Source organism: Larus michahellis, chromosome 4 (assembly GCF_964199755.1).
Source record: "Larus michahellis chromosome 4, bLarMic1.1, whole genome shotgun sequence".
In the NCBI taxonomy this organism is placed as follows: domain Eukaryota; kingdom Metazoa; phylum Chordata; class Aves; order Charadriiformes; family Laridae; genus Larus; species Larus michahellis.
The window spans coordinates 79,976,066-80,264,423 of NC_133899.1; the positions used below are offsets into that span (position 1 = coordinate 79,976,066).

At 38.6% G+C, this 288,358-nt stretch overlaps 4 protein-coding genes, 1 long non-coding RNA gene and 1 pseudogene across 13 annotated transcripts in view; 1 reads left to right on the forward strand and 5 right to left on the reverse strand.

Annotated features, from left to right (window-relative positions):
* Window positions 1-18,292: 18,292 nt before the first annotated feature.
* Window positions 18,293-151,312, reverse strand: INSC (INSC spindle orientation adaptor protein). The gene is made up of 13 exons (XM_074582464.1): window positions 151,138-151,312; window positions 114,897-114,990; window positions 82,350-82,695; window positions 81,788-81,840; window positions 79,991-80,114; window positions 78,055-78,168; window positions 72,148-72,273; window positions 38,580-38,751; window positions 36,381-36,559; window positions 24,186-24,252; window positions 21,158-21,313; window positions 20,423-20,499; window positions 18,293-18,500 (listed from the first exon to the last, which is right to left on the reverse strand). Exons 1-13 carry the CDS (start codon window positions 151,166-151,168, stop codon window positions 18,372-18,374), a joined length of 1,668 nt encoding a protein of 555 aa, XP_074438565.1. The 5' UTR covers window positions 151,169-151,312; the 3' UTR covers window positions 18,293-18,371.
* On the reverse strand, window positions 57,795-67,958 carry LOC141741810 (protein RIC-3 pseudogene; annotated as a pseudogene).
* Window positions 151,313-176,052: 24,740 nt separating the features above from the next.
* On the reverse strand, window positions 176,053-181,449 carry CALCB (calcitonin related polypeptide beta). 6 transcript variants are annotated; one of them, XM_074585874.1, is made up of 5 exons: window positions 181,394-181,446; window positions 180,233-180,328; window positions 179,784-179,915; window positions 176,870-177,025; window positions 176,053-176,530 (listed from the first exon to the last, which is right to left on the reverse strand). In XM_074585874.1, exons 2-5 carry the CDS (start codon window positions 180,316-180,318, stop codon window positions 176,521-176,523), a joined length of 384 nt encoding a protein of 127 aa, XP_074441975.1. In that variant the 5' UTR covers window positions 180,319-180,328; window positions 181,394-181,446; the 3' UTR covers window positions 176,053-176,520. The 6 variants fall into 6 exon arrangements, with proteins under 6 accessions (XP_074441975.1, XP_074441976.1, XP_074441973.1 ...); XM_074585875.1 differs by having other exon boundaries at window positions 176,850-177,028; XM_074585872.1 differs by having other exon boundaries at window positions 176,850-178,946.
* A 10,174-nt stretch (window positions 181,450-191,623) lies between these two features.
* On the reverse strand, window positions 191,624-198,872 carry LOC141742761 (uncharacterized). The gene is made up of 3 exons (XR_012586846.1): window positions 198,800-198,872; window positions 194,370-194,465; window positions 191,624-191,757 (listed from the first exon to the last, which is right to left on the reverse strand). It is a non-coding gene; the product is annotated as an uncharacterized LOC141742761 (long non-coding RNA).
* CYP2R1 (cytochrome P450 family 2 subfamily R member 1) lies at window positions 192,959-202,092 on the forward strand. Of its 3 annotated transcripts, none has more exons than XM_074585869.1 (5): window positions 192,959-193,233; window positions 195,909-196,050; window positions 196,341-196,973; window positions 199,771-200,100; window positions 201,379-202,092. In XM_074585869.1, exons 1-5 carry the CDS (start codon window positions 192,991-192,993, stop codon window positions 201,552-201,554), a joined length of 1,524 nt encoding a protein of 507 aa, XP_074441970.1. In that variant the 5' UTR covers window positions 192,959-192,990; the 3' UTR covers window positions 201,555-202,092. The 3 variants fall into 3 exon arrangements, with proteins under 3 accessions (XP_074441970.1, XP_074441971.1, XP_074441972.1); XM_074585870.1 differs by having other exon boundaries at window positions 192,984-193,233; window positions 196,806-196,973; XM_074585871.1 differs by lacking the exon at window positions 192,959-193,233 and having other exon boundaries at window positions 195,911-196,050; window positions 196,777-196,973; window positions 201,379-202,090.
* A 5,611-nt stretch (window positions 202,093-207,703) lies between these two features.
* PDE3B (phosphodiesterase 3B) overlaps window positions 207,704-288,358 on the reverse strand; it is a 101,305-nt gene continuing 20,650 nt past the window's right edge. The window contains exons 2-17 of one of the 2 annotated variants that reach the window (XR_012586847.1): window positions 237,597-237,647; window positions 236,904-237,152; window positions 231,747-231,889; window positions 228,449-228,555; window positions 226,028-226,238; window positions 225,404-225,477; window positions 224,783-224,880; window positions 223,863-223,997; window positions 221,479-221,590; window positions 220,594-220,707; window positions 217,790-217,989; window positions 216,529-216,732; window positions 215,993-216,154; window positions 214,375-214,624; window positions 210,743-214,044; window positions 207,704-209,966 (exon numbers count right to left, since the gene is read on the reverse strand). Coding sequence is in view for 1 of the 2 variants with exons in the window: in XM_074585878.1 (XP_074441979.1) it covers window positions 213,818-214,044; window positions 214,375-214,624; window positions 215,993-216,154; window positions 216,529-216,732; window positions 217,790-217,989; window positions 220,594-220,707; window positions 221,479-221,590; window positions 223,863-223,997; window positions 224,783-224,880; window positions 225,404-225,477; window positions 226,028-226,238; window positions 228,449-228,555; window positions 231,747-231,889; window positions 236,904-237,152; window positions 237,597-237,647 (2,337 nt within the window). In the remaining variant the exon portion in view is untranslated. Of the gene's footprint in view, window positions 209,967-210,177; window positions 214,045-214,374; window positions 214,625-215,992; window positions 216,155-216,528; window positions 216,733-217,789; window positions 217,990-220,593; window positions 220,708-221,478; window positions 221,591-223,862; window positions 223,998-224,782; window positions 224,881-225,403; window positions 225,478-226,027; window positions 226,239-228,448; window positions 228,556-231,746; window positions 231,890-236,903; window positions 237,153-237,596; window positions 237,648-288,358 lie in introns of those variants that run through there. The other variant, XM_074585878.1, reaches the window with a different exon arrangement.

Below are 288,358 nucleotides of genomic sequence, written 5' to 3' on the forward strand. Positions count from 1 at the left end.
AATGCACAGTAGAATTCAACCACTATGTTAAGTCAAGCTTCTTACTTACAGGTTTTCCAAAGATTAAGGTAGCTACAAGAAGCAATTCAAAGATTCTGAGACGCAGTGAGGAACTCAGAAGCACATAGGCACTAGGATACATTTTTTCAATATAGCTGATTGTTAAAAAGCATTAGTAATGTACTGCTTTCTGAACTGGACCTAAATTTTAGTCTTTCGTTGTTTCACAAGACTGGTACTGTTAACTGTTTATTTGTTCCATTACAAGGAGCTTCCCTATTAATTATGCTTTTTACAGTGTGCAGTCTGCTAGCCAAACTCTGACAACGAAGAAAAGGAAAGCCTTCTATTTGCAGTTATGTGTCTTAAGAGAAATACTTCTATGCTGTTTTAAGCTACCCATGAAGTGTCATGGGTACAAGCCAACAACTAAACAAGCTAGTCATGTAAGTCAGGAGGAATAAAGAGGAAGCAGTCATATAAATTTGTATAGCTCCACTATTTACAATGGAAATGCATTGATTCATCTCTTCTGGGATTTTTAAACTTAACTGTGTTGCTGAGTATGGAGGGAGAGACTTCCAGTAAAATATTATTTAGCATGTAAATAATAAACATTTGAGAAATCCATAAACCCTCATGAAAATACCTGTCTAGTCCTATAAACAGCAGTTCCAAGTTTTCTGTGCCTTGATTTGGAAGGGTTCTCCATCTTGAACAAGAAATGATTAATGAACAATAATCTGATGGTTATGACAGCTGCTTTTTGTGTTGAACTTTGATATACAGCCCAGTCACAGCTTTCTTGTTGGTGGCTTCACAATAAGGTAATTGATCTGGATCCAGACTGAAAGGCAACCGTGTCTCATCACAGTCCTACAATGTCAGTCCTCAGTGCAGAGTGGAGCAGTAATTTAAAGAGGCTATTAATATTTTTGAATAACTTACTTGAAAATGCATGTTGATAAAGTTTTGCTATTAACCCTAGCATATTCATCAGTTTTCATTTGTCAAGAGTAATGAATCTGCTAAGCACTGGAGCAATTTAAGAAAGGAATCAACTTACTATTAACTCTACAGTAGTTCAGTCAAACTAGGAGGATCTCTCTAAAAAACATATACTCACTCAGGAGCTATAGGATAGGTGCAAGGCCACTTATTGCCTTCAAGTGGCAAGCCAGACTAGATCAGCCCAAAGTACCCCTGCAAAATCCATGCCACAAACCAAGAAAAAATCAGTTTAAATCAGTGCAGCTATGTAGATGATGCCCTGTGAAAATGAGGTGAATAAAAAAAAATAATAAACAGAGTCACTGGTTTTGTGTACTTGTGAAAAGAGACACTGAAAAGTATTCATAGTGTGATATGCTAGACAAGGGACCTCCCATCCTATTCCCAGTATTATAGTGTTTGGATGCTGACAAATAAATTACATTAATTGCATTCATTCTAGCAACCACTTAAACACCATTAGGGCTTATGCATACAATAACTGTGCCATTAGTCAAATCTGGATACCTCACTGCTGGTAATCAGCATTCTGTCTTCTTCTAGTATTACTGTCTTAATTTCTTTCTGCAAGCTTCCTTCAGCACCGTTCAGGTTTTGAACATGAAATTAAGGACATTTTAATTTTTCCTAATAACATTACGTGGTGTTCTCTTAGAGTTATACTCTACTGGGCTACTTGCAATTTTCTTGCAGAGAAAAGCTGAGAAGGTTTGCTGTCTACGCTACTATTTTTTGTCCTGCTGCAACCACCTGCTGCAATACCATCCTCATATTACTGTTATAATTGTTGCTTTGCTCCTTTCTTAGTCTGGAGGGCAGTAAGACTCATTTCCTTTCTTATCCCTCTCCCAGGAGACTGACAACCTAGGCCAGGAGGGACACGGAACATGAGATACAGAGGACTGAAAACTGGGAAACTTGCCTGCCCCTTGTATCCATTTTGAAATAATAGAAAGCGGAGGGGGGAGTGGGTGGCTTCTTGAAATCTGTTTTCCTCCCTTGCCCTCCAGCTGGCCATAGGAACTACCAGCAAGCCCACAGAGTCCTGGGGTTAGGAAGCTGATTGCTTGCCAAAGCTGCCTGTGCATGCTCTCCAAGAGTTGATCCAGCTGTAGGGGCATGTGCTCTCAGGAGTCCCAGAGTACCATCTCTAGGAGTCCCCAGCTTTGTCGTCACTATAGCTGCTTCTGCATATGAGGAACAGGGGACTATGAGCCTTCTTTAAAAAGTAGCTTGACAATACTCTTGGAATTTCCTGTGTCAGTCCATGACCACAACAGTGAGATGATTTAGTTTTCATATTGACACGAAATACTCATCTGTGCACCAGGGAGAAATTCCTTGATTATTTGAGTTAGAGAATTCCTTTATATAATTGGGGGAAAAAAATTATAAGGCAGGGTAGGAGGCTTTAAAACTGATTATTCAGATCACAGAGATCTCTATTTTTATCATTTCATTAGCATTTGTTTCTGTTTGATTGAGGCAATAAAGAAAGGGATGAGTACTCAGCATGGTATTTTGCAACTTTGAAAATGTGGTTTGTCCACAGCTGTAAGTGAAGCTCAGTAACAAATCATCAGACCTGAAAAAATGAATCTTAGGAACAGCATCTCACCATTAGTTCAAACTCTTCGTTTCGCAGACAACACCTGGCCAAGATTCTTAAATTCAGCATCGATACGACATTGTCCTAAATGTAACAGTGGTTCATTAAAATCAAGTTCTTTCATTTATGTTCATTCTCCCCCCTCTTGTGGTTCATTATAAAATCACAATTGTTGCATTCAGAAATGTTCCATAGTTGGGCTTTCATGCAGAAAGGATTGAAAAGGATCCACAAAATCTAACCAAGCAGTGCTGCGAATGAACTCAACAAAAGGCAAATATAGTAAATAATGAGCTTGTTATTCAGGGTAGTTCTCATTGCTAATTTAAATGTTGTCTGTAATCTCTGAAAGCAAATTTTGCCACGAATTATATGAAATGCATTTCAGACAGATTTACTGTAACTATTCATTGGATATCATGTGCTACTCTCTGGGGAAGATTTTAGTGCTTGCACCCTCAGTCATTACTAAGTCTTACTAGCTTAACATAGAGTATTGTAGCTATAACGTCTTCAGCCAGGCCTTCAGCTTGAATAAGTTGATGTAGTATTAAAATGCTATCAACTTGTGCCAGATGGTATGGAAGCTCCCTTGTACAGGCAACTTTTTGCATTTCTTACGTACAGGTGTGTTTCCCCACCAGACTGAGCACCCTGACCTGATTCAGCAAAGCGTGAATATGAAAAGTGCTAACTGAAAATACACAACAACTTTGTGTGCAGATCTTGGATATTCAAAGGTCTGCAGTAAGAGTAGGTTTTAGCCATGAAAATGGTTAGAAATGGATGTGGGTATGCATACAGACTCAGAGAATCTCAGTTCAATTAAAAACGTGTTATTTGTGTCATGATAAATCTAGAGAAACTTGTGAGCAGCAGGCCAGCTAAGTAAGATTGACGGATTGATAGAAACTTGTCAGTCTAGCAAATCAGAGACAAGATGCAGGACAGTCAACATGTACTAAAAAAACTTGTTTGGAGGATTAACACTTATTAATAAAGTCATAAAACCATCATGTCAGAGTTCTCACCATAATACTAACTGACAGCCAAATAGTTCCAATTTTGTGGTAGGTAAGTTAGACTATCACACCTATAATCTCTTTAGCCAGGCAATCTCATAACTAGAGCACACTGCTGAAGTGAGACAACTGCCATTACAAGAAAAGCTGTTGTGACTGGGAATCTGCTTTGAGTCACAGGACTCAACTGAAGGCTGCAGGAACAGGATGCTACAACAGGTCATATGCTCATAGGTGCAAAAATCAACATAAAATCTCCACACATCTGCAGCTTTCAGAATTAGAGGTAAGACTGGTGGTAGACTTGCATTTTGATGAATGACAGCAGATGGTTTCCTTTTGTCGTACCAGAATAATAAATCTCCTTAACAGTAGAAAATCCTCAAGGACAGCTTGGTGGAAAGCCTTACAGAAAGTTTCTCACAGATTAGAAAATTTTTAACAAAAAGGATATAATCGGTGAAAAAAACGCAGGCACTATAATGTGAACGAGCTACATGTAATATTTGAAACAGTTCTTAGTAAGAATGAAAAATGGTGGTAGGACTTCAAGGACCATCATTCTCCATTTCCTCTGGGTATTTCTTGTGCCTGTTACTCTAAATATTGCAGGAAAAGTCTCAGTGCTGCAGGGTCTACCAACGATTAGCTTTTCTGCTACCGAGTTTAACTCCACTAGACAATTTTGAATCAGATACTGAACAAAATCATTTAACATTACCCATCAGAAATCACACAGTTTATTTCATCCATTGTATACAAAGGCTGAAAATGCAAAGTGCCAGGTAAAAGATAACAGCTGAGAGCCTGCAGAACTACATCAGACATTGGTAATTTGGCTTTTAGTTTAAGGTGAGCAAGAAAACTCCTATTCCTCACTTTCTGTGATATTTAGTTGTTTGACACAATTGTGTCATACAATCAAGTCATAAACTTTGTAAAGTCATAAACTCTTTGGATTGTAAGGATTAAAGATTAGGCATAGAGTGAAGGGAATGGGATAGGTAAATTGCAATAGCACACAGATAACACTGCATAACACGCCTCAAGGGTACATCTCAAAGGCCAATTTATTGCCTACATCTTCCTTGTCCCAGAGGGAATTATTTATCACTGGTTCATAGTAGTAAAATTCGTGGAAACCCTGACCCCAAGCCAATCCCAGCAAGCCAGTCAGAGGGTTTTTTTTTGTGCCAAGAGGGATTTCTTCATCTTCTGCAGTCCCATCCCCTTTTCCCTCCCCTCTGCACACTCCCTCTGAGGGGAGTGAGGAAGCAGACTATAACCCTGCTGCTCCTGCAGGCCCAGTCCCAAGGTCCAAGTAACCTACATCAGGATGCAAGAAGAGCCTTCACATGCTTATTGGGCATGCAGTACGCATCACAATCTAGCCCCAAGAAATCAAAAGATTAAAGTTAGAACACGGTTTAAATGGATCTGAGTGAATAATTTTTAATGAATGCATTTAATGATGGATGAGTTTCCTTCCTTCTTACCATGAAATGTGGGGAGTGGGTTGAAATTTGCTTCACATATTCCTTTCTCGTTGATTTTTTTTTTTAATTTCTTTTAACGTAAGGGGTTGCCACTCCAAGCATAAACTCACTGTTGCAGTTGGTCCCATAAATCACTTAATATTGTTTCCATCCTCTAGTCTAATGAACATAACTCATGGAATCAGCTTTGTGGTACACAGGCTTACAGAAAGCACATTAGAAATTCACTTTTCATAGTATTCCTGTGTGAGATTAACATTTATTTTCTGCCAACAGTTATATGATTAAAGTTTAATAACTCTATGAGTGTGTGCAGGAAATGACACAAAATGCAACCCCAAGATGGCTGAAGATTTTCTTCCAAATTTGCACAAATATAAGTAGAAATTGTTTCTGCATTATTCATCCAACTTTAGAACTAAACCAAATATATCTTGCTAGCAGCCTTGGAAACATATGATGAAGTGTTTAAAAATTCCAGTAGATGTCACCACTTCTCCCCCAGCAAGTCCTTAAGTACATCTCAAAGAAGCTTTTGAAAACTCAGTTTGCACTACATCATGAGTTGAGAAAGCAGAGAGACTCATTTTGCTTTGGGTTACATCTATGTGTTCTGACAGAAAAAGAATACATTCATTTTTCTAATCTGTGTCAATGAATTAATGAGCTTATAGAACTCACGCCACTACTGTAAACCAAACCATGTGCAGATTCGCTGTCAATTGTGATGTCGTTGCTAATACAAAACAGTATCTAGCGTTGTATTAATTTTTCCTATGTCATTTGATACTTCATAAATATCAACGTTTTCAAAGAAACTTTGATTATAACTATAGCCCTGACTACAGTTGGTTTTCCAGCTATAGTGTTCATATCCAGTCCCTGCGACATTTGTTTGCTTTAGTTTCCCAAGTTTACACAAGCCCCAGTAGTGGCTCCTTCCTAAATGCTTGGGTTCAATTCTTTTCAACTTTCACTTGCAGTTATATACCCCTCTCATGAAAAATGAGACCTCATGCTTCAGTTCACCTGGTTTTCATGACTACATTTTTATCCACTTCCATCGGGAACAAGAGGTCCACGAGGCCTAGAGTTCCCACATTATGGAAGAGGGCTCATACTCCTGGTACTTTCCCTTCCCATTTGCACACTAGGTCTCCATGGGACCATATATTTTTAAATAAATATCAGATTATACTCAAGGCCAGCTAAAATTTGGATCTTTGATTAAAGAGACACAAAATCAATGGATATTCATTTGCTTATACTGACCTTGACTCCTTTCATCTGACAGCTGTAGCATCTTTCATTGTTTTCTGTAAAACTAATAACTTTTCATCACTTTATATTTATCTGCATCAAGGAATAAAACAAGATATTGCTATTTTAAAAAACTTGACTCTTCTAAAAGAAACGCAAATCCACAGAACATGATAATACATAAAACCAACCTAAAAACTCCCTTTTCCTGCTACAAAAAATTCTGTAGTCTAAATGTCATTTTCTGAGGAATTTAATATTCTTTTTCTTTAGAGACATATTTTGCATTTTTTTAAAGAATATTGGAAGACAAAATTAATCCTAAACAGTTCCCAGGGCAAGAAAATGTTTTGTGTGATTTTTTTTCATGTGACCAGGTGGCCCCAAAAGAAGCTGGCTTTCTGGCTACATTCATCCCTTAAGACTTGGAAGAGAATTTGGATGCATAGCAGTGCATAATGATCATATATTTCTGCTGAGTTCAACAGTATTTTAAAGACTTCAGAAAGGTTCATTTGTAGGTCTGTAGATTACTTAATCTTATTCAGATTTCACCCAGATTAAAACCGCCAAACTGACTAGAGACATTACACATGTAAGGAAAATTGGCTTTTAAATATTTTAGGAAGTGAGATAAGATTCAAATGCATCACTAAGACTTTTTAAAATGTCCTTACTCATGTGACTGGGTCACTTGAACAAGTTAAAAAACCATCAAGCACTTTTTAAGAATATTTCAAATGTTATTGTTTCAATTCCTTTCCCACCCAGCTGTAAAGGGGCCTCTAGATTACTGTATTGTCAATGGGATTTGTAGAAAAGCAGCCAGAACTAACATGAAACTGAACAATAGCAACATTGTACTTCTCAAGAAAAAAGAAAAATGCAGCCTATGGTAAAACCTGGGGCAGCTGCATGAGAATTGACTCCTTTTACAAGATTCTTCTGATTGCTTTCTATTTTTTAAAAATCAAATCATCATGTTAAGCTTTTAAAATTGCTTCCTTGTTTAAAAATAAGTTAAAATTGAAAAAAGACTTTTCACTTGAGCTGTTAAACACAGTTTATTGACTTGACTAAAAGTATGTGACTGGAGGAGAATAGTACGAGCAACGGTCCCTGGCAAAATTGGCTGATCTTTAACATTTAGTGTTCCAGATAATACTTCAGTATTACTAAAATAATGCTGTCTGTACACAGAAGAAATATATTAGTTATATGGTGAGTTTTGATTGCAGTTTTCTAGATTTCAGAAAAGCCTGCCATGAGGAAACAAATAGTAACGAAGATGGTTCTTCAGTGAGCAAGACTTACAAATAAAGCGGAAAAAAAGAGGTATGCAGACAAAATCAGAATTATCCACAGGGCTGCAGTTCTCAGCTGTCCTGATGTGAACAGAGAGGCGTTAATGCTCAAGAGATTTTTTGAAAAAGTAAACAAGTCCAAAGGATACTGAATAAAGGCAACAGACACCTGAACTCATTAGGGGCCATGGAGCATTCTCCAAATGAAGAAGACTTGGTTGAATCTTCAACAGGAGAAAGCACCTTCAGCAAGACCTTCACTCTTGCATGTAATTCATACATTTCCTGGCTCTTGGCCTCCTATGTGAAACAGACCTTCAGTTTGCAGGGTAGGACTACAAAACTGCTGAAAGTAAAACCATATGATGTTTGTTCACTTGCCTCTGGCTGAAAAAGCAGCCCCTGGGTGAAACTAAGTTTTCTTTGGTCTGTTGACACTGGAGTGTCTGGACTCAAGGTAAAAATGGATATACCACCTCTGTGAAATGTCCTAAAAGAAAGAAAACATGAGAACTTGTTTGACAAAATCTTATGCAAAGGCAAACAGAGTATCTAGAACTGCTGAGAGTCACCGGGTGGTGAAGAGTTGTTTCAGGACCTCAGGACAGTTTGTAACTGAGATGTTTATTCCACTAGTGCAGCCACTGGGCCTTAGAAGAACTGCTAAACTGAAATTTATTAGAAGGAATACTTCATACTTCTAAAATTTTTTTACTTACCAGCAGCCATATTTTATTATACTGATTACAGCTAAGACCTGGAAGTAGTTTTATATTAGAAAAAGTATCCTCAGAATCTTCATAAAATATATAGTTTGTCTATTGACACTCACCAGAGAATGGCCTGGTGTATTTATTCATATGCAGCAAGACCCTAGAAAACAAAGTAATGGTTAAAGAATTTTTAACTGATTTGTATTGTGGCTCTTCTTTAAACTAAATAGTTTTTATTTTCTAGTTAGCTTTTTAAAAGAGCAGAGAGGGACCATTTGTGTTTATTTCAATAAAAACATTTTAAATTAAAAATATAACCTATTTAAGAAATAAATTTTCTGAATAAAAATGTATCCATACTTCTTTAGTGAAAGATGTTTTACCTCAAAAGTATCTGATAACTAATTCAAAATACTTGAAGTCTGAGATCCTGATGTCGATAACACCTCTGTACCAAAACTATGTTTTAATGATTTAATTTTCAGCAGCCTTTTTAATTATTGCCGCTGCCTCCACCAATTTAAAACCTTTGGATCAGAATTAAAGCAGCTACAACATCCGCCCCCTCCCTCTTTTTTCTTTTTTTTTATTTTGTGAAACTAGGTTGGAGGAAAAGTTATCTAATAGGTGCCATTCTCCAAATAAAATTAGAGGTTATATTGATTTATGCAATTCCACATCCAGTATTTGTTATGTAAATTTTGTCTGGCTTCTCCACCTCCCCTCAAGATCCTAGAAAGAGACTTACTCTTCTTTCACCAGCAATGTTTTGCCTTGCCTGCCAAAGTAATTCTCCTCCTCTCCACTATGAATAAATTTGTGGTGCATTAATATCTTTCTTCTGTTCATGATGATTACACTACACATGTTCTGCTTTTGTGGTTAATAGGATAATGCATAGTTAACGTATCATTAGTGTACAGTCTGTTTAACGCTTCACAGATCATTCACAATTAATCATTAACAACTGCAAGAACAAATAGGTGAGCTAAACTGACAAAGGGGGAAAAACGGGTTCAATATCTTTTTGACTGTTCAACTCAAACTAGATGAATGTATCTGCTCTAGGTAGCAGAGTGATGAAGTAAAAAAGAGAACTAGTCCATTTAGAAAGACATTAGACATGTAACAAACACTACAGAGAAAATCCAAGATTTCTAATTTAAAAGGCTACAACTGCAGTACTGGCACGTGAATTTTCCTCTGAAGGCTTTAGTGGGACTTATGTGGAACCTGGACCTGAAATTGATAGGTGGACTTCAGCATACAAAGAAAGATCTTTTACGTCATTAGCAACAAATAAGACCTTAAATACATCCTTTGTCGTGAATAAAAATCAAAACTGTGCCATCAGAAAAATCTCTCAGATCTGGGACATTTTCTTATTGATACGCATAATGAGAAAAGTGAACAAATTATGAATGTGATCAATGGGTAAAGGAAGAAGACCAAACTTCAGTTGAGTATGAGAAGTAAAAAAAGTATTGCCGCATGAAAGGGGCACTCAGATGAGCTTGCAAACAATAGATGCATCAATGGAAAAAATGTTTGAATTCAGCTTTTCTTTTTGAATGAATGCTGCAGCTGAAAATGTGCTTGGACACAAAAGGCAACCATCTCGGTTAAAGCCGTATCAGATTATTAACTTCAGAACAAGCTACAACGACATTTCCACACACAGAATATCATAGGGTCACAAACACAAAGAACATGTTGGTACTGCCAAAGGAGCTGGTCTTTGTGTTAATGTTTTTTAATATATTATCTTTAAGTGCCCTCCAATGAAACTGGGGACTTTAGAGAACTTTGTACCATACAAAAAGATGGAAAGGAACACTCCACCCCTATAGTTTTTAGAGAGACAAAAAATAAGAGTACAAACAATTCATGCACATTCATCTGATCTTTGCAGCAGAATCCAGAAATTCCATCTGGTTGTGCTGTCCAGCGTTTGGTAACTATTCTAAGTAAAATGCTCTCAAAAGGGAAAAATAAATAAGATTTTAGTATCTGAGGAGAAATATTTGTCAGATGGTGCAAATGAGAAAACAACCTTTTAGCCAAGGTGCTACACCAAAAGATTACCTTGATGCAGATGTAACAGAGGCATGAGACAGCACCAGCAAACACACTGTAAAACACGTCACTGTCTTGGAGCTCGCAAGATGTTGGATTTGATCTTTCAGTTGCTTTCCCTTATATTGGATCGTGCAAATTCTTAAGCTGTGATTCACTCTAAAGGCAAGCGTTAATCAATTGACATCAGGTGGAAAAGCATAGAGAAAAAACCTCTCCTATGAGGACAGACTGAGAGAGTTGGGGTTGTTCAGTCTGGAGAAAAGAAGGCTTCGAGGAGACCTTAGAGTGGCCTACCAGTATCTTAAAGGGGCCTACAAGAAAGTTGGCGAGGGACTTCATAGGATGTCGGGTAATGGTAGGACTAGAGGGAATGGATTAAAACTAGAGATGGGGTGATTCAGACTGGACGTTAGGAAGAAGTTCTTCACCATAAGGGTGGTGAGACACTGGAATAGGTTGCCCAGAGAGGTGGTGGAAGCCCCATCCCTGGAAGTTTTTAAGGCCAGGCTGGATGGGGCTTTGAGCAGCCTGATCTAGTGGGAGATGTCCCTGCCCATGGCAGGGGGGTTGGAACTAGAGGATCTTTAAGGTCCCTTCCAACCCAAACCATTCTATGATTCTATGAAATTAGAAAGGAACACAGTTGTGAACCACCACATCGTCATCTGCAGCGTTGATGGAAAGCATATTCTTGATTCAAGAAAGGATTGCTAAGGTTTGCTAGCTCAGTGCTTAAGCCACGGTAAGCACAGCAGCAGAGACTTCCATGCAAGGAGCTGGCAATAGCCTTGATAGTAAGCAACTTCCACTTATGCTTATAACATGCCAGCACAGCTTCCAATATGACGGCCTGAACCATCTGAAAATAGTCCTCATTGATCAGTGTGTTACCCATGATGCTGCTAGGTCCCAGGCTTGCCTTGTAATGAAGGGTCCTTTCTTACTGTTATCCTGTGCTCCAAGCCTGGTAGCTGTCTGGCAAAATGCAAAAATTCAGAATACAAATGTTGATAAAATCCTCTATAGCTATTGAAATGCTGTTGCCTCTATTCTTTCCCCTAATCACGGGGGAAGAAGAGGGTAAATAAATTTATTACAGTCCAGCAAAAGAGCCTATCAAAGAGCTTCTGTATCTCTGGCCTACCGTATGGTGATGATGTCTGTGAAATGGCACATTAATGGATATTGGTTTTAAGATGCACCTATATTTATCTTATGGTATTAACTTATAAAAGCTTCACCTCATGATCTCAAGCAGCTAAGTGAAAAACTCCAAACCACACAATTTCTGAAGTTCTCTTGAGTCTTTAAGAGTTGGAAATATCAGATTTGTCTGTAACCATAACACGGTTTTTCATGACTGCAAAGAGGAACATCTTCACACAATTTTTCAGTTATCTACTTCGTTAAGAAGCTGTTTAATCAAACCCTTGTTTTAATATGTTTTTATGCAGGAATGCATTTCTAAAGAGAAATCTCTTCAAGTTTTTCAAGTTTCAGCTTTGTATTTGTTCAGCAGCCATTTTTCATTTTTTCATCTCTTATTTATCTAATACCACATTTCGAGGTAAACATTTTGAGTTCAAGGAAAAAAAGAATTATTAATATAACAGTAATTATCATGAGATCTTTAATACAAGTGAAGCCAAAGAAGAAAACTTGACAGGTAAAGACAAGATAATAACAGTACAAGACCATTCTAAACCAGTCAGAAATGTAAGAGGAATTTTTTCTTCTTAGAGCTCTGCTTATTACTTTTTGGGAAAGAAGGGATGGTGGGTTTGAGGGGGAGTTTGTTTGTTTTCTGGTAAGTAGTAGCTTTCCTGACATATGCAATGCTATTTATTAGCTCAGTGGTATTTCACATATTGTCCAGGATAGCTCACTTCTGAGTTAGTGTCCTGTGACCTGTTTTCTCTCTCCCTCTTTTTAAATATAAGAGATTTTTCTCTAATAAGAAGTGTAAAATCTGGTACAATATTCTGAGCTTGATAAGTTGGTCCAGCTATTCCTTGGCTTACAACAGTGGCAAACAGGAGTCACCATCTAGTGCATACCAAACAAGAAAATAATGTCTCAGTTAGTAATTTCAAAGGGGGAATCTGATGTTGCAGAAATTTCTGGTTTGATGGGAATTGTATTTGATACATAAACAGCATGTGAAACCCCAGCTGAAAAAGTGCCTTCCTTTTGTCTCCAGACTGAGTCTGGTATTCATCTCACATGATCTGAACTAATAGTTAGATGTCGAGGTGTTTAGACATCTCCTCCAAACAAATCATCAGCACTTTTTTCCATAGCTGCTGGAAAAAGAAGGCAGTTCCATGGCATTATGTATACTCTCTGTCTTGGGCAGTCATCCTCAGAGAGAAAGAATTGCCCACTTCTTTCTGTGGTCTACAGAAAGTACCTAAATTACTGGTCTGGACTATACTTACAGAATTGAACTTCAAAACAGATGAGAATTCCTCCCTAGAGTAAAGCACATGATAGATTTCTTCTATTCCAGATATTCTAAACCATTAACTAGCCTATCTCAGTCTACAAAGTTTGTGTCCTTTTAAGGATGACACACTCATGTAAATGATCAGCTTTGCTTCATGGTATTTAGTCACTTTCCTGTTTATCCATCCCTAAAGATGGGCTACACTTTTGAAATCATTAATTTGTAGCAATTGCAGCTCTGAAAAAAAGTGTGGCCTTTTAAATAATAAATAATTATAATAATAATAAAGCAGTACAAAAGTAAAGAGCCGTGACAAAGGGCATTGTATCTTGTTCTGGAAGTGGAAGCAAGTATGTGTAAACAGGCTTGTTACTTAATGTACAAAGCATATTCCTTAAATGTTCATGTTTATCACAAAATTTTACAAGTTGTTTATCCTTAGCTTCATATTGTGAGATTTTATTTATGTTTCTTTCATTTTATGTGTTAGATCTCTACAGTTCTAATTCTAGTAAGAATCTTGAAACCTGGGGGTTAGCTCTGGCTCTTCTTTCCTGCAGTGCAGGCACACTGACTTACCATAGCTCCAAAGAAGGCTTCCCTAGATGATTCGGGCCCATTCCATAATTATTCTTTTGATGCAAATGAAAACACACATGGCTGTTTCGAGACCTTTTTAGATATATCTTCTTAATTTATCATAAACTTTGCCTTACGTGATGAGCATACATAACGGACATATTTTGTTAGGTATATCCTTCCAGAACGACTCAAAAAGATTTTTACATTATGCGGTATAAAAAAAATAATTCAGACTCAATTTTTATATACACTGAAATCTGTAAGTTACTTTGAATACGTGTGCGCATTGGTAGGTCACATTCTAAAGGTAGTGGAGGACATGGACAAAAGCTAGTTAGAAGACAGTAGTAATACACAGAAAGCTTGAATAAAAGAGTACAAGCAGTGTACTTTTCAGTTAGACATTTGTGACACAGGTGATCACAACAGTGATAGAAAAGGTACCATGTCAGACACACCTCCTTCTTCACACTGTTTAAGCCTTTTGATCCTTTTTAATTTCTCTCTAAAGCAAATTAGCAGTATTACCTACTACACTTTTTCTTTTGCACTGGTTTCCCGTAGGTTCCATTAGGTTCTAGGCACACTTGAGTTATTAAAGTCACTGAGTGGCTGTTGAAAAGGAAAGAGAAAAATCTTTTATTTCCCAGTGTTTTTTCTGCAAGTCTAGTGGTTTTCCTTTATTACTTTGATTCAGTAATTATTTCACAGGGGCATGATCAATTCATAAACTTAGCTAGCAAGTCTGCTTGTAAAATTACCAATACCTGGAATAGTACTATTATACATGTTTTCTCTCAAGTTTTCTGGAGAATATGCTGGTTCTTCCCTCTGTTGTGGGAACAATAAACGTTTCTTTTTGTTCTAGGTGATCTAGAGGACATTTCTTTAACAAGCGATTTTTTATACTTAGTTTCTCAGCAGAAACCTCATCGACATAATAATTAGCAGGACCAGACCTTGGAATTTAATTCTCTTCTATTCAGATAGCAATCGTACAAATAACACTTCTTAGAGGCAGAGATTTGTTATAGCTAGAGAAACTCAGACCCAAGAGCAAACTAGAAAGTAGAGATAAGGATTTCTGCAAAGCATGTAAGTACCTAAAAGAGGTAACCCTGTGCTTTCCTTGTTTCTGGTTCTTCAGCCTGTCAAGGGCTGAAACTATTCACCCACCTCCCCACCAGCTAAGCACTTCCAACTCAAATGAACAAATTCACTCTAGACCTGTCTTTCAACGTTCAATGCCATCTTCCCTCCCTCCCTCCCTCCCCTTAAAAATTCACACTAGTGAATAATTTACAGTGTCTAGAGTGTTACTTTAAACACATTAAATTTAATATAAATTTAAACTGAAAATCAAAGGACATTTCTCAAAATACAAAAGCTAATGTTATTTTGACTGTTCATTGCTGTTATTTGAAAGGAGATGGTCAACATACATATTTGGAACAAGCCATGGACAAGATCCTGGACACCAGAATCAGTCTTGTACTAAGGAAACATGACGCTCTACAGACCAAGTCTGATCATTTGGATGCTAACGGGCAATCCTAAAAATAGGTAAGACATCCAATTTACCAAGACATCATCTTATGTCTTGTACATACAAATATGATTTTAAAAAGAACAGGTTAGACAAGTAACATTCCACATAAATGATTCATGTACCAAACACACAATAAACTGAGAAAAAAATTTTATTCTATGAATGAAACATCTGGGCCCTGAATATCTGTAACCAGTTCAAACTAACGCTGAAATTTGAACACAAATCACTGGAATGTAAATCAAAGTTACAAAGAATCCTGCAGTTCACTGCATGTTTGTCTAACATTTCTAATATCATTTAAAACCTAAAATGTTCAGAAAAACTTAAATGAAACTACAACTTTTATGACAAGCATAACATTAAGTTTCTGGAATGATTAAGCTAATATCTAATCTACATGCAGTCTCTATAAGTCAATGAGTCCACATATATGAATTAGTATGTAAATGTATTACACATACTCTCTACCTCACTCTGCTAACTGTATATGTATATACACAGGGAGTCCAATGACTGATCCACCGAAAGACATGTTTTAGTGAAAATCTTTTGATACGAAATATTTTATATCATACTACATTGAAATTAAACATGTTTATTCTGGCTTAAACCATTCCCCTTTTTTTTGGTTTAAAAACTGAAAAGTCACTTTCAAAGCAAACATCTTCAATCCAGAATTCATTCAGATATAATAAGAAAATAATATTTCAGTATTTTTAATTACTTTTTATTTCCAATTTAATTAAGAGGAAAGGAAGAGGTATGTTTATTTTCTTACAAAATTTAGCATATACAAAAATAAAGTGCAATACTTTAGGTGAAAAATTCAGACCTAGCAAAAACAGTTTTGATGACACTTAGGTGATAAAGGTCTGAACTGGCTCTTTCAAGATATATTTTTCTACTACAAATATGAGATCCACCTAAATGTATTTTGTTTCTGTAACGTAAACAGCTACATTCATAATATGAACACATGTAAATGGACAATATGGACCTAGAACTATGGCCTCGTATTTACAGATTGAGAGTATCTGTAGTAAAAGGATGTGGATTTACATTATTGTACCTGAGAGCAAATTTGACTCATTCCTTGCTACAGGCCTGCTCACTGAACATTTGATTGACCTGTTAGAAATGGCTTTAAAACATTATGGGTCATAATGGGATTTTCTTAATAGCTACTTCAGTTCACTTTACATGTGTGGATATTTTTTGAAAATGAGATGTTAACTTTACCTATTATGGAATAAAGCCTACCCCATTTACAAACTACTATGTCTAGTGTTAGTTGCAGCTGACAGAACAAGGTTTGGTACAGCACATTCGCAACAGAATTTGGTGTGTTGTATTCTATTAGGGATTATCACACTGTCAGCATGATAGCAATGGGACCTTAGAGTTCACTTTTTTATGAGATTTATGAGCTCATTGTTTATACCAAGAATGTTGATTTTACCATTTAAAGCATCCATGGTTCATACATGTATTTTGGCTCCGTGAGGAAAGTGTTAAAGTCCATCACTGGTATAATATTTTTAAAGCTGTACAGTACCATACATCTTAACAATCCTGGAAGTTTAAGGAGCTGTCTCAAAGTAAGCAAACAAAGCAGAATTCATCTCTGCTCTTACTAGAAAATCACATCTGTGAAACATCCGATTCAACGCTTATCTTTGAGTAGTTGCTTATGACAGAGTTCATTGTATGTTTTCTAAAGTTTTAAAACTTCATTCAGGATAGACTTCATAGTTAAATGAAGAGATCATAAGGAAGAAATGTTAAGGCAGAGACTTCTTAACCCATGTACTCAAGGGGATAAAAATGTACCCACCACTTCTGACTGCTTGAAGCAGGACAGATTTCTCAGACATAGAAAATGCGGAAGACAATGACAGTTTAGCAATTTCCTAGTGTCTTTCATCTAAACACCAAGTAATACTAAATAAACATTAATGAATTAAGCTGTTTAACATATCTACAAAGTAAGTACAGTAAAGAGGAAATGTACATACTTTTTTGGCAGATGTCCTAGTACCCTGAAGTTGCTGATCATAAAATGATCCAGAGCAATAGTTGCAAGCCATCAAGAAAAAAATACATATGCTTTCATAATCTACAGAGTGCTTTGTGAGAAGCTGGGGGGTTGAAACACTCTCAAGATATTTCTGGTTGAGTAATTTTAAATTTCTAATGTTTCTTGATTAAAAGAAAAAGGCAAATTTTAAGAGAAATGTTCATGAAAAAATAAATCTATTTTTAAATCAGCTCTATTCTTTATGTTGTTATCCACTGGTAAAGTCTCCTTTTTTCAACTCCAAGAGCTCCCGGAAGTCCCCTTTCACAGTTTTAGAAATACAGGTTGGATATATATAGAAATATATGGAAATATAAGTTACAATTAATTTATCTGTTCTGATTATTTAGGTATGCATGCACAACCTTTCACAAAAGTAGTAGCTTGAATACTTGAAACGTGTCTGTACGTGCTCTCTTCCAGTTCTTGAAGGGCTTGGAAAAGAGGGAAAATTATCATTGTGTGATGATTTTAAATTTTATGTGGATACCTTCACGTTGATGACATGTGTTTGATTTCATAAAGAATTTTCTAGAATTCTCTCAATTTCTTTAGGAACTTTCAGTACATGTGAATAAAATATTTGTCTGCAAGTGTGTTTCCTCTAATGGAGCACATCTTTGTATGGCATAAAAATGTCTTCTGACATCATTCCAAGCCAGTATTTGAAACTTCTGAAAAATTTTCTCAGCTAATCAGTTACATTTTTTCATAGTTCTATTAAAATCTAACAACAGTTAAGAACTGGACTCAGACTATAACAGCCCTTTCGTTTCTAAGTGTATGCTTGCAGCTTTAACAATTATTTTTCTTCTAATGCAGCAAATGCATGAGACTAAAACATTTCCTTAAAAACTGCAAAATGTTCTAACTGTAGAAAAATATCAGTGATAACACATTATTAGAAGCGTTTAACATCAGAGCACCAAATTCTTAGCTTTTTTACCTTGATTCAACTATATTAAACAAGACGACAACATTTTGTTAGATTGCAGTGATAAGTCTGTTGACGTGTCTTGGCAGGAAAATAAAAAATTACCTTTGCAAACCACTGAAATGAGTTTGCTCATTCTGCTTCTTTGCTCCTACAAACCACCTGTTCATGGTTTTAAAATAAATAAGTCATAAATAACAATAGGACTAAAACTCAATAAAATTGTATATGTATTATCTTATTGTATACATATCTTGATTATTTTTCAAAGGTTTTTGGCTCACATTTATACAAAGCTCTCTTCCATATTTGTGCATAGCAGAAAGGAATCCACAAGTCTGGGCTTTACTAGCTGCTGAAAATCTGAATCTTCAAGTCCATCAGGACTCATAACTGCTAGTCTCCGTAAGGCTGCCTAGAAAAACAAAACAACACAATTGTAATACTGCTAAGGTCTGACAAAGTCTTCGTTGCAGGAATCCAGTGTAACTATCTCTAAATAATAGCCAAGACTCAAAACTGAACTGTGCAGGTTTATGGACTCATCCACCTGGCTAATCTCTCATTACTGCCGCCTTCTGTTGGACGAATCTCCCCTCAAATGCAGCTATTAAATGACAATCCTTTTTGGGCACATGAGACCTGAGCAGCAGGGATAGTGTGGGTCAAAGAACACAGAGGTGAGAGTCAGAGTGCTTTGATTATAAACCTATCTCTGACCGGCTGCACGTCTCACGCTGCCTCTTTGTATCTCAACTCTCCTCTTAGCTTTTGTCTTGTTTATGAGAACTATAAGCCATCTGATTCAGAAAACGTTTGCTACTGAAGTTTTATGCAATGCCCATAACAGAAATACTTTAGATGCTAGTGGTGTAGAAAGAAGCTATACAGTTCAAGCCATTTGGGAACAAATAAAACTGTCAGTTGTTCTGATTATGGCACTGCACAATACAAATTGTATTGATGTTACTATTATCTTCATAAACTCTTCCTTTCTCAGGAGTTACTAGGTTTTCTCACTGGAGAAAAATATACAATGATTACACACCTTCTAGCAACCTGACACAACAGATGCAACTGGAAAGCAGGCTGGCTTTCCTCAAGAACAAAAATTGTGTTCTATTACTAAGGTCTCGTAGTTGCGATCAGCTTATCTCTGTGCTGTTTGTCAATGCAGCACTAACACAAGAGTTAATCATCTGCTTCCAAATATACAAAAAGTAAACAACCAAGATAAACATACCAAACAGTACAAGTCCTCAGACTTTAGTGACAATACCTATCAGAGCCTGAAGCAGCTTATGTCTCAAGGACAATATTTTTGCCATACGTTTATCAGAAAGTGTCATCAGGTAGCTACTAAAATATCAGGAGAAGCAGAATTGCTGAGACAGACAAGTAACATCTCAAGTAATGGGCATGAATTCAAGGCATGTACAGCAACAATTTCAGTGAGACAGAAAAATCAGTCGGGTTTGCTGCCATCACTCTGTGGCCTCAGCTCTAGCCATACAAGATAAACAAGCATTTTTGGCATGTATGAAGAATAACACAGCATTTCTTATGCTCACGTACATACTGTCTTCATTCTGCTGTTAATTGAAGCTGCGATAACCAAGTTTTACATTTAAAATAACATAAATACTAAAAAGCACTGTCAAACCATATTCTTCAGTCTTCATTCATCAAAATCTATTTTCTAACCCTAGGTCACCCATATCCCCAGAGCACTTTCCTCTCAGGGAATGCTGGGTGAAATGACTCAACTCTGACGGTTGGCTGGGGCTCACAGTCCATGCAGCGCAGGGCCAGCAGCTGGGATCTTTCTCCTCAGCAGAGAAAGTGTTAACCTTCTGTTGGCCACTCCTTGGCTGGACACTATATTGTCTTGGAGACTCAAATAGAAAAAAAATGGACTGTAGTGAAAGCAAGGAATCTCCTTTCCTCTCTTTGGGCACTTTACATAAATATTTCCGCACATATGTGCGTGCAGATAAAGGGCTGCTACCCCTGTGATTCAAGGCTCATTTCAGCAAATGTAGCATCATCAGATAAAGGAATTTAAGAATTCCTGAAACCTTAAATTCTGAAGTGTTCCACTGCAATTTTTTAGAGCTCGGTAATGCGGAGATGAAGCCATTTTTCTTTATGTGCTTAAATCTTCAGTCAGAGGATAAATAATTGACACTGTACAGGATTATGCTTAAGGGGAAAAGCAGGAGACCCTGGCATGAATTTAAAACATTCCTGCAATACTTCTGTATTTTGAAATCTAAAGGGGTGGGTTTTTCTGCATTTTTCAGGATAAGCATGAAAGAAAGATTAAAATGTACCTACCAGACATGCCACTAAAACGGAATCACTGTTATTTCTTTCAGTTGGTGATCTGCAAAGTTTAATTAGGCGAGGAATACCTGAGTGCACAAAAGAGTATCAGAAGAAATAGTTTAGAAAAAAAAATCCTTATTTTGAGATGAGGTCTTTTTTTTTTAGATGTTTTCATATTTATCTTCCTTAGTAGATGTGATCTCTAATGCAAAGATGATATGCAAATACTTAAGGGACTGTCCATGGAGATATGCAGTTCAGAGCAGACATAATTAATAGTTGTAAAGCATAAACAAACAAATGCATTGGTTTTATCCGCTATTGCTCTTTCAGGGTGGAAATTTCTTCCCTACCAATCCTCCCACACGCCCTTAAAAAACTCCAGCCAAAAGGACATGTTGCTTCTCATTAGATTCATCACACCTGAACCTGCAAGGGTCCAAGTTTTCTGTCCACTGACAGATCCTGCACAAAGGTTTAAATAAGGGAATGGAGGAGGCAGCAGTGTCAGTTGGCACAGTCGGCCACAGCTATGTGTTGAGTGGATGCTGCACCTCAGGTTCCTCTGGGAAATAAGCCAGAGGTTTATTCAGCACAGCCTCCAGTCACTCTCTGGACAGACTATATAGGGAACCTATTCCATGAAGTGTACCAAGTGAGGCTAAAAATTAAAAAGAGCTTCTCCATGACTGGCAGTTCCTCCCTCTTTTTCAGTCTGCCGTTAAGCTAGTGATACATCCTTACAGCTGAGTTTTACGGCTGCATCTGCCACTTCAGGATCTCGGCTGAGTCGTGCCAAAGTAACCGCAGATTTCTGTTGGACTCTCTCACAAGCAGCAACTTCTGCTGAATTTCCTGAAGATGATCTTTCAAAGAGCATTTCCATTAAAAGTTGGACACCTAGAAGGATGTAAGAGCCATTGTTATCCTCTCTCCAACAAAAAACTTAAGTCGAAAAAAGTAAAGGGAAAAAGCAAGCTAGGTAAATACAGACCAATCACTGCCCAAACAGGGCATGAAGAATGTATAAATGTGGACTGGAATTTGGCCATCAGCATTCAGGCACATCTGATCTGTGCATAAGTTTATCTTTACTGTGAAGCCACAGAACTTCTGGAACTAGAAAATGCACTAACTTTTCCCTCCTCCAACTTCTTGACTCATCTACAAGTTTGTATTTTAGATTTCACAAATTTATTTCAGTCAAACTAAATGCAATTCTTTATTTGCTTCTAAACTAACCTAAAAACCTGTAGTGACGTATTTCAGGTCTCTAAATGAAGTTTAGCTTTGAATTACAGGAAAGTAAAACTATTTTTTTTTCAGTTTATGTATTTTTGAGCAAGCCTTTAAAAATTCCTTCTTAAACTGTTTAAGGGTATTTTAGAATGGGGAATACTTTAATGAGGAAAATTCTGCCTCTTGAAGGTTACTGTGTGACTAACTCTTCACTGCAGAAGAGACGATGTCATCCATGTTGAAATGGTTTCATTAACTTATTGTTGCCTGTAGGAGTTGATATTCTTATTGTAGCAGCACAAAAACAGATGAGACTGTGCTGACTTCTATTTTCTAGACTATTTTAAATGTAAGGACAATTATGTGCTATTAGACTCCATATGCTATTAAGCATTCAGATTACTTCAGGTAGCATCAGAAGATTTTAACTGTTAGAACATTTGCATAAATAATTAAGAGAATTAGCATCCAGAATCATGCAGCTAGATAATAATCAACATACAAAAAAGTCACAGTTGATAAGAAAATGTATCTAAACTTTTCAGGATGCGAAGACCCTTCTCAGTTTGTGAATCTGGCTTCTGACCAGCATCTGATTATTACAACATTAGGCAGACACAAAAAGTCTTTGTACACAAGATGAGTGTCAACGCTTCCCTGGGGGCAAATGCTTCAGAGTAAACTTCCATTACGGAGTGTATACTCAGACTTTACTTCATCACATTGTGCTTGACAATCCACATGTACATCTCAACCTACTGTAGTATCTACCATCACTTAGGCCTACTTGGCATAGCTGTTAGTGTAATTTCATGAACGTCAATCAAGTTTCTGCTTTAGTAGAAGTAGATGAAATGTAATCGAACACCTGTCCCAAAAAACAAAACAAGTTTTTGTGAGCTCAAGGATATAGATAGCCAAACTACGTAACCAATCTGCTAATCATAAAGGAGTGCAAAATCTTCCAGGGCATATCCAGATTGTGAGTGCTAACAGCAGCAAATCAGGAAACAACAGCACGAGTCAAACAGACAAATCACTGACCGGATATTCTCTACTCAGTCCTATAATTACAGACACCTAGGGCCCTGCGAAATGTCAGGGTCTTACCAAGAGTTTCTAAAAAAGACTCTGGGTAGGGAAGCCCCAAGTGCCTGCAGGGGGGGCACACTTCTCAGAACACAGGGATCTTAGACCAGAAGCATGGCAGGAATCACCACGAGGACCTGACCAACTTCTCTCTGTGACTGCCCCATCCCTCTCATGGAACAAGGAGGTCATATAAGAAACCACTATGCTAACCTACCTTGCTCCTCCCGCTCCCTGCACTGTCTACTGCATGGGATGGGTAATTTGTAAAACTGCGTGTATCTGTGATTAAATTGCTTCAGTATCCAGATCCATTCAACCTCCACGTTGTCATTCGGTCTTAAACTGCAACACCTATCCACCTTAGCAAGGACATCAAACACACGCTACCTCTGTGCACACATGGATCCCATCAAGCAAATCAGTTGTGCCTGATCCTTGCCAGTCACATTTGTGTGCAGAGAGCTCAAATTTTCCAATGAAATGCAAGAAACGTCTAAGCCCAATATCACATAAGGATTGGCCAATTCTATTTCAAGACCTACTTCTATGTAGATGCTTTCTGAAACCCTTTCTCCCACCTCCAATCAGCCATGTCTGAGATTCAAATGAATGCAAACTCAAACCATTCCTATCCAAACCTTAATTTAAAAAGTGTGGAAGGGATATTCCTAGGACAGAAAAAGCAATAATTGTGAAGCTTCACTGTAATTTAATATCTCCCACAAATAAAACCAAACTAACCAAACCAAAAACAAACAAACAAACAAACAAAAATCCCAAACCAAAACAAAACCCCCAAAGAAGCTGTCTTACTGAATTTGCTGGTAGGTGTATTAACAAGGCAGTTACGTCTTCCTGTATCCTTATCCACAGAATTATTAACCTAACTTCTCAGATTTCTGGTGGGCCTATAACACCTAGAGTTTTTTCAGCATAATGAATTTCTCATAATATGAGATTTAAAGTGGTGTGGAAAAAAACTGGCAACTGCTTTATAGTAATAAAAACATAATGCTTCAAAATTTATAATACGTCTGAATACCTGTGAAGAAAGGGACACAAAATACAGGTATGCAGGGCTCAGTATCAGATGATGTCTTTCAGTATGTAAGAATTGCCACTTATACAACGTAATTACCAGAGTAAAGGTTGTTGAAACACTTTGTGCTACCTTGCTTTGTATCTATGAATACAGATAGAACACAGAACATCAGCAAGGTGGTCATACGTGCAAAGTTTTCTAAAGGAGTAATAATTTGTTTCAGTAGAACCATCCCAATGAACCATCTCATTTTGCACCGTGCAGCATACCCAGCAGAGACAGACACAAAATGAAGTATTATTAGTGAAGTCTTTCTCCTTTACCTTGTAACCACTCCTTTCCTACCTACCCACATTATCAACAAACAAATACAGAATTTAATTCAGCTAAAATACATACCATTTCCTTGAATGATTTCTGAAGCACACTGGTCCAAGACAGACATGTTTGCCAATATTGTTACCACCTATTATTAAAAAGAGAAGGAAATATGAAGTATAGCCCTACAATTCAGTAATATTAAATAGCACTGTGGTTTATAAAGTTAGTATTGCAGAAATATGGCACACTCAGTAAAATGAAAAAGCATTCTTGTCTATTTGCACCCTTGTGACTTCTTGTGGCTCTTTATCTTACATATGGCCACTAACTGAAACCCAGACAACAAGAAAACTAAAACCTCTTTTTCTCACGCCCCTATACTCATGTATGAAAGTCTGTCATACGGGGATCTACGCAGCAGATTTTCTCAGTGGCCAAATTGGTAGAAAGAGGAAGATAAAAATTTATCAAAACCAACCAAATTAAAAAAAACCTGGAGTCCTACAAAGAATTCAGCCAGGAGCTGCCCACCCCCACGAACCAATCCTGTAGTCACAGTCCAGCTCAGGCAGAGCTCACAGTGAAGGCTAAGAACCAGCACGTGGTGTACGTTCAGTAGTGCTAAGTTATTGCTACCTTTCTTCTTCAGGGTTCAGCTGAAATGTTGAGAAATCCTCACAACAGATTTGGAGTTTTGAGCCTTAATTCAAGGGAGTATTAAGGAATACTTTTCAATTTTATTGAAGCCACAAGTTGTGTGCATGTCAAAGCATTGTCCCAAAATGAGCTGGATTTAAAAATCCGTTTATACCTTTCTTGAGCTAAGGCCAAGATTAGGTTTTGGACCAACAGAAGCACATTTTGAGATACTCATTTACAGAATTTCTTATCCAAATAGCACTAACTGTTTTCAAGATTAGGTGTAACTCAGCTTGCTTAAAGTGATGCAGCAAGCCATTGACAGAGACTGGGTCATGTGGAGCTGTTGGCTTTCAATCACCCATTCCCTTCATTGATATCATATACTTTCTCTCATACATCCTGCAAGATATTCTTTTTTACTTTATCCTTCAAATAACTTGCTTCCTACGTGCAAACAAATCTCAATATTAACAGCATAGGTGAAAGCCCAAATAATAAATGTTACAGATCATTAGAATACAAAATAGAAATAATAGTCTTTCTTAAGAAGTTCTAATTTTCTCTACTCTAGTTAAGAAAAACTGATCAGCCTCAAAAATAACAATCAGTTTGAGAACTGGTTATCAGCTTTTTAGCAGTACAGTGTCAGTTCACAAACAAGCAAACTTCTTAGATGTAAGTAGCCATGAGATCAAATCACCATTCTGATCTCACTTTGCCATTTTAATAACAAGGATGACTCATTTTCGATGCTGTGACATAAAGGTCTTCCACTTTCGAAGGTAGTGTTACAGTGTCATCTCTCTGAATAAATATACTTACTTAGGATGCAAATGAGTTGCTGAAACTCTAGAGAGTGACAGGTAGAAATATGGTAACTCAGTATATGTCTATGTATTTATTCCATATTAATTATTAACTGTGTTTCAGGCAGAGTGTATATGTTTTCTCATTCTAAATTATATCCTGTTAATGAAAATTGCTTCCTCTATGCAGAATCTGTACCCCATGTGGCTCTCTAAGCCACAGATGAAGAATTCAATTAACCACAATTTGAATACGTGACAATTATTCCACTGCTTCAAGTTATTTTGTCTAACAAGTATTTTCATACATAAAAATATTTTGTGTGTATCTTTTGACACCAAAAATTATTTGAGGTTATATCTATACTTCCTTTGTGTTGATTATGTGGCCCCCTATGTTTTGCAATGTATTTTATGAACAAGCCTGTTGGGTTTATATGTAACCTTCTCCAGAGGGTTTATCATGGACACCCTTATCATCAATAACCATCAAGTTCTACCTATATTATCTTTTAAAATCTTAGTAGGACTTGAAAGGCAGTTAAACTACAGATTAGCTCACTCCATATGGAAAGATTTTTCTTTCCCCCCAAAAGTCACATTTTCCTGTGATATAAACAATGTAACATGAAATAGCATAATGTAAACACATCATAGGCAAGCTGAATAAAGAGTTGACTTCAAATGCTGTATTTCTTCTATACTTGCCATTTTAAAATTCAGTATACATGCAGCTTACACAAAAATTTCCTCTGCAATACAGACCAAAGTTCAAGGAAGCTTAAAACTAAAGATGAAGTCTCTAGAGGAAAACACAAACTTAAATGTAGACTCAATTTGCTTTGAAAAGCAACACCTCCGTGAGCACTGGTATTAATGAAGTCTCATTTCTTTTGAGAAAAGAGTTGATCAAAAACCATAAACAGAACTTTTCGCCCACTGCAGATTTTTTTTGGTATGATACATAGGCTCATGCTGCAGTCTTTATCTTAGCCTCTCTTTGCCCATTATCTGGCTCCAAATTTTGTAAAGCCTTAGGCAGTCTCTCAAAAATAACTGCGAAGTTCTGTTGAATGAGCAAACCAGTTCAGATTTTATTGTGAGACATGGAGTGCACAAACAGATATAGATAAAAGTGACTGGCTAAGCCTCATTTCCACCAGGAAAATAGATGAAAATTATTGGAAAAAAATAGATAACAAAACCTCTTTCAGAATTGAAATCATTTTGAAAGAACTGAAAATATTTAACATAGAAACTCTACTGTTCAACTGAAATATTTAGTATCTATTTCATTAATTGTTCAAGAAATATCTTGTAAAAGATTACACTCCAAGACTATAAAGGACTGGCACCTGAGACAATTTATGATTCTTGTAATTTTTCTGGATTCCTAAGCCATACAATGAACTTGTAGTCAGCTTGAAGTATAAAAAGAAGATATCCTGAAGACAGGAGACGTGAGCTCTGATCATTGGCCAGCAGTAGCATACCATGCAGAACGTCTGTGCTGGAGCCACCCACAAATTCCAGTACCCTAGTGACACCTTGATATGTGGGACCTGCAGGTGTGCTATTAAGCAAAGACAGTCAGAGATTTTCCAGAGAAAAAAAAATATGTTGCTTCATCGTATGTGGAATTTTTTAATGAACCATCTGATGTCACATTCTATTGCCAAATCTAATGTAGGATTATAGTGGACTCCCTTAGAAACCATGTTCTGCAAGAACTGATCCCACTCCCTGCCTCAGCATCTGTATGTCTGCTAGGCAGACGCATTCTGGAGCTAGATCTTGATCCATGCATCTCCAATATCTGTATGCTAGCAGAACTCTCCAATAGACTAACCCAGGCTAGTCCACACTCTGTTATCCAGATCCATCAAAAATTGCAGGTGCTTCTCTATGGCAGGGCTGTGATAAACCTGGCGTCTGCAGCTTTCTCTGTGGGAACTGGCACACCTAAAAGCACTGTAGTAATGAACATGACAGAAAAATAGACTTGATCAAAAAATAATGAACTAATACATTTGTTTGCCACCAGATGAAAGCTGAATTATTCAAGTCAGTGTGACGTGATTTACACTCCTAAAAATAACCAGAGGAACAGGATAAATGCAGGTTTATCCCTGCGTTCACCACCTACCTGTTAATACGTGCTATGCTCTACACACCTAAACCACATAGTAGTGAGACACTGTGAAACACAAAATACCATGAAGAGAACTCTCAGACCAGCTCATGTTTTAGCACCTTCTGAAAAGGCAACAACTGATCAAAATATTAACATGCAGATAGTTCCACTAGGACTAGTAAGATTTTTCAAAAGACTAAAAGACTAAGGAGTTAACTTTCAGAGCTTAAAAAAACATACCCAAAACCAAAAGCTTTGAACGTTCGCATTTAAATGATTTGTTGGTGAATTAAGTATGCAGGGATATTTGCAGGGAAGGGGGTCCCCTTTAGGTCCATGGAAAATTTCCCTATTTAATAAATAAACTTAAAAATAATAGAGATATTTCATGCTTTTCAAATGTCAGTGTAGCATCATATTGCTAGTCTTGCAGTTGCCCTGGAAATTAATCTAAAACCTAACTAAAAATCTCTATTTCTATAGGTAAAATAAGTAAACAGATAATAAATGCAGATACGTCTCTGTAGTGACAATACCAGCCATTATTATATAATTAGCAGTGTTGATCCTTTTGGTTACTCTAGTAAACAAAGTATGTTTTTATAATTCGAAAAGTGGTTTTAGTTCTACATAGTTCCCTTCCACTCACCCAACCTTTCACACATACTGAATTTATGAATGATGAACTTTCCGTTCCAGTTCTGTAGTCTGCGTTCCACTGAACCGTAGGAATTTCAATTGTCAAGAGTGATTTAAATTTGAGAAACCATGGTTAATTAAGAGCCTTTAAAATAGTTTTGCTCAAAACCTTTTGAAGAACAACAGTCAGCTCGGAAATTCTCTAGCTAAAAAAATGTAATCACTAATGCTGTAATAACACTTTTTTCTTCTAAACAACTAATGGTGACTAACGCTCATTAACCAGTGCACAAAGGTAATGAACGTTTGTTGCAAAAGTGAAAGCTAGGTGAAAATGCTTTGTTATAAACTAAGATACATGCACTGAGAGCATAAATCTTAAATGCTTTAGGTAACAAAGAGGTTTAAACCTAAAGAGCACGTAAGAAACAGAAGGCTGCTCTGATAACTTTCCCTTAATGGGAGATTTAAGATGATCTAAAAGGGATTCTCATTATTGTGAAACAAGCTACTTGGGAAGAAAGATGCAATCAGATTTGGAAGATTAAAGCACACGTTTTAGCCTGTTAAAGAGGCAATATCTTTCACATTTGAGGGTCACTTACCTCACTTGGGGTAAGGGGAGGTGTCTACAAAGGTGGAAGCTCTGATGCTAATATATCTTTATTAAGTGTGCCTTAATAAAGGCACACTGTTCAGCAAGCTTTTATTGGCAGTCCCAACATAAATAGAAAGACACAAGCTCAAAATGAGAATTAGCAAGTAATTTAATTGAGTGGCAAAGTAGATCAATATAGAATTGCTAATTCTTTTAGTTATTTACTCCTTTAAGGCTGATTCATTGCTAAGTAAAATTAATTTTTCTACATATTATGAGTGTTTTGTAATTTGTTCAAATAAATGACATAAGAATATATCAGAGTGTGTCTGCAAAGTTCCAGATACTATCTTCAGAAACAAAGGGGCATCCGACAACTAATCAGAATCAAGATGGAGTCTTTGTTTCTGAATGTAAATTAAAAACATCTGAACTTCATAGCTCAAGATCAATCCACAAGGAGATAGCAGAAGAGTACATACAGCAGGGAATCAGAACAGGCATTACATCAAGTCTAGGTAGAAAAACCTTTCAGGATACTATTTATTGGGAGAAAAAACTTTGCTAAGAAATCTCTAGAAATTTTCTCTGATACATTATATTGCTTAAAATAGAAAACTGAATTCCCATTGCTTCTGATAGTCATTTTTGTGGTTGGGAATTCAGTTTTCTCCCTGAAAACACAGAAATACACCTAGATAAGTAGATCAATAGGCCTTTCTGTCACCTGATTGGAAGAGGCAAACATCCCATAAAATCACAGCAATTAGAGACAGGATCTGCTTGCAAAGTCTAGGTGTTCTCTGAGACTGTGTCAGGGAACTATAATCTTGGAATGCTGAAGCAGAGCAAGAGAGACTAAAACTAAAGGAATCTTATCCTTTGGAATGAAGTATATCTTTACTACATTTTTATTTACTTTACTTCATATTGCTGGCTAATCTAGCTAAGGAATAGTCAGAATAACCAGATTCTCATATTTTTTTGTTTTCAAGAAGGACATAGGAAATGTATCCTGCATGGGTCACATGGTGAATGGGCATGTCCCATAAACCAGGTCATATGACTCTAAAATAGTGATGGAGCTAGAGTGTGTCTCCTCCCTCACTTCTAAGGCCACAGTTTTCTGTCTTTCATGTGAAAATCCCTGGATGGGGTGGGGGAATCATCCCTCAGACTTCCATCATAGTATTAGAAAGCTTCTTAGATTTGAAACTGACTCAATCAACCAAAGACACCCAAGACGTCTGGTCTCCCTAGAGCAGCACACAATTTTGCCTGAGCCAACGGACAGTTACAGGAAAAAAAACTTTGCTTGTCTAATTGGAATCAGCGTTTGAGTATGTGGGAGGAAACTTACTTACTCCCATTTTAGAGGAGGCAGAAAGCACAGAGAAGTATTTCAACTGCCACTAATTCAAGCAGAGTGGTCAGGAGGTAATTGCTGGTGCCTATCCTAGAAGGTAACAGTTTTCTACTTGAGGAGGAAAAAGAAATAAGAAACTGTAATCTGTACAAACACTGTTTATGAGCTCACCTGTTCAGAACCAAGACTGAAATCACAACTATCACCTACGCAGTGATTCTGTTTTGGAAAACAAGATCAGTGGCAAAACTCAGAGGCTGTTCGAAATGTGCTATCTCATTTCCTGAAGGACTGAAGACAAAAAGATGACAAAATGCAGACAAAAGGCAGCAAAATGCATATCTCTGGCTTACAGCTCTATGATTGGTACAGCCTGAGGCAAAGTCTCTTGTTTATAGTTTCTGCAGTAAACAGCCCAGCACCAGCCTGATTGTACTGTGAACCTGGCAGCAAGGTCAGAAAATAAAAAGTGCAATGAATTGTGCTGACATAGCACGTTTCCTCTAGAGAGACTTTACACTGAGTAAGTGCAGTGTCTGCCCAACTTTACAGATGATTAAACAAAAATGCAGAGAAGTTAAATTTGTTCTTCAAAATCAGAGCAGCAGCAATCTTAGGAATTGATCCCAGGAATAAAAACCTCACCACACTAAGCTAGCAAAGAATAGCAGAGAACTTCAACTGAGCTTTTACTCTTCCAACTGAACCTCTTGCTTTGCAAGTTGGAGCACTTTGTCTTATCCTGCATCAAATCTAAATGTAAAATGCAGAACTGTGACTAAACAGGCATTTTGTCTCAAAAAGATTTAGTGTTTAAGAGGGAGAGTCAGCGTTGGACCCCTGAAATGTAACAATCTGTAACATTGACCACATAATGCCAGTCTATAATACTGTTAGTTATATTTTTATATTGTTCAAATGTATGTGTAAAGACAGAGATAACCAGTTAAAAATAAAGAAAGGACATCAGGGAAGCAGTTACACTCTTACACAGAAAACTAATTAGGATATCAATGATACAATGGCATGGTTAACATTCAGATACAATCCTGTGACTTTTGGCCTAATTTTCATTTTTGCATCTGTTACTGGCTGTCCTGTTTCTTGTTTCATTTCTTAAGGTTTTTTAAATAACTTAATTATGCAATTTATCACCTCTCTTTCTAGCCATATTAGTTGAAAACATGTCTTCTCAGTGGGATCTAGTCAATACTGGAAAGGATCACACAATTTTAGTATATAGTTTGCCAATCACAGTTCACTGCCAGAAAACTACGAGGGAAGGCAATTCCAACTGCACATCTAGTCATCATTATACTAACCTCAGAGCTAGATATTAATGGAGACGTGTGCAAGAAGACTGTGCAGATAGCCTTTTATGACCTAGTTGTCCTTATATAAAGGCTTTGTGTTGCATTTTTACCCACAATATGTAGTTCTACAAAAGCGTGTTGAACTGCAGAAAGGATGTGTGAGCATGCAGTCGAACCATTTGGGACTGTTAAATATTATTTGCAGCAGATCTTGAAAACAATTTTCAAGAACTAGACAGGAAGGTTAGGCCTACTGAAGTCAGACCTGACAGAGGCAGACCACCGAGCTTTGTTCCTAGCCCTGTCACTGGCTGCTTGTGTAACATACCATAGGTGATTGAGTCCCAGGGTACCACATGCATTTCTGCTCTGGGAGAGACCAGCCGATGGCTCAGCAGTGGAAGGGCTGTTCCTCTTCTAATCCAACCAGGAGAGGGAGGTCCCTCTTCCATACTTATTTTGCTCCAAGAAGACAACTTTAAAAAGGTCTCTCATCAACTGCCTTCCCCCTGACCAGTAATGATTTTGTCTAATACTTGTTGTCAGATGCAAGGAAGATGGGCACCTAGCATGGGCTGCACTGCCCAAACTCTGCTTCACGGTCCCAGTTCTTGTTAGCCCATACTGGCTTCCATACATATGTGAAAATTTGGTCAGCAGTTTAACAAAATGGAGTCAGGAATCCCACAGTCTTCATGACAAGCAGCAGGAAAAAAAAGCAGTTGGCGAGGAGTAACAAATTCCTCAGAAACTCAGATTGAGAAGTAGTACTGCAAATTCCATTCATCCAGGCAGGGATTTTCAAAAGAAGTCTAAAAGACCTGTTAATGTTCTTCTCCTTAAAAACACTGCTCTCAGAGTCTTTCAATAGCTGTTAGGCAACATTTAAAAATCAAAACTTCTTTATGTTAAAATAACATCTGTCTCTGCTCTCCTTTTGACCCTACAATATCCCATGTGGGAGAAAAAGAGGGGGGGGAAGGCAACAAAAGGAAAATGCAAATACCCTGGAAAAAATGGAAAAGCAGAGAAAAGGATCTGGAACCAAGAAGAAGAATAAATGGTATTAAGCTTCAAATCTTAAATGAGACAGGTCTTAGCTTCAGAGCCTGCAGCATCTCCCAAACACCAAGAAAATAGGAAATAATTTAGCAGAAAAACAGCAGCAACTATTTCCATTTTCTCCTTCCAACTTAAAAGCCTTTCTCCACCTCAAACTTTTTCGAAACATAATTCGCTGATTTTAGACCTAGAAATAACAACTTTAAAATCGATGTGTTCACTGCACATTAATTCTTTGTCTGCCTAAATAACAGAAGATCAGAAGCTGTTAGACTGTACCTCCGCAACTTCACAGGTAAGGTGAGAATACTAGCAACACAGAAGAGACAAGTGGGAATGCAGAGAGAAAAATTTTATTATACATAAACACTGTGCACAAACGTACATATTTCATATTTTTCTGTGTAGAGTCTAAGGTGATGGTTAAAGTAAAGATGGCTCTGAATGATAAGGGTTTTGGCTAAACCCTTCTGACAGTGCTTAAACTCCATTAAGACATCTGACTGTATACATTACACTGCAGAATTTAGGCATGAACCCATCTGAAAGAATATTCTGATGCTCCTTTGAAGTAAAAATCCTGCTATCCAGAAAATAAGTATCTGCAGCAAGAAAAAGAACGTGGCACATTCATATCCATTTTGACCCAAAACTAGAGGCTAAGGCATCTGGAAATTATCACTTTACCTGATGACTCTTGTACAAAGTATTTTGTTATAAAACTAAGCAATCCCCATGTAATAGTGCTGGTTACAGAAGCAATACATGCTTCTATAAAATGGATAGTAATTATCTTGTTCATCACTAAGTCCAGCACTCAGTTCTGGATTTCTTACTTGACCTAATCTAACGCTGCCTGGGAAATGAAAGAGGAAGGAGACTGGTTTTCAGATAGTGAAGGCAGGAAAAGATTGTTACCATTTGCACACAAAAGCTTTTCAGAAGTCAAAAGACAGAACGCTTTTAGAGGCGCTTGAGCAGAAAAATACTTTCTGCAGGCAACAAACAATGCATCCGACATCCAGCTCCTGGGCGGAATGTTACATATTTATACTGTCATGGAGGGTGATAATTAATCAATGCTAGGTGTCCTTAGAAAAAGGTTGTAAAGAAGGACATACCGTCACTTTAAGATGAGATAAAATGGCACAAATGAAAACAAAACTCACTGTTCCTTCCTTGCATGTCAGCCATCATTCTCCTATTTTTGGCTTACAGTGAGCATGCTTCAGTCTATTTTAGCAAATTACAATTTTCTTAAATCAGCAGTAATGCTAAAGTGGTAATGCATTTACAAATACTGCACAGTTTTCTATAGGATAACTGTGTTACTGAAATTAAAGCTCTGTATGAAAAAGAGGGCATTTAAGTTTGAGGGGCTCTTTTATAACATTTTATGATAATTAGACCATATTTTGTTGTATTTACTATGAATCTTATTCTTACTATGATTGTCTCAACATTTAGTATAGCTTAATTCTAATTCATCTATTTTACAGGCCAGGATGACTTGATCATCAGAATGGACATTAGTCCATAAAAATGTATTCCACAGTGGTTGCATATTCCAAAATAAAATATTGAATCAAAAAAATTTCCAAACCTACTCAACTTTAATCTACGTGTCCTTAGGCAAATGACTTCTGGCTGGGACATAATAAAATATATAATGGGAAAAGATAGTAACTATATTATGTACCTAAAAGGAATTAAAAGTATATATTCAAAACCCCAAATGGCAATTTAGAATACCCTTATAAAATACAGTATTGTAGTGTTGTTTTTCTCTTTATCTGAGTGTGTTTTCCTCATTGCAACAACCAGCCACAGAGCAAATTAAAAAGCAAAATATTCCATAAAACTGTCATAATTGGCAGACACCTTCTCCCCCTCCCCCCAAAAGACTGAAACAAGTACCCTTTTGAAAGGTAAGTAATCTACTCAAAGACACACTTGTTCAGGAAGTCAAAGGAAGACTTATCTTCAGGCTGTTGCATTACCAGAACTGCTTGACTGGCAACACTGACAGCTCCTAAAGGCAAGATGAGCAGCACTCAGCTTCCACCTGAGCATCAGGTGCTCAGTAACAGAGCAACACAAGGCAGGATTTCATAGTCCCCATTGCTGCAGAGATAACAAGGAGGCAGCTCAGAAACTTAATGCAGCACACCACAGAAAACATCACACATTTCTGATCTGACTTTTCATTCCAAGAAGGAATGTAAGGGGTTATTGGGGATGAAATCTCAGTTCTTGGAAAGAAGCCATTCAGTTCTCTATTCCTCTAGCTAATGAGATGTCCTGCAAGCTGCAAAAGGCCTGGAACTAGCCTGTTACCTAATAAAGTCATACATATTTCTTTAAATGCCTGCCTTCCTCATACAAAGAAGGGGTTTGCTATGCTACCCACAGAGCAAACTGCAAATCCACAACTGACAGCAGAATTAAGATGAGGGCATAAATAAATAAGGAAATCAAAACTATGAGAGCGTATAGGAGGAATAAAAAAAAGAACATAAAGAATTGTACGTATGTAATAATAGTATACAAACACCACAGCTGATGTCCTTGACTTTGCCTAAAGAGCAATATAGTAATTATGGCTTAAATCCATCTTTTCAGAAACACTGCTGAGCTGGAAACCTACTGTGTGCTCTTAATAGAAGTTAAAGAAGCTCTAGTAACCCCTCTAGATCACAAATAATCAGTTTCTAACACCCCTTGTGCCTTGATTATCACGGCCTGTCTCCTGTTGAAGGGTACACAGAGTTTTCTGTGGCAGTGCAGATCCCAAGTCTACCATAAATCATCTTTTGGCTGCTTTAGAGGTGGGAAGGGAATGGGTTCATGAGGTCTGAATTATGGACTTTTAGTTACGGACTTTTAGTTGTATTCACAATGTCTCATAAACAGAAGTTAATAGAGTTGACTAGCAACCTCCATCCCTTAGTAATAGCTACTGAAACCCTCAAGCCTCATACTTGTTACTCTGCTGAGGTGAAATTCATCACTGAGATGCCAAATAAGCAGTGCCTCTGCAACGTTTCCATTGCATGGCAGTACCTGAGAGGAACAAGAGAATTCCATCTGACTTCACCTGTGTATAAGCACAAACCTTGAATTTTCTGTGTCTCTTTACTAAAAAAAATGGTGAAAAAGAAAGGGAAATCCAAAAGTACATCAATGGTATTTGCCAGTACAATTTGCACACCATCTACCACACAGTTCGGATTTGATCCAAAGCCCACCGACGTCAATGGGATGAGGATCAGATTCTTAGTCAGCTTTTGGAGCTAATTCATCTTTGAACTGACAATCGTATATTTAGGCTGCAGTCTCCGTATATATCTTATTTGCCTCAAAGCTCTGTCCAGTCAAGTTTTTAATGCCTCCAAAGATGGAGAATCCACAGCCTCTCTGGGCCTCTGTGTCACTGTTTGGCCATCTTCATGACAAAAAAAATTTCTAGTATCTTAGAAATATGGAACTTCACCTTTTTTTTTCCAAATCACGTTAAAAGCTGTCATATTTCATAATGCTCATAATAAAAAGGAACAGAAGCAGATAAAGAAAGAGCCATATATTGAAAAGAACCAAAAATGGAAGACATGAAAGCAACTTAGAATTGACTATGTCAAAACAAACATAGAGCTGAAACCTGTTGGCTTTTACTCAAATGTGCTCAGACAGCATCTTACTGAGACACCACTCACCTGATCTCGGGAATATGGAGTATCCACTATGTGTTTGTCTGAACATGCTGCTAGAAGAATCTTCATTGCATTTAACTGGAGCAGTATTTCACAAGCCATAGTATCAAAGAAAGTAATATTGGCAAGAGCTGCTGAAGCCAGCAGGAAAACTTCCCCAGATGAGGCTTCTTGGCACAGTTCTAGGAATGCAGAAAGTAAGTTGAATAAAAATAATTCCTTCATTGCAAAAAACATGGTTAGGTGTTTCAAAACAATATTTAAGCATCTGCAACTTGCATTAGTAATCTTAGTATCTGAGACCAAGTTCAGATAAAAAAACAAAACAAAACAAAGACAATAATCTTAATTTAGTCATTTATATAATATGTCACATTGTTAGGGTGCTTTATAAGCGATATTAATGTTAGGCACCTTCATTTGAACCACAAAAGCAGGGAAAGATGGTAAATATGAACCTAGACACCAAGTGTTTCTAACACGCATCTAATTAATGAGATGGTCTACCAAGTATGCCATTCTACAGGGAATATTCCACTGAATGTTGTTCAACATAAAGCTTGATATAACTAAATAAAATGAAATACAGGAGTCAGAAGACTAACAGTAACTGATCCATAAGAGAATAATTCTGCTATATATCCTATTATTTAGAACAAGATACGTATACGTGTTGCCTACCTATAAAACTATTTCTCTGTAGTCAAAGATCATCTTGCATATTTTCCAGCTTCAATAAGAACTGCTGAAGACACAGCTCCCTTTTAATTCCTTGCACACATGTATTTTAACTAAGATCTGAATCACCTGGCAAGTGGATTTCAGCATGGTTTAAAAATTAAATGTATTACAGTAATTCAATTACTGAGTTATAAATATTACAAGGAAACTGGTGTGTGATTAGTGAAAGGGCTCTTCCAAAGTTATGCATGTTCTATTTTTAATGCTCACATTTCTTGGTCAGAGTATATACTACTAAAATTCCTGTGGAACTTAAACAGTGACAACTGGGGATATGCTCCACCTGCTAATATCTTCTGGATCAGCTGTTCAGATTTTCCCTTGACTCTGGTACACTGTAACAACCTGGAAAAACATCTTAAATAACTCAAGTCAGATGCCTCTAGCAGTTTAGCTACAGCAGAACCAAGCTCAGCATAGGTTAATTGCACCTGCTGTACCCAGGGCAGGTTCCGGGCAGAACCTTCAGTATTTGTTGCTGGATAGTCTGGTCATCAGGAATAAATTTTTTCCTTGATTTCTGCAGTACTAGTTCTGTTTGGGCATATCAAAGAATGCCTAGCTAATTCCCAGCCACTGCAGAATCCTCAAGCATTGGCACTACTATACTATTCTCTTGTATTAAACCAAACCAAACCAAACCCATGCATGAAAATTGAAGCACTGTATTTTAACTGTAACCATTAGGCTCACTAGAGAAATACCCAGATGTATTGATACATGAGAAATCAAACTAGATGACTCAAACTGTACTTTCTGACATGAAGCTCTGGGAAACTGAGTTTCCAGATCAGAGAGAGGAAGAGAATGCTTGAATGAAAGCTTCTGGTATTTGTGAGGGGTGGAGCACAGTGCCAGAAATAAGGGATTCCTCTTTTTAGAAAGTCATGAGAAATATCATCTTATTTTTCTGAAGTGTCCTCACTGACCCAGGTTAAGGAAAAACTTGCTGTTACCTTTGCCTCATTTTACCATGGATCAGAGGCCTAGACAAGACAGAAAGATTTTTTTTTTTTCTTCTAACAATGCCCATAGATTATAAGATATTGTTCTTTTCCTCTGAAGTATCATACAAATGTAGATGCAGTGGTGAGTTTGAGTTCTAGGAAGTTTAGAAAATACAACAGACATAAAGGTTAGCAGCTATTAGAAACTGATCTTTTACAGACAAACATGGGACAAGAGGACACTTCACTGAGTTTTTTCTGCGGCTCTAATGGTAGAATTTCACACGGATATTATTTTGACAAATATGCATAAATTCTATTCAAATATGGATTGCAGTAGAAAATACTATGTAATTGCAGAATGCCCTAATTCTGAATTAAAAATGACTGAGTTCTTTTATCTGTCAAGGAAAGAATGGCAAGCATTATTTAGGGAATATTTCTAATGAAAGAGAGTCCTACCCCAAGCTGTCATTTTAACTGGGAAGACTCATAAATCCCATAAAGAACTTACTGACAAGTGCTGTTACAATTTCTTCCATATTTTCCAGAAAGCTGCTGAGATGCTGAGTGAATGTGAGATGTGGAGAAGTGATCTGTGCGATTACTGCTGCTGCTTCTGCATGAGTAGCTTCAGAATGGGTGTTATCCGTAAGAATGTCAGCCAGGCACAGTATCCCATCAACCTGTGGAAAAACAATAGGTATAGTTTGGAAATACTCCAGGAAATACGTTTGCAAGCAAAGATGGGTTTACAGTTCTCTCTTCTTGGCTGTGGCTAAACTACTCAGTCTGTTTTCAAAAATGACTGAAACTTGGTGGTATTTAGGACATAAGGTGTTTCAATTTAGCAAATACAAATGAGTTCAGCATAAAAGTTGTTGAGCAGCAAAAAGTCTTGCATTTCCTTCTCCCTTAATGTTTCTGCTGAATTGATTTTGGTCAAACAAACAAGTCTTTTCTGACAGACGTCTCAAGTTAAACATTAATTCAAAAATAAGCTCCGACAAGCAAATGCTAACTGCTACTGTGCCACAGCCGCATTTAAGCTCTTGTCTGAGTGTGTCCCAGTGCGAGACTCAAGCCTGAGTGTGCAGTAAGTTCTTCAAAGACTAGTTTTTTGCCACTTTTTTCTGAATTTGTCACAAAGCTAATGCAGGATCAAAAAAAATATTAAGGAGAGACCCTGGCCAAAATGCACTTGATGAGCTTGCACAGCTCTCATATTAAAGCTACATCCGTATATCCCTTGCTTACTTGGAAGAGAAACAGAAAAATGAGTAAAATGTACATAGGTTTATGCTTTTAGAGTATCTGGAGTGTTCTAAATTCATTCCTTGCACAAATTAAGCAGGTACATCGTATATGCACACCTTGCTGTGGTTTGTAGGAGACCGTGGACAATGAAAGACTGCAACACAGCATAGCCAATGGGAAACGTATCATCTGTTAACAACCCAACCCAGGAAAGGAAGGTTCTCTGTAGACAAGGACTGTCTACAGTCTTGAACAATGTGTGAACTTTCAAACTAACAGAACTACATTTCTCCCCCTGTTCAACATATACCTGAATAATTCATCATGTTGTCAAGCAAGTAGGTAGATGGGCTTAGAGGGGACAGAGCATGAAGATTTATGTTATTAATTATGACATGTTTATGTCAAATCCACATAAATTCACTAATTAAAATCTTTATATAAATGAAAATAATGTAAATATAGGGACAGTTTACAGATGATCAGAGCTTTAGAAATTTCACTGAGTAACTTTTAAAAACAAAAACTTTTTTATTTATTTGAAGTTCTGAAAAAGTATGGGGTCAATTGCCTTTCATGTTTCTTGGATGCTTTATAGATACAAAGAGGAGTTATGAAGGCTTAGCACTGAAGTCAAACAAAAACAAACCCACATTTGTGTTGTACACTCAACAAGACTCTTTCTTAGGTCTGTTGTTCTGATTGCGTTCTCTGTCTATTCAAAGCTTCCTCAGAACATGCACATTAAGACCTATCCATTATCTTCACAAAGGGTATTTAGCAAATCTCTTATTCACATTTTTGTTATTTATTAATACAGAATCTTGAGTTATCTTAATTACTTACCCTGCAATGGGCATGAATTAAATTATTTGATATGCACTGACAGTTACTATATTTTACAAGAAAAGCTCTCAGATTGATGGGAGCAAAAATTACCCTCTGGAAGATCATTCATTGGGACGCACTTTTTAATAGGCAATAGACTATATCATTGGAACTCTAATAACATAGATAAATACAAAAGAAATTATATGTCTATTTTTCCTCAGATTACAAATGGGACTTAGTATAGAAGAAGCTCAAGTACTGGCAAGGAGAGGAAGAATAAATTTTCAACATTAAACTTTTTCTTGACAAGCTTTCAACATTAATCTACCTACAGCAAAATATTTCCTCCTAGTTATGGCAGAATTCTACAGCTTGAAAGAGCAGATTCACATAATTCACTCGGCTTCAAGGTATATTAATAGATCCCAGTGTCAAGAATTAATATATGTCCTCACAAGATGATTTAATAGCCAAAGTGTGCTAGACAATATCATATGCAGAACCCCCCAACTTTGTCACCTTGAAGCCTCCGCAGATCACACCTTGTCTAGGGTCCAAAGGATGCTAATAACAACAGTCAGTATAAAAAGTTAAATATATTCCAATAAATATATTCCACTACTTCACAAGAAACTTCTTCTAAGATCTGGTAACAGGATACAGCGCTCTTCAGCTCTAAATTTACTGGTTAAAATTCACTTGGCCAACTCTTATTCAATGACCTCGACAAAATGACTTTATAGTAGTTTTATGCTATTTCAGAACAACTAATGGCTTATGAAAGACAGGTACAAGCACATGGTTAGATTTTTCTATCACCACTGATTGTTTATATCTACACTATAAAATACAAGCTTCTAACAATACAAGGGCTGTACTCAACTTTTAAATTACATATTTGACTTTTTTTATTTGCTAAGTAATTGTTTTTGGAAATTGGGAGCTGCTGAATTGTAAACAGAAGTGGATATATATTTTTATTCCGCCTAAAGATAAAATACATATTTTGGATCCATGAAAGCCAGCACTAGTTAGTTTTTTTCCTTTCTATTCAGAATCATGTAAAATACTAACAAATTCAGCCTAAAATTTGCTCTATACACTTTTGTCTTACATCTTAAATATAGAAAATAAAATAAAATAATTCTACTCCAGCAGGCAACCCCATTTATAAGTGTCTAGCAATAAATTTTAAAATGACAGGGGAACAATCTAATAAAAGCACTTTAACATCCAAAAAGAAATTGCTGCTCAAAGCATTTTTATAATTAGCTTTCACACTGAAAGGAACTTTGGATGGCTGCCCTGTTTTCTGTTTAATTTTGGTGAAGTAATCAGCTAAATGTCAAATCTCTTCATCACCTTGGCAATACAAAAGAACCAGTTAGCCAGATAATGCAAACAAATGAATTCCATGAATGCAACAAGTTGCTGTGGAGACCCTGCATTTGAGGAATGGCATTCAGTAAATGCTTGATCACTAATATTTCAATATTGATAACTGGAAAAATGCCAGGAACTTAGATACTTATGAGCATAGCCCTGTTATGGAAACTTAATCCAAGTGACAAAATAAATACGTGACTGCTTTACTGCATCGATCAAGTCTTCTGAAAGGAAATAATTCCTTTTCTCTGCAACAGGAATGAATGAGTTCTGGGGAAGCCCTCTTCTTTCTTCAGTATACCTGTTCTTCCTCTGAAAAATACTAAATAAAACTAGGCATCTGTTAAAGATACCAGTACAGAACTTGGGATGAATTGTGTTAATGACTTCATGATTTGAAATACTATATATAACAACAGTCCTAACTCTCCTTTCCATTAGGAGGTTCAAGGCAGGCTTTCCATGCCACTCGGGGAACCAAGACCCATTGCTTCCTTTTTAATAACGTGTCTTCAGTTGTATAAAATGCTGCTGAAGGCCTTTTCTCATACTATGACTTTCTCTAACATTCTTGTTTGCCCACTCTTAACACTCAGATTATCTCTACATATTGGTAAGCTTTCTCAAAGTTTTTTTTTGCATTCCCTAAATAGATCTTCCAAGTCACCTTGCTGAGATTGGATAGCCTTATGGGCTATTGGCTGATTTCCCACTGTCAAATCATGGATAACACTATCAGCCTACAACTGGGTGCTTCTGGTAAGCACCACCAGCAGGTTCCAAAGCACTTTTGAAGGAAGACTGGAAGGGAAATGCTGAGATCCAGATATAAGACCGCAAATGTGGAAATAAAATCACAAAGGGATCACCTCTTAAACATTGTCTCAACCTTCCCCGGAGGGTAGAGGAGAATTTCAAAAGCAGAAGCTGCATCAAACATTCAAGAAGTGACAGATCAGAGTTTGTTTTTATCCTTTCACACATGCTGTGTATTAGCACCTCCAACTTGAAGCTAGGACAGGTTAACTATATAGGTGAAGACATGAACATTATCAGAGTAAATAGAAACTGCATAGCTGGATAAAAACACAAACACATTAAAATTCATGGGATGAGGAAGAGGGAGACAGAGAAGGAAGGAAAAATTATCATATTCAGAAAATGTTTTACTCCCATGCTCAGCATTCTTTGAACACAATCTACTTCACTCCTGAGACCATTGCATGAACCATGAAGTCACTTCGCTATTTTGCAACTCCATTGAAAATGTCATCCAACAGAATCGATATACTGTTATTTTGATGACTTGTTACTCATGAAATGAGTTCCTGATCATCAAGACTGAGTTATATCCGATGTCAACTTCTGTAACATATTCTGCACCTGTAGAAGGCCTACAAGTCTTGTTTGATTTCTATGCTGAAAGAGAGGAAGGGAAAAGGACAAAGTATTCTAGCTTGCACACGATGATCTTTTCTATTTGAACAGTTGCCCTGCCAAGTGCTCTGCAGATAAAAACTGCCTTAGCTCCACTAAGAACTGTGCTGATTTATACCAGATCAAGATTTGGTCAGCTATTTTTAAAGTGAGATGATATATTAATGGAGTGATGCCATTAAAATGTCCACAAATACTATTCCAAGTAATCAAAGCTACTGCAGCAATTCCATAGCAGCAGCAGTGACCAGGGAACAAAACCGCAATGATTTTAATAACTACTGCTGTACATTACTGGCCATGGCCTAATTTATAAGCCATATTGAATACTCTACAGAATAGTGTGGGACTGAATAAAGGTTGAATGGTTCCCATCTCAGTAGCTTTAAAAATGCTGGCAATAACCTTAGCTTTGTATCTAAATTGACTGTGAGTGGGTGCTTTGGTTCCACCTTGAGTGCTGTGTCCAGTTTTGGACCCCTCATTACAGAAAAGACATTGAGATTCTGGAGCTAGTCCAGAGAAAGGCAACAAACCTGGTGAGGGCTCTGGAGAACAAGTCTTATGAGGAGCGGCTGAGGGAACTGGGATTGTTTTGCCTAGAGAAAAGGAGGCTGAGGGGAGACCTTCTTGCTCTCTACAACTGCCTGAAAGGAGGTTGTAGAGAGGTGGGGGTTGGTCCCTTCTCCCAGGTAACAAGTGATAGCACAAGAGGAAACAGCCTCAAGTTGCACCAGGGGAGGTTTAGACTGGATATTAGGAAAAATTTTTACACTGAAAGGGTTATTAAGCATTGGAACAGGCTGCCCAGGGAAGTGGTGGAATCATCATCACTAGAGGTATTTAAAAGATGGGCAGAAGTAGTGCTTAGCAATATGGTTTAGTGATGGGTTTTGTCAGTGTTAGGTTGATGGTTGGACTCGATCTAAAAGGTCCCTTCCAACCTAGACAATTCTGATTTTATGATTCTGTGCAATTTCAACTAAAGCTTCCCTGTTAAACTTTCCTCCTTTAGAACGTGGCCAAGCTAATGAAGAGGTGTTTGTTCTTCCTTGTGTTTAGCCATCAAGGGGAGGTGTGAAGGTGATCTGATCTATATGAGGAGTATTGTTATATGGTGTGAAAAGAAAATATCTCAACCTTCTCTCTCAAAAATAAATAAATAAAAGAGGCAGTTGGACAGGTGTACTCTTCGCTGGGTAAAAAACTGGCTGGATGACCGTGCCCAGAGAGTGGTGGTAAATGGAGTTAAATCCAGTTGGTGTCCAGTCACAAGTGGTGTCCCCCAGGGCTCGGTGCTGGGGCCGCTTCTCTTTAATATCTTTATCAATGATCTGGATGAAGGGATCGAATGCACCCTCAGTAAGTTCGCAGATGACACTAAACTGGGCGGGCGTGTTGATCTGCTTGAGGGTAGGTTGGCTCTGCAGAGGGATCTGGACAGGCTGGACCAATGGGCTGAGACCAATGGTATTAGGTTCAACAAGGCCAAATGCTGGGTCCTGCAGTTGGGTCACAACAACCCCATGCAGCGCTACAGGATTGGGGCAGAGTGGCTCGAAAGCAGCTTGACAGAAAAGGACGTGGGAGTGTTGGTTGACAGCCGGCTGAATATGAGCCAGCAGTGTGCCGAGGTGGCCAAGAAGGCCAACAGCATCCTGGCCTGTATCAGGAATAGTGTGGTGAGCCGGACTAGGGACGTGATCATCCCCCTGTACTCGGCACTGGTGAGGCCCCACCTGGAGTACTGCGTTCAGTTTTGGGCCCCTCGCTACAGGAGGGACACTGAGGTGTTGGAGCGTGTCCAGAGAAGGGCTACAAAGCTGGTGAGGGGTCTGGAGGACAAACCTTATGAAGAATGACTGAGGGAGCTGGGGTTGTTTAGCCTGGAGAAGAGGAGGCTGAGGGGAGACCTTATCACCCTCTACAACTACCTGAAAGGAGGCTGTAGAGAGATGGGGGCTGACCTCTTCTCCCTGGTGACAAGTGATAGGACGAGGGGAAACGGGTTCAAGTTACATCAGGGGAGGTTTAGATTAGATATTAGGAAACATTTCTTCACTGAAAGGGTTATTAAACAGTGGAATAGGCTGCCCAGGGAGATGGTGGATTCACCATCTCTGGAGGTGTTTAAAAAAAGGGTAGATGGGGCACTTAGGGACATGGTTTAGAAGTGGCTCTTGTCAGGGTAGGCTAAAGGTTGGACTCGATGATCTTAAAGGTCCCTTCCAACCTCAACAATTCTATGATTCTATGATTCTATATCAGCTTGAAAGATGCATTAAATATGGCAGTACCTAAGTAGCAACCTTACAGCCATACTCCAGGAAGAAATAATCTGCAGAGCAAGACGAAATAACAAGTTCCTTATTCTGGGCTGACTAAAGGAGTGAAAGGATAAATAGTATGTAAAACTTTCCTCCCTACAAAACCTAGGGAAAGCAGTCAAGCAGTCACTTCACAGTGCATGTTCTTTGGCACTCACAGATGCTCTAAGCTTGTTGCAGCTAAAAAGTACAACTGTTTGTCAAAGAGGTAAGAGAGAGTAAGTAATTTTACAGAAACGTTGGACAAAATCAGTAAGATTGACATCCAGACTTCTTTCTGGTATTTGCTTCAAGAATAAGGGAAAAGCTGGCTTTGATCTCTGTCAATTTTGAGGACTGTTATGAAGGGTAAGACTTTTAAAGTATTATATCTGTAGTTGATAAAACAAACCAGAAACTGCACTGCTATTAGCCAAGGACTTCACATATTCCCACTCCCATAAATCACAGCTTACGTTGCTTTAAACTACCCTCTACAAACATAGGTGAACCAGCCAACTTTCCTGATTTAGCTCTCACATACCTCCAATTCTACAGGATAGTTGCTGAGTGGCTACAAAAGGCAGAAGGAGAAGAAACTGCAAAGGAATTCGCTTGCAGTTGTGTAAAAGCCATCTGTAGTACAGATCCTTCTACTCAACCAATGTAGGTGTTTATAGCATTGGGATGCATTGACAAAACAGAATGAAAACTACTGAGCACAAATGAGTACGGTGGCTTGGAAAAACCCCAACCATTTGCAATGGCCTTTGTACTCAGCATTTGTTACATTCTCTTTCTCCTATTCTGTCATAGCTAAAAGACAATCACAATAATGACTGTGTTATCTGTAGTCTCAGGAACATACAAGAGTAGGGGAGAGCTATTTGTGTTCATATATGATAAAATTAGAGATGAAATTCTTCAAGTTGTGTGACACATGACAGAAGCCAAAGGTTTCTCAGTTTCTTTTGCCCTACATTCTTGAGGGCTGGCTGTACTGTCTTGTTTTTAAGGTGCAGGAATCTATTCCTATTTGTAGGATTTTCTTGATATCTGCATTACAAATTCCAGAAAGTATATGCTTGTTTCTTTTAAATAATGGATAAGGCTTTATATATTATACTTTGGGGTCTGAATTTCATTAAAATGAAGCCACACAGACACAAAAAGGACTTGGCAACAAGATGAGAGGAACTGTCATGTGTTATATAAGAATGCTGAACAAGATACTGGGACCTGAAGTCAGAATTAGGAAAAGACCATACATTAGTAGTTTTCACATAGCCCTCATTTTTATTTACCCTGAGGGATCATAGTCTGAGAAAAAGGAAAAAAAGAAACACCTCTACTATTCCTATAAACAAACAGGGGCTCCAGGGTTATGCATAGCAGGGCACTCCAGAAAATGAGATGTGCTCGCTGAAAAAAACATGCTCCGATCATCTAGTTTTAAATAAATAATGACAGAGACACTTCATTGCATGAGGGCATATTCTCAAACACCTGGTGTCTGGCATTTAAAAACAAGAACACTCTTTCAACAAGTTTGATTACTTTGTAACATTTAGGTTTTGGTGTGACACCATGGATTTTATTTTCAAGAAGCATCTGTTAGTGTACCTCTTCATGAGGAAAAAAATATCCCATGCATGCCACAATTTTAGAGGACCCTCTTCATCTATTACAATAATGAGGAAGTGCCTCTATCCAAAAAGAGCAGCATGGAGGTCACAGTCAGAGAATCCGTCATTATCAGCTAATCTAACTCTTCATGGTGTCTTTCTTCTCTCAGGAAAAGTATCTGATAACCTTCCTGCTAGAATTTTGTACGTGTTTAAGTCAATACTTCCAACTATTAACACGATTATGCTAAAGAGTTACAAAAAAAGGGCTTATCATTATTAATTATTAGTGTAATTTCACATACAACTTCTCCTCTCATCAGATTAAAATTCTTGAACAGATAGTTAAACCATGAAGTTAGAAAGAAACATAACCCTACCCTATGCTCAAAGTATGACAGTGAAAACACCAGAGCAGAAAGCAGAGAGTTACATTAGAAAGGCAGAGAGAGTAAACGAGTACTGGAGAGAGCACAGGGTGTTGCTTTTTTTACTGTTACTTTAAACATGAGCTTCTGCATATGCATTCAGAAACAGATCCTTATGCAAACAATTTTCCTGCAAATATTTCTCATTTCAGCGGTGTCAGTCAGTTTAGCCTAAAAAATACCCAGAGTCTCTGGAACGCAAGGCCTCTACAGTATTTGAATCACATGTACACTAATTAAACACACCACAACAGTAGAACGTTTCTCTTATAGAATGTATTAAATATATACAGCAACTTATTCAGAAAAATGGTTTTATGTCTAAATTCACATAATTGCCAAAACTGACCCGTGTTGTTCTTTCTAAAAATTTTTGTTGCTTTTAAGAAAAGCACCAAGCATTAATATAATTATTTGCTACATTCATTACTTCACAATGTCTATTCAATTATTTTAATAAATTAATTTAAATAAATTAGATCCAGAACCGACCTTGTATGTGCCAGAGTTTTATTAGCAGGGAATTTTTACAAGCAAGTTATAGAGCTTTATGATAGCCATTTATAATGAAAACACTCACAGCACTTTAGCTATAAAACTTTTAGTGAGCAACTCAATAAGAGTCCATTCATGTTGTAATAACAACAGAGGAAATTGCTACCCTTATTCAAACAAGAATTTTAAAAAAGTAAAAAAATAGAAGTTTTCATCTGGTGAAAATTGATGGAACTTTACTGGCTGCAGCAGACTCAAGCTATTTGGTCCTAAAATTCCTCTCCTGACAGTTAAGAAAATCTCGTTGGGTCTCCTAGAAACATCGATTTATTTCTATGACTGCAGTGGCAATAAAATAATTTCAGAATTGCTTTAAGCATAAGAAATTCAAGTTCAAGATCAGCTGTTTGCATGGAATCTTTATGAGCAGTCAGAGGTCTGCTATGAGCCATCAGGTAAAACGATCTCAGAGGTTTATCTCTCCATTAACACCTCCTAGTACTGGTCTTTGGTCAAATATAGTTGCTATATTGATTCTGTATTAGAAGAAATAAGGACAATGCTTAAGAGGCTGATAAAATGGAATATTTTTACAGGATGGATTTTAATTTTTCTTCTACTCAATATTGTTTGCTGCTTTACCAGGTTTCAACATATATAAGCATCCTTATCAGGAATAACAAACATATATTTATAAGCCAGTGTTTGAACGCTGCATTGAAGGAGGAACAAACCCACATGTTTGGCTATGCTTTCAATAGAGATTCTTTTTGCAGTAAGCAAAGATAGCTTCAACATAGCACTTTGATACAGCAGCAGTTCCAATCTGCATTCAGAACCATATTGCAAGTCAGGCTTATTTTCATAAACTGATCTCACATCAGAAAACCGTATCAGAACTCACTGAAACTGAATTTACCTACTGAGCAGATTCCAGCTTCAATAGCCTTGGATCTTCTCTGGTTATTTTAGATGGAAAAATGTTCAAGCATTACATTGTGGCAAAGAGAAAACCTCAACTTGCCATATTTTAGCTTAAGAAGCTGCGTAGATCTGGGAAAATAAGCATGTTGTTGAGGAAAGTCCCAAATACTGTTCTGATTCTGTCATCCAGTCACTGTCTGTTTTTCTAATGGTGTCCCTACTCTGTGAGCCAGTTTGTTCACTCTTAGATTAATACTCACAAGAGATGTTATGACAGAAGGAACTTAACTACTAGCAAGTACTAAATATTAGAATTCTCCACTCAAAGTTCATTCCACATAAGCAGTAAAAACTCTCATTCCGTATTCCAAACTAAGCTAATCCTCCAGATCTGTAAAGCCCAAGTCTAAGCCAGAAATTTCACATGATCAGCCTTCATTCTGCCACCTGCTAGTCCATAAATAACACAATAAGAGCCACTGCAGCTCTCCACAGAATGGTAAGGGGCTTCCCCTGGCTCCAGGACAGGCTCCCAGGATTAGGACCTATTCTATTCTGTTTCAGAGGGAAGCATGGATAACATCATGGGATATCTGGAAGAGATACTAGAAAAGTGTGACAAGAAAACAGGGGTATAAACATGTCACTCTGAAAACAGAACTAACGAACCCTTGCAGCCAAAGAATGCAACTTTAGATCAATGTATACCAAACTTCTAGAAAAAGTTCAAATTATGTTAAAGATTGAAAGGTCTAGGAGAAAGAAAATGCTGTTTTGAAGGGTGGTGCCTTACTAGACACTTGAGTGAAATAGTGGATTGCTGAATTCTCTCATGCAACTTGCTTGCAGTGCACTCTCCCTTTCCAACAGCACTAACAAAGACAATAATTGTCATTTGCTTGGGAATCTATTTTAGAATAATTCAGATTGCAAATAAAATATTAAAACGGAACTATTTTAACTATTTCAGCTCTACAGCTGACAAAGAACAAAAGAAAGAAATATTTGTGAACATGTTTCTTTTTATATTAGGAATGGAAGCTCTTTCAGGCATCTCTCACAGTACAGCTGTGTGCAGCTTCACTGGGCAGCAGGTAGAGCCCTGGTCACATTATTCTCACCCTTGGGAAAGTGTTGCAGCAAGACTGAGCTAGCGCTCTAAGGAATGAGAGCAACTGCTAGGGAAAAGCCAGTGCAAAGTCTGTGTTATATCACTCCCACTATTTTTTACCAGAGATGAATTCAGTGTATTTTTGAAATTTACTTTGACTCATGTCTGATGAAGAGGGTAAGCTATACAAAACAAGACTCAGTATAAAGGAATTATGCCTAATTCAAACACAACAAGGACCCTGGGGGCAAAAAGAATGAACAGTGCAAATAATTTTTAAAAATAACCCAGACGTTTTGTTCTCGCTTATCACTAGCTTAGTAGCTTCCAAACAAAAATTCAGCCAATATCTCCTACACATTTTCTTTTGCTCTCTACATATGTTTACATACTTAGAAGAGATGATCATTCAAAACTTTGTGTTGGACTGAGTCTCTGGTGTGCTAAGAACCACTGTCTCTCTCACTTTCCATGAACAAACAGCACGCTACAGGCTCAGATTCACAAAAAATGTGTGAAATGTGCCTTGCAATTCAGGTACATTAATCATATGACAAATAGAAGTCTTATCATTCCCCAGAGAAGTTAGGAGCTATCAATAAAAGTCTTTCCACAGAATCAAGGCCTAGTTGAGCTAAGAACTGTTCCACATCCCATATTGTCCCAAATTTCACTGTAGGTCGTTACAGTTATGAATACTTTCAGACTGCCTAGACACCCAGATGTTCTGTTCACAGTGTCTGCTCTAAAGTTCTGTTTAAAAACCTAAACAACAGCTGTTACATTGAACAAGTGGTCTTTTTTTTACAAATAGTTATAGAATTGTCAGTTCTTGAAGAGACTTTGTGTGTGTATGTGTGTGCGTGTGTGCGTGTATGTACAATTGTCACCATCATAGGGTTTTGGTCTGTGACTATACTTTTTCCTAATACACAAATCGAATACCAATAGCATTTATTTCCATATTTTTCCACATCAAAACAGTTTCCATATTGCGAATAGCCAAGATAACAGCAACACTGTTGGAGCAGTCGAATTAAATGCTTTCACTCACTGCCTTCTAGTGGTTCTTCCCAAAAGCCTATGGACAAAAGTTTGTCACAATAATGTGAAATTTTGTTAACTGTGGGATCTATTAAATATCATTATGTTTACTAGGTGTGTCATCACCATCTCAAAACAGCTAAGTTGCCATTCATATGTACATGATATTGACCTTGAATGTATACATTATATATCTTAGATGAGTTTCCACCTTGCTTTGCTTTCCTGGCACTGTTATGTCATTCTTCAAAGTTACAATGGCTAGTTGACAAAGAGTACAACTTTTACATTTAACATTCAGACCCCAAAGAGAGCACATATGTTTATAACAGCACTCAAATTTCAGCAGAGCAATGTAGAGGGTGGGGTTTTTTAAGTCTTTTTCTAAAACACTTTTTAAACTCCTTTGTAAAGCATCTTTTATCATGCTTCCAGGGAATTTTAGAAACAACACATTTACTTCTAATTAATTGTTCATTTCCACTCAGATCTTCTCAGGTCCAAAAATCCATTCACCGTGAACTCTGGAGATTCATTAGTGACATCACTGAGCTAAGGTACCTTCATAGCAAAGTAGATCCAAACTACCTTCTAGATGGTCCTTGCCACGGCAGAAAGCTGAGACTTCCCACTCCTTCTGCGCAAAGCCTGCAGGGTGTCTCTTTGTCATCTCCATTGCTAGCCATCATGGGCTAGTTGCCCAGCTGCAACAGAGATATTGGCTGAGCTTTTATTGATGCTTATGGCTTAGATCCTTGGTTGTCTTACTGAAGAGCACCATTAACCAGAGGTAAAATACAGAAGTAATTGCAAACCAAGATGAATGGGCAAGGTAAATGCAAGACAGTACGGTTTCTGTTCAGAATAGCTAGCCACAAACCATTCTGCTTTAAAAAAAAATAAAATATGGAAAAAAGTCTAATCAGTCGTCTTTTAATGAGCTTGAACAACTGATCTTTCTTAATTCAATTGTAAATCTTAATCAATGTTCTTGAAAAGGTCTTTGATTGTTATATCCTTTCCTATCTCTCTATATATGTTATTTTCTCTTTCCTGCAAATCTGAAATACCATTTATTGGTATAGGCTTTCCCTGATTGGCTTCTTTTTAGGATTAGAAGTCAGGACTCATAGTTTTCTTTAAAAACTAAGAGGCAAAAGAAAAGAAAAAAGCCGGCATCATCTGTACTTAAAATTACTTCCTTTTCCATTACCACTTTCAGCAATTGCCATACTTTGTGCCTTTTTTTTTCTGTGAGAAAAATCAATTGTAATTACATGAGTATGTCTCAATTACCTGTCCTTTTTCAGGATGAAAGTCTTCATCTGATTAATTGGACTTCTCTGTCCTAATGCCATCTCCAATGCTCTAGGTCCTAGGCGCCTTACCTTCTTCATACATTTTGTGGCAAGTCTTTCATTTTGACTAGTTCATACAACACAGAAATCCTTCTAGCAGAGAAGCGGTAAAACTGTGCCAAAAATTAGAGGCAAGTGTGTTATTTCGTGTTTTAAGGAGCTTGAAGGGAAGACAAACTGAAGGGGAACAGCGCACAGCATTTTAACTCAGAGTAACATCACTATCACTTGCAATACAACTTAGATGGCAAAGCCAGTATTACAGTAAAGGTGTAGGGTGTTCTTCTCAACGTAATCTGACAGGGCAGCACAGAAGTGCTGTGGGCTGGGGAATTCAAACACTGCCAGTTCCCTGGGGCACAATTCCTCAAAAATCCTCTTCTGAGAAGGGAACATCAAGTTGTTACAGCCTTTAAACACACAAAATTAATTCCTCTAACAGGAGCAGGACATCAGGAGACAAATGGCTTCCTCTATAAGTATTTCTTAGGTGAGATCCTGTGATCTGTTCTTCTTCCAGGATACAGCATAAGATGGGAATCTTTAGTGAGTAACAAAAAAAGTGTCTTATGGCTTTTAATATTTTTGCTCAGAACAAATCAAGTATCTAGTTCAAAAATAAATTGTAAACGTATTCTAACAGCTCTGATTTGCCTTCTCTTCCATTATAATTCCTTCCTCAACCTAGACAGTAGTACAACATCATGTTTGGATCAGCCATGATGTTCACTTCACACCTTTGAGGCAGCTTCTTATTCTTGAGTGATTTGATTTTGCTCTCACACCCTGTGCTGTAAAACAAAGATGAAAATCTACTTACCTACCACCACATAATGCTTGGATAAATGCCATTGTAATGATGCTACCTGTTATCATTAAAATAAGCAGTCATTTCTCCAGAAATTATGAGAGTATATCTTACACTGAAGAGTAATCTAATCAACAGAAAGTCCTAGTGATTTAATGGGATTGCTTGCAAAATATAGTACTGCAACAGTGACAGCGCATGCACTTAATAAGCAGCCTCTTTTGCCTAATGACTTTTGCACCTGTGAAAACAAATCCAAAGCGTGTAATTAAACAGGTCCAACTTGTCATTTTCCCTTTCTTAAACTCTTTCTTGACTGCAAAACAATAGTTACTCAAACATGTTTTCCTGCATCCAGCGTCTCCTTGCAGATCTAAAATAATTCCAGCATGGCCAAAATGCCAAAGCACCCAGTGCTTGCAATAAAATGTTAAAATAAATGGGGAAAAAGGGAGAAGAGGGCACTAAAATAGTTAAAGATGAAAATTTTCTAGGAACTCAGATTTTCATCCTCATTAATCACATTTTGCTGATAATACCAGACATTAAGTAGGCACACAAGCTGGAACTGAAATCTGAACTCAGTAACACTAGGTACACAGGAATGTTATTCTAATTCATTCAACTCTCTTTGGCACTACAAGTCAGTTACTCCCAAATTCCTGTTCATGACAACTGTTTACAATACGTGACTGCTGAGAAAACAATAAATAGAAGACGACACATATAGCCTCATTCCCCATAGAGCAGTGTGTTGACCATGCTCACAAGAAATAACATATATTTTAGAGAAATCTGATATCCCATGCACATTGTAACATATTGAGGACTCCATGTTACGAGGCAGGGAGGGGGGTGGAAATTGATCCACTTAGAGCTTATAGTTAACGTCCGTTTATTTTGGTGGTGCTACTGTTAGCATTGCCTGAATTTAAAACATTAAAATATTCTAAAGACTTCCTTCCCACCTGTGTGACACATCTGTCATTCCTGCTCCTCATACTCCTTATAGCCTATTGAGACGATTGCATCTAAGCCCAGACTGGAACTGAATCAGGAGCCATGCTTTCCTTCTGTTCCCCCTTGCTACCATGCACACACACTGCTCTTCACTTTCTTTCCAAGCTTTTGATGCCGATACTGTCGCTGTTCAAGCAGTACTTTCAGGGCAGTAGGTGTAGAGAGCATTTTTCATCCACTCCCCAGGATACTCTTGCATTAGGTGTTGTTTATGGTTTTTGAACTAATGCAGCTAAAGCAGAGAGTCTATCCTGCAGGAAAAAGGCCCTCGCCCCATCTAGAGTCTGATGTGAATAAATAGATAAACACTCGGATAGCCTAAACTTTTCAAATTAAAAGCCTGGTTGACAGGTAAAAGTTCTTGATTTAGGAGAACACTTAAATAGTGCATAGCTTTGATCCTCATAGACCTACCTTCCTGAATCAGCATTTGCAGTCCTAAACTCGGGGTAGATTTGGGCAAGCCTTACCCAGCAGCAACAGAAGCTTTGCTGTAATTCCAGCCTCCACTGGGTGCCACTATTGCATAACGCAACGTACGGATTACACTGCATGAGTCAACAAATTGGCGAAAACGATTTTCAACTTGCACTTCACTCTCATGAAGTTTTCAAACCATATTCAGAGAGTTATCACTTATTTTTTATGTCCTTAAAACGCCATATGATAATCCTTTTAGAGACAGAAATACAAGAAGGATTTACTTCCTCCTAGATCACTACAGCTAAAAGGCTCAAATGCAGAAGTGCTCGGATTCTTTCCTGATTTCGTACTTGAATAAGCTTTTTAGCCCATGAGTGGATCTGCTCCTCCATGTTGACTGATAATCAACTTAGCACCCTATTTTGACCTATCTTTTTTAGCCTCTGAAGAGACAATAACCACATGTCTCCATCTTAAGTGCTTTGCTGACAGCTTCACTGCCACAAGGGTAAAACCTTACCACAAACCCGTAGATGACCTTAACAACCCACAGTGAGTGTTATTAAACTGTGCGCACATCAGAAGGATGGCAGTGACACTGAAAATACGTTGTCAGCCTACGTTTTAATTTAATGGCAATTAAGTTTTAGTTTTATGGAATTGATGTAATTTCCATTTGATGGTCGGTGGGTATCCACAACTTACTAGATACCAAATTTCATTCTGGTGACTTAAGCCACAATCCAGAAGTAGTGAAGTCTATTGTTATGAATCACCTTCAAAAATTCTTGACAAACAACATAGTTACCTTTAGTCTGTCTATTTCATAGCACCTGTGCTCTTGGATTTTGCTTTACTTCATTTTCCAAGGCAGGAAGGACAGAAGGAAGGAAATCAAGATTTAATTTCAGTCATACCCAATGGAAGATTTTTTAGAGCTTACACTAAACATGAAAAATCCTTACAGGCAAAAGACTGTTGCCAGCAGATTTCATGCTATCCTTCCATACTGGAATCATTTGTCATACTAGTCATTTGAGAGAACTGACATAACCACAATCGTTTAAAGTTGCTGCAGACAGGGGAAGCAGTGTCTCAGCATTTATGAAGCCTATCTTTATAACTTCTGGTCTTTCCTCTCATTCTTCTCAACGCTCTTGTCTGGTAGGCAGTTGGTGTCATTGATAAGTACAGAAATTTCTATAGCCATTGATCTTTGAAATTATCTCAGCCTTTCTCTAGCAGAAAACCAAAATACTTTCTTGAAATTCTGCCATATTCTGGCACAGATTTTCCTGCAAACAGAGGCTTATGTGACTCTTCGAACATTGGTTGTGTTATCACAGAGATGGGCAAAAAAAGAGAATGTGTAAGTAGTTGTCTGGCAGTAGAGGCTCCTCTAGGGCAAAAAAGATATAGTAGGAAGAAAGACAGAGACTATATGCCAAACCAGGGAAATCAACAGAAGAAAACAGCAAGTAGACTGAACCTTAATCTGACACACAGTTTTTTCACAGCCAGCTAACTCACTGGTGCCATCCAGCAAAATAACGTGGTGCAGGTCTGGAGGCAACAGCAAGGCCAATGCCCTGAAGCCTGGCCATTGCTGCATTGCTGAGAAACTCACAAGTGGCTGCTGGTGGCTAAGGAGAAACAGCAATTCATTTGGTAAAATAAACTTCTAGGTTCAAGAAATTCACTGAGGGCAGGAAACAGAAGTACTGCAAAAGAAGATCGAGACAGAGGCAGCATTTCACTTTACTACAACAGCCCTGCGAGGGCTCTTTTCTCAGCATGCAGGCTGTTGTTCGTCAGACATGACAAACTCTGCAGGAATGACTATCGCCTGCGTAGTTCCTCCTGTTATGCCTACTTATTGAATCATATTAAAAACAGCAACATGATAAAGCAACTATCTACCTGCTCATAGCCACAAATTGATATGTGGCTATTAGACATACGTGCGTGGACGTAAAGAAAATGTCACAGATGGGAAGATCAGGTTTATAAATCAATTTGTGCTATCACAAAACTGGAAAATCCCTGTCTTTCCACTAACAGCTGAACTGAAAATTTCTCGGTAGGAGAAAGTCCCAGTCCTACTTCCAGGAATCTAGAACATGTATATTCTTTCTTACCTCACCGAAGACTATGGAAACTGCCTGTTCACAGCCACCAGAAATACTTTCCAAAGGGATCTTGTTCTGCCTTCAGAGTTCTTCAGAGCAATAGTCAGGCTACCAGAAGACTTCAACCTCAGCATTGCTGTCTTGTTTTACTTACTTGTGGGGTTTTTTTTCTTTTCTTTTAGTTTTCAATTCTTTCCCTTATTTTATAAACTTCAGTTAATCAGGAACTCTGGTCAGAAATGAAAGGACACTAAATGAATTTTATTTCAGCTAGACATAGCAGACTACTGCATTACTCAGTATAAATGAAGATTTGTAGACAATAGACTGACTAGGGAATGATTTCATCACATGAATGTGATGGTGTCATCAAATGCAGTTCTTGCACAGCTCTAGTTGCACATCTTCATGTGACAAGGTTGTACATGTGGCTGATGGTGCCCCCTGTCTGAAGCCACCTCCTCTTCCCAGTCTTGCTCATGCTTTTCCTGGAACCCAACACAGATTAGGCTTCTGGTCCTGTGGCACGGAATAAGCTGGGAAATGAGCTGTGGGTTGGGGTAGCATATGAATTTTGTGGATTGTAGTGATGGCAGTTTCTCAGGTGTACAGCAGCAATGACACAGTTGAGAAAGAGTCATGTGTGCAACTCTAGTCTGTTCTGCTGATCAGTTAACATTCCGGTAAGAGAACAGAGGCATACTTTCTCCTCCAGCTTCCTGGTAATCTCATAAATATATATCCATTTGATTGGTTTTCATAACTGATAGCACACAAAAAGATATTTTTGAGAAAGTCAGAAGAGATGTTTGTTTAACTCTGGGATGACAACAGGAAAGATAAGGACTGTTTGTTCAGAATCTGAAAGAATCAAAAATCTGAATGGAATAATGTGCTCCAAGATACCAGTCTCCAAAAAGCACAGACAAAGCATGGTCGACAAGGCAGTAGTAAGCCATGGCAAGACTACATGAAAGAGGGCATTGGCTTCCAGTTCAGGTTGATGATATGACTGATTGCTACCACAGGAATGAAATTTGTACAAAGAGATGAACACAGAGAAGTCTTCATTGGGAACAAAAACCACACAAATGACAGTTTATGACCTCTACCTTCACCATCTAGATAACATCCAGTATTGTCCCTCTTACTCAAGTCCTTTCGTGTTGCGCTTTCTCAGTGTGCCTGTTTCATCTGAATCACAGGCTTTTTGCTTTTTCAGTGCTGCATTTTCATTTTCTGATTCCACAGACAGATCCTCATGGGTTGACTCTTCTGCTCACTGCAGCTGTCAGTGTGGAATCCAGCGTTCTCCGCTATGACAGCAGGATCATCGTCGTCGTAACAGCAGCAGCACTCCTCAATGCTTTGGCTGCGATGAAGGCCCCTCTCCTCTTCACTGGACCTCATCCTTTTTCTGCATTAAAGCATTACCGCCCCTTCCCATGGTGAGCTCAGTTAGCAGGGTTTCATTGCACAGATGGTCCTCATCTTCCATGTCCTCCATTCTTTCTGCCAGCTCTTCTGCAGAGGGCTGGCTAAGGTCAGGGTAATCTACAAGGATTGTGTCCTGTTTGCGCTTGAAGCAATTGGAATTATCATAGACAGGAGGGTTTTCATCCCTCTCTGATTCATTGACACCTGTACGATGAATTTAAGCTTCCCAATAACAGTGCACTTTCTTCTTTGGATTTTGAGGATGCCAGGGATCTGGGGGCTGTATGCCGAAAGCAACTGCTTTACTAGCATGGCAGAGCCTGATGCGAGGAGCATGGTGTACATGATGCCAGTATAACTAGGTTTATTTTTACAGTGCCCATCAGAGATGTGCTTGTTTCTCAGACAGTAATCTTCCTTTCTCTTTTTCTTCTTCCTTGATATCTGCCTGGATCTGGAGGATGAGAGCCCCTCTTAGCATTCACGCAAGCAGGCACCGTATAAGAAAAACACCCACACCAGGTTTATTACGGTTGGGTTTATCACTAAGCAATGCAATTATTACATGCTCACGGTCACCCTGCTGTGTAACAGTTCACGTGTTTCCCCGTGTGCTGTTTCCCACCCTGGGTGCTTGTCACCAGTCAGAGGACACTGCTGCAAAGACGTGCATGGAAGCTTAGCAAAATAACTGCAGAATCGGAGCCTTTAAGATTCAGCTCTCCTAATACTGAAGAAAGAGCTCCTCCTGAAGGCAAAAAATGGGACCTGTGGCTCTTTTAAGTTATTTGAACTTTTCATGTGTTTGCATTGCATGTGAGAAGATAACATTTTTGTCAATTGTACTTGCACTACATTGAGGCCGAAGGCCAGAAAAAGGAACATCCGATCCAAGGAGAGCAGTTACAGAAAACCAAACAAAAGCACAGACGAGCTCCGGTTCCAGATGTGGAGCAACTCCAGCGTGCAGGCAAGGCGGTAGCTTGTGCTGGGGAGCGACAGTAGGGTGGTTTCTTGCTGGTGAATTCACCACGCTCTTTGGCATCACTTAGGGCAAGTAATGGATTTCGGTATTCATTGATAAACTATGATGGTCACTGCTTACGTTGCACTATATTGGGAAAAACTCTGCCCATACCATTTTTTTCTCTCCTAAACAGCTTGATTTATGTTCTTCATGATGACATTTTTACCCATTTATTTCTATTTAGGGCCTAATCTAAAGCCTGTTGGTGTAACTGAAAGTTCCTTTCTAACTTCTGCTGTCTGCATAATGCCACATTTGTGTGCCGCTACAAAAGTCCTAATGTCTTCTGGTCTGTCTTTGTTTAAAAGTGGGCTTATCCAGATCTCAAAAATTGGGCAATATTGGCAGGATTACTTTGGAAAGTGGATTTGGAAGGGAGGCCAAATTTTGCTCTTATGTGTATCCTATGTTCACATTCAAAGGGGGATCTAAAATGTCTATAAATGAAAAAGTTGACCTTTTCTATTAAATGTGCCATTGAATTCTGTGATGTCATTACTATAACTAAACAGGGCATTTAGAAAAACAAATCGTTGCTAATAGTTGCCCGTGTTTTAAGCGATAATACTGGGTAACTGACCCTGCACAAGAATTAGCAAATCACACAGGGAGTTTTCCTAAGAGACAAAGTCTATAGGAAACAAACCTCTTACAGTGGGTTACTGTAAAACCTGTATAAAAAAAAGAGAAATAATGGAATTTTGTTAATTTTGATAATATCTTAAAAGCATAACATTCTTTTCTTGAAACTAACAGTTTATTTCAAATAAAAAATCTTGTAGTCGGTGACAGGAAAATAAGGTCATCTGGAGACTATAAACAGAGTATAAAGGGGGCACACATACATGCCCAATATGGCAGGATTTTCAGTATTAGGAGATTGTGTTCAAGGCGTCACAGAAGTCCAGACAGATGACATCTGTAGCTCTTCCCTTGTCCACTAAGGTAGTCAGTCCATCATAGAAAGCCACTAGGTTCGTCAGGCAAGATATGCCCTTGGCGAAGACAAGCTATTGGGGAACCTTTCCCACACCTTCTTTGTGAGAACAAAATGACAAAGATGAGCTCTTATAAAACTGGAAGAACTTCTGCCTTCTTAATTCCACATGCTGGTCCGATGGGAATTCCTTCTGCAAGACCTTATCTCAGCTGAAGATCCTTGTCAGATCAAACTTTTACTTATAGTCTAAAAGCTATTGGAGTTAAACAAAACCATCTATGCACAACAAGGCCTAAGACAATCTTCAGGTCTCTGGATTACTTCCAAATTAAAGAGTAACACTAAACACCCAGCGTAAGTTTCCAACTGAGGTTTATGTCAGCCCTGATTATTCTGTGGACTTCACCTATGAATCAAAACACAAGCTGGAGGGGAAGCCTGCCATTCTATGACATGCAGCAAAGCATCTCTGAAAATTGAGACTGATTTTACATATCAGTATGTCCTGATCCATACAAAAGCTTGCTTGTCCATTCCCAGGGGTGGCAAATGAACAAACTGAAAGCCCTCTGAAAAGGAAGAGCTCTAGAGAGTACTGGCAAGAGAAGGAACAGTCAGTGAAAGAGGTATTGTCCGGGACCTTAATAATAGGCAAGAGAAGTAAGATACAGTAAATATATGAGCAAAGCTGTTAGACGTTTAGTTTTTCAAAAGCAGGATTATTATCTTAAACAGATGAGATTGTTTTTCCAACAGCTCTTTTAAGTGTTTTCAAAGATGCTTTATGAAACATGAAAGTTTTAGTATAAATCAGGCAGAGTGCCAGATCTAAGTGGTTTCCTGCAAACAAGCCTAAGCAAAAAAATAATTATACTGATGCACAAACATGCTTCTACATCACCTGCCATTAATTATTATTTAACCTTCACTTTTTAAAGAAATACGGGGAGACTCATACATATCATGGGTGAGCTTCAGCTAAGCCACATGGCAGCTCTTAGCTTGTTACAAATGTGAGATAAGAAGAAACTTATACAATTAACTTCCTTTGGTTTTGCTAGAAGCACACGCAGGATAATTTACCTGAGTAATTCAATACTTCCAGCCCTGATTTAAAATGCATGTCACAAGGAGAGGACACTAAGTTTCAGCTGATCGGTCAATTAGCTCACAGTGGGTTTGATTTCCCCTGTTCCTTTGTTACAACTAGCTCTGGGGGAAAAAACCTCAGCTGCAGCAAGAGTTAGCATTTGGCCCACGCGCCAGAGTCAGAATATACCAATACTGACAGGAAACCCTGAGCTAGTTTTGTGTTTATATAATGCTGTCTGGGTGAGAAAGTTAAACTGCTAAGCACTCACTTAAACCAAGCAAGCTGGTAGAAAGTTTAAGCAATAGTGGCCAGTGCTAGAACTAGTTGAAGCTGTTATCATAAAAAAACGTTTCATATATGTTTTCCCTGTTTTGAAAAGCATTTTCTCACTTTGTTGCAGCTACTGGCGAGGAGGAAAGATAAAAGAGAGAAGAGGTTTTGGACTATGTGTTTTGAACACAAGTTTGGCAAACACTGGGTGAAAACAAACAAAAACATAAGAAACTATGTATAAAATTAGATTATTTTGCAAAATACAAACTGGTGAATTTCTCTCTCAGTAACAATATCTAGAGCTTGCGTGTTTTGAGAGCACTGCTGGGACCTGATTTGTAAAGGTTCCTAGCTTACACCTGCACTGAACCCTGTGTCACAGCAGGACCGTTACAACCTCACTGCCTAAGCAAGTTATGAACACTGATAAGTGCTGTGATGCGAGAAGCTTGTTAACCGCCATGTTGAACCATGGAAGGGCAGTAACACTCATGGGAGTACAAGAATCACAAAAGTGGTTTTGGAAAAGAGCCAAGGTCTAAGCTGAGCGTAAGCTGAGGTTTATGTATTTTGCTAGTTTGAACTACTACTAAAAAACAACCCAAAGGAAGTGGTCAAGCTGAGAAGCCTACTCAGAGTACGGATGCTCTTTTGAGGGAAAACAATTTTCTGCAGTGCTCTCAAGTCCTGACTTTCACCCCAACAGACAACCAATATTCATTACCAGATCAAAGTAAGCCATCACTTGTCTAGCAGCCTCCATCATGTTATCCTCAGGTATGATTGAGATCAGCTCATTTATGGATGAGTTTAAAAGCTCCAGCAGATGGAACATGCAGAACTATCTGTTTCCAACTGGCATGCCCCAAAGGAAAAAAAAAAAAAAAATAAATCACCTGGAACCAGGGGAAATTATTTTTTATTTTTGAGAGGTTTGGTCATTCAGTACTTCTCTAAGTGTAGTTTTATACTAGTGAAGAATTCCATAGCTGCAGTTAGATGAATGATTTTCTCCTTTTGCTTTTTAGTAACATGCATCTGTGAGAGTTCAGTCCTTCAAAAATAAGTGTGTTTAAAAATTTTGAAAGTCAATGTTATACAAGAAAGAATAGATGTACAAGAAACCACATAGAGCACTAGAAAACTCTGAGAGTCACAGTTAATTCAGGCAGGAAAATAAATGTGGCAGAAGCTTAAAAGGGAAAATAATGTTAGCACTGAATTCTCAGGCTCCAAAGGCATTTAAATCCCTGTTGTGTAACCAAGTCTATGTAGGTACGCTTTTCTTCCTGCAGAGGTCTCTGAAATCAGTGGGGTTTTAGGCAAGCTCAAAGGTCAGCCAAATAAGAAATGGAGGCTCTGAGCAGTAAACTCTTTGGACTTTTCTAATGAGTCACAAAAATCATCAATACTGAGTCATGAAGTCTGCAGCAGGATGGGTCAGTCAGACTAATGTATCTAATTTCAACAGAGATTTTGTGAGAGGGGAGCTAATGTGTCTGTCTCATTTAATAAGTATTTTCACCCCTATCTCTCTTCACACTTTATTGTGGCTACAGCTATTTAATACATACAACGTAAGCACATTCAGTATGCGTGTTTACATAGAGCTACAAGTGCAGATATGTGATGCAACGGTTTCCTGCTGAGTGAGAAGAAAAGAAGAATTATGAAAGCTACTCATCTGATGTGTCTTTCTGTAAGGCCATGTCTTTCCAGTTTCTTTTCTGCCTCCATCAGGGACAGGAGGAATATCTGAGGTCCAAAATAGCTCTTTCCCTGCACTCTTTTTAAATGCTTCAATTGATTCTCATTAATCTCTGCCTTCAGTTTAGGAGCTGAGTAAGCTGCTTCTTTCATCTTAAAATTAAATTTGCTTGATAGATTATTATTATTATTATTAGGTAGGGAAAACCCACCTGCCATTTGATGTGTTGGCTTCTCTTCCTTCAGACGTCATTCGTGGATCATTTGCTGCCCTGATCATTGTCATTGCTTTAAGCAATATTTTAAATCGTTACAGAAAAATCATCATCTGGTGATTTCCAAATTATTTTTCATTTACAAAATTCTTTTAACATCCTGACTTTTGAAACATAAATCTAGAGCTATTTGGAGTGCTTTAAATAAAATACTTAGTGAAGTATAAAATCAATAGATAGCATAAAATACCAACATAACTGACTGCAAAAACCATGTGTAAATTATATGGGAGCCAAACAAGTGCAGAGTGGTAAGCTGGCACCAGCTCAAATTTTCAAAATGAAGTTGGAGGGAATAGCAATCTGCAGGCAGTACTCCAATTCCATTTTGCACATTGAAGTGTAAACCCCAGTAACCTGGCATAGGCTGAGGACTTCCTTTTCAGCTTTCTAAATCTATTTCAATGAAACTTATCTTTTTAAAACAAGAAGAAAAAATCTGAAGACACTCTCTCTTCTGCACCTCAGCTAAAAAAAATAGAGGTGTATAAAAAAACAGAGCTAAGGGGTAGATGGGAAGAGAGTGATGCAGTCCTACAGTGACTGCATCATATAGGGGAACCAAATGCCAAAGTACACTTAATTCTGTCAGCTCTCACTCTGCATGAACACTGCTTTGGAGCCAGGAAAAAAATACAACACAGCAGTGGCAATTACTCTTGATACATCATTGGTAATACCTGAATGCAACTACAATGCCTGCTCTGACCAGGTCTTACTGAAACATGGCAAAACCTGAATAAACTAGGGCTGCTTTGACTGTTACGAAATTTTTGCATGTGGACATGTTATCACAGAGCCATGCTTAAGCAATATGCCACTTTAAGCACAGGGCAGAGAAGCAAAGCTTAAATCTGTGGGTGACATGGAAGGCAAAAGACTTAAAGTGTTCATTGTTGGTTTAGAAGACAGCTCGTGCTTTTGTTATCAATTTATACATAGATTTATACATCAATTCATAGACTGCCTGCTGTGACTCTTATTGAAAAGACAGACAAGGTTTGTCAAAGAGGTCTTGTACCTGTTTGATCTGACTGAAAGTTTTACTTTGTTCTACAGCACTATGCGTTCAGTGATCACCAAATGAATATTTACTCTGTGAAATTTATTGCAGTTTGAAACCTCAATCATGAACAGACCAACAGATGTGCATCTCTGTTGACATTTCTAACTGGTAGTGGTTCTTTTCTTTTTATTTGAAATTACTCACACGCTTAAGGCTAAGTGCACATGCATACGTTTGCAGAGTCTGGGCCAGGCCTGATATCTAAATGAGGATCTACTGATAAACAACAGAATCTGTGTCCTCCAAATAGTGGCTATTCACCAACTCCTTAGCTAAGTCTCACATTGTCCTACTTTACCAGTATTATCAGAATGTTTATCTTTAGTGCTAGGTTTGCTGGCTCCTTTCTCCCTCTTCTAAAATCTATAATATGATTAAAGTGAAGCAAGGTTTGTAAGGAGAGGTAATACCTTTTATTAGAGCAACTGATACATATCTCCTTAGACCATCAGGCCTACAACAACACAACCACTATAATTTAATTAGTCATTTTAACAGAATTGGAATAATGGCAGTGACCTCAGCCAAAGCATTTTGTCTATACTTTTTTCCTACAGAGATTTGGCAATGCCCCATAATCCTGCACTAACATGTCTGTCTTTATTCAATTCCATGTCTCTTGAATAATAAGTCCATCAAAAAAACCTTGCTTTTTTCTTTGCATGCTAAAGTAGGTACTACCGTAAAGCAAACAAATTTTAATCTGCTGTGTAACTGGCAGAAGGTTTCCAACAGACCAAATGATACTGCAGAGATTAGCTGCCAGTTGGTTTGGGGGGTTTTGTTGTTGTTGTTGTTGCTGTTGTGTTTAGTTGTTTGTTTGTGGGGTTTTTTTTAGGGAGGATGGGGGCTTGGGTTTTGGTTTTTGGGTTTTTTTTTTAAGCATGTTTTCACACTGGTTTTCAGTATTCAGAAACATGTCCCTTCCATGACTTCCAAAGCATTTTGCCCTAGAGCTGCAGCCTGTTGCATGTGAAGATGGTCAGATTCTGCAACAACCTAAAAAGTCTTGCTGCACTCTCCTGGGATTGTGCTGAAAGAAGCTGCTTTTACTAATGTGTATACATAGATGTGTAATCAGGAGGTAAAACTTGAAACACCATCTAATATATACGAAGCCAGCAGTTGAGGAAGGGCAGTTCCTGCACTCTCGGATATGATTTAATGAATCTTGCAGGGGCTTTGACAGAAATGTAATTTGCCAAACCCAGCACATTTTTCACTGCCAATTAATTAAACAGCCTTACTGAGAAGAAGTGTCCAGTAAATTAAAGAGCTGCAAGCCTAGAACTTTACATTATCTAATTGTACCACAAACTTAGCTACTGAAATAGATTTGCCTGGTTATCAAAAAGGCTATGTGAAAAGCAGCTTTTGAAAATGTTGTTCCCCACACTGTTCCTTAAAGTTGACTTATATTTCTGTCTCACTGTAGCTCTTCATTCTCCTCTGACCTACACAATTGCCCAGCGACAACAGTGAGACATAGTTCCCAGCTCCAGCTATCAATGACACCAAGTTTCAGTGTGCTTTGCACTGCATGTCAAAAGTTGCCTGAATTAGTCTTTAGAAAGTTATCCCCTTCTCTCAAAATTCAGAACAACAGAAATCTTTTTATCCATTCCTGCTTACTGTTTGTAACTTCACAAGCGTGATTTCAAAGCCTGGCTGCAAACGGCCATGGAAGATGAGCCAAAACAATGTTCTCGGAGGGAAAAAAATGCCATTATGCAAATCAGAAGAGATGACTCTTCAGCCAAAGGGTTGTAAAAGGAACGCATCATTTGAACTCTTTCCATCCAAATCATTTTGCATGCTCTTAGCACACCAGCCAGTGTTCTGTGGTTTTAAGCACATAGAAAGTTTCCAGTCTCTTCCCACCCGTGAAGCTTCACAAATACTATTTTGGGGAAAAACAAGAATGATAATCCACTTCACAAAACACTATTGAGAATGTGTTTGTCAACATGACCCATGAAAAACTTGGAAAGGATTATAACTTTGCGTGTTACCTGTTTTTGTGGGAAAGGAAAAAAAAAGAAATTCTAACAAAGTTCTTCTCTGAGGAGTAAGGGAGGGTACCAGTCTGAGGCAGACCTCTGCACTTCCTAAGATCTTCTGATTTCTGGAAGTCCTGTGAATAAGCTGCTACTTGCAATAATAAAAATCAACATTTCACTACTTCTCAGCAAGCTGAACACTACTCTGCACTTCTTAAAAGAAGCAAGCCACCTGCAGACACCCTTCTATATGTAGACCCATCAATGGGTCTCTCTGTCACACACCTTTTCTAGGAGACCATTACTAATGCTTCACGTCCCCTAGCATTTTGCATTTGGAATATTCAAATATGAAGACAGCTATATCATTCTTTCAGATCAGGCAAATTTGCGATCTTTTTTATGGTGCAAAGTTATTTTCATCATATACCAGGTACTACAAAAATGAAAACATTCATGATTGTGGAGCATTCACATGATGTGACAGTGAAATCCATGGGCCACCAGCCAATTCTTGTGTTCAGATTTTAGAAGTGGTGACTGTACCCCTCTTACCAGCTCATCCAAGCCCTTATAATCAACGCCCTCTCCATAATTCTCACTTCTGTCTCACCCTACAGCTACAAAAACCTTAATGGTTTTAGCAGCTGAGATTTAACGTAACACACATACTTCATCTAAAACAAAGTTACTCCCTGGACTTGACTGAGGTTAATGGTTGAAACTGAAAGTTCAAGGTGTTCGAGCTGAATGAAATAATCAACTCACATTGACCCAAAAGCTGGGAATAAATTGTAGTTGCAGGTTCTGTAATAAACATTTTACTTAATTCCCACCAACCCTTGTTTCTCATATATATATTGTCAGACTACATCCCCATCATGCAGCAAGTATTATTCTGTAGGTGATTATGGTTGTTCTCAAAAATCAGACTGGGTTCACAGTGAGCAACAGATTTTAGGTCACTCATGTTTAAGAAGTCTTCATTAAATACACTTTGTACTTGCTTCCCCCTTCTTCATATTCGTTTTCTGGAGGTAAGTAATTTGAAATAATGTGCTTTAAATGAAGGATTCAAAGCAATTTATAATCTATACCTAGGCAATTTTGCTTAAAGCACAGTGATAAAAGCTGTGTCATTTGTTAAAAAGAAGGTTTTATTAATGAAAGTAAGAACTGTTGTCACCAGTAGTTTAAATAGTGTAAGTAAACATACACTGCACAGTGTTAATATTTAGGCAGCTGCTTGAATGACTATTTGTATAAATCATTATGTTATTGTGGCAGCTGAGGCTTGATCTTGGTCCCAGCTGAGTTGCAGCTTTTTAATGTAATAATGTTTCACATGCACAGTAAAAATTGCAGTACACTGCACTATCTGTTTGCTATTTATTTCTGAACTAACTCTGCAGTTCTTTTATTGCAGCAGGAAGTTTACCTCTGTGAAAGTCACAAAACTGAGCTTCAGCATAGGGCAAAAATTGGAAAGCCATGCCTTCTAGCACCAGTCAACAACACGCCTTGTATGGACGGACCCGAAGCAGAGAAATTGCCAGAGTCTTTAGGCTTTAATGAGGCCGCATGTCAGCATATACATAGGAGACACTTTGTTCAGAGCACTCTGCAGAACAAGGACCTAATGCAGCCTCAGGGAAGGAAAGGGCTGAAAAACCGCTTTAGGCAAACGGTGTGCTGAAGATGTACAATTGTTTTCAAATACAGACCCTTTTTCCAGGCAAGTTTGCTTTGTGTTGAAGACAATACCTGTTAGATTTTATGTGTGATTGACAATGAAAATGGTATTTGAAATACCTGATTCTGAATGTAATTTGCAGGATGTACATTACCAGACAATTAAGATCACAATTTTTTTTATTATTTTTTTTCTACCTTAAGTTTCATGAAACGCATGTGTTAATCTATCCCAAATCTGTGCCTTTAACAGTCCTTCCTACATGGGAACACTTGAGGTGAATCAAGTTTTCAAAGCACACTCATGAAGTTTCAGATATTCTTTCATCTAGGACCCTCACCAAATGTCTATGTTGAGAACCAATCTCCCACTACATCACTGTATTTCTGTCCCAAACCTCGGGGCTAGATGTAAGACCAGGTCTGCATGTGCAGCACTGACATCGTTCTTCAGTTTCCAGTCATGCTCACCTCCTCCAGCCTCCTTTTTGTTTCTAGTTTTACAAATTTTAGGTATTTTCTGTATTATCTATTACCTGTATTTTATTTTGTCTCTGCATAAATTCTAGACCAAGAATAATGATCCTTTCTAATGCAGTGAGCTTTCTCCTAAAAACTTTGCATGCTCAAGTGCCACAAGACGCAGATGACAAAGCTCTCTTGGGTACAAGGACAGGCAGCTACAGCAATAATGCAAAGGAGGAAAATTCTGATTGCTTTTCCAGGGTCTCTCCGCTTCTCTCTGAAGTGGGAGTGGTCGGGCAGCTGAGATCAAAGAATGATCTCAAACCTGCTGGTGTCACAGTGGATTATGAAGTTAAAGTGTACCAAACAACCGGATAAGCAGCTTGAAGCACCAAAATTACCACTTGTGGAACACAGTTTACATAGAACAACATTTATTTACACACAACTCCTCACTCACAAAAGAAGGCTATTTCTTCACTGTCTTTCTACTTTAATTGCCTAATTTGTTACTGTTGAGTTCCTGGACCTCTGTAGTTCAATGTGCGAGAAAATAACAGTACCTTATCAAAAGTCAGTAAAGTGCTTGCCAGTGAAATAATAACTATTCTAAACTGGCATTTTAACTAATTGATTTTACATTATTGTACATACAGACAACTAGATTCACCAAAAAGAGTAAAAGCTAGGCATTGCAACAACTACTTGCTCATTGTAATTACAGCAAAGATCATCTTGTTTATCAAGGTGAGGAAAAGGTAATGGCTTTTTCAAGCATGCCGTTAAGATAATAGTGTAGATATATATTTAAAGACACGTGACTGGGAAGAACAAGAATTATATTTTAAAAAATTGAGGAAAATACTTTTGCTTAAAATAGCAATTTTCTACATCTACAGAAATAAATGCTCAATTGTTACTTTCCTTCACTGGTAAATGAGGACAGTATTTTCACATTGCAATCCAAAAACTCACTAAAGACAAATGGTTTAAACCCAGTATAGCATCGTTCATGTTAAATTTGCACTAAATATAAAGAAAGTATTCAAGTATCTTAAAGCCCAAGAAAATTGTTAACATACTGTCTTGCTTGGATTGCCTCCTGTGAACTACTGACTTCCTTGCTTGCTTTCTAAATAACCATCTGCATTAACACAGGTGTTCTTCTTACATTTCTTGCATAGCTACTGAATTGGCAAGATCAAAAAGCATTGGATAAATAAACAATATTCCTAATATCTTTAGTAATTAAGCACTGCAATTACTGTAGGAAGTATACCATCCCCTTTTAGTTCACCTCCCAGACAAACGTTTCATTAGAAATGATAGCTCTTGCTGCTTTCAAGTGGTCTTTTAAACACTTCAATGGTTGTGAAATCTAATTGAAAAATAGAGGGGGTGGGGTTTGTTTGGGTTTTGTGGGGGTTTTTTAATTATTTTTTTTTTAATCTTGAATTACCTAATCTGAATTGTTTGGACACCAAGCTTTATTTGTTTGAATGAAGTTTCTGTCATTAAAAATCAAGTTCAAATTGCACTGATGTTTTAATGCACTAGGTGGCATAATGATATTCACATTAGAGCAAATTAAATGCTTTACCACCACCCAGGTACTTAGTTGGATAAGAGAAGCTGCCCTTTCTGCCAGATGTGAAGTCCTATAGTAATTTCTGTAATGATAGGAATGCTAATATTGTTAACCCTCTTTTTTGTTCTTTGTGAGAGCACTTTGAATTTTAAAAGAAAAAAACATTCTTATTTAAAGAAAACAATATAAAAAAACCTGTGTGGAGTACTGTTCACTTCAAAATACTGGTCATCTGATCCATGCACTTTCCATTGATTCTCTATGGTCAGAATATCTTGTTGCTTCTGAATAGGTGTACCAGAAGGGTGAAAAGAGACTACAAAGAGTGGGGAAACTTTCTTGTTTACTACCCTTCCTCAGCTCTACAAACTAGTAAACCTGGGCTGTTACTAACTGATACATTATTTACAGATGACATAGCATTGTACTGGCCTGTGTTGATTGACCTCCAATAGCACTTGGAGGGACATAAATCTCATCGCAGAGAAACTTTCTTTGTTTCTTTTGATACATGAAATATCCCATTCTCCCCCACCAGAAACCCAAGCATGTACTGGACTGATAAAATGTATGGATCCTTGACAACACAATTTTAGGTAAAGAAGTTGACAAAGTGATAACCAAATGCTCCTGTCATAAACCTGTCTGTTCAGTCACGTGAGTAGAATTAATGTCCAGCCCCTCATGTTGCAGACTTAGGTTTTGCCAAGATGTGATTTAAGAATTGAAGGCACAGCTGAAAAAACAAACTACTGAAAGCAGCGGTAGGGATTTCTGTTAAAAATCCTTTAGACCCTACTCCAACCCCGACTGTGACAAAATTTACCCTGAGCAATTTCACTTGTGGCCAAGATTAAAGTAGATCAAAGACATATGAGCTTGAGAGTTATCACTTTTTCTAGGACTCCTGTTTCATCAGCTTTGATATGGGCCACGTTTAATGCATGTTGACACTGCCAGGAATTGGACCAGGTGAGTTGAATCAATCTTTTCCATTTTTAACTCTATTAATTCCACTGTTATAGTGGACATAATGAAAGATCCTTTTAGACTGATTCTGGTGTCAGTCTGAAGCAGCATTATGTCAAAAAAAATTTAAGTCATCTTCATTTACTGTAAGCTCAGAGACTTGCTTTTTGCTGCAGATGTTCTGTCATGGTTTGCTTGAATTCTGGACAGTAAATTACAAGATACGCCAATGTAAAGTGGCAGTGAAATCATTTATCATTAACTTGAAGAGGCCATTATTCAGCTGTGGAAGATGACTGTTTTATGAAATACAAAGGATGAGATCATGATTTAGCGACCAGAAGTGTTCATTTTCCAAAACACAGCAGCATGTAGTAAGAGTGAGAAAGGAATGGACCCCAAGCAGTTGATATAATTTTATCTGGATAATGTTTTGATATTTGCCATCTCAGTTAAAATTGGCTTTTCTGAAACTTCTTGCTGATTATCAGACACATTTTTCTATTGGCTAGCTGTTATATCTGTCCCAGTTCTTTCTGTGCAATTACAACTCTTATAAGTTATTGCAGTACCACAAATAGGTGCCCTACCTGAGCGTCAGAAAAAGATTTAGAGAGGTATAAAGCTTTCTGTGTTTTAAGGGTTATTTGAAATATTGGAGTTTCTAAATAAACACTTCAGAGAGGCCAGAGATTATAATTTCCCTATTTTTTTTGACGTAGTCACTAACATGTTTACCTGTTTTATTAAAATTATCCCCACTTAAGAAGCTTATTTATGCAAGCAACTGGATAGGATAATGTTATTGCTGGAACTAATTTTGTAAAAACTGAAGATGTGTTCAGCACAGAAAAACTGAGCATAGTATGGAGCACAGCATCAAACATCACCAAGTTATCAATTCCTAGAAGAGATTAAAGTAGGACTTCTCTGTTTTATGACACAGTCAATAAGGCTGAAGTGCCTACCTTTTCCAGCTGGTGCATGCCTTCCTCTACACAGCAAATGGATGCCAAAGTTCGCAACGTCTGAGGATAAAGGCACCTGAAACAATCCTGGCGACAAATCTTAAAGAGAACAACTACACCTCCTTCCTGCAGGGGAAAAGGAAAAATCAGAAAAGTAGAACTGAATGTTTCCCTAGTATTCCCATTGTGATGGGGGGGCAAATTCCTTTAGTAATTTATCTGAATTAGCTATCATCACAACACCAACAAAGATGTTAAGCTCACACAGAGAACTCAAGTTGATTAATGCTTATACACTAAGTGATGAAAAAGTAATATAGCCTCAGTGGGAGGTGTGCTTAAGTGATTGACTTTTACCAATTACAAGCACAATTTAAATTAAACTTGACATTCGTGTGAAAATTACGAAGAATTATCAATAGGCGGCAATTGGAGTGACATTTAAGTGATAGTTTAAAACAGATTTTTGTTAGCATATATGTCCCATTCGTCTACATTTCTGAGCTCCATAAAATATTTACTTAATGCTAAAATATGAAAGAGAAGGTCATATGCTTGAAAATTGACTGAAAATAATGTGGAAATAGGTGTCAAGTTCTATACAGTTACAATCCATATCTTCATCCTCTAATACATAAAATTTGCATTACTACATTCTTTAAGTATGGCAATAATGACAATGATTTGAGTATATATACATCCTTACAGTAGCTATCCTTAGTCATTTCCAACACAGCTTGTAAACATACATGTTAGCAAAGTTCACATAATAAATGGAAAGATATAAATAGACATAATATATACACTTCACGTGGTGGTGTGTTTTTGTATTCATCTTCATTTCAAAATGTTATGCCATGAGGTAGACTACAGATGCCTTATATTATGTAAGAGCAGACATACAATGAAGAGGAAAGCATGTAAAATATTAATGACAGATGAAAGATCTTAGACTAAAGTAGTCAGATTACAGTAGTAAATTAAAAATATTTGGAATCATGGACTAAGTGTAATATATACACCTTTCTTTTTAAGCCAGTTTCAGTAGCCTTTATATAAAAACTTCTTTCAGATTCACAGCAATAATCTTTTTCTTCTCAACCATTTGTGTTATTTGAAAGCTCAACAGGTTGTACTGACATAAAACCTCCGGACTACAATTCAGACTTCACTCATTTTCAGAATTCTACGTTTTTGTCCTAGTTCTGCTAGAATAGAATAGAAAGTAATAGAACAAGCAAAGCTAGCTGTTCAGTCTAACAAAAATATATACTGATTTATAAGAAAATTAGAATTAGGCAAAAATAACACCTCGATATATTTTCAAGATAGAAGTTTTAAATTATGTCTTTTGTAAATGTATATGCAATTTCTGTGAGATCAGTGAAAACAGGAGGATTACTGAGGTTTGCTAAGAATAAAATATATTTCTGGAATTGTAAGAAGTGTGCACGTGTCTGTATGAGTTATTTTATATCTAGTACTGCTATATATAGCCTATTTGACAATTGTCCTACTGCAAAAGAACATCTCTGAGCCTTTAAAATAAAAAAGAGGCAGTACACTAACAAAAAAAAAAGTTTCAGTCATATTTTTCTTTCCACAAAAGGATTTTGATATTTCACCCAAGAAATAATTAAATTATCTATGAAAAATACAGAAAAAAAACTATTACAGTGTTGTCCCCAAACCTAAGGTAAATGGGATTTAAAAAAAAAATAAATTATTATCAGTTTTAAAGTCCCCACAGTTCAGTGAAATCAGAGATCATCTGATTCTCTGCTTTGTCCATAATAAGCAGAAGTTTGTGGACAACACTACTAAGGCTCAAGTGATGTTGGCACATTTGCTTCAAGCTTTCTGTGTGACAAATTGGTGCCTGCTTTTGCCTCTGATGGACAGGAAGTGATTTATCACTGCATTTGTCAGGAGGAGATCTACACTGTTTATTTTGTGCCCTGTGTGCCATTACCAAGCTGTAAAATATTGATCACAAGCAATGAACCTGGAGAGCTGCAAGTGAAATATGGCATAGGTAGGAAGTACTGAGCCTGATTCTATGGCTTGTCAAAAACACTCCCTGCACTAGGATCTCAGCATTCCTCAAGATTTATTCTCCTTTTTCAAGATTTGTCCCCTGTATCTTTTGCAGTGATGACAAAACTATCCCATCTGACAGAGGTGCACCTAAATTGGTCAAATGGGTAACCAGTACCATTCAAAGAAACATAAGAACACTGAGCTCTGCTTGCTTTGGAGATTAACTTGCACCTTTCCTAAAGATCATGATATGTCTAAGCATGATTTTATTTATCCTTTGCAGACTTTTTGGCATTTCCAGTTTTTGACCAAATAACACATGAAATGCTGCTCTTGCTGTAATTTAAGTTTCATCTGGGACAAGCTACACTCACTCTGTGAATCAGTATCTGAAAGAGAGAACTTCCTTTACCGCTTGATGACCTACTTCTCTCCTATATTGGATTAACAGGAATTCAATTTCGTGGAGACATCCCTGAGATGCTGTTCAGAAGGGCTAACAGTAGATAACAAAATCACCTGAAATACAATCACAAAGAGTATGTGAAGGAGGTCATGAGTATAAAAAGCCCCACTGTGCATAGTGAGTTGAGTGAATAAAGAGGGGAGAGAAAAAGCATCCAACTCTAAGGTGTAATATTTTGCAGTTTCAGCCTGAAATGACTCAAAATGCAGTGAATTCTCACCAAGCCTTTATTCATGATGGAGGACAACATTTATAATTAGGTTGAAAGATGATCTCCAAAGAAATCTTCAAAGTAAATACTTACTAGAAAAGGAACTGACATACAAAGAAGGTAAGGCCAAGATCTATTAGAAGCTTCTCGGAGCAAGTAATCTGCTGTACATCCATATGGAACTCAAATAGTCAAGCATTCTCCAAAGAAGGGTATGATAAGCAGGTATGGCTATCCTCATTATCTTCATTTTGCATGTCTCTATTATTAGTAGCATCCAGTTCAATACAGTTGCTATTAGACTCTAATTATCATCAGTGAAATGGATTTATTTACCAAGACTTTCTTTATCAGTCTATGTCACAGCATTTGTTTATTATAACTCTAGAACTGATTTTTACTAATTCTTCTGGTTGATATGAAGCCAAATCAATTTAGAACCAGTATACTTCAAGTGATGCTAATTTTTGACAGTTGCTCAAGTCCAGCCAAAATTTATAATTTCTGGGTTTTAGCGTCACCTTATGCTCTCAGAACAGGAAGGTAGAGTTTTAACAACTAAGACTAATTTATAATTTTTGATATGAAAGATCCCAAGGTCATAACCTAATAGATATAATGTAATAAAAAAGACTTTTGAGAATACATCCCTGCAATGCAACCCCAGAAAATGATACAGCAAGTTAGTCACATTGTTTGATGCTTATGTGTCATAAGAATTGACAGAGGAGTATTTTAGTAGCATTTGGTTTCACAGGTAGGAAACTGATCTGCAGACAGAAACTTGACTAAAATTTTTTCCTGGTAGTTGCCACAAATGCTCTGTTTGGGTCTTCCTTTCCTCATTTTCTTTTTGCTTTTAAAATTATCTAAACTGGTGAAGTTTCCATTACGCTGACACCAACGTAGTTACTTCTAGATGAACACTACATATTACAGTTCGAAACTCCCTGCTTAACGTTGGTTATTCTATTAGCTCAGAATGCAAGGATTTATTATTATTATTATTATTTAGGTTTTCTCCCTTGTTTCTTATCTTGCCCTTGCTACTGCTCATTTGTGTTAGAGATCTGAGTCTTTATACTTCTGACAGCTAGTGAGAATGACTAACTGGCTGCCAGGATGAGTCAGCAACATGACTCTTTCACAGCAGATTACAAAGTTACATGCTTAAAAAAAAAAAAAGAAAAAAAAGTCAAAGAATGCCTCCAGGTGGAATAAAATTATAGGTGACACTTCAGCATGAGGGGTTAGCGTTTCAAAGCCTTTTTAAATTTTGTTAAAATATTGGCAGGGGAGGAGAGGGAGGAAGAGAAAAGACTGAAACTCTTACCAAAACGTAAAGTGAGAAGCCAGTTCCTATAATATTGCAGCTCTACAATATTATCAAAGTTCTTTGTTTGCATGTTTGAGATCTCAGTGTGCTTTAGAGTTGTAATTTATAGCTTGGGACAGGAAAAAAGCCAAAAACAGCGTTCCACAAGATCACACATTGTCATGGAGAGTAAGACTTCAAGGTTACATGAAAAAATTTGTTGAGTTTTGCTTTCACTGTAAACAAATATTCCACTTCTCTGGCTAGTTTTTACCAAAGATAATATGACAATTCTCAAGGGAACTTCTGTATCTGTGTGAGGCTTTGAGATCTTTGCAAAAATTGAGTCCATTCTTACCCTCTTCATGAGTGTGTGCAGTTCCAGAATCTTTACACCACACCACACCACCCCCCGCCCCCAGCCATACTCCCCCCTCCACAGTCACCCTGCCCTTTCATTGTCACAGCTGGCTACTCAAGTGACTGAATTCAAAATTCTGGTTTTTCAGATTCAAATTGTTTGAAACCAAAATCTGGTTATGATTCCTCCGCCACCTTGCAGACACACAGGACAGGTGATACATCACTGCTGTAACCAAACACCACTTACAGGTCTTTTCGTAAATGGATGCATTTCCTCACTTGTAAACCTGTGACACACCTAGCTTTTAGCAATAAATTAATTTAGTGATTTAGGGAAGGTTAAACTTCACTTCTGCTAAATCAAACTGTCATGGAATTCACATAATGATAAAAAGCACAAGACCAATTTTCCTCAATTTTTTAGTTCTGCACTTCCCTCAATGCTCAGTATTTTAACATTGTTTTTCGGATACCACTGAGTGGAGCTCAAATACCAATTTAGAAAAAATTAAACCTCTCAAGCTGTTGCCAGGATCCACTACACGTTTCTGAGTCTACCTCATTCCCAGCCTTCAGAATACAGCAGTACCTCTTATGGTGCAAACACCCATCTAACGGCAGATCAGAAGTAAAATTACTTAAATGCTACTGTTAAACCTCATCTCTGAGCAGGACAAGGGATTGGCACACTACTCCATAAGCAGAAGCTTAGGAAAGGAGGTTTTCTTCTTTCTATGTGCACTGTGATTGTGATTATTTTATTCTCAACGTCACACAATGCCCTGCCTTTCTCACTTTTTCAAGATCCAAGTGTCTGTCAAAGGTGCAAACTCTGAAAGGATTGCCAGTATCATTGATCTTGGCAGAATGATTCGTTTATACCAAAAGTTAGCAACAACTACTCAGTAAACAGAACACAGACTGCCAGAAGTAACTGTGATGACGTTCCTCTGTAAAAGGAAAATAATGGATGCAAAGTATTTCTAAAATTACATCTTTAATAATATCTCTAATCTCCTCTGTTTACATAGCTGAAGAGATCTTGCCGTTTCTCTGCAGTCAGCCATATGCATGGCCGATTCTAATTACGTGGTTGGTACTCAAGAAGTACTGTCAGGAGAGACACTAAAAAGGTGCCCAGGATGATGAAGGGAATGGCAGCACAAAGACAACTGCAGTTGAATCAATGCTCAGAAGCCTGCAGGAGCTTACCATCCTACTGCAGTTGCTTGCACAGGTATTGAGCTTTATTAAATTAAAGATCTGAGGGGTTGCAGCCTTATTTTTTTTTAATCTGGTGGGATAATTGTGATAATAAACTCTGCAGAGTAAGGCTTGCAAAAGCAGCAAAATAAGAAAAAAAATACTTTCTCAGAGTAAATACAGAAATTCCTGAAATACAGAGTTTCATCTTGTATTATACATTTCAAAACTTGCAACTACTACTGTGTTAAGTAAAATAACTCACTTGTATTACTAGTTTACTTCCGATTAATCCATGTATCCCCTTACCTTAGCTATGATACGGCACAGATGAGCACCTTCCTGGGTAAGGCTGAATAAACTACTAATCGCTGACTCAGTGACGTACACACTATCCGACAATTCTATTTGTCTCAGCAGGTTCTGTGTGACGTAAGATAATAAACATCATTTACTTCCAATGAAAAACATTAGTATTATATTTCAAGATAAGATGGCGTGGAAAGTCTAGTACGTTTAATCCATATCATCTTGCAGAAAAAAATATGGTCAGGAGTCAGACTGATAACACTAACATACTTATCATTGTATTTGAATAGACATAACCAAGAATGGTAATATTTCAAAATAAATATGAGTAGAGTAAGAGAACAGCTTTGTATGTGAGAAGGTTCAATAAAGAACTCTTCCACTATTTCATGGAAGATTAGAAAAGAAAGCTCTTGAGTATGTAATTTAAGCTGAGAGTTATGGCCTTTCACACAGACACTGTGTGTTCCAGAGTAGCAAACTACCCCCAGGCAATCCAGTTGTATGGCAGAAGTGGGCACACGGCCTGACTGAATGTCTCAAAAAACTGTTCTTACGTGTGTTTTTATTAATGACATCTCATCCGAGTCTTCAGTCACACAGATACACACAAGATGATGCAGACTAATTAATTCAGCTGCCTTAAAAGAAAAAGGGGCTAGGATTTCAGGTGTATCAAGAGGTGTCAACGTGCCCAAAGATAGAAATATTAGCAATGAAGAACTGCTCTTCACGTTAAAAAGAATAAGCATCAGAAGAACCAGAACCTACTCATTGAATTGGCAATATGCAAAATTGTTTACACAGTACAACTCTTATGTGGCATTTTGTGTAGTTCTCATAAATCGTAACCAAAATGCGCAGGAGCAAGTAGCTTGTTAGTTTGACTGTAATTCTGCAAATGTAGTCTGGAGATTCTCAACTCCTAGTAATAATCTTTTAAAACTATAAGGGATGTTTCTGAAAGAGCCACAACTTTTTTTGCTATCTTAATGCATCAATATATGTTAGAATTTCACCAATACCATGCATTAATTTTGTTTTAGCACCATAGTAAATACTATTTAACTATTTCCTGTTCACTAAGCCTCTCATTTTGTCTTTTTCTGCAGGGACAACACAAAATTTCAGCATAACATCAGCTCTAGAATACAGACAAATTAGTTGAGCATAATTACATTTGGGGTTTTTTATTTGAGAAAGATTAGAGGGTGCAAAGGGATTTCTAATGAGATCTCAATAAAGAAACTAGTGTAAATCAAGAGAGATTGGTTAGATTTGCAAGTTGCTACTATTTCAACAATGGTCTAATAGAAAAAGTGTAATGCATTTATACTCTCAGCCTAATTTCTCAGTATATTTGTGTACATTTAATCACCACTGGAAACTATACATCATGCCTGCAATGTTTCTAGAAGGTCGCACATACACATATAACCTGTACACAACACTTTATTTCATCACTACTTCCTAGACTCTAAGACATGCACTAGTTAAAACATGTGCTATAATAATATACCTGCTATATTTACATCTTTTTAAAAGTTTAGCTTTTAATGAGAATCACTGACAGCAGGAAAGACTTTTTCCAAGGTTTCTAAAAGAAAAGCAGTGCCTGTATGAAAGGAAGAGAAAACGTGTCTGAAGGTCTTATTAACAAGACATTGTCCAAAAATTAGGTGCCTTGCAATGAAGGAGGCACATCAGGAAAAGTAAGTAACATAGTGAGCCACAAGATTGTTTCATTAGAGATTTGAGGTTACTGGAGAATTTGAGAATACAAACACTTAAATCTTTTTGCAAAATTTTTGAATTACAGATAGTAAGTTTGCTGAAAATTGAGAGTTGTAATTCTAATCCTCCTTTTAATGGATTCTCTCCCTCAAGATTCAATAATTTTGAAAGACATTTTTTTTTTCTTAAACTATAAACTAACCTGTGCCTCCTGTGTTAAAACCAGCTCTATCAACTGGCCAAAATACTGAGCAATGGTAGTGAGTGTTTCATTAATACAAGATTTCATAGACTTCAGTATCTGTTCATCTTCGGTTTGTATGCACCTGGAAAGACAGAGAAAGGAAAGAGATGAAGGAGAAAAGATGCAACAGACAACTATTGTTTTATTAAGCTGGTTGTCACAGGTAAGCTCTGTGTTAATAGCGGGGATATAATGTAAATTCAACTGTTCACATGAGGATGCTGACTTTGTGCCATTAGCATCATACTAGACTTCAATCGAAGCTTTGTCTACACATAGTAAGTAATACCATCAAATGACAACAGCAGACATTAATGAATCATTTTGGGTTCACAATTTGCTTCACAGACTGCAAAACAAATTTTGCTGCAAAGTCTGTGTGTTTATACCAGTGTAACTCTGCTATTTTCCACTTATGCTAATAGCTACAGTCACTAAGATGCCTGCATTTCAACTGCAGCTGCATATATCCATCCATATTTCATGGCCAAAGAAGTGCATTCAGTAATTTTCATTTCATTACCTTCTTTGCCATAGTTTAACAATAGCAGGATAAGGACCCAAAATGAACGTGTGTTCAGATGAGTAAAGTTCATTTAAATTTAAACAGCATACTCAAAAGTATTTGGCCTTGTATGCAAAAAGATTGCATACAGTAGCAGAGTTAGTATAACTATTCTATAACCAGTGATATTTGGCTGTAACTAAAGAAATGAGATAAAGATGGAGAAATGTCTACAATTCAAATTAAACATCTAATACTTCCTCACAGAAATGCATTCATTTGAATTGCCAAAACATATTCCACCCAGGCAGGTCACTCTAATGGGAGATAGAGTTTGGTTGATCAGTGTCTCCACCTACACAGCAGGCCCCCTTTTCAGCTTTACCTGTCTTTCAGCCACGTATATCAACCTTTTGTCAAACAGACAAGGAGGGAGAGGGCTGATTTAGGGCAGACACTATGAGATCAGAACTCTCATTAAATCAGCGTGTCTCACAGTAGAATATAAAAGTAAAGTCTAAGCTGTGTGGGTTTGGCAAAAAGCAATAGTGCTCAAAAAATGTTCTTTCCTGATAATTAGATGGTGTCTTTTTCCCCAATGATCCCCTGAGCACATTGTTGCACAGTGTTTAAAGTAAATTGAAAAAGACCAATTGAACTGTGTTGGAAGAAACAGGATAACTTATGTTAGGCAGGGGAAATACCATGAGAAGAATTATAAAAACATTCTTATTTTCCAGTCTCAGCATTCTGGAGTGCACGGAGCTAAGTAAACCTACAACTGCAATTTAAAGGAATGTGTATTTATTTTGGTTTGATTTACTAACGCAGATGGATACTAAGATGGATACGTGCGTACAGGAACATGTAGTACAACAGTCTCGGAATGTAAGTTTTCACACCAGCTGAAATCTGGGCTCTGCAGAACTTGAAGGGAACTTTGTCATTGATATCATTAGAGCCAGACTTTCTCCCTTGATGTCTAAAAGCCCTGAAAAATCCACTTGCACACAGCTTTGTGTCTATGCCAGGCTCTTTAAGCAACAGCAAATCCCATCTATCATTAGGATGCAGTTTAGATAAAAGCAACTCACTTCACCCACCAGAGGCTGACATTTAGAAACCCTTTTAGAGCTGTGGGGGCCTCGTTAAAACATTTGAGGGTGTTAGTGGATTTGTACTTCTCATTAGAAATTCTACAACTTAATAAAACTGCAAAATGAATATTTCAACTAGAAAATTTAAATTACCTTTCAGTGAATGCTGTAAATTCTGAACACTTGTCTATTAAAAGTTTTTCAAACTGCGGAGAGAGAAAGATAAAGTGGTTTTAAAGCAATATCCATACACACAATTTTTAAAAATAAATAATGCTTGTTTGTGATAATTAGGTGAAAACCCTCCAGAAACATAATATTTCATATTGGCACCCTTTTTCTACTTTTATGAATAAAACAAGTGGAGATAAAACTCAAGTTAACAAAAAAGGAGTATTTTCTACATTGTAAATGCAAAGGAACTCACAGATGGGGCGTCTAATTACTTTAGTCCAGTAGTCCTCAAAAATAAAACTTTTTTCAACATAATTTGTCAACATTATTAACATTCAGAATCAGGCCTATGATAAAATAGGATCCAAAATGGGTCAAGAATGTTTCCATTGCTGAAAAGGGATAAGAAAAATCTTAAACCAGGTGCCAATACCAGTATGTAAGGATTTTTTACAGATTTTACAGTTTAGAGTAAGTTTTAATTATTACCACAAAAAAAAAATTAAGGAAGACAAACATGATGTGAGGTAAGGCATCCTACCTGGTGCATTTCTTCTGAAGAATTCCTGGTGAATGTATTGTATTCATTTATCATTGAACGCACATGACAGTTGACTCTTACTGTCATGCTGTGGACTCTCTGCCATCTATTCTTTTCCAGCTTTTGAGCAATCCTGGTCAACTCTGTGCTTATGATCCAAGCTCTTTTTAATAGCAGTTGCAAGTTATCACAAGTGCTATATTGGGAGGAAAGGATAAGTTCATTTTGTTCATCCTTCTCAATGCTGATTGGCTTGGACTGGAGAATACACATACATTCACAGTCTGTCATCAACTTCAAATCTTCCATCCATCGCTGAACAGAGTCCACCTGAATTAAGTGCATGCTAGAAGGCAGAGGAAGAGAGGGAATAACGGGTTAAAGCAAGACAACCTTAGAACAAGCCACAAGCAATACCATACTGTTGCATCCACCTACCAGATTGCAATTGGTTGACAAAAGGCAACTAATTGAGCAAACTTTGCTTGTAGTAACACAGTGATATGCTTAGCTTTCCATTTCAAACACAGGTTTTGGTTTTCTAACCACCTTTACACCACGTACCCTGCTATAAAATTATTTGTGAAAAATCAGCAGAGATTAAAGATAAGTAAAGAGAAGTTTAGACTATACTTTTTTGGGGAAATGTTTCTTGTACATTCAGAGTTTAATATGATAAAGGAGCAGATTTATGGGTGTGTTTGATTGTTGTTTATGGGACTGTACTGTCAGCTTTTTCTAGACACTTTGCCTATTGGACGCTTAACAGAAAAAGTTTTACCTTGCAGCATAAATCCAAAGCTCTTCCACCCACACTGATACAGCCAAACCAGCATTATCTGTTCCTGCCATATCATAGTCCCTTAAACCTCAGATGGATTCTACTTCCTGACCAGTCCTTTACCTTCCCCCTTATTTCTCACTGCTCTCTGTACAATTTGCACATCTGACTTCCCAAACACATTTTTGTACTATAGCAAGCATGCCGTGAACCAATGAGGCTGAAAGGAACTCCTTGATGAGTATACTGTGACACAAGGGCAATGGGCCTGCATTTTAAGGCAGTACAGTGTGGTACCCGAGACAGCAGCCGTACTGAGCTGTTCTGAGCTCATCTTTGTGAAGGATCCCGAGTTCCCCAGAGCCTTGAGGTAGAGTTGCCTAGAATTTTTTCTTACAGTGAGGTGCCCAGATCCTAATAAAAAAAAATCTTAATCGTCACGCCAACCACATTGTTTCACTGTACACATGACCCTTTGTGTCCCTGGAAATTTGCTCCCTCTCTCTGAGGCCTCCCTGGCCCATTGCTGTCTCCTGCAGTCTCTCAGACCCTCTGCACAAAATTCAGGCTCTTACCTACCACACCTGAGGTTGGACCTCTGTTTCCCTTTGCAGGAGGGAGCTCCCCAAGGAAGGAGCATCGCCTCTGCCAAGGGGTCCCATCTGACCCTTGCTTCCAAACCAAGGGTAAAACAGACACTGTCCACCTCCAGAAATCATCCATCTAAAATTTTTTTGGACTTAACAGTAGGTCCAGATTATTTCACTTTACATTTCCCCTCCCCGATCCTCATAAGAGACCAGTTCCTCTGGCAAATATATGCATAAATACATACATAAAAAACATTACTCATATTGATAGCAGATATATAATAAGTATATATATAAATATATATATAAATCTAAAGGACAGTTACACAGAGCTAAGGGGAAAAGACAAGAATTATTATTAAAAAGAAAGCCATAATGTATTTTCAAATTACTTAAATTTTCCTTATCTTTATGCAAAAGTTTAAAAGATTCTCTGTGACAGTTGCTGAAATTAACCATGGTTGCAATGGTAAAGACTGACTTTATCAATATCGGTGCCCCACTAGACCTATTATATCCCCTCTCAACATAACACCATTCACTTGGTAATAAAGCAAAGCAGGAGGCCAGGAGTTCAAAGAATCACTGCAAGTCTCCATGGCATAGGAGATTTTGATTTTTATGTCTAAAACAGTTTCTGCGGAATTTATAGACACAAGCACGACGAAGAAATGTCATATTCACATACAAAACACCCAAGTGTCCCCAAAAGGGACACTTCACTCAGCAAGAATTTCAGATTTCAGATCTACAATGAATAAAAGAATTTTTCTGACAGCTTTCATCAGCTGAAGACTCAGTCTTAATTTTTTGGCAAGTCTTCTTAACACAAAATACTTTTTAGTATTTTAGTATCCTATCCTCCAGTGAAAGATGGAATCATAATAAAGGATTCTGAAGAAGTGAAGATGAAGGGTAAAGACAAAATGAAATAAAGTGAAAGCACAAGAAACTGGGCTTAATTATTTTTTTCAAACTTCTGGTGGTATCCTATAGCTAATCTGACAGTATTGTGGGTTGTTGTCTACCTTCTGGATATATGCTACAGGTTTATAAGATGCTATACCATAAAGGACAAAAAGAAAGCTTGTATTATAGCCCCCATTCTTTTAATCCAGATACTGCTTTGTTGCATCTCAGCATCACAGCAGTAATACTCTGTGCTGTTATATAAAGCCTTACTGTTAGAACGAAAACTGCAATTACATTAGCCAAGCTAAGGATGACCAGGTGGAAGACCTTTTTAATTCTTGTGCTTCCATTTATACACTGAGCACCAGCTGAACTCAAGAAATGTCCTTCCAGACCACTGAAGTAACATTCCACAAATGATCAAAATTTTGTAACATACACATGAAAAGGATATGTATATTCACATAAATAATTTCATATAAATCAACAGCAAACAAGGTACAAGAGATCAGTTTCATTGATCCAGTCCCCCTTTTCACCATATACAATGTAACTACTTTTAATTTTAAACTTTACAGGCTACTGCTATTTAAGGTCTTTATTTCACTCAGCTTTGAATATTGTGTAATTGCATTTCATGATCGATTGTGGCTCACTTTCTTCATGCTATGTGTGTAGTCTCCTTATTGCCTTTTTGGATCTGAAGCAAGGTTTCCTAATAAACAAAAATAACAACTTTAGAAGTTTGAGACCATGATTTATAACAACGTGCATAGTTTGCATGCAATACAGGATAAACTCATTTGACACAGAGTAATGTATTTTTCATTTGTAAAGTGCATTATGATAATTGATGAAATCTCTGTTTAGTAAACACGAATAAACTCATACATTATAAATTCACATGAAAAAACCTAGAATAGAAGGTTAGTCAGAAAAAAAATAAAAAGGTTCATATTTTCTTTAACCCCAAAAGCCAATCTTCACTCTGAGGAGAAAAAAAGATGATAGAGTTGTACAAGAAAGGTAAAGACATTAAGGAAACTCTCCTTGTTTGCCTCTGTTCCTACTAATTGTCAGAAGTACAACTGTAGAATTTAGGGTGTTCTGTCATTGAAACTCAGTATTCCTTAACTCACAACAATGGCAAAAATAACACCATTCACCTTCTTTCAGACAGAAGACCCACAGAAAACTCCCCCTGCTCACTGTGTCAGCTTTTCTGACACAATGTTCTTTAAAAATACACATTTATCATGATTACTCAGGTGAAATATGTAAATTATTCACTTCCATCCACCTCTCCCTGTATTTAGAGAAAGTCTTCGTAAGCATTCAGCAGATGAATTTGTAGACTAATTTTTTAAAATAAGGAAAGCAAAAAGTGTGATTATTCCTAATTAGCTATTAAGAATCATATTCCAGACAGCATTTACTGAACTCCAAAAACAAGTTGAAAATTTCCATTTTGTCTCCCCATTACTGAAAAAAACCTCTACGCCTACAGAATAAAATCAGTCATAATAGGTCAGACCAAAAAAATCTGTCTAGCCCATTATCCTGCTCCCAACACGGCCATTAGGAGATGCATAAGGAAAGATTGTAAGAGGCATGGCAAGAGCTGAGCAATCCCTCCTTCCCATCTTCTGTCAATTAGTGGTTTAGGAAGTTCCTAAGCCAGAAGTTGTGTCTGAACAGGATGTTTTTACAATTCATGAAACAAAAGTAGCCATTAATCCCTTTTTGAACTCAGTTAAACTTTTGGCCTTTACAACATCTAGGGGCAGCGTCTCACATTGATTATTTTCTGTATGAAAAAGTGTTTCTTGTTTGTTTGTTTTAAACTTGCTGCCTAGAGATATTAACACAAGCTCTTTAGCTCTTGTTTGCTAAAAGATACTGAAATGATAGTTCCACATTCACCCTCTTCATGTAATTAATTATTTTACTTGCTCTACCCTATCTTCTCTCAGTTATCTCATTTCCAAGGTAGAGAAACTCTATCTAGTCCTTTTCAGAAAGCCTTTTCTACTTTTCCTATGTCCTAAGATGTGATAGCAAGAAGAGCACACAATAGCCAAGATTCAGGTAAATTATGGATTTATACATATGAATTAAATTTTCTGCACTGCCAATATTTTCCAAGAATTCCCAAAATTAAATTTCTCCTTTACCTGCTTTCCAGAGAGCTGTTTCATTTTTACCTACTTATTTTGATTTCAGGATCTTTTCCACACATGATAACACATAATTTAGAGTTTGCTATTCTACATGTAGGGTGAAAGAGATTGTTCTTCAGTTCCCTGCCCCTCCTCACATGCACTACTTTATGTTAACATATAATTTCTTGTGGCATTTTACATTTCAGTGACTCAGTATTATGAGACTTTTTGTGTTCGCACTTCATTTTAAATTGACCCAAACAGTTTTACATCAGCAGGAAGTGTTGTCCTGCTATTATAACTATTTTTAAAGTAGTTAAATACATTCAGCAAGATTGATTCAAGCATAAGGGACCTTACAGATGTGATTTTCCCCAGTTCTGTTTAACTGAGCAACAGTAGCTGGGTAACTGGCAGAGATCTGATGTATATAGACAGTAGTTCCCCACCAGTTAGAATTTCTGAATTTAGTATGTCATGGCATATTGACAAAAAAGCAATTTATCTAGACTCTACACTATAAAAGCAGCATTTCATGTAAAAATAGCAGTAAAAATAATTCAGTGCAAAATAAAAATTCAAAAGAAAGTCTCCAGCATTTCTTCAAAGTCATTCAATTTTAATTGAAGTTGTAAAATACTTGAAGTTTTCAAGAGCACTCAACTGAACTTTAATAACTAGCAATTTGATTAGTCTGAACTCTAGTGTGTTTGCCAAAAAACAGAGTCTTTTAAAAATTGTTTTATTTTGACAAAATCATTTGGTGTTACTGGAGGAGACCCACTTAGAACAACAGCATGTTAACAGTATATTGTTTAAAATGATGCTCAGGGCTTGTTTCATACACGTTTCTGCATTGTATAACACACTGCAGGCAAATTTCATCCTAGAGAAAGTCATAGAAAAAAAAAAAACATTTTAAATTTCTAAAAAGACGTGTACCATATTCAGAGTTCTATTAGCAGCACTTCTTTCTTGCTATTTTCTATCATCTAATAAGGAGTTTGTTAACTGGTGAATCACAAGATCTTTAGGATACACAAGATGGATTGACATCTAAAGGGTTGCTCTATCTCATGTTGGTGCTACATGCATACAAAAGTGAAGAATTAATAACTAGATCATTTGTTTAAAACTTCCAGCTTGGAGCTCTCTACTACAATTTTACTGGCAGCACATACGCTTCTTTTTTAAATTGCAAATGTTATAATGAAAAAGAGTTATACCTGCATTTTAGCACTGAGTTTCACGAAGTGCAGAAGTCTCATGTTTTATAACATTGTGTTGAAGTCTGAGCTGATCAATTCACGTGAATAATTCCAGTGGTCATATTTATAAAGTCTAAAGATTTCTGCTCAGTCGAATTATGTTTTTGAGGCTTCTTTGAGGCCTTTTTATCCATTTTCACCTATTATGATAGATTTATTACCAATCCTAATGATAGCATTTAATACAGCTTCCAGATAAGCCTACGGTGAAAGTCAATGCCAAGTCTTCCAACTGCGCTCAAATTTATTATTCTAATTAGAGGTAGGTAATTAATTGGCAACAAACAACTTCTTGAATGGATTTAGCCCACTCTTTGAACATAAATCATCTCTAATTTTTTTCTAATTTATCTTTTCAAAATTATTCATAGGTACCCAGTACACCCAGGGCCAGTTTCTACATCAATAGAATGGACAGCAGAGTTCAAGTCTCAGCAGAAAGATTTAGTGCAGAGCCATAGAGATGGCTCTTATTTATCCTCAAGGTGCTTTACACAATATTAATTGCATTAAAGAGCCTTGTAGATCTATGATATTGTATTTGCACTGATTTTACAAAAAATTTATAAAGGCAGTTAGGGAGCTAGCTTAGAAGATACAAAACAGCTTTAAGGTAGCTGAGGATTAGATTCCTGATTTTTAAGTGAACACACTTGCTTTGTAGATCATTCCTAAGGTAATAGAGGTCTATGAATATTTGGTGTTTGTAATTGATGTGGCAAGCTAAAAGATTAGCCAGATGATTTGCACGGTGTTCTTCTTTACTACTTCACTAGGATAAAAGATGAGTTTAGTATGAATTATTTAAACATTTAGAAGACACTGATAAAAGCAAGTTAGTTCCTAGCTTTCAAAAAACTTAACAGGCTATATTAAAATAGTATTTCAATTTGCTTCAATGATTACTCAATTGTTACAGTTACTAAAGTCTAACAATTTCCCCAAATGAAGTCAGTAACAGTACAACCAGTAACAAATGAAGACAGTGCAGCCCTGAAACATTTCTCAAAACAAATCAACTTAAGGAATGGCAAGCCGTAGTCAGCCAGATATCCTGAAGTGTATTGTGGAAAGCAGAACTGTTAGCCAGCATCGATCACCCTTCTGTGCTTTAACATTGCCATTTAATTTAGGGGTAGGTTTAAACCACAAAGAAATGCAGCAGCAGTAATAGAGGCATTACCACTAGTTTTGGGAAGAAGCATGGCAATGGGCAGAATAAACAAATATTCATAAAAAATCCAGAATTACTCAAAGATGACAAGTAAAATACAAATGTATTACACTTGAAGTAGTAAGTTAACTGTTTCATTGACCAGGGACACCTCAATCATAGAATCATTTAGGTTGGAAAAGACCTGTAAGATCATCGAGTCCAACCATTAACCTAGCACTCCCAAGTCCACCACTAAACCATGTCCCTAAGCACCACATCTACACATCTTTTAAATACCTCTGGGATAGTGACTAAACACTTCCCTGGGCAGCCTGTTCCAGTGCTTGACAACCCTTTCAGTTAACATTTCCCTAATATCCAATCTAAATTTCCCCAGTGCAAATTAAGGCCATTTCTTCTCCTACTGCTCGTTACATGGGAGAAGAGACTAACACCCTCTGCTACTTTTCGAATAACTGATATCTATGAGTCTCTTTGCCTGACCTGAAACCAACAATGGTCCCCCTCCTTGCCATCTACTGAAACTTCAGTACCACCAAATTCAGTTTATCATCTGCACTGTGGGATAATGGAGTTACTCAAACCACCAGCCCCCTCAAAATCAGTGCTACCACAGAGAAAATACGTTAAAACCACAAACAGTTTGTGCCTTGTTAAGCATCCATCAAGCTTCTGCAGGGAGATCAAATGAAGACCAGCCTGTGAAACTTAACACTAAATATTTGTGGTGTGGCTACTGCATTTTGTGAAATCTTATGCATTCACCAATATGTCTATAAGGAAAGTAAAAACACTATAAACATTTTTAATATATAAGGTATGATGTGTAAATTAACTATAGCTTCATCACACCTATTTAAAAGGCCACATAGATCATTTAGTGTTAAGTGCTGCACCAATGTTCTTCTCAGATCTTTATGTTTTTCTGAGAAATCCTCACTGTAAGTTGTCCCTCTAAAAATGTCTTGAAATATTATACCATCCCAGAATTACTGGCACACTATAGAACATAAGGAAGACACAATATAAAATCACAGACCAATTCAGCTTGCCGACTGGGTTGCATAAATTCTAGGATAAACTTATCATATATTAATTTTCTTTACATGGTTAGAGTTTCAGTGGGGCCAAGTCCTTTCCGGCCTCTGTCAACTGAAGGTATAGTCAGGAGGCAAAAGGACTAGTTCAGACTGGTTTTGTGGATTTTTACTTTGTGCTGGGTACATTAAATTGCTAAAACAGTAGGCGTTTCAACAAGCAAATAAGCCACTGAGTTCACAGAAAGTAAAGACAGCAGTAAAAAAGAATATAATTTCCTGACAGAAAGGAGGAAAATCGTAGATAAACCCTGCTATCAGCAAGTTAATGACAGTATAAGGCTGCTAATTGGCCTGCTTCCAGGCAAAGCTGAACAAACAGTATGCTAAATTCGTCAGAATGATCACCAACTAAAATATCTGTTGAATTTTTATTTGTTTAATATTATTAATTCATACTTGCAATGAATACTATTGCATTTGTAGTGTCATTATAAACTACTAAACCGACTAAAATTTCCAAAACCAATTAGCCTGGTCAACCCTGTGGTATTGGCATATTCAGACTTAGTAAACTGTTATGGACTCAGATCAGACTTGAGGGACTTTGATCCAACTTGAGAAATCCACCAGACTTAGACGCAGGCACTTTTAGCCACTCTACAATTCAGACAATCTGGTAGATTTGGGAAAAAATGCTCTCCCACTGACCCTGGTTCTCTGGGCTGAGAGTTCTCACTTAACTAAACCTGCAAAACCATACGGCATTTTTTGCTCTGCACAAAAAAAAAAAAAAATAGGATAAGGCCATCCAATTAATTCTCTCTTGGATCAGCTCCTGTTCATTTTTAATGATATTTACAGGATATCAGTGTGAGATAGACAGAAGAGTTATACACAAATTAAAATAATAATAATAATAATAAAATCCACTGACCAAGCTTTGGGAAAGGTACTGGTTTCTTTGTTCAGCATGTAACTTAATCATTTGTTCTGTAGTGAGTAAGCAGATTCCCATTGTTCCTTAGGCAAATTGCTCTTTGATAAGCTAGAAGAAGTAGCCATTCCCTCCATCTGAGGTTAAGTCCTGAAACAAGAAACTATTCTCTGATGCACAAACAAAAGCAGTGCTGAAGAGGCAAGATCCCATCAGTCTTGTTCTCCTTGCAAATGACAGCCTGGGTCTTGCAAAAACATGAAACAGTTACAGTTTTTCTGAAAAATGAGGTACCAGATCTGAGACGTCTTAGTTTTGTGCACAATGACAAAAGCCATGACTTTGGACTGTATTAAGACCAATGTAAGCAGAACAGCATAGCTTGATGGAACATCACAAGGCAGATCTACTCAGAACATTTTTACAGCTTCTTTCAGGACTTTAAGTCCAACTTGGTGACTGAGGTAAATTGATAATCTTGAAGGGATGTGGTCATCAGCATACATTTAAATTGCTAATTACTGAGTACACACAAAGTTCTCCCTCCCATAGATAGCTGGGCATGTTTCCTGAATTGTGTGACAGAAAAGTCAATGAGGCCATCAGCAGGAAAGAATGTGCACAAGATATTAACCAGAGAGTTCATCACAGCTCACTGCTTCCTGATGCTCAGGCTACACTTGAAATTGCAGAGGGCAATATTCCTCATAGCTTTATAAGAACAATACGCTGTAAGAGAGAACTCCTTATAAACACATAGCAGGGAGGGAGAAATAGGAATGAAAGAGAGAAGGAGAAAAAAACCACTGGAAATAATTTGGGGCCATAGACCGTGAAAATGCTCAGACACAAACAAAAGCAAGGACTAATTTGGAAACTAACATGAGAGTCCATGAAAATAGTGCCACTCCCTCATTGAATGTTTTTTTTTTTTCCTTCCTCCAAATCTGCCTTAATTTGTAGTTTAATAACAAACAGTACATCTCTCTGTGCCTTTTTCAAAGGAGTTATGACATGCATTATGAGCACCACCATTAGCCTTTCACCTTTTACTATTTACTCATTTAAGGTCCTAACTCTACTGATTAAGTAAAGCCTGGATTACTTAATGAAGGAAGCAACAACCATTTTACAGGGAGTTATGAGATCAGTATCACTCATGAAACTACAGAAATGTGGGAACCCTCAGGCACATTTATTGCACAGCAGGTCTAGCTAAAACTGTCAAAAAAGGGGCAAGAAAAGGACAGCCTGGTGTTGGCTTTTCTAAGGTTCACATTAGAGCATTAACCCCTCAACAGACAAGTTAAAAAGACGAAAACTAGCAACACAGTATCACAAATATCAGAATGAGTCGGTAAAAATACCTTACGGTAGTCTCATTCAAATAAGAAAGCAGCTTCTAATCAAATTCAATATTTAAGCACTTGCTTGTATACTTTTGTAGAAGGCAGAGGACTGAAAATGAACTCTTATGTCTTCAAATCCACTCTTCTGATATCAGAAGCAACTGAATCAGATAATTTGTTCATAAATGGCTTAAAAATCAACTCTGAAAGTAATTTATTGTGGGGTCAAAAGTCTTCTATTAACTAGCTATGCTGGACTTGCACTACTCTGATGGTTAGAAATTTCTTCTTTCTGATCTAAATTTCTTAAGAGCCAGTTCGTTCCCATGTTTCATCTTTCCTTTTAAATAAGAATTTATCTTCCAATGCATTTCTGTAAAGCAAACACATGCGCTCAGCTTCTGTTTTGCAAGACTTAACAAGCAAAATTTTTTAGGTACCTTTGATGAAACTACATCACTTTCCACTCCCCTTGCCCTAAACAGCCCAGTAGATCTGTAGCTTCTGTATAATTCATTTTTTTACGTAAAAACTTGATATCATGCTTGATAGCATATCACAGTAATTTGCCCAATGACATTAGCACACCCTTGTCTTCATTCAGAAATACTTCACTTCATACAGTCCAGGACTGATCTTGTTGCCTTCATCACCACATCTTACTGGCAAATACAGTCATCTCATTATCAACTAGTACACATAGGTCCTTCTCTTCCCTCTCCTCCCCATCAAATGAACTCCAAATTGTTGCAGACTTTCTTGTTCTCAGCCCTAAATGCATAACCTTGTGATTTCCGTCACTCATTCTTTTTCTTCAATACTTGAAGTCTACTTCTGATTCTCTGCTTTCAAAAATAACCCTTGCCATTACCCTTTCCCATTTTACCCTTTGTCTAATAGCTATTGTTTGCAGTATCTACTAATAAATAACAACATGTATAATCTCCACTGAATTTCCTTTTTTAAAAGGGAAAATAAGGAAAATAAATTTACCTTCTCAGAGAACGATAGCAGGTTATTTGGTACAGTGCATCTTTGGCAGGTTCATGTTTTGGCATCCCATTTCCCATTTAATCCCAAACCTTTAGCTACTCTTTACTAGATTTTTTTCTGAATTTCTCCTGTCCTCCTTTTCCTTTCCAGTTATCTCTTATTCCATCCTCTCTCACTCCTTAGATACAAGCATTATGCTTTGCTACTTTCCACTTGGAGTCACTACAAAATTTTGCTATTGAGTTCAGCAGCCTAAATAATCATTTCTCTGCCTTTTGCAGATTGAGTTGTGTTTTGCTTCTTCTCAGATATGTTTCTTTCCCTTTCCATACACTTGATAAGTCTAAACTTGATGGTTAATGTTCCTGTCTGCACTAAAAATTAAGTCTTTTTTCAGTCATTTAATATCTACTCCTTACTAATTACATCAAGTAAGTACTTCTTGCCTTGTTTTTTAATCTGCAGTTATTGAATTCAGATAGTATTAATATATATTATATTGCTTTCCTGAAAAAAAGTATAATTGGAAAAAGTGTAACTGATAGTATATACTAGACTAGAGGTCTAGATAGTCAAATAACATATTAAAAGGTCATCTAATAAACACAGACCTGCTGTGTTAGTCTCCCCACCTGGAATCTTCCTTATGCTCCAGATTAGGGTCTCCCCACCTGGAATCTTCCTTATGCTCCAGATTAGGGTACAGTAACACCAATTACTCTGTGTGTGTGTGTACATGCAGACATACGCATACGACATTTCCCTTCTTTACACACTACGTCCCTCCCAAAAAACAGATTATGTCTAACCCTGTCTCACTCCTGCCTTTTGAATGTACTTCAAAATTCTGATTTCTCCTCCCTTCCCCTCCTTCTGCTGATACTACTATTTTATTCTTTCTACTTACGTATCCACTGCTCAGTTGCCAGAGAGAGACCCCTGAGCCAAGCAGAAGCAGGAGATACTTGCACTCCATTTGCTGTACGCAACCAGACTTGTATTTTCTGAATTACTTAAAGGTTGTGTGGCCCTCCAGACACAATAAATTTACTCAGAGCAGCAGAGTGATCTAGAGGACAGACTCCTTGAGCAGAAATTCAAACCATTGGGATCCACTCTTTGCTTTCTCACTAATATTCTGACAGGTTTTTTTTCACCTCCTGCCATCCTTCTCTCCTGCTAGACTATGTCTCTCTCCTCTGCTTAGTGTATGAAAAAGTGACACTTTCTTGCTTCTGCACTGAGCATTGTGCACAATGTTCGATCTTCACTGGAGTTTCCAAATTCTACCATAAAACATGTTGTGGAGAAAGGCAAAAAATCTAAGTTTTTCAAAGCAATCCTGAGAGGAGTTCTGAAGGCTAAATAGCAAAAGGACAAAGGAAATGAGGGTTATTTTTACTACCATAAAGTTGCTTTTGAATGAGGGACAACAGCTCAAGTGTGAAGAATACCCGAGCTAGAACAGTCTCATTAAAATAGAAAATCCAAAGCAATTGGATTTCAAGACCTGAAAAAGACAAGAGTTCAGGAGGGTTCTTCAAAATGCTGAATGAGGTGAGGAAACAACCATAGCCTGGTGAAAGTAAAGATGAGTGGGTTAGGAGTCCCACAGACTGCTCATTCCTTGGAAATAATTCATTAGCGAGGACTTTTCACCTTACTACTGTTCACAGCAACTCTGGTAATCTCAGATGTAAAAGAGGAGCAAGGGAGAGAGCAAATCCTTCTGACAAGAGCCCCTTTGCACAGGTGTCAATCTACATCTTCAGAAGGGAGCAGGTGAAAAGAATTACATACCATGGAGGATAGAACCAGGTGGCTTTTACAGGGACTGAGAGAACATTCCAAATGATGACAAGAAGAGAAGACAGAAAAAAGATCTCTTCTTTTTCCCCCTTCTTAGTGAGTAGGATGAAACAGCATATCTATTTATTCCTCTTCATTTAGTGAGAGCAGGGTTTGGGTCACTGTCACTGAATCTCTGGCACAAATGAGTTATCCATGATTCATAAGGGTATGCAGGCTCCACATTCTGCAGTGCATTAAAAACAGAACAATGATGTTTTCCAGAAAAAAGCATCATTCCGGTATGATTGCACAAAAATAAGTCAATTATCCCTTCTTAATTATTTATTTAGCATTAATAAACTCTTATTGGCCATGAAAGGAACCTGGGAAACAGCTAACGGGAGAGAAAAAGTGTAGTGAACACCATTGTTTCGCAATAATACATCCCAGGTTCAATGAATTAGCCTCTGGCACCAAATATAAATAAATGCGTATTTTATGTGAGTACAATATTTTGCATTAAAAAAACAATTAAAGCATAAGTGGAACTAGGTTTTTGTCCTGCTGTAATGCTTCATGATACCTCACAGTAGAGCAAGCAAATTGGATGTGAAAGTGTTATCAGAAATGGAAGAAAGGAAATATTCCATAATATAAAGTCTGTTATAGTCGCCAGCCTTAGCTAAAGAAATTTGTTTCATATAAATTACTGTGGAGTAACAGAACTTCCTTACAAATGGGAAATATGTGTGTGATACACAAAAAGAAATGGCTTATTCATGGAATATTCTCTTTTACTTTCCCTTTGTCAGTCTCTATTATGAGAGCAAAGTCTTCAGCGAAAGGAAAAAAGCTCTCTGTGTGTTTGTCAAATGTCTGATCAATAATCCTTTCCTGCTGCCATCATATAACCAGAAAATAAGATAACTGACTTCACCGTACAGAGAAGCAAATGCAAGTATATTCAGTTTTCTATGTGATTTCTATGTTCTACTGTTTTACAGAGTGCAAGAATAAATCAATATAGCTTTATTAAAGGATTTTCATCACTTCATAAAATTTTTAAAGGACATGCTCAATAGTTTCTAAAAGTCTATCAGTTCTCAAGTAGAATGTACTTTTCTATAACTGCCATTGATACAAAAAAAATCAGGCAGGAATCTCAGCTCTAACATGGCACAGTGACTGCAAGCAAAAGGCTGCACAATTCAGATTCCATCTCTCACCTCACACCTGTTTCTGGAAGGACTCAAACAATGCCCTCAAACCCAGATCCTAAATCTGAAAACATTCAAAGCATTTGAACTGTTCATTTTGGGCCATCTTTAACTTGAAGAGAGATAGAGTTTCTCTCTCCATGTCCCTCTCCCCCAAAAGTTTCATTTAACTAAATTCCTTATTAGACTGGAGATTAACCATAAAAAGTAACTGAATCCTCCTCCTGAAATCAGGAGACAAGAACCAATTATGCAATTCCCATTTTGGGAAAGACAGGGCATTTCTCTTCAATATATTCCAAAAATTAATAATTTAAATTGCTGTTTAAAAGGCACTGACAGGTACCTCTGTTCTCTGTTAACCAATAAAACATGCATTAAAAACCACACACACACAACAAACTAAACAAGAAAGTGCCCATGCTTTCCTGCTTCTCACTACTGCTGTGCACAAAAGCTGAAGATAACCCATTTCCAGTACACTGCAGAAAAGAAATGCCAATGAACATACTTAAGACTGGTCAAAAAACAGGCATTAGAAACAGCATGATATAGAAGGTGCAAACAAAACAGTAATAGCTTACCATGATTTCCCTCCTTTAAATTACATTCAATTCTCTACACAGAAGTAGTAAAAAAAAATAAAATCTCTTAATGCTACATGGCACAAACTTATTCCTATAATTAAATCAGTGAAAACAACATTAAATATCTTCTGTCTATATTTTGCCAGTTGCATACTGACAACTGTTCTGGTTTGAGGAAAGGTTTTGTGCTTATTTCTTTGCTTTTCTCTTCCCTCCCCACCTTTTTCCCACCACCTCAATCCTCCAGACATCTGACCTGAACTCAGAAGTTTTGAAGACTTGAGATACTCCAGACTGTGCTACTCCAGTTAAAGTGTGACAGTGAGAGTTTGAAGAGCTATACTGATAGAAGTGTCATGGGTCTTACTGAGGCTGGGGAGGAATGGGACAATATCCTCTTCCTGTATTCAGGGAATATCACCTTTGTCTCACTGCATCCTTGGTTTATTAGATTAGAGGACTAGATTATTAGAGGACTGGAACACTCTCTTATGAGTTTAGTCTGGAAAAGAGACGGCTGAGGGGGGATCTTATCAACACTTATAAATACTTTAAGGGTGGGTGTCAGGAGGATGGGGCCAGGCTCTTTTCAGTGGTGCCCGGCAACAGGACAAGAGGTAATGGGCGCAAACTTGAACATAGGAAGTTCCACCTAAACATGAGAAGGAACTTCTTTACTTTGGGGGTGACCGAGCCCTGGAACAGGCTGCCCAGGGAGGTGGTGGAGTCTCCACCTCTGGAGACATTCAAAACCCGCCTGGATGCGTTCCTGTGTAATCTGCTCTAGGTGACCCTGCTCTGGCAGGGGGGTTGGACTAGATGATCTCCAGAGGTCCCTTCCAACCCCTACCATTCTATGATTCTGTGAAATATGTGATTGGATTTTCCATCGAGCATAACCTTACTGGAACTAGTCTTTCCTGTACTTCACAGCTGCCTGGAATGTTGGCTGGCGATAACAGGAGTGAAACTATGACAGGGCATATGCCAGTCAAATTATCTTACTTTTGTCCATATTGTATGCATATGCTCAACTTGTAGAAACACACACAGTTTAAATTAAATACCATAACAATTCATATGAAAAAAAAAAAGTAATTGCTAGATCAATTAGACTACAGACCAAATATCAAAATGCTTTTTAATACATCAAACCTGGCAGTGGATGACTATTTTCTGAGCAATTTTTTTGTTTCCTTCCCCCCCCTTTTTATTTTTTTTTTGTCAGACCAGTTTTTATGTACCAGAAAACTTGCAGTAACAATGAACAGTGCACATATATGCAAACCTTGCTAGTCAAAAACTCAGTACCTGTGGGTTAATAACAGGCCAAATATTTCCTGATTCAGGCCACAAAGTGGTTCCTTTAACACATTTTAACTTCATAGTCCATCCACTAGCTGTGTGCTGTTCTAATGTTAGTCTCATGCAATAGATTCTGCTGGAACCATTTGCCTATCAGTACATATATACATGTTTATCCAGAAAAATATTAGGGCATTTATATTGAGCTTGGATTCAAGTCCCCATTTCAAGGGGTTTTGGGGGGGGAAATAGAAGCTGTCTGGGAGAAGGGAAGATTTTCCTCTGCTGGTTAATATACTTGAGCGGAATAGATAAGAAACACTATCTTTATGCAGAGGTAAAAAAAAATACATTTGAAATATTCAAACAGAAGAACCATTTCTCAGCTAACTGTACTCAGAATTCCTGTTAATTTGGTGTACAACAATGCAAAGACTTGATAAACAATCCTACAACACCTTATTTCCCTTCATTTTATTCACAGACATATGCAGTTGTGAAATAACCATCTTACACCTGCATACAAGATTCATTCAACTTTCTACTTTCATATTTCTTGAGAAAACTACAGAAAAGAGGTTCTCAAAGGAATTCTCTGGGACATGCTAAATAATCTCTGGGTCACACTACTATTAGGTTAGGGTACCTTTTGACCACCTCTTCACCTGTAAACAGCTTGGTCTACCGTTTGCCTACCCCTTCCACAGGTGCCTAATAGTTACAGCATTCTGGGGACCACAGCTTCACAGGCTCCAAGAAACAAAAGCTTGGAGAATGGTCTTAAGGCAAATATCAGCAGCTTTTTGCTGCCTATTAGCAAAACATTGGACTATTTCTGACATAAAAGAATGCCTGAAATCCTAACAGTCTTCTTTTATGTAACCATAATAAATTAGCTAATCTGTACCACATTTATCTGCTTGAAGTAGGGAAAACTTGTCCTAACAAGCTGCAGGGATGTATACAGACCTCTAATGATAATGGGCTGTTTTCACTGTTAAAGCTCTTTGAGATATAAAAGATAACTAAGCTCACTTCTGGTTAAAGATGACTTAAGGACCTAATTTGGGAAGCAGTGATGCTGCACTCCAGCGTAAGAATGATTGGAGGCTATATATAGGTTCAAATAAAGCTAAAGTTAATATACCTTCAGAAAGCATGTAATGATTCCTGTATTATGTTTGTGAAATATTATACATGTCCCAGCTTATCAGTTTTATCTTTCCTGATTTAATTCCTAGGTGATAATTTTTTGCTAAAGGTGTTTCTTTGGAGTATGAAACAGGCAACCAGTGGAGAAGCATATGAAAAGTGTTAAGGGTGGCTTTACGTGTTCTTCATATGGGCCTCCGTGTAAGCATACTTTAAAACATGGGCATGTGTCCATGTACAAAGACATATTGAGGAACTGAAGGGTCCAGATGAAATGCTGAATAGGAGGAGAAAGATAATGACGCAGTACCAAATATGTACAAAGGCAATACAAATGGAGGGACAACCTCCCCGCACAGTTTTGGTTTTCCTTGTCACCTGTCTTTGTAAGCAATTTAAGAAAATGTCAGCTCAAGCATTGCTGTCAAAAGCATCATGCATAACAAAATGGAAAGAGCAATGATGCAAAAGCATTCTTTGAGACACAGTGGGGGGACAGCAGGAGAAATAAACTGTACAAAATAAACTGTAACTCTCAAAGAGAATGGATCACTCAAAAAATGCACACAAAAGAGAAGAAGAAAGGATAGACAGAGAATTGCATTAAGTTTTTGAAACATATGGAGCCCTTTTTATTTCTTCCAAATGCAGTTTAAGCTGCTGTGTGGAGGCACGAGATCCTGTACAAATTCGTTAGAAGAATAACTGAAATCAAGTTTTCTGTGCCATTGTACTATGAATAGACTGTGTACTGAATGTGTATCATACAGATCCCTATGTTGTGTCGAATTAAAAAGCCAAATCCTGTCCTAAATTTTAATCGAAAAAGAACATCAGAACTGTCCAAAGACCTTTGCTATTTCTCCCACCAGCACACACATACACACACTGAAATTTAATTTAAACAGAGAGAAGTATCATTTTTAGGTGCTGGGAAGTTCACAAAGATAATAGGCGAAATGGCTTAAACTCTTGTCTATTGTTATAAAGACAGTAATAAAACTTTATTACTCCAGTTTCTCACCTCATGAAGACATGGGGCCTGATTCATCCTAGCTGGCACTAGAAAAGCCTGAGAGTGGATGCAACTGCAGGATAGCACTGACCCTACCGCAGACATAGCAAATGTCAGTTTGCTTTAGCTGTCACCTCTGTCACCATAGTCCTTATAGAACACACAAAGCACTGGTGGTGCTGTGTGCCTGCAAACGTCCTCCACACTTGGTCTTCTAGTACATCTACTCTTGGATGCTACAGTGCAGCACTTTACAGTCCTGCAAGGCTGGTGTTCTGCTGGCTTAAAGGCCCTTTGTGTGGGAAACTGTTCAGTAGGTGGGCTGTGGAGGGTTGGTTCATGCAACCCAAACTATGGGTTGCTGGAGCAAATGATGAGCAAGGTCCCTGCTTCTCATGTCACAGCAGGCATTTAAATTAAAAATCCAAATTCAGTTTTTTTGGTTGTGGGATCAGTTGAAGAGGTGTGTACATCAATATTGAGGTGTCCATTTAAATAGTAAAAAAAATGCCCAATTTGAGCATTTACTGAGCGCCTTGCATTTGCAGGAACTGGAACTACAGTAGAACAATGCACACTTTGAAATTCTCCCCTCTTCTACACCAGGACAGCTGTGTAGCAGTTTACTCAGTTGAACTGTCTTTACACTTTACTGAGAAAAAGATACTTTTTCAAAAGTACTGAGGTGAACCTCTCACCCAGCAGTTGAACCACAGAGAACGTTCAGTGCAATTACAGCCCTCTGGAACAGAACAAAATGCTTGGGAGGAAAAAAAAAAAAATTATCTGATTTTCTGCTGGCATTAGCACACTCATTTCTTTCCAGGTTGTTCCTGGTACTTCAGCCAAGAGCAATATGGGGTTAGACTCTCTACCCAGCAAAACCAGGAGTGTTCCGATCTAATCACTTCCTGATTCATTCTCACAACATAAACACAGCCCTTACCCCTCCACATCAGGGCTGTGCCACAGGAAGTTCTGACAGGCTTAAGAAAAGTTTGCTTCCTTTTAAATGAGATGGAAAAATTAGCTTTATGCCTGAACTGTTACTGAGAGAAGTTTCTGTCAAAAGAACATAAAAAAAAATATTTATGAAGAGACATTGCTTTGCCATATTTCTCCATCCTGACTTCCCACTGGGTGCGCTTGACTATAAGAAAGTGTTACAATAGTAGCATACAAATATTATTACTTGAAATCTGGAAACCTAAGGACTTCAATGATATTCTCAAGATTGGGAATTGAACTTAAACACCTGTGAATAAAGGACTCTTGGCTGCTGCAGGCTGGATGCTTGTAAGATTCACTAGGTCACTGCCAAGGTCTCATCCTTTAAGCCTTGAAGACAGGCCAGCATGCCAGATTTTATACTGAAAATTTTAGCCTTAATAATTGGACTTAAGTGAATTAGTTTTGAAAGTGGCTTTTTTAAAAAAAAAAGTTCACAAAATAAAGGAAAAAATGACATTTTGCATCAATGGCACAAAACATAGAAATCTCTGATCTTGGATTCTGAAGCCACTGGCCCAGAATTCAAGCCTGGCCTATAAGTCAGTCTGCAGACAACTATGGTTCCCTTACTTTGGGATCCTGACAAATAAGAATAACAATCTGAATAGGCATCATTAGCTGATTTTACTGCTTCCAGATTCCAGTAATCTTTTGCTTTTTATTTACACACACACACATTTATCCCTGAAGCAAATTGGCTAACACATAATACATCAAAGTCAATTTGACCAAAGTCTGGAAAACCAGTCTACAAATATATGAAAAGTATCAACATAAAAAAAAAATAAGAAGGAAGAAAGAGAAAGAGGTAGCCTGTGCAAGCAGATGTAACTATATTTCATTAAATTCTTTCCAAAACAAATTATTCCTCAATGCTATGATTTATTTAAATCTCGGAAATCAAATGTGAAATAGTGAACAGTAACGGTAATTTCATACACTGAATAAAGATCACACTCTTCATATATAAATTGCTTCCCCTCGATGAAGATGATACAATTCTAATTGCAATCTAATAAAAATCTATTTCTAATGATATTCACATGATTTTAAAAAAAAAAATTGCACCAAAAAAAGGGTAACATTATGGCTACTTTTTCAAAGCTTCTTAACTATGCTACAAGGGCAGAGAAGGTAGAAACCTTCTGTGACAAGAATATCTGATTCTCTCTGACCATCAGCTGGTGGTAATCTCAAAGAAGTCATAGACCACCCTGTTCATTGCCAGTGTAGTGACTTCACTGGCAGACCTTGGTGTTGGGAGACAACAGACATGGTTAAAAGTTACCATTTAGTTCTCTCAGTTAGTAGTACACTTTCTGCTCTGAACTCATCAGAATATTTTTTAAAATGAAAAATTTGATGGAATATCGCACTGTGAATATTTGCTCCCTAGCTAGTTAGAAACCATAGATTCATAATCATGCGATGTCCTTTACTTTTCAATTTATTTATTTAAAACTACAGATGAGCCAAATTAATTTACCCTTCTTGAATAAATACTATAAAAAATAATTTTTCATTGCTGTAGCAAAGTAACTTACTTCCTGCATCATGTATTTCAAACTGAATCTACAAAGTTAATTTAAAAATGCAAAGTAGGTAAATTCTAAAATCAAACATGTATGTGTGCACAGCTGATACTGAACAAGACATTTTTGCTCTGTAGCACTCTCCAAAAGGTTGCTTTCAACTATCTTGCCATCTATTGAATAACCTCAGTCTACTTTGATACCATTTCCTCGTTCTTCCCTTTTTCCTTTATTTTTTCAGCTTTCCCCCATTTTACTCCTGTCTAATCTTTATTCTGAGCTCTGTCTTGCTGCCACTTAAGACAATGGAAAAATATTTCTATTAACTTTAGCTGGACAGAATATTATGTTTGTGATGTTGATGTTTTCTATATTTCCATTGTACCCCTGGAATAACTTCAACAATGAAGTACCCATAAAAGGCAAGATAAAAAATTCAAATACCTGAAGCATAGTCTATACCTGCAAGACAATAAAAAGTTTTTTCTTTAAAAACAAGTGAAAGATTACATATCTATAGTCCTTTAGGCATATTGGCCTAAATAAAATAACATATATATATACACACATATATATAAAAATAAAAGTAGATTCTGCCCCTCTACTCCATTCTGGTGAGATCCCGCCTAGGGCACTGTGTCCTGCTTTGGAGCCCTCAGCACCAGAAGGACGTGGACCTGTTGGAGCTAGTCCAGAGGAGGGCCATGAAGATGATGAGAAGGCTGGAGCACCTCTGCTATGAGAACAGGCTGAGAAAGTTGGGGTTGTTTAGCCTGGAGAAGAAAAGGCTCTGGGGAGACCTTATAGTGGCCTTCCAGTATCTGAAGGAGGCCTAGAGGAAAGCTAGAGAAGGACTTTTTACAAGGGCATGTAGTGATTGGATGAGGAGTATTGGCTTCAAACTGGAAGAGGGTAGATTTAGATTAGATATCAGGAAGAAATTTTTCACTATGAGGGTGGTGAGACACTGGCACAGGTTGCCCAGAGAAGTTGTGGATGCCCCATCCCTGGAAATGTTCAAAGCCAGGCTGGATGAGGCGTTGAGCAGCCTGGTCTAGCAAATAGCAAGGGGGTTGGAACTAGATGATCTTTAAGGCCCTTTCCAACCTAAACCGCTCTATGATTCTATGAGATATATATATGTACACACACTTCATCACATTCTCTAAAATACTGTAAGAAACAAAAAGAATCAACTAGCACTGCTAACAGACACATTTCAGTTTAATATTAAACTCCTGTATGCATTTCACTGCATCACTCCAAATCCCTCAGGGTTAATAAGAGTTCAGAAATCCAACCACTAACAGACGCTAGCAAATTTAATGAGACTAGAAATGGGGTCAGGCCAGCACATTTCTTAAGATCATGATATTATTTGTCAAAAAGGGGAAAAAGGCAAAAAACCATTTACAAAGTTGTAGCATTGTTCTGCTAGCTTTCTTAAATTTGCTCATTACAGGTTACTGAACAACTGATGACAAGATCCTCCCACCATCCCCAGGCAGCAGTGAACCAGATTAAGAGATACCAGGCAATTAAGTAAGGAAGAACTTCCCAGGAAATGTGAACTGAAGTGACAAATATTCTATTTAACACAATATGGTACTAGTATTTCTAATAAATATCTGAGAAGACAAGTCATAGTAAGATCATTAAAATATCCTTAATGAAGTGATTTATTTTTTAAAATCAGATTGTGGGAAAACATCTCAGAAATAACAAGATATGGGTTATTAATCATCATCCTCTCTTATAGCCATGGTTGTAAAGAGAGTTCAGTGAACTCTCTTGCCAGGCAACACCACTGTGAAAATGACAGTAAAATACAACACATGGAAGGAACAAGTTAGATTTTGTGAACAGAAACATACTCTTTGCATTTACTAAAAGAAGCTGCTAGGTAGTAATTCAACATTACAAACATGCAGCAGTGCATTATGATGATACACACATATCAGGCATATGATGTCATAACATACTGAGTACTATATAAGTATCATTAAAATAGCAACTTGTAGAGATAGGCTAATAAGGACTTCTATTGCGCTTCCCCAGGTGAGGTGAAGGAAGGAAAGACACACAAAGATAGAGTGGTTTGCCTAAAGTAAGATTAATCAGCAGTAAAACCAGGGTAGAATCAGGAGGAATGATGAATAATGCTCAAGTCGAAACTAAAATTTCAACAAACCTTACTGCCCTTTTGAAGACAGATGGCAACACTGCCTTTTTTCACAATAAGACAGTAACAAATTAAATGAATCTTCTTTCTTGAGCATTAGGATCCCTTCATTATTTTGACCTTGAGTTGCATGAAGCAGTATTCCTGTTAAGGAGGACCACTTGGGTCTTTTCCCTCTTGGTTAGCACAGTGAAGGTGAATGTCCCTGGAACGCTTCAACAACGCTTGCATTTTATACAGGAAAGATACTTTGGATATACTGAAGTCCACAGACAGGATTTCATCCTTAATTGCCTTCCAGGACTAACAAGAATAATTCCAGCTACATTACTTACATGATAACAACAACAACACGGGCTAGCTGCTAAAATGAGACTAAAGTATGGATCTTTATTCTTGCCAGTAGAACATTAAATTCAGATTGCTTGATACACATAAAACTTCATAGAAAGTCAAGGTCTCACAATAGTTTTGCAAAACAGATTACTACTAACCTTACATTGTAAATGGAAAAACAAAGACACAGTCCTTACTGTAATTTCTCAAAGTTCAGAAACACCTGGAAAGTAATCAAGTCAAAAATAAGACACTGCAGGCTCTATGTTTTCCTTGTAAGCTGTACCATTTACAACAAATTCTACTTAACTTTGTCTTCCTGAAGACTCCTTATAACTTGCAATCTCTTCCATGCATGACCAAACTTGCTAACAAATCCAAAATAAAATTTTCTAAGATTCACACCAAAAACCGCAGACAGTGCAGCAAAAAAAAGGTGTCTGTACAGTTCACAGGCAGGGTTTGAGGCACTCTTGTGCTCTTGTGGAGCAGAATAGGAATGAGGATGAAGTTAGTTTCAGGATGACCTACTGATGCCAACTTTACCATTTTTTGTTCACTGCTTCTTACACCCAGTAGACAGTGTCTGAGAGTAGCCTCAACCCCTTGAGCACAGCATCACTGCCAGGCACATAGCACTGCTCTGTAACCACATGAGACACGATTGCAAGGCACAAGCTTGAGTTCTGTGAGACACAGTCCTCTGAGTTCCTCCCCTCTTAAGTGCAAGTTTCACTCTTCCTTATCTTGCATGTCACAAGACTTACCAAATTATCATGATGGTCTCACCCTGTCATCCTCTACTGTTTCTTACTCTGTATTTCTCCTTCATTCTTAGCCATACAGTTGGTGGGAGAAGTTCCTTCCACACATCCCTTCCCCACAGCTAATACACTGGGTTCAAAAAGAGTGCGCTTGCGGTTCAGGCTTAGTATTCTTTGATGCCAGGAAGCTCACATAGACAATACAGAAGGCAAGAATGTGGCTCCTACCAGCTACCCACGGCAGAAACATTGTTACACAACAACACAGCATTATTGCACAACAACAACTCAAAAGAGCTATTTAACTTTTACGGTAGGTTTTAGAAGGTTTTTCCTAAGCCTTTGTGGCAAATAAGCAAGACATGGTAAATAAACAAGATGTCTGGATGCTTTACTTAAGATTTTATCAAAAGTAAACAGTTGCAGGCTGATTTTTATCCTTTTTCTGGGGGGATGTGGGAGATACGGGGCACCATCTGTGAGCTAAGAGGGAAGACTGTTAATGCTAAAACAGGTATAAAGTGTCAATCATTATAATAACAGGCAGACAATACCAAAATAAAATTCTGAGTTTAAGAACTAAGATGACAATATAAATAAAATTACTTTACAATTAAAAAATTTCATCTGCTTCTCATGGTACAGCTATATATGCCAAACTTCCAAGAATCCATCTACATTACTAGAAGACGACGCGAAGCAGACAATTATTAAACTGCAGTAAAAACACTCCGTAGACTAAAAATAAAAAAAAAAATCAAAGCATTTGTGTCAATTAATGCATCATTCACAATGTTAGATTCACAAACAAGGAAGAAGACTCCCAGGTGCAAGATAAAACCTTAAACACAGACATAAACAGCAAGACTGTCTTCTGAAAACAAAGCACAGACATCCAACAGGAGTGGTAGAATATGCGTAAAACCTGATCAGCATCTCATCTAAAATATACTGCAGAAAAAAAGAAATATAATGAAGATCTGAATGCAAGTAAACATAACTGACCACAAACAGCATATGAATTCTGTGAAAAGGTATTGCTAGTACCAGGGAAAATGTGCAGAGAAGCACAAACCATGGAGTCAAAGCCATAAAACAATAGCGAGAAGAGCTAGCTACAGGGTGTAAAGTTGACAGAATTTAATGTCACAATAACAATTTAATTCAATAGTTGTGAAGATACAGACAGAAAGCATCATTTATGTCTGGCAGATAAGGTAACCTAACATTCAGGCTAGTTCTGTCGCTATTATTTCAAAGACATAAATTTGAGGGTCCTTTCTGAAAAGGATACCAAGTCCCAAACACAAGATATTCATCGGGCAGATGGGCACTGCTATTTCTCTAGTACACAAAAAAAGAAGAGTATTTTCTGTAGAATCCCACGTTTCAAAATATGCATTCTGAAAATAATCAGCTGAAATTCTTCTATGATAAAGGCTATACCAGCACTAGCTTGACCTCTTTACAGTGCTTATGTGCCACATACTACAAAACATGCTACTGACCCTGACAAGAGGGATTCAGGATAAATTCTTAATTGTCTTTAAGGATGAAAGAAGGTGCTTGATCATTTAAAAAAGTTCCCAACTAACAGCAAGACACAAATTTGAAACACTAACTTTAATGAAATGTCTAGTGAGGACAGTTGAACAGACTGTTTTAAATTCATCAATGAGGAGGAACTTCTGTACTTTGAAGGTGGCAGAGCACTGGAACAGGCTGCCCAAGGAGGTGGTGGAGTCTCCACCTCTGGAGACATTCAAAACACTCCTGGATGCGTTCCTGTGTAACCTGCTCTGTGTGACCCTGCTCTGGCAGGGGGGTTGGACTAGATAATCTCCAGAGGTCCCTTCCAACCCTATGATTCTATGAATTTGTTCACAATTTAAAGTATCCATAACTTCATAATCATTATAATGGACAAACTCAAATTTCCCTCAGGTTAAAAGCCAAAATTCTTTTGTGACTTCCACAGCTCAACATAAAATATTTTACAGCATAGCTCTGGGAAGTAATATAATACATTTCTACAGCATGTTATACAACTGAATATAAAGATATAGTGATAAAACTATCAGAATGAAAAAGTTCGGAAAAAAGTCTTGCATTCTGGCAGACTTGCACACCCCAAAAATGCAGCAATTATTTTTACTGCCTGTGAGCTAAACTGCTGACCTACATTTTAACATCCTGAATATAGGAACAGAGATATTTTACCCAGGGACTCAAAGAAAAAAATAAAAATCTGTTGAGTTCATATTCCTCATGAATGCCACCAAATGATGGCAAATCAATAATTGCTACTTTACTAACATCATCCTTTGGATCCAGTCAACTACCATATCTGAAAAACCTTCCCAGAAGGACCACAGGGATACACAAATCTGTTTTAACAGCCACCATGAAAACTCCCACAAACAACCCAGCTTTCAGTTTGGTTACAGGTGGAATATAAATCACTAAAATCCGAAATAATTCATAGTAAGGTAAACTCCCTTTATGAAGCTATAGAATTCTTTGCTGAATTGTTACAGGGTAACTGATTGAAATGAAAAGAATACAAGGTCATTAAATGAGGCAGCATTAGCGCCTTGAGCTATGCAATAACTGAATTTATTCCTTGTCACCAGAAAGTAACTTTATTGCATTATTGGCAAAGCACCATCTTTTCTTCCGTAGTATTCTATTCATACAGATTACTGAAAAAGGAGGTTTTTCAAAAAACGTTTTCAATTCCCCAGCAAGCATTCCATACTTGAATGGTTTTTAAAAATTCATAGAGCAGCAATTCATAGACCCATATAAGCACACTGAACTTTGAACTCTGAAGATCTTCAGCTCTGGCTCTAGTATTACAGATAACATGCATTTCTTCTTTAGAGTTTCTTACAGTTTTTATCAGAACGCTTTAAAATAGCCACAACATACAGGTTCCTGACAATATCCAAATAAAATTGATTATAGGGAATGTAAGATTCAAGTTATCAGGGCAAGATCTATGCACAGTAAGTAGCCTGTAAAATACAAACAGGAAATACAAATGTTGTTTTCTACTTTGCATGGAGTACTTGTCAGACAGGAAGTTCAATTTGCAGACATAGGTGGGAAAAGCAAGAGACACAGAACAATCCCTTGATTATCAGCAGCACACGCTGTAAGAAAACATGAAATAGAAAGAATTCTGCACTTATAGAGGATGTCTAAAAAGTGTAAGGACATACACAATCACTGATTGGACAAAACATTTAAAGCAGTTGTACTTAAATGTGATTTTATGATTAATTTTGAACTTGAGCACAGTCAGAGTTGTGCATGCTTACAAATGGATTGCTCATTCTTGAAGAGTCAAGGTGCTATGAAAAAAATGAAAAAGTAAGGCAAATCTTGTGAGGACTGGCACTAATAACAGAAGTGGTAACAAGGTGCAGAAACTATGCAGATGTGAAGTAGAAAGGTAACAAGAACTGAGATGGTTAAAAAAAAAGAATAGACCAGAATGAGATAAAAGGTAATAAACTTTATTCAGGTTAATTCACAGAAGTCACATCCTTAGGAATCATTCGAGGGATTCATATCTAAGAAAATAGGTAGACAACCAAACAGGAAATGTTTCAATGAATTCACATGCAACCAAATGAACTCACATGCAACCAGAATTCATTCAAAACCAGAACTTAACCTGAACCTAAGGCCAGATGAACAGATGACATCAATAGCTACAGATTCACATCACCCTACAATGGGAAAGAGATCATTGCCTAGCTAAATAAAAAGGAACATACCTATGCAATTTTGTCCAAGACTCGCTTTTTATGACTGGATAACATAATTTCCCTGCCTTCAACTCTGAGGACTAAATCAACCAGTATTTGTGAAATTTTAGACAGAGACAGAAACCCAATAGGTGGTTCCATTCTTTTCCTGACAGCCCTGTTTGGGGTTCTATTTCTTAATAAAGAACATCTAAACACAATATTAAACATGTTGAAAGGCTCTTAACATGTCTTATACCTCAAACCCAATGTTCTCAAAACACCTTCTCTCAGCTGTACAGAGGCTACATGAAGCTCTAGGTGTACAATACGATGTGAATAGTCCTTGAAATAATTCAGTTCCTGGACAGGCAGAAACGTGTCTTAATTTACAAAGATTTTTTTATATATCTTTAGGCTAAACAACCCCAGCTCTCTCAGCCTGTCCCAATAGGGCAGGTAGGGATCATCTTTGTTGCCCTCCTCCGGACCTGTTCCAATAGGTCTATGTCTTTCTTGTACTAAGGACTCCAGAGCTGGACGCAGCACTCCAGGTGGGGGGTCTCACCAGAGTGGAGTAGAGGGTCAGAATCACCTCCCTTGACCTGCTGGACACGTTTCTTTTGATGCAGCCCAGGATACTGTTGGTTTTATGGGCTGTGAGCACACTTTGACGGCTCATATTCAGTTTTTCATCCACCAATACCCCTAAATCCTTCTCTGTAGGGCTACTCAACCCATTCATCGCCCAGCCTGTATCCATGTTTGGGACTGCCCTGACCCAGGTGCAGGACCTTGCGCTTGACTTTGTTGTACTTCATGATTCATGATGGTCACATGGACTCATCTCTCTAGCCTGTCAAGGTCCCTCTGGATGACAATTCATTCAGAGTTCCTTGTAGTCTGCAATGAGATGGTATTCCAGTTGACATCACCTGCTGTGAAAATAAAGTTTTGGGTTCTCTCTCACTGTGGATTCATTAAATCCTTCAGTATTTTCCTTGGATTTTGAACCTATTCAATAAATTATTCTTTTACTGCAAGTCCTCACTCTTTAACGCCCCCTGCTCCCCCCTGCCCAAGTCATCCCTCTGGATCTAAGGGGACAAACACATTATAAATCTCCAAATATCAATTTCATCTGCTTTTATACGTAATCAGACAAGGAAACACAGAGGCAGAACAATATTTTTTCTCATAGACAAGAAAAAGCTGACCTCAAATTTTTATACTATGAAATTCAGTGTCTCCTCCACTTTATCTCTCTATACCTTAAACTACTGTTAATTCAAGGGCCATCATGTTGTGGACCTTGCAATAGGTCTGTTGCTTTGTTGCTGTCTCAGCTATGTGGAGGCTTCTCACACAGACCCTTCTAAAGCCCTACTCTTGCTGCATGTTAGAGAAGAACATTTCTCAGCACAAATTATTACTTTAGAAAAGGTTTCAAATTGGAACTTAAAGAACACACTGATTTTTGTGTATGACACTGGAAAATACCAACTCCCAAATTTTGGTGGGTTTTTTTTTTTAAAACTACTCCATTTATTTCAGTAAACTTGAGTTTGGGGCAAGGTGATTACAATTCTACCTGGACTTAAAAGGCATACTTTTCTTACATTAACCACGTTCTTGTTTCCGTTGTAAAGTTGTGCCTATACCAGGATTTTTTTTTAAGTCCTTTTATGAATCTCCTTCCTTCAGTAATTTCCATCTTACATAGCATACAGATCAGATGTAGTCACTACAGGTTGTACAGTTCCTTTTACCAGAGGAAGTGTGCATGCACAGTGAACAGATCTCCAGCTACCATGTTACCTACCATGCAGACATACAAAAATAGCACTGCAAGAAACAAAAAACTTAAGACAAACGAAAAGTAGGCTAAAAAAACCCTAAAAGGCATACTGGAAGAAACTCACATTTCTTAAGAGCTGATAGATACTCTAACACTGATATTCTTAATGATAGAGGGCATGTTAATCTTAATGTATATAACAGGATACCTAAGCAGATCCTCTAGAGAAACCAAAACACCTGCAAATATATAGCACACTTTAAAGAGCAATGCAAGGCTATAGTTATGCATGGCATGACCTCAGTCATATTGTTCTTTCATAGGTCTCAGATCTTTAGTTCAACAAAAAAAGGAACAAAGTAACAAAAGGAGGAAGGACTGTCTTTCGGTTAAGAACTGGGAGACAGGAAACTTGGGTTCTATTTTTGGCTCTGCTACAGAAGTCCCTTATGGCAAACTTCTCCAGCTTTGGGGTATCAAACCAAGGAAGTGATTTTGAGAGATTAAACGCTACAAAGTACTTAACCACAAGTACCTAGAGATTTGAAAGCCTTGTCTACTTTCTCTGACTCACCTCCTTCACCTGAAGCAGTGATAAAAATTCTCATCTATATCCCAATGATGATGTAAACTTCCACCAGAAAACAAGATAGTATTAAAACCAGGAAAAAGAAACTAAATATAGGCACCTATCAGGTTTATCTTCCTGGTCCTCATACTCAAAGTATTGATCTTTTATAAACAAACAATGGTTTCTCCTTTAAATAATCAGCATTGCCCTTTGTTTGTATGTGAATTGAAATTATAATCTCCAGAATTATCTTTCATATTTGAAGCTGTAAGGAACTTCAGACAATGTTTATCAGACAGTCCAGCAATATTGCATTTCTGAAGATCAGGAAGACAAATTCTCCCTGCCCCCACCCTCACTTCATTTTCAAGAGTACCTCCAAGCTATATAGCCCAACTTTCAACATCTTTCAGCAAGATGAAGGTTTGATTTTTTTTTGGCTTGTGTTTTTGGGGGTTTGTTTGTTTGTTTTCGTTGATTTTGTTTGGGAGTATTTTTGGTGATGGCAGTGGTGGTAGTTTTTTATCTAATTTCCATACAAGACCTTCCTCTATTCCTTTTTTAAAAATATGGCTAATCATACTGTATTCCTCACAATTGCAACACTGAACATGTAATCCGAGAAGCCAAAATGGTGTTCTATTTCGCTTTTTATTATGAGTACTCTTTCTTTAGCTGAATAACTTCAGATTCTGCACTCCAAGTAAGTTTGGTTTACTATCCAGTATGGAAAGTACAAGAAACCATGAGTAAAATGAAAAAAAAAAAACAAAAAACCAAAAAAAACTAAACCTGTGTAAATTACCATTTTAACTTAAAGAAAACAAAAAGGCCAATGAACTTTCATTACACAGGAGGCAGGGAAGGGGCAGAAGAGAAAGGCAGGTTCGTTTACATTGGCTTTCCCATCTGCAAAAACTCACCAGCAATATATATGGAAAAACAATACCAATAGAAAGATGTGAGGGAAGGATCACAACATTTTTCAAAAGCTATACTAACATAACTCTACAGAAGTATGGGGTTATATGCATCTCTAAGGAATATATACACACTTCACATGCTATAGTGAACTGGCCATCACTGATGGCAAGAGATTTTATAATTTTTTTTTTATGGTCCTGTGAAGTGATTTACGTAGGACTACTGACAGTTTTTGGAGAGTAGCTAGATCAGTTCTTTATAAAAGTGATCTATTTCCAATTGTTTTCTCTCCTAAGAGACAAAGCTATCACTAATTGTAAGTTCCTAACTCACTGAAACAGCAAATAAAGTTTCTGTAGCAATAACTTGATTTTTTTTCTCAGGACACTGTATAGTTTTAAATACTGTACCCATAGCAGTCTAGATGTCAATTAGAGAAAGTAGGTCTGACGGTATGTTAGAAAACCACTAGCATAGTGACTCAGTACTCCAGAGACTTTTCAATACAAGCTGTGATTTCCCACAAAATCTGAGGAGAGATAAGAGCGTATACAACAATTCACACAACAGAGACTTGGTTTAAAGTCCCAGTTCTAAATTCCTTATACACCCAAGATAACTGTTGACTTTAATGGCTGCTGTGGAAACGCTTAGAATCAGTTTTTATGCGTATGGTACACTTTTCCTGTGGAGACAGATATTATTGCTTCAGCATGTATCTGCTTTTACTTCTGAAAGATTCTGACTTAAACATGAAGCAAGGCATGGTTGTGGTGCTACACAGGACTAACCTCAGTTGGATCTGTGTTATCTTTTCCCTGTGACAGGACAAAACAGTGCAAGCCTTTAAGTTAATTCAAGTCCCTTTCACGAAAGCAGGAGCATGAATTGGAATCCTGAGAGAGGCATACAACTTAGGGTTGGTTACAGGAACAATAAAGAAAATAATAATCCTTGAATCTTGTTAGTTATTTTGAAACTACAACCTTCATATTATTACCATAGCTACAACTGATGAAAGTCAAACAGGTTAAAGAAATTTATATTCATAGTTTTCAGCAGTCTTCAGAGAGTGCAGAGTGTTCCGGTGATTTCCATCATGCCAAAGAACTGGTCCAGTAAATACAGTCACATCTCTACTGCAAACATGTTCATTCATTTAAAATGATGACTGCATATTCACTGTCATGATTTACCAAATTGCAGGTATACAAATTTGCAAATACCTTGAGAAATGCACCCCAGATTTCCACATTAATTCTCAACATTTTGCATGAACATTACCTAAAACTGAGTTTAAAAATGAGTTTTTAAGCATCTTTGGATCCTCAAAGGGAAGTGCAGCTGCAGCCTTAGAGGCATTTAATCACTCAAGCCTGGATGACAAAGTGCACCACTTACCGCTGAACAGGTAATGGAAGGGAATCTAAGTGGTCCTCGCCCTTAAAAGCCATATTTATCCTATTCTTATGTGCACTTCTCCATAGGCTGCAATCTAGAAAGAAAACAAACAGTCGTTTAGTAAGACTAGGGAAACTCGGGCCTCTTCAGTCCAGGGTGGCACGGCCTCCTCGTACAGATCTGTGGAGCTAACTCATTAAAAACAATTCAAAAGGCTTCTTTTCCTCAGGCTACTACACAACTCCAGCATTTAGCCAAGGCCATTAAGTATATTTCACGGCATAAGCAACGCAGGGTTTGCATATTCCTGAACTTCCTGGACTACTGCACAGGTAGAGCCATCTGGGTTGAACATATTGAGTTAATATCGAGTTATTATTTAGACTCATTTATTTTGAATTAATTTGAATTTTGGAGGAAATCTGTTTAGTATGGTTATAATTTTTCAGGTTATTGTGAGAAAGACTGCAAGAGAAAGCAAGCGTATGCTTATATGATTTCAGGATCATTTAGTACTACATTTATAGAAAGGCCCTTGATGTTTAAGTTACTGAAGAATAGGATTCTTCTATGTTAAACAATTTCATTTTTCTGTCAGTTTGAAATGCTGTACATGTCTTTTTCCTCCATGTTTTTCCTTTATACCTGGTGGCCAAGACACTCGTTCAAACACTATTGTACTAGAAAGAGGCAAGAGAGAAGGAAAAAGAGAGCCTCCTCATTTTCACAAAAAGGAGGGGTGCTGTATCTCTCCCTCTTCTTTTAATTAGCCCCATCTTACTTTAGGGCGTTACCCACTACAGATCAATGCATATTCTCGACAAAAGCCAGAGTGGATTTATTCTACCAGAAAAGGTGAAGTCCTTCCCACTCACACGTATGGCTAGAGGAAGAACTAATGCAAAATACTTGAAGGAAAAGGTTAATCCATGACTCAAGAACAACAAGGAGGAGATGAATGAATTTGGAGGAGGAGACAGGAACAGTGAGGAAATAATGCTTTCTTAAATGTGAAGAAAAACCTGGGATCAATGGATCTCACTCTTGAAGAAAATACTTTACACAGGAAATTAATGCTGCTCGTGTCACCAACTGAGGCAGAATGTTTTTGATGTAGCTACTTGTGAAATTCTGCCATTTGGTAACTGGCTACATCCTGCAAGCTGAGTCAGCCAGCATTTAAGATATTTGCCACTCCAAATTGCTCTTAATTGACACAGAGTGGTCTTCAGCATCTTTCCTAGCAAACTGATCTCATTGCTAATGCATGTCCTTGTATTTTTCCTAAGATCCCACAAACATTGTCCTGAGTACATCAAAGTATTGCAACCAGAGTAATGCATTCACATGCTCCGTCTACTATTAGTGCCAGATTGCTTTGGTAACGGTGTTGTCCTGTGTTCCTCCCCTCCCCCTGAATTTTCCTGGGAAAAACAAACTTAATCTTCTTAGTCCATGCATCTAATGAAGGAGTATATTGAAATACGGGGAAATAATCTGTTTAAAAAAATAAAAATAAAAGTAGGCAGTTTAAGTGTTACTGAATCCTTTGATTTAAAAAAATTGCAAGTATCAGATATTTGATAGACTGTGCTTGAAAATTCTTCTGCCCAAGTATGAAAATATCAGTATGCATCCTTCTGCTCCCATGACACACCAAGATTTGTAAAACAAGCTTATTGTTGGTTTTTTAAAGCATTTAGCATATGATGCACAGACTTCACTAGTAACTGGAATAAATCCACAATCTTCATTTCTTTTTAGTGGATTTTTTTTGTCTTTTTTTCAAAGTAATTTAAGATTACCAAATAAAAATAATCATATAACCAGATTCACTGGAAATAGCTGATTATCACTAGCTTCGTTTGAGAAGATACCCTTAAATCAAAGATGAACACATCTGCATAAAGTCTTAATATCCAAGATACCCAAGATGAAGTGTCCTCTCCTAAATCCTATCATGTAAAGAACCAAGAAAATAGACTATCAGTCTGCAGAAGTAGAGACCTCTTGGACACAAGCTATCTCCTTCTGCTTAGCATCAGGCACAGGATTTACCTTATGCTACCAACACAAAATCAACAGCTTCCCTCTGGCAAGCTAAAGCTACTTCACCATTAGCTCAGCCCAAAAACAATTTCTGCACATACAAATCAAAGCATCTGCTTGTACTCCATTACTTGTGATTGGTGACATAATGTACACAGACATAAATTAGATTATTGCATGTCACTGTTCCCTATAAATTAGAAACCTGACAAAAAAAGCAGCTTTTTATACGCTGTCTTCCCACAAAACACACATTTATATTATGGCTGAGAGCCTTTAAAAACATGATCAACTCCTACTTAGAGGTCACTTATGCTCCAGGAACCATAACAAAATGCCACACCAGTATCTAAACCAAACAGTCTGTCTCAAGACTATGATTAGATATTAGCTCAAATCTTTAAGCCCAAGTTAATGTTGACAACATGAGGAAATGCTCTCCTCAGGTACCTGGCAATCTGCCAGAGGACCAACTGTACCCCCAGGACAGCAAAGTACCACATTATCTCACCTAAACCCATGACTACAAGAGAAGTTGGAGATCAAGTGACTTGGTGTGGTACAGGCTTCCAGTCCTGCTCAGAGTGGCTCCTCCACGTGCTGGGCAGTTACAATGCTCAATGGCAGACATTCGGTTTTTGGTGTTCTCATTCACCTTCTGTGTAAGACCAAGACAACTGTACATCCTCGTAAAGACCACGACAGGACTGATGAATCCTTCTGTTTAGTTGATGCTGCTTTTTATTAAAGGCCACAACACAATGTTGATTGCTAATCAGCATTCCTAAAAGGAAGGTTTCCTACTACAGCTGACCATGTAGATGGCTCACTAAGCATCACCTCAAGTCAAAGCAAGAAGTTTTCAGAGTATCAAATGTTTCGTCTTCTGCAAAAACATCCTACTCAGGGTCAAAGGCTTCTTTCCTCTGGCAAATAAAGGAAAACAGACATGGAAGAACAGAGACACGCTGCACACTATTACTAGCAGAAACACATATGCTAGCAACCTGTCATGAAAACCTCTCCAAGGCTTTATCTTTGAGGAATCTAAATACGCATAGGGCACTACCTCTGGTGCAACTGCTGTCTAAGCCTCTGTGCAGGGGCACCAAGAAGTTCAGTAGCTCTCACACAATGCCTATACGCAACTAAAACAGATGGCATGCACATGAGCATACACACTCAAGGATACACAAACTGTAAGCATATGCCCACATGCCTCTTAATCCCTCCCCCAGCTGCTTCCTCACAGATGGTAGACGGTAAGGCAGCAAGCAGAGCTACAGATCTGAAACAGTACCTGGAGTCAGAGACCTTTCTCCTAATGACCATTTAAAAGACAACCCTCTGACTTAATTTCATAAAATCATGTAAATATATATATATATATTTTTCATATATATGTCATGCATGTATATATACTTACACACACATTCACATTTCTCAAGTATATACATACTGATAGGCAACATTAATTAGCAGAGCTGTGCAGGACAGGCTAATGGTTTTTTCCACTGGCTTCAGTGGCCACTGATCAGGCCCACAGGTGACCGGAGATGCTGGCTAGGTAAACTTGTACTGAAAAATAACTCCACTTGTAGTTTGCAATACTGGTCATTTTGGTACATGCCTGAGTGATATTTATGCTGAAATAACAAAATTGTCATTCTTGGACTATTATAATGCAAATTTTTTAATATTTTACATCGGATTTCACATAAATAAATGACTGCACATAGACCTGTCTCGCAATTGTAAATAATAACTTCTAATCAGTTTAATTCTTTGGGCAGACACAGTGTGTGCATGTGGAATTAGATGTATTCAAGGCGGCAGACTCCTTGTGTCCTTCATCTTTCTCTTTGTCATGTCAACACTGAATTAGATGTTAAGATGTTATTTCTTCTTGTTTGGTAGATAGATGTAGATAAGCAAACCACAAACCACATTACATTCCCATTGAAGATAGTCAGCCCAAAGCTTCTTTCAGAGAGCTGCTACACAAGAAGAAAACAAAGTATCACACCTGAAACAGCAGGTAAGGATTGCTCACAGAAAAAGCAGTTCCAGCAGAGGATGTGACCTTCATAGCCAAAAATAAAAAACCCAAAAAACACACCACGAGGAAGAGGTAACTTACTTATATACAAGCACCAGGCCCTGATGCTGACAACTGACAGAGAGAACTAAAAACAGCTTAAAAAAAACCTGTCCAACTAGCCCACCCATAAGTTAAAGAAGCAGGAGTCTCATCCTAACTGACACCAGGCTTGGCAGCACCTGCAAAACCTGTGCAATGCCTCGCTAGCACAGCAGTGCAGCTGGGACCTGTCAAACAACTGGTTCAACAGCAGCAGACTCCTCCTGCCTTACAGGAACCCCCCTGCTCGGAGCCTTCTCTTGCTTAAGTGTGTTTAGCATTCGAGTGCAGCTTCTACACTGCAACATAACTTTTCAGCATCCAACAAAAGATGTTATTTCTGATAGGAAAACAAGTTGCATCTTACAAAATCTCCTAATTTATTCTCCATCGTTCAACATGTTAGCTTATATTTAACAAGCTGGAAATTAGGAGGATTTTAGCAGTCAAGTATTCTGTTAGAAACACATCCATGTCCAAAAGTATCACAGTAACAGCACGCATTCAAGGTGAAATAAGTGTGACCTCATTTACTCCTACTACTGATGGCCTTAAGGAAGTTCACCACCACAAAATGATGTCCTGAATAATTAAGCCTGAAACTCACACAATTAAATTCACATTTTTAAGCTCATTCGCTGCACACACATCCACCCTTGTAAAGTCTTAAATCAAAAGGAAAAACCATGAACTTTCCCCACCCCATCTCTAACCCCTAACATCATAATTTCAACACTAAGAACATCTTAAAATAAGGTCAATCAAGAGCATCATTTCTCTTTCTGAAAGACAGAAATCCACACATCTTGCCTTTGATTATTAGCAATCATCAAAATTAGAAAAGCATGTTGCCTATAATATGGTTAACATTAGAATACGAAGTCATTATCTAAAAGTCATTTCAGACTAGATATTTGATTAATACGAGCAGTTCCTGTCTGTAGTAAAGTACAATCTCTGTTCTGCCAAACAGTGCCTGTCCTTATTTTACAATTCTGCGAGTCTGGGAATCGTTAGTTATTATTCTCCTGGTACACAGAATAACTGTTAATGGAATGCCATAAATCAAATTAAGAGCAAAATTCTGACAGCATTTATGTGATAGGTCAGAAAGTAAATACATACACTCTGTCCTTCAGCAACACGTCCGGTCCATCAGAAGTTTTTCAGACTAACCATTTGAGGACTCGGTATCCTGTTGTCATTTTGCATTATAACAGGCTTATATAGACGTGAATTAATTACAATAGTAAAAGCCAACCCAGAATTAAGCTGGGTGTCAGAAATTTAAGAAGCCATAAAGCCGGGAGAAATAATGAAGAGTCCTCCAAATGATGCATTAAAATGGCTTGTGTTAGCATGGGATCATATAAACAGATGTATGTACCGCACCCCTAGAATGCAAAATTAAAACTAGAAGAGGGAGAGGTGGGAATAGGCTCTGCCTGCGGCACTCTTTCATGGTAGCTGCTCCTGCAGAGCCAATAATCAAAGAGAAAGCACTGCTGAGTAGTTTATGCCTTACACTTCAAGTACAATCTGAAGCATAAATCCATTTTCACTCACACAGGGTTTTATTTTTAATGCATATGTCTTCCCATCTTTTCTCGCTATTTTCTCCAGAGAGAGGATCTCATTTTAAACAAGTCTCTATCTTCGACAATATCCCTCTTTTTATATATCATATAATCATAGGATGGTTTATGTTGGAAGGGACCTTAAAGATCATCGAGTTACAACCCCCCTGCCAGGGGGCTGGATACCTTCCACTAGATCAGGTTGCTCAATGCCTCATCCAACCTGACCATTATATATATATATAAAAAAAATATATTTTGTATAATATAATATATATTTATATAACATGATTATTTAAATATGATTACACTCTATTATATCATTTATTATTTTCCTAAAATATTCTCTATTTTACTATTTTATTTCATATTAATATATAACAATATATATTATTAAATATATAATATATTAATATATTTATATTAATATATTAATTATATTTATATTTATAATAATATATTTTTTTATATTTATATTTTTATATATAAATATATATTTATAATTTTATGTTAATTATATTATGTATTATAATATAAAAAGGGGTATGGTGTGCATATATCTATCTATATCTAATGTAGCTATTCATGCAAACTGAAGTCTGTGCTACTTCTGTTCTGAATTTTTCTCACCTTTGCCTTATGCAGCTATACCTTAGAAAAATAGAAAAAAAAAAAAAAAAAGAGGAGAGGTAGATAAATGTCTATCTCAGTTCAAATAGATTATCCTGAAAATTACACACAAGGAACATTATTTTGGAGATCTTAAGATACCACAAGCAGTGTGACATTGCCAACTGCAAATATCAAGGTGAGGTGGGTGTGTGTAGAAATCTGAAGCCAGTCCCTTAAGACGCGGCCTCATTCATCTGCATAGAGTTTGATTCCTTCATTCAACTTTCTGGTTTTAAAGACTTCAGGGTGTCTTCCTTGAACGTATACATTTTTTTCGTTTTGATCACCACAATGCAAAAGTCTACTTTTAAAGCGAGAGATGCTGGCTTATTCATTCCATTTATTTATTTTAGCAAGTGGATCATATGGCAACACACCAAGTAGAATATCTGCAATACAACCAATACAATCAGATCTTCATCTGATTACATTGTGAGGGGAAACCCATGCTACCCAGGCAATCCAGCTTTCTCCATGACAAAGCATACATATAGCCACAGATACTAGGAATGAAAGACATCTGTCATCACATGCACCACAGTCAGTCCTTTTGCCAGGGCATGAGTTTTCTTACAATGTATCTATAGCAATTTTTTCCATTGAAATGTAAAATCTCTAGAAAGATGGAGTTTACATCATCACAGACTACATTATAAAAATATTTTAAATAAGGAGATAGAGAAGGGAAAACAGATTTTAAGATTTCCTTCCTCCTCACCCTCCCCTCCCTCTTAAAATTATTTTGGGCAAAAAGCCACTGGGCTAATCACTTAGTTGGCATCTTTTTTTAATATTATCAGTGAAAGTCTTTAAAATCTCCCCTTCTTGAAGGGGCACACCGATTTATATAGATGGCGGTATTATGGGAGCAAACTGATTAGTGGTCACATTTCTAGCAATTAGCGTTTTAGAGGCAGTTTCACTGGAAAAGAATTTGCTTTTGAGGTTCAGAAACTGAATAATAGGTGGCAAGTTGGTGCACTCCAAAGCTATATTTTATCTTTTATATGATGCAGAATAATCACCATATAAAAATGTTTATTGGTTCTCAGAGCAGTATTAATGCAACTTGCTACCATAAAACGCCGAGACGTACAATTCCTCTGTATTTACGCTTCCCTTGCTTTCTGACAGGCCGCGTAGTGCTTTCCCCTTCCCTCCTTAAAACAAACCAAACAGCCAATTTGACATCATCTGCACCAACACAAGCCTCAGTTCAAACACTCACAATAGGGCCATCCCTGTTCCTGGCTACGGTGTCTTGGTTTCAGAGGTATTTCTGAAGAGAAACAGACAAACACGCTTTAGCCATACGGTTTGCAGACCACCTCTCTTCACTGCGGATCCCCCTCGGCCATGGCAGTGCCAGCATCAGTGGCCCTTATGTGGTGTGAAGGCTTTTTCTTTGGAGATGCCCAGGTGCCATCAGATCAAAGAACAACTCCCCCTCTCTGTTTTGGTTTGGTTGTTTGTGCGGTTTTGTTTTTTTGGGTTTTTTTTTTTTGTTTTTTTTTATTCTTTCCCCCACCCTAAGCCTAGATATAAAGCAGCAATCGGGGACACACTGGCTGTGAATTCCGTCCCTCACAGGCATGGCTCTGAGGGCCCAGGCACGGCTGTGAGGGGAGCCCCCAGCTGCCGCTCGCCGGCTGGAACTGGTTCCAGCTGGCCCTGAGGTAAGCAAAAGCCCAGGGGCAGAACCCACCGCCAGCCCAAACCGCACCGCCAGGGCAGAGGCCTCAGGGCTGAGCTGAGGAGGGGTCTGGAGCCACCTGGGGAGGAATAACCCCATGCACCAGTACAGGTTGGGGGCTGACCTGCTGGAGAGCAGCTCAGTGGAAAGAGACCTGGGAGTCCTGGTGGACAACAGGATGACCATGAGCCAGCAATGTGCCCTTGTGGCCAAGGGCATCCTGGGGTGCATCAAGAAGAGTGTGGCCAGCTGGAGAGGGTGCAGCAAAGGGCTGCAAAGATGATTAGGGGACTCAAACACCTCTCTTATGAAGAAAGACTGAGGGATTTGGGTCTCTTCAGTCTGGAAAAAAAGACGGCTGAGAGGGTCCTTACCAACACTTATAAATACTTAAAGAGTGGGTGTCAGGAGGATGGGGCCAGGCTCTTTTCAGTGGTGCCCGGGGACAGGCCAAGAGGTAATGGGCACAAACTTGAGCATAGGAAGTTCCACCTAAACATGAGGAGGAAATTCTTTACTTTGGGGGTGACCGAGCCCTGGAACAGGCTGCCCAGGGAGGTGGTGGAGTCTCCAACTCTGGAGACATTCAAAACCCGCCTGGATGCGTCCCTGTGTAACCTGCTCTAGGTGACCCTGCTCTGGCAGGGGGGTTGGACTCGGTGATCTCCAGAGGTCCCTTCCAACCCCTACCATTCTGTGATTCTGTGACTGCAAGGTGCCTGTAGCTGCCGTGAGGGGAACCATAAGGAAACCGCTGCCAGCACCACCTTAGTCTCTCCCTGAAAATAACGGCAGTTGAGGCCAGGCTAGGGGCTCCCCTACACTTTCCCCAACATCTATATTCAAGGTCAGAGTTTTGCATTGGTTAGCAATAAATTAATTCAAAGTGAAATTTCCCTGCTTTGGTCTGATTTACACTGATTTACCATAGCCACAAGCAAACAACATCTAGTCTAAAGGATTTCATCTTGTCACCTCAACAGGAGGTGGGACCTTGTGTCTTCCCAGTCTCCTTGTGAAGAAATAAGAAATAAAAGGGCTGTTATTTCAACTAGCCATTCTGTAGGGCACAAAAAAAATAGAAGGAGGAGATTTTTGCGCCTTACCTTGTACAAGCCTGTACAAACATAGACTATGCTGTGGAGAACATATGGCTTCTAGGTGTAATGAAATTAGAGCTAAGATTCATTATTCCCCCTAAAAACATCAAAAAATCCAAAAGGAACTTGAAATGAAAAGAGATAGAAGAAAATCATCTCTCTATCCAGGCAAGAAATAGAGGAACAGAGATTAAGTGATTTACCCAAAGTTAAACATGAGAGAAACACAAATTGAAACCAAATATTCCAATGTTTAATACTGTAAATAAGTACACGGAGAAGATGATAACCTTGTATTGTAGAACTAAAATGAAAGGAAAATAATAAGGATCTGCACAAGTTACTTGCTGCAAGGAAAGGTGACAATAGTATCTTTGCACATCTACCTATACAACCCATTTTCTGTAAGGAAAGGATTTCATCTTACTTAATATCCACTCCAGTTAGTCAGACAGGCAGTCTGAAAGACATCTTTACTTATATTGATATTCCCCTAAAGAACAAAAAAAAATAAATATGACATTTTAACAGAGATGAGCAAAACAGTATTATTAATTCAGGTTACATCCCACACTAGCCAAGTCTTTATTGAAAGTATCACAAGGCATTACATGGTAAACAGTGGTGGTATTTTCACAATATTTGCCATCAGCCATGAAGTTTTTCATTTTACAGAGATAATATCCAGTTGCTCTTCTTTGTCATAACTCTGAAAACCTTAAAACCAGAGTTAGACCAATACAGAGAAACACACATTTACCTAAAAGTTAATACAAACACAAAAGATCAAGAATAACTCCCTCTAGTCATCAAGCAACTTCTCTATTTGAATTACCAATCAACTTGTTACTTCTATCACTAAATTTTATCATGATTTTTCCCCTTTCGTCTACAGATTGCAGAAAAGAAAGAAAAGGACATCAAAGAGCTATAGAAAAGTTAAAATGGAAGAAGATAAATAAGAGATGCCAAAGTTATGGCCTGCTAACAAGGTATCTCAACAGAATACAAGAACAGGAGATTCAATTTAGCGACAAACACATGAGATGAGCCAACACACACCAAGAAACATGTAAAGCAAATGCGGCTGGGCTATGTACTTTCAAGGATCACGGCTCTTGGAACAATGATTCTCCTCCACTAGGCTATCCTCATGGTGATTGCAGTCCCTACCTTTAAGCATGTCTTTTCCAGATAAAGACGCCAAATCCAGTAGGCGAACACAAACTCCTTCCTACAAGCTGAAAAAAAACACCAAACCCAACAGAGTACGTTTGTGAAATTACCTATACGCAAAAAATATGAACTTTTGAGCAACATTTGAGTGTTGTTTCTATTTCTTGCTTTCTTCCTTTAATAACTCCAATTAACACCTCCAGACAGCCTGCCAGCAGAACTGTGTTGCCTAGTCATTATAATTCTTCATAAGTGTCAAGTAATAAAGCAGCAGTGGGCTTTTACTCTTTTTAAGGAGAAAATACTGCATTTATATTTTTGAACCACTGCCAAAGAGTATCCACTCATCAGACATTTTCTTCTCCCTCTGTCCTTTGCACAAAACAATGTGAAACAGCCAAAAAGCTGTAATAACGACGCAGACAGGGAATCCCCAGCAGGACTAGAGGCAAAACTGCTCTGTAGGATCATTCCCGTATTTGGTGTCTCAGGGGCAGGTGTAAGGTGACCAGAGCACATCCGGAAATCCCTAGCAAATCTAAAGACTGTGGGGACTTTGCGGCCTGTACACATTAGATTAGATTTACACCAGAGATCACGTTGTGTCTTGGGAACAGCTTGGAGCAGGAAGTGCAGAGCCTGCTTCAAGTCACCGTGCTGCACACCAAGAGCACTCCGGAGCCTCTGGCTGCAGAGTTCCAGAAGGTCAAGTGAAAAAATTTCAAGTGGTATGACCTGATGTAATGGCACAGTTTTCATGGAGTTTTGTGGAATTGTTTCTTTTGGGGGGTTGGAGGGGTTTTTATTGTTTTCTTAGGGGTTGTGGGTTTTTTGTTGGGTTTGTGGTGGTTTTTTTAATGTTCCCCCCATCCTACCCAATTCATAGGCTGAAGTTTTGGTATGGAATGGCTAAGTAGGAAAGCACAGGCAACAAAACAATAGAAAGAGACGCAAGGAAAGGAGCATTGTTTGTGAGCAAGAGAAGTTTGGATGTTGATGGATGTACACATGAAGAACTATGCCACACCTGAGAGCTTATAACATTATTGATCCTGACAGAACAAAACTGGATGCCCTTTTCCAGAAATATGTTCATCAGTGAAAAGTTTGCATCACCAAGGATTCAGTGAAAATGGGAAAAAGTGAGCTTCAGGGTTTGCCGCTTGCACTCAGTTCAAGGACAAAAACATTAGTGTAGAGCAAAGAGAACTTTGTGCTAGAATTTCTGGGGGTTTTTTTGTTTAAAATCCAGCTGTGCTGTAGAGTCAACACAACATCCTCTGCCAGCTTATAGCAATATTGAGTTATTCACATCATAACTCTGGTTTACCCATTACCATTCCTGTAAACACTGTAGCTCAGTAGGGGCCTGTGTAGTTTGAATTTAAAAGTGACTATCTATGTGTTACAGTACTTCTACTTAGTAAAGCCCCAAATTTGGAAGGTATACAAGTTATGGCCTATATTTTCATTCTCGTTGGTAACTCCCAGACACATAGCAAGTTACTGGAGTCCAGCAACTTCCCATCTATCAGCTGAACTACAGTAACTGATGGGGCTCCTCAGCTGATGTTCAGTAACCTATTACGCAAAGGAACTGGCACACAAGTTTTGAGTACACGATGAACTACTTCACAGTCTGTTCCAGGATGGATGTGTTATTTGTTCTCATGATTTTCTAAAAAGTTATATTGAAAGAAAAGAAAAATTATCTTTTAAACAGTACGAGTCTCATTACAGAAGACAGCTAATGTTTTGATAAATATTTCTCATTATTATCATAATTTGTGATGGCACAAGTAGAGATACATACACCAGAATTATTTGGAAGTAAAGGTCCCAGAGCCAAGCTCTTGCTACTATTAGCAGCCAAATTCAATGAATTCCTAATCATGAGGCTTAGGAGCGCTCAGGTTACAGACTTTATTTTTCTCCCCATAGAAAAATATAACTGTGACCTTGGGTTTTTATCCACAATTTTGGCTTAAGCCTTGCAGTTATTTATGACTATGCCACAGAACTTGCTCATTAATACTTCACTGAAAATCAAACAGACAGATACACATTAGACTCACATTTGGAAAGCAGTCTGCTTGCTCCCTTCCAATGCAAGATTGTGCACTACTAACCCTCCAGGCACATGAGACTGCTAAGACCAAGGAAATCTTTAAGTGTGAAAGTTCTCCGTGAACTTCCATTCCCAGAAATCTGGTGCTGACCATTTCAGGTGCAAATACACCAAAACCATTTCAGGTGCAAATACACCAATACACCTTAGCAGAGGTCAAAGAGCTGATCCACTGCCCTGAAAACTTCAGTCTTCAGGCTTGTTTCTATTGTTACCTGTGATGTGGGGCTGTGGAGCAGACCATCTCCCATTTGCAAGAAGAGAATAAGAGTGGTCAAGCAAGTTCCAAATCTCTCCAGGGAGACCATTTCACTAGTAAAACACCATCATTTTTCCATCTACCACCTCTACAAGAGAGCATTTTATGTTTAAGAGTTTCTTGCATCTCCATTTTTCATGATCAGCCTCAGAAAACTGTTTATCTCCAAATACCCATTATATCTCAATATTGCCAATGCAACGAAAGCCAATAATTGGCCCCAGCAAGAAAACAGACATGTCCCTAACCCTTCATGGGGGCAGAGTGTATACTCCAGCTGCAAATACAGCTTTCACATTATTCTCAGGGTGCCTGAGCTTAGAGATACTATCAAGAATCCAACGCTTACATCAGCTGGATCCAAATAACTGCCTATGCCAATTACACTTACGTTATACCAGTAAATACTCGAGGGCCAGGCATTTCAAATAACTTGTTAGGTATTGCCAATGCCCATCTACTGATGTGCCAATGCCTTGGCAGCCAAGAGGAGGAAGTATCTGCCATCTGAGCCATCAGGGAGACAGCCTGCCCCACCAGCAGTAGAGACTGCACATATAAGTTTTTCTCTAGATACACATTATCTGCACAAGACGTGGCACAGAGGTTTCAGGGGAACAGCCCATGACCTCTCTTAATCGGTGCTCAAGTAGGTGAAAGAACAGGATTCCTGAAGCTGCATAACTTCTACATGGAAATAGCCACAAGTTGTGCCAGGGGAAGTTTAGATTGGATAGTAGGAAAAATTTAGTCAGCGAAAGGGTTGTCAAGCATTGGAACAGGCTGCCCAGGGAAGTGGTTGAGTCACCATCCCTGGAGGTATCTAAAAGACATGTAGATGTCGCACTTGGGGACATGGTTTGGTGGTGGACTTGGCAGTGTTAGGTTTACAGTTGGACCTAAACAATTCTACGATTCTACATTCATTACCACAACTTTAATGTCACATAGGTAACTTGAAGCTTGTGTACAGGGGCCATCTTTGTCAACACAGACCTCAATGAAAAACTGTCCCCAAAAGCAGAATCAATACTTATTCAGTAGTCCCAAGGACTGACACATTTTTATTTATTTAAAGATGGAGAGCTATGACTAGCAACATGTACATGCAAGGAAAAGAGTGACATCCTTAAATTGGAGGAAAAAATTTAAATTACTGCAGTGGTAAATGTAAATCAGTTCTGAGACCCAGCCACCTAATTGTCCATTAAGATATCAAAAACCAGATTCTTCTTTTAATTTAATAGTCTTCTAAAAGAGAACCCAAGAAAATGCTAAGCATTACTCATGGTGGAACTACAGGACAGAGCTTTCGCCTCATGACTCATCCAATAAAAGTGAAAGCAGTTCATAAGCAGATTCTGAAAAGTTTCAAAGCATAAGATGAATTTACCTTTAAAAAAACATTTCAGTAAAAGGGGAAAAAAAAAAAATCACTTACAGGAAACATAGGGCAGTGGTTACAGTTAGGGAATGAAAATAAGGAAATTGTCCTGCTTTCCACAGCAAGGCTTGTCACCAGCTTCCTCCCAGCAAGTTATTTAACCTCTCCATGTTCTGAATTAACAGCGTATCAAATTCTCCTCCTCTCTTCAGTGCAGTGACAGATGTTTGCAATAATTTTGGGGGAGGGGCTTTTCTGTTTATTTACAGCCCTTGAACCTCAAGTTGATTTCAAAGTATCCCCACAAATCTAGTTCCAAGAATTGAAGAGTTCGTATGTGTGTGAGTGGAATGCCTAGTGCAAAAAAAAAAAAAAGTTTTTTTTTAAAAAGTGAAATGGTTGATCACCGGCAGGAGATGACTAAACAGGGAATTCAGTAGGGAATAAACACGGAAAAATAGGTCAGGAAACTTAACATCCTAGAACCCTAAAAGATTAGAAGAATAAAACAGAGCACAGTCCAAACTCAAAAGGGAAATGCTTTTTTGTAAAACATGTGCCACTTGTTCCCACAAAGTCACTGTGACTCAGAAGCTGCTGTCACAGAATGGTTGAGGTTGAAGGGACCTCATTAAACTTCAAAAAGGAACATACTTACAGATAATACAAACTACCAAAGTTATAATTAATTGAATAATTTTAAATTCAAGCCTCACACCTCAAAAGAGTTGCTGCTTGTATTGCATCCTCCTCTCAGGAAGTCATTGAAAGTTTGGTTTCTGATTTTAACTGAAGACCAACCTTTTTCAGGATAAGAGGGAGCTGAATGGAAGAACTAGATGGGGCCGGGAGGAGTCAATGACAAGGACAGACACATTAAAGCGTCCAACAGCCCGGCCACTGACTTCAGTGGTGAAATAAGCCAAAAACATATTGTGCATTTAGGAGTTAAGATTGAATGGGACCTTTCTAAAATTACACATACAAAATACCAACTTCTGCAAATAATTATCAGGTCATATACCCATAAAAGTCAAGAAAAGATATTTTATTACCTGCTTATCTTACATATTTACAGAATAGAGCCAATATTAGTCAGCATAAGCAGCTGCTCGCAAGCAAGAAGGCTTCAGTCGGTAAGGAAGGGAGGTAATTAAAATGAGGGAAATCCAAAACACAGTTATACCTACCAATCATGTCATCTAAATTGTACTATTTTATTCATTAAAAATAAAGCTTTGAAACAAAGATGCCATATTTTATGCAAGTTCTTGATTACCTTTCTGCCGAGGGAGCATGTAATTTACAAGAAAGAGGACTTAAAGCTTTAAGTGCCTCTGACTTAATTCAGCATGCTGTATTGATGGTCCCATTTAGATGATTCCATTTTAGGCCCCTCTAACGCATTAAAGGCATGACTTACTCACATCCATTTGGCTAATGATCCCCTACTGCTCTAAAGTAAATGACAGCTATTTACAGTAAATTATTCAATTAGATAGAGGGAAGTGCAGTATTCATTTTATATTGTTTGACACGGCAAAACAGAAGTGTGCAAGAAGGCAGGTGGGGCATTTTAATCTTTCAGAATCAATTGTTTAATCTACAGCAAGAGAATAAATATACTCCACAATACTTGTCAGCATCAGATTTTTATTGTAAACATTCTAAGAGAGACTGAAGTGTTACAACTCCAGATAACATAGTTCTGCCTACTTCAGAAGTAAGTTGTCATAAAATGCACGGAATGCTAGCAACCAACATTTTATAGAACGGCTTTATTTTAAGCAACACAAAGTTACTTTTTTTTTTTTATAAAAGAAAACACATTAGCAGGAGACCAAATTTCCATTTAAAAAAAAAATAAAATAGGCATGAGCAATTCTGAATCCCATTTATTTGTGATGGGATTTATACTACTAAGTGCCTCCCTCACTTTCAGAAACAGGACTGAATCTCCCCAGACATTTGGATAGTGAGGTATTTTTAATTCATGAAATCCCAGGAAAGGATAGCTCAGCTGCTCTCACAAATTAGGAGGGGAATTCAGAATATATAATCAAATAAAGCACAAGCTAGAGAAGTGCAGGTTAGGGCTAAAACACAGCCTAGAAGAGGGGAGAATGATCACAGTGCAATAACTCAAAAACAGTCTTAGATTTGAAGACCTTTTCACACATTCTTCTATTCTTTTCCAGGTGCTGAAGGGTGCGCTTTCATGCATGAGCACACGCACATGTTACAATCCCCACTGTATGCATGCTACTGTGGCCACCACACCTGGAAAAGGCTAAAACCATGACTTTGATGTCCCCTGTCAAACCCCTGCCTCATAGAAGAGAAAATAAAGGCGAAGTTCTCCTTATTATGAGTACAAACGCAAAGTCCAAGGTGTAGGTAAGGCTACTATGCATCCTGAACCTGCCAGTGCCCATGCTTTGCACAGTCCTCAGGCCTCCCAGCACTTAATACAGAGGGAAAGAAGGAAGAGGCAATCTGCCTGACCCCTTCTGGCTAGCCCTGATTTGGGAGTATTTCTCTCTTTCGCAAGCCCAGAGTGCCTCAGACCAAGTGCCGAGCACCCGGAACAGAAGTACACTTTCCTCCGGCTAACCTGCCAATGCATTTAATTTTCTGCAGGCAGGGGGCCAAGATCAGCAAGCACAGCTCCTGCTAAGTTTAACGGGAGTTGCACTTGCCTATGCCAGCAAGTGAAATTTGCAGGGGAACTGCAAGGAACACACTAAAGAAAATACAACTGTAGCCTCCGTCTGTATTCAAAGGATACATTTGAAAGGCTACAGAATGGACTACCTTTTTTTTTTTTTTCTTTTCTTACTGTTTCAGTTCTTCAAAAGCTGCTGGCACAATGAAACTCTTCCTACTCTTCATGCGTATTCACTCACTTCCATGAGCAAAGATTCCAGACTGGCTGTCTGGCATGATGAATTTACTCAGAAGATCAGCTAACTGCAACTAGGCTATTATGAATTTAACTGTCATTCGGTGCCTATACACCCCAAAATGCTGTTGTTCAGAAGACCTCCTACACACATGGCTCCTGAATTCTTAAGGTCGGTCTGCATTTCAATGGCTCCAGAGCCTATTTTCTGCAATTTGATACTTGTTGCTTATTTTGCTAGCTACCTTCCCCATCCTGTGAAGAATTTATCTTATTTTAATTTCTAGCTCTACCAGAACCAAATACATTAAGCAAATTTTAGCCCAGATTCTCAGTGGCTCTAAAATATGGATGCTTTGCCATTTTTTACCAGGCAGAGATTACTCCATTATTATTTGCAGAAACTCAAAAATCCCCTCCCTTTGAAATACCTTTTAGAGTCTATAATAATACATGTAATAGCAATAACAATTCTAGACCCTCACAAGCAACACTTTGGTCTTTCAGTCTCTAGTGGCCATCTCCACTTGACCTACACCTCTTCATACAACGTCTTCCTTGTTCACCCTCCTGCTCTCAAACTAAACATACTTACATCTGCTCACATTCTCTGTGGTGCACAAGGAAGTGTCTCGGACTTACATTCTTTAAAAATGCGATGATCTTCTGAAATGTTCCCCAGTTATTTTCTGCTGAAAAATTACCTGCCTGAAAGGCACTGAGTTAAACCAGATTGCAAGCCAATTCTTCATCTAGTAAGTTAAGAGCAGTTGAAAATGCTTAGCGTGGGACTTGAAATCACCCAGAAAGCCCAAGCTATTAAAAAATTATGAAAAAAATGGGGATAATGTGGATTTGGATCCACATTTTTTAATAACTTAATTCACTAAGATAGACTTCTCTACACCAAATAATTAACATTTATATTTCTCCAGTTCTGAAATCCCCCACGCAGACAGCTAAACAGGAAAGTTCAGAGCAACTGAGACATTCAAGGTACGTTGCCAATAAAGCTGCTACATATCATATCTACGCTGCACAGTATTAGAAATGAAATATTGAGTGCACAAAATAGGATACATATTTCTGAACAGTTGTTCAGAATAGGCTGCTTGGAGTGGGAAAAGTTAGAAGACACTGAAGTGGATGAGGCAGGAGGAGTCAGTGTTGCACTTCGGTTTTTTGCTAAGCTCTTCCTAGAGAAGTCCTTCGTCCCCAGGCTCAGGTGATGTTGGGTGCATTAGCTGCCCGTGTAGCCGGTGGGAGCGCAGCTCAGCGGGCCACTCACACCAGCAGTGACAGCATGGCCAAGCTGGCCTAAGAATGCGGCTAATACTGTTGCCAAGAAAATACAAGAACAACTATTGGAAGGAATGCCTGGGCCTAGGATGAGTCACTTGACATCATCTCCTTTCAGATGGTACAGACGGGAATGCTGAGGCCCAGGGACTCCCAGGTCCCATGTCCTCTCATCACCATTACTGCCAACATCCACTGTCCTGAGCAAAAGCCCTGTCACTATCGTGCACGAGTTTCTCCAAAACAAGGACATTAACTGCTCCAAATGGACTTGATTCACAAGTAGTATTTACAAAGCACCCGAAGATGCCTCACTGAGGGGCAGACCACAGTAAAATGGTACCAAAACGCAGTACAATTTCCTTCCACCTTATGCAGGTGCACTGCATTTTCTTTCATATTACAATTAGCAGACATTACGGGTCAGGCACACACATCAGCTAGAAAATGGCATGATGATTAGTTAGCCCAACCCTGCTCCCATAACATCAAGCTTTGCTAGGTTTTGTTTTGAGGCTTCCCCCCCCACCCCGAAAAAAAACCTTTGACATTGTTTTCTAGCTATAGTAATACTCAGATAAATAACAGAACAAGCAACATTTCCATATAAGACATTAAGCATGCCACCCTATAATGGCCCCTCTCCTACTTTCATAATTCACACGTGTATAGATTAAAAAAAAGTATACACAGAGCATTTTTAATAGAACCAAGCACAAGATAGAATGATTCCCTGAGGCTTTCCAGGTCCCCCACAATGTCAGCAGCTGGTTTATACAACCCTGTAGAAGTGGAAGTCCAGCAATTTTTTTTTTTTTTTTTTTTTTTTTTTTTTTTTAACATTTTCTTTCTCAGCAGCCAGAGGTCACCTTCTTCTCACAAGTCCTATGAATGCTCTAAGTCATGTGCTTAGGAGCTAGAAATGGGAGGGGAGAAGCAAAAGCATTCAAACAAATGAAGGATATAAGAAAATAGATGCAAAAGAAAAATCTGCTGTAGGGAGTCACTTGCACTGAAAAGGACTATGACCTGAGTCTGGAAAATAAGCAAAGAAGATGCTCCATGAAAAAGTCTTGTTGCATCCTATGCTTCTAGCTTAGCGCATCAGTCTGTGTAGAGACAGTAAGTCCCTGGCATGGGGCAATGCTTCAGCAATGATGAGAGCACATTTCAGGCACAGTACTGCGTTATATTTTACTCATGCATCCTTCAACCAGACAATCCATGTTGGCTACATTTTTCTTTTGTAAATCAGAATAATTTGGCTCTTAAAATTCCTCTTACTTTTCCTTCATTTAATGATTTCTCCAGAAGTGCTTAAAATCAAGAACAGTTAGAGAACTAAATTAGAAAACTTGGCATATGAAGACTCAAATTCCTATAAATAGATGAATATCCCATTTTCTGGAATTCTAACCAGCTTCTGCTTTTTATTTCATCCCTATTAGATGGCAATCTCCAGAGCATTTTTATGACTGCTGAATATCCATTCCTGCTTTTTCCTTTAAAGGGAACCTATCAATTGACTGATTTTGTAACTCACATCAAAGTGCAGGTCCCAGGAAAAAAAGACAATGAAGTGGACCTAAAAGTACCAAAGCCTATACTTTATAAGGTAGAAGGGTAACGGAATTTCAACAGCAAATCTCTTTCTACTTAAGAGACGACTGTAAAGCTCAGCACCTCACTGACTATACACTGGTGTCTAACGGTGCTGCGCAACATAGCCATATTCTAACAATTCTAGAGAAATTCAGCTCCAACTTTTTCTCTACCTCAGGTACACGGATGATGAGGATAAGAACCAATGCCAAGTTTATATTAAATTGCTACTGTAACGCATGGCTAGCAGGAAAGTCTCTTTGCTAGTTAGCATGGGCACTTTGGGAAAGAAGGGAGGCTCGAGCCCTGTGTGTAACAACACTCCTCGGTCTCTTGGTTTCTGTCTCCCACTCTGCTGCCAGCAATTGCTCCTCTGACCTCTTCCAGCTGTCAGACGCCCTCACCAGCACTGCAACGGGACCAGCAAGAGCAGCATCCGGCTTGTGTTTGCCCAGACACCACAGCAGCTGTGTCAGGGAGCTGAGCAATGCCCAGTCACAGCTGAAGGCAGCACTGGGAGTCCCGTCCCGCCCATGGGGGACAACAATTGTCAAAGCATACACCCACCTTTTCAGTTACGAGTCCACAAGAATATGAAATCAAACCAGATTTTCTTTTGTTCATAGCCACGTTCCTAGGAGCACCTTATGTAAAAAGCAAGAGGGGAAAAAGCTGCCACACACCTAAAGTAATCTTACTTCAGCTGCGTTTTGGCCAAAAGCCTAGGCAACAACAAGATTTTTCCCTTTAGCAAGCAAACTGATCCCATTTCCCTTTTTCCAGGGCCCACATCCGTATATTCAACTATAGTTTTGGTATCAGCATTTATAGCTTTCATATGGTTACCATTTCTAAGGAAACCACTTCCTCAGTATAGAGACAGTTAGTATATTTTCTTATTTTCTTGTTATTCTGGATTTGGCAGAATACTTGTAGAGTACAGGAGAGGGGGAAGGAGAGACTGCAAGGGAGAGAAATGAGACCTAGAAAAATCAAAGGTAAGTGCGTTTCTTAAGACACAAATATGCAAAAATCACAATGAAATTACGTTGTGAGCTCACTTTGTGCCTTTCTTTTCTCAGTTCAGCTGTTGAAACAGTTCCGATCTTTTCTGGTAGGATTTCATGTAAGTGTGAAAACATTTTCTGTAGAGGGACTAAAGCAGCCAGATCACCATCTTCACTGCTAATATTTGCCTATGTGCATCTAGCTCTGCTTCCCTGGAGACAACAGTGACTTTGGTCACCTGCCCTGTCTCGGATCCAACACAACCATCACAGTGTCAGTAGAAAACTCCAAGCATTTATAAAAGTGCAATCTCTAGCACATCTGCACCTTGATGTAGTACCTCATGTCGCCTAGCTAACAGAAGCAGCAAAGGCAACCAAAGTCTCCAGCACAGGTTGGGTATTCTTGTATTGTCATTTTCTTTCTGTTCTAAACTGCTTAGGAAAAAGCAAAACTAGAGATAGTACTGAAATGACAAATTTACTCCTTGCCTCTTGGAACTAACTTTTGAAAAAGCAGTTGCAGAACCCAATATAAGTAAACTCTTCAGGCTCCAAGAAAAAGACTGGCATTAAATACCATGGTTTTAAAAGAAAACATAACAGCAGTCCTCAGCTTGCTCTGGTATTAGTGGCCACAGTCTCCCGGGAAGAGGCTTTTGCCTACCCTAATAGTTTACACGTCAATGCATTAAACTGATACTGATAAAAACACAAGTCTAAGAAACTCAAGAGCACATGTTTCAGTCCGCCACTGCTGTGGCAGGGATTGACGTCAACCATTGCAGCTGCTTGCTCCATCACACGATGTAAGAACAATTTTTTTGACACATAATAAATACTGCCATCAAAAGACAACCAGCCACCCATCCTGAAACATCTCACCTGGCCTGTAACGAACAAGAGGTGGAAAAAATGAAATACCCAAAGGTCAGTCCACTATTGTTACAATCAATGCCTTCAACCTTCCTTGCATTTAGGATTTAAACATGTCTTTTCAGCCCATGTGCAGTATATGCTTGTCAGTATAGTTCCTTTATATGAAGAAAGTTGACATTTGCAAATTACTCAGATCCTGATCTTTGAGAACAAGTTGACCTAGTTTTAATTCTCCCCTGCTTGCCTTTTTGAATACGTTTGCTTTCCCACCTGCAACACCTGGGCAAGTATATAGCCCAGACAGCCCTCAAAGATCGCTCCCTACAATACTTCTAATGATTTCTTTCTGATAACAGCAAAGCTCTTGCATATATATATATATTTTTTTTTTTTCTACCTGTTTAATTTGTCATTGGGACTCCAGGTGTCTTCTGAAGACAGCTAATGATCAGCAGGCTATTTGATTCCAGTGAACAAGTTTTCAAATATTTTTCTTTTCTCCAAATGAAAGTAGATCTCATGAAGCAGACCTTGAAGAACACCACCTTCTCAAGGAATCAGATCAGATTCAAGGCATATGATTTTCAAATAGACAAAACATAGCAAAAAATCAGAACTCTTTTCTAAATTTGATTAACACTTATTTTCTGGGTCAAATATATGGCTTCCAGGATACGACAAAGCACATATCTGACGTATGAATTGGAAAATTACTTTTCTGAAGCAAAATAATGTTGTAATATAGATTCATTGGGAACATAACCTGTGGTGAATCAACAGCTTCTCTTTTACTGGAGGACAGCTGGTGCCAACAAGAGATGGCAATCATGGAGTAGTGCCAGGTTACACCAGCTAAAAGTACGGCTCGCTCCCCTTGCCATAGAGAGCTAGAATCTAAGAATACTATGCCATGGCCCAGGTTTATTAATGTGCATTTCCAGCTATTTTACTTTCTCTGAAATTTTTATACCCTGCCCTGAAGTAGGCAGTACGCTAGAATTAAGCACATGTGATGCAACGAACCATCCCTGGGGAAACTCAGCATCTCTGCGTACCACTTCCCCACACAGAAAACTCAGTTGTGAATGCTACGCTTCCTTTTCCCCATACACTGGTCTTGACTTCAGCACAGGGCCAGTAAGTGTAAGTTAAAAGTTGCTTTTCTGTAGGATCAGAGCACAGACTGAAACTGTATAATTTAGAAAGCCCTCTTCAGGATATACAATATAAATTTTGTAAATATTGAGAATTTGTCGTCATCATCAAGCCACTTAAAAAGTCATTTGTGTTGTCACTATTAACTAAGGTATATGAAGAATGATTTTTAAGTCAAAATTATTTGAAGACATGTCACATAAAGCAGAAAAATATTTAGCTGCTCTTCTGAAAGTTTTTCAACTTTATCTACAATTTTTAGGAACTTTTACTGTGAGCTGTGTGCTACGAAGAGCTTTGATCACACAAAGCATCCAACTAATAATCAATTAACATTTCATTATTAGTAAAACACCATATGAATTACTACCATAATTAATACTTAATTAATAATACTTATAGTACTTAATAATTACTACAATAGTCTGACTTAAAGAAAACAAAAAATAGATATTCTTGCCACCATGAAAGAAAGCAATGTTCATTTCCACTGAAAGACTGAGATTTTGATTCTAAAGTTCACCTCATCCTGTAACCATTACAAGCATGTTTAAGTCCATGAAATTTAAGAGCAACCAGATGACCCAAAAAGTTAGTAAGAAAAAAAATCCTTCCCTTTAAAAGCATAAACTTTTCCTTCAGATTGTGTGACACAAAAATGCTCACATTAAGGCTTAAAAGTAGCTTTCAAAACTACAAATCAAGAACAACAAAGAAGCCAGCAGACTAATATAACATAGGTGTAAAGTTCAGTTTGTTTTTCACAGCACAGTAGCACAGCTTAGTACTTAGACATGACATTTACTTTTCTGCCTTTTAATCCATCTTAATAAATGAGCAGACATTTATCCTACAAGCCACTTTTTCAAGCTATCTATAGGACTGTTAAGTGTATTTCTGCCTGCTGTAGACTTGCGGTGGAAAGCAGGGGAGCAGTAAATGCTTTAGCTTTGCATGGGCACATTGCACCTCCATACCGCATTGAGCACACGCGTACTTCTCCTAAAAGAAAACCAACAAATATACATAATGCCCAAAAGATTGCTACTTTTCCACCCGCTCCCTCTTCAGTAACCTGCACAAAGACTAACAAGCAGAGCTAAGGTGGAAGAATTGCTCCAAGAGACATTTACCATCATTGAGTTAATAAGCTTACCTGCAAGGGGACGAATGGTGCATGGCTCTACTTTTTTTTTTTTCAGTTCTTGTGAACATTAACCCACCTACTAGTTTGGATACCACTGGAATATCAGATATTATTAAAACAAAGCTTCGGCCAGCAGTTGACATAATGCTGAAAGTAGACTCCATTCCTTTTACTTCTGGCGGAGCAAGGAATGAAAGCTGAGATCAGGTTTCGTTACTAAAATGGAATTTTTAGAAGAGAAATGAAGGAGCCAATTCAGCCCTTTTGAAAATCTACAGAACCTCAAAATAATAGTCAGGTCTGTGATGTGATTAAGGCAAGTAGTATCGCATTTTGGGTATGCTTTCGGAATTACAAGTTTACATCCATCCAGTTGGAGGAACAGCAGTAATGGTGCTCATTTCCAAAAGATCAGCATTTAATTGTTAAAAAGATTTTTTTTTAATTAAATAAAATTATTCCTGAAATCATATCCCCTTTGTTTTTTTTCCTTGGCCCAGTTTTCAGTACTGGGAACTGCTGAATTCCATCTATCTCGGACAGACTCATTAGCTGGGAAGACAGAGTACCTAAAGCTGGAACAAGACCCTTCTGCCTGAATAGTTTCCCTCTGCACTGAAAAACTCCTGCATTCTCCCTGCCTTCAAGCCAAAGGAGACCCTCAATCAATGTGTAAAAATCTATTTGAGAAGAACAGGAAGTCTGCAAGCTACGAGAGCGCAAACAGGGAAAGTCCAGTCCAGCTCCTGCTGCTCAAATCCTGACAGTCCCCCAGCCTCGGCTCAGCTTCCGCCTCATCAGCCAGAAGGAACATATGTTGTTCTATGCTGAAAAGTCATTCGATGGTTCGTACCATTTAATTCAGCTGGTTTATGCTTACAACTAACACCTTTCGAAAAATTAATTGCATACAGGATTTGCCATCCAGCCTCCCAATTCCTTCTTCAATAATACATAAAAACAGCATGAAGAAACTTTACAAAACAGAAAGGTATCATCACCAAAGAGACACAGAGGGGTGTGTAATGCAATCATGAAACATAAGCAGAATCAAGCTCAACAGAACTCATTTTCTAGTATAACTAATACATCATTTATGATGGCTTGCTGTTAGCTGTGAGTTCTTACCTGAGCACATTTCGTTTCAATGGAAAAGCATAAGCTCAGCTTTGGCTTCGTGCTAAGTGCAAACATAGCTCTCTCACTCGCCTCTTTTTTGCGGGCTATAATACAAATAATTCCTTCTCTGTGATGACTTATTTGACAAGATTGCAATTCTCTATGGACAGTCTCAAAGCTCTCCAAGAGGAGTACTTTCTCTTGATTTTAGTTTTGTTGGGATTTTTTTCAAGCTCTTTAAACATGTTTGCATCTCTAATAGCAAGAGAATGCAGAATCTTAAATATTATAAAAACCAATAAACTCTTTCAAGCACAAAAAGAAACAAGAACAACCAAAAGAGAAATAGCAGACCTGTGTTATATAATTTAAGGAAAAACTGCAAATCTAAAGAAACTCTTGCTTTAACTTACACTGCTTAATGTGCAAAGATGTCCAGGGCTTCAGTCCTGCCAGGATCCCAATCCAGCAAAGTACTTAAGGATGTTCATAGGAACCAAAATGAAAAACCTCACATGTTTAAAACCTGACACCTGCTTAAGTGCTTTGGTACATCAGGGCCAGCAACCTCAGCACTTCTCAGCTAAGCTGCTTGTGATTCTTCACTGAAATTAGTTGCATCGTCCTTCAGCGCTTGCCTTTAACCTCTCCAAACACCCCGTGTTTCAGCGCATGGGCCACCTGAGGCTTGCCTCAGCACAGCTGCCGTTCCTCCATTAAAACACATAGAGTAAAAGCGGTTTCTAAGCCTTTGGCGCAGCTCTTGAAGAAATTAAAGAGAAATCTCATGCAGAAACTTTCAGTAAGAACAACGCTGAAAAGAACATGTCCCCATGCAATTGCTTAGACTCAAAAAAAAAAAATAATTTAATGCCTCATCAGAAATGGCTGCACAACATGTATACCTTAAGGGCTGTTCGGAAGGAGCTGCCCCGAGTAGTTCATTCAGAAGGGACACGCTTTTCAGGACAGACATGGTTTTCTGGTTAGAGCACGAGTCTGATTCTGTCCCTGGTTCTCATGCAGCCAGTGAGTCACTTACACCCTGATTCAGCAAAATGCACGTCTAGCCAGGAAGATAGAGAGCATATGCTTAAGCCCAATTTATTTCATTATTATTTGAGCATGTTCTTTGTCAAATAAAGCAAGTTTCTGCTTTGTTGGACTAAAGGCTTACATTACTTTCTCCAAAAAAAAAAAAAGAAATTAAACCAGCAGAGGGCTATTCTTCCCTTTCGCTTGCTTTTCTGTCCTGCCTATTTACGGTTGATACGCTATACCAAAATGAAGCCCCCTCGGGTTGCCCCTTCATATTTAGCACAATGAAACCATTTTCAATATAGGTTTCTCAATGCTGTTGTGTTCCACCTTCACACTGAGTGTATGTATGCTTTAGTAGTGCTTAGTTATAAAGTATGCCCTTAAATAGGTTAGGGCTTGGGGGTATTTTGCAGGGGCGGGGGTGATGTGGCTGGGATATTTTTTGGGGGGGTGGAGGGAATTGTGGGTGTTCTTTGATATAAAGAGGTCAAGAACAAAACTACAGCATCTGAAAGTTTGGATTCACCCTCAAGCTCCAAGAAGGAAACAAGCGCAGTGTGTTATCTAGCACGGTGCTGTTGCTGAGCAGACGCAGAAGCCTGCTGCCCCTGAGTTGCCTCAGCACAGTTATGTCATGATGTCACTTGGACACAAGCTGGTCATCCAGCTCTCCAATCACTCTAGATTAGAAATAATCACATTCCTCCCATCATTTCTTGCTTTATACTATTCCTTCATCTTCCAGTAGCCTCAGCAAATCTAGCTCCTGGTTGCCAGATTTGCCAGGTATATGGGGCACACTCAGAAACCTCTATTTTCTTGACTGGGTGGGGACTCATCAAGTTTAAAAATTTAATAGCTCTGAGGAAAAAATTTCAGTCTATTTTATCCTCCATTGTGTGAACATAACTCTCAGTTAAAGACCATTAGGGTAAATTGAATAACTCTAAGATGTGAAAATTTGGCCAACAGGTTTTTTTTAGACAAATTAAATATACACATATTGTAGTTGGCAACCTATTTCAAATAATAAAATATGAGACACAGCACTATACTGTACAGACTTCCACAGTTTCATACTAGAAACACAATGCATAGCAACCAAGTCTTTACACATGCGTTGCAATGAAAAAATAGTACCAAAAGTACATAGTTGTAGGCAAATGATGGTTTTGCAAGTGACAATATAGACTATTGCAGAAAAAAAAAAAGCATATGAGCAGAGAGGATCTTGTGAATAAGTAGTTGAACATGGGACAGTGATATCACAACTCACAAACTCAGATAAAAATTAGTTTATCATTTAGAAAAAAAAAAAAAGAAAAACAAGGGATGGTAAATTGAGGCTGCTTTTGGTTATAGGCAAGTTTGTCTGATTCTTTACCAATACCCAATCAGCCTATTAATACATGAAGCATCCCAATATTGTGGGTCACATGCCATGTATCGATAATGCTGGAAATCCAAGTGTAGCTCTATCAGACATGCAGAAGCTCTGGCACTTTGGAAGTGAAGCGCACTTACTGCGGAGATACAGTCACAGTACTTCAAATGCAGTAGTCCAATACTTCCTGAGAGCGTGACACTTACTGCAAGTGCACAGAACAGCATGAATACATGTATTTGGCCGTGAAATCCCAGATGGGTACGTATTAATCTCATTTATCTACCCAAAAAGAAATGTCGTCTTTCATATCACTAGAAAGCACAGACCCTTCAAACGAGGGATGGTGTTTCCCCTGTAGCAACCAGCACTGCAATGCTCAAAGAGAACTTCATCCCACACTCACGTCCTAGAGGAGTGATAAGGGCTCTCCAGAATAAATACAATGGTCCACTACTGTGAACCTTATTTATCAAGTGAACCAACTGACTTCTTGTCAGCACAAGCATTTCTTTTCATCACCAAAGGTTTGTCAGACCAGAGAATATTATTTTGATGCTTCAACATTAAAAATACCCATATCTTCCATTTGATCTAATTACACTATTGCCTACAGTTTCCAGCGGCACTTCAAAGTCTGGACTTTACTCTTCTGCAATAGCACTATAATAAACTACAGCTACATTGAGTGAGGCGTAAAAGTTTTTATAGCAATATCTTAAATTTTCTTTTAGCAGTATCTTTTTTTTTTTTTTCCATGCCATAAACAAAGACTGCAGTATACCAATATTGGTCAGCACTAGTTGGAAAAACACCACTAAGTCCCTCACAAAATCATGACGGATTTCTGTCAACAGCCCTGACTTGCGTTGAAGTTCGGTCAACTGCTCAGCATCCAAAAAATTTCACTGAAGTTCTTTTCTCAGATGCATCACGCAGACTGGTAGGGGTTGGAAGGGACCCCTGGAGATCAACTAGTACCCTGCACTTTTGTTAATTCAGAAGAATATTTTATTTGGGACAAACCAAAAACATCTCAAAAGTTCTCTCGCTGTTTGCTTGTATTTTAGATGTATTCACGTAGTGGGTTTGATACATTTGCACAGCACTTGAGGGCAACGTTACAAAATAGTGCTCAGAGTCCACGGAGGGACTGCACACAGCCACGATCAGAGCCACGTCTACCTTCTTTTCGTTTCAAAGGGGTACTAGAATGGGCAAAGCTATTTCTTTACGTATTCACTAGATAAAGGTGACTCCCCCTCTCGCTTAGCAGACTTCATAAACATGGAGTAGGAGGCAGAGGGGGGCTTTGTTCATTCCATGCACACTGTGTACTGGTACAGAAAGGCAATAACTCAATTTATTAGTAACACCTTGGAGGTTTCTGGCCTCCCTGGTACCACGCTCCCCTTATCAGACAAGCAAGCTTACTGTAAAACCGATACACCAGACAGTTTTGTGCTGGTTTTTGTGCATAAAGCTTTTCAGGTGGCTCTAAGAGAGCTTTTAAGTATCCAAGAGATTAAAGAAATTACAGACATTTATACAGACCTGAATCTTCTTTCACTCATAGTTACAGATTTCTACTGTGCAACCTTTTCATTTTAATTTATCTATTAACTGCCCATCCACTGAGTTTTTACAAACACATTAAGAAACCACTTCATGTTTAACTACTTTTCATGTAAATATATATATCATTAGCTGTATAAATGAATTTGCAGAGCAATTCAGTTGAATCTCTCCTTTCAAAGCAACACTGAAGCCATTATAAAAGATAAGTTTAAAATTGTGTCCGGTTTTTGCCTCATTAATATTGGACAGGCATACAGAGTACTAACGCGCTATTAAAACCGCCACCGAGACAAAGCAAAAAGTCAGCTCTTATGACTCCTACATGGGTGGCTGCCATATTTGATTTATTACAGCAGGAGCCACGTAAAACACCGTGTGTGGTCTTTGGGAGAGAACGTCCTCGATAGCGGTGCTGCTGCAGGAAGGGGTTGCGGCTTACCCTCCACCAGGCAAGACAGAAGCATGAGCAAAGCCACAGAACAGAGCAGGACAAATGTAAATAGATCACAAAAACGTTACAGATATGGGAAAGCAGACTGAACCCAAGACAGGCATGCCCTGAACTCCAAAGGACTTTGAGGAGGAGACAAGACTTCCTATATTAGATGGGCTGTCAAACAATGGTCAGAGCCAGGCTTCAGGAGTTTATTTCCCTGCTGCTGTATTCTTTTCTTCCACAAATCAACACTATATCGTTCAACAATAGACACAGCCGATTCCACTTTTTATGCTGAATGTAACAAGTGTTTACCAGCTGTCCCAAAGCCGTGAAAGAACACAAAAAAAAAGCTGAAGTATTTGGCCATCCCAGTACATCAAGTTATCAAAGTGTTTGAACATGGTTATTGTTACATCTCTGTTAACATTGAAAAAAAATAAGCAACAAACAGTGAGCTTGTACTACATTTGTATGGTAACCTATTAGTCAACATCACTATGCAAAGTTCATCTCTTATTAAAAAAAAAAAAAAGAGCTTGACAGATTAGCTCTACAAGAGCAGAAAGTTATCAAACTTAAAAGCCTGCACCGCAGTTCTCCCCAGCGGCTTTTGGCAAAAGAGCGATTGACATAACTTTTCAACATCCGCAGTTAACTCACTGGCAAAAGGTAGAAGAATGTATACACCTCTTGCATAAGGTTTGTTAAAATTACATCTATTTTTGCAGCAGATCTTACACATCTAAATCCATCTGTAAATATCCCTCAGTTTCCACAACACTGAAGCTATCGGGAGCCCAGCGTATCAGAGACCAGACAGTGACCAGACCCTGCCTTCCCACTCGCGGTGTGTCATATGCAGATTGTGTATTGCCTGAAAAAATAAATAGCAAACCCTTGACAAAAAGGTAAGATAGGGATTTATTCTTGCTTTGCTTTTAGGCAGCACATATTTGAGTTTGAAATCTACAAATTCCAGGAAGCCAAAGAGCAAATCAGAACAAACAAATACCAACACAGCGCAGCTTTCCCAGGTCTGGCGCTGCCAATCTGCTGCTTTAGCAGCAGTTCCTGTAGGAAGGTGTCTCCTTGCACATCTGTTTTAATTTCAGCGATGGAGACCGTTGCCTACTTAGAAAAAGATATTAGTCCTTCTTGACTCCTAGATCCTGTTCTCATGTGTGCCTGTGACTAAACGAGACTTTAGGTATTCACTAATGTTTTTGGGGGTTTTTTTTGCTACAATTTACCTCATATTTACCTTACTACACCCATATGTCCAAATCACTTAAAAATGAATGGCTCATCTAAAGTCTTCCTAAGAAAGGCATTACAGTATGTGCAATGAACCAAATTGCCTCCTCAGACACTTATGGAAATGTGGCTCCATAAGAAGAGTTATCACAGAAACCCCCCAAATACGTTTCCCTACACTCAGCACACCACAGTACGTGATGTACCACAGACATTTCCTCTTTCTGAAGATGCGCATAATTGTGGTATCTTAGATAATGCAGTGAGCATGGAGAAACGGTAACTTTTGAAATGGAAAAATGATAGTTTGCACAGTAATTACAAGCTATCATAAATGCCAGAGTTACTTAACTGCAAGACAGAACAAAGGCTGGCCCCAGTTTGAGGCAATTAAACTCCACAGCAATCAAAATAAAAATAAAAAGCCTTTGTCACAAATGTACTTTTTTGTTTTTACTGGAAATCGTGAAGCAGCTCAGCCTCAATGAACCAGAGACTGAGCCAAACGCCAGGTCTCCCCTCTGCAAAGGCTGTGGTCTGTGCCCTTTGCTGGGCACCACAGCTGGTGCTTTCTGAGAAGGGGGAAAAAAAAAAAGAAAAGAAAAAAAAGAGAGAGACAGGCATCAACTCAAAATTTTCTTTCCAAAAGTAGCAGCCAGCTCAAAGGGAGGCAGGCATTTCTTTACAGAGACCTGGAGCCGTTACAGAGTTTGTCTGGCATTTAAGATATGATCTCATCCCCACTGATGGGCACTTTGTTTATGGAATCAAATCCATAACAAGTAATGAACAGATTGATCTGGCACATAAAGTTCTACTTCATTATTTCTCAAAAATCTAGAGTTATAGTTACTTATATTTAGTATATGTAATAACTAATAAAGCAATTGAGTTAATACAACCTGAAAGCTAAAAGAATACTTTTACAGCACCGTGAAGGGTCAGTTCTGTCCTTCAAGCAGCATTAATCCCTCTTTAGCAATATTATTCCCTCTCCCGCATCTCCATCTCATTTTCTTCAAACCAATTACCCCAGTGCCCATTCCCTCAATTTTAGTTTGGAGGCGCCTAGGCTGGAGGAAAGGGGGAGAAAAGCAGAAAGTATTTTAAATTGAAAAAAGCTCTAGACAACTTGAATGCATTTTTAACAAAGAAAACTTGAGGCAGTGTGAAAAACTCTTTACATATTATCCTTTTATAAGACTTTTCTCCCCTGGCTAGTTCACTGCTCTTGTTATTCAAAGAAATGAGTTCTAGCTCCTTACTCTTTTTGCTCCTTCTTCTCTCCTTTCTGACACACTGTATTTGCTTTCGAAAGGAATTGGGGATTTTGAGCCCTTTCCATACCCAGCGTGCTAGCTGTTACAGAGGCCTTTCATTAGGAGATTACATAAATGGTACTTGAAGCAATAATGGTGCAAAAACAATATTCTAAAGGAACAATTTATTCATGCGATAAGAATTGCCTCATTTATTTTCCATAGAAATAGATCTGATTAATGTAATGTTTCTATTTTCAAAGCCCATTAAACTGTAGTCTGCCTTTGGCAAACGGTACGGAGATTCACAGTGCTGAACAACATTTTTGTTTTGTTTATAACAGCTTTTATTTACTATTATTTTGTGACGTAGCTTCTTGTGCTCGGGTTTTAACGATGGTAAAGAAAATTCTGCTGAAAATAGAAAAAAAGTAACGAGACTGACACGAATAATTTCATCTTCCTAGCTGTGACCAAAAAACCACAAGATTCAAGAGAAAAGATGAAATTATCTCATACGATGCACCCGTAGGTGCAAGAGCTGCCAACCAGGATCATGAAGGCAGAAACCATAAAGAACTCAAGGTACAGGGAACCTGATTAATCCCAAACTATTATCCTGTCTGTCCATTAGGCAGAATTGCCAGCATCTCTATGGAAATAGTTCCAAAAACACCTGCCACCAGGTGTTTGTGAAATAACCTCACCCTAGGAAAACCCACATTTAGAAGGACCTTGTTTAGATGCCGTGTTTAACCATGGAAACCCCCAAGAAACCAAGAGAAGAAAAAAAGTGTTCTTACATCAAACTATATTATCTGGCTCATGTTCTGTCACAAGTTCATTTTTCTGCGCTTGGGAGTTTTTGATCAGAGATGGGACGACAGAGCGTTAATCCATGAGCTCCGGCACTGCTCTTGATCACTACAGAGTGGCTACCTGCCATTCCTACAAAAAGCTACAATTAAAAAGCAACAAAAATAGTGTTTATCTTACTCATTTTATGAGTAGTATCATTTTTAGAAAGGGGCTTTTGGGAGTCTGAAGTCCCAGTGTCCTTTTCCACCTCTAAAACGGGGCTTTTGGTTTTCTTTTTTCTTTCAAAATAATTTCCTAAAGACAATTGAATTAAGGTGCTTTTTACAAAGAATTAAACTCCTCTTTTCTGTCTACTAGTACTGTGACAATGTGCACAATCCTTAGCACCCAGACAGCATCCTTCAACTTTCCTTTAGTTTGGACAAGGAATTGCACAGTAACGATAGTCTCCTGTGTGACAACCAGTGTGTTTCTGTCAATCTTCATTGAACGTCATCTGGATTGTTATCACGCTCAGATCAACATCAAGATTAAGATGGTAGTTAGATTCCCACCCATCATCACGAAGGGAATGTGGAGGATTCAGAAGCATTAGCAATTTAAATGATCAAATTGAGAGAAGTGACATCTGTCCCCCCTATTTTGCAGATTTGTCTTATTTTTGTTTAAAAAACAAAATGTAGCAGTGGCACATTCACAGCCACAACCAAACCGTTTTGCCATTTTTGTACTTCATTATGAACAAGCAACACTAACAGGTTGGCAGAGGGCTTCATAGTAGTCCTGGCAATTTACAGCATATCCTCTCTCTGCATTCACAGCCATACGAAACAATCACTGTGACGCTCAGACCAAAACAAAGACTCTATTTTTGTCACATTGCCGCCCTTCAACACCAACAAGACACTTACTGCACTACAATTTACTGTTACATCTTTTTTGGACCTGTTCATAGCACCCAGGCCTATTTAGTTCTTGACCTTTCTGCAACATGTGTTGGGTCCTGCAGGCTGTTATTAAAATAATTGTATAAAACCTAACTTTTGCTGGAGCTGAACAGATCCAACGTGAGAGAATCTTCATGGTACACAGCTATCCTGAAGGTCTCAATGGGAAGCTGTACACCTTTTTGGGTTGCCAGACTGTGGGGGCTTGGGGGTATTCTAGGGACAGAACGGAAAAGCAGATTTGGGGATGGAGGGGTGGGTGGGGGGGCTGAGAAAGGAAGTGGGGGAGAGGACAGATTTATACACTCAAGAGAAAAAAATACTAACTCCAAAGTACACACTAAGGAATTTACAGCATCTGCTGTTTGACTGAAACAAGCTCTCACGGGTATTGGCTGTATTAATCCCAACACACACTTGGGAACATATTTTCCACTCAGGTGGAAATTATAAGCCAAGGTCCTTTTTTTTTTTTTTTTAAAGCCATCTGTGTCTGCTGTTTTTGGGGTGGTGGAGAGCAGCAAACATGCACACCTGTGTCCAGCTGAGCAGAAGAACAACCAAAAAACAAAATCACAAAGTTACCCCACCTTCCAAAGCATAGAACACCACGCTCCGAGTGAGAATCAACACAAATTTGCATCCCCAGCTGCAAAACCTCAGTTGCAGCTTGTAAGGGCAAATGTAGGTTCGCACACATAGTATGTAAGCACAACCACACATCCACAGTTTAACTTTCAAAGTTAAACACATTCAGGAGGTGCAAAAATTTTCTCTCAAAATTCTGGCATTTGGAGAGAACTGGGCAACTGGCTCCGATTTCAGAGCCAGTTATTTGCGTCTCCATTTGTAGAGGACAACAAAATAGCAAAGAAAGCTTAGAGGACACTTTACTGGGGAGCATATTTAAGATTTATTCCAGTTTCAGAGACATTATTAATTTCAAAATGATACTTTGGATTGAAAAGAGGCAGTGATTTACACTTCTTTGCCAGATCACCTGATGTTGACTGTCCAGCCAGTTAGGGATTTTTTTTTTTTTTTCTTGTGGTAACTAATTCCCCAGCGGTCCTACTCCTTTGCACAGGCAGTGCCTCTGCAGCAGGGCACTCAGGGCTGTCATATTTAGTGACTGCTATGGGTGCCCATCAGCATCGCGTTTCTGAGGAACACAGCTAGGGGAGGTAAGTGCAGAGAAAGCTGCCCTGGCCAGAGAAATGCCTTTCTCACAACAGATGATAGAAAGCCTAATTTGAACAATGAGAGTAAGGTGGTATTCTAGCCAAGAAAGCTGCAAAATAGCAGATTCACCAATCTATGTGAGTCACGGCTTTAGAAACAAATCCATCAGATACATCCAAGAAAAGCTTCAACACAAAATCTAAAAAACTGAACCAGGAAAACCAGAACCTTTTCTTCGCCATTAGGGACACCCACTGCAGAGCGGGGCCTAGCAGAGGGATCTGGGTTTGAGGCTTTCAAGGCCTTTCCTGAGACATTGAGAGATACTTGCACAGAAGACAGACATATATCTGTCATACACGTGCAGTTTCAAAGCTCGGCCAGACTGATTGACAGTGTACTGGAGACTTAACTAGATTTAAATATCTTGAAATAATTCTCATAGGTATTTCAGTTACTGCAAACACTTATTTTAGAGCATAAATTGGGCTGCTAACGAAGAGGGATTTTGGCCCTGAGTCTCCAGCCTATGCGGATCATAAGACAAGGACAAACCAAATGCCCAGAGAAACAAAGAGACAAATCGCAGTTCTGTGGCTGGTGGGGTGAAAGGCTGATCTCCAGGGTAAAGCCAGAGGAGCCTTCTGTAACGTGCACCAAGCAGCTTGTTGTCCCTTAGCCTCTGTTGGCAAAGGCTCCTGCGGTACAGCAGTGACTCAGGAGAGCTCATGGAGGATCGTCCATGGGAAGGAGAGAGCCCATGGGGTATTGTTGTACCACTGCCAAGATACCTCCAAACTGTATGGAGCAAGAAGGCTCTTCGGTGCCCTGAGAGCTGAGCAGTCAACACCTGCAAGAACATCACCAAGGGTCCTTACTTTACATGAGAAGCGGGGCTGGTTTCACGCAGTTTCACTGCAGAGACAGAGAATGAAGGCACACAAGTGGCTTACAGCCAGTTTTGGCACATCTTCTAGCTCTACATATGGGCTTCATTTAGGCTTAAAAAAAACAACACAGGGTCAAATCCACAGTATCAGCCATACTTACCCAACCTCCAGGTTCGTAGAAAAAGAGCCATGGCCTTCCTCTCATGCACCAAAGCTGCCACCTTCTTTTCCTCTCTTGAATTACTCTCCACAGAGGTGGCTGGTTAGTGACACGTGCTGATTTCACGTTTGTCAAACGCTACTCAAAAAACCAGCACTTCATAAGCTACTGAATTCAAGCCCCAAACACCAGCTTCAGCACAAAAGAAACAGTTCCCCCCCCACCTCCCACTCTTAAATAGTTTCCAAGCTTATTAGTGTAAAACTAACCCACCTGTGCAGGCTGGTAGAGAAGCACAGGCTGTTCTTGTCAGCACAAAACAGCAGTGGAAGGGGAGCAATAAATAAACACAACAGAAGCTATGACAGAGAAAAGCTGTCCTGCTTGCAATCAAGTCCATGGCAAAAGTCCCACCAAGCAGCAGTGTCGTGCCCTGCATCAGCAGCTGAGAGCTCTGTGCAATAATCTTACTTCTCCCGTGCTTTCCTGTGCAGCTTGCTAAAGAGAAGACGTTCCCACTGGGTTCCTTACACAGCATATCCCTTATCTTCTTAGTGGAAACACAAGAAAACTCATTGTGACCAGACCCTGTGCTGTAACACTGATCGTATTTCACCAAAACTGGTAAGTAAAGAAAAGTCTTACATAACAGTCTTCATTCAAGACACTTAAATCTGTGGCTTCAGATCCGCTTTACGCACTTTCAGCCACGTAAAAGTAAAACACTTTCCCCTAGAAGAAAAGCGAGGATGGTAGAAAAAGGCAATGTGTTCTACTAGCCCATTTAACAAATGAAATGTTTACTTTCTGTTTGGTATAAAGTGACAGCTGGCTTATTAGAGCTGACACTGATCCTCCCGAGAGGATTTCAGCAAGTGAGTCGCACAGGTGAAGGTCAAAGTAGCAAAGGAATTAAATGAAGAGAGGAAGGAAGCGGCTTCCTCTTAAGGACAGAAATTAGCTAACAAAAAAAGCTATTCCTAATGCAGCCCTCGTTGGCTGGAAATACAGCACTTGTAAAATACTCTGTTCTCGAGAAATGCCTTCAAGACACCTTTTGAATGTAATGTTTTTAGACCTGGTCACCAGCTACATGTGCTGCAGGCACGACCCCGGTGCAGCTCTCGCCTGCAGTAAGGGCTCCGTGAACGCAGTTTGGGCCACGCCGCTGCCTGGCTTACGCAGTACCAAAGGCAACACACGTAGTATTCTTCCTTATGAATCATACATCACTTTTGACTTACGTGAGAAGGATAATTTACATGGAGTGATTCACTTTTTAAAGTGAACAATAAGACAAACCCAGCCGTACTGTCCCAGTGAGTTGTAACTCCCCCCGGCAAGCAGGCGCAGCTGGCTGGAGGGAGCTGAACGAGCTGTCTGGCCGCCCTCGCCAGACCTTCAACACCCCAGAGGAATTAAGAGTTTAGCCAAGAGATGATCGGTTTGCGCCAAGGTTTGTTTAACACTCCTGCTTTTGCCTCCCCCTTTCCAGCCCTGGCTGCGGCCTCCCTGCAGCACCAAGACCTTGGCAGCCACTGCCCCGCAGCAAAAGCTGAAGAAGAAAGTTGGCATCCTCACAAGGGGATAGGCAGACCTGGTGACAGAGGGTGTTGGTCTGCCGCACGGCTCTGGAAAGAAATGGGGATTTGAGCCCTGGCAGCGTCCAAAGTCCTGCCTCAGGCAAGGTGCACCGGTTTGTTGTGGCAAACCCCTAAGGGGAGATGGAGCCCGTGCTGGCCAGATGGTCTGATTTTTGTTCCTTTTCATGTTTGCTCTGAAATTACAGCAGTGAAAATAAAGCAACACATTTTTATTAACCCTGGATCCACTGCACTGAGAAGAGCAGCTTATCTGTGTCCCAGCTAATGCATGTAGTCAAATCAAGGACATGGGTGACGGTGGACATGCACCATGATCTCAGCGGCTTGGGAGGCACAGGCAACACAGGGTGGCTCTCGGCCACCTCACACTGTTCCCCAAGCCAGGTTTGACTTCCAAAATTTGTGGATGCTTCAACTGGGCAAATACCAAATGACTTTGGTGTGATCCATGCCTTGGGAGCCCCCACGACCAGCTCCTTTGTAAGACTTTTCACATGTTAAGAGAGCAGAAGAACAGCTGAAAGCGCTAAGCCCAACCTTGGCCAGCACAGTTCCCTCTGGAAATTTCTTACTCTGAATATTTCAGCTCCCTTCCACCACTGGTTTTAACCCCTTACTAGGCAAGAACCTAAAAAGCAGCAGAGTGAGCGGTTTCTGGCTACCAGTTACCCATCACCATCTGGGCCTTTCGGGTTTCCCTAACAATTTTTGAAGCCACTAAGATGTATTTAGGTTTGTGGGGTGAGGTCGCTAAATTAAATCTAATGGGTACCAGCATCTCTGGTTTTAATCTCAGAGCTCTCCAGACACACTTGTATGATACAAGGTCATGGATTTTATTCTTCCTTTATGTAGATACCACTTACTTAAAAGTATGAGGGCCTATCCTGGCCAGAGGCAATTAACATGGCTCCACTGACTCCATTAGGGCTCTGCCAGGGTACGCAGCCTGGGGATGTGAGCCTATAAAAACAGCATAATTTCAACAGAAGTAGCTTTTCACTGGTGGCTCTTAGGTCCGACCAAAACATTTTCTCAGTAACTCTGATTTATTGCAATTTTGATGAGTTGGCATTTGGTATTGCAAACGATCATGTGTGGCTCCATGTGGGAGAGGAATCAGGACCACAGAAACCAGACGGTTGTCACTTGATCTAACTGGGGACAAAGGTCCAAAAGTAAGCATATTTGAGAACAGATTTTCAGTTCCTGAAATGCATCAGGCAAGAAATTTGGTCTATTGAATACTGTGGTCATATTTCAAAGCTAGGCATGGCATAGAAAGCGGTACTTGGCCCTTTTCCTCCTAAACACAGAGAAGGAAAGTGAAATGGGTTATTGCCTGGTTCCTCTGCAATCAGGGGGAAAGGATGCCCATTTAGGTCACCAGACATGGTGCTGGTGGCCCTGCTTCCCCATGGGAGATCACACAGGAATGGTTCCCAACTGCTTCCGGCTGTGCCGCATGTTTTTCCCATTTGACAGGAGAGCTCAGTAGGTTTGCTTTCACAAAATGTTCTAAATTGGCTAGATGAATAAAAGTGACACAGAGCAGGTGTATTATTCCCATGTGTCACAACTTTCCCAGCAACATAAGAGCTGGAAATCCAACTTTCTGATTCTCCGTCCTCCTTCAAACCACTCATCGTAGATTTGAGTTTGTTTGCCAGACTATTAGGTTTTTGTTTGGCAACACTTCTTTATTATGTTAACCAGATCAATACAGGAGTGCCTGGATGTCAAAGGTACACTCAGAAATATCCACGTAAGAAAGACGGGATCTGAGAAGTTTGGCTTAGCAATAAAGTTTTGCAGAGTCCCAGATCTTCTCATCTGATCTACTCCAGTTTCAATCAACAGCGTCAATCCTGACTCTCTGGTTAATATCCTGAAGTTGAGCACATCTCCATGGAAGACCCCAAGGAATAGGTATATGTAATCAAATACGTTACTTGGCTCTACACAATTTCTATGAAATACTGAAGAAAGCCACTTGCATACTGTTGACGCTTAATACAGAGCACCTACTCAAATAAATATGCTCAGGTAGAAATGAACTAATAACTAGCTCTAACCTCTTTTAAAGGTCACAAGCCTGGTAAAATGTTTTCATTGCATTTTCAAGTATGAGCCTACCCAAAACCTGCGGATCTCTTACTTCTGCTGCGTTCCCAGCAAGAGGTGCTTTCCCTCCCTGCAGAACTTCACCCACAGAAGTTGAGGCCTTCCCAGGGCTTTTTCTTTGGAGTCTGATGTCCGCAAAGTGAGCGTCTTTCGCCAGACAGTCCGCTTCCTGCTACCTCCCACCCCTTCAACATCTCCAGACAGAGAGTTAGAGTCCAGAAAACACAGGGGGGATAGCAGGGAATCAGCTGAGCCACTTGACATGGAACTAAGCTCAATCCATTTAGAAGTCCAATTAGAAAAGTTATGGTTAATCACTACTCAGAAGGGAGGGAGAAGCAGAAAAGAAATCTTCTTGCTTAAGAAGTATCTACATCAGTATCTAATCCCAGCTGAAGTTTTTCCCTTTGTGCCTAAGAGAAGTTCACTCAGTTGGGTCCTCTGTGCAGCGCTCTCAAACCGATCTAGCTTTCATCTGATGACCTACGTTATTCAAAGGGACTCTTACGGCAATCAGGAAGAGAGCATGGGTGCTCATCCTCTGAATTGCCTTTTAGACAGCACTGCCACCTCTGACACTCTCAGGGACCCCTACGAAGGGCTACAAGACCCCCTCCACCACGAGGCATTTCTGTATGGACCAGTGCCACCCATTTTATGGCCCATTAAGACCAAATAGCCACCTGGGGAGATGACTGACGAATGAAGAATGGTTAATTGGGCCAGGTACACAGGAGGCAAAAGAAAACTGGCACGCGGTCACTCACACTACTGTAGCTGATTACTCTGGTAGTAAACCTTGCACTTCGAGGCCACATTTGCTTTCCAGACCCAAGAAAAATATGCGTTTCCTCCTGTGTTCATTAAGTCGGTATGAAGACTGGTACGCAACTCCCGAAAAAAAAAGAAAAGGGCTTTCCATGGCTGTGCCATCCTCTATGTGCCTCTCCGGCAACCTGCTTCAAGCCCATTTTATTTCTTCTTTCATCACCAGAGCTTTCTGCCAGAAATGACACATTAAGTATTTGGCATTCCAAAATTAATAAATAAATAAATAAATAAATAAATAAATAGGTGAACGGGGAAAAAAGCGTCTGCACACAGAGTAGTGGTTGTAAAGAGAGCGAGAGCAATGTCAGTGCCCTTTGGAGAAGAAATTTACATAGGCCAAAGGATGACTGCCAATAAATATTAATATCCTTTATTAGACATTACATGTCTTAACCCCATTTCCCTTAATGCTTTAGTACACATTTTACCTTGTACGACACTTACAGAGGTCTAAAGCCACTTCAAAGAATACAAGAATGTATAAAAGAAGCAAATTTTGATTTCCTCTTTACGAAAGAGGAGGAAGCAAACTAGTGAGGATAGTAACGTGTTAAAAACATACAACCTATTTTTTCAGTCTTCCAACTATCCTCCCTACATACAGTCATGTAGACCTAACAAATCCATAAAATATTTCATCTTTGTCTCCTCCTACAGATCCAGCACAGTTTCAACCTTCAATACAGTGTACAGGTTCCTTGGCAAGTTTTTCAGCAAACAAATTAAAACCAAACTGTCCAAGGACTGGAGCCCTGCAACATGAAACTGCAAAGATTTTTGAAGAGAATATTATACTCCTATGTCAACCAGTTCCAGTAAGACTCATCATACGTATTTACCCGTACACATAAATCTTTAAAATATGAAACCCAAGATATGGTTATTTTTACCTAATCTATTTATATTATGAAAATGAAAATAGATTTTATGTTATTCTAGCATCTATCAGCCTTGACTTCATGCTTCATTTAGTTAAAGAGAAGAGGGAAATAAAAAGCAGCGAATAAAAAGTTTTTCATGAAAATGGCCCCATTTTAGGAAGAACCTGGTACAACTGTCTTTCCGCTGCCAACACACTTCCACACCCCATCCGGACATAAACCACTTTAAACCAAAAACATAGATATACCATTACAGGTTTTTTTTCAGTCTGTCTGTAGAAACTGCCACATGTGCAACTGAGAAAAAGTATCTAGCCCAGTAATAGCTTTCCCTTTCCAAGAGGAAATATTTGCATCGGTGTAAGCAAGGTTTAGAAATACAGAAATAAGTGCCTAAAGGCTGAGCTATGTCCATTTTCCACTGACTTCAGAGATAGGACCGTTCACATAAAATGAAGATACGGTTCAAAATAAAGTAAAACGATACAAAAATACACGCTAAGATACAGAAACACAAGTCTTGAACAAGAGAAGAAAGCATTCTGAAAAGCCATGTCACCACATACCATTCACCTCCTTTTTTACATTCAAAGCATATGAAAGTTCAAGTCCAAAATGCATTGACAGAAGAAGTTGTTCAACTGCCTAAACATCACATTGGACACACTCATTGCTCTTACAGAGTGTCGGTATGAATTTAATCTCACAGAGAGCTCAGAAGACTATGGACAAATACTATCACCCCATAATAATTACCATTTGTTCCCATTTTCCTTCTGTGTATACCGACAAATATGCTTTTTCTGCTTTTTCAACTGAAGCAGCCAATTACCTGCTGTGCTTTGTAAGCTCCCATCCGCACTCCCCAGGAAACGGATAACGTGCCGTGCAGCACAGTGGGGAGAGCTCACTCGGATGCAAAATAATTCGGAACTTGCTCAAGTAAAGTCTCTCCGCTGCATTCGCAGGCTAGGCTATGTGTTAACCGTATTTATTCACCACTGAAAGACTATACTTTACAGTTATAACCCTGGTGAATACGGAGCATTTAAATAACTCTACTTTTGCTGAGCTGCACAAAGGGGTTTTATTCTTCTACCGCAGCTGTACACAAAAGAATAGAGTGCCATTTCAAATCAAAACTCCTGAAGTTACTACTTACCAGCTTGTGATTATATATTCAGTAAGCCCGATGAGCTGAGAAGATTTTGTTGCAGAAGAAAAGTTACAAAAAAGCAGGCAAAGTTAACAAAAATGAAGGGAAACCAGCAAAAATCCTCTCTCCATTCATCTACTTAAATGTTCCTGAAGACTAAAAAGGACCTTAAAGAAAGTGCTCTCAGCAAAGACTACATCCTCTTGTCAGTCAAACCCTGCATACTTTCAGCTAGGCATCCGTCCAAAAAGACATGGAATTATTCTATTTTTGTCTCCCAATGCAAGTGGAAACATTTTTACAGATTTGTGGTGAGGATTTCAATTTTTGTAGTGGTCAGCTAGTAGAGGAATGTAATTAAAGACCCTGTTAAACGTAAGACTGTCCACAAAGGAGGAACTGGATAAATTTGGAGATAAATAACAATTCTATTACAAAACGGTCCGATATAGAAGCACAGTAAAAACTTTCAATGAGCTTAAAAATCCAGATGTGATTTACTGGAAGAAAGTTGTTAAAAAATTTTCTTTTAAACAGCATTGTTGTCAGGAGTAGGGGGACAACAACACTTGGGTTTTCAACAAATGTAGACTAATCTTTTTTAATGAAATAATTTTAGTAAAAAAAATATTAACAATTTTACATGGAAAGCTAAACAATTGTTTTACCACCCATGTTATGTCTGGTATGTTACTGTTTTTATTCAACACAGGTGTTTCCTTAGAAGTACTTCACATTTTGCCTTTTGCTGACTTACAAAATAAACCAAAACCTCTGACTTTGTAAAGTATGAAAATACCTGGAAATTATGTGTTTCACTTCTGTTGCATTTAATTTTTACTCTTATTATATCAATAAGAAAGTACGGTCGTTTCCTGTGTGCTTTCAGCCTGGAAGCTGACACTGAAACTCAGTGTACATCGCTACTAATCCCTCAAGCTTCCCAGATGCAAGACTTTCCTCACAAGGGAAGCTTTTAGCTCAGTCCCCCCCAAACTCTGTCACCATTGACGAGGCTGAACTTTTGTCCCCGCTGCCTTCTCCTCTCTGCTCCAACTTCCTCACTCATTGCCCCTTTCACACTTGCTCATTGTTCTGCTCCCATCAATCCCCCTTAGGTGTCCTCCATTGCTGCCCTTTTCTATTACGCACCGACACCTCTTTTTAGTCCTCTTCATAGCTCTAAGTCCCTGTCTCCTGTCCTGCTCACCGAGCGAATCCTCACCCTATCCTGCCGGTCAGTCTTAGGGCTTCCCCAGCCACCGCTGCCTGCTGGGCTACCTTCCAAGCTACTCCTTAAGTGTAGAAAGCTCTCTCCCGAATTAGTCCATGAAGTAAGCTGGTCCTGGCCGCCATCATCCTTCAAGTCAAAGCCTTCATCCAGATGCACTAGAAGACATTAGTCAACCGTTAACAGTAAGTTGGAGGGCTGTGAAGAACAAACAGTGCCTTTTTTAACAGGGAAGAAAAGAAGCACTCGCTGTCCCACTGTTCCCTCATTCTCCTTACTTACACGTTGCTTTTTTGCTCTGATGTTTCAAATTTCCTTACAGCGTGAATGTCCTTGGGGTAGGAAATATCTCCGACTACATTTTGAATTAGTCTCTAGTATAACAGGATCCGGTCTTTTTACACTGCTGGGCGTTATTGCAAAGCAAACAAGAAATAAGCTCTTTCTTTAACGTCTTGATACTTATTATCCTCTTCCTCAAACCACAGCTCTTGCAAGGTGTAGCTTCAACTGAATGAAGAGATTCATTTTAAATTTAGGGATGAAAAGGGGAGAGAAAAAAACCTCTGTGTAGACGGGTGCACATTGTAGATGGATGCACACACATTACCAGAAAAGACAATGGGCTATTAAATCTTCAGCAGGACAAGAAACTTGCTTCCCTTTGAAACATCTCAGGCATGTTACTGTGCAGGTTTCCCTAACCAGGAACATGACATGCTGTCATCCCATCCTTTAAGTCTCATGTTTGCTGAGGGATCCAAGAAGCTGTGAAGGAGAGGAGCATGAGCTGGGGTGCAGGGGTGGGGGCAGAAGGGCAAAAGGAAGCCCAAGGTGCAGCTCTGTTTAGATTACATTTAGGGAGTCAGGATAAGGATAAGGCAGGGTTACCTTCATTAAACTTGTCAGCCCTTGTCTTGCTGACATAGGAGTTGAATTTCTCCATTGAGCATTTAATTACAAGGATCCCTGGAAATCCTTCACCCCTTGCCCTCGTGACAGGTAGAGAAGCATTTTACCTCAGGTAGCGCCACAGGGGTACGCAGAAAACCACAAACTTCCTTCAGCATCATTTCTCACTCAGAGTTTCTGAATAATGAGAGCTTCATCCACTCCCAGGTCCTACAAGCCTGCCTATATCTGCCCGGCCTGGTGCCTACTGGTGGCTACTCCCATTTCCCTTCTCCCGAGGAGCCATTTGAGTCCAACCTTTAGTTCAATCGCCTGGCACCCTCTCCCACAGTAAAACTGTGGCTGGTTTTACAGCTTGCCCCTTCCCAGGCGGCCTTTCTCACCAGTCCTTCCGTGAGCATGGTGGACAGAGTGGCCTGCTCCTTGCACCCACCGCGGGTCCATCCGCACCTCTTGAGCCTGGTGCTGCTGGGGAGAGGACTGCGCCTTCCAGCCCGAGCCAGCAGAGAGGCTTTGATTTACCTTGTGCCTGCCCACATGCGGTACCAGTTCAGCTAAAGGATGAGCAGTGCCTTTAGGATGAACCAAATGCTATGATTTGGGGAGTTTGTAATTTACCGAAAGACCTGTGCACTTAAGCGCTCAGCGCAGCTCCCAAGCAATAAAAGGCTCGGGGTGACAAACTCCAGAAACCAAAGCTCTCAAGCCCTGTCTTCCTCCCAACAGGGAGTAGCCTGACAGCATTTCCACGCCTTCTCTCTGCAGCGGACAACCCAAACCAGAGAACCAGCACCAACACAGGTTGTTGTTAAACTCCACTGCCAGGAACTAGTGTTGAATACAATTCCCAATCTTTCTGACATCCAAAATTTAGGAAATTAGTCAAGGCTTTGCTCATGCACCATTATTAATGTCTAATTAACATGATATTCTTGCTGGCTGGCTATCAGCCACTGTTACACCAGTATGACACTGACTTTTAAAATGGAGATACTTTATGGCACCTATTGCTTAACTGTCTTGTTCTAAAATTGCCTGATCTCCAAAATCCATGCATTTTAAGGAATTCCTGAAAGGCAAAAAGCTCTGGATTAAGATTACTGTTCCATTATTGGTCAGAGTGTTAATTTCCTTCCTGTGATACCAGGCTGCTTATCATTTTTGACAATACATTTAATTGCTCTTGCAACCCCCACAGCTTTTTCACAGGTGCTGTCAAGATTATTTTAATTAAAATAATATCTATACAGAGGTTAATGAAAACTGGGAAAAAATTCCAGCAGGAGTTTGTCATCCACTGCTCTTTATTAGCGGGCTCATGAGAAACCAAATTCCCAGTCCCCACAACTCGTGGTGACCAAGTAGGATGGGGAAAAGAGCCCTGGATGGCTTCCACAGAGCTACAGCTCCAGCTCACCCACTTTACCTTGTACATCCAGAGCCCTTTCCAAAGAGCGACCGTCAGACAAAGTCCTTGGTATTCAGCCCATCCTCCTTACTCTCCTCAGAAATGCTAATGGCCATGGGGCATATAAAATCTCCCTCATTATGTCAAATGCTACTTTGATAGCACCACAGACATAACCTGAGATCACCTGTACTATATCAAAGATAAGACAATTTAGTACCAAGAAATGCATTCCTTCTTATACATTTTAAAAACAACTATATGGTACCACATGTGGGAATCCAATGCTTCCAACAATAAATGCACTCAGACAGACGCACTCACTACAAATTTTTTTAAAGCAGACTAGTCTGCGCTTTAAATAAATCCTGCATATAATTAGGCAAATCGATATCTACTGAGCAATATTTTTCTTTTTGCAGTTAGCAACCCTCACTTAGTACTAAACCATATCTCTGCAAACTGTTAATCTAGTAAATTACAGGCTTTCATTCAAACCAGCTCAGTTTGTTTCTGTGTATGGTTACAACCCACAAACTTTGCAGGCTGTTTCAGTAAAGCTTCTTGCAGTAACACTGGTGAGTGTATAGCTTGCTCGTTACTAATTCTTCCTCCATTTTAAATACTATTTACTCACTGCTTGTGTATCTTTCTTTGTGCGTAGGTGACAAAAGGCACATCAGTCACCTTTTGGAACGCAAAGCAACACCATTGGAGCCAGACTGATATAGCTTCAGGCTTCTCTTCTAACAGAGCTACCTGTTTTTTCTGTGCTCTCACTTTCTGTCCCATGACCAAATCACCACTACCACTTGCTTGTTATTTGAAAAACTGGTCACCTCCCCAGATGACCCACCTCCGTGCTGTGAATGTACACCCATACCCACTGAAGAGAAACTGCAGAGACTGTATCTCTGTATGGGCAGCAGAACTAGCAAAGGTTGTTTTCCTATAGATTTCCACGCTGTTTATTATACTTCCTAATCTCAGTTCTTTACCATGTCCCGTATCACACCCATTACGGCTCCCCTGCTTCCTTCCACCAGACCCCCCGAGCTCATCTCCAGATCACAGTGACTGGCAGTTGCTGTAAAAGAAAGCAGCTAATCCCTCACTTTTCCCTTAGCAGAAAACCACCTGGATGCTGATTTTGATAAAACTCGTAGGAACTTAGTATCTATGAGGTGTCGGGACCTTACAGACTTCCCAAGTTATATAGCCGTCAGACATGTCTTGCTCCTGCCAGTGAAGCGACCATCCCAATGTGAGGATACTGAGCATGACTGGCAAAAACTCATACTCTGTTCTGGGAAGCAGAGCTCTGAATGTCGTGGCATAACACAGTACAGCTGCCTGAGACTTCTTACAGTCTTACTATTGTGTTACGTCCTGCTCATGTAAAAAACATGCAGTTGTTAAATAAATTATGTATCAGTACCAAAAAAAGCCCTGGGAAACTGGAAGAAATCCCTTATGAGGTCACCATTTCTGCTCTTCATCAAGGGGAGACAGAAAACGGAGGGCCTACTGCAAATAAGGAAAAATCAGTAGGCACAGCCGGCATCAGAGATATTTTCACAGAAAATGTGGCCAAGTGACTGGTTCACATCGCATCTGAACACGTCGTATCTCCCTTGTCCTGCCTGCAAGTGTGAGCGTTGTTCTGTTAGCGGGAACATTTTTTTAATGTAAAGTTGCCAAACATAAATCAGCCTTGAATAGGAATAATTAGAGCAAGTTAGAAGATTAAAACCATGGGAACAAACTGAAATATGCAGCAACTTTTCTGTAGCTGTGATTTTCTGCGGGGGAGGCAGGGGATTCTTGTTCTCTCTCACTCACTCTCCATCGGAGATTTTTCTAGTAAAGGGACCGCATTGTCGCTCCCTCTCGGGCTTGGATTTGCTCATGCCTTTTTTGTGACTGTGATGATGCCTCAAAGCCTCTTCTATTAGCCTTTCCCATTATAAACCTTCTTTAGCTCATAACAGTTCAGATGCTTTCTGAAGTAAGGATAAAGGAGCTCTTCACTCCTCACACACTGCAGTGATTCTGATTACTGGGAGGATATTTGAAATGTAATATTGTGAGGAGAGGTGTAATTATGTCTGTATTTGAATGGAACTATTCTAAGAGGCTCTGCAAAGGCAGACTTTCATGGCTGCTAGAGGCCCTTGGGGTCAAGCAGTTCATTAGGAAATAATCAGGACCTGAAAATGGTCTGGTTGTTTTTTGGATGCTTGGCAAATTCCACCACCTTCTCAGGAATCTGGTATTAATTGTTCTCATTGTAAGCTCTCAGCCTGGTCAGTATGCACTGGCATCGACACCAGTGCCCCTTAGCACTCCTAATGGTACCACCAGTGTGCTTTTTTTTTGCCTGGCTACCGGATGTGGCTGCACCCTGCAACTGCCTTCACACAACAAAAACTACCCTTTCCGCTGAGCCTGGATTTACTTTTCTCTCTCTTTCTTATTGCATCCGATACAAATGAAATAGCAACCCAAATGCTGTTCAGATTAGGGCACGTTTCTTCCTCCCTAGAGCGTATAGCCAGAACCGGCCTCCCAAAAACTTGGAAGGGTGAAGAAGCAGGATAATCTTCCCTCTTTGAACTTAAGGTTTGGATTTTATCCCTTTATGGTTTGTTCCTTCCTATTTTCCTTTTGATATGTTCTCATTTATGTGTGTTCTCAATCCCTGCTTAGCCTTGCTCTGTCCCACCCCCTCAGCAGTGGGACCATTGGCAGTGCCTACAGTAAGGCACGCACCAAAGCCCTTGCACGGTTGCCACTTTAGTTTGCTCTTAATCTTCTGAATAGAAAACATGAGCTTCCTGTCTCCTTTTCTGCCTTCTTCACGTATTTATTCCAGCAACTTCATAGTGTAAAAATATGTTGTACAGGTGATGGAGAATGCCACCGCTGTTGGAGGAAACCCAGCTTTTCACTTGTCAGACAGCCTGAGCCACGCCAACAGCACTGAGGAGAAGGACAGGTTTCTGCATGCTCTTCCCACCCGTACAAGCACTCGGGCCCAAAACAAGTTGTTTAACAAGGATTTTGCCAGGATAGCCCAAAGTTGGTTTTTCTGCAGAATCTTCCTATGTTGTCTTTTTTATGGCCGCAGCGCTCAGCTTGGCTCCCTCGTCCTAGCGAGACCTGCTGGATGCAAAGCTTGCTTGGAAATCTGGCCTGAGGAGTGACCAACCAGTTTTTCAACATCATCTGTTTTGCAAATACTCCCAGCCAGACTTAAGCAGAGTATGACCCTCTCCACATATGTCTCAAGGGAGGAACAGATCCAAGTTTGGGATTAAAACACCAAGGCCCCTTGGGAGCGCAGGCTGCAGGCAGCATCAGCCAAGCACAAGCTGGGAGGAGTGCCAGCAATCTCAAGGGCCATTCCTGAGGGATCTCCACAAGCTGGAGTTACAGTCTCCCGGGAACACACAACAGTGCACCCAAAGCAGCCTGGAAAAACGCTACAGAAGTCACATCGCCTCTACCAAGGTCAGTTTTAATGCAGCAGCTGAATGTCATGGGTCTCGGTAACCACATCCAATCATGCAAGAATGCCAGAGCTGCTGGAGTCCTTCCACAAAAAATGGGTAGTCTCCACATTCTAATGTCCTCCATCACAAGAAAAAGTCAAGGCTTTGCCATCCAAAAAAAATAAGCTGAATGGCTGGGCAGCCCATGTGCAGAAACATCTGGACTGGATAGGGAATAACATACAGAAAACAGCCAGCGAGAGTGTCAGAAATTCAGAGAAGCAGTAACTAAACATCATCCTATTTAAGCCCTATAGACAAAGATATCACACAAAAAAATCAAGACCAAAATTGCAAGCTTGTTGTGCAGGAGAAGTCATGAGTACGTAACTCTTTAGAGTGAATGGTTTCCCATCGCTGTCCCTCAGTGAAGCTCCCTATAACTTATGATCGCTTAGAAGCTCAGAGAATAAAGTACCGAAACCCGGTACTGCTGATACCTCCAGTTATCAGGCAGGAAGGAGGAGGCCTGTGACAGTGGTACGACATAAATATGTATAATTTCAAGGAAACAACACGAAAACTTTTCCATGCCTCTGCCTAGCAACACGGTCTCACCAAACGGCGCTAGCAAAGGTGGCGTGCGCATCTGCTGTAGAAAATGCAAAGACAGCCATCTTCTACCACGTGAAGTTGATAATATTGTAGTAACTCAAAACCTGAATTTTTAGGAATAACCATGAATCAGCCTCCTGCAAGTTACTATCAGGAAAAAAAATGCCTTTAAGCAGAGTCATATACTCCAATAGCCATATGCTTAGATATCCAGCAGCAAAGCAAATAACTTTTTGGCTTCTTATGACAAAATATCAGAGTATTTTGCTAAATTTTACTCTAGGATTACAAGGCATCCTAATAAACTTTACTTTCCCTTTAATTAACAAGAAAAACATTGTAATAAATTGTAAACTGTATTTTTTAAAAACATTGGAGGATTAGAAAAAACAAATACTCTGTGACATTTGAAGGTGACGCAACATCCGTACCTTGGTCTCAGGGAATTTCAAGTAGTAAAACAGCTCTTAGCAGTAACCACCATCAGAAGGACGCCAGGCATCTAAAATGGGATATTAGCTGAGTTCGATTAATCTGCATATTACTGTATACTTGGATTTTATATTAATACAGTGTAAAGACATTATTTAAGATATGAAGTCTCATGCAGGAAAGCTTGGGTACTCCAGCTTTTCCTTGACTCATTATTGCACAATTGAAAATGCTGCCCTGACTTACAGGCTTATATTCTGTCTACGAGGCTCTGCCTCCTTGAGCACACAGTACAGATGGCACTCAATGAACAGTATTTTGAACTCCTCAGCCCTCACAGCACTGCACGTTTCTCAAACCCTGTGGTAGCACCCACTATTTTGCTCTTGGATTTTCTGGTAGCACTCATCACTACCACCTTCAAGCCCAGCCCAAATCTGAAAGGACAGCATGATTCTCCCTACTAGTGCTTCTCTGCCATGAGTGGATAACAGCAATCACATCATTATGCGGTAATTTTGAATCTTTTATTGCTTCCACCAAAGTTTGTAATGGGGTTTTGAAGAACAAACTTGCTTTTGGGAAGATGGGAGGGTTTGATTCCAAATTCATCCTACAGAGGGGTTTCTTCCTCTCCCCCTCGCCCCCAATGTAATCTTTCTTCCAGAGCTGTAGATTGAAACACGGATTCACTCACCACCACTATCAACAGGCTTCAGCAGAAACTGCCTCCCAGCACCATCCAAAAATAAAACCCCACATACCTTTTGTTTGAAAGGCAAGTTCAATTTTACAGACATTTGGCCTCACCGTCATAACTTTCTCCACTCCAGCTTCTCTGCGTGTGCTGGACACCCTCCTTTAACTTCCCCACTCAGTACATTAACACATCACTGATCATTGTTATGCCGTGACAGCAGTAGGAGTACTGTACCTACCTTTCTGATGAGGCTGTACAGTTCCTCAGCTTCCAAAGGCCAGCTGGGAAAATGCTTCATGGGCTAAAATTACATTATTGGTATGCACTGGTTTTTGGAACCAGCCCTGTGTTGATGTATTCTGTGTTGCTGTAGTTATCTGTGACATTTATTAGGAGGCATCATCAGATTTGACCCAGCAAGCCTGAAGATGGTCTTCTCTTTAAAGACGTGTAGAAGTCCATTGCTTTTCAGCAAAGCACTGGAACGTGCTTTTGATTTTATGTCCGTGGCACTGGCGCATGCACTTAACTGGTTTTTTTATAATTAGATGGACTATTTCTAGATGAGTAATGGAGAGCTACCAAACAGAGTTGTTCCAGTTCATTTATACAAGACATCCATTTTTGCAGATGCCTACCTGGGAAAACAGGTCGGGTGTACCGCACGGGCAGGGCTGTGCCTTGCGCTGCTCTTGTCTTCAGGGGTGTTCACTATAATAACTCTCTCTGCATCATTCAGGACCCAATAAATAATTCAGCGGGGTTTCATTACTCCACCAGTCCTGTTTTGTTTACTGGAATATCACCCTGCGGCTCAGCACCCATCTGGCTTTAGGTATAAAACCTGTGGAAAATGTAGCAGTTCACAAAGGCTGGAGGGAATCTTCTCTTTGATGCTGCAGCCCTACAAACTCACGGTACCTTTGATTTTCTGTTTGAGAGAGAAAGTCAACTGACCTGAGAAACTCAGCATAAACTAATCAATACGTACATCGCGTTTCCTTTACAGACTGTGGCAAAGTTCGGTTCTCTCACTGGATTACTCTGAGTTGAAAACAAAACACGTTGGAATTTGGGGAGGTGTTCCAAAGAGCGGCTCAGGATGCTCTGTTCCTCTTACACGTTTAGGGTAAGCCCTGTGAACTTTATTCTCAAAATGCAAACAAAATAAGGCTTGGTCTATACTGCAAAAACTCTGCCAGTAACCCTCCCACACACTAGTAGACACATGGATTGTAACATAAAACACAGCAGGATTTCACCATCACGGAAATACTGTGTAGAGGTGAAGAGAAGTTACCAAATATTTTGTCCAGACCAGCCAGACAAGTGACAATCTGAAGTGTATGGTTATTACACTGGATAGCAACGCTCCTGTGCCCATGAACTTACCTTTGACCTTTACCATTTTAAAAGTTACTAGTAGTTCTCTATTTAATGGTTAACAATAGGAGCTCCTGCAGAATATAAACTTATTACTAAACTATTCTGGATTAAAAATAGGAAGCATATATTAACATCTTCAGTTAGATCAATAGCAATACAAATAATTGATTTTCCTTTAGACCATCGGCAAAACCGATAAAAATCCAGAAAGATATTTCTGCTTTTCAGTCACTTCTCTTCAGAAAGAGAACAAAATCAGTTTGAACTTGAGTAGCAAGTGCCGTTTTATGCGAAAAGAACAGAAAGTTACTCTGACTCACACACACACCTCTTGATAACGAGTTATACCAGAGGCTTTCTGTGTCTCCCATGCCCTCTAGCTTCTACAAGATGTATTTACCCATCACTGTCTTAACCTGAGCACGATTATATAGTATTCTATGCAGTCACTAAAAACTTACTAAAACAGAAAGTTAAACGCCTTCCCCTCGCTTCTTCCGAGACACAATTTTTACCTGAAACTGAAACAAAGACATGAAAATGTTTGTCTACGTTCTCGTTTACATTAAAGTCACTTCATATGTCTATAGCAATATAAATGTGCTTCATAGGTACACATTAGATTTATATTAATGTAGGGTCCTCTGTGGGTGCTGTAAAGGCGATTCAGCTCACCTGAGAAATGCCACCTGAATTCCAGGAAGTGGATATATCAGTCTTGAGTAAAAGAAATGAGTCGTGAGCCATATGGGATATTACTTCTTAGTCTGACTTAATCACAAAGCTAAATAAGGTCATTAAATGGTATGCATCGAAAAGCACCTGATGTACAAATCGCAGTATTTTCTAATCAGTACGCTGGAGGCTGTACTTCGTGAAGCCCCATCAGGTTGAATTTCTGATTAGAGAGCAAAACGTGGGAGGGAAAAAATGGGCCCATACAAAAAGATACGCCTGGTGTCCATAGCTAGAGATCCCGCAGCCTGCAGGAGAACATGATTTTCTTGCACAGTTTAGGCGGGCTGGTGGAGCATGATCAACTTTGACCTCCTGGCTGTGAGAGACAACACAAGTTTGCTTTTGCTTTGACGTGTCACCAAGAGCTTCTGAGCTAGAAGTGTGTTTCACCTGCCAAATTACTAACATCTGTAAGAGTAGGGGCTTGAGCTCAAATCCCACCTGCCCTATCATTAGAGTGGCGCCAGTGACGGACCTAAAAAGTGTAGCTGCTGCAAATGTTGCAAGGAATACCCAAATAAGCAACAAAACTTGTGGTGAGGGGAAATACTGGTGATCAGAGCGGGAGAAAGGTCTCAGGGACCCTGAGGCTCCCTGGGTCGTTGTTCTTTCTGCGAGTGGGAAAGAGACCAGACGCAGTGCTAAGGCTTCTAGTTACAACAGCTGTAGGTGCTGTTGTTATAAGGTGGTATTCCGTCACCCTTCAGAAAGTCACTGGAATAACTGAATAGGGACACTAATCCTACCAAGAACTTCAGTCACAAAGATGTTTCAGTTAGTTAAATGCTAAATGAATGTGGTTTTAAAACACGTAATTATAAAACCAGTGCTTTGACACCCAAGGAGCAAGATAACACATAGCTCTGCCACTGTCTAGTGGAAAAAGGTATAATATAGACATTTTGTCTTCTTCTGAGAAGCTTAGATAGGAAAAAGAAGCAAAAGGCAGCTTCACATCATGCAAATAAAACTTTTGCACATTGAAGTGTGCAACCTTACCAGGAATAAGCTTCAACTAGAAATAGAAAATGCATAAAGTTTATGAAAAAAGCTTTGACTTCACTGTCAATGTAGGTAAAGTGCTTCAAATGGCTTGGTCTCTGATCTGCTCATCTGTAAGTCTTTTAAAGGAAAACTAAGGCAGTTTTTGTTTAAACTCTGCAATTCCAGTATTTGAAGGTCAGATCTATTTCCTTTTTCCATTTAATTCTCTGCTTTTATTACATTAAGAACACAAATCAATATTCATTTTCATAACTAATTTAACTCTTTGATAGTGTCTTTAACTATAGAATGATAAAGAAGACTTTTCTAGCCCAGGAGGAAAGGACTGCATTAACTAAGAGTAAAACTTGCTTGGAAAAAAACACACAAACTCAAAAACATCACTGGCAGCATTGTCTTCTTCAGCCTCTCTAGGGGAACCGACATGCTAAAAACTGTCTCTAAGCTGCTGAGCCTCTTCCATAGATAAAATCTGCCTGTCCACATGGAAGTCACTGCACTGGTATTGTCATCCTTCCCCCGATGAGCTTGCTTGGGAGACGTTTGCAGTTAACAGTCCATTCCTAACCACTAGTAATAATGAATATGATGTTGTTCAATGTAAAAGCATGGTTATATCATGAGCTAAAAATCTAAAAATCAAATTATAAATTATCTATGTAACTATTTTAGGAACATATGCTAATTAGAATAATTGGCTCCCTCCACAACAAGAGACAGTGAAGACCTAGAACAGCCTTTACAGCATGTCAGCAGAATAATGGGCAAATTAATGTGGCTGACATAATTGATTTGGACTTTCGAAGTGTTTGCAAAGCTACGAAGAAGCTATAAAGTCTCCAAATAGCCATAGGATTAAGTCCTTTCGTGAAGCTGAAATGGCCTGAGAGGGAGCAAACAAAAAGCAAGCAAAATATCTGGTTTTCTAAACAGCAAAAGAAAAGTGTTCCTTATGATCATGATTTATGACTTGCGGCAAAGCTATATAGGAAGACAGCTGACGGTGCGACAAATGCAGGTCAGTGGGACCTAGCGGGATGGGGAGAGTTGGGGTCCATGGGCTGTCTCCGTCGGCCCTGGGAGAGGAGCAGGAGGCACCCTCCGGCACCGCCAGTGCTCTGGGCCACAGCTGCTGCGGGGAGGACGGGAGCTGGTGAGAGGCAGCCGAGGAGCACACAGCTACGCTCCTCCTCCTGCTGTGGCAGAGCTGGCACCTCGGGGGACAGGCCATGAAGTGCGAAGCAGCCTTTATACAGCTCTCTCCCAGCGGCCAAGAGGAAACACGTCGGCCGCAGGGCAAGGCTGGGGCTCCAGTCTGGAGTTATCAATCCCCGTCCCTTCGCTGTGGAGGGGCTGGGGCACAGCCTGCCTCTGCGGCCCCTGCCAGCCCCAGGGCAACCTGCCAGCCCCTCGCACCGGGGACATCCAGCCTTTCTGACCCGACTGACAGAGGGGACTTTGAGATCAGAGAATGCCGGCAACACTTGACTAGTGCCGAAGGAGACAAAACACCGTCTTAAGAAAAAGAAGGTAACGCACTGAAAACACTAATCTGACTGTCCTGTCCACCTTCCCGTGCTCTGATGTGAACTGTGGCCTCTGGGGGAAACACCTCGGGTGTCGGGCAGGCAGCTCACAAACAACGCTGCTTACTGCATCCACAATTCGTAATTACACAAATTGTTTAGCGTTTAAAGCCCTCATTGCTTCCTCTCCTTTGCTTCATCTCAGAGTAATCTCCTTTCTATAGCATAGCTGCCGGTGTCTCAAGCACTTACGTCTGCTGGCAATCTTGAGAGCGGTTACCCGAGACAGCCTCGGTAGGGGTTACTCAAGACTGTTGTACCTATGTCCTACCATACATGACTGTCACCTGCAGACGGCCGCACTCCCTGCCGCGTAGTGTCCTCGGAGAATACTGGCTTGCAGACTCTCAAAGAGCAATTGGAAAATCAAATGGATTTCTTACATATATGATATATGCTGTAGTTCATGGACGCTGAATAGATTAATGCAGTGTTAAATTGCCTCATGTGCTAATGTGACAAGATGCTCTTAGGAAAAGCCATTGAAAAGAACAAGAAATGTGGCACAACAAGGGAAGAAAATAGAAAAGCCAAACCAGAAAGAGTGTAATCGGCTTTTGTGGACAGCCAATGTGAGTGTAATGAAGTACCAAGTGGGATCTATGAGTATTTTCTTACACATTAGGGGGAAAAAAACCCTGCCCAGAGGTACGCATTCAGACTTTTAAAGGCAACATTTGCTAATAAGTTAGCTGGGATCACACTTCAGCCCCAGCCAAAAGAGTAATTCTTGCAAACAAGAATTGTGATAAAGCCAAGAATAGAAAGAAAAGATAAATGTTGCAATGATTCTTATTACTCCAAGGAGATGGATCAGAAATCTCCTAGAGACAGTATTGCAATGTTTGGCATAATTTAGAAATGAGAATTATTTACTTTCTGGGGGGCGGGGGAAAAAAAGCTACTATACTCCTTGGACATTTTCTGCAGAAGAGAACAACTTTAGAAGACATAAGGAGCATCCAAACAAGAGGACAATTCTGTGCAGAACAGGGGAAGGATGTGGTGCCGTTTAGAACAGTAAGGAGGCAGCAAATGTATGCGCCATGTGGATCCCTTCCAGCAGCCAGGGCAGCGTTCACCTGATTGCCAGAAGCTGTGAGCGCGACCAGCTTGGAAAGAAGTTGCCAGCTCTCAACATGGGTGAGATCAGGCTTGAAATGCCCAGTTCGTCTCTAACAGGTATTCTCCTGTTCTGAAATCGTTCAGCCTGGAAAAATGCACAGACCCAAATTCTCCAGCGTGTTTTAAACTCTTCACCTTTTAGACATGTTCAATCTGCTAATTAGGCATGACAACGCTGGATTAGATAACCAATACCAAAATTTACTACTGCCTGCTGTAAGTTGCTTTTGGCAGTGCTCAGTGTCAGAAGCAATAGCATTAGCTCTGCTCCTTTCTCACACTGCAGATGATGGAAGCTTTCAGGAAGATGAATTAAATTCCACTAACAGAAGAAGCAAAAACGGAGCTAAGTATCTGCAGAGGGCCACAGTGAAAATCCACTCGGGTTATTTCAAAACGATGCTCTACCAATACATGCAGCAATGTCCTGGTGCATGATCCTGAACCAAAATGTCAGTTGGATCTAGGAGCAGGAGGCCACCTGTCCCTTGGCAAAAAGCACGCAGCTGAAGAGCTCCTGCCTCTCTGTTTTGGCAGCTGCAAATGCCCATGGGGACAATAAGCTGATATTAGCTCCTCTGTTGTCCATCATCTGGTACCGCATCAACTGGCCCACGCCTGCCTTATACCTGATCGGGTGCCACAGCCCTGCATGGTGGCTCTGGGAGCCCATGGGACCCTGGGGAGCCCACCACACCCTCCTGTGTGTCCCCATCCCCGCAGCCCGCTCCAGCAGGCCAGCAGGTGAGTTTGCTTCATGGCATAAGCCCAAGTGGCCACCCCTGCTCACCCACCCCATGTCCAGCTGGGAGCTGCAGTCAGCAGCAAGACAAAAGCAGGAGCAGATGAGTAAATACCTGATCTGAGAGGGATCCCTGTATGCCCTCACTGTGCTTATTTGATGGCCACAAGATGGTGCTTTTTTACTTCCCATCAGCTCAGAGCAGAGGACTGGGCAAAATTCATAACCTTTCCTGGGCCCACATGGTGCTTATGTCCATATCTGTACTGGAAAACCAAACCGCTAGAAAATAAGCTGCAAAATTAAAGCCCCACAGTTCTATAATGACATGAAGACAGCCTACAATAAGTTATCCTCAGATATTTCTTTCTTATAAATTTCTTCCCCTTTTGCCTTTACTTGCAAAGTACACACCCAAAGCCTTCCTTTGCACACAGCTTAAATAAACCCTAACTGTTAAAGAAAACACATACTGAAAAACATCTAAAAGCCTCAGAACCAAACTATAGTCACGATGACACTGCCTCGCAAACAAGAATAAAAACAGTCGTGCATGACGGATCTGTATTGTCTTGGCTGACTGAATACTAAGTAACTCAGGTTTGGTGCCACACGCACATACTGCACCAACGTTACATTTTCCGCCAGCTTTCAGCATGCCTGCGATGGCAATGTAATTAAAATGGAAAGGTAAGTCCATTAGAAACCATACTTTCGCTTATTAAATGTTAATTCCAAAATAGATTTTCTCCAGGGTAGAAGTTTAGGGTTTATTTAAAAGCTGACAAGTTTGGATAATGTTATCAAGAACAGCACTTTTAAAAAATGGAAGCAATTTCTGCCACTTGTTCACAAAGTCAGTCAAAGCCATTGACAAGCTTCTAGCGGCTCTGCAATTCCTTCTGCCATGTTCACTGCCTTAAAATTTTAAAAATTAAAATATTAGTGTTTACATCTCTAGTTTTGTCTTGTTGCAATAATAATCTGCTTTTCCTAAAGCTCTGAGCAACTGAATTTTGTGGTGAGGGGTTTCTATCTCTTCCCATCATGGAAAAGGATGCGAGGATACATCCTTTTTTCCTATTCACCTTTGCTTTCATAGTGCTATGGCCCCCTCTCCTTTACAGGCACCCTTATTTGGTGAGTGTATTGCATTGCAGTGCAGATAGAGATCTTAAAAAGAGACAGAAGATACAACAAGAACAGATCTTGGGATATGAAAGTAACTATTTCTTCCTAAGGAAAAAAAAACCAGCAAACAAACCAAAAAACACTTATCAAAAGTTTCACCCAACCTTCCTCCAACCAGGACAATGTAAAATCCAGCACTGACACTACCAGAATCTGTTTTACACGTTGGGTTTGTGATTTGGTGTAAAATATTAGTCTGAGGAAATCTCTTTGGCTGACAGAAAAAATGCTTAACTTTGTTAAAGTGAAAAGAAGGACTTTTTAGAAGAGATGGGCACTACGGCTGTCATACAATTACACGAAGCAGCCTCAGGTGTCTCTGAGCAGAGAATAGCTGTAAATGGAAAAAACAAACTGCCTGAGCATTAAGACTTTAGAGCCAGAGGGGGCCCATGAACACTGCCTGGCTTCTTGATGAATACGAATCATTAAATTACATGTGTTCATCCCAATAACTGTGCTCAGGCATTTTACCTTGGAGAAGATTAAGCTGTTGGCTGCTGTAGTAGGGAACAAATAAGACAACCTGCCACCTGTACCCAGAGGCTCTGCAATGACAGGGAAGTGTGTTACTGAGGTAGCCAGGTGATCTTGGAATATGATCCCCACTTTGTGCAAAGGAAAATGGGGAAAAATACCCAAAACCTGACGAATGCTTCAGGCTCCAAAATTGGCAGCTAGGTCTAACCCAACCATCCTCGTTGGAGGACAGAGGTTCACCATGAAGGTATAGTACACCCAGTTGCAGACAATCTTAAATACTTGAGAGGAAAACGGAAAAAAGCACTAGACTATCTCCGGGCAACAGATTCGCAAGCCAAGTCTGAACATCCCTCCTTTGCCCATTTAGGCATCGGAACTTTTCCCTCTAAACTGGCTTGTATCTTCTACAAGGTCTGCTTTGTACGCTGACTTACCAGGGCTGGAATGTTCCCCAAGGAATAAAACCATAGCCACGAATGAGCGTGGTATGGAAGCGTCGTCACTGGACGGCCTTACTGGCTATGTCTACATCTGGTTGGGCACACTTCTCTTTGCTATTACACCTGCAGCAGAGACAGACAGAGGTATCATGAGAGCCTTAACCTCTACTTTGCACGGCGAGGTGATCTTCATCTGAACTGATGAAGCCGATTTTAGACTCCAGCTGTGGAGCACAAAACAAATCTTAGCAAATATCTGACTCAGCTACTAAACTGAAACAGCAGCAGCTTTGAGGAGGAAGTTGGCAGCACCACTTAGAAGCCCATGGATTGCTTCCAGCTACCCTCTTCTCCACTCGCTCTAATTATTTATCCCTGATCCCTAAATAGACTCTGTTTCATGATTGCTTAAAAGAAATGTACATTTCCGTAGCTCCTTTTTCTCCCCCTATCTAATTCACTTCTTCGACCTTAAACAAAAATCTACAAAGCTTATTAAGCCATTTCATCTGAACTACATCCTGCATGAGACATTTAGTCTTAACCCACACATGATGAAATTTGTCTCTATGGTTTTATTAAATATAACAGTGGCTTCTTTTTGCTTTTCTAGCAGAAATCTCACTAAGTGGTGTCCTTTCGAGCTACTGCTTTACAAATATATATATAAGGTGCAGCTATTCTTTCTGTTCTGAACTTTTGACTTAAATCCTAGTGTTTATAGTTAATAAGGCTGTAGCAGATCAATGGACCACCTGATCTGCACTGATGTTGGGTTAGCGCCCAAGGTTGCCATGTGTTCAAATGAAAAATCAGTTTCTCAATCCAAGTGTATCTAAAATACTTTTTTTAATTTTGCGTAAATTCACAAATGATACAATATTTAAGTGTTTGTTGGTTTTCTTTTAAACATACTGTACAGTCAGGATAGTTAAGTGGTTTACATCAAGGCACAGCACACTGTATAATACACATATGCCTTGCCAGGCAGCAGTTTAGTATAATCCCCGAGTTTTGGCCGTAGTGCCAGGATAAGTAGCATGGATCACATATAAGCTGGAAGATAAATAAATAATAGATGCTGTCACATTTTATTTGAAATAGAGTTGCATATAAAAAGAATATACAATAATTTAACTTTAATAACTAGATTCTCTTGTACTATACATAACAGAAGTGTTTTCATTTGTATTAAATAAAACATTTTCAGTATTAGGATGCAAAATTAATCTTCTTTTTGGCTGTCTTGATTTACGGAGAAGAGTTGCTTTCGTTAGAAATTAAAGTTGAACTTCCATTTCACGACAATCTGAAAGAAACAAAGACAGAATTACTGATATGTTGGTAATGAAATATTACTGGTAAAATAAGCAAATAATTCTAACCAAACTGTTGTGTTTAGTTAATATACTGCAAAGCTAGTTATCCAAGCAGAACGTCTACAAAAGCTGTTCTTCACAGTCTAAACATGCTACTGTTGTATTTGTAACATCTTCTTTTATACTGTTACTTGCTCTGCTTTCTCAGAGATTATCAGTGTAGGTCTGCTATTCATCCAGCAAAACTGAAATTCTGATAATGCCACAGTTTGCCTGCATTGCAGATTCAGTTTATTGCAATGTATTTACGTTATCGTTCAGCTTTTTACATCTGAATGCTTCTTCTTCGCCTGCCGAAGGCCTTGGATCCCACGTTGGTCGGTACGAAGTTGTTCTTGCCCACTCCTCCTGACCTGCTCAGGAAGTCTGCCAGACGGTGGGTCACGCAGGTCGCTGTGTTGCACGCCCTCTTCTGTGCTGTTACGCTGCTTTTCGAAAGGAAAATAGTGAGTTAGTTCCTGAAGTATGTACCCTGCATACAATGAAGCATCAGTAAGGGATGCTATGCCTAGGGATGTTTTCTATAGAAGGAGTAGGCTTGCTGCGCAGCAGGCATTTGCAACTTTTGTGTGCACAGCTTATAAGCTCTAAAAGTTGAGTCTTCACATTTTTCTAAGGGTCAACCTCAGTTTACAAGAGGTGGCCAAGCCCTCCCTTTCTTGGGCAACTGGACTGAAGGCAAAGCCAAGCCAGATTTTCAGCAATGCCCAAACCATTGCCTGCCTCCAGCAAGTCGCCATGACCAACAGAGAGGTGGAGACGAGGTCCAGGTCTGGAGCATTTAACCATTCCCCACTTCCTCCAAAAGCTCAGATCTGTGTTCTGTTTGTAGTGCTGCTGAAGGACAGCATCAGACACTGATCTTTAACTTCTCGCTTCAACACCCATGCTCCGCAATGCCCAGAAAACACATGAAATCCTGGCACCACTGACAACAGGAGCATTGCCAGTGTGGTTGCTTTCAGAGCTGAACCACACAAACATACCCCTTCCATGTATTTAGTGGAAACCCCTCTTTCCTAGACTTAGAGCTCTGCCTGCTACAGCACTTCACCATGGGAGTAGTTCACACACTCGACAGGATTAGTTCTGTGCTCAGAGTTCAGCCTACAGCTAATAATTTTGCTAGATGGAGGACTTAAAGGCATATGCACTCACACAGTCCTCGCCTCAGCAGTTTTCTACTGAAACAATGACTTTCAGTAGGAAGGATTTTTTTCAGATAATCATTACAAGACAGTTTATTAATGTTAAGAACAAGTACTGTTCATAACATTAATGACAATTTTTTGGAACCGGCCTCTGATAGATGCAGTGCTACAACAGAAGAACTGTAAAGAAATCTGGTTTTGTCTCTTAATTCACAATTCACCTACATTATATTGTCTTGAATTATTACAAGTATTTTAAAGACACCCGAGTTTTAAATATACTAGCTTAAAGACCTATTGTAGAGTAAGAAGGGAAAAAGAAAAGAACATGAAATTCTTACCTGGAAGTATTCAGTACCCAGTTTTAAACAGGATTACATTTCTAGTTTGTTTGAACAAATCTGTGTGAGCCATTCCTGATACCTTTGCTTCTCAGGATTCTTGCTAACAGGATTGCATGCATGCCCAATTACATCAGTGTATATTTTTTATATATATGTGTGTGTGACTTCAATTTCTAAGTTCTCTTTCAACTTCCTAGAATTACTGGCATTGCCCCTCTTGAATATTAAGACAAAACTTGTAAAATTTTTCAAGGCTTATCTAGAAATATCACATTCTAAAACAAGTTATTAAACCAAGCAGATCTAATCCTTATAGAAAAATAGGTTTATTGAACAAGTGCATGGGCAAGCACAAAAGAAGAGTCTACTTGTACATTTAGCAGCCAGAAATGGAGAGCCTTGTTTAGAATTTTTTTTGATTAGGGTCTAAGAAAATCATTTGAAATGTCAAGGCAGTGCTGTTAATTTTTATTTATTTATTTTCCCCCCCTAGCTTGGTATGCATGTTATGTTCTCTGTCTTCCTAACATTAGGTCCATCTCAAACATTCTCTGTCAAAAACAGAATCAAAAGAACATAGCAAAGTTAGCAATCAAAGTTAGATCCACATGCATCAGGTTAAAAAAAGGGAGAAGGGGAGAAATAAGCATGTCTAGTTGTTTCCTAGGGGTTCCCCATAGTTTGCATAGCGTTCGTGTTCCAGGTCACTCAGCACATTTCGTTTCTTGCCAGGAGTTCCAGCCCCGACGTCAGTGCGAGGGTAAGTTTGCAATTTGTGCAATTCTTGAGACAGTTTGCCCAGCACACAAGTACTCAGACTGGCACAGCGTTTGGAAATAGGTCTATCCAGGCTGCAGGGGGGAAAAAAAACATGCCCAAAGGAAAAGTAATCTCAAACATGCATGTTCATGCATTTCTTCCCCGCATAAATATCTACAGTTAGGAAACTTAAAAAATAATAATAAAAAAACCAAACCCTCCACATCACATTCCATGCAAGGAAAGTTCATACAAATGCATTAAGGAGGAAAATGCTATTTTTCCAATTAATTCAACTTTGCTGAAAAGTAAGTTCATTAGCCTTTTGGATGCTCATACTCAGACATCAGGAAGTTTTACTTCCCACGTATTCAGCATGCTGTTCAGTCTCTCATACATCACCGCCATGCTTTGCAATACAAATCCTGTTAGGATAATGCAAATGCACTTGCATGCCTTGGGTCTATGGAGGGAGAGTGGCGCTGCGTGCATTAGGAGGAAGACTTCCCCTCTGCCAGGGACTTTCCATGCCTTACAACAGCATGCACTTTCACGACAGAGAATCCAAGAGTGACTGAATGTCCCCTAATGCTCCCACTAGGAAGACATACCTTTTGCTGCCATATTTTAACACAACCCCCTCATTCAAGCTCAAATCGCCCTCCACTTTCAGTTGTAAAAGACAGACAGAAGCAGGTTAACTAGGCGGAAGCCATTCTCCCGATACCAACACTAGGAAGTCTCTCTGCAGTATCATCCCTTACCGGTTTGGTGACCAGAGTTAGCCATAACCCCAAGAAAAGAAAAAAAATGTTGACCTGCAGAGGGTCTGCTCAGGTGGCTTTTGCTAAATATCAAACACATAATATTCCCCGCATTGCACATTTCCCCCCATCGCCCTTCTCCCACCCCAGGACTGCAGTCCTTACCTGTTCCCCTCAGAGGCTTGCTCCAGCTCTTCCGCTGTCATCTGTACGAACTCTTTCACCAGCGCATTTAATAACCTCCGCGCTTCATAATCGCTGAGCGTCACTCGGTCTGCTACGGACTCCAAGCCAGGTCTGTGCAGAGGCAAGCGAAAGAGGATGAATAAAACCCGGACTGCTGCAGCGGGCCATGCGTAGGAGAGAGGGGTTTGTCACACATTACTGCGTGTCGTTGGCAGTGTCTTTTACTGGTGTGACTATGTAAACCATCCAGATGCACAGCATTAGGTGTTTTATATAAGCAATTAAAAAGTAATTACATTGACAAAAATGTCAAAAAAAAAGACAGCTTTCTCATTCGCTATAGTCTATTTCCCTCCTAGACTTCTAAAGAATTTAAGTATTTTCCTACCATTCAAATATAGCAGTCAGCAACAGGAACAGCCTCTTACCTGACTGGGGCTGCCTGGAAGCTATCCATCTGGCACACAACCAAGGCATAAACAGCAAGGAAAGATGAAATCTTCAGCATAACCATGATTTCCTCTCTACAACAAAGAGGTACATCAAGCAATGGCTGTTTTCCAACCCTCTCAGTCCTGTAAGATCTACTAAAGAGGTCATTGTTTCCTAGCCACAAGTAACACAAACACTAACAGCTTTTTTTTTAATATTGCCTTTCCATTTCTTTCAATTATTGCTATTGTGCTTCGGTTTTCTCAGAATTTTAAAATAACTTAGCACTATTACAGGGGATAAAAATGCAGCTTTTAAGAGCTGCAGTTCTGTATAGCTATCTGCATTCAACTTAATGCAGACTTTCCCTCAAATTGGTGGAAGACACATTCCTCTCACTACTGCACACAACATTCCATTCAGTGTGTCCAAAATGGATAGGCACCGCTATGCAATAAGAATCACAGGAAAAAAAAAAAAGAGGTGGCAAGCATTTAATATTTTTAAGAATGAAGTGCCACTGTTAGCACTTCACCTGAAACTGCTTGCTTCTTGGCAGTTAGCACATTAATATCCCAGTTCAGATTACACTATAAGAATTAAATTGTTTAATTTTTCGATAAATATTTCTACTCTGAAACCAGAAAATGGTAAGTTAAAAATTAGTCACAAGAACAAAGCCTGTAAATAAATAAGTAATATATATAAAACTGAAGATATCTGCCTTGAGATACACCTCTTTTTCTCATAGCATCAGCGTGAGCGACTCAAACGACCACATCACCAGCTACCACATCAGCTTCATTTTTGCCACCTCCCAGTTCTCGACAGGGCTCGCCAGCACGACAAGGCACCTTCCCCAGCCGCCCCGCTTCCCCACGGGGCACCCTGGACCGTGCCCAGCACCGGCGGAGCACCCAGCCGGCCACCGGAGAGGGTTTTGCACGGAGAGCCGTCCTGCACGCCCGCCCGGACACCCCACACCGGAATGGAAGGGAGAGACCAAGGTGTAAGTTTCTCCCGCCGTCCTTGGCTCGCTTCCTTGCCCACGCGTGGGCAGGCGCATACGCGTGAATGGAGGCAGGACGACCCCGTGCAAAGCTCCGCACCCCCGGGAGAGAAACGGGGCTCACGCAGGGAGCCGTGGCGGCGCTTACCGGCGGTGCGGGGCTGTGCGGTGCGCAGGAGGGTGCCGCTGGCGCCGCCAATCCGCGGTACCGCACACTGCCCGCCGGCTCCCCTTTATACCTGCCGCCGCGGCAACCTGCGTGGGCGCCCGCGCGGGCCCGCCAGCCAATCACTGCCTCGGCCGCCCGGCGGAGCCCGGCCCGCCATTGGGCGCCAAAGCCCGGCTCGGCGGTGACGTCATGCCCCGCTCCGTGAGCGTCCCATTCACAAAAAAATCTAGCGGGGGGCGAGGCGCCGCCGGGGGCACTGCGGGAAGGGGGGGGCCATTCACGCGGCGCGGCCGCGGGCCGGCCCCGCTTCCCCGCGGGATCGCTCGCGCGTGGCGACCTCTGCAGCAGAGGGACCGCATTGCAGAGCGGGGCCGCTCCCTCGCCGGGATTCCCCCCACCCCACGCCGGGGCCGCCCTCCCTGCTCGCCCGGCAGCCGCCGCGGCTTCAGCGGGGAGCCCGGTTGTAGCCAGCCGCCCTCCCCGGCACCCCATCAGCTGGGGGGGTCCCGCGGGGGCAGGGGGCGGACGGCGCGTGCAGCGGGGCAGGGGCACCACGCACGGCAGCGCCCGCGGCCGCCGCCTCCCCGGGCGCCGCGCCTGCGGCCGGGGCGGGCGGGGCAGTGCCGACCCCTGCCCGAAGGGTGCACCCCCGGACCCCCTCGCTTCCACGGCAGAGGACGGGGGGGCTTGCGGCCGGCACCCCGCCGCTCCTCCCCGGAGCGAGGGGCCCTTGGCACCTGCGAGCAGCCCCGCGGTGGCAGCGAGCCGCTCTCCGCGCTGTGCCCTGCCGGGCGCCCGCACCGCCTCCCCCGCCACTGGTCCGCGGCGTGACCCCGCGGTCCTCGAGGAAACCATCATCATCGTCACCATCATCACCATCACCAAAATAGCACACCTCTGTACGGGCAGGTGCAGCACCTTTCAGTGCACGGAAGGAGGCACCGGGGAAGGGGGGGGGTCGCCTCCCCGCGGTCTAGCGCTGAGCCCCGCCGGCGGGGATTACCGGGCAGCTGCCCGCCGCCCCATGCATCACCCGCGGAGGGCCCTTTGTCACGGCGCGGTGGCGCAGCACCTGCCCGCACAGGATGTTTGCCCAGGCGGCGTGTTTGCCCAGGCGCAGCGAGTACCAGCCCGGCGGGGGGGGACCGGCGCGGGCGGCCGCCCTGCCCGCGCCCCGGGGAGACGCGACCCCCCACGGGGGTGGGAGACAACTGCTACCCGCCAGAACGGGCGGGGGAAGGCGGGGGAGAAGCGGGCCAGGCGGAGCGCTCTGCAGCGGCTGGGCGCGGAAAGCCCTTCCACCGAGAGACGGGGGCAAGGAGCGCTTTTCCTCCCCGCCCTAAGTCGTGGGGCGGCACCGGCAGGCACCGCCGGTGCGTACCGCCGCGGCGGAGGGAATGCCCAAGCCCTGTCCCGAGCCCCGGCAGCCGCCGGCAGCGGGCAATGGGCCGCGCGGAGGGTCGCGCAGGGACAGCGGCTGCAGAAGGGGGGGCCGCGCTGACCGTCCCCGGGACCCCTGCCCCAGCGTGGCGCGGCTCCGCCCGCTCCCGTCCCTGCCGCGCTTCCCTGCACCGCCGTGGCCCTTCGTCGTTCCCGGCGGCCGCGGGCACCGCCCGCCGCAGCGGTGAGTAGCGGCGGTGCCGCGCTGCTGCGGCCGCCGCCGGCGGAGACGCCGCGGTGAGCGGAGCCCCGCGCACACTGCGCGGCCGCTGCGCACCGCGGGACAGGTGCCGAGGGCGGCGAGATCTCCCTTTTCCCTGCTTAAAATGGATGGGGGAGCTTTCCGGGGGACCTCCCGGCGTTCCTTCGTTTATGCTTTTGCAGAAGCCCATGACGCGGGTCGCTCCCGACGGCAGGAATCGTGTGTTTCACCGGGAGGTGAATAAAGTTGGGGAGAACCGCGGGGGGGGTGATGTTTTGTTGCTGCGATTTTAGCTGTGAGATTTAAAGAGGAACACGAACATACGGAGAACGACACGCGAGCGAGCGATGGCCCGATGAGGGTTCCTTCTCTTCCCCTCGCTGTCAGCCTCTCGGGGCGCCGCCACCCGCTCGGCTTCCCCTTCCTTCCCACGGCAGGGGGCGGCGCGCCGGCGGGGGCTGCGCAACTTCTCCGCGCTCGTTTTGCAGAACGGCGATTGCAAAATCGTTTAGTTTTTGGGGGGTTAGGTTCTGGTTTTGGGGTTGTTCGTTGTTTTTTTTTCAGGTGATAAGTAGTGGGGGTTTTTTTGTTGTTGTTGGTTTGGTTTGGTTTTTTGTTTGTTTGTTTGTTGTTTTTTTTTTTTCCTAAAACACCTTCGTAGCTTTATGTGAAAAGCTCGGGGGTGGGGGCGGTCGTGCGCTCCGACCGGCCGAGCTCACCTGCGGCCCGCAGTGACGGGAGGGAAAGGAGCGCACAGCCGCACGGCGCGGGGGGCAGGGCGTTAAGTGCACAGCGTGGGGGGCTGTGACGGGTCCGAGCTTGCTCCGTGCCCACAAGCACGATTTGGAGGCTCTGAGTAAAGTGCCCGCAGAGGTCTGGGCTCGCCCCGCCACAGGCGCTGGTGGAGCGCGGGTGAGGGGTACCCGCACCGCCGCGGCCCCCCCGCCCCCGGCCCCGGGGCTTCCCTCCTGCCCGCTCCCGCAGCTCGCTTCACGGGCACCGCTCGCCTCTGCCCTCCCCGGCAGGCTTCCTCCTCTCCCCTGCACAGACAAATTTAAAATTTCGTTTTAAATAGCAGCTCCATCGCACGTACGCTCATCAGGGGAATCCTCCCGGGAGAAGGACTTTAAGTATTGGATTTTAAATCTCTCCCGGTTCCACAACTCCTATTCTGATTTTTAAGCTAGTTTTTCTGCCGTTGCATTTACAAACGTTGGGTAGTACCTAAAGAAACGGCTCAACATCACTTGTGCTGTTTTAACATGACTGGCACAGCTACACCAACAGAAATACAGTGTAGGAACTTACATGACCGCGCTTCCAGTCAGACATTTCTCTCTCTCTCTCCCTCTAACCACACTGTACCTTTCCTCTTCCTATGTTAACAGTTAATCGTTTGCATTTCCTTTTGGGATTTATCTACTCCTTGGTCCACATAGAATATTCCTGTTTTAACCTTAAAAAATCCAGACGACTCTGCTGGAATAGCATATTTCAGTTCTTCAGGGAGGAAAAAGTTATATTTCAGTTTGTGGTTGATTCCAGTCAGTTCAAGCCCTTCTCTTGCCAGTGCAACTCAGCCTGGGGCTGGAGCCTGTAGGATGCAGTGAGTACAGGATTTTAGATGCCAACATTGCTACTTTAAGCTTTCACTGGAAGAAACGTAAATTTAAAGCAACAGGTATGAATGCCAATAGATCTACTTTTGTGCACGTATAGATGAAATAGCGCTTGGATGTTGGCAAGCACTTTGGCTGCTCCTTGCCAGAGCTAATGGAGGGACTCCCAGCTGGAACACTTGTCCTTTTTTTTTCCCTCAGCTATACGTCATGTGGTCTCACCAGCTATATTTTCTTTTTGCAAACCCCTCTTCTCTTATATGTAAGACAGAGAAGAAATACAGTTTACCGGGTACAAAGAGTTCCAAAGACCAGTTTGTCTATTTTTGAAGCTGTGAGAAAAGGTACAGGATTTTCACAGGGTAATGGTCTCCTGTTGCTAGATAAATCCAAAACTAGAGCTTAAGCATTCATGGAAAAACTAGCACAGAGGGGTACTTAAGAGCACTGCACTAGTATAGCAAGATATTTACCGAAACAATCTGTTCCAAGGAACTTGTTCTGCTGTTTTCAGTGCCTGATAATATATTAGGTAAAATAATCAATGGGTATAGATTCAAAGCAGATGAAATGAAGAGCTACAGAATGGCTGGATTTTGTTATTTTTTTAAGAAATCAGATTATCTCATGCAACTTGCAGCCCCAAGTAAAAGGAATTTCCTCTTCAAAGAAATGTATTTAAATTTGTAGGGAATAAGAAAAATCTGTCCTATTTTAAAGATAGTTTCTTTCTCTACACTAGATACAACTTCTTCTGTTCGCTATTATTTAACAAATACATTTTAAAGTGCAACCATTTTTTCTACTGTAAATATTGCCACTATGTCAACAAGCCATAGGCACTGCAGTGAGGATCTTAAATGTTAACAGATGACATGCTCTTAAACAAAAATGTCACATTTATATACTATGTTGAGATTTTTGTACAATGATAAAATGTCTTCAGGACAGACAAGACTGTGAGCTGCACAGACAAAATTTCCAGTCCCAAGAATGGTTCATATCTGACAAGAGAGGACCTTACCAGAAAGAAAGGGTAGACAGTGACGATGCCACGATCCACAGACATGGTAAGTTCTTCATGAGGGAGGTGAGCATGATCGGGGTCTCTGCTCTCTCTATGCTTGTTCTTCATAGCACCTTATTAAGCCTTTTGCAGATAAGGACATTTCATGGCAAAATCAGCTCTAAATATCACATGATTTTTCTTTACAAAGAGAAGCTGGGGAGTTACTTATCTGTGTTTCTGGTGGATGCCTACGCCTAGTCTATCTAATTCAGGATCCTGTCTCCACGAATGGCCAGAAAACACTACTACCTAAGAAGACTCTACAAGCCACGTGGGGGAAAGGAAGCATGACTGAGCTCCTGTCAAAGCATCTTTCTAACGTTTCACTGCAGTCTGTTCTGCAGAAAATGATAAAAGCTAAGCCAGAGTTAACAACTTCATGCTGTTGTAAAAGCAAGCTGTATATCAACAGGAGTATCGTATTTAAGGCCCCAGAGGTAATCCTTACGCTGGGCTTGTTGCTGATAAGATCTAGATCTGCTAGTGTACTCTGTTTGGGTACCTCAAAGAGACAAGTTAGAGAAAGTCCAGACAAATACCAGTAAGAGTTATCAAGAGATCCCATAACATGATTTAGGAGAACAGACTCAAAGATCGGGGAAACGGTTAACAGAAGGAAAGACTATGGAGAAATGTGGTAACAAAAATATAAATACTTGCCATGAAGCAGTAATAATCTACGCTGTGGTACTCTAATCAAAACAAGAAATATATATGGGCTTAAAAGGCAAAAAAGGAGATAGCACACATCAGAACGAGCTTTCTACAATTGAGATTAATGACATAGAAGAATAGGTTGCATTGCAGTTATGGCATATCGTTCACTGGAGGGTTTTATGGCATGGTAGTCTAACATCTGTCAGGAATGACATGTATAGTTGTTATGCTCTGGGGAAGGAACATATGCTCTCTTCGTATCTTTCACCTCCAATTTAGGTGATTCTATAATTTTAAAAGCTAGAGACTGGCTTAAACTCTGAAACATAACACCTTACCTACCATCCAAACTTTGTTCGCATTTGCTTTTGCAAAACTTACATCCAATTGGTCTAACCCTTTGATTAATTCTGCTTCCATAGCCACCAAAAGGCCATATTCAGATTTAGGATAAACTCACATCAAGGTTATTCACACAAATAATATTTTACCTATCCATCTTGTAGTTCAGCTTGAATTTGGCCCAAAAATGAGAGCCTCTTTTCTATAAAAATGCAGTACTTATCCTGAGAACCACAAAACGGATAGAGATCCCAACACTGAAGTATTTCCTTTTTAAGGAACATTAAACCTGGATTTAGGCTGCTTCAGTGACTACTTTTGAGAAAGTGTGATTGCTGTTGAACTAATTACTGAGTAATCTATGAATCAGTCTGAAAGCAAATTTTCTTCCAAAATGCTTTGGGAAAGCTTCCAGACTGACATAGGGAAGACACTTTAAACAGCAGATCAGTATTGCATTGTTTTAATTTCATAGAAATGTTCCCACTGAGCTTTTTTGCTCAGTAGTTTTTGGAGCAGTTCCCTGTACGTAGTCAAAATCCAGTGTGAAATAATCTTTTAAAACAAACTGGGTCCCGCTGTCCTGCACTGAGGTTTGCTCAGCAAGGCAGAAGGGGCAGACCAAGAAGCTGGCTATGGCTCTGTCACCTTCAGTCCTGTATTACTGCAGCTCAGCCCCTGAGCAGGGTCACAGGGGCTCCAGCCCTATCTCACGGTACCTGGCAACACACTCCCACCCTCTGACAACTGGCAAAACTCAAAGACGCGCTCCAGCCAGACCCATTTCTGTCCCAGGCTGCACCTCCAGTAGGCTGACAAGTGGAATCCCTCAAAAGGAACTGGCAGCTTACCAAATACAGCCAGGGTCAGACTCGCAGCGTGACCACGGTAGCACAAAGGGGATGAACTGTGGAGGAGAATCTCACTCTGAAAATACCTCAAAATTGGCACCTATTTCCCCTTCAGTTTTATGCATTCTACAGGTAGGATAGGAGCCAAACAAACTCCTTACCTGGAAAACAACCTCAGAACAGAAAACTAACCTTGTTAAGCAATAGCATAATTATAAAACTTTGATTTGATTGCTTGCACAAGTGCTACTATCTTACATGTCATCAGAGCATGTCAGCAAAAATATGGTGAGAAACTATATCCTAAATCCTCAAGGTAATCCCATGCTCGTTCTTTACAGGATATAAGAAGGGTGGAAGATCCCGCATCATCATTTTATTCTTTGTCTTGGTAGTACTGAGGTCTGAATAACCCCCAGTGTAACCTGGTATTTTTATCAGTCCCTTGTAGGACCATTCAGCTGCCCCGCCATTGTTCGGTACTACAGCTGCACATCCCTGCTGTTCCCAGTGCTGCCCTCGGCGCGAGGAGGACCGGGTGGGGTTGTTTCTCAGCTGGCTCTTCCGTTGTTCGATGCTTGACAAAAGAAACTTGTGCAAAGGCAACAATTTAGCCTGTGCCTTCAACTAAATTGGGGACCAAAAAAGATCACTCTCCTTTCAGTGCTGGTAAATAGTGCTATTACGACATCATATTTGCTAATCAGAGTTTCTCTGCTACAGCAGAGTTTCTGGGAACCAATAGTCATATGAGACTATCAACTAAAACGATAAATTTCTATATTTATGCATAAAATTGACCTAAGTAAACTCTGAAGGAGCCAACAAATAAAATATGCCAAAACTATTTTTGAAGTTACAGTCTTTAAGCCAGTGTCATAATTTTCTGGGTGTGCCTGACAAATCTAAACTGTTCAGGCACAGTAGGATCATGATTAAGGAAATGTTTTTTTTTCAGCAACCGATCACCAAATTCACAAGGCAAAACATGAGGTGGTTTTTTTTTATGTTTTAGCAAATCTACAAAGCACCAACATCATTAAAGGCTTAGCTAAGGAGATAGGCGTAACTTAGAAATTAATCATTCACTATGATGCTATAGGTGTGTTAAAAAGAGCTGCGTGAGTGTAACAGATAACATCTGCACGTGACTCCAACCTTTGTCAGCAGGCTTATGAAATTTATTTCAATGAGAAGCATGCCTGTTTTACATACATCTATACAGATCTCTATCTTTTCCCTGACCCGCCCTCAAAGAAAAGGAGCAAAATCTTTATGTTTCTGGCTCTAAAGAAGTTGTTTTCCTGTATGACATTTTATAAATAATGGCATGACTTCACTGGGAAAGAGATATTATTACAGGAGTGGAAGCACTTTAGCCTGATAAAGGTTTACCTTGTTTTCTAGAAGTACAGCAATGATCTTAAATGTCCCTTCCAACCTAGATGATTCTATGATTTTAGGATTCTATGATGCCAATGCTAAAGAGTAAGGAAGCCAAGGACTGTTTCAAATTGTAGCTGAATACAAGTTTGTGAGACATTTAATGGAACTTGGAAACTACTTATTTTTTCTCCCAAGAGTGTAATAGAGTTATCATCAGGACCTTAATATTGTTACTAAACGAACAGCCACATATGTCAGTATATTTCTTCAAAAGTCAAAGCTACGTATATATATGCGTAGTTACTCCCTGTCAAAGAATTTCTTTCTGCCTTTCTTGAGAAGACAGGAACACAATCATTTCCTGTTATTTGATTTCCTCCAACTTCTCCTTACAGCAAACTGTAAATTTTGGTGACTAGAATGTTTTAGAATGTAATAAAGATACGTGCTTTAATGGGGTTCTTTACTCAGCCATCATTTTTTATAATTAAAACCAAAAAACCTTTACTCATCCTGTGAGTTTACTCATTTGATCATCCATGATTAAGATAAGTAAAACCTTCCCAAAGAAGCAATTCAGCAAAAGCTGCCCCCACACTTCTGAAGGAATGAAATTTAAAAAAATAAAAAAATCAGTCAGAAACTGGCAAGGAATCCTGCTCTTGGATAGCCATTGGAGTCTTGCATCCCTAAACCTGCATTAAGTAATTTCATCTGTCCACAACGGTTTATTTATATCTTACTTTTGACAACTTTCAGTCCTATTTATCCATGCTGGTATTTTTCCTCCATTTAATCATGCATCCTTTAGAGCTTCTCGGATCTTTAATCTTGGCTGATTCACCACCTTTTCACATTTGGCTTGAACAAAACTGATTTTACTGTTCTGCAATCACGCTCTTCAGTTTCTCTTCCTCGGTTGCAGTGGATAAAACCACTTTCTCTTCTCCATCCCCAAGGTTCAAACACTACGGCAAGGGCAGTTTTGGCTGTTCTCTCCCCTGCTTGAAGATAATTGTCAAATATGGTCTGCTTTTTTCCCTCCATACAAGTCTATTCCTTCCATTTTAGCCAAACATTTGGACTTTTCCTCTGATCTTTTTGTCTCTTCTTAGGTCTTTTCTATGCTATTTCCCCCCCCTGGTTTTCCCCTTCAAAATGCTTGCTGCTAAAACCATCAATCACGTTTCCTTTCTTTTCTTACACAGATGTAGTAGAAATCACAATCATCTAAAACACTGGGTGCATGTGAAGTATTACACACTTAAATAACAGAACATTGAAGATAAGCAGTAAAAATCAAACAATCAATCAAAGCAATAGTACCTCTTCCTGTGTTTCCTCTTACACTTTGAGAACTATTCAAGTATCATCTTATCAGGGGGATGAGGGGTGAGGAGAAAGAAGTACCAACCTCTTTTTTCCAAAGACAGAAGCTTATGTACGTAAATGGTTTACATCCTTCTAACTGAGACTGCGGTAATAACCATACGCGTATACACCATACCATACACCATAACTGCATGATTTATCTGGCACGTTAATGTTTCTGTTCCCAATATAATGAACAGCAATTTCATCTTGCAAGTTAATTCTGTGTAATTGTCTGTAGGCTGTGAATTAGCCATTCTCACACCGTTCTGAAATGTTTTCTGACCAGCTAGTCTGTGCACCTCTAATTCACCTGATTATGCTGAGCTAAAGCGTTTGGAGACCCCCCTCTTTGTTTAAATGTGTGTAAGTAATTAAGTTTAAATCTGTTTGAGTTTCCATGTTTCAGCACAGCTGCTTAAGCACAGTGTACATCTTATTTTAAACCTTGGCCATTTCTCCTCATTCTGCCTCTGGCTGAAGCCAAGCTGAGGTCCTGAATCTCTTGTGCTCTCTGGTGAGAAATCTCACGGCACTGACATTGCAATAGTGATGCTTTTTGCAGGTATGGACCGAGTAATTCAGTCAAGACACCAGGTAGTATCATACAGTAAGAAAGAATGAAGAAATAACTTGGACGAAGAATGAAAAAAATAAACTTCCATCAGTGCTCAAGCCACTTCTTTGTATTCTGACAAACTGGGTAAGATTTTGATATAGGACGATGGCATTGGCACATGCTTTACAAGGCATTTTGCAGCGAGGACAAGGAAAGATCCTGAGGCAAGTAAAACTGATTACTCATTGCATGAAGATGTGCCTGAAAATCAGTCTCTCACTGCATTGATACATGGAAACCAGCACAGACCCTGCTCCAGCCAACCAGCCCAGCCAGCCTTCGGTGCATGACAACACACGGGCATCAACATCACCTGAGAGAACCGGAAATCTTTGCACTTGCCTTCATTAAAAGTTACTGGTGTATTGTTCTGTAATATACACGACATTTATCTTTCCTTCTCAATCTGCCCATCCTAGGCAAATGTGAGCAAGCACACTCTTTGAATCCTGTTCTTTTGACTCTTCATAGCCTTGTGCCCTATTCAGGAGGCACCCGGACAGCCAGTTTGATTCCCCTGAAGCCTCACAGATGCTTTGCAGCCCGATTGACAGCCAAAAAAGCTACACTTTGTCACTTCCCAGCTCCCCTTCTTGTTACCCTGTTGTACTCACAGCTCTTAACTCCTCTCTGCGCTCTCAAAGCAATGGCCATTGCCGTGTTGAGCTCTCGGACTATCTGACTTCCCAGCAGCATCTGGGGCCCTCCTCAGCTTTTGTGCCATGTACTCTCAGGTCAGTGTCAGTACCACCACATTCGAAGCAGGACGTCCCATCACAGGAATGTACTGAGAATTAAACATTCAAGGGTTAGATTATTAAGTACGTAATGCATTTTGATCAGTCAGGTTATTAACGGAATTCATTAGCATAAATTCTTTATCGGTTTAGGTCTTAACTTTCTTATGAGTCTATGTAGAGATACTCAGTTGAGTTCAACAAAAGAAAAATCTCAAGCTGCAAATCATATAGCATAGAAATTTTAACAGGGCAGGAATTCTTCTCATATGCCTAAAATTGCTTGTAAAACAGCAGTAATGGAACAGCAAAGACAGCACGAGTGGAAACAAAATGGATTTTTTTATAAAGTGTTTTAGCAGGATGTCACATTTCTTAGCTCTGCAGGAAATTATCTTAGTCTCTTCAGCTACTCAAGCCCTCTTCCCTGAGGCATCATCCTGCTGAGTAACCATAGCCCTTGCACGCTATGTTTGTGATTTCCTTGCTGCTTGGTCACATGAGTTGGGGACATTTCCTCCTGTGCTCAGCTGCCCACCAGCGCAGGGACACCAGGCCCTTTCTCAGTGCCCGCTGCAGCCCCCTGGCATTGCCAATGGCCGGGTGAGATGGCCAAGGTCAGGCTGTGCAGTACAGGGAATTACAGCTTGGCCACATGAGAAGCTGCCACCTAGAAGTTTGTAAGATTCCCTGTGTTGTGGTTGGAAAGGACAGAGAGGGAAACACAATGGGATTTACTGCCTCGGGGCTCCCCAGAAGAGGCTGGAGAGCCTGGGAAAGACTGGGAAAGTCTGGCTCTGGGAAAGACATCTCAAAACTGCGGATTTTTGCTTGCACAGAGACTTAGCAACCAGCAAATAACTGCTTGTGACTTTTCTCAGTTGTCACGGTCAACGTACGGAAGTTATTTTCAAGCATGCAGCCGGCAGTGATTTTTCATCACTTCATCAACCTGAAGCGTGCAACTTTTGTCAAAAAAAGACAAACTGCGCGAGAACCGAGACCCGTTTTCTGCATCCCCCCAGGTCACCGGAGGCCAGCCCCTTCCCAGCGCCTCCCAGCGCTAGGCCCGAGTCGGGCGGACCCCGAGCCCCGCGGCTCCCGCGGGCGGCGCCGCGACCACCAGCCCCGCCGGGCCCCGCCGCTTCGCGCCGTCCCGCCCCGCCTGACGCAAGAGGCGGAGCCCCCGCGGGCCAATCAGCGCGGGGGGCTGCTGCCACCGCCCAATGAGGGCGGCGGGCCGGCGGCGGCCCGAGGAAGCGGCGCGGCGGCGGCGGGGCGCGATGTGGCCGGCGGCGGCGGGGAGCGGCCCGGGCGCGGCGGCGGCGAGCGGCGGCGCCGCCTGCGCCCTCCTCCTGCTCCTGCTGCTGCTGCTGGCCCTGGTGGTGCGGCAGCTGCTGAAGCAGCGGCGGCCGCCCGGCTTCCCGCCCGGCCCCGCGGGGCTGCCCCTCATCGGCAACATCCACGCCCTGGGCGCGGAGCAGCCGCACGTCTACATGCGGCGGCAGAGCCAGATCCACGGGCAGGTACCGCCGCTCCGGCGGCCTCTGCCGCCTCCCCGGCAGCGGGGCGGACTGGGGCGGGCAGCCCCAGGAAGAGGGAGCCGGATGGGCCGTCCCCGTCCCGGGGCTGCCGCGGCGCTCGGAGCCCCCCCCGGCAGCACCGGGAGCGGTCCCGCCGCCTGGCGCCGGCCCGCAGCGGCTCTCGGTGCCCGCGCCCCGGCGGGGAAGGAGCAGCAGGGCGGGGGTGGCCGCCCCGGGGAGGAGGCGGGGGGGCGGAGCACCTCCGCCGGCTAACGGGAGCAGAGGAAGGGGCCCGGTACCCGGTCGGTAACAGGGTCCGGAGCGCAGGGCTTTGGGGCTGAAGAGCCTTTTGGGAGAAGCGGTGCTGCGGTCAGCCCTTCCCGTGGGAGCGGGCGCAGACCGGCGGCGGAGGAGGGGAGCTGTCGCCTCTCTTAGGGCAGCGCTCCCTCCCGGGGCCGGCAGCGGCGGGGAGGAGCTGTCTGCTTGCCTGCTGTTTGCTTTTTTATTTATTTAATTTTTTTTTGGTACAATATTCAAACGCTTGTCCTGCCGCAAATGCAAGTAACCGGCTTGTTTCGCATCCGCAACTCCTGGACATGCCAAAAGGGCTTAAAACTAACAAAATTACAACAGCCAAATAGCAGGTGCTTGGATAATGCAACATTTTTGCTGAAAACGTGTTGCTTCAAAGTACCATCAGTGGCTATTTAGAATATTTACTTACAGTCAATTAGTATAACTATGCAAGAATGGATTTTTTCTTTTTTTTCATACTTTCGTGTAAGAATGGATTTTTTTCTTTTTTTTCGTACTTTCTTGTGTGTCAGGTGTTTGTTTTCAATTGACTGGTTTCAAACAACTGATCTGTTCTTATAAGCTTCATAAAAATTAAGCCCAGACGATCTAGCAGGGGAACGCAGGCAGGTGTTAGCATTTTTAAGTGTGTGTGTGTAGGCAGACATAAACACACACACGTTTTGGTAGTTGTTCGGCATGCCTGTACATCTCCAGAGTGTTTATAACACCTCTGTGTTTTGGCAATAGAAAAAAGTAAATGTGTTTCAAGCAAAATACTAGGACAAGTAGAATGGAAGTAGAAAGGAAAACATGTCATCTAGTGGACTAGGCTTTCTACTTGCCTGGAATGCTGTATGTGGTTCTAGTCACCTGCTGTCAGAAAGGGTCCTGCAGAATTTGAGGGAACTTGAAGATGGCAGATCAGGATTTGGGGGGCTCTGGAAAAATACAATGAAATTACATTTTTTTTTAAAAATAAGCTATGGTCAAAGTATACAAAACACACAAATGGTTTGCAGAAATACATCAGGAGTGTTTTCTTGTCCCATAAAAAAGAAGAGCCATTATAACAGTGAAAATATCAAGTTTGCTAAAACAAAATAGTCATAGAATCATTTAGTTTGGAAAAGACCCTTAAGATCATCAAGTCCAACTGTTAACTTAACACTGCCAAGTCCACCACTAAACCATGTCTCTAAGTGCCATGTCTACATGTCTTAAATACCGCCAGGGACAGCCCTTTTGCTGACAACCCAGTTGTCACAGAATGCATAATTAGGCTAACATTATTTCATATCGTGGATGTCAACTGCTCTGAGATGAAGGAAAAACTAGAGATTTGTGTAGCTAAAAATACAAATTTATAATGCTAAGAAAAGAATGGAAAGGGATATAGGATTTCAATCTTTAGTCTCAGTTTCAATTTTTAAAACTTTGGTTACGGTTTTCATTTTGTTTATCCTGCATGGGCCTTCTGCAGGATGTATCACGTCTTTCTTCAAGGCATCGAGTGCTGGCCACTTCTGGAAACAGAAGATGGGACTGTCTGGGCTGTGCCATCATTTGTTGGCTGTCATCATGGCTCTCACTTCTATCATCTGATGGTTCTTTGGGCGCCTGTGCAAAGTACATTGGCGTCCAGGTTCGGAGATGGAAAGGACTGGGTGCAGCGTGGTGGTTTTCACAACTGACACCACTTCTGTGTCTGCCATTGCTAAGTGACATGTTGGAAGTCTTCATGATAGCTTCGGTCATAGTGCCCTTAACCAAATTAAGCTATTGGAATTTACCTTTACTAAGGCAGAGAGGAGGAGCAGATGCGGTAGTAAAGCTTTCCTCCTTCCTGTGGAAACAGTCTCAGCAAATTAGGAAAGTAGACAATATATGTACTTCATTTCTAGTTCTTATATAAAAACTATATATCTAATAATATCTGGTTATATACTTACAAGTACATACTTATATATACTTATACATACTTATATCTAGTAATGTTAAGGGACTACATTTTTTCTGAAAAATATGCATTGTCATACCAAATTCACATTTTTTAATGACTACATGAAAGCATCCCCAGTCCTTACTTTGGAGAGCTGGTCACTTTTGGTGCACCGCAAAGCACAGAATGTAGTGTGGGCTAATTTACTCTATCTTTTGATGGTAAATCAGCTCACAACGGATTCTACTGTGTAATGCCACAGTTGTATCACCTCCGGTTACCTGTATGCCCTACTGAAGTTCACACAAGTCTGTATTTGGCATGGATGTTTAGTGTTGTTTCACTTTTTTATTACTTGTTTTTACTTGGTTTCGTTATTTGTTCTTAAGATTTGGTTTTAATGGCATGTTACAATTCTAATTATTTTTTCCCCCCTGCAAAGATCTTCAGTCTCGATCTTGGAGGTATATCTGCAATTGTACTGAATGGCTATGATGCAGTAAAAGAATGCCTCGTTCATCAAAGTGAAATTTTTGCAGATAGACCATCTCTTCCCTTGTTTAAGAAGCTCACAAACATGGGAGGTAAGTGCTAATGTCTTTTACATTAAAATGTCATTTTTGTCCAATAGATGGGTTTGTAATCACATGAAACATTTGCTTTAGCCGTTTTCTGTACTTATTTATCTCCTTTCATAAAATACTTCCTTAAAGATATTATTTGGAAAGGATTGTCACTCTCGGACTATGTTCCATAGCAAGATGTGTGTAATTTTTTGTCTTGTTAACTAATTTTATTATCTTTTTCTTTTATTATCTTATGGGGGGGGGAAATAAAGCGTTGCATAAAATACTGTGTCAAAATATTTTTTCAGGCTTACTGAACAGTAAATATGGCAGAGGATGGACAGAACATCGCAAATTAGCTGTAAATACCTTTCGAATTTTTGGATATGGTCAAAGGTCCTTTGAACACAAAATTTCAGAAGAATCTATGTTTTTCCTTGATGCCATTGATACGTACAAAGGCAGAGCATTTGATATTAAGCACTTGATAACAAATGCTGTTTCAAACATTACTAATTTGATTATTTTTGGAGAACGTTTTACGTACGAAGATACTGAATTTCAGCACATGATTGAGATTTTTAGTGAAAATATTGAATTAGCTGCTAGTGCTTCTGTATTTTTATATAATGCTTTTCCTTGGATTGGTATCTTGCCATTTGGGAAACACCAGCAGCTGTTTAAAAATGCAGCTGAAGTCTATGACTTTCTTCATGAGCTTATTGAACGTGTCTCTGAAAATAGGAAGCCTCAGTCACCTCGACATTTTGTAGATGCATATCTAGATGAGATGGACTGCAATGAAAATGATCCGGAGTCTACATATTCAAGAGAAAACTTAATTTTCTCTGTTGGAGAACTCATCATAGCTGGGACAGAAACCACAACAAATGTTTTAAGATGGGCAGTGTTATTTATGGCACTTTATCCAAACATTCAAGGTAAGAACTTTGACATTTTCAGGAACTGACACGCTTTCCTATTGCAAATTTAAAATGCTTTTTGGAAGTGGTGCTGTGATCCTTAGTCGTAACCAAAAAGGAAAGTTTATCTATATTATTCTATTGTATCATTTACCAAACATACTACAGATAGATGTGAAAATCTTATTTTATATGCAGATGAAGAGGATATCAAAAGTCAAGTATGATAACGTTTTAGCGTATTATTTTGTAAATATATTTTTATGAAGCTTTAATGTTTTTAATAAAGTGTTTAATATATTTAAGTTTAGTGTTGCCATGCGTTGTATTGGTTGGTAGATATACTGATCTATATAGTTAATTATAAGCAAATGTAATTAAATATGAAATTAATAAGTTAAATTAAAAATGTGACAGCATCAGCAAAAATGTAAATCAGGTTGTGGTTCACAGTTTAGGTACAATTTCTTTTTATCCTTAAGTGCCTCAGTTCACAATAGATTTACCTATTATAGACATGTATATTTATACTTTTGGAAGTACAAAAATAGCATTTAAAAATAAGTGTTACAGTCATTCTGAAGTAAGAAGAACGTTGCTCTAACATCAATTTGACCATCATCATCGTCATTTCAGAATGGGGTTAGCAGCAATACCCGTAGCTATAAGGCTCTTGCGAGCTGAAGTTCTGCATAGGAACCAGATATCTTTACGTATGAAAGATTATATTTTCTTCTTATGGTAGTAGGTGCATGACTATACCTTCTGATTTTCCCAGCTAGAATAATTTTTAATTTAAAATGGGTGGGCAAAAAGTAATTCTTATTTTAAAAGTGGAGATCAAATTTTATACTTATGTTTAACGTAAATACAGCTTTACTTGGAAAAAAATGAAAATAAAATATGATGATAATGTATGTCAAGGCCTGACATGCTATAAACAGTGAAAATCATTCAGATTAAATCAAGAAGTTGATGCCGAAGCGCTTTTATTGCTATTTTTTATCATTATTTTAAGTCCCATATTCAGTGAGCTGGTTAAAATATCTGTCTAAGCAAGTAGAACCAAAGTTCGCTCAAATATCTCCTGAGAGCCGTAACCTCTTACATATTTTCTTATTTTCATTTACTCAGCTATTTTAGTTAGTTGATTAATTAATTGAACATGAGGAAACCGATTTAAGAATAAAAAATAGGAAAACTTTCTTCTAGCCTAGGATTAAAAGCAAGATCTAACAGGATTTAAGTTGTTAATTGTAACAACTTTGAGGGACATATTTAAGAGAAATATGTAGCTTCAGCTCACTAAATACAGCCAATAATTTTTTTTGTGGAAGCTTAAAACTGCAATTGCTATTTTTAACCAGCCAGCACATTTCAGACCATTTTAAACAAATGGGTTTAAAAAATTAAACATTGCTTTTATGCTTCTGAATTCCACTGATTCATCTGTATGCTTTACACAGTGTAATAAGGAAGTCTACCAAAAAAGAAAAACATTTCATAAAATGAAAAAAATAGAATTTGATTTTGTAGGTCCTTAAGTTTCAGGAAGCATGTATACATTGTCCATATTTTAGTTAAAATACATTAAGTGCCATAATTAGTCAATAGGATATATTTATGCTTTAAATTATATAAAAAGTCCAAATGCGAAAATGCCCACTTAAAGTTTCTGATCAGTCTGTCCTGGCTCAAAAATAACATTCATATCTTAAAACAAGAACATCCTTATTCCTTCTCGATTAAGATCTGACCAAGATACTGTTTTTCAATAAAGATCAAGAAAACTTTGAAGTTTTGTGTCTCATATGCACTGGCTGATTTTGTAGAGATCCACTCACCTAAAATAATCTTCTGATCTCAGGTGCTGTGATACCACGAGTTTCTGAATTGGTATTCAAAATCAATTGATCTGGATAAAAATTAAAATTACCGTTACCTTTCATTTATTTAGACTTTTTCTGTCCAAGTATTACAATATACACTGATAGCACCACTACGTCACAGAACGTACTTTCACAAAGCTGCTTTTCACCTCTTTATTTTGATGTGAAACATTGTCGTTTCAGGTTGAAAGACCTGGTGATTCTGGTGGAATTTTTCTGACATTTCCCAGATTTTCATTACTGGTTCCACACGAATTGTAGAAGTCCAGCTTTGTTTTAGTTAGGAGCCGTTTGGCAGTTTCAACAAAGAAAGTGTATCAAGAAAGAAGAGGCAGTTTGAATGCCTTTGAGATTAATTAAATAACCTGTGAAGTTAATTTTAAAAACAGCTTAAAAAAACCCCAGTGATTGAATTTGTTCCTTTTCAGTTAAATTTGGACTCACATCCCTCTTAACTCACACTGTATTGTATAAGATATTTTCAGTTTAAGAGTGAATTATTTTCCACTGCGAGAATTCTGAAGAATCATATCAGAATTAGACAAGTTCAGGTGGCTAACTTCAGCGTTACCTGTGTTCACTCCAGTATTTAACGTACTTTATCTTTGCAGTCTTTTGCTTGTTTCTTTAGTTTTGAAGAGCTCCAGAAATAAAAGTATACACAAGCAAAGAAAAGTATGTTAAAATACGATTTTACTGAGAGTAATTACTTTTGAAATGAAGATTACTGGTATATATACTAGTACTAATTCCTACTAGCAGGATAAGGAATATAGAATCACAATTTAAAAGCTTATAAGCTACTATGTTTATATAAGATTTTTTTATGTTTCAGTATTCTTTTAAAAGTATGTATTTTATAGCTTAAGTTAAAAGATGAAGGATATTACACAATAAACATCAGCTTTTATTCCTATTCCTAACAGGTCAAGTTCAAAAAGAAATCGATTTAGTCATTGGCCCAAACAAAATGCCTGCCTTAGAAGAGAAATGCAAAATGCCGTACACTGAGGCCGTTCTACATGAAGTTCTAAGATTCTGTAATATAGCTCCACTAGGTATTTTTCACGCAACTTCCAAAGATACTGTTGTGCGTGGTTACTCTATTCCTGAAGGCACTACAGTCATTACAAACCTCTACTCAGTTCATTTCGATGAAAAATACTGGAGCAACCCAGAAGTCTTTTTTCCTGAGAGGTTTTTGGACAGCAGCGGGCAGTTTGTCAAGAAAGAGGCATTTATTCCTTTTTCTCTAGGTAAGACTGATTCCTTCCACTGTTTCTTTTCATAAATCTAGAAATGTATAAAATGTAAGTAATGGCAATAAATCAGGAATGGATAGAATGATATAAAATATCCACCGTTCTGATGGAACTGCTATTTTAAACATATTCAATATAATGCACTCTGGACATAATGCATTTTAGCATAGTATCTTTTCTATAGATGAGCTCATTATTATATAAACTAACAAAAAAAGCACAATATCTTCTTATCTGAGGAGTCTATAAATTTTATATCATTGCAGTATATAAGTGTTACTCATTTCACAATTAATAGTCATTTGCTGCTAAATTCATTACATACAGGGGATTTACACAACCAGCTTTCAAATTGCAGCACCAGAAACTGCAGATTTTATTCAGAACTAGCTTGAGGGTTAGCATGGTAGCACTGCATTCTGTTCTGAGGAAATATTCCGGCAGTCCTAAAATCATTATGGATTTGTCTTCTGATGCCTGTAAGAGGGTATAATTTACCTTACATACGATTATCAACCTAAGAATTGAGTGTTTAAGCTAACTGCCAGGGCTACCTCCACAGTCCATAGAAAGACATAGCCTTGTGTGGAGGGGAACTTTGCTTACGTTTCTAGGATGCTTTTTCTCCAAAAAATAGAAGGAGCCAAGACAAGACAATTCCCTTGGAATAGATGCACAACATTCTAAATGGCCAAAGTTAGATTTGATGAAGCCCATCTTTACTGTGTATTCTTTATGTTTCTTTTTGCCTGTTTAACGTTACCAGTTCCAGATGATGTTACCCATTCATCTGTGTCTTCCACAACCACGTTTCCTCCCTGTAACTAGTCATACACGGAATGAGAACTATTATTTTAAGGCATTATCCAGACCTGTTTCATATCTTTCTGCTTACCAAGTTAGAATAATTGCCAGATAATAATGATTGGCAGTAGATGTAATTAAGAAAATAGAAGGGGACAAAGGCTGAAATTCACAGTATCATTTTTTTAAAACATCTTCTGTCTAGATTGGCGTTTCAAGATAAGATAAAGTAGCTAACAGTTTATCTAAATTGATTTGACAGAATTAGTTACAGTGGCATTTGTCTAGTGAGAGGGATAAATTCTTTAAAATCTGTTTCTTGCCATAAATTATCACCTATCTTCTCTTACAGAAGAGGATAAGAATGGTCATTCTTACTTACTACAAGACCGTTTTTTTTTTCATAACAAGAGTGAAAATGTAATTGAACACATTTTAAGTCTTCTCAAAACCTTCTTTTCAATCCAGGAAGAAGACATTGTCTTGGAGAACAACTAGCTCGAATGGAAATGTTTTTGTTTTTCACTTCATTACTACAGCGATTTCACCTATGTTTTCCTCATGGAGTGATTCCAGATCTCAAACCAAGGTTAGGCATGACATTACAACCACAGCCGTACCTCATCTGTGCGGAAAGACGGTGAAGAGAAGGGTCTATATTGGCACAATGCTCCAAGTTGCAGCTGAGGATCCACTTCGCCTTCTATTTCTAAATGTGTTCATGTCAGAAGAACAAAAATTTAAAGGAATTGCAGATAAATTCTGACTGTTTGTGCAGAAGTTAATAGTTTCTGTTTACTTGGTTTTCACAAAAAGGCCCTCAACCAAAAACATGAAACACAACCTGTGTTTAAAGTTGATGTTTTCACTCCAGAAGTCTGTTTTGAATCTAACTTCTAATTCAGTTTTTAAATACTTAATTACCTAGCAAGCCATTTTACTTTGAAAGGATATTTTTATAAACATGGAGAATATGGCTTAAAATGTTTATACTCAGATTTGTCTGTGGAAATCTCATTTACATTACTCCAGCTAAGCTGTTCTTTATAATTCTCCATTAAATTTCCATAGCAAAAAGGTTTTAAAGGTATCTATTTAAATTTCTGTAACTCGGAATAAACTATCTTTTCCAGCCTTGACAAACAAATTGTCTGTTAAAGTATTTTAATCCTCCCTTCTCCTTGTCCCATCTTCCCAGTTGGTCATAATTTTCTAGTGAATCAGATAACTGTGTGAATTCACTTTTAAGAACTTTTATGGCTTACGTTTAATTTAGTAACATATACAAAGTGTTCAATTATTGCCATACGCCTGACAATTACAGCAGGCTTTTTTGCCAGTTTATTGCATTTCCAGACACATGTCGTCCATTGCCTCCTAACGCAAAGCATTTTGTAATGATTAATCTCTGCCTGAGTAGCCTGGAAAAAACAGCGTTTTTGCTACCGGAGTCACATGCAGATATACTACGAGTCAAGAAAATAAGCTGCTCATGAGTCCAACCAGAGAAGAGACCTTTTTGGGAGGGGAGTAGGGTGGGGAGAAACAGATTTTAAATGCATTTTAAGCACAAGTTTTAGGCATGCCAGCTACTCTTGACTTATGCCAGCTTCATTTTTTTTTTAAATCATGACACCTCTTGCTTTATGGTTGTTGGAAGATCAAGATTTATGCACACAGGCCCTACAGGAGAACCTGACAGTCTAAATACAGTATGTTCTGTCCCTAACGTGTGGGGAGAAGTGGGGCCTCAGAATAGGGTTCAGAACAAAACGGACACTGAGCAAACAGCTATTTAAGGACAGGGCTGAATATTAGACCTTGCTCTTTATACAGCTTATGCTTCAACTTGGAGCTGCAGGAAAGTTCAAAGGCAGGAATTAATGATTTTCTGCTGACTCGATGTTTTCAGCTTTTACTAAAAAGAAATGCTTCGCTTCTTTTGAAACAGCAAAAGAGAAGGATCAAACAGAGCTAGTACCAGTCCACTTGTATAATAGCCTATTGACTTGAGATGCAGCAGATCCAAATTAAATTACTTTGCCTGATGGTAGTCAGACCCACACGTGCCACGCAGAGCATCTCAAACACATGTTCCTGGTGCTGTGAAGAGGGTGGGCAGGCTACTCCTCTTGCTGAATAACGGCCTGCCTGTTGAGAAGATTTAAGATTCAAAAAGGAGAGGAAGGAGGGAAGCCTGATTGCCGTGCATTGGGCACACCATGAAAGCTGCAAATAAACTGCTCCTAAGATATTGGCAAACAGTGGGGCTTAAGAGTCAAGATAGGGGCTTTTCTGGATACTTGTAAAAGTAGGTATTGGGTGCTTGTGAAATGTTTAAGTAAAAATGGTAGAATCTACAAAATTTAGGTGCCTTCAGTATGAAGCAATCCCAACCAGAAGAGTTCAGTGCTACAGTTCTGGACTCGGTAGTTCTTCCTGTATCCCACCCTGTGCTCTTGGATCAGACAGCCAGAGTTTTGTTAGTATCTGGGCTTGCCTTCTGGGTTGCAAGAACTCTAGAACATCCTTTGGTTAAAAAGTGATTCAAATAATCCTAATTGAAGTGAGGGGAGCATTAAAAAAAAATAAAAAATCAAGAACCAGTTCTTTTGGGGGCTACGTTCAAAATGCAGCTGGCCAGGGATAATTCCCTTATGCTGAGGTACTTTGAGATCTAACTCCTCTCTAGTCTTGAATCCATTTAATGAGAATCATCTTGATTATGTGTCATTCTGGTTTCTAAATCAAAACGCCGTATAAAAGCCTCAGATTATCAATCCAAACTTTTACCGTTATATGCCAACTTACGGTCTCATTTAAGCAATCAAATACATTTGACAAACTGTCTTTTCTGTAAATCTGTATCGGTATTAGTTATATTTACATGTTTCATTCTGCATCCACTTTTTCCCTATTTCCCTATCCACTTCAACTTTTTTCTCTGCTTATTAACCCAACCTACCCTTAACAACCATTCTGTGTGCTTGTGGACTCATTCCCTTTCTTCTTCCTACTGACAGGTAAATTGCTGAATAGATGTGCCCGTCTCCCTTTCCCCCACACCAGCTTTTCTTGCAAATGAAACTTCAATGCACTCCAAGTGGGAGAACAATTCTGCAGCCACAACGTAGGCAGTGTTGATAACTATATTGCACAAGATGATCTGATGTGCACTGACTTTATGCAGCAGAAATTTAGCATTGTCTCTATTCGGTGGTATTCAGCATCTCTCTCCAAATGTTCCTTGCCTGTAACTAGACTTGACCAGAGCTTGCGGCAAAGTCATGGATCTTTCTGCATTTGTTCTGGTGATCCCTCCTTAAGCATCATCATCGTGCTTCTGATACAAGATCATTCTATTTTCTAGTAAAGTTGCAGAAGTTATTAAATTGTAATCCTGAAAAGAATTCAGTTGATTTACATTCATTTCATACACTCACACTACAATCTATTAATTTCACAGAGTATTTTTTTGACCTCCCGTGGGCCCGATCCAATATCAATAGAAGGAAGGTCTTTCCTTCTGGACTCTGGCCTTTTTGGACGTGTCCAAATATAAATTCAGATGTCTATGAGCCAATGACACTGAAAACGGGCATAAGATGAGGGAAATCTATATTGAAAAGCTGTAATTCTAAAACAGCTTGGGATTCATAGTGGGTTCTTAGTTAAACATGAACTTTAACTGTGCAGCCAAAAGATCTTGTACTGATAAAATATTGAGTGAGTATACAGAAGCTATATATGTATTTGGAGCTGGCACAAGCATTCCTTGAATACTGTGTCCTGTTCTGTGGTCTATAACTGAAGAAGCATTTAAAAAAATGGTTAGTGTTCCTATAAAGCTGTAAAAATGACTAAGAATATGTTTATGCTATACTTTGTGGATTGCTGCAAGGTACTTCTGATTTATGAGCTGACCAAATAGTATGCCATCATATCAGGGCAGTACCATGTCCAAGCTAATATGCTTCCATTTCAGAATGATTTATTATTTCAGACTTGGTGACACTCTGGCACTGTTAGAAAGTTTTCGGATAAGTTGGAAGCTCAAGCATGTCTCCAGAATATACACCACAGAAACGTACTGTAGAACATACTGGCTAGTGACACGTTGGAGACAATTCATGTGCTTGGTTTAACAAACGCGTGATTAAATGACTTGATTACAGTCTTCAGCTACCTAAACAGAGAACAAAAGGTTGATAAAAGATCTCTTCAGTAAGTAGACAAGAATATAAATAGAAGTCAAGGTGACATATCTTTAAACTAGGAACCAGGTGAATACTTTGAACAGCTTTAGGTGAAGAATCAAGGATATAACTAGCAGTGAGGACAGGCAGTCCTGGATTGTTACAGAAATTTTAAAATCACTTATCAGACCTTTCTCCTGTGCTCTGGTTCTAATTTGCACTGTCTTCAGCATGAGAAGTAAATGACATAAGGTTACAGTAGTCCCTCCTGGCTCAATCATCAGCTTATAAAATTTACTGTTCTCTCTGAACTCCAAACCTCTGCCAGCTATTCAAGTGTTAAAGCAGCCTGAGCTCACATAGCAAGCACATTTTTTCTTGATTTAGTATGTTGTTCTGCTACACAATTAGATTCTGAATCTAATGCTGATAGTGAAAATAAACTATTAATCTGCATTTTTTTTTAGCTTGAATTGAGCCTAATGGTTTCTACAAGCACTAGTGAGTAGATGAGGTAGATTATGTTGTCGTTAAAATAGCACATTCACCTAAAAAGTAGAAAATTCAGAGAGAACACAATAAAAGACAGTCAAATCACTTTGCAAAAGGAGTGAAAATAGTATTATGTAAATTTTGCAACAATGCATTGAATGGGAAAATATAAGGATCAAGGATAAACGGGGGAAAAAAAATCACAATGGTGAAGATGCCAGATCAGAATTTATCTTTGGGTGAGATTGATGGAATGATGAAAACACAAGATAACACAGCCAAGTACAGTGGACTATTCAGTAAGAGTCTGAAAGGTAAACTCTCAGTTTAAATTGGTCTGTGAAGGTACAGACATGCACTTTCCTAGCAGCTACATGTCTGAGGTGGTTTTTTGGCATTTGGGCCTCATAATTCAAACCCTTTGTCTAATCAAGATCAAATTAAGCTTCTGTTCTGGAAATATTATGCCTTATTCTGTTCCTTTCATACAATACAATTTGAGGATCAGCAGATTCTTCCATTTCTAGATTATCCCTTTAGATATTTTTGAAGGCTGTCAGCTATCTTGATGTCAATGTGATTAGAATTAGGCAGAACCCATACTCAGAGCTGTCATTTCTTAGGAAGACTGCCAGACTGCAGGAGACATTACGTTTGTTACGTTCTTCTGAATAAGTAACATTCCAAATAGATTAAATCCATTAAAATAATGGAGCATATCAAGAATGTGCGATCTAATCCAATAGTTTACTATTACCGCAGCAGATGGCTGCTTGCCTAAAATTTTGCATATGATACATACCAGCCTATAGTAATATACCAGAAAACAGAATAAACTTACTATTTTGTAATAAACCTTGCTGTTTTCATGTGCTGACTTCCTTTTCTACGCTCATACTAAAAAATCTTAAAATAAATATTTTTAATTTGTATAAGCGATGATTTATCAGAAGCATGAAAAAAATATTATATCTAAACAAAAGACCTTCTTACATTACAGTTAATTTTTTAGTTTTTTAATTTAGACATTAGTCCCACCATTAACATCTAGACACCAAGGTCCATGCTGTGTGCCCCAGGGACACTCTTATACCCTCACTAAAACGAGGGAATAAAGGATGGCTCAACTGTTGTTCAGGTCCTTCAGTAATACAGGTAATCCAGCTAGGGTTTTATACCAAGGAGGAATGAAAATTAGGTAATAGAATCAATATGGATAAAACCTCTTAAAGAATTCGAGTTGAGATTCTCAGGTAATTAAGTTTTCTTTTTCCACACGTGTCTCTGTTTAAGGAGTCCAACTGCCCTTTTAGTTCTCTTCAACTTGCACAATAAGCTCAGTTAAAATAATAATGTTGGTGAACATGCCTAACTTTTCCAGGAAAAACATAGGTACTCATGCCCCTTCCGTGCCTATATATGTTAGGAAGTTAATTCAATTGCTCTTTTTGGAAGCATAAAAGTTGCTCTTTAAAGCCCCTTCATGGCATCTTCAGATCTTGTTCCATTGTATTTTATATCGCATAAAGACATACTGTTTCTCTTTCAAAGAATATACAGTCTAAACTGTCACAGTATAGAGGGAAATGCAACATACCTTAATATCGCGTTTACTTCATCACAAGTTGTAGATAGTCTATAGAATATTCAAGTTCTTCGTGTCATAAGAAATGTTATGATTATATATTTGAAAAGAAATTATAGGAATAATTCATTGTTGATTGCAATGAAACTCAGTGCCAAGGGCTAAAATTTATCTAAAACCCCCACTTGCTTAAACTAATCCTCTTTGTAAGCATCCAACACCTCCCAATGTCTTCAGTACACACTTTCTTAAGATCTAGAGAGGACCATATAGCTTGACAAATATTTAAAAAAAAACAAGCTTTAGCAAACTAACTTTGGACAATCATATTTTTTAAAAACATTTTGGCTACTGCATTTCCATTTATTAGTAAGCTGACAACTAGACAGAATCTTAATTCTTGTCTGTTTTTTGTCATGTTGTTTTTTGTTGTCTGTTGCTTGTCTGTTTTTTCAAAAGGATTCCAGATCTCTCCCTCAACACTAAGTCCGGTGGGAGATGTATTACCAGTTAAATACTCAGTAACTGAAAAGCTTTTAATATTCACTGAAGTAGAGATTCAGTTGACACATCCAGTTCCTGTTGTTTGAATGTTATTATTTGACTATTTTCTATCATTGTGCACCTTTTCTTATTGGTATTTAAAGTGATCCGTATCAGATCTCATCTCTAGTACTAGTATGTAAAAATAGGTCCAGAAAGGATCTCAGTAAGTTATACAGTTCACTCATCTGACCCAATAATATGTTTTTCTGAAACCTGTTTTTTGGACTTTTTTTTTTATTTTTAAAGACTTCCCTAATAGTCCAAGGCAATCTATTTCAGTGAGTCACAGCCCTCTCAGTCCGTAGACAATTAGCCTTGTTGAGCCCGAATCTTCCGTCTTGCAATCTAAAGCTGTTACTTGTCCTAAACACAATTAACACCGAAAACATTATTCTGATTACTTTGCTCTTTGAAGTAGCCTTATTAAGCATTTAAAATCTTAGAATATCTCACTTAAGTCTCTTTTTCTCTAGTCTCAGAAACATCTCGAATTAATTTAATCTTTCTTCTTCTCTTTAGGCCATGTCTTCCACATTTCTGGTCAGTCTACTGTTCTGTACTGGAATTCTGCAATCTATCTAATGGACAGATACTTTTCCTGGGGTGTGACATCTGAAATTAGAAACAGTATTTTGGTAATGCTGTATTTATGATGAATAGAACAAAATGATTACAAACCCATTCTCAAAGATAAATAGGAGGGCCTCTTCATTCACTTCTCTGACTGAGAGAAAGCTTAGTTATATATGAGTCAGATAAATTGGCAGTACCACAAAGATTAATAAATTCTAGCAGGATGAATGTCATGAGAAAGAGGGGTATATTAAGTTTATATGAATGACCGCATATAGGAGCAAGTTTTCACATCTCACTGGCACAGGTGACAAAGTCTGCAGTCTGCTCCCCATGTGCAATTAGTAACGTCAAGTTTACCCTTTGGATTTTTGGTATAATACTTGCATTTTAAGCTAAGCATTAGTCTTTGGTTTATATGCGAGTAAAATGAAAAGACTTTGATTTCATTCAAGGTGCTAAGGGTTCTGCTGATCTGGAGAGATGAGTCAGAAGTGACTCATCACCTGTTTTTTGGCAAGATATTTAGAACATGGACAAATCACAAGGTGAATGGTAGGAATCATTTGAAACACTACAATCTTTCACCATTATTTAAAAGCTCTATTGGTTTGATGTTACATATTTCTATTTTTCTGAAACCTCACAGATAAACCAAAAGGCAGAAGGTTTCTCCTCTGTATAACACTTTTACTCTCTTTACTTAGATTTCACAGATTGTAACATTCTGCCAGGTAATACAGCCTGCATAGTAGAATTTATCATAGACACCAGTTGCTATCACCTGTGATCTCTTGACTTACAGAAATCAGAAGATGACTCATGGTGTACAGATTCCAAAAGAAACCTTCCAGTCAAATATTTCTGATTGTGTTGTGCCCTTTTTGAAGGGTGCCTGTAGTGTCACATAAAACCAAGTAAGTGTCAATCACTTAAATACATTAAACATCCATTATTCAGTATCCTGACTGTATCGCAACAATAGCATTTAAAGTCAGCCAATTTCTGGACAGATGTTTCAATCTCAGTACCAAAGGAAAACAGTTTCTTCTTTACTAGAACCACTTTCTATAGCTTAACCTATCATTAACAAAACAAGCAATTGCTAGTTACTCTATTTGGGTTTTTTTGTTGTATTGCAGAGAAGAGAAGTGAGACTAACCAGAAGTATAATTTCAAGTCTAAACCAGAAATGTCTTAGGTACCGGAGAGTAAAAAGAGGACAACAAAACCATTGAGACGGATTGCTCAGTTCAGAGTTATGTACCTATTGGCTGGATTCATAAGGATGTGGGGGACGTACACTATGCCAGGAGAGTCACTGCCAACTAGAAACTCAAGTGCACTGGAATGTTTATCCTAGAGCAGCTTAGTCCATAAGCTTTCTTTCCTGTTTCCTCTGAAATATAAGACATTATTCTTCCTCATTTAGCAGAGAACAAAAGTACTAATTGCTTACGTCCCTATTAAATTAAGATCAGTAAACGGTTGTGTTGTTTGGCCAGCTTCATCTCAGAGAACCTGCAGTATGATTCTTATGGCTTACTTCAGAAGATATGGAAAGGAAAATTCTTCATTCCAAAAATGAAAGCAATTCATTATCGCATTTGCCTTAACACAGAGAAGAAGAAGCAAGTTGTCCAGAAACACAATTCTGAAGAAAGCTGGAGGAAAAAGAAAAAAAAACAACTGTCTTGGTCATGCTTTTTGTACCTCATTTAATCAACTTCCTATATTTATTTTCTCTCATCTAATCTTTATTGGCCACAGAGAAGTCAATTTTCTTAAACTTGCATCAAACTTAAGTTATGGTAATTGTATTGTTATTAAGCAGTACAACTTATTTTTAATTTCTATTTTAATTTAATTTCTAACTATCCAAATATTCTGATTTACCAAAGATACCTTGTTTCCATATTCTTTTGAAGACAATGAACTGGCTTGAAACAATAAACAGTGTCTCTCTCCTGAATAAGAGCATATCTTTTGTGTGTGTGTGTGCCATTCCTACTTCTCCTTTCTAATTCTCATCACCTAAGCCAATGCCATCCTTTTACTCCAGAATGTGTCTCACAGATTGGGATTCCTGATCTCACACTCACCAGCATATGAGACACTTCCAATTCTGCACCTCTCACACCTTCTCAAGTGTTTTTTGGACAAAAGGGAAAGTAGTGCCCTGCAAATGTTAGTGCCACACACTAGATTAGATTACCTCAAATTCTGTGTATACTTTTAGTGGAACCAGAAGCCCAGCCTCAACTATGCCTGCCCAGGAGGAAGGACCAGAGCTAAAAGTGGGCTCTTGCTAACTGCTTGTGCTGATTCACCTGCCACTGGTTCTGGTTAAAACTGAATGCAAGAACTACAGAGAAGAAATGGTTCTACGCACAGAACAAATGAGGTCGTGTGCAAACATTGTTAATTTGGACTTACTTACCTTAAGTAATGTTCATTTTGCATCTTAGACTTGCTGTCTAACTTTGTCATGGAGGAAGAACTCACAGGAAGAGGATCCAAGTGGTTCCTTTTGACTAGTTTAGCACCACCGTAACATCCAGAGGTCTCCAGAGGCATGAAGGGAACTGGGTCCTTACAGGAAACTTTGTAGTCTCATTCTGTATGCACTGTATGCATAGGAGCAAGTAATCCAACATACATTGTAAAAGAAGGCAACGACGAGACGTGAGACTCTTGACAGGAAAGGGGTTAAAAACTTTACTTAAACCTGAGAATATTATCCATAAAAGGTACGCCTACTGTAGCGGCATAAACCCCAGTATAGCCTAATTTGGCCTCATTCTTCACAAAAAAAAGTGGTGAGTGTTGCTTTAGAACGTATTTTAAATGCCTTCTTTTGTGTGCTTTCTGTGCTCCTATCATCCCTTGGTAGCTGTGAACTGAACTGTGACCACAGATTTCAATTGGTTGTAATTTCTCAGTGGGTTGTTACCAGAATAAGAGTGATATGCCTTATATGGAGATATATTATTGTTGACAACAGCTCAATCGACATTCATATGACCCTCAATCACCATGTTTGAAAGATCAAGACACCTTCGATTACAGTTACATCCAATTCTGCAAACATGCCCTGAACCAACCTTTGATGACATTTGTATATTCTTTTACTCTTACTCTTGGAGTAACAATGTCACATATTATGTATACATAAATAACAGACATTTTAAGGTGGATTTTGAATACATTCATAATTAATCATATCTTGGAAGCAAGCTATTGTAACTTGAAAATATCTTATTGGAAATACATATTAGCATCATAGGTTATTAAACACTAAGGTCTGTTACTTGTTTCAGAATTAAAAAAATGCTTCAGTATTTCTCAAAGAGTTTAAGGGAAACCTGAGATAAAAAAAGTTGCTAGCAATGTTGTCACCAGATATAAATGCTGCCGATGCTTTAGTAAACGATAAAATGTTATTTTTACCTTCTTATTCTTTCTTTACATTATTTTTAATAATAATTTTTTAAAGGAAATTAAATGGAAAACTGTAATATAAAATAATACCACAGTAACTTTAGACAATCTCATCTGCATCCTTTTTTAAGTCAAAGAAAAAATCAAACCAAACAGTATTAAAGTCATATTTTTACGTACAAACACATAGGCTAAACAGGAAATGCTGAGAATACAGCATACTGAAACAAGCACAATTTCTGTAGTCTTCAAATTATCTGTTAGGAAAATATATGAACAACAAATGTAAAATACAAGTGAATGATCAGTAAGTGCGAGCTTCAATAGTGCAACATTTTATTAATGACAGAAATATCTGGTTTTAACACTGCTCATGTTACAAAAAATGCAGTGATAGTAATAATGGCAGCAAAGGGGAATTTGGCACTGAATATATAAAATAGCAAAAGCATTTCTCAGTGGTCTTCTAAATGGGTCAACAAAAAGCTTATTAGTGGAAAATAAAAAAATAATTCCTTTCAGTTATTTAAACTGGCCAATCAAAGAGCAAAATAAAAATTTGTTTGTGTAAAATAGCGCAATATGATTTACACAAGGTTATCTTAGGAATGTTAACTTTTTTCAAAGTCAACTGATGTAAATGTAAACACAAATATGCTAAGATACATTTAGCAACATGCACATGTGTGCATTTGTTTTTATTCAATTCAACTGCACAGCATATAAATGTTTAGTACTAAAAGGTGCACTTTTAAAACTAGCTTTATTTTTGGCCTGCTTACATACCTGTGGCCGAATTTATGCTTGCTTTTTTTTTTTTTTTTTCAATTAGACCTACAATGGTGGTGTTCCTAAAAATACACTGGTGTGGAATCTCTAAGTCCCTTATTTAAAAACTCAACAATCTAAAAATGTAATATAGTACGGTGATATTTATCTTACTATTAGGGTTTACACAAAGTTTTCATATTCTGCTTTCCATATGTATATTTCAGGATGTACATCAAACTTGAAGTCAATATAAGCTCTGTCTGCGATGGGAGAAAAGATATGGGCACGTTAAAATACACTAGCCATTTTGAAACAGTAGCTCATGTCTTTTTCTTTTTTTTTTTAACTCTTTAATGCTCCTGAAGTTTTACATACAAAGAATAAATGAAACGCAATTTTATTTCCTTAAAATTTAATACCGGAAATTGGTGTAAGATAAAAACCTATGTTATGGTTGACTTGTTTTTAAACAGGAACCTGAGTAAGGGCAGGAAATATAGCATTATGACTAAAAGAATAAGATTCCTCAATAATTTAAGTAGCTGAACAGGTTTTTAATGTTCTACCATAAAACAGCAAGGTGAAAGATGATAATGGCCTTGTACTCAATGAATTATCATGAACACCCACTGCAAACCTGAATATTTTCTGCAAAAATAAAACATCAGATTATGCACAATAATAAAAAGCATCAGAAATAGATGCACCTGGATTTTTTTTTCTTTTTTTAAACCACAAATATCAGAATTCAGCATTGTGTCACAGTCCTTGAACAGTTGCTCCGAGATGACTACATTAAGCACACTACTGCACTAAGTAGACACCCCACAACAGGCTTGCACTGCAACAGTAACATAGTTTTCATATAGGCACAGGCTTTTTCTTATTCATGTTCAAAAATAACATGAAATAAAGAACTAAAGACAATATTAGGATTCATCCCACATTTCCTTGTTAGCAAAAGTTCTTGCCACTTTGGTAACTGAAGTCACTGAATGTTTTTTAAAAATTGCAGGTACCTCAAGGAAAAGAAGAGTTCCATTTCAGCAAGGCAGCATTATATCAGGATATTTTATACCAACTAAGGCATAAAGAACTTTGCATCAGGGTATACAATACTCAATCTTTGAATAAAGTTTCATATTCTGTGTGGCGAAAGTGCATAGGAGTGGGATTCCACTAGAGTAGAAAGAATCCTCTCACAGTATTAAGGCCTTTCAATTTTATGTGAATTGTGTCAGGCGAAAGTCAGCACAGTGAAAAAAAGTAGGCTATCATCATACTGGACACCACTGAAGTTTTCTTAGCATGTCTTGTCTTCTCCTACTTGTCGCTCATCTTCTTCATCAGCTTCCTCAATAACCTGAATTTCATCTGCTTGAGGTAAAGATGAGATCTCAGTCAGCAGTTTAGCTCCTTCAGCTTTATTTTTTTCTTCCTCTTCAATCATTTTCTTCCATATTTTGTGATTTTCACTGAGATGGTGTATTAGCTGGCAAAATATTCGTCTACCTTTTTTTCTTCGAGCTTCTGTAAAATTATAAGCATATTTGATTGTTCGAGATTCAAAGTAATTATATTTTACACATACAAAACCAATGGCACATTGCAAGAGAGATGCAAATTTGAGCAAAAACCATGGATGCTTAATCAGAATATTTAAATAGCGACATGGCAAAGGATAACAATGAGTTTCCATTCAAATTCTCCTGGTAAGAACAAAAATTTTATTAAAAGAGTAAAATTTATGAAGCAGCATAATTGCACAATCTGTAATATTTGTACTACACAATTTCAACCATCATTGCTATGTCTGAATCCATGACAACCATATGTGCCAACCGAAATACAGAAACTTACTTAAAATGAGATCATCTTCCATTTCTTCATCATCACTCTCTAACTGTGCTCCGTCATCATCTTCAATACTATCTGCATCCTCCTCCTCTTCATCAACCCACTGCCCTGGAAGCAACCCAGCTGCATTATAGGAATTACAAAGGGGTCCAACTATGTGAGTGATGAAAGATTCTTGCAGTTTTGCAAGCTGTGGAGAAGAACGATCCATGAAGGGGCTTATAGGTAATCCAAGACTTGCTTCTTCATCACCCTGAAAAACAAATGGAAAAAATTATCAAAATTTCTCACAAAATTAACTTTGAATTTTTATTCTAAAGATTACTTTCAAGGAAGCAAGTAAACATCACATGGATTGTATCTTTTTACTAGAGGCAATAATAGTATAGACTAAGTGAATTAAAATGTAATTAGGCCAATTTAAAATAAAGACACATTGTGGCTCAGACTTGCATAGCCCATAATCCTTCCTTCAGCTTTGCTGCAAGATACCCTCGTGCATGGATGGAGACCTAGTTCTACTGGAGCTCCTATTACAGGACGGCTTCACAGCAGGCAAAGATTTGACTTCAATTGCTGAGCTGATGAACAGAGAAAATGGGAAAGTAATCAGCCAGAGTAAGGCATTCTGGTTAACAGCTTCCCCCAAAAGTCATAGAATGAACTGAACTGTAACATCCAAAATAAGGTGGTTTGGTTTGGGGCTTTTTCCCACTTTATAAAATGAAGAAGAAAAAAAATGTAACAGTTGCTCATACACAACTGAGTTATAATCATTTATCTCAGCACATCTGTGGACCTGATTGCTTTATGAAAAAAGCTTTTCCGAAAGGAGAAACTTAGAATACTAAGGTCTTATGGTAAGGTGGTTCTTCAGATTATTATTGTTATTGCTTAAATCTTCCAAGTGATTTTTTTGTTTACGTTTATCTTCCTAGTTTGAAAAATATTTTTCAGTCCTTGCCTCATAAATAGCTACCTACTCAGAAAACTGACTACAGAAAAAAAAATAGAGTAGAAATGTAGAATATATTTTGGGGTACTTACAGAAGTAGTAAATGTTAAAATAGCCAACAAATTTTCAGACTTTTTTCTAGTTAACAACGTTCCACTGTAAAAATCTTATTTACATTTTAATACTGTTAGTTACTAATGTATATTTTATATATTTAAATTTGAAAGTTTTGAAATATCTTCTGTCTTTGCACTAAGAGTTAGCTGAATATACATTTCCAGTCTTGTGGATTCTATCCATATTCTTTGGCCTACAAACATTCCAGTGAACTTAAGTTCCCAAAGCAGAAGAAGTTATTTTGGTTTATCAGCATCATCCTAAGAAAAAAAAAGCCAAAAGAAAATAAACGGGTATCTGAAAAATGGACAACACTGGCAGGGAGCTTGTTTTCAAGCTTCTAACACAATTGATAGGAAGTAAAAGATTATGTTAGTATGCTACCTATAAAAATAAATTTTCAGTATTCAGAAAGAGAAGATGGAAATACCTTACCTGAAGATTTAACACAAGGAATAATGTTTAATGTAGTTATACATTTGATAATGCAAAGAATTTATCATCTACCTGTCATTAAAAAAAATAGTAAATTACATTTTCCATACCCACCTGTTCATAAAATTCATTGACAATGCCTTCTGTCCATTTCAGATGTAGCTCTCTCACTTTTGCTGGGCCATTAATATCCGCCAGTTTGATGCATATTTGACAGGCCAGTAGGCGATCATTTTCATTGCTCCATTCTATGCCATGACTGTTGATATCATTGACCTGGGTTGAGCATGTACATTTTTAAAAATTAAGTTAAAACTATTCATCAATGTTATTTTTTTCAGGCTTTCAACAACAGACATTTGCATTTAAAAAAAAAAAAAAAGTGTCATTTACTATCTTTCAGAAAATGAAAAAGTGAGATATGCTTTAGGTCTCCTCTGGGCCTCCATGTCACATCTGCTAGGCAATCTACAAAACAATCTAGAATTGGTTTGTAAAAAGGAAATACTGTATTTGCATTTTTTTCAGTAACTTAATTTAAATAATATAAAACTTCAAATGCAAATTATTAATACTAAAAACAACTGAGTAGCAACATTAACATCAGCATATCACGACCAGCTCAGTGCAGACACCAAAATGTAACAAACCTTGGCATTAAATTCTGCAAGGAAATCAAAATGCTTCTTGAGATCTGTGGCAAGGATTGCTTCAATCACTAAGAAACGAAAACGCTTGAATTCTACATGATCAAGATTTGATAAAAAGTTGTATTCTGGTTGTGATAAGAAAAGATTCCAGGCAGAAGCAGCATGGTGATTTTCTAAGACTGATCTGTCATTGTAGAGAACAGCCTACAAAAACAAAAAAAAAAAAGACAGAAAAAAAAAAAAGAAAGAGAATCATAAATGACAAAGTAAAGATTTAAATTTGTAATTAAATATTCTGAAGCTTATAGGATAGTCCGAAACAAGTCTTTAAAACAAAACAAAACAAAACAACTATTGGAAATAATGTTTTGCCTTCTAGTTTTGAGGGTTAAAGTGGAACAAAAAAGGCAGATGAGAAAAAAAAATAGCAGTTTTTTTCTGTCCTTAATGATGTCTTAGTGACATTTACATTCACACTGTAGCCGGACATACACAAATCGCTTAAAACGCAGACTTTCCACTTCTGGCAGTATGTGTGGATTATGCACACTGACATAAAAAAACCCAACAACAAAAAATCAAAACAACAAACAGACAAACCCCCAGATCTGCATATATGCTTTTAATTCCACTTAATTCCAGTATTGTTTAAAAAAAAGCCCCACAAACCAAAAACAAAAGACCAAAAAACAATTCATGAAAAGAACTCCAAAGCATATAAAAACTGTGGTTAATGCAAAATGGTGTGGAGTATCACTAGTTTTCACCGTGCTGTGTTTAATGCTGATGAATACATTTTAACTGCAAATGAGTTAATTAAAATAATAAAATAATAGTAGATTTTACTCACAACTCCTGTGTTTATACAAACATCCTAGAAAATAATTAATTGAATATAGATTAAATAGGACCTGAAAAAAATTCTTTGGGAAGCTGCAAAAATCATCTTTATGTTTTGAAGAAAGAAAGAGATTATTAACAAAACGGATGTATTTATTTTTGAAAATTGGAGATGAATGTCTGCATTGCTTGTTTTTATTCTCCCTTGTATACTGTTTTCAGCAGAAATGCATAACTGCCTACATCCTAAACTTTTTTTGCATTAAGGAATTGTGGAAAACTGTCTGGAAAGTTCATTTTTAATATCTCCGCCTCCTGACAAGTTGCATTGGTTTGTGATATAGGGATATAGAAGAGAAAAAATGTAATTATTCTGATTTCAGACACAGACAAATAATTTTCCAGTTAACAAATTTCTTACCTGAGGTGCATTTGTAGCCACTAGAAAAGCATTTGTACGACCAGGATGATCATAATCATGCATGGCAGCTGCTACGTATAATGCCATCAATTCCAAAGCAGGAATGTTTGATGCCAGACAACCATAACTGTCATCAGCAATAGAACAACTTTTTGAAGAAATGTAGCTGACTTGAACAGGGGCGATACCACTGGCTTCATCTAAGAAAATAAAATATTTTTTAGAGCATTATTTCATTCCTATTTTTAATACATTTTAAATGACTTAGCCATATACTATTATGAACATAACCTTAATACAGTTGTCCTTGTAATTGTGGAGCTGAATAATTGGCAAAGAAAGAGTTATACTTTTTAAAAAAAGACATGCTATTGTTTATAGATAAACCAGCAATTCTGAAGAAAAGTTGAAATGCCAGTAAGTTGTAAATTTGTCATGACCTCCCGGGTTGACCAAAAGGGTAGATGCAGTCTTACAAATACATAAAAAGCTTCAGCTGTTTCTTCACATTACTCAAGGAGGGCAAAATCCTATAGGACATTGCAGAGTCTGCAAGAAGTTCCCCAAAACTGGAAAGTGGAACATTCCTGTTCTAAACCCAATTCTTCACCTATGACTACATACAGATATATCTCAGGATCCAGGTTTTCAGACAAGATTTCCCTTTGCAATGCTGAGGGATAACTATCATTCACACAAACAACGGAGATTTCAGAAGAGCTTTGAACAGCCATGATCAGGAAAACCAAATATTTTTAATTCACCACACTCAGAGATCACTCTTGCCACAAAATTTTAGAAAAAGAAATGTAAATTTTACACTTTTGGCAATATGTGTGGGGCTCATATCCACGCTTACTGCCCATCAAAATCAGAGAGGAAAGAAGAAAAGATTTGTCTTGGTCCTTGAAACTGTATGGGGACTTAGAAGACATAAAAGGGAGGAAGTCACTCTCTTTGCAGCTACAGTTCACTCGTGCTGTAGAAGGCTGGTTCAGAGGAACGTTCCAGCAAGCACAGAAGGCAATCTAGTGGAACAAGGGACACTGGCCACCTAGTCTATGTCTTAATTGCAGTAAAGTTGTCATTTAGATTAGAAAGTGACCGTAACCATCTAAGCTTCTAATTATTAAAATGCACTTGTAGGTATGTGTTCCATGGAAGGGAATGAAGAAAAGGAAGAAAAACTAGCAAAAATGTACATCTCAGAGTCCAAACTACAGATCTTGGAAAATCCACATGGATACCAGTGGTTACACAGTACTGTTAAGGTCTTTGTCACTTCTTTGCCTTCCCCTTATTGTCGTGCTGTGAAAGACTTCCTGCTGTTAGGCACACCTGGAATTTCATTCCCTTCTTAAAATGACAGCACTAAAAGAGCATTCTACAATTTCTCTGCAACCTCAACAAGGCCAAGAACGGATCAGTCAGCAACTCCCTTAATATTTCTATAATTTGCCCATTTCTTGAACTTGCAGACCTATAGGAAAAGCTCGGGGGAAAGTGGAAACTACTGCAAAAGGAATTAAACCCACTAAGTTAGAAATATTTGCATGATAAGGAGATTCACAGTTTTATTCTCCTCTTTCCCCTGGACCAAGTCACTACCTATTAAAAAGAAAAAAAAAAAAAAGGCAATAGTACTTATTTCATCACTGCATAATAAAAAAGGTCTCTTTTGCCTTAATAGAATCACCAAGCATTAAAAATCCTCGTAACATTTATGCTGGAAGAGTTCCAAAGCAGAAAGACCATAATTTCTTATTTTAATTTTACTTTTTTGTTAAGGGAAACAAAAGGATTTTTATCATTTTTCTTTCCTCCAGTCAAGTCTCCAGTCTCAACCCTTTTAACACTTAGAGAAAGAAAATGCAATAGGATGCAATCCGTGGAGATGGGCAAACTTGGAAAAAAAGAGAAAGATGACAGCAGAGGGTCTAATTATTAAGGAAGAAATAACATATATTATATGATGTTCAATACAGTTCCCAAATTACTTCTTAAAATTACAGCCCTTTAAAAGCCACATGACTTGCATCTTGGTTTTTTTTTTTTAATTCACATATAAAACAGTCCCTAGAGAGTGCTTGATTTTATTTTTGTTAAATACATTCATTTAAGTATAAAAGTGTATATTCAGAATAATTATACTTTGCTTACAGTAGGTATTTTAGTAAAAAACTATAAACGTAAATTTAAAAGTTAATTCCACAAAAGCAAGCTTCATTAAATCTAATGTCATACAAAATTTGAATTTGAAATCTTTATTTCTCTTTCAGGGATGCTTTTATGCAGTTATTGGTAGGGTAGTCAGTTCAATGCCTGAATGTCTGCATGTGATATCTAATACAGAATTCCGCAATACTCATTTTTACACTAAAACCATTGAAGACTTCAATTAAGTTAAATACTTTGACTTTGGTATTTTTTTCTTTGATCTATTTAATTTCCCAATAAAGTTAAGAAATATCACTCTAATGGATTTCAAATGCTAAAAATACGCTGACTATAGCAGTATCCAGAGGTTTCATTGAGTACAGAATATTTATTAAGTGAACCTGTATTCTTGGCTAACAGACTAACCACTACCCATCTAGTAATTTTTCTAAAAATCTACTGCATGATATTTCTGAAACATGTGTACTAACATTGTGATATTTCTACTGCCTTATATTAAATGATAAAAAAAAAATTGAATAATAATAATTAGATTATTTCTTCTAGAGTAATTTGCTTTAACTATTGTAGTTTCATAAAAAACATTCTTACAGCAAAAGAAAAAAATAACCCATGTGAATACACACCCATATCACTTTCCATTATATGCTCATTATGCATTTGCTGAAATCCAGGAATGGGCCGTGTTGTCAGATACCATACTGCATGAAGAACATCTGTGGCATGTATACGATTGTGATCTGAAAATTATCAAAATATAATCAAAAATATTATCTGAAATACAATCAAAAGGTACAAAAAGAAAAAAAAGAAATGTAATATGGCAATTTTACTCTAAGGGAGATTTTGATTAAATATAAAGGAAAAATTGATTTAAAATTGTTAGTAGAGGCTATATCACCAAACATTTTCAAGAAACAAGTTAGACAAATATCAAACATCCTCTAAGCATACTTCATCCTGCCCGAGAGTCAGGAAGGGATTAAGTAGCCTTCTAAATCAGTGACGGTGAGCAACTAGCATTGCTTCCAATGCGATACCTACAAGCACCTGGGTTGGTGCACACATTCGTGACACAGAGAGTGGGTGGGTGTGGGGAGGGGTGGGGAGCTGTTGTTTTGTTTTGTTTTCCAATAAATTTGGCTGCCCTAAACAGCAAGATGAATAATTACTGTCAAAATTCTATATTTTCTTATTATTCTGCTATGGGCCTAAACCAAATTTCTATTAAATCAACAAATATTCTCCCATTGACTTCCAAATGTTTGAGTCAAATATCATTAAAATTCTTCAAGATTATATTCAACCTACATGTTAACAAATTCAGTTTTGGAGTCCACTAATTCTTTGCTGCAATTCATTAATTAATACGCTTATCAGAATTTAGGACTGATTTAAAAATATACTAAGTTCAGACATTGTATACCTCTGTATTAGACATTAAACTACTATAAACACTAAAGGAGGTACACTAATATAAAAGAAAACATATCTAATTGGATAGTACTTACAGGGAATATCTCGGTAGCCATTTTCTAGTGCACGGAAGTAATTCATGAATTCTTGAGTTGGGATTTTGAAAATTTCAAACAAACCAGTGTCTTGAAACAAGGTATAAATTACCTAAATGCATATTAAAATAAATTTTAGTCTGAAAAATATACCTAAGCATATTCTGCTTTTTCAACTTTAAAAATATCCCTATTTTTATATTTTTACTTGCTCATAGAGATGGAAATTACTAATTCCATTAAAGAGTATCTGAAAACTATTGTCATAGACACGTTTAATGACTTTAACACAAAAATGTGGATTTTTATCATCCTGTCAAATACACAATAATAAAAGATTTTATTTCTTTACTGATAAATTCTGTTCACAACTGATTATTTTTAATAATATTCTCTGAATTTTTCATAATGTTAAAGAACTCATGCTTTATTCCATTAGTGACCTAAAAGGAAGAAATCGGTATTCTTATTATTACTTGAGCAACCTGGTCTAGTGGAAGGTGTCCCTGCCCATGGCATAGGGGGTTGGAACCAGATGATCTTTAAGGTACCTTCCAACCCAAACCATTCTATGATTCAAAAATTCAAATTACTTAACTATAGTAGCAGAGACATGAATATAAAGAAACCCAAAACCTAACATTGTATCCTTTTCTGAGACTTTGTCAAAGAAATAATATTTCTTTTATTCATTATGACTTATCTTGCGTTCTGCATTCAAAAATGCAGTCAGAACATCCATGCATGTGTATACTGTGCAAATACATTATAGTTTACAAGTAGAACTTAGTGACTACAAAGACCTAATCCCCCTCAAGACTGCAAATATTACGAAAGCTTCTCAAAACAAGTCACCGCTACTCATTTTTGTCACTTCTTCCCAGACACTTGAGAGAAAGAGTAAGTTCTGAAGCGTGGGAACATGAGAGCAAAATGAGGGGACATCCCTCCTTCCACCTGTCCCAACCATTCCCCTTACACATACCCAATTTGAGAACCTTACAGCTGGTGATGGTAAAATACAGTTTTTAATTGGCTCTTAAGTAAGATATGCGCTGTAAGCATATATCTTACTTAGGCAAGATAAGTAAAATATCTGACTTATATTTTATGCATCAGCTTACAGCACAATGGACAAAAGGACTGGAGCGGGAGGAGAAGGACAAGTGGTACACGCAGATACAATATCAGCAAGAACCGATACAGAAATTCTGGTAGAGTTAAGTAGAAACCTGCACACTTAAGTACTTACAGGTTTGAACTAACCCCTAGATTGCACACAAACGAAACACAAGCCAATGTGGATCACAGAATACTAGCGTACTACAGAGAGAACACCACTCAGAAGTCGATTGTGGCATCCTAGTCTGTACATTAACAGTTGTCACTAACTGAGGTGACAAAAGACCTGAAAACATTTGATCAAACAAGACTAACTGAAGATTTAAAACAATACCCAGAATATTGTGTATTGTGAAAGAAAAGACAGTGCCTAACAACAAAAATTAAATTATCCCCATTGTTTTTTCCTGCCTTCAGTAGAGGTGCAGGCCTATGCTTCCGACTCCACCTGAGTGCTTCTGGTATGTCTCCTTCCCTCCAGCTGATTGTTCCTAACACTACTCTTGAACAAGAGTAACATGCGTTCTGCTCCAGGGTAGGAAACTAAGATATTGGCAATACAAATATTTTGTGGTCAGATCAGAAGCAAATCCATCTCATACTATAGCTCCACAATTGCTAAATCCAGTATAAAGAAAAAGACAGAAGCTTCCAGATGACATTGATGAATGGGAGAGGCTGGGAAAGAGCAAACAGGATCATTCTTTTGCACCTGCCAGTAGATTGGCTTCCACACAACATGAGACTGCATGAAAGAGCTTAGTAATAAGTCAGAAAGAGATAAAAGGGATACTACATGCAGAAAGCAGCATGGAAAAAAAATCCCATTGTTTGTAGGATCAAGAGGCAAAAGACTGCCTAAAAGATCACTTCTCTTCCCCAACAGGTGTAGCTCTGGCAGAAATATTTTACTGAAATAAAGAAAAAAGATATGGTTGACAAACAAGGTAGCAATTCTGAAAGCAGGAGACAATTTTTCATAGGAAATGGCATATTACTGCAAAACCTAATCAGTGTGAAGCGAACCTATTTTTACATTGAGAATAAAATTCAGAAAATTTGGAGCAAGATGTCTATAGATAAATCACTTCTTATGATTTACAATGAAATGGAGTACATGAGAAATTATATTTCTACTTTTCAAGTTAGCATTCATATATATATATATGTGTGTTGACTGCAAAACTTCTTCATGGTTTAAATAAAATATATAAGCAAAACAGCTTTACACACCCTCCCTCATATAATCAAAGACAACAAACCTGGCTAAGGATCCTTCCAGATTGGTCTCCCATTTCTTGTACGAGGTCAAAAATTTGAAAATTCCAATTGCTCATCTTCTCAATTAGGGAATGATGGTCTAATAACATTGTTTCTAATGTAGGACTCTGCTCCACCTGTGCGAGAGTAAAATACTCTATCATCTCTAAAATAACAATGAAAACTATTTGTCAGTTGTATTGGCAAAAAAAGCCAAGAAAATGATAAATTATTACTGAACTTATTGAATGGTGCTGTGAGTACGGCTACGAGTAGATCATAAATCAATAGTACAAATAGCACAGTTAAGGGCTTAACATGTCACATTTTGGGACAGCAGATTCCAGGGCTTTCTGAGATAATGTTAAATTTTCATTCTTATTTCTTTTTAAACAAGATGAGTTAATAAAACAAAGCAAAAATATGCATAGGCTAACAAAAACATTTACTGACCTTTAACAGTTCACTAACTGAACAAGCTTTAAAAAAATTGATGTATAAACCCAAAATGTTAGTAAAGCTTAAACCGTTTGTCTCCCTGCACTTCCAATATACTGCACTGTACGAACGTTCATTTGTAAGTCTCACTGAAACTGCCATAGCTTTCATAAACTTCCAAGAGAAAATACTAGTCAATCAGTGTTTGAGCATACTATCAACATTACATCTACAGAAATTAATTTTGATCAACAAAAAATTAATGCAATCACCATCTTTCCTGTCATTTGCTAGTGAAATTTACACAAGCTGGAAATATACAAATTGTCAAATGAAAATCTGAATTCCGGTGATGCACCATTTCCCTTCAGAAATTACAGTTCTTAGCAATGCAAAGACCTCTTTATAGCCTGTTAGAAATGATGAAAAAAATACTGTACTGACAAAAATTATTGCAAGGGTTTTTTTGCAATTACATGCTTACAAGCAGATTATTTTGTGTTTGATCGATCATTTCCTTCCTTTCATCTTTTTTCTTCTCTGTGTGGTGGTCTTTTGAAATACTAGCACTTCCAATTTCACCTTAAAGAAAATACATAGATAAATATATCAATAATTTATTTGTAAATTACTACTGTCTAATAATTCTTGAACTGATCATACAGATTCTTCACAGAAATATAAGTAATAACTTGTTTCTAAACCATTTTTATTTAAGAATTTAACAACAACAAAGTTGTAAAGGACAAAATTTATTAGACAAAGCCTATTTGAAGATTGAGAAAAGGTAGAAGCATAACTTTTTACTTGTAAAAATTGGTTCAGTGATTAGTTTAGCTGAGATGGCAGAGAACTTGTTTGATATATGGAGTAGAGAACTATAAAGCTATGAGTAGAAGTCTATTATAAAAGCCTTACTCTGAAGCAGGCAATATTTTAGATTATCTTGATTATCCTGAGTCACAAACTAAAATAAAATATATGCATATGAGTTACTTAAAGTATAGGAAAAATTTCATGTAGAAATATAAAAATTTTAATTTAATTGTCTTTTAAAAAAAAAAAGAAAGTTGGTATCAAATATTTGTCTATTTTGAAATCCCACCTGATTTTCTGTCTTTACATTCTGCAAATTCTGGTTCTGGTGTTGGAACAGGCTTCAGTATCTGACGTCCACAGCTTATAGAATACATGAAAAATATTTACAACATTTAGTAATTTTCTTCTTTTCCTACTGCTGTGTTGTACTGAAAAATATCTGCAAATTACTTTTCTTAAAAATGCATGCTTTTGAAGGTTCCTCCACCAAATGACCTTAGCATTTTTCTCCTAAATTTGGCACATACAGATTTAGTCTGTACTTACAAAATAATCAAACATTGCCTCCCCTGGACTCATCTCCATGAATTAATAAGTAGAGCTAATTATTTAGAAAGAATTCAGAAATACAGAATTCAATTCCCAGGTAGGAAGACCTCCTTTTCTAAAAATCTGTAAAATATTGTTACTCTGCAATAACTGCTGGTTTCAAGGACGAGCCATTTCAAATCAATGGCATACATACAGCATTCTGTAGCCTCCCCTGGATAAATAGTTACAGATTATTATGCGATCATATGCCTTTTTTTCAATACCAGTAGATGTATAGGTTTGGTTATATTTTTTCATTTTAATTGTATTCTTTTCAACGCATATGAAGTTACTAAAAATTTAACAGATTTTACGGTACCTGCTACACACATAACCTAGAGGTGCTTTAACTTGCTGCTGAAAATCTGGAGAGCTAAGTGTGTATCCTGGAGGCTTATATATATTAATGCTTGGTTTTGTAAGAAAATCAGCAGTATCAGGAAATTCTACAGGTGACCAGCTGCTGAAAGCCCCGCTGGAGACAGATCCATGACTAGGTGAACCCGCAGGACTCAGGCCAGGAGAAGCACCTTCCAAAACAAACATGACACGGGGTTCAGATTACAATAAAAACATTACTGTTTAGGAAGACTGAAATTAAACAAGAAGAATCTTTATCAATTGTAAAGAGAGCGCAAGTTTTCAAAACACAGTGTGTAGTTCACACTGTTAAAGACATATAAAGTAGCTAGATCTATTCCAAGTTTTGAGATCGACAACTATGCAGCAGTTTAGGCTACACATCTGAAGGGACAAGCTATGTAACGTGTTATAACATCTGGCTTTCAAAGGTTTGGTTTGGTTTTAGCTTTCGCAAAATTTAATCAGTACCTGAAACTTTCCATATTCCTTTCTGATTCAGGATTGCTTTTTTAAATTTTCCAGAAAAAAAAAATAATCAAAACCAATTCAGTATTGATAACCGACCTAGACAAAAATCTTTCACCTCATTGTTTTGCAGTAAAGAAAAAATATGCTTCAAACATTTTTTAAAACAAAGTATACAAACAAAATGCTGTAATATTTTTGAAGCAAGGGATTAAAGTGGGCAGATACCGGCCTTTTTTGATAGTGATGTACTTTTTTTTTATTGGCGTGATAATCTAAATCTGCCTAATAAGTCATCGGGAAAAAAAATATCTAAAGTTTGCTTATGGGTAATTAGAGATAAAAAACAAACAAACAAACAACAAACACCTCCATCTTTCTTAGGTCCATGAAATTCCCCTGTTCCCGTTCAAACAGTAAGCTAGGGTTTACTTCAGGCTCCTGTCTGTGAAATCTGGGAAAGCAAGCTGGTAAGTCTGGACTTTGGCTACCCTGCGCCTAACATGAATTTATAAAAAAATTTTGCATCAAGCCAAAACATCATTTCTTTCGCTTGTCAAAAGACAGCTTATCTACAAGTGCCCAAGGTAAGTTACAGCCATAGTAAACATATTTTGGCCAAAAAGAAGAAAGTGCCCATGAGCAAAATAACTATGTATTCTGTGGACTTTCCAACACTGAATCACTTATTCTGCTGCAAGATATGAAGCAAAAGCTCCATCATAAGTCTTATGACTATACAGTTCCTGATAACAAATTAATAAAAGAATATACAGTAATGCCCTTAAATAAGGAATGCATAGATTATACACTTCCAACAGTGTCATAAGCTACACTGACTTGCCTCGCACACCCTAAGAGTAATACGTAATTACATTTTGTTACAGTAAAGATAAGATTTTTCAAAGTCTACATTGCTAGGTGCAGAGACAGAAGTTTTAGAAAGCAAATGCAACTTCAATGCTGCAAAGAAAGATCCGGAAAGTTGAGAAGCAACTTGTAAACTCACATCTGGAACTAAAACAGTTTGATACTCTATTGTTGGTTACTTAATTTCATCCTTTTTACATGTACTCATCCAGCAGGTTTTCATGCATATCATTACACCCTGTATTTTCCGCAAGATTCAAAGTAGAGAAGTGCAGAAGGCAGCCCAGCTTTTTATGAAGACAGAACCATCGAGAATGTGCAACAATGTGTTTACAGGAGGATCTGTCCTGAGTTTGGTCGTCTCTTGGTGTTTGGAAGAGTGCAAGGGAAAGAACCAAACCATCGGTAAGTAATACAGAGAAAACTGGGGAGGTTTGGGGTTTAAAAAAACCTGCCAAAACAAACAAAACTAAAAAGTGCATTCATCCCGCTCAATCCAACCTGCATATTAAAACTTTTATAAAACAAAATTATTGCACAGGTTGTTACTTTAAATCATGCTAAAATGGATAGGCATAAATGTCAAACAAAGTAGTTTTCAAGTTTTCACTTAATATGGGCAAATAGACGATTTATAATCTCTGAAATACTGATATACACACTACTTCAGCACTGCTAGTTTATTATACTCACAGTGTTAGAATAAAATCTACTCCAACTCCTTCCAAAATTTGTTTAAATATTTATCTCAGATGGCTCTAAGGTATTTAGGACTCAATAGGTATGAACCATACTGAGCATCACAACATTTTGCAGCTACATAGCATTAGGTGAATAGTTGAGATTTCTACAAAGTTGACGTCAACTGTAATTTTGAGTTTTCTTAGAAGCAGATTAAAAATAAAATATTTTTAAATATATGCAACACACTGATGTTACTTTATTACTACATTTGCATGAAAAAAACCCAAGTCTAATATGTGATGTACTAACTACTACCTTGACACCCTACCACTAAGCTATACAAATTGCACGATCTTACCTGCTCGTCTGGAACCTATATGATGAGCCAATGTCATAGAAGATGATCTTTGTTTTGGTATTGTCAGCAAGCTTGCACCAAAAGACCCATTTGAATGAGATCCTTGGCTGAAAATAAAACAGTAAGAATTTTTTTCTTTCCTACCTTGTCTTCCATTTTTATTTAATAAAATGCTTATAAAATGGCCAGACTGCTCAGTTACCGGTCCACTACCGTTCAAGAAAAAGAGAGTACTAGAAAGAAGTCGAATTCAAGATCAGCTAGAAAATATATTTCAGTTATATGAAATAAAAACTGCTGGGTACTGGGTGAAAGCAACAGAAAACTTTATGCAGTCCTAAAATGACACAATGGTATATTCAGACCACGTGCCATAGGTTTTACTTTCTAACATGGTATTTACTTTTCTTGAACGTTTTAACAAAGCAGGCTATTTCCTAACAGATCTGAGAACGTTTAAAAGATTGGTTACTTTGGAAATACCATGAAAATCTTATACAGGCATGGCTTGCTTTTCAAATCAATTTAGCATATTTAATTAATCATTTTATTTATTATAATTTTAAAACTAAAGCTGTTTTTGACATAAAGTCATACTGTACTTCAGTAGCTAAATTGTTAAACTCGATTGTTGAATTATGCCATCTGCTGTTCTAGGCATGAAATTGCACTCCAAAATTCCAATATATATTTCATTTAGCAAAAAAAATGTGATATGCAATTAAATATACCTGTATAGATGTACTTTAAAGTGAAAATAGTCTATATAAAACTAATCATTTCATTTCACTATGGGAAAACAGTATTAACCAAAACAGATTTAATCTTGTTTAATCAGATTTCAAACAAAGTCACATACAGAAATAATACTTTCTCTATCTCCCATCATTTGTTTAATTATATAAATATAAAAAATGAGTTAAAACATAAACACAAATTTATTCTTATGAAGTCTGATGCTGACATTTTAGTCAACTTCAAAAAATGTTTGGGTTGACAACTGCTAGAGATTGAACTTTTCACTATTTGGATGCTTTAGCTACCATAGCTTATGTGTATTTTTTTTAAAGCATGTAAAAATGCTCCAACAGTATTTAGTGTAGGAAGACTATATATTAAGCAAGGTCACTTCATCTTGAACTAGTGTTTGAATGAGCAACCAATCAAGAATTTCCATGCAAATAAAACAACAGCTCTCAAGAGTTGCTTTTGAGCCACTATGTGGACGGAAATGAAAAAAAAGTTTGGAACATGAGATCAAATTTTGTAGCAATATTAATTTATTTTACCACTATGCAATATCTTACCTTTCTCAAATCAGCTAGAATTCAGTTGAAAGCAGTCATTGTATGTAAAAAAAAAATTTAGATTTTTTTATAAGCTTTCCTCCTGGTGAACAGTTTGCCATTTTACTCTCCCTTTTTACTATTAGCCTTAGACTACCCCGCCTTGCTTCTCTTCTAACATTCACTGGGTCCTTTATGGGGCTGAATCATCTCCCCAAGGTAGGAAAACCCATCTTTTTATTGTTATTTTTCTAACAATTTAAGGGGCTGACTCAAGAGCCACAGGTAATAGCACAAAGTGCTTTAGGAATGCAGGACCGCCTCTTTTGGCAGCAGGACCAGCTGTGCCAGTTCAGCTATTTCATCTAACCTTATCTGTAAGCTAAGCAGTCATGAGGGATTTTGAGATGATTATGTGTTAGAAGGTGAAGGCAAACCGATAAGAACGACGACTGGAAGATCCAAGGAGACCAGGACAGTGCAAGTGTTGGTAAGAACTCTGAAAGGCAGGACACAAACCACGAAAGAGCGCACACATATTCTAAGGCTGTATGCGGGTGGACGGGAGCGGGGTAGGGGAACATGACTAACTAGAAGTGCTAGTCATCAGGGTCAAGAGATAATTTAAAAGTGATGGAGTACGAGCAAGGGTTTTTTCTATATTGCTACTTTTAATCGGTAGGTAGCTTGAGGTAGGTAGCTTGAGTAGGTTCTTTGGTTGGTAGGAGCTGCAAGGAAATCCTCTTTAAACGTACACTGCATCTGCACCAGAAGTGCTGAGCCTCAAACTGAAGTCCCATCAGTTGTAAGTTTAAAACAATTTCTCTGGTTATTTACAGTGGATGTAACCGGGGAGATTCTCTCAAACACTGATAACCAAGTCAGCATGAAAATACAGTCTTTAAGCTACTACTACTGCTACTACTAGCATCTTCAATTATATTTTATACACAAACAACAATTAAGTTTTACTAGGTAAAAACCTGAAGAGCTTATTTTGTTCAAGGGGAAAAAGACACTGACAAGGGCCAAATTATTTAAATGGTTCACTTTAAATATAATATTGATAAATAAATTCTTGGACATGTATATATGAACTTTCATCCACTACTAGTAATTATCAGTTATCAGCATAACTCATATTTTCTTTACAAAAATGCATCCATTATACTTTTTTTATGATCCATGTAAAACTATTAAAGTCTTAAGAGATACCGAGTACTAAAATAAGAGGAAAACCACACACATTTTTATGGATTTAAGCTGTAACATAATTTCAACCATCTGTGTACTTTTCTTACAAGATACTGAGCAAAGCCATACATATTTACACATTTAAATAAAACTAAATGTGTAAAGTTTCACTATATACACATTAAATAAAAAGGAAAAAAAATGTACATTTATTTTAATCCTAATTCAAAACGTAATCTTAATTCTGGAAGTAAGAGATTTACTTGCACCATATTGACTAACAAGTAGAGAAGAGATGACTTTCTTAATCCACCTTACTGCTTGCTTGATGACCATAGGAATAATAAATGTTGCAATACCTACAACAGTGTCTACCAAATGGAAGAAAGTTATACCATCTTTTTAATTAGAAAACAAACTTTTGTGCACGTGGAAGTTAGAAAGTGATACATATTTTAAGTAAAAAGGAGAAGGAGGAAGTCAGTAAAGGTTTAGAGGTTAAACAACTTTGTTTTGCAATCATCGTGTATGTTGGACTTTTTTTTTTTCCATTTCCTACTAAAACTGATATGCGGGCCTACTTATTATAACAGAGCATGCCATTCAACCTCAGAATGACCTGATTTCTATTTGAAATCAGAGTTACAAAGCATATAATTAACTTGAAACATTTTTCAGTTTATGCTGGCAGAATTTGGAGACTTAATTCACAAGATTTTACATTAAATACTTCCACTGCCAAGTTCTAATTTTACAGACACGAACATTTTAGAAAGGCTACATTTATTATTGCCCTTAAAATGTGGTTAAGTGCTTACCTGGATGTGCTATATTCCTGATGAGATCTCTTGCTGTTACTCCGCTCCCATCTAGATGATGTTGATTCTATAGGTGGAATGCCAGAAACTCCTGAAGTTCGTCTCAGCTGTGATGTTGGCAGGCTATTCCTGCTATTTAATCCCTATTGAGTAATTTAACCATGGTTAAAATCTATATAATTAAAAACAGATATTGAAATTTTATTTATTGTTTGTGAAGACTATTTATTGTTAATTTTTTATAGTGAAACAATAAGTATGGTATCTTACATTCACTCTTATTGCTCAAGAAAATAAAAAACATGCAATCAAATTCTTTTTCTTACTAGGAATAATTATTTTTCATACCTCTTTTTTTTTTCCCCAAAATTAAAATATGTAAAGATAATTGCACTCTGAAATCCATGTGGTCCAACAATTACTCTTCAGAGCTTTTAAAAACTGAGATCTTCTAGAGATAGTCAGTTGCTGTAAGATTACAGATTCTTTTTCTACTCCTCCCTATCATACGACTACACAGTCAGCTCTCTGCTCTCAGGATAGCCTGAGATTTCGGTAACTCCGATGCTAAATATTGACAGTGTGAGTATTGTGGAACTCGTGGAAAGGGGTGATGCATGGAGTCGGAGTCTGTCTGGTCCGTCAAGGCTCCCTCTCTGCAACCATACCTGCCCCACAGCACCCGGGAGGCTTCCCAGGCACCTCACCCCTTCCAGCCTGGAAGCCGTTAGCCCAAATGCCGGGAATCGACACTGTAGTTGAACACAAAGCCCTCTGCAAAGCAGGGCAAAGGCACTCAAACAGTCCTGTATGGAAATAACTCAGAACTTATTAGCTCTGCCTTACTGAAATACCCCCAGAAAAGTACATCCATGTCTAAATAGCAACTAGGAGAACCTAACTAATAGAAAGGAGAGGATCACTGAACTGAAACTGCAAAGCCAGCTCTGGCATATCTGCATCCTTTGCACTGTTAACCTATATATTGTATTTTAAACAAATTAATAAAAAAAATATATGTGTGTCTCTCACTGCATTCAGTCCACAATCCACTTACTACCTCATCCCTAGATTTGGCCATTCAATGGGGGGAGGAGGGGTGAGATTCTTCTGCATGATATAGATGTGTGTAATCAGACCTTGCAAAGTAAAAAAGATGCCAAGAAAAAATGTTTAAAACAAAAAGTCCAAAGCAATATTTGCAGTATTGAGTAAGGTCTGCAGGGTCACGTGTAAGGACAGGTGACCCTTGGATACTACCACTTCAAAAGTCTGGCAGATATAACGACTTTAAAATTTTAAGCTTCGTCAGGTGGTCAAAGATCATACTTAACTCACAAAGCTATTACATATTTTAAAAAAATGAAACTGTTGACACAAAAGAGTACAGTCTCTTACCCTGAAAAGTCAGACTGCATTGAGCCCTTGATATGGGATGTACCTTGACTCTGTTTGTTTTGCTGCAAAGCTGTAGTCACAGCCAGAAATGTGGAATTGGATGGGAATAAGACCACCATATCGCCCACAGAATAAGACCACCACATCGCCCACAGAAACACACAGCAGCCCTTAACCAGTCCTACCAGAAAGAGAACTGGAGGAGTATATTCTGTGTGCTATCATACAACGGTAGATTCAGGCTCGAAGGGACTTGTATGTCAGCGGACCACATCAATCTAACCTGCATGCTGTCTACGTGGGGCACACAGCTGAAAATCCCCAATATTGGAGGAGGAAGGTTCACTCTCTGAAACAAGAGCATGTTAGCACAATATGGAAAGATGGCCCCAGCACCTGCACTTACTTTTTCTTCTTCCTGGCTACTCTAAGAATAAGGGAACACCAGGGATATGACAAATCTCCAGAACTTTCTCCTACGACATAAAGAAGCAGAGAATAAACAAAACAAGGGTAGCAAAGGACTAAGGAACTCCAGATCACTCTATGCTAGCAAAGTTACTGGTAAAAAGTTGCTCTGGAAACAAAATTTAGACTGTCAGAAATCAAAGCTATTATGAGCAGATCCTCCTGGAAACTCCGCTAAGGCACACAGAAAGTAAGGAGGTGATTGGTGACGGCCTTACACTAAGAGTAAATTGTGCCTGACAAATTTGGTGGCCTTCTATGACAGGGTTACAGCATTGATGGATAAGGGAAGAGCAACTGACATCATCTACCTGGACTTGTACAAAGCATTTGACACTGTCCCACATGACATCCTGGTCTCTAAATTGGAGAGACATGGATTTGACGAATGGACCACTCTGCGGGCAAAGAATTGGCTGGATGGCTGCACTCAGAGTTGTGGTCAATAGCTCAATGTCCAAGTGGCAACCAGTGATGGCGCTGTTTAACATCTTTATCAGCAACATGGACAGTGGGATTGAGCGCACCCTCAACAAGTTGCCAATGACACCAAGCTGTATGGAGCAGCTGACACACTGGAGGGAAGGGATACCATCCAGAGGGACCTGGACAGGCTTGAGAGGTAGGCTTATGTGAACCTCATGAAGTTCAACATGGCCAAGTGCAAGGTCCTGCACGTGGGCCACAGCAATCCCAAGCGCAAATACAGGCTGGGTGGAGAATGGATTGAGCACAGCCCTGGGCTGCATCAAAAGAAGCGTGGCCAGCAGTCAAGCCCCTCTACTCTGCTCTCATGGGATCCCACGTGGAGTACTACATCCAGCTCTGTGGCCCCCAACATAAGAAGGACATGGACCTGTTGCATTGAGTCCAGAGGAGGATGCTGAGAGGGCTGGAGCATCTCTCCTATGAAGACAGGCTGAGAGAGTTGGGGTTGTTCAGCCCAGAGAAAAGGCGGCTCTGGGGAGACCTTATAACAGCCTTCGAGCCAAAGGAAGACCCCTTGTTTGGGGAGGGACTCCTCATATGTTTTTATAGGTGTACTGATAGGACAAGGGGTAACAGTTTTGAACTGAAAGAGGGTAGATTTGGATTGGGTATCAGGAAGAAATTCTTTACTAGGAGGGTGGTGAGGCACTGGCACAGGTTGCCCAGAGAAGTTGTGGATGCCCCATCCCCCTGGAAGTGTTCAAGGCCAGGCTGGATGGGGCTTTGAGCAACCTGGTCTAGTGGGAGGTGTCCCTGCCCATAGCAGGAGGGTTGGAACTAGATGATCTTTAAGGTCCTTTCCAACCCAAACCATTCTGTGATTCTATGAAAAAACTTTCAGTTACCAGCAATAACAAGGCCAGGAGACAAGGGATGTGGATACTCAAGTGCTTGCCTAGACAACTTTTTCTTGTCTAAAGTGTGAGAATTGTTAAAATCATGATCGTTGATAACACGAGAAATCCACCAAGCTGGCAAGCAGTCTACTGTCATACACTAGGAAATGTGGGGACAGTTCTGTCATGATCGAAGTGAAAAGTCTTTCTATTGCAGAGCGGCCCCAAGATGTTTTTTGTCTAACTAAGATTTCTTTTTCTTTTTCAGGAATTTAAAGAGACTGATCAGTGAATAGCACCAAATGGGCAGTTTACACTTTCCAAGTTGTTGACTACCCAAAAACTCAAGAGTGAAGAGTTAGTATGAGATAACCAGTTATTGCTAGCCAGACATGTGAAGCTCAGTTTCAGTTTCTTTCTTGTACATAATCCTCAGCAAAGAAACAACTTGTTTGAAATATGGAGGAGACCTTTTCTATTCCAAGGCAGGGAAAGAGAGAATGGGAACCTTTCAATATAGTCTGAAAGGTCCCATTTTGAAGAAATACTATCTTATGATTTTCTGTGGTGTGTCATAATCTGCAGCTTGTGCTGACTCACCTGGCTTTTGACAGAAAGAGAAATCTTTTTCTTTCTTGCAGTAACATACATAGGGGTAGATCTTTTGGCTTACCTCTAAACATATACCAAAGTAAAGCATTCATTGAATAATAGTGACAAGCACTATTTCATCCACCAGGTAAATTAATATGCAGAAAAAAAACCCAAACTTAAAGGAAGTCACTTTTAGGAAAGAGGAAAAGAGAATAGCTGTGAAAAAAACATAACCTTTCAATCTCACGTAATCTTTATAACCAGTCTCGAGCAGTGAACAATTTCATTTCAAACAATTCCGACTAGCTATATAAAAATTTTAAAAATCGTATGTTATATTTTCATATTCACATAAATTATATGGGTATACCAAGCCTTAGCAGTTTTCAAAAAAATCCACAAAGAAAAACATATGCTGAATGATTATGATCTCTACCTAACTGATTTCTGCAGATATCCATGTGAAATTCCAAAGAATTTCATACTGCAATGATCCTGCAGTATCCTGATGGTTCCCAACAGACATTTCACAGCCTGAATCTGGCTCAAGGCAGTTTATCTGGCTCCAAAATACTAAGCCAACAAGTTGATCAATTTGGGCCAAGCTGTCCACTGCCTGGATATGGAAGCAACTACAGGGCAAGGACATCCCACACCAGCCTCCACAATAAACAGCTTCAAGGTGTCAATACCAGGCTACCTTAGAATTAATAACTCTGGTGCACTATGGATGAATTTCTATATTTGAATGTTTTTCCACAACATTCCTTAACATGTCATAGAGTAACTACATTCTTGCTTTCACTTATTTACCCTAGATAATGGAGAAGTGACAGTAGATTTACACACTGGTCCCATAACATTATGTGCTGCACAGAAAGACGAGATATTTTTCCTTTTACGTGGTTGATTTGCTTCTGTTTGATGGCTAGTTTGATGTTCACAAGAGTAAATTTCTTCAGGAAAAGAGGTCATTGAAAAAGCCACACTAACCGCAATTGTCATGCTAAGAACGTGGGAGAATCAAGAACAGCCCTCGTTGTGCCATATGATGAGAATAATACATCTTCATTTTATATTTGCTTTCAGTTTTCCTAATCCTGTGTTTATTTCAAGGAATCATGTGTTCAGAGTGCAGGCCAGTGCTTTTACCTGTCTATCAACCTCTTGAATTTGCATTTTGGTGCCTATCTACATATCACTCAATGTGTTTTCACAGCTGCTCTCTTTTGACCTTAAACATAGTTCAGAGGAACTCAAGTAAAGAAGCTACTATCCATACAGTAAGTATCATTCTTTCCAGATGAATTTTCCTTGACAGTTTTTCTTTTTAAATTGCAACACAAACATAAATGAAAATTATTGATTTGACCTTGAGCAACTTTCGATCTCCTTTTTCAGCAGGATCCTCTATTTCAGGACAGGGGAAGAAACCAGGAAATGGAGTGAATGGACTAGCCTTTGGCCTGCATGTGCCTGGGAAAGCACCAATCAAACTATTAATGCTTCGAAGGGAAGAAATCACTTGTGGTGGAAGGGATGGGTCAGTCAGGAGGTCTGTTAGCATGCTCCGAGCCTCATTTAGTACTGAAAGATCAACTCCATTTCCACTGCCAGCATTCTAGAACAGATGGAAATGATGCAAACTATTAACATGTCAAAACATTTCACAGCATTCTAAGTTTTAAATAAGCACTTTATCCATTGCAAATTTAATAAATAAATAAATTATTGCAATGTATTTTTCTTTTAAAGAAAATATATGCACATAGACATATTCAGACACCAAGTTTTGCAGGGTTTTTTCACACAATAAAAAAAAATATTTCAGAATTCAACATTAGCTTTCAGCAGACATTGCTGGGGAATCACATCCTAACCTTATGCTAATAAGTATTTTCAAAAAGCCACTCCCACCTTAGTTGGTGGGAGCTAGAGCTAGAATTTACTAGGACAACTTAGGTAAATAAAACATCAACAGGAAAATGGAAATCTGATAGTTTACAGCAAACTCCTTATTCAATCACATTTCACAAAAGAATAATTAGATTCATAATACACTGACCTGATAATAGGGTTTGTACCATTGCTTCAAATCCCAATCCCAAAGTATCATCTGTAAAGAAAAAAAAAAGGAAAAAAAGAAGAGTAATAAGTGATATGTTAATGCTGAAAAACAACAATTGAATAAATCTTGATTATGTGACGTAATATAAAATGCTTCTCCATCCATGTATACGTAACTTAGGCCATTTTCTCCATTAATGTTACCCCAGTAAACGTGATAAAGAAGATTTTGAAGAAATTGCATGCAACAGAATTATCTTGATGACAGAATAATTATATGGCCCTATTTCAATATTTCTGAATTGTTTATAAATCATTTAACGTACAATAAGTTAGGTAGTGAAAGTGCTTTCCTGCTATACATCTCAACTTACTTATAAAAGATCTATCCTGAAACTTCCAATATATTTTATAATCTTTTCTTTCCAGAACTGTTCAAACAGTAGCAATTTTGTAAATATAGTGCAAAAAGCACTACATTAAGATCATTTATTTTTTAAAAAGGCAAAAAGCTCCCCACTATCTCAGGTTAAAAATTGATAATTTTAAAAACATCTTCTTGCAGAAGGCTTTGTTAGTTTTTCCTTGAATATGGTTACAAATCTACATGTTCTGAATAACTTCACAAAACCCACCAAACCCACAAAAGAACGTCAGCAACAAAATCTGAAGATACTATCAGCTTCAAGTACGTCAACAGCACTCATTTAATTTTTCTTCTATACTGACAAAAAAAAACCCGACAACACACAAGAAATGAAATTCAGATGTCTGTTTTGTTTCAAAAGTATTCAGTCCTTGCGGCTTCTTGACACGTTCTAATTATTCTCTGATAAATGAATTCATTTGCACAACATGCATGCACAAATTAAACAAATATAAAGACAAACCATTTTTTCCTTCTTTTCTGTAGCTACAGAGCACAAATAAAGTGCCAATACCCAAATACTACCTGGTAGTTCATATTCTGCAGTCCTGTAAGTTTTTCTAGTTATTTTTATAGGTGAGAACTATGTTTGGTTTCGTTCCTCTAAGACTAACAGCTCTTTCACGGTGAAAACACTATGTTCCAGGCTGGCACTTGTCCAGCAGAAGGTGCAGAAAGTGTCCATAAAGAAACACAGGCTGATGTGTCAGCAGTACCCAGGCAAGGGAAGCACTTAAAGGCTCTTTTTCTCTTCTGATATCTTCATAGAGATACCTTTAAACCATGTTTAAAGTTAATAGTTATGACATCCATTTGCTATGAAAAGTGAAGAGGTGTATTATTAAGCATGTGCTTAAACTGGAAGTAAGTTATGCTATATCAGAAAGTCACATTGTGTAAAGCAAGCGAGTGGATCTAAATCAAGAACTAAGAATTTAAGAATTTGAGGGTTTTGTTTTTTTAAGTAATTAATCTAGCTACCATCTCCTCATTAATTTTTATTTTTTTTTTTTCAAAAAAACCCAAAACCCTAAGCATAGGAGATGACTCTTAGCCTGTCAGTGACAGGCATTAAGATAATGACCAACATTATCTGGCCATAACCATTCTGTGTGATACATTTGGTTTTTTGTTTTTAGCATGATCATTGTAAAGACGAAGGGGTTTTTCTTCCAAACTAGAATGAGTTGTCCATCTGGGCAGGTTGAGTGTTCTTGTTTTTCTTTATTCTTAGGTTTCTCTTTCCACATCAACTTTTCTTTTTTTTTTCTTTTTTTTTTTTTTTTTTTTTACTGTATATATCAAACATAGGTAAATCTTTTGGCTTCATTCTGTCCTCCTAAACTCAGACATAGAGACTACATTAATCTGCTTCATTGACTTTTGACTCAACCAGCTACAAAGATCAGATATCCACATGAGTTTTGTTAGTTGTATTAGCAACCTTTGATACTAATGGTCCACAAAGTTGCGTCAGCTTGCTTGCAATCTTGCAACCTCCATTGGCAGGCACAAAAGAGGTTTCCCTCCCCCCAGCTCTTCTAATATTTTATTTTTCTTTTAAATATGAGGTATGTAAGCTAACTTTATTTATTTGTCATAAATGAGATCTTAATGAAACACCTGTGTTCTTGCCAACTTCAGAACATTTCTGTACCAAACCTTTAACTGCAACTACTTTTACTGATGCAACCTCCTTTAACCCATTGGGAGCTTTTCAGTACATCTCTGTACACACACGTGCACTCACGTAAGCTATACTGTTATAATTTTGGGGGTCAATCTATACGACTAAAAAAGTTCAAAACCTTGCTTTTGGCTTTAGCCCTGCTATAGTAAAAAAATAGGCTCAAAGTTGCAGAGGCAGAAAATATTCAATGGAAAGTGTTACCGCTATGCCTTGTGTCCCATACTCACCTAGTATACACAAGGTAAAACAATACGCACAGCTCATGCAAAATCTACTTCCAATGCAAATAACGGTTTGATATTTTAAATGGCAGGGCACCATGTCATACACAATTGTATTTAATCACAGCTCGGATTCATGATAGAAAACTTTCTATTGTCATTTAAACCAGAAGATTTAAGCTTCTCCACTGATACCGATTTTACAGCAAAGAAACTAAACCAGTTTTGAAATAAACAGAACTCCAGTTTACCTGTATGCTGCCAACAGATCATTTTTTTTTTAATTCACTATACATCACCATTAATTAGAAGTCATACTTCCTGAGAGAAGACAGGTGTAGTATATTAACACAGCTAGCAGGCTATCACAGCCTATTTTGTAAAATTTTCAGGGCTCACTCCATGTGCCACACGTTGAGGTAATTAAAATGAGATGGTGAAAAATTTAGGCACAAAGTAGCACTCTCTTCTACTAAGCACAATGGAAAAAATGCAGGTCACTATACAATGAATGTTTTTCTATAGTAAATACAACTTGGTACATCTCTATACTAATCAAATATTTTTTTCTTTACAGGTTAAAAATGAAGGGGGGTCATTACCTTGTCTTAGATGCTTACAACACACCACAAGATGGCACTCAAATCCAGTAAGCCTCCCTCACAAAAACGAGTTCGGGAGAAAGGAACGGAAACCGGCAGCATATTCCTTAACAGAACTTCTGCAGAATTTGAATGGTCTGAGGGACAAGGGGGGGTGACAGCTTTAAAGGCTGACGGCTGATAAATTCTGCTTCTTTACAAAAACGCCTCTGCTTAAAGAAGAATTTACTCCTTACCATTCTATTCAGAAACTAACTGTAAGGAAACCGTACTTTGTTTCTCACTACTTACCAGACTTAGTTTAATTAGCCTAACTCCATGCCTTGCAAGTTAAATCTGGAATACTAAAAAAGCAGCATTTTTTGCATTAATTTTGTTGAGAGTTTGGCAGTCAAAGCTTTAATTAATTACTGTGGATCATAACAAAAGAAACAAAGTATTCCCAGAGTTGCATTCATCTAACAACAGGAATAAAAAGGATATAGTTTATTTTGACTTAAAGTGAACAGACCAACAGACCTTAAAATAGGTCTTAGGCAGAGCAATTTTTGATTTTGCAACCGTAAGACTTGTTGCAGAAAGATCTGTACTCTGTAATACTAAGATTTTGTAATCCATTGCACATAACGTTCTTCCTCACCTCCTCCAACAAGAAACACCTGATCTAGGAGGGATTTAAGTCATAAATGTTCCAAGCTACATCTTAAACCTCCACTTAGCAAGTCACACGCTATAGCGTTTGAGCATCCATTGCCAGTGACAACATCACAGCAATCACACATCTGGGAGGCCCTCTGAAAATAAAACTGCAGTGGGCTCTGATATTGCAGATGAACTTCTGAAAGGTGAGAAATGTATACCCTCCCTTCATAAATATGTATACCAAATTACCAGTCAGCTTGGAGGAGAAGTTCTCATATCAGCCTGACTCTAACCCCAGAGTCTCCCAGTCCATCCACAGAGCAATGATCACACTTTCCTGGTTTTATATAACTGCCTGTCAAGCTGATCAGGGTTTTAAAGGACAGTTAATGAAAAACAAAACAAAACCCCACAAAGTACTACGCCTTGTTCTTTAACAGTCAAGGACTGTATTATATTTGACTATAATAATTGAATCTATTTAGCCTATGAAATAATTTTCAACACAGTTAAAAGAAGACAAGCCAGCTTACAAAAACCCTTTAGCTACAAGTGACCTTTTCCAATTTTGCCACCATCAACTAGTGATGGTTTTAGGTCAAACTGAAACATGCCACTCAAAACAGGCTAAAAGCATCAACAGAGGGAATTTACATCACTGGAAATACATTTATTTTAAGGCTAAAAAGTTGTTAAAGCTCAACAAATTATCCACAGTATTGCTATTCTGAAGAATGAACACTATATTCAGTTCTATGGATGTCTAGTCAAATTGAAGGAGATTTTAAACACATATAATTTACTGGAAATATGCAGGAAAATTGACAATAGGCATCAGGTATTACACTTTGTTTATATTTTCTCAAACAATGAAAACAGTATTTCCATATACTCCAGGGGAATTGCCATGCAATTTGAACACAAGAATTTTAGAATCAACTTATCTGACACTATTTGTAAGCCATCTATTCACGGGGGGGGGGGGGGGGGGAGGAAAAAAAAAAAAAAAAAGAAAAAAAGAAAAGAGATGAAGGCCCTGATTGTTGAATATCAACCCAAGAATTACCAAACCTTAGGGATGGCACTTTTGCAAAGCACATGTTGTTAGCAACATCAGAAACATTTGTTTAAAAAACTACACAAAGTAACAGTCTTCCCTAACACAGCTTATAGTTCAAACAGCAACAGAAACAAACAATATTAATTTTTACAAAGAAAAAGGGAAAAAAAGTGCTCCTCTGAGAAGCTTATAGTCTAAATAACCTGAAAATAGATGAGAAATGGGAGAAGACAGTCAGTGAAAACCAACAGAGCTTCAGGGGGTTTTTTTTTGTTTGCTTTTAATGATTTTTCTATATAGAAAGTTATCTTTCCTATCACTGCGCAGCCAGTGTTTCCAGGGCCTGTAACAGATGTGTCTTTCAGAACCAAGTTGATGCCGCGGAGGGTGGAGTTCTTTTGGATCTTCTCTGCATGAATGCCACAGCTCCATTTGACTGAAGTCATGCTCGAGGAGTACTTTAAACTTCTAAAGGTTTAAGTGCAATAAAAGCCTATGAGTTTTGCTTTTCTCATGTTATAAACCACTAAAATTACTATAAAAGTACACTAAGCATTTTTAAACAGTTTCTTAAAAAAACTTTTAATGCTCAGCTCAAGCTGTATTTGGCTGGATAACAGTGTAATGCTATTTTCAGAATAATTTAACTTATAAAATACAAAATGATATCATCTCAGCTACTCAACAATTACCCGTGCTTGTGCAAAGTTATACTAAGGACAATATTTATACTTAGGCAGAGATCTGAAATACACTGTTACAAAAAAAAAATACGTTTCAGAGCTTAGAAATCTAAAAATCAATTTTAAAACTAGAATATAACTAATACATACACTGCATACCCTCAGCTGAAATGTGCAAACCGTCTAAGGCTAGGCACAATGTTAAGATCTGTAACATTGTTGTTTGATTTCCTAAACTAGGTAAGTGGGAAGTTTTAGTTTCAATGACGGTACTATTCAGGAGATTCAGGGTGTGCTTTAATGCTTGTTAAGAAAAGAAAACTTGTCCTACTTGACGCCACCCATTCACATTACATGCTCCAAAATTTTAATGGAGAAAAAATGAGTACAAAAATGAGTTTCTACTTCTTCCTGAGTCTTTCATTGATCAAATATAAAAGATTCCTAGTTGCTAGTAGCATCTGTTTGACACCACTAGGCATTAGCTCCGTAAATAAGTATTTCCATAGCAACCAAGCATAGAATTAACTAAACAATGAAGCCAACACCATAGCAACTTGATTCAGAAATCAACTCTGTAAAAAATCACCTCATTCAAAAGCAAAATTCTACAACTAGATGAGAAACTAATTTATTGTAAAATATGAAAAAGCTTAAAGCTTACATTACATATCCATTTCTTTTCGTGACTGCTTTTCAAACAAGACTGATACTAGACCCATTGCTTTTATTTCTAAATTAGTCTTTTGTAACAGCTTACAATCAATTAGCTTTTTAAACTCATGTAATTTAATGATAGAAAGCCAAACACAGCAGTATACAACCTACAAGTCTTGTTTTATTTATTTATTTATTAGGATTTTTTTCTCCCTGTGTGGAAAAGGTAGATTTTGAAAAACACTATGTTATTAAGTTGTATTCAGTATGAGACTAAAGGTGATGCAACCAAAGAATGACTCTGTCAAAGCAGAGGCAGCATTATTTAGATAACACAGACAACATTCTGTTGTGAAATCTTTCAGGCCAAAACAACAGCCACTTGAGTAGATTATTATAATCAAGACAAAACACAGCACTTGGAAAAGCATTCAATATGATACTTAAGGCATTTGGAGTCATGACGATGCTTCTCCATCCACTAAACCTTCCCATGAAAGTAAATGGGACAGGAAAAAATTAGGATGTTTTTGGAATCCTAATACTTATCGGTTCCTGACTCTATACAATTTATTTATCCAAGGTTGTAAAACGGCTAATAGGTTGTGAAGTCTGCAGATAGCCACGATCTTTAAACAGAAATTGAGTGTGCTTTCATGGTTCTCAGGTTTGGATACATGTACTGAAGCAAAGAGTCATATCCCCTGTCCTAGACTCTGTCGTTGACTCCACTGAACTCTTTCATAAAAGACATTATCTTCACTTTTTAATAAATCTAAAATCTTCCTTCAATGGAAAGATACTTGCTTCTCCTTAATTGCTTTAGTAAATACTATTGTATTCATTGAATAGTGCCTGCAACCTACTTGGCTGAACACATAAGAACAACACTGAAACATACAGGTGTCTGGCCATAACATTTTCACCAGACTCCACAATACTATGATCTTCCCTGCAAATACAAATCTTCGACAAAAGCTGCACCTAACTAAACTTTAACAAGTCACTTTAGAGCCTTCACGTCTCTAGTTACTGTATTCAGTAACTTTGTCCTCAGCACAGATACAAAACGAGAGCAAAAATGCTCCACTGTTATGCTGAAGTTTCAAATAAGCCTTCAGCAGGTTTATTCTTAAAGTTTATATTACACCCTACAAGTGGAAAAATATTTTTTTGTTTGCTTGGGTTTTTGTTTCTTTTTATGTGTTTGTTTTTAAAAAGATATGCTACTTCTGCTTTTGTAACAAGGAGTATCAGAAGGTCAGCTTCTACTTTGTCTGCTGTAGAAAGTTTTCAGTTTTCTTATTGCCTGTTATGTTTGCTCCAATCTTCCTTTTAATATGTTTTAAGATCTTCAAATGTTTCAAAAAAGGTTTTAAAAGGTGTTTTGTCTATCAAGGGAAAGTAGGGTGTTTTTTTTCTTCTTATGTAGGTAATGAAAAAAACTGGCTAAAACCACACTTAGGTCATTTCCTGTTCCTTCTAGGTTTTGTCAGACTTGCACGTCAGAGTAAAGGCCAACCAGTAATTTATGGCAACTGGGGGAGGGAGGGCAGAGGGAAAAAGCCTGCTATGTGCAGATCCTTTAATTGCCCATTATAAGCATTTTCCTTTTGAGCATGTGGTTCTAATCACCATCAAAGAAAAGAAATAGCGCTAGGTGGATTACTGCTCTGATCCGGTACAGTTGCTTCGGTGTTCTGGCATTCTGTACTTCTTTTACTGTCATCCAAAACCTAACCCCCTTTTTTAACGTTATGTTTATTTTACAAAAAGCAAAATCTAGAAATTGCTCCCAAAACATCCTTTTCACATTTACCTATTGGCATTATCTTACAATTATACATAGTAAAGGCCTTTACTGCTGTGTTGACACACTGTTACTGTATCCTGTTGGAACAGACGAGGAGAGTAACCTTAAATTTTATCTTTCTGCAATAGAAGGATGTGCACAAATTTATGCTGAAGCATTTTACTGTATGCTGATATATTCTTAATGAGTAACTAAAAACACTTCCTAGAGATTTCCCCCTCTATTGACTTAAATTTTTTTATCAAGTGGGTTTTTTTCCACCTATTACACTAGAGTTATAGGAATGAATCTCTGATATTTTTATTTTCAGCAAACAAAGAGAAACTATTTCATATGACCACAAGTTGGGGTTTTTTTCAGCACTGAGCTAAAGAAAAGGAGATACCGAATTTTTCACAAAGATTTTTATCACAACTTTCTCTTTAAAATCTCATAAAAACACGTTTCTCCTCTCTCCCCAAGTTGCTCTCTAAAACAAGCAGCATAAAATTAAGCTGTACAACTCTCTCAGCCAAAAATTAACGTGAACGTGAGAACGGTTCCCATCAAATGAATTAGACCAAATGATCACCTAGTCCAGTATCTTGCCACTGACAACAGCAGCTACCTCAAGATAAGAATATTCTTAAGTAAGCAGTGCTAATTCTCAGAATATTCTTTCAGCCTCAGCAACACAGCTCAAGGAGCCTTACGTTGTATGCCTTTGTATATTACAAAGGTCAATAGATTTTTCACCTTTGCATTTCTCTTGATCATCTTTTCAGAATCCACAGTAAGGTGGATAGATAACTGGCTGAAAGACAGAGCTCAGAGGGTTGTGATTAGGGGCACAGAGTCTAGTTGGAGGTCAGTGACGAGTGGTGTTCCCCAGGGGTCAGTACTGGGTCCAGTCCTCTTCAATATATTCATCAATGACCTGGATGAGGGGATAGAGTGCACCCTCAGCAAGTTTGCTGATGACACAAAGCTTTGGGGGGTGGCTGACACACCAGAAGGCTGTGTGGCCTTACAGGGAGACCTGGACAGGTTGGAGATCTGGACAAAGAGGAACCTTATGAAATTCAATAAGGTCAAGTGTAGGGTGATGCACCTGGGGAGGAATAACCCCATGCACCAGTACAGGTTGGGGGCTGACCTGCTGGAGAGCAGCTTGGTGGAAAGAGACCTGGGAGTCCTGGTGGACAACAGGATGACCATGAGCCAGCAATGTGCCCTTGTGGCCAAAAAGGCCAACGGCATCCTGGGGGGCATCAAAAAGAGTGTGGCCAGCAGGTCAAGGGAGGTCATCCTCCCCCTCTACTCTGCCTGGGTGAGGCCGCACCTGGAGTACTGTGTCCAGTTCTGGGCTCCCCGGTTCAAGAGGGACAGGGAACTGCTGGAGAGGGTGCAGCAGTGAGCTACCAAGATGCTTAGGGGACTTGAACACCTCTCTTATGAAGAAAGGCTGAAGGATTTGGGTCTCTTCAGTCTGGAAAAAAGACAGCTGGGGGGGATCTTATCAACACTTATAAATACATAAAGGGTGGGTGTCAGGAGGATGGGGCCAGGCTCTTTTCAGTGGTGCCCGGGGACGGGTCAAGAGGTAATGGACACAAACTTGAGCATAGGAAGTTCCACCTAAACGTGAGAAGGAACTTCTTTACTTTGAGGGTGGCAGAGCCCTGGAACAGGCTGCCCAGGGAGGTGGTGGAGTCTCCAACTCTGGAGACATTCAAAACCTGCCTGGACGCGTTCCTGTGCAACCTGCACTAGGTGACCCTGCTCTGGCAGGGGGGTTGGATTTGATGATCTCCAGAGGTCCCTTCCAACCCTATGATGCTATGATTCTAATCCATGTAAATTGCTGACAGGCCCATTATCATACACAAAGGCATTTCACAAGTTAAATACAGATTATGCAAATTTCCCTTTCATTCTGAATCTGTCAACGCCAAACTCGTACAGTGAGGAAGGAAACTATCAGCTACACTTTAATGCAGTCTACCCACTGAACTACTTGTTTTCGCAAAAGCTTATAGTTGTTCTCCAGCTAACTTCAGGCACAAGACAATTTTTTTCAGACTATGAGGCTGTGTTTTCAAATCCCCCAGGCTAGTTCATTCAGAGACACAGCACCTCTAGAGCAGCAAAACCTCTAATTCACTAAGCACCACCGCTTTTTTACTTGATTGCATTAATTGTTGTCTTAAGGATTTTTATTTACAAAATTGCCACAAGGTACAAGCTTTACACAAATCAGTGCTGTCTTCTTTCAATAACTTGATGATGATGAAAAAGAAACATTACAGGGACTGAAGTTAGAAAAGTAAGCTGAAAGAAAATGGTCAAGAAGCCAAAGAAGATATTATGTCATAAAGGAAAGCAAATATTGCTGCAGTCCTGTGGCTGGAAGTTATACATGGGGATTGAACTGACTAAATTCACAGTTGCTTGAGCTAAAGAATTAACAGCCATAATTTTAAAACCGATGAGAGAATATAATTATGAGTCTGATTACAAGAGCAATTGTGTTACCAAAAGTTAAATCAGTATTTAAAAAAATATCTCTTAATGGACAAGTGTCTGGTTGAAGTGCCAGGAAATACAAGATGAGATCTCTTTGGGGAAAAAATACTGAAACTCTGAAGAACGTAATACAGATTGCTGTCAGAAACAGAGAACAAGGGAATGCAAATTGCTGCATTCTACAGAAAGTGCCAATTTACTTTTCTCTAATGTGTTCATGTTAAGTAGTACTTTAGTTGGCAGCATCGTAAGCAGATGAGAAAAATCTCAAACCGCAGCAGATTTGAAAAAAACATAGAAAATTTTTTTCCATGTAGTAATGTTGTGATGCTATTCTATATAAAAAAGGAAGAACAATGATGCCTCCCCACTTGTTGTAACATTAGATGATGCCTAGATTAAATAAAACTACTCGGGGACATCTCCTTTGTCCCCCAAATGGCAAGTCTCACATAGGTAACTATTTATGTCAGGCTTATCTTGTACGTTCAAAGTGAACAAAGTAATCACCACTAGCAGTACGGGAAGGGCCACATACACTGTTCCAGCTTGCCTCATGATAAACTCATCCGCCTAGGAAGAGAGTATGCAGTCAAACACCTCTAGTAGTTGTTACCAGTTACTAATCTTGTCGTGAAAAAATTCTCTATGAAAAGATTAAGGGATGAACGAGCTCAGATTTCAGTTAAGAGGAAAAAAGAATCCCCAACACCCTAAAACTCCAGAAGTCATTGTGAAATGCTATGGCTTTTTATAACATTTAATAGCACATCCTCCTGAAATTGATTCACTTTACGTAGACTTAAGCCAAATTTCACACTCTGCTAATACAGTAACTAAAGGTACGCTACCAGGAAAGACAAATCATCTTTGTCCCACAATCAACATTGCCACAAATACAGGTTCTTTTCTTCATTGGCCTTTTCATAAACTATGTTCCATTTGCTGTTCAAACTGTCACAGGACTCTCCCACATTTGAAGATACAACTGTATAATCTAACATATACAAAGGTAATGGAAAATCATATCCAAAAGCCTGCTTTCACTCCAGTGTTTTCACTTACTCTCTAAGCCACTTCACGATCCTGTTCATTAGAGCACAAGTTACAGTAACGTACAACATTCTTATGGCAAAGTTTTCTGAATACAGGCATATGAAATTCTAGCACAAAAAAGAATTGTGAAAAATAGCAAAGTTGACTTGTTCCTTATTCTAAGTAACCTACTGACTTTTGTTTCTATAATAGATTTTCCTACGATTTTTATGAGTGAAATTAATATGCCAAAAAAAAAAATAATAATCAAACCTTGTGATATATCAGGTTGCGTTGACCTTAAAAATACCCAGACTTAACACAATTATTTTTCTCTTTCATTTTGATAGCATGTCTCAGGTGGAGAAACTAATATGAAAGAAGGAGGTCAAGATGGGTCAAGTGTCTGCCAGCGAATGTAAGGTCTCCAGCTTTTTCTATACAAGCAGAAAAGTATTGGGATGTTCTTTTAAACTGCCATACATTTTTAGCAAAATCATCACAATAGTGAAACTTACATAAATGCCTACGGAGAACAACATTGGCAGTGAGAATATCATTGGCCATTTGGGACAAGTATTATTTACAATGAAGTTGCAGTGTAGCATAGCATGCCCAATAAATGCATCAAATATTATCAGTGCATGCAAAGTAACTTTTCCTTGGGGAACCCACTAATTTTTTCATTTCTCATCCTTTTTCTAATAGCCTCTAATGTGTTTGCTAAGAAGCCTCTATCAGACTGTGTTTTCAAAATAGCTATTAATGAGATGAATCTCATTTTTTTGTTTGTTTTTTTTTGGGGGGGTGTTGCGTTTGTTTGGTTTGTTGTGGTTTTTTTTTTTAAATGAAAGCTTTACATACACCATACGCTTTAAAACCAAAGGGCTTTTCCATTACAGAAAGTATAGATCTTATTCTAAAATTAATACTTATAGCAATATCTTATACAGCATTTAATTAAATTCTTTACACTGAAATATAGCAATTAGAATTTTTTCTCTATTTGAGTATTTTTAATGTATCAGTTAACTTATGGCATTCAAAATGTATACATTAATCAAATACCCTTGTAAAGCAGATATAAACTAAACTAGAAGATAGACTGTCCAAAATAAATAATCAAATATTTAATCATGCCTGATCCAACACATAAAAGATAAGATTTTATTATAGTAACCTTCAAAGGAGTAAAATCTGTACAATGTGGTATAAGCAATCACAAGTTGTGTCTTATACCATAGGACTAGAAACCAGCAGTTATAACATCAGCTTTTGAAGGGATCCAGAAGAATGTGGGAAAACTGTCAGAGGAAATGGACAAAAACTTGGGGGGGAACCCCACAAAATGAATTTATAGATGCACCATTTAAATGAAACATTGACAAAAATCAGTAGGATTTTCATACATGGATACTACGCCCAACAAAACTCCTGGACTCCTTTGAAACAGACTGCACATACCAATAAGACTGAACCAGTTCGCCAGTGTACTTTGATTCAAGACAAAACAAAACAAACAAACAAACACACCCCCCCACCCCCCAAATTTAACACAGCGTCCTCTTGATGCTCCTGAAGAATCACATTTACAAGGGAATATAGGGATGGCTTTCTGTGGATTAGCAATTTGATAAAACAGAGAGTGTAAAGAATAAGAGTAGAAAGTTCACAAGAAGAAAAGAATTGCCAATAGAGACTTCCTCAAAGATTCAAGCTGGGATCTATCTTAATCAACCCACTCAAAATGAATTGAAAAGGCAATAGAAGTCTGCAGTGTCAACATGCACTGATGACACAGAATTCCTGATGACAGTCAGAAATAGAGCCAATGATTGTGAAAAAGCATCAAAAAATCTTAATATAGAAAGTAAATAGGGAATAAGGTATTACTGAAATTCAGTACTAATGAGTAAATGCTGAGAACAAAAATAAATTTTGAACTATTTGTATAGAAAGCTGGGCTCGTATTACATCAATAGTAACAAGGAAAGAGATCTTGATTTGCATCAACCCAATTCTCAAATATGTTCAATGAAATATTAGAAAAGGAAGAACAAACAATACAGAAAAAAACCAGCATCACTGCATAAATCCATGCTACACCCACAGTCTGAGTACTGCATGTAGATACAGAAGTACAGAAGAAATAAATAAGGACAGGATAGTAAGAGAAATCAAAGATATGGAACAGCTTCTACTGTGAGGAGCTACACAGACTGGGATCCCTCAAGTGTGAGGAAAACTGAGGGTTATAACAATGCTCTATAGTTACCAATGTTATGGAGAAGGTAAATATGAAATGGTTAGTCAGTACTGTTCACAAGCACGTGAATGAGGGCCATCTAATTAGATCATCTGGCAGCAGGCTTAAAACAAGCCAAAGGAGGTATTTCTCATACACTACATAATTGAATTACTGCAGGCATTGCTGCAGGTTTTTACAGAAGCTAAATGTAACCAAAGATGCTAAAAAAAGTTCAGAGACTGATCAATCCCTGGCTACTCACCACAGCCCAGACATATCCTCTAGCTAAGGATGGCCTAAACTGCAATCTGACAAAACATGGCAGAGAACCCCAGAGGGGAAAAAACCCAATTCTGAACAAACACTACTGCTGACTATTATTAAAGATAAAAAGCCTGGTCTGGGTGGACCCATTTGATATCATCTCCAATTAACATAAAATGAGTAATTATAAAAATGGACCCATCTTAGCAATTTTTATAGTTGCAGCAAACTCTACTATCCTTTTGTATCCTTGGGAAGTTTCCTTCTGAGGCCTGGTTATGGAGTTGCTCCTCTCATCCATCTCTGTCTTTGAACTACAGGTGTCCAGCTCCTTTCTGTAAATCTCATTTTTCCTCCACTCTTGTAGTCTGGAGGCTTTTCCTCTTCCCCCCACTCAATATGCTCCCAAGGGCAGCAGCAGTCTCCTACTCCCTCCAGAGAGTTCCACATGACCCAGTCATTCCCTTTAAGAGAAATATAGCTAAGAAGAAAAATACTCTCCACCAGATTTGTTTATATTCCAGCAAATATGACTTAATCCATTTGTTCCTTTTGGTGGACAATTGACATTTGTGATCTAGCCCTCCTCCACTAATAACTAAGTATGTACCTTCTTCAAAACTTAAATACAAGACAGATCAATGAGCTTGGAAAACCTCTATTACATTTCCTTTTCAGACTTTTTATATACTTATATATGTATGTATATGTATATACCAGTTTATACACACAAACATGCACAAAAACTCTACAGAAATGGGTATATAAAGTATGTAATCACATTATGAATGTTTCTTAAAACATATTACACTAACAGTATTATCACCTCTGTCATACTACAGCATCAGCAAACTAAATAACACAACAAAATAAATGACGAAACACACTAAAATATCGTCTTGCATAGTGCTCAGAAAATCCATTGAAAAAGTAAGCTGCAAAATTTTTGCTTTTTCTTTTAGTGCATCTCAACTTTATTTCTCTTTACACTTTCAAAATGTGAATATCAGGCTGGTAACTAAAAATAATCAGGAGGGTTCAACAGTGACAAATCAGGAGAAGAGCAACACTTCCAGCAGCACAGATCTCCAAGTAACAGAAAGCAACACAAAATATTAAAATAAACACAAAACTGAACCAACCTGCAGACAGCAAGGCCATGAACCTGAGAACTTGCTTACAATTATACTTAAGTAAAAAAACACATGGATGAATCTATTATCAGCACATCCCAATACAACCTACTTCTTGAAGATTGGAGTGAATTGCAAGTTTAATCTGAAGATGACAGGCCCTGTCACAACCATAACTGTACCTGCTTTAAAAGGCAAAAGGTATACACCTCTAAACAGAACATTATATCTACAAGCAGCTTAAAAGAAACCAAATTCAGAAAAGATGTGTAAGAATTCTTGAGGAGATTAGCACTTTCCTTAAAACTTGCTAGTGACCTACGGAAGCTGTATTTGAAATTTTAAATTAAAAGGTGTTTGTTACTAATTAGAGTCCTAAATAAAATTAAGTTCAGTTCTTTCCCCATTATTTATCCTCCAATAATTTTACTATTACTGCTTGGAGAGAAACTAGATGAACAGCAGCCTGAGGGAGAGGAAAAGAGAAATACGGAAGGACTAATACTCAGGTGAGATTCTAAATTACCATTCATTAACTTGAGTTTTTCTTTCAATAGGATTAGTTAGTATTTTAAATACATTTTACAGACTGCTCAGATTGTCAGACAAAGGTCCATGATCTTTTATTCTTTTCAGCCATGCTAGATTTCTTCATGTCTATCACTACAGCATTTTCTTTGCCCAACTGCAAATAGCATAACGTAACGTTAAAATTTAATTCTCATACTCAGGAGGGAATGTTTTGAAGTAAGGATAACCAAAATAATCAAGTAGTAGCAGTAAGTAGATACAGAATGTTTGTCTCTTCACTCCAACTATATTATAGCAAATAATCTGTATTTAAGACAGAAATAAACAAATTTTATATAGAAAAAAAGTTCTATATGCTAGTGGAATTGGAAAGAAAATCACTGACATGTAAGTTTATCTGTTGTGGATGCTATTGAAAATACACTTTACAGATCAAATGTTTCAAATGAAAGCTTAAAGTCAGGGAGATATAAACTCGGAAATGCAAAAACAGATTGACAGAACCTTGTCTGAAATATATGGAAAGAAGGAATGATTTCTTCTATTTCTTCTTTTTTGCCTTTCCTTTTTTTTTTTATTCTCCTTTTTTCAATCTGTCAGTTTGCCTAACTTTTTTGCATTTGTTTCTGCCAAGGATGGGCAGCTGGCCTATAAGGGCAATTAGATCAGCAAGACACAGGCTAATTGCCATACATATTACCAGGGATTCTGACCCAGAGATCAGTAAGTAGGAAGTAGATGACAGGAAAAACAAACAAACCAAGAATCTCTCTCAAATTTTGAGGACGACAGACTTAAAAAAAGCAACCAAGCAACCAAAAAACAATGCCAACTCGCCTGAAAATTGCCAGCAGCCTTTGCTGTTTTTTTCCTGCTTTCACATTTTTACAAGAAAAAAAAAACACAAAAACAACGCACACAACAGTTTGCCTTTATTTCAGTCCCCCCTCTCTTTCAGAGCATTATGATTTTAATCCTTCCGGGTCTACCTGTGCATTGGTGCTTTCTTGGTCAGTGAAGACAGTTATGCAGGTCAGAAATAGACAGACAGTTATCAGTCAGAAACAGTAACACTCATTAAAGACCTATTACTAACTCCAAGTTAATATAAACAGGCAGGATACACTTCTTTGGAGCTCTGTGATGGCAGTTGCCTGTGTTTCCTGTATTTCAATTTTGCCACTGATTGCTATAAGTATCTTTTAACACTGAAGAAATAAGAGCCCCTAAGAAAAGCTTTAACAGCAGAAGATAAAACAGAGCACACTCAAAATTATGAAATATTAGGCACAAAGGGACTATTTTATTCTTTACTTACATAGGACAGAACAGATTGTAGTAATTTCTGCACCCATCCCATAACTACCGAATGGTTTACTCTGGAGCCTATTCTTTATGAGTATGTCTGGTTCTTTCCAAAGAAACTAATTTTAGTTGAAAGAGAGTATGTGTGAATTAATGTTTTAAATACTTGCTCTAGATTATGTCATATGCAACCTAACTAGGAGTGCTCTAAATCACCTCATCTCTATGGACTATGTGGGAGCACAGAAAACCCATCCTCCCAAAATTAACGTCATTTTTAAAAATAACTCTGATTTGAACACTTACAGCAAAAGATAGTTCATATCTATCTTCAGATTCCAACTTCCTTCTCTCATTGAAAAGAATATGCACAAACCTACAGTATCTTTTACACATACAAAGAGGAATTCTATAACAAGTTTAGCAGAGCAGGAAGACCACCATTGTATTTCATCTCAGTAGTAAAATGAACAAATCTGGCATTTCAAGAAAATGAAAAATACTGGGGGCGGGGGGAATCAACAGACACCTGTCATAACCACAAAAGCGACACTATTTCAATGTTTTAACAACTAAAAAGCAATTTATAAGTAACTGCATGATAAAGACGGACAGACTTTGGTTCTGTGGCCAGTTTATAAGTAGACCTGTTCCCAAGTACTTCTTCACAGTTAGGCAAGAAGGCAATGAAACACAGAGATTTAACAGTAGTCCACGTATGAAGGCAGCTTAGACCAATATTGTAGATGAGCAGCTCTGACACAGCTCAACTGAAGAGGATTGTTTCCCCGGGGAAGAAGGAAAAACTATTTTCTCCAAGCTAAATTTGGTTAGAGACCAATTCTTTTTCAGAACTAATTTTTCCCTCCTTTATAGCATACCCTAAACTGGGCCTGAATTAGATTTAGAAACCTTCCCCACTTGCCACCAGAGCACGAAAGCTTAGAACTTCACTAGAGGAAATTATTCATGATCCCTCTAATAATCCTTTATTTCCTGGAGTATGAGTCTTAATAAAATATCACATTTCTCAAATGCATGCCTTATTGCAAAGATGTACACAGAGACATGAATTTCAGAAGCAGTCTCTGTAGTAAAAATGGTTCTTAAAACCCACTGGAGAATTGCAGGCATGATCAACAGTAAAGAATAATCTTCAAGGCACAAAATAGAAAAGACCAAAAGTAATTGCTTTAACAAAATACAGCAGTACAGGAACAAAAGAACAGGCAGCAAAAGCAGTAAACTGCTCTGGTTTAAAACCGCTATGTAGTTCCAAGAAAGGACAATTCTAGGATGAGATTTTTGGTTTATGCTGATGTGAAGACACAGAGAAAGGCAAGGTTTGTGCGTGTGTGTCCATGGATCCTGCTCATGCAAGAAATTTTCCAGCTTCCAAAGCAGTAGCATGCATACACCTACGGAATGAACATATGGATGGAGAAGCACAATAGAATTCTTAACTACAAAGAAACTGCACAAGTCTCATACTACTCCTTAGAAGTAGTTTTCTAGAAGTCTAGCTATTAAACTTCTATATGGGAACTGTGAGCATGAAGTCCAGAAGAAAAACGTTACACACAAATATGTCTAAAACACTTGAGTAGCCCATTAAAGTTTTCCTACCATACACTATTCCATGTCCTCTCTAGCTACTGCCCCTAAAAATGCTCTTACTCTCATTATATAAGGGTATTAAGTCTCTTTCCTCTTTCTGATCTGAATTCCTTTTTCAGAACCTTCTTTCATATAGAAAACAACACCAATGGTTCTTAATATAATTTAACATTTTCATGATGACTACATTGTGATCATCATGCCTGTAATGCCCTAAAAAACCTTTAAAAAATAGAGATGACTGCGAAACGTGCTATGTAGACACTTACAACAAAGTTTAGCAGGGTGTGCAAAAATCACTTTGAAACATCATCTCATCAGGTTCTCTCTCACAGAATGGTTTGAAAAAAGTAGCAATGCCCTAATTTATGGGTGCTTCTCTTACAAGCCATCTGCCTCAAGCAAAACAGCTGCCAGTGATGCAAGCTGGGAAAGTAGCCAATCTGGCTCGCATGCAACTATATACCCAAGAGAGCAATTAATAAGTCACAAAACAGTACCCAATTATGCAAGCATTTTTGAATCTTGGGGCTCAGAACAGGGCTGAGAGAGTATGAGACAGCCTGAAGGAACTCTCAGCATTCAACTACAGTGTATGGATGCTGCAGCACCACCTGATCTTTCCTTCTTACCAGCTTTTACACAAGATAAAGTGGGAAATTAAATTTCACCTAAAAGCTAGCAAGCTTTTTTTTTTTTTTTTTTTTTTTTTTTTTTACAAACATGAAACCAAATGACAATATTTAAATTGCAGGAAGATATCTTAAATAATTGCTTAAGTCCCAAGACTCATGCAATGCTACCTTTCATTCGAAAAGCACAGGGTACTTATTCAATAAAAGAGAGTTGATAATTATTTACACAAGTGACATTATTTTACCCTACTTATGTAGGGGAATTAAACCAAAGATTCTTTCTATTGTCTTGTTTCAGATATTACCATCTGAGGTTCATATATTTTTTTTTTATTTAAAAAAAAATGCATAATGTAAGAATGTAATAAAGAAATCCTCTCCAGCCATGAACTGAAAAGCAGCCAGGGTTATTTTTTTGGCAGATAGCTGAGCACATCTGAGTAAGTTTTGACAGTTGTATCAGACCAAATTAATTTTTTCAATGCTCTTTTGTTCACAGCAAGTTTTCACTAATTGTCAAAATATATGAAAATTAACATCTGCACGTTTCAATCTCTGGGGAGCCTTCTATTCACCAGGAAAAAGTCAGGCTATGCTAGAGCTAAAAACATGAGCCCGCGCTTTCTGTTTTGACAGATTAACTGAAGAATTGTGTATTAGGAGACTATCTCTAGGTTTATAAGGCAATACACACTAGTCCACATGCATAATAGAAAAAGCAGAACAGAGGCATTATTAAACATGTAAATATGCCTTATTTGGTGGTGGTTTTCTCTTTGGTTTCCTAACATACCAGGAATAGTTGTTTGCCAAAATATTATTACAGTATCACTGCTTGGCAACTGTCACTACAGAAGAAGATATTCTAAAATGAATACAACTATACTTCTGTTACAAGCCCTAACCCAACATTACTTCCCTAAGTAAGTGCACAAAAGTTACGTTTTGGTTTCAAAACTAGAAAAACCGAGGAGACCCCTAAATCAGTCATCTCTCTACCTTCTTACTTTGTCCCTCCCCTGCAAAATAGATAAAATTATTCATAAAGCCTTGTAATTAGTCCACACTTGTAGCAAAAATAAAAACCTTTATTATAACTACGTTTAATAAAGTACTATATTAGAAATCATATGACCAAAATTAGTTTGGTAAATTCTAATTCCAGAAATGTGAACAACTTCAAAGAGGCACATAACAGTCATACACTTACTCAAACAAGCTACTTCGTTGAGTTTAGAATAGAAAAGAAGCAGCTGGAGTAAGACAGAGCCATAAACAGCTCCACATCTTTAGAAACATCAGGATAACAAGGCAAAAGGGAAACTCCTGCTTGACTACCTGGTACCTGCAATGTAGTTAAAGATTTACAGAAAGGAACTCTGCTCCTCATAATTTTAGCAAATCTTTTGGAAAGGGCTCACTATTAAAGTGAGAAAGTTAAAAACCAAAAATTCAGTATGAATGTTACAAAATTCATTCAATGACATATTGTATGGTAAAAAAGCAAAAGGGAAGAGTCAAAAAAATACACTAAAAATTTAAATTGAAACTGAAATTGCCATGCGCTTAAAATGTGTGAGGTCTTTCTCCCACAGATAACCTCTATCAGGTAGTAGAGCTCACACAGAAGCTTACAACGAAATCCTTAATACCTACAAACCCAAAACTTAGAGGAACTGCATCATCAGTAAAATAACTACTCCTCTACTATTTTTTTTTAGATGACGCAACAGGTTCAAAAGCTAGCAGGCAAGAGGGGACAGACGTACGGCAAATACAGATAGCACAAACACTCTTCTGCACCTTTCTGCCTGCAAGGCAGAATCATATAAGCTTCGCTTCTGCTGGAAACTGAGCTAAAATATGTATTATATATTATACCTCCAATACTATTTACTGAATAAACATACTTCTTCCTCTACTTGAATTGTTCTTTCTGCTCTACTAATTTCTAAAAAATGAAAGCGCATGAAACTAGAATGTCAACATTGTCAATGACACGATAAAGTGTCAGGCAATTCCCCCAGGAACATGTGAGAGATATAAAGGAGCTGCAGTCTCTCTCCTGCCACTGCACCATCTTTCTATTCCCATATCACACAGAAATGCTGAGGCCACACAGTTACCCCTCGGATTCAGATAAGGACAATAGCTATCTCTGACTTTGGCCAGCTTTATTACTTGTACCATCCTAAATTTAGCTTTGTAAGCCTTAATATGTTTTGATACAAGGTGCACTGTCAATACTTTCAAGTGCATTTGCCACCTTTGAGTAATGAAACAAAAACAATCAAAAGCTTTTAAAAATACTTAGATAGATAATAACCCTACAAAATTTTATGACACAAGATATACCTACCTAATAACTCACTTCAGAAAAACCTCCTATAGGCATGCTATTACTTCATTATTTATACAGATAGTACAAACACTTGCCAGGAACAGCAAGTGAACCTGACAGAACAGAAATGCATATATTGAGGCCTGCCATTTACTTAAACCGGAGTAATACGATCACGAAGTATAAGCTGAGGAGTGACCATTTTAGACCATCTAACAAACAAGGAGTCATTTGTCAGACACTAATATTTTAGTCAGCCATATCAGGGCACAGCTATGAAACTTTCCATTCTACTTCACAGTACTTCTGATCTTATGGGCCATTTAAACCCATAAATGATCATTTTGTTTAATGACTAAAGAAAAGAAAATGCATTTTTATACGATATGAATGTGGTTTGTATACTCTGTAAAAAGAGTAAGGTAGCAGTTTTTGTAATGAAATCCATTCGAGCAAGGATCAAGTTTAACTCAAAAAGTGAAAAGCAAGTTACACGATTCACATGTAACAATACAACTTAAGTGTATAAAATGACTAAGGAATTATTTTTTATCTGTAATATTAGTAAGCACTTTTTTTTTTTAAACACCCCACCCCTCCATTGAGTACTTCTGTGTTTAAAGAAGTTAAAAAAAACAAAGACATTTGCAGGAAAATCAAAGTGCTACAAACTGAGGGAGGTCAAAAGTATTAAATGAGAAAAGAACTTTATTCTACAGTGGCACACTTTAAGCCTTTCCATCACATTTCAACACAAACCAGCTGAATAAATTTTATCAGTTAGTTTTTCAATGTAATAACCAATGTATTTTAAAAAAATCTACAAGTTTAGCCATATCTTTTGTACATTTTGTGTTGCACAATCTTCCTAAAATAGAGCAACAACAATAACAAATTATTGATTCTTAAAATTAAGATTGAAAATACTTAGTATTTTGGCTAGTTTTTCTCATTATGTTATGTTTGATCTCCATAAGAAATAATGAACACAATAAAATCTTTAGTCTATTATACAAAAATACACAACAGGAATAGCTTTCCTATTATTATTTTTCCCAGACAAAAAGCTACATTCAGTTCAGGCTGTCATTTGCTACCTGGACGTGGTCCTGGGCAACTGGCTCTAAGTGACCCTGCCTGAGGAGCGGAGATGAGCAGATGACCTCCAGAGGTCCTGTCAGACCTCAACCATTGTGTGGTTCTACGAACTGCACAATTAAAATTTGTGCACAAGTCTGCAGTCCCAGATGAGATCTAACAGATTTTTAAACTTCTGAGTAAGTTCCAATATTTTGTCCTTCATCATATCATTTTGTGGAAACGCTATAATAATTTGCTTTATGTCCAACACCTGAACACGTTGAACAACTTCAGAATTATGACAGAAATTGATTTCTTAGTTATGATCTTTTGGGGGGATAGTGACACACCACTTAAGAGGTCACACCACTGAGATACACATGTATCTACACATATACACATACGTGTTGCTTGAATAGGAAGTTTTTGCCTTGTTTGCTTTTCTATACCAGGTATTACATTTTGAAATAAAAAAGGAAGTATATAAATACTTGCTATTAAAACACAAAACAAATGCAACCAATAGATATTTCCAGTGGTATGAAAATAGATATAAAAGGCCTTCAGGCTCATTTCTCCATCAATTTCTTAATTGTAATAAAAAATTCCAATACCTCCTTCCATCATTCCTCTTCCACTATTTGTTGCACTGATCCAAAATAGTTTAATAAAAAAAATAGTAAATTACTTAATGGCTTATAGTTATTAGATCCACATGGTTCACACTATGGCTTTCTCATCATTGAATGAACCTTTTTGGAAGCAGGCTAATAATGCCCTTCCCAAAGAAGTTCCTGAAAAGCTTTCCTACTTCAATACAGTCAGAGCTTCTGATATTACTAAGGATAGTGCCACAGTGTAATATCCATGCTGGTCATAACCTCATACGCGACTATGGAACACTAACACCAAGCAGCATAATCATTTGGAACTTCTAAAGGTCTAAGGATGCAACCTATTTTCAAGCTACCATTCTGACAAATTATTTGAGCTACCAGAAATTAAATATCTCAAGTAGCTTAATGCTCTCTCTGGACTCATCAGTACTGTGCTAAGGCTACTGCACTGGGCAGATGATGCCCACAGGAAGCTAATGCTGCTCCTGCCTTTAATCCAGCTCAGATAACAGCAGATTATGAACCATTCCTCATAAACTGCAGCAGAAAAACCTAAACACGTTTAAAACCTTTTACCACAACTCTCATTTCAGATGTATCACCATGGCCATTAGGTAATTTAAAAGTAATTTAAGTTTCCCAAATTTATATAGCACCACAGTTTTATGCTGAACAGTAACATGAAAAGCCTTGAATTTGGAAACTGGTAAATCCCATACCCAAACCGTAATTCAAACCTGTGGGAATCTGTCAGGAAGCATGAGGACACAATGCTTGGTTTATTCATCAGCAGATAGCTAAAAGCTGATGATCTCACTCCTCAAACACATATTCAGTGATTCCTCTTTATGGCATTATTCTAGACTGATTATGTATAATGACTGTCAAATATAAAATATTTGTTCAGTGAAATTACAACATTGGTCAGTAATTATAGGAAAAGTTTACGTACTCCATCATTTTGACATCTTGGATATAGAAGAAAAATAACTGCTGTATACATAAAAAAAAAAAGGAGACTATTTTGACTAGAAAATACTTTCTAGAAAGCACCAACCACCATGTCCCTCGGCTGTAGTGTTCTTCGTGGCCATAATATAAACTTTTTGTCCTCTTGAGTTGCTAAATTTTTTTTAAGGCAACCTGTGCCGTCTTCCTGAAGAGCTTCCATTCCCAAGATAGTTTCCTTAAAATCCAGTAATAAAGTAAGAAACTGCAAAAAAGAATCACATAAGCACCACCCTTTTTGGAACTTGCAGACAGGCTTCCTTTTTTTTTTCTCCACTCAGAGGCAATTTGTGAGTTGCATTTTATAATATTATGATAACAGAAACTACTTAAGTGGACAGATTGACAGATAAGAGAAAACAAAAATATTTTTTCTTTGAGAAGACACCAGTCTGCACTTGGACAATACTGAAAGCCACTGCCAAGTAGAAACAAGTTTAGAGGTCAAAAACAAGTGCCAGTAGTCCTATCTTGAACAATAATCACTGTTTCCAAAGAATGCTTCTGCTGATGCATTAATATTTTTTCTGTGATGAGGGAAAAATGCAGACTGAAACTCATAGGATTGCCAGATGTCCTGTATAATTAAGATGTTATGTTCTAGTGGTCAAATCCAATGCCTTTTGAAAAGCATATAGGGTGTAGCTTTTCCTGTATTTCTGGGGTAACAGTTGTTTTTCCAAACATGCAGAAATCAAGGCTTCAGGGCATCCAGAAAAAATGGTTATTATGCAGATAAACTGTACTTTCGATGCACAGTTAATCTGTGTATGCACAGTTTAGTTCTCTGTCATTGTCCCAGATTTTAGCATCTAAACTCTGGCAACCCTAAAACACTGCCAAATTTCTACAGACAAAGGAAGAGCTTGTTTCAGCTCCAGATGTGATTGTGACTAAGGAGCTACTTCTGACCTCCCTCCTCTCTCCCACTGACCTTGGCAAAATACTTGTAAAATAGGACTATTTATATTAATGAGTTGCCCTCTCATAGCTGGTTCATTACTGCATCATCAGTCTGTATAGAAAACGATTACTGGTGGTAAAAGATGCAAATTTGACTTTTTTATGCTATTAACATGCAAATGCTTGAATCAAATTGCTGCAGGATGGTGGGAAAGGAAAAGAAGTTAAAGTGCTGAGAAATCAGCCAACTATATAGTGAGCAGATAAAATCTGCCATTTTGAACAATATGTTTACACCAATATAGGCAGTGAAAGGCTGAGAAGACTGTTTTTTCACTCACAGTTTAGAAAAACTTGGATGCCACTGGAGTAAATGACAGAAACTGCTGCCACAGCACTGGAGCCAGCTCTCCAACTAGATATTCATTGGACTTCAGAAATTTTAACCTAAATCTTCAGAATATATGTAAAATGGTGAAATATTCCAAAGAAAAAAGCAGCTCAAGAGACTTTTATCATCAGTTTAAAACTATCAGTCAGCATATGAAACTATTAGGTCAAATCAAGGGGACAGAAATGATGTCAAATGAACCTGTACTCAAAACAAAGATAAATGCTGGGATGCTTAATATTAATGTTGTAATAAAATAAATCAACCCATTTAACATTCTTACATGTGCTGCGCAAGCAGTGGCCCAAATGTCTTTGTAGTATTCTAAATAAAGTGCAAAGTATACCCTTGGAAGTTATGAATAAAGTATTAAAAGCACTAAAATTATTATAATCTTTTGAAGCAACCCAATAAATCCCAAACTCTTAATATATACATCTCTCAACTCCAGGAAATGTGAATTACCTGGTTTCTCAACTGGTAGAGATAGATTGATAATGTATGACTCAAGATACGAGAACTCCTGAATACGAGTTTCATGCAGAGTTGAATCTACCCCAGTTAAGTGTGACATTTTTCTAACCATTAGGTGCTCTCAGACCCATCCATTAGGCAATTAGTGTGGTGCAAGCTGCTACTTTTCAGCTGCTCCATCTGAAGCCTTTTACTGTTTTTAAAAAACCAAAATACTTCAAGTTATCACCCCTCAGAGAAAATACAATGGGAATATATTACTACGCTGGAAATAAAAGCAAATCCATTGGCAGTTACTGCAGGACAGCTGATGTATCATCAACTAGCCAAGCCATAGTAACATACCCGCCCACATGTGTAAATGGTTACGGGATAAAAGGTTAACTTAGACCATTTTAAGTAAAGAAACAATTCAATATTTCTTTCTATTCCACGCATTTAGTGTGACCTCATATGTTCTTTCTCATAAACCTTCCAAACGGAATAGAATACAAATCCATTTTCTAATGAGTTTTCTATAATGTTATTAAAATAATAACAACTTCTCCATCTTCTCCAAGACAGATGAAAGCATTATGATAAATATTTTAAAGACAGACCAAGACCGAAAGTTGAAATAGACTGGTTATCAGCATAACACCACTGTATCAGACAAAGATTCTTTGTCATTCAGCTATTACAACCATAAAATGATCCTTTCTCCCTGGATACTGTCAACCCTGAAACAAAATAAGACATTGCTCTTAAAAAGTCTTATCAACTATAGAATTTATTGAATATCTCTAATTATCTACACTGATTATTTTCTCTGAACATATTCAGCCTGTACCTGAAGAAAAGATAAATGATTGCTGGAAAAGGAAAGACTATCATAATCTTGTACAACAGAAGAAAGTTGAGGGCTATTAGTATTGTAACATTTCAAGCAAAACTGCAAAGCATAAATGCAGGTTTCTTAAAAGCATCACAGTGCTTAACTGTACATAAAATTCCAATATTTGAATTGAAATATACAAAAATCTGCTATACAGTAATGTATAGTATAATATACTTACATGTATTTGTAATAGAGTTGTATGATATATAAGCACCACTCACAGAGTTCTAGGCATTAAAAAATATTGTGGTTAACGTTTTAGAATCACAGTACCACTGCCAACGTGCTGATGTATCACAAACAGAAGTTTCAATTCATGACTGACAGAACTTGTTCTATTGCAGCAGAACAATTAATTAGCCGTCACATTCTTTTTTGGTGATGGATGTAAGTAGTTCGTCATCCCTTACTCATGTGAATGGAGAGCATTTTTCAATATATTAAGAAGACAGTTTTAAGGGATTTACAGATTGGTAAACGAGATGACAGAAATTTTGTCCGTCAACAAGGAACATAGCAAGTGTGAGTTGCCACATTTGGAAGGCAACGGATCAGGTCCACAGAAAGAGCACAGTACTCTGCCACTTTATTATTCAGTGTATTGCCCCATACTTGCTGAATGCAGCTCAAAACCACTCAACAATTTATTTTATTTTATTTTTTTTTTTACTTCCTCTGGCTTTGGTATAGTGCTTACCATGGTAACACCTGAATAGTCAAACACATTCTTAGAAAATAAATTAGAAAATGCTTGTAAAATATGGATGTACTTTACTGATTAGTAACTCAGATTAAACAAAAAAAATCTTGCTAAATTTGGATGTCTAACAATATTCAGTTTCTTTCACCTCTTACATAGATTTTATGCATTTGAAGTACAGTTGATAGTCTTTGGTTACAGCAAAGAATGGTTACCATTACTGCAAATCAGCTCCATAGTCCCAGGGGAAGGGGGAAGAATAAACCAAAAAACACACATACAATTAGTAACCACTTGGGAAAAGTTAGATTTTAGTGACTTACCAAGGATCTCACACACACAAAGAAATTTCAATGAAAAAGTCAGAATAAATCTCAGTCCTGCAATGTAATGTTCAACTGCCTCAAGCCTAAGCCCATCTCTCTTTCTTCTGACCTGTGACTGACTCATTCTTTACACTTATTGGGGAGCATGGAGAACTGGGAACTACAGTGAGAAAACAAAACAAAAAAATCTCTCATTATTCACTGTGATGCACCACAAATTTCAGGATTTGGGGAGCTCGGGGAGAGAGGAGAGATGTATGGAATTATATAATTAGAACTTGCAAAATCATAGGCTCTTCTATTTCCAGAATTATTTAATTTTTTTAATTCCTTCAGAAATACTGCCCATTTTAGCTTTTTTATTGCTACTGTCTAATTGTTCTTAACAAGGCAAACCAAAACTTCCAAATTCCGTCATATGTCATCACGCTGATGGAGTGGCAAGCTACCAAAGATCTGTCCCATTGGAGCAAGCAATGGTAGAAGCCAGGTTAGTATCTTTTAGTTAGTCAGGTTAGTATCTGAGAGCCTTTCTCAGGTGTTTGCTTGCAGCAGAAGGAAATGGTGTCATTCAGGCTCCTGATTGCAATGTTCCTCAGCTGGCACAAAGTTCTGTTTGTTCTTTCAAATCCAAGATTTACAGCTTTGTCCCTTCCAGCATTAATCCAGATGCATCCCTTATCTCCTTATTCCAGCTTCATTCTTCAGGTATCTCCAGTTATGTTTACTTGTCAAGCTTCTCATCATAACCTCCTTGTCTAGCATGTCAATCTCATTGCTCCAGACATAAAATTATCCCATTATCATTCAAGTTCAAACTACCATTTGAACCTCCTCTCCTTCAGCCCCAACTTCTTCCCTTCTGCTTACCAAAATATTTTAACTTATTTTCTTCCCCACACCGACTGTTCTTATCCCTACTGCAATTAAATCAGGCAAGACAAGGCAAGGAAGAGACAAAGCACAGAAGAAACCATCCTCCTGTTCAGTTCTGGGGCATAGCCCAAGCTCAGAGATGAAACTATAGGCCAAGGCCACTTCAGATAGGATCATAGAATCTCCATGGTTGGAAAGGACCTTTGAGATCATTGAGTCCAACCATACACACAAACACACAAAAAACCCCAAACAAACAAAAAACCAAACAAAAATACCCCCAACAACCTACAATCTCTGCCCTTCAGAGCATGCCCTGAAGTGTCACATCTAGACGTTTCTTAAATACTTCTAGGGATGGTGACTCAACCACATCCCTGGACAGGCGGTTCCAATTCTTCCTAATGTCTAATCTAAACCTCCCCTGCCACAACTTCAGACCATTTCCTCTGGTCCTGTCATTATTCACCTGGGAGAAGAGGCCAACACCCACCTCTCTCCAGCCTCCTTTCAGGTAGTTGTAGAGGGCAATGAGGTCTCCCCTCAGCCTCCTCTTCTCCAAGCTAAACATGCCCAGCTCCCCCAACCTCTCCTCATATGACCTGGTCTCCAGACCCCTCAACAGCCTGGTAGCTCTCCTCTGGAAACGCTCCAGCACTTCAATGTCCCTCTTGTACAGAGGGGCCCAGAACTGAACACAGTACTTGAGGTGAGGCCTCACCAGTGCCCAGTACAGAGGCACGATCACTTCCCTGCTCCTGCTGGCCACACTATTCTGGATACAAGCCAGAATGCTGTTGGCCTTCTTGGCCACCTGGGCACACTGCTGGCTCATGTTAAGCTGGCCGTCCACCAGCACCCCCAGGTCCTTCTCTGCCGGGCAGCTTTCCAGCCACTCTTCCCCAAGCCTGTAGCGTCGCTTGGGGTTGTTGTGACCGAAATGCAGGACGCGGCACTTGGCCTTATTAAACCTCATACAGTTGGCCTTGGCGCATCGATCCAGCCTGTCCAGGTCCCTCTGTAGAGCCTTCCTACCCTCAAGCAGATCAACGCTCCCACCTAGTTTGGTGTCGTCTGCAGACTTACTGAGGTGCACTCAATCTCCTCATCCAGATCATCGATAAAGATATTAAACAAAACTGGCCCCAAAACTGAGCCCTGAGGGACACCACTGGTGACCGGCCGCCAAGAGGATTTCACCCCATTAATCACAACTCTCTGGGCACGGCCATCCACCCAGTTTTTAACCCAGCAAAGAGTACACTTGTCTATGCCATGATTCACCAGCTTCTCCAGGAGAATGCTGTGGGGGACGGTGTCAAAGGCCTTACCAAAGTCCAGATAGACAACGTCCACAGCCTTCCTCACATCCAGACGGCGGGTCACATGGTCATAGAAAGAGATCAGGTTGGTTAAGCAGGACCTCTCTTTCTTAAACCCATGCTGGCTGGCCCTGATTCCACGGCTGCCCTGCACTTGCCGTGAGAGCTCACTCAAGATGATCCTCTCCATGATCTTTTTCTGGTACCGAGGTCAGGCTGACAGGCCTGTAGTTCCCTGGATCCTCCTTACGACCCTTCTTGTAGGTGGGCGTCACATTAGGCACCCTCCAGTCATTTGGTAACTCCCCTGTTGACCAAGACTGTTGATAAATGATGGAGAGACGCTTGGTGAGCTCTCCCACCAGCTCCCCGAGTACTCTTGGGTGAAACCCCTCCGGCCCCATAGACTTATGTGTGTCTCGGTGCAGAAGTAGATCATTGACTACTTCCTCCTGGATTATGGGTGGGTTGTTCTGCTCTCCATCCTTATCTTCCAGCTCAGGAGGCTGAACACCCTGGGGATAGCTGGTGTGACTATTGAAGATGGAGGCAAAGAAGGCATTAAGTATCTCAGACTTCTCCTCGTCCTTGGTTGCAACTTTCCCCCCCACATTCAGTAAGGGATGGAGATTCTCCCTGGCTCTCTTTTTGTTGATGTATTTATAAACACTTTTTTTGTTGTCCTTTATGTTAGTGGCCAAGTTGAGCTCCAGCTGGGCTTTTGCCTTCCTAATTTTCTCTCTGTATAACCTAACGAGATCTCTGTACTCCTCCTGAGTTGCCTGTCCCTTCCTCCAAAGGTGGTAAGCCCTCCTTTTATTCCTAAGTCCCATCAGAAGTTCCTTATTCATCCAGACTGGCCATTTTCCCTGCCCTTTAGACTTGCGACATTTGGGGACAGCCTGCTCCTGGGCCTTTGAGATTTCCTTCTTGAAGAGCGTCCAGCCTTCCTGGACCCCTTTGCCCTTCAGGCCTATCTCCCAAGGGACTCTCTCAACCAGTGTCCTGAACAGGCCAAAGTCCGCCCTCTGGAAGTCCAAGGTGGAGGTTTTGCTAACCCCCCTCCTTACATCACTACGAATTGAAAACTTGACCATTTCATGATCACTAAACCCAAGATGACCTCCGACCACCACATCTCCCACTAGTCCTTCTCTGTTTGTGAACAGTAGGTCTAGCGAGGCACCTCCCCTGGTAGGCTCACCTACCAGTTGTGTCAGGAAGTTATCCTCCATGCACTCGAGGAACCTCCTAGCCTGCCTGCCCTCTGCTGTGTTATGTTTCCAGCAGATACCTGGCAGGTTGAAGTCCCCAACCAGAACAAGGGCTGGCGATTGCGAGACTTCAGCCAGCCGCTTATAGAATACTTCATCTGTCTCCTCATCCTGGTCAGGTGGTCTATAGCATACTCCCAGCACAAGATCTCCCTTATTTGCCTTCCCCTTCATCGTTACCCATAAACACTCGACTTTATCATCACTGGAATCTAGCTCTATACAATCAAAACATTCCCTAATGTACAGAGCCACACCCCTGCCTCTCCTTCCTTGCCTGTCCCTTCTGAAGAGCTTATAGCCATTCATCGCAGCATTCCAGTCATGACAGTCATCCCATCACATTTCTGCGATGGCAACTATATCATAGCTGTCCTGCTGCACAATGGCTTCCAGATCATCCCGTTTGTTGCCCATGCTACGTGCATTCGTGTAGATGCACTTGAGCTGGGCTACCAACTTCACCCCCATCCTTGGCCCTTTATCCCTAGCCTCATTACTAGTGGGCCTGGTTTTATCCCCTTCCCTCTTCATTTCTAGTTTAAAGCCCTGTCCATGAGTCTTGCTAACTCTTGGCCTAGTACCCTTTTCCCCTTTTGGGATAGGGTTTTCCCATTCTTAGCAAGGAGGCCCGGTGTCCTGCAGATCAAACTATGATCACAGAACCCAAAGCCCTGCTTGTAGCACCAGTTTTGGAGCCAGGTGTTGATCTGTCCGATTTTCTTGTTTACCCATTTGTCAGTCCCCAAAACTGGAAGGGCAGAGGAGAACACAATTTGTGCTCCTGAACCCTTGACAAGCCGTCCCAAGGCCCTGAAATCTTTCTTCATTGCCCTCAGACTTCTACTCGCCAGCTCATCACTGTCTGCCTGTAAGATCAAAAGAGATCGTACACATTATGGTGGAATCTTCAGATACTGTGCTATAAAGATAAAATAAGTTTTGTTGAGCAGATGCAAAATACAATTAAAAAAAAAAAATATAGCTCATCTGAGAGCAGATTTTCCCCAAAGATACCAATACACACATCCTTGCCATAAAGGCCATTTCTCTTCAATTTCCAGTCTTGTCCTACAACAGAGGAGGACAACATTGGTCTTAAACCAATGAAAGAAAAAGGAAAGAAAGAATAACATAAGTTTAGTCTATGGGCCAATTTAGTAGTTTTCATTTTGGAAAAGGGCGGCAAAGATAAGTTACATTATAATTTAGAAATCAATTTACTAATCAGTTTTGGCTGGACAGGCTTAACAGAAGTTTGACTTCACTTCAGAACCCTAAATCTAACCTAACAAATGTTCTCCTCCTATGTGCAAAGCTAAAAAAATAAACTATACAAATTTCTACTCAAATATGTCTATATTCAGTCCAGGTTTTACATTTTCATGACCTATAGCACTATATAAAAATGAGCTTTACATACTTGTAATTTGAGTTCCTCAAGAGGGACTCCATGCATTCATGCTAACAAAATAGATCAAATAAAAGCAACCCCTGTATCAATACTTGCCGTCACATACACCAGCTGCCCCTGCCTTTGGCATTCCAATCAAATCAGATTCTTCCAGTTCCTCAAACTCCTAATAACTGGTAATTCAGGTGACAAAGTGGAAGCTGCACAAACAGTATAAACTGATATAATTATAAACAGTATAAAAGATCTCAGAATCAATTTCTGAGAACTCTAACTGGAAGAAAGTAACTGTAATTTTCCCCTAAAAGTTCTTCATGGTTCGGGTTATGTAAAGATTGTAAACCAATACAAAAGAAAAAACATGATTAAATATTGAAAGGAGGAGCATTTGTCAAAATTAAACATGTAGATCTAGAACTTGGATCTACAGAATAATATTTCGTAAAAGTATTAACGGAATTCTGTAGCAAATTTGCAGTAACAGGTAACTGTGTAGCCTACTTTTGAATTCAAGATTGCTCTGAGATAAAAGTTAGTTATTAATCATTAGGGATACAAACCAAAAGATTCTTTATAATTATGTTAAAATAAGGTAAGTTTATATTGGGAATTTGACTACTGTTATTTTCACTCATGTAAGTTGAAAAAAACATAATTAGGGTTATTAACATTAAAATCTCTGATTAAATAATTAAAAAAAACAAAACCAAAAAACTAAAAACCAAACAACAAAAAACCCCAATGGATTATGACTTTAAAACTTAATTTACCTGTGCTTTCTCCCTCCTCTTCTGTATGCAATTGCAACCAAGAATACCCACTTAAAATAAAAAAGTAACAAACATTGTCCTACTGGTTTAAATAAGAATATAAACCCTATGAAACATTGCCTGTAAACTTAGAGCATAGGAATTTTCTTTTCTTGCTGTGGCCCCATCTTATATTGAAACTCCTATTTCAGAGAACCTACCAATCTTACAGGCATTCTGGGAGCCTTCAAGCTTCTAATGTATTTGTATAAATATTATTAATAACTTTTTATATTTTCTACATGTTGCTCTTCAGATTTTTTTTATCTGCCTTGGACTATTATATTTAACCTGTCAGTTCTAGATACAAGCTCAACTTTTTTCAAGAATGCTTACTTTGTCCTATGAGCCTTTTTTACCATCCTGTTTAATCATGGCATCTTTCTTTTTCTATCTTGTTTTGATGAACGGCATGCATTTGTCTCAAGTTTCCAGTATGACGTCTTCAAATGGTCTCTAGGCCACCTGCAGAGATTCTACTTTATTTACTTTCTCTTTTTATTTTAGCAATTTTTCTGAGCATTAAGTGTATCAGATCTTTTGGTTTCCATTGCTCCAACATGAATTCTGAATGATCACTGACATTGCAATCATCATTACAGAGATGCTCCCTGATTGCTATTTTGAAGCAGACCCTAAATATTCCTCAGGAAGAAGTTAACAGTCACTTTTCCTTTTCTGGTTTCTGATTGGATGCTTCAATAAAGAACCACTGATGGTATCTAAAGATTTAATATGAGCACCCCACTTTCATGCAAAATCTAAACAATTACATAAAGATACATTTCATTAATATAGTCTTAAAGTTCTTAATGTGCCACAAAATGCAAGATCTATGAAGGGAGAAAAAGTCTTGTTGAAACATTTAAAAAAATTCTTTGCTCTTTATCTGATTCCTTAGCCGACAGCAGAGGAACAGACAAATGCCTGCAAGAGTTTCCATAACTATTCATATGCATGCTGAGTTGAAGACATATTCACATTATCTGCACAAAACATTTATTGTTTTAACTCACATAAGACATCTCCTTCAATATTTGGTAATAACTCTTGACAGCATTGACATTGCACAGTACAGCTTCATGAAGAGCTTTAGCTTCCAAGATTTTTTTTTTTTTAACTGTCATGATACATAACTCATTCTTTATCTAGCAGCTAAAATTAATATTGATGTTAACTCCAACTCACTCAATATTCAACAATTCACAATTAGCTGGACTCTTTAGCCTTGTGAGATTTTTCACTAATCTCAATTAAACATATAGATGACAACTTGTAAAAAACAATACTGTTCTTTATTTCGCCCAGACTGCTTTGTAAGATAGTTTTTGCAAAATTTTCTACTGTGTTATTTCTACCCATAATACCACTGTTAATTTCTAACGTTCTTGATAAGCCTGGTGTAAGGGGCTACCCATTTTTAAAGTCCTAGAACATAAATCCAGCATACTACCTATGCAATGGGGAATTCTTGTAGACCTTAGAAGCACATTTTTCTGTTGCAGAATGTTTAGTAGTGACTTCTTAGTGGTCCAGTCCATCAAACAGCTACTTCAACCCTTACAATAGTTAATGAAGCTATTAACAAGCTTCAAAATCAAAGCCTCAAGAGACTGCAGGAGCTCAATCTAACGGAGGAGGAGAGTGACATCTAGCAGGGCCTTACCAGATAGTAACCTGTTTAAGCACTGAAATCTCAGCTTGCTGTGGGATACAGCACCTTTCCTACTCCAGGGTTGCTCTGCTGCATGGTTCTTCACTCACAAAATACCCCCAAGATTCACTAATTAATTGGGTAAACATACATCAAATCTTTCTTCAGGAGCAGGTCTACAGAGGGGTTTCAGAATTATTTCTTTAGCTCAAGTCTTAGCAGTTAAACTAAAGATCAGTGGGTTCAAAATCTAGCTGTAATCCATTTATGGAAGACAAGAAAATTTGATATGATTCACAAATTGAAAATTTTAAAATATATTTTGTTCTTACAGAGTAAAACAGTTTAAAAAGTCTAATGTGAATCACATATGTAGTTTATTCATTCTATATTACATACATTGCTGATGTATGTAATGCTGATCTACTGCAGGACAAGAATCATATGGTATCATGTCTTTCCCCAGATTAAAAGGTGGAAATTTCTGATAATTCCCCCATACAGAACACAGTTCTTTAAAGGAAGATATAAACTAATGCTTTTAAGCAAAATGTACTTGTGAGCTGTTGAGGGGTCTGGAGACCAGGTCATATGAGAGAGGCTGAGGGAGCTGGGCATATTTAGCTTGGAGAAGAGGAGGCTGAGGGGAGACCTCATTGCCCTCTACAACTACCTGAAAGGAGGCTGGAAAGAGGTGGGTGTTGGCCTCTTCTCCCAGGTGAATAATGACAGGACCAGAGGAAATGGTCTGAAGTTGTGGCAGGGGAGGTTTAGATTAGATATTAGGAAGAATTACTTTACTGAAAGAGTGGTCAGGCACTGGAACAGCCTGCCCAGGGAGGTGGTTGAGTCACCATGCCTAGAGATGTTTAAGAAATGTCTAGATGTGGCACTTCAGGGCATGCTCTAGTGGCAGAGATTGTAGCTTGTTTGGTTGGACTCAATGATCTTAAAGGTCCTTTCCAACCATGAAGATTCTGTGATTCTGTGATACTTCAAAGCTCATTCTATCATTAATTACTTCAGCAGCATCCAAAACCAACAAAGGTTTCACACCAGTGTGGGGACAAGAGAACTAAATTAAAAATACCAACAAGAGGTTTTAATTTTTGAAGAGTTCAATCACTGGCATTAAAGGCAACTAATGCTGCAGTCAGAGAGCACTGCAACATATATTTAAAGCATGTGAACCCTTTCCTACAAAACTCACAAGATTTAACCCAAATGCAAACTTAAACATCAGTGCAACTTAAGATTTATATCACATTAGCAGAATTTTTCAGGTTTCAATGCTATTTAAAGTCACAATATGATTTCAACACACAGTTGATATAACTGCTGTGCTATACAGTGAGAACATGTTACAGGCATCTAAAATGCATGTTTCAGAACACTAAACATCTAGTCTGCTCCAAGCACCTTTTGAAACATAGATTTAATACATACTGATAAGTTTACGTTAACACAGTAAGCTAACAGACTGTTTGAGGTACTGATGATAGTAATGAGGATCTCTCTTTTTTTGCAAGTTTAAATCCCAACAAAAGAAAGATAGGACATATAAAGTTGCATGGGCTATTTCTACAATGACAGAAGAGTTATGAGTAGTAGTCAAAGGTACCGAGATGTTTCTCGTTCATTCATACAAGCTACCAAGGAGCATGTTAGAAGACTCCTAGAGAACTACAAGCTAAAAAACTTCAGTAGTACTAGCTCAGTAGCCACAGTGGCTGGAGTTCAACATTGACTCAGTACTTAAATATTTGCTCAGCTCCTTTCCCAGGATTCACAGCCCGAGAAGAATTACATGCTACTGTAAACATGCCCTCAGCAGTACCTGAGCTAGTTAGCTATGTCTACACAAAATTTCACACCACCAGGTACATAGTCTTCTAGGATAATTCCATTTGAAAGGACCTCAAGAGGTCATAGAGTCATAATATGTCAATAGTAGATGTTTTCTATGAAAGAACAGATATTATCCTGTATCCCAATATTACCTTTATACCAAATGGAGTTGTTGCCAATTTCCCTTGTTGTGATAATTTCCATCTCAAGCCTCATTTCTGCTAGGGTTAGAACTCCAAATATTAACAAGTGGTTAAGTTTTTACATCAGGGATGGAACTCCCCTTCCAACTGCTGTAACCCAAAGTGGCTTGAGCCATCCCAAGAAGTTTTAGGACCACTTCTGTACAGCACATAAGAGAACTAATTATTTGGCCAAAAAGAATGGACAGTTTCTGAAATAAGACAATGAGGCGAAGCTACCAAAAGCAGAAAGAGAACAACTAATATTTCACAAAATATGCTATGAATTCACTCTAGGAACAACACATTAAAGTGGTTGCCTCCAAAAAAGAACAACGCAAAAGGAAATCACAAAATAATGCCTATATGGCCAAATTGCCCCCAGAGACTACATTAGGCATTACCGTATTTGAGTTGAAACTAATTCTTTCAGATATGCCTAGTTTATCTACAAACCTTTCCTTTTTTTGGCAGCCATATGTGAGCTATCCCTCACAGAAGTGTTTACTGTGGGCTACAGAGACAAAAAGCAGCTTCGCCACTTTCACAGAAATATATTTGATTTGTAACTTTATAAATGCACCTTATCAGCCAACTTTCCTAATTGCTGTATAACACATGCTAACTAAAATCAAGCTATATATGTTGAAGTGTCCTAGCTTTTCAGGATATTTCCAAAGACACTAGCTTTATACTTGTTTAACTTTATATCTGGAATAAAAGCAAAAGTCAAATGAAAACTAATAAGAAGAAATTTACAGGATCAAAGTTAGATCAAATTTACATTTTCATTATCTTTGTATAAACAATGAGCAAAACAACAAAATCTTACTGTTAGCCAATTATCAGTGAAAGATTATTCCATTTCCAGCATCTCATACTAACATCACACCTCTTCCCAATTTATTCCATTTCCTTATTAAAACTTAATTTTCCTATGTAAATGAGCAAAAATGTTCTGAAACTTCCGTTCAGTCCACATTGTGTTTCAGAATTTTAAAATTGTGGTTGCCAATTTAAGATGTTTTGAAAACCTATGAAAAAAACCTAGATGATAAAATAGTTGCCAATTTAAGATGTTTTGAAAAACCTATGAAGAAAACCTAGATGATAAAATAACGCAGCTTTAATATATTATAATACTGCACTGAAAACAACTTTTTTAATAGTAACATTGGACTGCTAAAAATAATCTAGCAAATAACTTATCAAAAAGTTATAAAGAACCAGCATGGATATTTCTTGCAAGTCTAGAGAGAAATGTTTTTCAGTTTGTCTGTTATAAATTTAAAGAGAGTTGGTTTTGGATCAGAGCCAAATTACAGTTTCACAAACTAATAGAACATACAGGATGGTAACTAAGAAACCTGAGACAAGAATGGTTGCTACAGGTTGTACTGCAATTAGGAAATCTAATAAAAGCTTGTTGCTTTGTCTCAATTTAAGATAATTATGGTTAACCCACAGGTGTTCTTGAAAATTTCATTTTAATATTTTATACCCTTAATTAAAGGAGAGATTATAGTAACTGTTCAAACTGTTTAACAGATTTTTTTATTAATTTAAATTAATTTAAAAATTTCATTTCTAAAAAAAAAATCATTATAGAAATTAAATGTATTTTGTATAGTATCTCAGAGCAACAGCTTTTAAAATTTAGACTAGGACTGTTATAAGATCATAAGTCATAAACAATGAGCTACTTTTTAGGAAGTTATTTAATTATTGTTATTTTCACTGTTAACACATGACCTAACGAGGAAAGAGAAACATTTTCTCTATCTATAAAACTGTATCTGGGATCTCTGCTGTGGCTGCCTTTTGAAGTCAGTGACACTAAAGGATAATTTTTTGAATAATCCATTTATTTACAAAAAAACCACAAAGTTTGCTCTCTGTGAACAAGAGCAGAACCTGTAAAACAAATACTTGAAAATACCCAAATGACATGTCCAAGATGCAGCCATTTCTCTGTAAAGCATGCAAACACAGTTATAGTAATTCCAACTGATCTCACACAACACAGAATCAACAAATTTCCCCTGTAAAAAAAAAAAAAGAATGTAATAGCATGGTATCATTTCTCAGTGAACAGATTTTTCTGCTGTTCATTTATCTCCAGGTGTTTTGCACAAGAACATGTGCTATTGTTCGACAGAACTTTGAGTGGCATAATCCAACAACAAAAAATCCTAATGGCAGACTGTTATCAACCTCCAGGAAACAGCAAAACTATATATTACTGCAATATATTCAGTCTAAGAATATACAAAGTCATGAACTTTGACATCTCAAGCTGGTCTCCAAAATCACCTTAAAATAATTTTTAAACGAGTTAGTTATTGTCACTCCTAGATGTCATGTATACTGCTACACTGAACTCATGATTGTAAATTCTGCCCAAGGAACTGGTCTGTAGAAAGTTAAATTCAATAGACTAGTTTTTTACACTGCAAGAACCAGAAGCCATTAGAAAGAGCTAGGACAAGCCAGGTCCAAAACAGAAAGAGGCAGTTCTTGACTAACAGGTAGTAAATAACCTGCCTTATCAAAGGAAGTTGTGGATGTAAGAAGTTTAAATAACTTCAAGGGGAAACTGGTCAAAGGAGGAAGTACTCATAAATTGAAGAGGAGACTAAACAGGCACTTGTAACTAAATAGCTAAACCACATTAAGAAGTCCCCTGAGCTGAAAACAGGTGGAAGATGGGAGAGTGTAGGAAGGTGGTATGAGGAAAAAAAATAAAAGTATCATATATTATCATATTTTTATCCTTCTATTGTCTTCTGATTATGGCTACTTTCTTTCCACCACCCCGTGATCTTTAATGCATTTAATTGCACATTAGCCCTTGTAATTGACAGGAAGATGATAAGCAGCAACTTACAATTACTGTTTTTATTGATTTTTCCCTTGGTGTGCTGCTTCTGGAGACACTGCAATAACAGGCAGATGCATAGGACAGATAGAGAAAGTTCTAACCATCTTTTGGCCCCAAGAAACTGTTTAATATAACATTTTCAAGTCAATGACGTAAAATATATTTAACTGATAAGAACAGATGTTAAACTTGACAAAGATTAGAGATTAGAGACACAATGTTAAGCTAAATGAACTATCTATCTGAGCCATTTTTATGCTTTTATACTAATGAAACTCAGAAGTAACTTTTACTCACAAGTAAACATTTGCTTAAGAACAGTTTACTGAATTAAATGTCATTTCCTAACTCTACCTTTGCTATATTGAAAGCTGGAGAAAAGATTCTTATAATAAGACAATATGGTTAAAGGGAATGACAATTAAATAAAGATCTAGAAGAGCAGCAGTAAGGGCAAATGAGTAATAGCACCTGCAGCTATTTAAATTTTATTAACCTGAATTAAAACACGCTATGTTCTTCTGAACAGTGAAATTTTACAAGAATACTTACAGATGATACCAAACTGGGGGAACTGGACAGTACATGCAGGGGCAGGGCTGCCATCCGGAGGGACCTAGACAAGCTGAAGGAATGAGTGAACAGGAGTCTACGAAATTCAATAATGACACACACAAAGCCCCGCACCTGGGAAGGAAGAGTCCCCTGCAACGATACAGGCTGAGAGCTGCTCTTCTGAGAAGGATGAAAGGCCAAATGTAAGACCACAGTGTGCAGCACTGGCGGCAAAGGCAGCCAACAGTATTCTGGTCTATATTCACAGGAGCACAGCCATTCGGCCAGATTGCCCCCTCTACTCAGTTCTTGTGAAACCATACCTAGAACAGCACACCCAGTTTGGGGCTCCTCAATACAAGACAGACATCGATAAAATGGAGCAAGTTCAGCAGAGGACCACCAAGATGACTACAGGACTGGAGAACCTACCCTGTGAGGAATGGCCGGGGAGCTGAGCTTGTCCAGTCTGGAGAAGCGATGGCTTTTGGGGGGACCCAGCAGCAGCCTGCTAGTGTCTAATAGGAGGCTATCAAGACAACAAAGCTGGGCTGTACCCTGTGGTGCATACTGGGAAGGTGAGAGGCAAAGTTGAAATGAGAAGTTCAGACTAGACATAGGAAAAATTTTCTATCAGGACGCACAAGCAGTGGGAAACAGAGTGCCCAGAGAGGCTGTGCAGCCTCCATCCTTGAAGGTTTTCAAGGTCAGACTGGATAGTACCATGTAACAGTACAGGAAACGTAAAAAGATTGATGTGGACTTCAAGACCAGTAAGACCGTCACAAGAGCCACACCAAAGTGGACCTTATTTAGCTTGACCTTTTCAACTTTATGCTTGCTAATGTCATCCTATGTCCCACACACATTTTCTTTATTTTTAATTTAATTTAAATTTATTTGGAGGAATTGTTCTCAGCTTTTATATCGTTCTGAAAGTCACTGCTTCTGTTCTTCAACCTGAAGAAAAGATTCTATGCTTGTCATTTTTTTTTCCTGCCTTATTAAACAACCCTGTACTAGTACTTTCTATAAACGTTGTAGCTTCACTCTTTGGCCTACCATGACTGCAATCCCAGTACTATTTCCTTTACTTTCGTAAAAAAATTTTCACACAAAGAGTTTTTGCTCCAGGTAATTTTTATTCAGTGTGGGTGTGCTGCAAGCATAATCAAGGACAAAATAAAATCACAAAGGCCATTAAGCCAGCTACACTCCAACTCTGACACAAAGGCATGCAGTAAAATATTCCAAAATAAAATCTCTAAGTAAATACGTTTCGCTTGAACTGGAAATTGTATGCCTGCTTTCATTTCTAATGGTCCTATTTCTAACATTAAGGTCAGGTATGTGAAAGCTTTATGCTATGACACATAGTCCTTTTAAATTCTCATTCTAACTATGCTATAGAAAAGACGAAAAAAGGCTACCCCTTCAAAGCAATAGCAAAGAGAATATATACCCCTCCTTATCATCTCCTGCAAACTAGATACTGTAGCATATGCAACAGAAGATATAACTGGTAATCAAAATAAAATACAGAAAAAATAAAGTATGACATTGCAAATAGTATGTATGCTTATTTAAAGCAGCGATCTCTTTGGCCTAATCTAGTTACATACTTTCGTCTTTTCTAAGAGTCTGCCCACAGCAGATAAACACACAAACCTTCTTGTGCTGCACCAACTGACGTCAGCAGTCGCTTAGGAACAGCGTTTGGTGCAAAAGTGGTAGTACCGAAACTATGTTTACAATTGAAAAAGAATGACAGTATGCAGGGCTCACCATAGCTTCAGAAAAGAGTTACAAATTTATAAATAAAAACAAAAGATCTTTTCTAAAACTTCACAGGATTTTCAAAGAATGTTTATTTTCTTAAATATCTTGCAGTGAATACCTAGAGTAATAGATTTATTTTTCTATATTTTAAATGGCACAATTTCCACTCTGACCACACCCCCCACCCCCCCCCCCCCAAAAAAAAAAAAAAAAGTCATCAGTTTTGGAATGCAAGCTTTGAGCTTCTTTCACTTCTGTTTAATCTGTAAACAAAAATTCCAATCCAGTAACAACTTCATTGGGTAACTGTTTACAGGGACAAAGCCCTGTTGTTCCCACAGCAGGAAAACAAAAGGTCTCACAAAACAACCTGCACCAGTAGAAATAATCATCCCATCACTATTTTCTAAATAGCCAAATGTTTAGAAAGCCTAGCATATAAGGAATTTAGAAGTGCTTGTCTTTAAATAACTCAATAGAAAAATTATTCTGAATCACAGAATCTTCATGATTGGAAAGGACCTTTGAGATCCTCGAGTCCAACCAAACAAGCTACAATCTCTGCCACTACAGCATGCCCTGAAGTGCCACATCTAGACGTTTCTTAAATATCTCTAGGGATGGTGACTCAACCACATCCCTGGACAGGCTGTTCCAGTGCCTGACCACTCTTTCAGTAAAGTAATTCTTCCTAATGTCTAATCTAAACCTCCCCTGCCACAACTTCAGACCATTTCCTCTGGTCCTGTCATTATTCACCTGGGAGAAGAGGCCAACACCCACCTCTCTCCAGCCTCCTTTCAGGTAGTTGTAGAGGGCAATGAGGTCTCCCCTCAGCCTCCTCTTCTCCAAGCTAAACATGCCCAGCTCCCTCAGCCTCTCCTCATATGACCTGGTCTCCAGACCCCTCAACAGCCTGGTAGCTCTCCTCTGGAAACGCTCCAGCACTTCAATGTCCCTCTTGTACAGAGGGGCCCAGAACTGAACACAGGACTCGAGGTGAGGCCTCACCAGTGCCCAGTACAGAGGCACGATCACTTCCCTGCTCCTGCTGGCCACGCTGTTCCGGATAGAAGCCAGAATGCTGTTGGCCTTCTTGGCCACCTGGGCACACTGCTGGCTCCTGTTAAGCTGGGCGTCCACCAGCACCCCCAGGTCCTTCTCTGCCGGGCAGCTTTCCAGCCACTCTTCCCCAAGCCTGTAGTGTTGCTTGGGGTTGTTGTGACCGAAATGCAGGACGCGGCACTTGGCCTTATTAAACCTCATACAGTTGGCCTTGGCGCATCGATCCAGCCTGTCCAGGTCCCTCTGTAGAGCCTTCCTACCCTCAAGCAGATCAACGCTCCCACCTAGTTTGGTGTCGTCTGCAGACTTACTGAGGTGCACTCAATCTCCTCATCCAGATCATCGATAAAGATATTAAACAAAACTGGCCCCAAAACTGAGCCCTGAGGGACACCACTGGTGACCGGCCGCCAAGAGGATTTCACCCCATTAATCACAACTCTCTGGGCACGGCCATCCACCCAGTTTTTAACCCAGCAAAGAGTACACTTGTCTATGCCATGATTCACCAGCTTCTCCAGGAGAATGCTGTGGGGGACGGTGTCAAAGGCCTTACCAAAGTCCAGACAGACATCGTCCACAGCCTTCCTCACATCCAGACGGCGGGTCACATGGTCATAGAAAGAGATCAGGTTGGTTAAGCAGGACCTCCCCTTCCTAAACCCATGCTGGCTGGCCCATCCCTTGGCTGCCCTGTAAGACCCCCAAGAACAAACAACATAAAACTATACAGCTGCAAAGCTGCTGGAGACAGCTTCCCAAATAAACTTAAATTTTACAGTTACAGAATTTTAATTAGATAGAATGCATGTGAAAACCGTATGTACAAGTTTATTTATTGGTCTAGAGTAAATTACAAATAAAGCCCAAATTTTGAGTAGCCTAATAATTTCCATTCTGTAACAACATACTATAAAGTTTCTAACCACTTGTACACTTTTGGAAATCTATTAAAGAAGAAGAAAAAAAAATCGTGTAGTCTGCACAAGTTCAAAAATCGTTATTTAAAGTTAACTGCTAGATTTATTTATTACACCTCTAGTAGGCATTCTCCAGCTTCAGGCTATGGAAATTAAGCAGTTTTCTCATCAGACCTGGGCCTAATAGTAATGCACTGCAACGTTAGACATCGTAACAGAAAGTCTGTACCTTGTGTGCTCACATTCCTCCTGCTGGCTCTGAGAAAACATGAAGGAAGAAGCTAAAACTAGAATGGCAAAAAAAGGACACTGCAGAGAAGAAAACTGAGTAATATGAGTCAATGTTACAAAAACCAGAATGCTTATTTTCATATTCTTTTAACATACTTCCAATATGAAACCTCATGTTCAACAGTCACTCTCAACCCCTGAACTATAATTAGTTACTCAGACATGAGAAGGTGTGTATGCATTTATCACAGTTTTTTGCTGTACACTTCTCCAATCAAGAAATTGTATGGAAAAAGAACACAATCTGCCTCTTCCTTTAAACTAACATAAGAATTACTATAAATTTGGGAGGGCGAACTGGAACATATGCTATATCAAATAGAAGTGATCAAAATCAGGAACATTCCCCGTTCACCGCATCAAAAGAAACCCACCATCCATATGCAAAGTGGAAAAACTATATAAAAGAGAGTCAACAGGGATAATCCGTTTTTCTAAAATATTAACTTCCTGACATGCAAACAGTTTTACACAATTCATCCCCAAATTCTTTAAAACCAAGACAAGGAAAAGGAGCAAGTAACATCAATTTGATCTGAAGCAGATAATACGTGGTTTCATTCATCTCGGTATTTTTTCAGTCTGCTACCAGGAGTGGGAGAAACCTGTTTCAGTGATTTCAATACACCCCTAAAGAATATTGTCTCTGGACAATGTCCAGAGGTAACTTGGGCCAAGAATAGCTATTTGATCCCAAACTGAAACATTCTGACACCAGCCAAAGGTCTAAGTAGTTTATCTGGAAGCCAAGGAGAGAGATCTGAAGAAAAAATTGGCTCTACTAAACTCAGCAAAGCCTTCCTTGTTGACTCTGTTAAGTTCAGAAATTGCTTCAGCTTGCTTTCTGATTTATATTCCTGTACGTGGACTGTAAGTCAACTTTTCCAGTATTCTGAATTTACTTCCCATCACACCTCCCACCATGACAGCTAAGAACTGACTTGCCAGTTTTATAATACCCTTGGGAAATAAAGCATCATTTTTCTGCTGCTGTATCTGGAAACAACCAAGGTGCTGAAGGGAACAACTAGCTGTTCAGAGTGCTATACTTTTAGAATTTTTGAGGGGCTAGAACACAGTTTAACCATGCTTCCAACAGACAGCACCAGCAGGAGACTCTGTTGTCCAAAGCTCACTGCTGGTAAGCCTCCCATACAGAGACAATCAGAAGCCACCTGGATAATCTTTAAATATAACTTGTAATAGGAAGCAAAGACCCAGAAGCAAATGTACAGCTGTTACCAAAAATGCAGCCAATGCACTAAGCACACACTTGGAGAATTCTAGTTGAATTATGCTCCTACAAAGCCAGCTTTATATCCTATAAAGAGGCAAGACTTACTGGGAGATCGATTTTGCTGTTGTTCTAATAATTGATCTTGGAAAAGGCCAAGTTTTAAATAAGCGTCTTTTTTCCTTCTTCACCCTCTCCTTCATGAATGTTAGCTAGTTAATTTAGGAAAAATATCCCCTCACTGCTGAAAGAGACAACACATACATATACACAATACAGTAACAATACACATACAAACCACCTTATGTGCAAACAAAACCTAAACTTGGAGATACAATGAGAAACATACTTCACTCACACATAAGTTACTTTTCTTAGGTGGGAAAAAAAACAAACTCGCAGCATCACAAAAGACTGTGAGGAAAATGAATCAATGTTAATAAAACTTTAGACTTTCTGTTCATTCTGAGAAAAGAAATTCTATGAAAACTCATCTTTTCCCTGAATGCTACATTCTTTTATCTGCTGTCCATTTTACTATTCACGGCTCCACAAGAATAGACTGTGACCTATTCTTCTACTTCTGAATAGGTACAACACGAAATAAAAATACCAGTGAGACAACTTGCTTTCACATCCCAGCAACAGCAGTGAAGCATGGCCTCATGCTAAGTCAAAACTTGTTCAAGTGCCTCTTTCAAAGAATGGCCATGGCCATTCCCATCTAGTAGTCTGTTACGAACAAAAAAAGTTATAGTCTACTGCAAGAAAGAGCATAAATAAATCAGCCAATAAATGAGACAGCTTGTCATTTATCTTGGAGCTGTCATCGCTAGACAGCTTGTTTCTGTAACTGGTAAAGGCTGAAGAACAGTAAATTAAGCCCTATAACATGACAAGAAATACACTGTCATGTTTCACTACACAGAAGACCATCTTCCCAAAACCTGAATGAAACATCTCAACAAGGAATATCAGAACAGTAAACACACTTTTTCAGAAAAAGGGGTAAGTAGCTCTATGAGGAGCACAAATGATGAAATCCTTGGAGCTTTTGTCTTATGACTAGATTACTGGGCAGCTTGGAGTTGCAAGCTCTAAATGCCCCATTTTCCTGTAGAGTACTCGTTCCATCTGTCTTTTATGGCTTCCTCATTCTTTTTCATAACAGGCTCCCTTCTCTTGCTGGCTACTGATTTGCATGAAATTTACAGGAAATTTATTATTCAAAATTATTATCATCTGTCAAATTTAACTGAAATAAGCCAATGAATTCAAAGATACTAAGGATGAATGCTTGCATGACGAAAAGGTACTTGAATTAAACTGTCTATGATGTGTGCACACATACACATGTACACGCACATACATAAATTTGTGCACATTTACAAAATGTAAAAGTCATAATTTAATACTGGATTATATTGCCAATACATTGACCTATAGAAGTACACCTAAAATGAAGGTCAAAATTGGCACTCTGGAGATGATCTGGAAAACTGACATTTGTGGTAAGGGAATAAAAATCCCCCAGCAAGTCCAGATATTTGACAGCACGGGACAGTGTCTTTTATTAGTATTTAACACGAAGACAAAATAGGAGATAGGAAATTATTTCTTAAACACTTTTTGTCTTGTAACGTAATCTTTAGGGATACATTTACACAGCTAAAAGATGCATTAGCTTCTTGTAAGGACTATGAAGTAGTGCAAGTTTGGGACTAAAGCTTTAACAATGAAAGATGTCTAGAGGACACAATTTGGAGCTCAAAAATTATTTGGTTAAGACTAGAAAAAGCTACTTATAAAAGAAAAGCTGATTCATTTGTAGAATGAAACAGTTCAATTGATTTAGTCTTCAATGACAAAAATATTCATATTAGTGCTTTAAAAAAAAAACACTATGTGGAAACTTGTTATTACAAACACCATAAGACTGACTCACACTATTATGTTTAAACAATGTTAACTCTCACTATCACACTTAAACAGTTTTAATTAATTGCCCCCGGATACAGAAAATGAGCTACTACTTTGCAAACTAGAAAATGCAGTTTGTCAGTATGTATAAATGGTTACTAAAATGACTACAGCTGCTTAAACAAAAGCATACCGTACAGTTCATATAGGTTATGAAACTAGTCAGAATACTAAGCAACATGTTTTAAATGTCAAAATGCAATGGCTTTATAAGTGTTCCAAAAAAAGAGAATAAAGCTCTATTTTATATAATGAAATCTAATAAATACAAAAGCATTACAGCTTTTTTAGCATTCTAACACAGCAACAAAATCTATAATCTTATTGTTTATCAAGCTATATTAAATACCAATACAATCAAACACTTAAGAGATTCTGAAATCAATTCTGTTTGATGCATGTTCCTGACCAACAGATAAAAGGGTAATCTTTAATTTTCCTCAACCCATACATGACTGTAACCAAGCTAATTAATTAATTAAATCAGCACACAGTACATTTGCATTGAGAACAAAGCCTTTAATATATAAGAAAGATAAGGTTTTGACTGGAGACCCACAGATAGCGCGGCATAGAAAATAAGGCAGGGAAATCGGATTAGAATTGCCTAGTCTGGCCTTGGGTTATATCCATGTCAGCATTGACCATTTACAGAAAATATTGGCCAAATTTCACAGAACATTGAACTTCTGACAGTTCATCAGCCACAACAAGGAGTTTTGGCAAAATATTTAAGCCTTGTGGGCTACTTTTCCAAATGTTCCATTAATAAAAAAGATTAATGGCAGAATGGAATTCAACACAAAATATCCACCCATGTTAACTCAATTTCCTGAGCAGGTTTCACAGTAAGCTGCAGATTGTCTCAGCTGTACTGTTAGCAGCATTAGAAATAGAAGTTTTAAAGCCACCACAAACAGTAGTCACTGTAACCCTTTTCTTGAGATGTCGTATGGTCATTATACCTTTTTGCAGTCCTTAGAGTGGATGACTGCTAAGGGCCACTCTTACACTCTCCAAAAGTGCTTGCCAAACTGTCTCAGTCAATGAGTAATCCCCCTCAACTATTTCTTACAATATATTTCTAATAATGTTTTCAGTTGAAAAGTCTTTGTACAGTTTTAGCTCTTCAGTATGTTTCTGACAACTAGCCATACTTATTAAAGATCTTACAGACCATATTCTGGGAATTCCAGCAACAGAGGACCCTGCACATCCTTCATACTTCACACAGCATTGTCTGGAACAGATTATCTTGTGCAATCACTAGCAAATAGATAAAACCCTAAGAATTGCTAAATCCTTAGTTTGACATAATAAAAAAAGTGTTCTAACTCCATCTTCTGGCTATGAATAATTGGTATGGAAGATCAAAAAAATTACCAGGCAAATTCAGCTTGACATCAGGCTTTACTTACAAACTTTATGCTTCTACAGTCTTGTTTCTTCTATATGTGATTATAGTTTTCAGTTTATTATTCCTTTCGCTTCCCTCTCACTTCTTCTGGGTTTGAGTTCTATCAAATATCTGTCTATCTAAATTGTAAAACTGATAGAACTTTGAAGCTGGCGGGAACAAACACATGGGACCTATTTGTCCCATGGAATTCAGGATGGGCTTGAACTACTAGTAAGAAACTGTCATTTTGATCACATTTTCCTCTTACTTGCTGTCACATATGTGAACTTTCAGCAACACAAAAATTGAACGCCAAGGAAAGTTACTGCAAAGAGCTGGATTGAAGCTTCCTTACTTTAACAACTTTTTTTATTGGAAATTTCAGGTACCCACAAAAGGGGAGCAGAAAAATCATCAAAATACCTAAAAGCATCAAAGAGGGACAGATGAATTCCTGACTCAGCATGAGAGGACTTCCACTTCTACATTCTAAGGTAATAGCTTTTCTCCACTACCATATTACATATTCAGCCCTGTAGATGGAAGCATGATGGATTGATTAGAGTCCAAGACTCATAAGTGACTCACAAAAGTGTTGTTACAGTTTTATAATGTTTTCATTTTATTTCACTCTGAAAATAATGAAGAATTTTCACATAAACACAACAGTATTAAAGTACGGTTTTAAAAAAGTGCCAAATACTCAGGTATTAGGAAGAATCTGATTCATGTATGTCCTTTCCCAGTTCATTCTGTTCTCGCATATGAATGCGGTATGATTCTGTCTGTTACCATAGAATCTTAAATTGTTTTTCAAAAGAACCCTCTGCCCCATTAACTGTACAAGTCTAACAGATATTTAAATTGCACCTTTCCCTTCAAGGTCTTTGTGAAAACTTTGTGTATGATGTTCTATGTTGCAAGTGTGATACCACACCTGAGTGCAATTGCTTAAGTACCTGTTTGCCATATTTAGCTATCCAATGTTGAAGCATTCTGTTCCTTTTACTTCAAGTAGACAAATGCAGAATATACAGTTCACTCAAGACATAGAAAAAATATAAAGGCTTTTGAGCATGAGGGGATGCTGTTTTGACTGATTTATTGGGAAGTTCTAACACATCCATTCTTTACACTGCAGTCCCATTAGTTCTCTTAAATCAGCACAACATGGCATTGCCACAATAAAGGAGCAGTCTGGCCCTCCCTCAACTGCTCATTCCCATCCCTGTGTCACTCCCTCTCTTGTGCAGCAATAGCATTCATGCAGACACGTGGCAAGGAACTACAAAAAGAACTGATTAGTTTTAACATGGATTAGTTCCCCAATTTAGTTCACTGTGTAGTCTCATGAACGCTTGTGTCAGCACAAGGGGGATGGTGCCAAGGCAAGAACAAGCAGACAGTGCTGGGAAGGACCACTCCTTTCAGTGGAAGCACCACAAAGCACTCAGGGAATCGGAACATTTGCATAGAGGTGTTCAGATTAGAA

Excerpts from the sequence above, each read along its gene's own strand:
- INSC (XM_074582464.1), bottom strand. The coding sequence starts at position 151,168 with ATGGCTCTTTTTCTACGAACCTGGAGGTTGG. Across the intron at positions 78,169-79,990 it reads TTTTAACACAGGAGGCACAG|AACCTGCTGAGACAAATAGA; the intron begins GTTAGTTTATAG and ends TACGTCACACAG. Across the intron at positions 21,314-24,185 it reads AGAAATCATTCAAGGAAATG|GTGTCCAACTTTTAATGGAA; the intron begins GTATGTATTTTA and ends ACATCCTTCTAG.
- CALCB (XM_074585872.1), bottom strand. The coding sequence starts at position 180,318 with ATGGTTATGCTGAAGATTTCATCTTTCCTTGCTGTTTATGCCTTGGTT. Across the intron at positions 179,916-180,232 it reads TTCCAGGCAGCCCCAGTCAG|ACCTGGCTTGGAGTCCGTAG; the intron begins GTAAGAGGCTGT and ends GCCTCTGCACAG. Across the intron at positions 178,947-179,783 it reads CAAGCCTCTGAGGGGAACAG|CCTGGATAGACCTATTTCCA; the intron begins GTAAGGACTGCA and ends TCCCCCCTGCAG.
- CYP2R1 (XM_074585869.1), top strand. The coding sequence starts at position 192,991 with ATGTGGCCGGCGGCGGCGGGGAGCGGCCCGGGCGCGGCGGCGGCGAGC. Across the intron at positions 193,234-195,908 it reads AGAGCCAGATCCACGGGCAG|ATCTTCAGTCTCGATCTTGG; the intron begins GTACCGCCGCTC and ends CCCCCTGCAAAG. Across the intron at positions 196,051-196,340 it reads GAAGCTCACAAACATGGGAG|GCTTACTGAACAGTAAATAT; the intron begins GTAAGTGCTAAT and ends ATATTTTTTCAG.